The sequence below is a fragment of the Ursus americanus genome, chromosome 3 (assembly GCF_024610735.1).
Source record: "Ursus americanus isolate L20-20 chromosome 3, mUrsAme1.1.p, whole genome shotgun sequence".
Lineage (NCBI taxonomy): Eukaryota > Metazoa > Chordata > Mammalia > Carnivora > Ursidae > Ursus > Ursus americanus.
In genome coordinates, this window is record NC_142129.1 from 17,965,109 (window position 1) to 18,238,999 (window position 273,891).

Sequence of the window (273,891 nt, forward strand, 5' to 3'; positions counted from 1 at the left end):
ACCCCTATTACCTTCCGAGGTACTATGCAAATCACTTTACATGTCTTGTCTTATCTAATTAAATATGTTCTTCCCGTAACAGACTTAGACATTCTGGTCCATAAGAGACTTAAAGACTGTTATTCCTGAAATCATCTTGCTTTCCCGCTGGTCTTTACGTCTGGTGGATAATTTAATACATTGGAAACAGCTTTCCAAGTGTAGCTGAAAAAAAGTCTTTAGATGATTGGTGTGTTATGGGAGGAAAAATTTTTACTCTTTCTAAGTTCTTTTGGCTAGTATATTAATTAAATTGATAGATTCATAGGAGAGCAATAAGTTTAATTTCTTATGTATGTATGGACACCTCACAAGGATATGAGAGCCTCCAAGACAGGCAACTGAGGCTCGTATGCCATCCTGAACTAAGGAGAAGGTGGGGTCTGGGGCTTCAAAGGGAAGGAAGACAATTCACAAGAAGATGGGGAGAGCAAATGTTTGGTAAACAAATGTTTGCCATGCCAAGCAAAGACAGGGGACACAGAGAGGAATTTGAACAAATATCCCTGCCAAGCTCCTTCCCACTTACTACACCTAGCCCATACTCTTTGTAGTTATCTCTGGTGATAACTGTTGTTATCTGTTGTCCTGCACCAGGCCTTCTTTCTCAATCCTTAGAGGCAGTTAAGGGGGCCAGGGAGATAAAAAGCTCTTCCTGAGTCTTTGGGCCTAGATTGCCTTCGGTTTAAAATAATCTGCATACCAAGCAGCACATTTGTGGACGCTAATTCTGATCCCCATCAGGTGCCTTTTATAATTGTACCTTGTTTTATGCCATACATATGCAACTAAAGGTGACACGCACAGAGAATATTTAAATATGGAATCTTTCTGTTGGATTTTAGAGTCATGGTTGCAAGCCATACAGTATCAGAAATATAAGGTGAAGAAGCGCCAAGAAATGAGCTAACCAGGTTACACAAATCAAAGGCAGAGCTGGGGCTTAAGTTTCATGATTTTTAGTCTAAATATTTATGTGATCATATTTTAAGTAGTCCTAAAGAAAAATTATTTTAGTGCATAAATAAATACTTAGGAATTCAACAAAACTTTGGAAATCATAATCATTTATTCTTTCATTAATTCAACTTATTTTTATTGAATGCCTACTACTTGTCAAGGGTTGTTCCCGTGTAAGGCTATTGGAGGAAACCAGACATTTCTCAGGGAGGTTATGGTAGAAGACAGACAAACCAATGGAAAAACCAAAACCAAAACCAAAAACCCATTCAGGTGATGATAATTGCTATGCAGACAAATAAAGCAGAGAAAAATAAAGAGCCTGGGATATACTCCAGGTGGGGCCTTAGTAGGGGTAGCGCTCATTCCCTCTCTCTCTCTCTCTTTTTTAAAGATGTATTTATTCATTCAAGGGAGGGGAGGGAGGGGGCAGAGGGAGAGGGAGAGAGAAACTCAAGCAGATTCTGCACTAACTGCAGAGCCTAATGCGGGTCTCAATCCCACGACCCTGAGATCATGACCTGAGCTGAAACTGAGAGTCAGATGCTTAACCGACTGAACCACCCAGGCGCCTCCCCTCTCTCTGTTTAAAGTAAACTCTACACCCAACGTGGGGCTTGAACTCAAGACCCTGAGATCAAGAGTCACATGCTCTACTGAGCTAGCCAGGTGTCCCTGGGTAGCTCTTTAGATAGGGTGTCCAGGGAAGCCTCTGTGACCGGGAGGCATTTGAGCAGAGACGAGAAGCAAAGGGAAAAGCCAGGTTGATGTCCAGGGAAGACCTTGCCAGGCAGGGAAAGCAGCAAGTCCAAAGGCTCTGAGAGAAGACCGGGTTATGAAGAGTACTAGGCTGTACTGTGTAGGCGAAGCTTACCTGGAGTCAGGGTCATTTTTAGGAAAATTTCATTAGGATTTTCTTAAGTAAATTATCAATGGTTTTCTTAAGTACTTGCTTCTTTTGAACTTTTTTTTTTTTTTTTGACCTTGCTCTATTTCAGACAGTAGTATATAGTGGAAATTCTTTGTCTTGAAGTTAGAGTGGAAGTAAGGCCTGGAGTCAGCTTCTCCTAAGGACTTTCTTTCTTTCAGTCTGAATTTTTGTTTCCCTTCCCTATGATCTTATCTGAGAAGCTCACAGGCCAGGCTCCTTATAGAGACAGCTTTGACTTCCTGGCAAGGCAACGTTACTTCTGCAGCAACTTTTCCTCCTTCTATGTTTCGGTGAATTTATTTAGTCTAAGCCTGCAGTATAAAAGGCATTTATAATAAGAGTAAGAAAAGAGGAAAAGGAGAACCAAAACAATATTCCAAAGAGTGCAATGATGAGTGTGGGAATCAAGAGGAAAATTCCCTTTAGCAATATGCCGAATGTAAGTTGTGTTAGGAATGTGTAAGTACATCACTTGGACTTTGTTGAGCAGAGACTTAAATGCAGTGACTAGGGCAATCAGAGTTATTTATGACATCACAGAAGTTAGTGGTTTTGTGGCTGTAGAGGTCTTGTCACAGTTTGGCTGAGGAAGCCATACTAGGTCCTGGGAGCCCTGGGGTCCTCTAGTACCCATCTTGGCTTTCCTCAGACTATCTGGGTCTAGAATGTCTTGCTATAGGACCAAACTCTCAAGTTCAAACCTTGAGCTTTTTTTTTTTTTTTTTAAGATTTATTTATTTATTCTGAGAGAGTGAGCACGTGTGCAGGGGCTGGGGGGGGGAGGTGTGGGGCAGAGGGAGAGGGAGAAAAGACTCCCAAGCAGACTCCCCGCTGAGCTCAGAGCCTGACACGGCACTCGCTCGATCCCAGGACCCTGAGATCATGACCTGAACTGAAATCAGGAGTCAGACGCTTAACTGACTGGGCCACCCAGGCACCCCTCAAACCTTGAGACTTGTCTCAGCCAATTAACTAACCAAGACTCAGCTCAAGGGTCATCCCTATAGTGAAGTCCTTCCTAATCCCTCTATCGCTGGTACAAGTAGTTTGTATAATATGTCTAAATTGGGGGACTATAGTGAAGCACTATTCTCCTAAACACTTGGAAATGAGGTTAGTAAGAATGCCCCTTGCTGCTCAACAAATAATGGAGAGGATAAATCACCTCAAAAGAGAAAGAATGCTCAGTGTGAAGTCTCATGACAAAAAGCATGAAACGGACCCTCCCTCCCATCCCCCACCAAATACCTGCCCCAGAACTGTGCAATGGGGAAATCCCCCTTCCCACGGAGGACATGTTGCCAGATTCCATAACTTTCTAGCCACTTTTAGCTACTAAAGCAGTTTCATTTTGGTATTTAAGATTTTACTCTGAAATTTGGTATTGTAAGTACATTTTTTTTTTTAATATTTTATTTGACACAACGAGAGAGTACAAACAGGGGAAACAGTAGAGGGAGAGGGAGAAACAGGCTCCCTGATGAGCAGGGAGCCCGATGCGGGACTGGATCCCAGGAGCCTGCGATCAGGACCTGAGCCGAAGGCAGACACTTAACCATCTGAGCCACCCAGGTGTCCCTGGTATTAAGTACTACATGTCAGTTTCAAACTGAAATTAAAGCCGCCTTCCTCCTTACCCCCCAGACAGACTAGATCTATCCCTAGCTCTGGTGGCTTGGGAAATGGGAGTGAGTTGGTGTTTTGCTATTTACATTCATCCTGGCTTCCTTTTATATACGTTGGCACAGCGCTGTCCTACCTGGTCTGTTCTTTTCAATTCCCTTTTCTATGAGCTCAGGTAGCATAGGGACAAATTAGCCAACTCCTGGCTAGGCGGCCATCCAACAGGAAACAAAATGCCAGCCTCCCCTTCAATCAGACACCTCTAGTCCTCGGTGATTCTCTTGAGCATCCCGCTCTCTCAGGAAGAACACCTTAGTTCACAGAAAGATCGTACTGCTCACAGAAGCCCGGTGTTCTCATGAGGGCCATTTATCATTGCAAACTAGTGGGCTGCCATTCTGACTTTATGTAGTATGTTGGGTTTCTGAGCTTGGTTAATTTACTGGTACAGCCATAAAAGAAAAAAAAATTGATTCCTTCTCTGGATGCTGACCAAATCATTTTTCAGGCTATAACGCTTATTAACAGAGCTTGAACTGAGGCAAGTTAATGCTGCCCACTTAGCTTTCTTAGCAGCCGCTGGCCACCTTTGTCCCAGAAGTACCCTTCTGAGTTTCTTTCAGACAACTCTGTCCTCTGGGCCTCTGTTATGCCCACCCCTGTCATGACATCAACACTTTACTGCACTTAGCCTATCCATTTCTGCGTCCTATTTAATATCAAATCCCCTTAAGGGCAGGGGGCTGGGCTTTATCTTTGTATCTCTAGTGTCTAACGTTGACGGACATCTTTAGGTCTTCCATAAATATGTATAAAAAATTTGCCGAGTGTTCAGATGTGAAAGGTACAGTGCTAAGAACCAAGGGTGCAAGGCGGCGCGAGACCTGGTTGTTGCCAATGAGGAAGGTAGGCTCTGGCGGAGCAGGTCGGGCATTTTGAGTTGAGGTTTCTTCTGCTGCACAACTACACTTGGCGTAAATCTCTGCTCAGGATTCGCCAGAGAGTAATGTCAACATCTAGTTTTCTCTAATAGTTTCTGAGCCTTTGGAAGGGAAGGTCTGAGCTTCCTCTTTACGTTGATTGCCTAGTCCCTTGCCTGATGGTTGCAAGGTAGGCACGCTACAGGTGTACTAAATCACTAACAAGAATGAAGGTTCAGATAAAGGTGGGTGTGCTGGGGTAAGTTTTCTTAGATGAAGTGGAATCAAACTTGGTTTGTGAACTTAGGAAGGGGAAAAAAAATAAGGCTGATATATTAGGTAAGGGACAACATGTAAGCACCGATCAGAATGTACAGAGTATCCTCTGTAGAGATTTGGGTGAAAATATTCAGTAAGTAATTGGAAACATAGGCCTGGCGGTCATGAGGGATGTCAGTTTCCAAGATGTATTCGTGGGAAAAATGGAACCTGTCTAATCAGCTACCACTGCTGATTCATGGGACGAGCAGCATTAGCATCATGTGAGAATTTGTTAGAAAATGCAAGTTCTCAGGCCTGAATCAGAAATTCTGGGGGTGGGGCAATCCGTGCTCTAACAAGCGCCACACTAGGGTAGGGGGTTAAGAGTCTGGACTCTGGGACCAGAATACTTAGCTGTATGACCTTAGGTCAGTTAATTAACCTCTCTGGCTCTCAGTTTCCTTGTAAAACGGAGATAGGAACGGCACCTATCTGCTAAAATTGACATAAGAAGTAAGACAGTTTATATATGAAGTGTTACATCATAGCAAGCGATCTCATTCTGTTGTTTTCAGTGAGAATCTTTGGAGTGCTCATTTCCACACAGAGCCTAGAGTGAGACCTTGCTATTTGAAACGTGTTCCCCAATGCAGCAGCAGCCACTGAAGCATCACCTGGAAACCTATTAGAAATGCAGAATCTCAGGCCCTCCCCACTTGTTCTGTATCAGAATCTGCATTTTACAGTTAGGTATTTGAATAGCAAAGGGGTATCATACAACTCAACTCTAAACCTACCGAATAAGAATCTCCTGGCACTGGAACCTGCATAGTTCCATGATTTCCACCATTGATTCTGATGCTCACCAAGGATTTAGAAACCCCAGTGCACTTAGGACAGCTGATTTCCACCATCTGAAAAATCTCAAAGCACCTGTGTTGCTAAACGTGGCAGGCGCTAGACATACCACATACAGTGTTTTTTCTAAGAAAAGTAGGTTTGTGTGGAAGAAAGCAGGGTAAGGTTAAAAACGAGCTAAGAAATTAATCTTGTGTTCTGTATGATGATAGTTCTTTCACATAAATTTTTTATATTAGTACATTCCTTATGAGTTTATTGAATGAATGTTCTTTGTCCAGGCAGAAATCACCAATTGAGCCTTCTACAACCTATTTTAATGAGACATTTTTTGGAAATCCAATTTCAAGGTAGCAAAAGCCAACATCATTAAAAGCATGCCTTGGCAAAACTCTGCTGTCAAATCTGCTTTAGGGTAAGGCAAGAGGCCAACCGTCCTCATGGAGCTGAAATGCAGGGCTGAGGTGATACAGTAATTATAAATCTGGGAACAAAATTGTTATAAAACAAATTGACCTCCCAGCAGAGAGTTTATAAATTGGGTTGTTCATGAAATCACCATATCACTTATCAAGCACCATTACGTGTGGTGCACTGGGTATACTGCTGGGGTACAAAAGAATATAAGGCAAATGCTTTTTTTTTTTCTCTGATTACCCCAAGATGAAATATTTTCTCCTTCCTCTAAACACTGACAATCACGTACTACAGCCTTGTGATATTTTCCCTTAAATTCTTGAATTGTTACTATTTTGTAACTTTTCATGTTTGTCATTTATCATTTATCTTCCCACTGGAATAATGCAGTTGTTTTCCAAGTTAAGGAAGGTGGCAATCCGTTTAAGGACCAGATTACTTCAAGCTCACCCTTCCTTTCAGGAGTCAGATCTTTGTAGACTCTTAAACAGGGAGTAGTTTAACAAATCCTCATCTTTGACAGAACATTCTTTTTTCCTCTAGCCCCACTGGGTTGCCAAAAGTCTAACTCAGCCTCTCAGCTGCCTCTTGTAGATCACTGCATGCTTTGAAGCAGAAGTAGCCCTAGCATAAAAGCAAGAGAGAAAAAGTCCATCAAACAGGTGGCACATAACGAGGATGCTTTTTAAATGATAGAGTATCAGTAATTACATTAAATATAAAAGGCCTAAATACTCCAGGTAAAACTCAAAGATGATCGGACTGGATTAAAACCTGATGATTATGATTTTGTGATGTCTGATTTTCAAAGACATGCATCTAAAACTAAAAGCTACACAAAGGCTGAAAGTAAAGGGGTGGAAAAAGTTACGTCATGCAACTTGCCACTGTAGTAATATTAAGGATAGAAAAAACAAACTTTAAGCCAAAAATCTTTGCTGTGCAAATAGAGGATTACTTCATGTTAAAACATTCAGTTTACTAGGAAGCTTTAATGATTCTAGATTTGCACATGCTCCTGAAACACGATCTTAAAATATGGAAAGCAAAATTAACAGAATGACAACAGACAAATCCATAATCACACGGGAAGATTTTCACATGCCTTTCTCAATAGTAGATATGGAACAAAAAAAATCAGTAAGGATACAGAATGTTTGGACAACATGACTAATAAGCTTGACACTAACAGACATAGCAATCAAATCAAGACCTTGTTAGGTCATCTCCTTGGTCCTGTGGAAGAACACATTTTTAGGGTCATGAGATTTTTGAAAATCCATTCTTCCATGTGGAGCACTCATACAAACAAAAGTAGAAAAAACCTACACAAGTAGAAAAAAACTTCCTACATCATACAAGAGACTATAATATCTTTAAGCTCATAACCTGAATATGCACACTGTAGAATTAAGTTTTGTCCATCCTTAATCTTATCAGTTTGGTACTAGTACTGTAGATGCCATTCTTTTCACTGTTATTTTGTGAGTTATCTTTAATGACAATTATCTTGTTGCCTAAACTGATCACCCTTCTTATTAGGATGGAGAAGTAAAAAGTACTAATTGTTTTTTAAGTTGTAGTAATTTAGCTAATTCTGTCCAATCTAATGGGCAGGATTTAGGGGAGTGTTCAGGGGCTCTGGGCTCACAGTTTAAACCTTTATGAGAAGAACCTCATATATTCAACCAGTGTTACATAAATATGCAAAATTACTATGAAAAAAATCTTTGGATGTCAATGTAGTCTCCAGTGCCTTCAAAGAGTCAGTATTCTGCAAATGAAGGGTATATATTAAATGGCCACTTCTACTATAAAAGATGCTACCTTTGGGAAAACAGTACTCCTATCTTAGGAGCAAGAGGGGTGGTGTGTGACAAGATAAGGAATGAGAGGGAGTATGGAGGAAGATATGATAATTTTTTTTGGAAGGAGAATTTTTTTTAATCCCTCTTTCAACTTTTTCCATACATGTTTGATCAGTTGTCCATATCAGAGCAATTTTCACTATTTTATTAGAAAATTGCGTGTAATAAAAATAATTTTAAAAATATGAAATGGCTTTTCCTTTTTTAAAGAGTAAAACCAAGACTCAATCTGAAATATAGATTTTTGCTATGCCACCATCTTTATTAAAACAGATATAACTCTTATTGGTAATCAATACAGTGCATAAAAATAAGCAAGGCAGAGACATTTGGAGGAATTCCATTTATTGTGGATGCATTTTGACAATATATATTTATTGCAGCGATCAATTATCAGTGAAAAATATCAAGTGTTTATAAAATTTTTAGGAATGGCAGATTCACAGAACATGCTAGTCACCTTGCAGTCTTACCTCTTAAAGATAACAAAGAGAATTGTAATCAAACAAGAAAACAAGGAATTTATTTTTCAAAAGATTAAATCCAAACTGAACAAAATTCTACCCTAAAACTTATTCCATCCAATATTGGAATAAAAGTCAGGATCGATATATTCTCTTCTCAACTTTAGATTTTCTAGGAAAAAAATATATAATAGTGATCAGGAGAAGCTCTTATTCAAAATACAACAAAGCAATGTGACTTCACCATGGGCCTTAATTCAAACTTTGATCCATTTCACTCCAGTTATGGGAGTCAATGCTAAAATCAGGCACGGCATGTGAATTCGAGTTCATTTTATCATAGACTCATGTCTACTCTGTCATGGGCGGATGACCTGTGCAATCTTGGTGGCTTTCCTTCCTTTGGCCCAGGTGTGCTGAAGCTAGAGGACTCAACAACTCTTTACTGATTCATGAGGAGAATAGACTTTGGAAGGCAGTAGTCACTCCTCATGCCAGCCTTGCCCTGGCTAGCCCTCTTCCAGGGCAATACCGTAGATTAGAAAAGAGTCATTTGAGAGGCTCCCTCAATGTGGTAGGAATTGAGACTAAGACAATTTTGGTTAAGTCAAATGAGGTATAAGTTTATAGAATTACACTACATGTATATTTCCATGCTAGAACATATTGCCAAGACACTGGAGTACTCTTCTCATCTATTGTGGAGAATAGATGAACACTTATAAGCTAAAATAAGATGTGATATCTAGGTTGTATGTGCAAAATGTAAAAATGACAAGTTGATACACTCTTGGGGAAAAAGGTAAAACTAATAAAAGTTACACATATTTTTTGAAAATTCAACGTTATCAACTTAAAGTACCAATGACTAATAAAAGTAGAAAAGTTTAATTTAAAAGATGTTTCAGTCTATTAAGAATGGAAATACTGTCATGACTCCTAAATACTGGCTTTTGCTCACTTTTCTTCCCTGCTTCCAGACATTAGCCAAAGTTGGTCTTAGTATACCCACACGTGGAATTCCAATCTGTACAGTTTTGTGGCAAAAATTCTTGTCTTCGAATTTTAGAGAAGGAAGAGACCTCATTTATCATCTAAGCCAACCTACTGTAGACTCGATTTTAAGAATACGATAGAGTTCTGAGCAAGCTTTGAGTTTGACCCAGATGGTAGATTTAGGACAATTCACACTGGACTTCAAGATTGTTTTTTAATTATAAACTAAATACTATGTTTTATAGAAAATGTCAACAAATTTTGACACTTCTAATCTCTCTTTTCGTCTTACAGGTTATTGGGCATTGGAAACATATCAATACCTATTCTGCCATGTATCTATTGGCAAATATGAAATATTAATATAATATTGTGATTTTTACTTTTTAAAAAGCTGTGATATTGGCTAGTTACAAGGACATATTGCTAAATATAATAGTCTAGCACATAAAAAAAGCTTCCTACCATTAGTGTGTTTGTATACGTGTATGCACATACATACATGATCAGGTCATCTAAAATGTGGTTCGCTATCACTACCAAAGAAATCCACAAAGCAACCAACCTAAAGAATCAGTACCAATGTCAGCTAACATCATAATCCAATTTAGATATTCATCAGCATGAAAAAAGTAATACCTTAACAGTACATCTTATTTTTTTTTAAAGAAAATCATTATTGTAGTATCTCAAATCTGAAATGGGTAAATTTCAGAAAGTGTTACAATTGCCTAGTAAGATAATTTCTTCCATGCTTTATGCTAAAGTGCAGAAAACAACATGACTTCTGTATTTAAAATAGAAAAACCCAAAACCAAACCATGAGGGTTTGTTTTTCTGGACACTGCACACATTCCTCAGGCAATTTTCAACTTGAAGCTCCTTTTGTTGACTTCCGGGGTGGCTGGTGTCACTGTTCAGACACAGAGTTGTGATGATCAGTAGGAAAGTCTCTATTTCACAGCATGGGTTTCTTTAGAAACAGGCTCCTGTGCCAGGGCAGTACTTTTACCATGAACATCTCTAGACTGTGATTATTAAATATAGTAATAATATACATGGGTTTACTGGGATAATGAAAAATAAAACAAGAGGAAATGAACTCAATTTAGTAAATCAACATAAATATAAAACAGAGCAAATGCGCCCTCTTCAACTGAGCTGGTCCAGCATCTTGAGCGGCTACTTTGGGTCTTTCTTGAACTTTCTCAAACCTGCTAAGAGAAGAGAGCTTTAAATCTGCAGGCCGTGGCGTTTCAGCCAGATGCTTTGTGTCAGAAGAAGAAAAAAATAATTGAAATAGGGCAGGAATATTTATGAAAGGGAGGATTATTGTTGGTATTCTATTCAAATATGCTCCTCGTCTTCTAGTCTACCCTCTTCTGTTGATTTTTTTACTTCCCTCTTTCTTTCTTCTTTATATTCCCCCTTCCCTGTCTTGGTCTTTAGCCTTGCCTATGGCATTCTTTGTAAAGGAGCTTTTTTTTGTTTTTGTTTTTGTTTTTAGAAAACTCCACTTGAAGGGCCAGGAATCCGTAGTGTGCTTTCTGGAACAGGCACACGTGGTAAATGGCTCCGTCTCGGCCACATAAAGGACAATGGAGAAGTGGAACGTGCTTATCTTTAGTTTTCTCTTATTTTTTATTTCTTCCCTCCTATTCTTACACCCTGACCCTTGAAACTTATCTGGCCCACACTCTTATTTGTACATTTCTTTTTTCAACTACCTGCTAAAAATCCTTGCTGATGTATTCACAAATACTAGTGTTGTGAATCCGCATTTTCAAATGTGTACTTCCACCTCAAAGGAATGACCGCAGGACATGTAGTGAGTCTGACATTTTGGAGCAAAGGAGCCACCTACCTCATAAACTCAGCTCTGGGCCTCATGCTTATATTATTATTATTATTATTATTATTATTATTATTATTATTATTATTCAGAGAGTTTCGTGGTACAGACTGAGGACGAGGGGGTGGTATGTGTGAAGACTCACCCTGTCACTTTCCCACCTTGTACCACCACACTGCACAGTTCCAAGGAGTACCATTCACATTGTGTTGAACGTGAGTGGTGTTCTCTTGAGTGTTACCATTCTGTACTCCACTTCCCAGAACCCTGGCTCAGAGGAATGTTATCCGGAGAGGCTCCATGAAACTCATGCTGATGGGCCACGGACAGCTGGCACCCTCTACTCAGAAAGCAGACTATATACACCTTTGACTGCCATTTCCAAGAGGTCGGAGACAGATGCTGGAGGGGCCATGATGGCTTAGGTCAACAAAAGTTCATTCTTTGTCTTTAGAAAGAAGCTAATAAACAATTCCCCTACGCCCCTCCACCAGGAGAAAATTGTGCAAGGAACTTTAAAGCTTTATATTTTCTGCTAACTAGGCAATCCTCAAAAGAAAGCAGCATGCACAGTGGTTAAGAATGCAGGCCCAGACCAGATAGCCTGAGTTTTGATGCAGGCTTTGCTAACTTATTTGTTGCATGGCTTTGGGAAAGTTCATCTCTCTGTGTTTTGTTTTCCTCAGCTCTAAACAGGGGTAATAATAAGACCCACTTCACAGCGTGGTTGGAGGGCCAAAGGAGATAATGTAGCTTAAGAAGGTAGAACAGTTCCTTGCATAGAGCGGACATAGTGGTTTGTAGTGGTGGTCATTATTACTAGGTACTTTTAATATATTTAGCAATGAGTTAGAAAAGTTATTTAGAAATCACCTTAAATAGAGAGACTGGGCCAGTGGACTTTGTTGGAATGAAAGAGCAATCAGTAACTTATCGAGAGACAGAACAGCACATTAGGCAGCTGTGCCAGACTTGGGAGCAAGTAGAGGTAGGAAAGCGGAAGTGACTCTCTCACTTCAGGGACCTGTAGAGATCCTCTGGTTGCCTCTGAGGTGTTCCCCAGTCCCGGGGTTGCTTGAAAAGTGCTTCTAAATAAGCAGACTGTTCTAATCCTGCTTATGGTTGCTCTCTGATTTCTCTCTTTTCAATTTTCCCTCTATTAAAGGAGAAGACTGGGCTTGCTTGAAATAGAAGGGCTACAATTAGAAGCTGAATTAGCTCCTTGGACAATGGAGTCCTATTTTCAGAGTATCATTTAGGTATTGTCTAGAGCCTCCTTTATGAAGAATGAGCATACCCGTTGACCAGAAGACCAAAAAAAGACAAATCCAAGCATTCTTAGTCATTAGTTTTCATAGGGTAGCAAGTTTTGCCTGACTTTTAAATATTATTTTAATTTTTTGCCATAGCAACCTTGGGTCCTAGGCTGCTGGCAATGTAATGGTTCCAGAAAGCAGTTTTGGTGCCACTCAGGGAGAGAGATGTTTTTCCCTAGGTGACCTTCAAATGGCTGCAGTTCCAAGCCTAGACCATGTAAGGTAGTATAGAGCTCGCTTATACCATATGACCTCTGTTGTTAACACTCCTACCACTATGGCGCTTCTAGAATGTCTTACTGAGAACCACTCCATGGGTCTGGACTATTTATGTTGTATGACTGACAAGCCTACAATTCTGAAGGCTCTGTGAACTTTAGCTCTCACTGTATCATATATAAGTTTTGAGAAGCTGATGGTTACCTAGACAAGGCTCTGTGGATCAGTGATATTTCTCATTTGACCCCGGGACATCATGCCGCAGGATACAGCAGGAAAAGAACCTATGAAAAGCAAATCTTCCCAGTAGATTACCTTAGTGGGAGAAGTGACCTTGTCCACAGATTGCTTTTCCCAGAGGTTCCGCTTGCCAGATACGTCTCCTGGCCTCAAATCCTAATGAAGAAAAAGCAGAAGAAGTTGATAAGTGGCCATTTATATTTTCTGGCCAGGCCTAAATAAACCACCACTTCTGTTGTTTGCTTGAATCAATTTCTTATTTAATACACTTTATCCTGATGATTCGAAATGGATGGGATCAAAAGGATCATTTAGCCACTGTTTGTTTTTATATAGACCTTGATCTGTGTTCTGATATGAGAATGGGCTGGAATTATGCAGCAGGTAGTTCCTGTCCTCCACCAAGGCCTTCCTGTTTATTGATCAGTAGAACTGGAATATAAGCATATTTAAAATAATGTAGCCTATTTTTAACTTTCCATTTGCTCTTAGAAGCAAATAGAATATATGTTAGCGTTAATTCTTTCGGGGGTTGGATAAGCATTTCACCTCTTGCAGATTAACTTTCTTTCAGCATTCCGGTGTCTCCCCTATACCCTTAGGACTTCAATGCAGACCAGCCTGACTTCCAAACGCCAACACTCCACTTCTTTGCCTGAGGTCCTTCTCTGGCTACAGATGCCCACTCTGCGCACCCAGGAGGCAGGCTGGAAGTTCAGAGAGTTTACACCCCCAGGAGAAGTCCTCAGTCACTCACCGATGAGATTTGGTGCAAGAGTGTTTCTCAGGCTCACTCACACCTCAGGTGGGATAACTGTGAAGCATGTGTTTTATGGTGGTTTCCAGGGCTGCCTCAGTGGGATTAAGTTTTAATAGCCCATGTGGTGACTTGCTAAATAGCATTACTGGCTAACTTCTTTTCCCTGACTCACTTCCTGTAGTGTCTTCGCCTCCCAAGTAAACTACTTGCACTCGAATTACTGTCTTAGGGTCTGGTCTGCCTCTGGGCAGCTCAAGCTGACACACTTCTCTAACTGCACTTTCCTCAGACGAAAATCACGTGTTTCCTGAGGAGCAAGTGGGTAATTCAGAAGGGTATCAGTAGAGCCTAGCCCCACAAAAGGAAAGATTTACCACAAGTTGTACCCGTAAGAGAGTTGATGACATGTGTGAGAGCATGTGGAAATCTTGGGAAGGAAGCACGAAGTAACGATCGGTAACAGTTACATAGCTTTGATTCGTTATTTACTACCTCAGAATTAATCTGGTTTGGATAAGGATCCAAATTTCTGTTTCCATTTACTTTTCTTCCAGCATTTGCTTATATTAGTACTTGGCAAAGGTGGTCTGTCGAAAATAAATGTGTTTTACTGAAACAGTAATGTTTATTTTGGCAAAACCTTTTCTCATTAGGAAGGCAAAGCTAATAACGATTGCATTTATCCACAGACACTGGTCTAAATGGACATATTTTTGATAGATACTATTGAAAATTTGACACTGAAAATGCACTGGTTAAATGGTACCACGTGAAGCATTTCAGATTTACCTTAGTCTTACTGAGTTTCTGGATTTCCTTTGTGGCATGGATTCCTGATATTCTATTAGACAGTTACACCTATTTAACTTGGAACCAGTAAGCAACAAATCACGTTGTTTTTGAAGAATTCCACTACATTTGCCAATGTAGGTAGAAGCTGCCAAATTGTCTGGAAGACTGTTTCAAAATTTGGGAAACTATAATTAGGAACATACTAATGGAAGCTCTGGAAAGTGGCTATTATTACTTTATTTATTTGATTCATATAAAACAATTATTATTCTTTCACATGAATGTTCTTTTCCTGAAGAAAGTGAATTGTTATTTCCCTTAAATCCTGCCTATTAATCTTTTGAGAGCACTTACAGAGTTTAAAGAGTCCATCTTAAGAAACTATTAACATACAAGTAGTAAGCAGGCATTTTAAATCAAAGGGGAAATATAAATGGAATTACCTGACCAGACTACATTTTAGAGAAAGACCCACTCCAGAAGAAGAGGGAGAAATGAAGGCAGGAGAAGCAGGTTTCCAATCAACCAGAGATCAGAGAATGAAGAAGAGAATTCAGCTGAGAAAGACATTGTTGGGTGTTTTTTTTTTAAACAAAAAGAAAGACAAATTAGCTCTTAAATTGCTGTACATAACATGTAGGTTAGACACAAAGAACAGTCAAACCAGATAAAGCAGACATACTCTGAACTGAATTCCAGTTACAAAGTTACACCGAAATCCTATAAATTCTGCCCACAAACAGCAGATGTCCCAGTAAAGAATTAGGTACAGATCAGTGTTTAATTCTGAATAAGTAAATTTTCAGGGACCGTAAAAAATACAGATTTGACAAACTACTTTGAACACATTTAATTTTTAGCATATATGAAAATTATTATGTAACCCATGGTTGAGGGTGGTTTTCCTCTTCAGGGAATTTTACAACAACTAATCCTGTGGATTGCTCCTTTCCTTGAGGTTTCACTGGGTGAGGACCATTTTGGCGAAAGCATTTTCCTCTGCTTTTTTCCTTAGTGGCCACATGCCACACATTTGCCAAAACAAACCCAGGCTTTCCCCTCCACCCATGTATACCAAGAAATATAAACAAGGAGCTGAGGATAAATCACCTCTGATCCCAAATCAGAAGGTACCTTTGGGGGCCTTCCATTTTCTGTTGTCTTTAGGTAATCCTCTGACATCCTGGGCTCAGGCTGAGTCCCAGGGGTGTCAAACTTAGATGCCTGCCACGAAGGGCCAGGCTAGAAACATAAATGCCCAAAGAGGCCTGGTGTAAAAAACTTAATAAAAAAGAAAAGAAAAGAAAAGAAAAAGAGGGAATCAACGAATTCAAGAGTGTATGCCTCTATACCTCAAAAATGTGTTCAAATTACAATTTTAAAAAGGGAAATAAAGCACAACGTCCCCAAACTACACAGATCTTAGCTGCAGGCCACCAGTGTGAGACGCCCCGCCCGGACAAGACCTGGACGAGATCTTTGCTTGACCTGTCTTTCTAAGCTGCCTTCCCAGACTGAACCTTTTCCTGACAAGTTTCATGCATCTGCAGGATCCTCCCAGCCCTTTCTGCATTTCAGAAATTTCATCTCTTTTCTGCAGGTCCATAGTGTCTATGAGTTGCCCTCTTGCCCTTCCTGAGCTCCAAGTCATGTCCTCTCCCAAAGAGACTGCCATGTTGCTTATTCAGACTTCGACATGGCGCTGGGTGTACTACGCTTGGGATGTGCACGAAGCTTAAATCGGCTTATCAAGCACATTCAAACAAGCTTTTATTTACAACATCAATTACATTTGCTTTCTTACAATTTGACCTTTATCCAGGAAGCCACACTAGTCTACCAAATCCAATGGGACATGGGAAAAAATAGATCACCACAATCTATACTAATTGTTCCATTCTTCTTTCCTTTCATCTCCATCCTCCAGAAGATGGTCTAGCAAACTGCTTACTAATGGTAAGGCCAATGGCAGGCAATGTTTTGTAATTTCCTGTAATACCTTTTGGTCCTACCAGAAAATGGGCTTTTTGGGTGGAAGCCTCCACAGTTATTATACCTGTTGTAATAATAACTAAGTTAAATCTCTTAACCCTCCCATTAGGACAACACAGATGATGATAACTTACCAGTTAAGGTGCTGCTAAAAGAGTAAGGGTCAAGTCCTGGGACAAATACAGGGGTATAATATGGTATAGAAATGAACAAGATTGCCAATACTGTAAATGTGAAAAAGTAACCATATCATCCAGCAATGGGCCGTACTCATCAAAGAGGAAAACATATACCTTTCTCTCTTTAGCCTTGCTATCGTGTGAGACCTTCAGTGGGTCTATGAACTTGCTGAATTTGTATCAAATGCATGTTTGTGGGGAGAGGGTTCTTAGATTTCATTAGGTTTTCAAAAGGGTCCAAAATTCAGAAAGGTTAATAATCACTTATCTGGACACACAAAACTTACATAAGTTATCAGTTAAAAAAGTAATTCCTACTCTTTATATCACCTTTGGTGCTGGGGAAATTTGAGGCACTAAAGAGAATATACCTTTTGGGTATGATCCCTTGCCTAAACTGTCTCTAGTTATAGGCCCCTCTTTCTATATCTACTTGGATGGGGAAATATTTTTTCCGCCCTGATATACAGACTTTCCAATTTTAACTTGGGTTTACATTAGTTTTACACCTCCTGTGAGCCCTAACGCAAAAAGTCTCAGGCTGAATATTAACTGATTCCAAGGAGTTGTACCCATGAAATGTATGGGAATACTTCCTTATTTTCTTTTTAAGTTGGAAAAGTGATAAACTTTACTGACTACTTTGGAGATTAAATATGGAGCCAGTGGATGCAATTAAATGGTCAACAATGCAGAGGCCGATGATTTAGAAGGCTTTTCTTCTACCTCTGGCTTGGAGTGGTTATAACAATGGAGGCTCTGCTCCCTTGGGCACCAACAAAGGTATAAAATCAACTTCACAGAGAAAGCCCACTAATATACAGTAGAGAGCTTAATAAGGGTTTTGATTATAATGATAAATGCAAGGCAATTATCACAGACATTCAATGAAAAATGTAAAAGAACATTTTTATAAAAAGATAGCCTCACTTAATAAAAAAGTTACATTTCCAAAAATAACATTCATAACCAGTTTTTATAGTTTCCAGTTTTACTGTGTGTTTTTTTTTAATGGCTTTCCTTTGGAGGTGATGACAATAAAATTATAGCAATTATTTCGACAACTGCCCAATAACTGTATTTTTGTGTTAAGTTACAGAAATTAGTCAAATTAGAAAATATGGTTCAAAATAGCCAACATACACATTCTTTTGGGAATGAGTCTAGGGAGGGCTCTTGACTGAGAAGTGGCCAAGATAATTAGACATTTTCACTTTCAAATTCCTAACTGTGCTTTCTAGAATGGAAGCTAAACAAATAGAGCAGTTAAGAGTGTAACTTGTGAACTGCTAAAGCTCTGGCTAGCTACTGCACTCAGGGTGTTGAGGGGACTGGGGCTCCAGTCCCTCGGGATTGGTATCCTCTGGGTAATTAGGGTACGGCTGCTCTGGACCCTTCTCTCTAAAGCTGAGCCCCTCCTTGTTTGCTATTCAGGGTGACAGCAAAGACTAGGAGCACCGCCTTTTCCAGGCAAACAGACCAATACCTTGTTTTCTTCTGCTGCTGGAAACTGAGAGATCAAATACTTCAGAAAAACCCAGAGCTACTTACAGAAGGTTTGGGAGCGGGTGACTTATTTCCATCTGGGGTTTTAGTTAGCCATTCATTGATGCGGCTGGAAACCCCCACCTTCAAGCCAGCAGTCTCCTACAAAGTCAATAATCCAATATTACAGAAAAAAAAAAAAACTTTACTTGGGGAAAAAACTTCAAAATAACCTCAAAATACTATTAGGTATTACCTTACATAACCATTATGTGACACTAAGCAATTATTGATCTTTATCTTTAATATTTTGAGTAAAATAAACCTTAAATTTGATATTTAAAGATGATGTTATCTGGTTTTCTTGCCCCTCACCCAACCCCCACCCAACCCAGGGGTTGCTGATTAATTTCAGGCACTTCATTTAGAATACTGTGGCCAGAGCATAGGGCACAGTCTAGCCTTCTGAACACATTGTCTCTGAGAGAATCAACACCTTCACTGCTTTTATGATAAACTATTGTGATTCCTTTAAAAAAAAAAAAAAGGAAAAAAAAATCCAGGCTCCAAAATTAAAAGACCAAAATCCTACACTGACCTTATTTGGTGTGCCTGACACAGCGGGGGATGAGAACACGTTCCCTTTCTCCCACATGCTCTTGATATTGCGGACACCTTCAGCAGGAACGGGAAGATCCGAGGCTGCTGGCTTCAGAGGTTTTGTGGTTTTTGTTCCCTGAAATGTGCAAATTTTTTTTAGAGGCGGTGCTGATAAGTTTGTTCTCATAAAATTACGGTGAGCTTGTCTCCCTCAACATTATCATTTAAAATTCATTGTGATATGAAAAAAATCTCACCTTCACCAAAAATTCTGGGGTGAAACTACATTCCGATGACCTATATCCCTCAAATATACCAAAATACCCACATCAGAGGATCTTCCAAAAATGAAATGATGCCTTTTACTGGGACACCCCTGACTGTGAAGGTGGTATTTCACGTCGTTTCCTCAACAGGTAAGTGCCTGTATGTGCGCAGGGCCCCGCGCTAGGCTCTGGGGATATAGAACTACTCAAGACAGTCTGCTCTGTGCGCTACAGTGGACTTAACATTTTAATAGCGGAGAGTGACAGTAACTAGTTATACAAGTATTTATTTCACATTGTGGTGAGTGCGATGGAAGATAAATGCAGTGCTTTATGTAAAGCATGCCCAGAGAGCATACCTGAGAGGAATAATACTTAGTTTAGAGAAGCAAAGACTCCTCTGAAGAAGTGACATTGAAACCGAGATCCAACAGAAGGTCTGGAAGTGGCGAGGTGAAGAGAAGGAGCAATGCCGTTCCATGTAGAGGGAAGGGCATATACAAAGGACCGAACACAGGGACATGTTGAAAAACCGAGAGACCTCCTTATGGAGAATATACCAGAAGGAGGGAAGAACAGATGTAAAAATGAAAGGTGTGCATTCAAGAGAGGTTTCCAGCAGCAGTGACGGGCATACCCAGAATTGGGTGGTCCTGCTCTGTGGCATGTGCTGCCAGGGTGGTCCGCCAGGGTGAGTGGTACGTACCATCAGTGGCCTGCACATAAACAAATCTCCCTGGGCCGTGTGAGCTCTAAAGCCACAGTCTCGGCTTCGTTAATCCTATTAGAGGTCTGATCAATTCAACCACAGAAAATAACTATCTGCAATTTGTCTTATATTTTTCTGGACACTTAATCTTGTGAAAAAATCACCTCTTGAGTGTTAGGACTTGATTATTCATTTGACATATCATCCAGACCTCTCTCTTTCTTATTCCCTCTTAACATTTGTTTCTGAACTATTTTACAGGTATCTCCACTCTGCAGTACAAAGGAAAGGAGAAAAATCAAACCAAACTGATGCAGTTACTTTATAGCAGGTGTTCTGATACACATCTGAAGGGTAAAAACCATTGACTAAAACTACAAAAGGAGAAAAAAACACATCTCGATCAATGGCACCGTACCAAGTGCTTTAGTACTTGGAAATATACTTTATTTCCAAATAGTATAGACCCCCTTTTTTTGGGGGGGGGGAGTTGGAACAGAAAGAAGCATAAAACTATCGTCTTTCAAGCACAAAACAATCAATTTGAAATTGATAATGATTAAACTTGGTCTATCACCTTTATATTAATTCATACTACTAATTTTATTTGATAATAAAAGTTTTTATAGAAAAAAAGGATTAACCACAGTTGTAACTGTTTAAACTGCATGTGGGAACACATTTTAAAAGTAATTAAGGATATTGAAGATATACTTATGAACATACAAGTAATATAGTTCAAAACCAGTGAGCCCATTTGTTAAACGAGTAATAGCTTCATTAAAGAGTATTCCAGCTAAAAGGAGAAAATAATAATTTATTTAAAATCTTCTACAATTTATCTTTATCACTGCTCTTCTCTATAACTAGTTGAAAGTATAATGAAGCATCACTAATATTCTACCGCAGTAATGTGGTTCCTGGACCTGACTGCTGCCCTAAACCTCTGTGGTCATCCATCCAGAGTCTGTTTCTGCCCACGCCTCTGAGGCCACCTCACCTCAATTGCACTGGTGTACTGCTCCAGTCTGCTGTCAATCTTGGAGACGACTGCTGCTTGATGAGTTGACTTGACACCACTGTTAAGTGAATAAACACACACACACACATATAAAAATACAAGAGAGAATCTTTCCATATATGTAACAGCTGATGATTCTAACGGAACAAATCAACCATATTTACCTTTTCTGCACAGACTTATTCAAAAATTCTGCTCGCTCTTCTATCTAGGAGTTGAAAAAAAAACCCAGTTAATATTTGCAGCTTATAAACAGTGTTTCTCAGCCCTTGCCAGCTGGTGAGTAAAAGCACCAGAGTGTGTAAGGGTAATAGTAATAATAAAACTACTTATGAGGTATTTGAGAGTGAGATCTGGAGGGGACAATGGCAGATAGAGAAAGTGTGCAGAAACACAAAGTTCTGGAGGCAAATTAAAGACCAGACAAAATGGAATAAAAATGCCTCTGAAACGTCAATCAGTGGCAAAATAATTACACTTCAAGATAACAACAATTTATTCCAAAAGCACGTGCTGTTACCCTTTAGGACGTATTTATGTGAGTATAAATATTTGATTAACAAAATTTTCCCACAGTGTTTTAACTATATATTTAATGAGTAGCAGGATCAAATAAGAAAGGTAACTAGGAACTGTGAACTACTCACCTCCTGCTTAGCCTGGCTTTCTAGCTGACAGCTGTCAAGCCTACTGCTGAATTTAATTTGCCTTGAATGTGGAAGATGTGGATGGGAGTAGACTGAGATCTGGGCATGGCTCCACGGGGCTGAGGCCTCCCATGAAACCCCTGTTGGCCCAATGGGAATGACGGAAAAAAACCCAGAAAAACTGATGGATATATGTGAAATGGTAGTCTTTGATACAATCCTTTTTCTTTTTAAAGCTAGGAATTTCCTTTAACTGAACCTAAACCTACTAAATCAAACATTATATTTTATGAAACTGTATCACTAAAATCAGATGTTTTATGTAAGTCAGCAAGTATCTGTTGACTCCTTATGATACCCAACGCCAGGGGAGAAAGCCTCTGTCACTTATCACCTACCAAAATCAGCACATAGTAAAACCTTTGTATATGACTGCCTGTGCCAAGGCACACATGTGCTGAGGGGTCTATTTTCCGCCCTGTTCAGGGCAGCCAAGGAATCTACCAGACTTCAGCTACTCCAGGCTGGTGTGGTTGAGTGTCCCCTAGAGTATTCTGAGATGTCAATGGCTCTTTCTGGCCTGGACTGTCCTGGGACTCGTGGACTTTTAAATAAACACCATTAGGCTTTTTGGAAAACATGTTTCACTCCTAATATCAGTTGAATACCATCTGTATAGATGTTAGTGGGGGCATTTCATTCTTTCCAATGATTTCTCACAATGATAAAAGCAAACTCATTAAAAATAAAATTTTATGCAAAAAAGTGTTATCAGTAGCCCTAAGTTTTTGGGATGCAAAGTGTCTTAAATCTTATTTTTCTGATTTTAATATAACTTAGAAGTGCACTTCTGGAGAAAAAGTTCCCAGTTGAATAAGGTGAAATACATTGAAACCATGCAATGCATTGGCACTTTTAATTTTATCCATCCATCCATCCATCCATCCATCCATCCATCCTACTTTAACCTTGCCAGCTGGTCCGCTAAACAACTAACCAATTAATACATACTGAGTACTCACTCTACAAAGTTGAACACTCAACAATGTATAAGACAGTGTCCTACTCTTTAAGGAGAACACAATTAGTAGGGGAGACTAGTAGAACATACAAATAAAATACTTTACACTCCATGATAGGTACCATAGTAAGGATAAGAAGAAAATGCTGTGGTCTCGGGAGAAGTGACTTTCTGGGGTCAGTGGAGAAGTTTTTCAGTAGTTTTGATTCGGAGCTGAGGTTTTTAGTTTATAGTTTGGTTTACAGTTTTATCAATGAGTTTATGGAAGTGAGGGTGGGGGGTAGGAGTGCACAAGTTACAGGGGACAGGACATCTGTGGCAGAGCAAACCCACGCAGGAAGATTTGGGGAACACATGCCCGGCAGGGGGATGAAGGAATGAAACACACAGCAGAAGGACAGAAGCACAAGGAAGGGGCAGCAGAGGTGAGACTTGTTCTCTGTAGCACTGCCAGCAGCCTTCTGACTCTGGGACGAGCTGGCCAACCTTGGCGATCCCATTAATTCACATGACGGAGATTTTCACACTCTGACATCTCCTTTTGTATCTCCAACATCGAAAACAGCTTGACTTCATTATCACATTTTGTCAGGTGTCACCATCCATTTACTGGTGCATTCCTACTGGGAAATCCTTAACTTCATCTAAATAGTGTAACAATGTGTACTGAATTTATACACTAAACAAATCTCTGTGTAAGGACTTTAACGAGAGCAGTTGGTTCTTCGGAGACCAAGAGGTGGCAGTGTTGTCTCGATACTACTCAAGGGAAAAAAAGCATGCTGTTCTTTTCAGAAAATTGGCTCTCTCCTTACTCTACACCCCTTCCACCACCAAAATATGAAAATAACAACAATAAAAACCCAATTTTTAAATTTAATTTACTTAAAATTTGTTCTGTGCATGTTTTACGTAAGAAAAACCATTGACCGCTAACAAAATTTAACTGTGAGAAAACAGGTTCAGAGTTTCCCAGACAAGGAATAGGAGTCCTGAGAACTTAACAAAATACACGAGTTGATAATATTTTGAGGTCAAATACAAATGTTTTCCCTTGCGCTGGCATTCTACAATCTTAACTTATGACTGCTTATAAAAGTGGCCGGGCCAAGAGTATCAACAACTGTAGGAATTCAATCACAGAATATGAAATTGAGCTTTAAAACCAGAGCTACGGCAAATTCCTCAAGGCACATACTCTGGAGAAAAGCAAGAGACTGCTTGTTTCTGAAAGTATGTCTCTGTTATACAGGAATTTTTTGTTTCTTTTTAACATAATACTTTGCTCACACATGGCTCTCTATCAGAGGGAGCAGATGAATGGCTTCCTAGGAACACTGGATGAAGTGGGAAGCCAGGAGTCTGGTTGAGGGAAACACCAGAGAAGTAAGTAAATTGAAAAATTTAGTAGAGAAGAGATATTTGAAGAAGAAAAGGACATGGGCTATAGTTTCTCCCGAAAAGAATAGCAATTAGAAGCTTAGATGACTATGACTTTCTTCGTGTTACCAAGATTGTTCAAAGAAAATTTAGCTTGGGTTGGATTTCAAGGACAGTAGAGAGAGAACATGGCTTTCTCGGATTATTGATGAGCCAGGAACACAAGGACCCAGACTGTTCTCTTTTCTCTGCATGTCAACCCTTCTCTCATGTCCTTGATTGGGCTCCCTCCTGCTCATTCTCTTTTCTCCTGCCCGCACTTCGATCCTCCATCAATTAGGAGCTGTGCTCCTCAAAGCCAGTGATGGGACCAAACTCATCCTGGCAAAGGACCCTACCCAAGTTACACTGCATCTCCTCCCATGACAACAGCTTTCAGGTGTCACCAGTACCATTTCCAGCTGCCCTACTTTTAATAATGACAAATTAAAAGTGAACAGCTAGCATGAAAAGCAGCTCAAACCTTTATAACATAGTTGCCCACTTTAGAAACTTTCAATGTTTCTATTTTCAACTGCTCGGAGCAATGAGGCATCTGGAAGGCACGGGTCAGTGAAATGTACAGATAGTCGCTGAATGTCACTTTAATGCATTCCAAAGCATCTAATGAACAACAGATACAAAGCTCTCCACTTTATTTCTCTCCTCCCTACACGTTACAAAGAGAAGAGTAAAAAGGCTGAGAGAAGGAGCAAAAAGATAAATGAAGCAAAGGCTTTGAACGATGAATAACTAAGTAAGGGGCCAAAATCAAGTTTCCATCACTTTATAACAGAGGTGTTGTAAGACGGCTGTCTGGTTGTAGGAAATACCTTGAGAGATGAACCTTTGGGAGTGAAACACTTGAATGGCTTCTTGTCATCTGATAAGCTGTCTTCGGGCATCTTCTGACGTTTCTCAGCAGCTTCCGCCCGTCGCCTTTCAATCTCTTCCTTTAGCCTCCTCTTCTCTTCCTAAGGGAGAAAGAACATATAACAAGGACATCAGTATGAGCTTCAAGGCAGAAGGAAAGAGTGCTGGAGGGGAGAGAGCGCTAGTCCCAGAGGAAAACGAGCCGGGTTCTGGACTGGATGCCTCCCCTTCCTCAAGGGCGGTGGCTAGAAGTTAAGCCTGAGCCTCCGGGTCCAACTGCCTGACTCACACCCTGGCGTTGCCACTTCCCAACTGTGTGACCTTGGCCACGTCACTTCTCCGCTCTGTGCCTCAGTTTATCATCTGTAAAATGGGGATAATGATAGGTGTCCTGAGGGTTACATGAGAAAGCCCATGTAAAATGCTGGGCTTCATGCTCAGTATGAAGCTGATCGTTATCATTACCATCCAGTCAGATCACTTACCACTGACCTTCCATTTCTGTGTACGGAAAAGGAATACAAATGTCCCTTCTCCCTCCTTCCGAGGAGAGTTGTGAAGACAAATGAGATAACTGATGTGCAAAGTTATATAAATCTATGGTATTGTATTTACCAAATTGTACAAGAGAAAATTTTATGGTTGTCCCCGCATCAACTGAGTAGATTATTTTAGATGGTTTGACAAATGTGAAAATATATAGACAATGCACCACAGTGTGTCTCATTAACCCCTCTGTGCCTTCCTTCCTGGTCTACAATACTCTCCCCCGTCTTCTCTCTCAGGCAAAACATTTGGAGCACTGATCAAATCGCACATCCTCTATGAATGACAGACTGAGAGATGTGTGTAGTCTTTTGTAGTTTTCAAACTGTATGTTCTCAAGCAGAGACTGGATTTTCACCTGGCAGAATGATTCTCTGTGTTATGGGCTGAATGTCTGTGCCCCCCCCCATTCATATAGTTAAAGCCCTAGCCCCCAAAGTGATGGTTTTAGGAGTTGAGGCCTTTGGCAGGTGATTAGATCATGAGAGTGGAGCCCTCATGAATGGCACTAGTGCCCTCATTAAGGAGAACCCAGGGAGCTCCCTTCCACCTTCTGCCAAGTGAGGAAGCAGTGGGAAGACTGCTATGAACTCGGAAGCGGGGTCTCACCAGACACAGAATTTGCTGAAGCCTTGATCTTGAACTCCCCAACCTCCAGAACAGTGAGAAACAAATTTCTGTTGTTTATAAGCCACCCAGTCTTTGGGAATTTGTTACTGTGGCTCTCCTGACTAACGACAGTTTGGCAGGAGGTTAGACCAAATAATCTCCTAGGTCCAATCCAATTCTAAGAGTTAGTGTTTCTCTTCTGCCTTCACGGATACTCTGCTCCTCTAAATAACAATAACAACGATAACAATAATCATAACTACCAGGCACCATGAACACAATGATCTACTTAATCCTGGCATCGACGCTCTAAGCAGACATTATTTCACAGGTAAAGAAAAGAAGTCTTAGCTTATCTTAGTTCAGTAACTCTGCCAAGGTCCCAGCTTGCAAGTGGCAAAGGATACCAGCCCAGGTATGTTTGGCTCTAAGGCACTATCATCCCAAATACTTCCCAGTCAAAGGCAACTGGCTCATTGAGAGCTGGAGTTGGAAGAGACCTTGGAATAGTTTATCCAAACTTTCCATGCAGGTCAGGCAATTTTTGCAGAGGATCCGTGTCAGAAAGCCATCGGAAGTCTTTTTTTTTTTTTTTTAATTAAAGACTTTATTTATTTATTTGACAGAGAGAGAGACAGCCAGCGAGAGAGGGAACACAAGCAGGGGGAGTGGGAGAGGAAGAAGCAGGCTCCCAGCAGAGCAGGGAGCCCAATGTGGGGCTCGATCCCAGGACTCTGGGATCATGCCCTGGGCTGAAGGCAGACGCTTAACGAGCCACCCAGGCGCCCTGAGCCATCGGAAGTCTTTTTGCAAAGTTTGAATGATGGAAGGTCACTATCTCCTAAGATCAGAGGGAAAAGCTCTAAGCTGATTTAGAGAATGGAGGCCCCAATACTGATTCTACCACTTACTAGTCAGGTGACTCACATAAGTCACTTAAATAATCTGATTCCCTTTTCTTTGTCCATAAAATGAGAATAATAATACACCTCAGGATGAAAGGAAAGAATGCACCTTGTAAAGCTGTAGTTGGTTAAGCGCTTTTTCAGTGTTCAAAATTTGTCTTGTAACTTTATCTGTTGTTTTTAGTTCTGTCTTAAAAGGCGGAACACATTCATCTGTTCATAATTACTGGGCTCCGCTACATGCCTGGCACTGTGTTGGCTCCTGGGTTTACAGTAATGAACAAAGCAGATACTGCCTCTGCTTGTGAGGACCTCATCTCCTTACTCTTCCATTACAAAAAGAAAAGCTATTTTTAAAAATTCTATCAAAACTCTTCAAATATCAGAAAACAACTATCACGTGACTCTCAGCTCTTATATCTAATCTGCAGATCTTATCATCTTTCTCTGCTTTCTGTTCTTTATCGAGAGACAGTATAGGGGAATGGGTTAAGGCAAACAGGACCGTGGGAAAATTACTAACCCATTCTGTGCCTCAGTTTCCTCATCTGAAAAATGGGATAATAAGACTACACACATCCCGCATCGGAAAGTTCTTGTAAACGGATATAAATGACTAAGGGTAAAGGTTTTAGATCTGTGCCTAGTGCACGGTTAACTTTATTATTCTTAAAATATATTTGTAAGAGTCCGTACTCAAAAGAACAGCAGCATTCCACCACGAAAAAATTATTACCCGGGCTAGAAGGGTTACCAGACGTGGACTGGGGCCCGGGGCAGCTGCCATGCCAGGCGGGCTGCGCCCTTCTTACCTCCTCTCTGACTTTTCTCTCGGCTTCCTCCTGCTTCCGCTTCTGCTCTTCCTCCTCCAGGACCTTCCTTCGCTCCTCCCGCTTTTTCTTCAGCTCCTCCAGCTCCTGGGCCGCCTCCTGCTGCTTCTGTTTGAGCTTCTCGAACTCCTCGCTCTCGGTTTCCCCGCGGCGACGGCGAAGCTCCTCCAGACGTTTGCCGGCCTCCACCTGTGAAGCGCCTTCGGCCTCCTTGGCCTCGCTGCCCCTTGCTCCCGCTCCAGGGCGGCTGTCCGGAAATGCAAAGGGGTTTGACAACCGTCAGTCTGGCAGCCTCCCCCAAGGGAGGGAGGGAGATCTGCAGGTTTTGCATCCCACACCAAAAGAAATCTCTACTGCCCCCGTCAAAACACAGTGGATCTTCACACCAGCCCAAGGGGTCTTGGGGTCTGCCTGGAATCTCAAGGTCTGAAGCTGATCCCTTTCTGCCACTTACCCCTGGTTTCCTAGCCGTACAACGGTGCAAACAGACACTGTCGGTAGGAAAATGGCGCATGGAGAATGGGCAAAATAGTGCAACCACTATGGAAAACAGTAGGGAGGTTCCTCAAAAAATTAACAGTGAAACTACCATATGCTCCAGCAACCCCACTTCTGGGTATATATCCCAAAGAACTGAAAGCAGGATCTTGAAAAGATATTTGTGTACCATTGTTCATAGCAGCATTACTCACAATAGTGGAGAGGCGGAAGCAACCCAAATATCCATCAACAAATGAATAAAGGAACAGAAAGTGGTGCATACATACAGTGTAATATTATCCAGCCTTAAAAAGTAAGGCAATCTGTCACAGGCTACAGCATGGATGACCCTGGAGGATATTATGCTACATGAAATAAACTAGTCCCCAAAAGATAAATTCTGCATAATTCCACCTACACGAGTTATGTAGTCAATTCAGGGAACAGAAAGTTGAATGCTGGTTACCAGTGGCTGCAGGGAGGGGAGCTGGGGAGTTATTTAATGGGTATAGAGTTTCAGGTTTGCAAGATGAAAAAGTTCTGAAGATGTTTCACAACAATGTGAATGTACGTCACACTACTGAGTTGTACACTTAAAAATGGTTAAGATGGTAAATTTTATGTTATGTGTTTAACCACAATTAAAAAAAAAATCCATGATACATGCATGATACAACATAGAAAAACTAGGCAAATGTTATTTGTTCTATTTACCTCAGTGGGCTACTCTTTAGATCCCATGAGATTACATATTAAATAAATGTTGACACATATTATCATAAATATTAGTTGTTACTGGAAAGGAAGCCATGTAGTGCAAAACGATGCCATTAGATTGAGTTCTAAAATCTAGGTGTGACCCTAGTAGTCCTCTGCTATAAGTTACTGGTTAATTTGGATCTGCCTTGAATCACGGATCAGGAGGGAAGACTTACAGGGTCAAGTGCTAGAGACAGGAAAAGATGGCTGAAACTAGGGTAGACACTGAAATAAATCTGCTTATCCACATCCTTGTCTTGAACTTGACTCCAGCAGCTGACCTCTGGCAGATGAAATTACCCTTAGCTTCTTGATTAAGAGCTATAAATACAGTAATGTATGTCCATTCTTAAACAGGTGCTCCAAGAAAGTTCATAATGATGGCATTACCTCATGGCTTCAATTTGTGTGGTCTAACATGACAGGAATATACCTAATTGTAACTTAAAATTACTAAATTAGCCCTGATGTGGTGTAGTTAGGGTTGTTACTTACGTTTTATAGGCGCTTTTCATATTTATTATCTCATTTAATAGTCACAATAATACAGGAGTTGGCAGATTAGGTTAATACTGCCATTTTACAAATTAGGAAGTGATGGGTGAGAGAGAAAACAATCTGCCCAAACTTTTGGTAGCAAGAAAGTGGTAGAGCCATGATCAGATTCTAGTGTTTCTCTACCAAGTATACTCTTCTTTCCACTGTACTAGAATTATATCAGGAGTTAAATATGGTTTGTCATAAAATAAAAAATCAACTGAATCAAGCACGTTAGCCTCTACCTCTCACCTCCTACCCTGAGGACTAGAGAGTCTGGGAGGGATGTTTCCTACCTATAAGACTCTAGAATTTCTACAGTCTAGGCCTAACTACCTTCCAGGCTCCGGTGGGAACAATGCTTTATCAGATGGCACAGCTTATAAAACAGCAAGAAAAATGGGTACTTCTTTTATAAGTTACAAATAAAATTGAAATTAGGGGTGCCTGCGTGCCTCAGTTGGTTAGGCATCTAACTCTTGATTTCTGTTCAGCTCATAATCTCAGGGCTGTGAGATCAAGTCCCACGTTGGGCTCTGCGCTGGGCATGGAGCCTGCTTAAGATTCTTTCTCTCCCTCACCCTCTGCCCCTCTCCCTCCTCTCTCCCTCTCTTAAAAAAATAAAATTAAAAAAGAAAGAAAGTCACTCTTAAAAAAAAAGAAATAAAACTGAAATTATGTGAAGTTTTCTTTTGGGATTAAGGAGAATACACAGGGATTTTACTGTAGAATCGGGAACATGTTAAGACTAGAGACAGAACACTATCCCAGGGGTCCCTATGTTAAAATTTTAAAATTCTTAGTGTTTTTACATAAATCATATAAAAAGAGGAGAGAGGTCATTAGCACCTACTGATCCTGAGTTCCTTTATTTTTTTTTAAAGATTTTATTTATTTATTTAACAGAAAGAGACAGCCAGCGAGAGAGGGAACACAAGCAGGGGGAGTGGGAGAGGAAGAAGCAGGCTCCCAGCAGAGGAGCCTGATGTGGGGCTCGATTCCATAACGCCGGGATCACACCCTGAGCCGAAGGCAGACGCTTAACGACTGAGCCACCCAGGCGCCCCAACCCTGAGCTCCTTTAATAAATTGCCATCTAATAGAGGTATGACATTGATAATTGTCTTCAAAACATGTTGGTATTGACAGAACTGCTGCAGAGCCCTAGTTTTCAGTGGAGCAAAATTCATGTTACCTGGATCGTCCTGGCACTTTATTTAGGAGAATTTAGTGGTGCCCTCAAAAGTGTGTCTAGTTACAGATAGTCCTTAACTAAGAGACAAGGCTGTAGCTTGCCCGCTACTTAAGTACTTATTAACAAGCAGTGAGGTCATGCTTAACTAGCTCTGAACACAGGTGGCCCATCCCTAACCTTTTGTCTAAGGAAGAGATGAATTACCATTATCTGTTACCATTTATTCCATGTAGAAAAGGGCTCAGTGTTTTTAGCAATGGAACAGGAAAGAAGAATAAATCAGAAAATGAGTTCAAGCCTACATAATCACCAGTACTGATCTTATGTGTACATCTCATGCTTTTTAAACATCAAGATACTTCTTTTTCTTTTTTCCTCAAGATTTTATTTGGGGGAGAGAGAGCCAGTGAGCATGCAAGCAGCAGGTGGGGAGGGGCAGAGGGAGAGGGACAAGCAGACTCCCCACTGAGCAGGAGACCGACGCGGGGCTCGACCCCAGGACCCTGAGATCATGACCTGACCCAAAGGCAGGTGCTTAACAAACTGAGCCACCCAGGCACCTCAAACACTGAGGTAGTTCTGAGTATACTATGTCCTTTCCAACCTTTTCAAGCTGCAGGATGGAAAAATCAGTACTGTGGAGTAAAATCAGCATTAAACCAAAACAAAACAGAAAAGATCAGAGTGCGCTGCACAGAGGAAGGCAAAGTACCATCTCTTCACATGTTCGTTTCCATTATAAGTATATATATGTAGTTGTGAACTGGGTCATAATGTAAAATTTACTTCTTACTAAGAGTTTAGGTTAAAAAGTGTTAAAGTATTGTTCTAGGTTCTTGACAGTTAAAGAACTTTTTTATTTTGAACTCAAACAAAGGTTAGAGGGTCCCTTAAAACTTGGATGTTGCTCTTTCAGAGTCTTATCAGTTCATAGGTCTGTGACGCCAGAGAGAAAATCTCTCTGTGCTAATTCAAGGTCTTTCCTTCTTCAGAAATGAGTTTGCTCTCTCTTCGTGTTCATCATGGTAGTGGACAGGAATTGGACTGGAACACATGCCTATACAAACTTCTTTGGATTCCACTAGGTGTCGCTCAGTCTTCATTTTGGACAATGAAAATGTCCATCATTAGGGATGGGTTCAATAAATCTGATAACATCCATCTGGTGGAATACTCTAACATTATTAATTGTAAGCTTACATTAATTGGTACAGAAAGTGGCTATGATATAATGCAAGAACCAATTAAAAATATATATTTATAGTTATAGTCACACATATACATACTATATAGGTCTATTTTGAATATATACACATAAAAATATCTGGATAAAATGTTACTGGTAGTTGTCTTTGGGTGGTAGGTGCTTATTTTTGTACTTCTATTTTCTGAATGTTTCCTAATGAATATCTTTTTTCCTATAATTAGAAAAAACTTTAATTACCATGTCAAAAATAGATGGAAAGCAGAGAAATGCCTGTTTTGTATTTTCTATAAAACCTTTGGTATAATCTGCTTTTTCTATACCTTGCTCATTGAATTGAGGTTTTTTTATGTCACGTTTTAGAGAAAACAATCTAATCAAAGAAAATGGAAATATCAAAGGGGGCAGTCATTAAACGTGAGGAGCTATGCTCAAAATAGTAGCAAGAGTTTTGTCCACGTCACCTCTACTCAGATGTACCGGCATGCCTTGAGCACGAAGGGTGATATTTCTTCCAGAAGGTCTCGCCTCTAGCCTCGGCTTCCTTAGGCATAAGTCTAGATGAACATCAGACCTTTCACCATGAAGACAGTTTGTTTGCAGTGAGGCTAGTAGGCACGTGGCTATTGTAAACAGAGGCTCCTACTTCCTTCTTTATAAAGCTCCTCACTTTATAAGTCTATACACCAAAACCGGGCATCTCTGCTTCCATTGGCAGCAACTTCGAATTAAACCTAAAACTAACGTATGTTAGCAGCTAAACAAAAACGAATGATATGGTGGCTGCTTGTTTTTGTCATTTTTTTTCTGCCCAAAGATGGAAAAATTAAGGCCAGAGTCACATTTAAGAATTCTCAGAGCTACACCTAAATCCTTGTGATTTTTCTCTTTCAATTCCCAGCTCTCTCGATTTCCACACAATGGGCGTGTTAATTATTAATTTGAGTTTGGAGTAAAGCTGGTTGGCAAGTTTGCTAATTGTTAACTAAACTTCTTTCTACTGACAGATTTTTAAAAAACATTATTTTTCTTAACAAAAAATATACTCATACCCACAAAACCTGTTTTAAACTATCAAATAATAAGATGGTCATATTGTTAGGCAATATTCCTTGGATACTTTTCATGAACCTGACACTGTTCTAGGGCTTTGAAATATTAAACTAATGGCACTTCAGCAAGCTTTGGACTCAGCTTACCAACTGGAATCAAATCAGTTTCGAGATTTTCTAAGCGTTCTTAATAAACTCTTAATGTTCCACTTAAAGTCTACTTTCTGGCCAATCCCAAGTAACGTCTATAGGGTCTATGCATCCTCCTCCTTCACAGTTAGGCATTTTCTACGCATATTTTCTTCCATAGGCTCTCCCTTGGTTAAGTGCGATTACCTTTCTGCTCAGATTTTTGTATAGAGAAATTGTTTGGGGACAATTATATTTCCCCACTTTAGCCTGCTTAGAGGAGCAGAGCCCTAGGAGCTCTGCTTGCTTCTGAATGCCACAAAGTCTTGGGTGTAAGGAATACGTCCAACTTCACCATACCTGCTCTTGGGGGCCTTCTTATTCGAACTGTTCAGAAGAACAAGGTCTACAGGCAAGACTGCTGCCAAAACAACCCCATGGGAATCCACGTTTCAAGGACCTAAGACTCTTTTCCAGGACATCTGGCACCGCCGCCAGTGACCTAACAGAGGTAGGAATTTGGCACCAGTGGTTGGAGGGAGTGTATGTGTAGGAGTGGGGCACAAAGAATCATGGGGCCAGGTGTCCACAGCAGGCTTCTGTCACTTGAGTCCTTCTACAGAACTGGTGGGGAGCTCTCAGTATTCAGTGTATCTAGAAGTAAGGATTTACCTGTACGTACTTGTCTATCTGTCCTAAAATCAATTGTCCAGATATTCAACATGATTGGGGGGGGGTTGGTGGGGTGAGAAGGGGAAGCTGAAGCTACGCAAGAGGGCTCTCCAAGGGGTATTAAATGGAACACTAGTGTCCTGCCCCTATTCCTCCCTCTTTGAGATTCTCAGTGCAAATTAACATCAAGTGCTCTCAAAGTCCTGTGGTAAAGAGATCTAATTAACTTAGCTTAACCTAACATTTCACAAATATTTGGCCACAGGACAATCTCAGTTTTAAGCAACATTTATGGTCTTTAAAAAAACACAGTCTTGAAAATGGTACTGACAAGTGTCTCTTACGAAACTGGCTGGACCATACAGAGAATCAATGACATTAACCCCAGTCATAATGTTTTCTAATAAACTGATCTTACACGAGCATATTAAGTCAGGGAACAAAAACATGGATCCTAAGCATGATCTGCTTTGCTAAGTAATGGGAAAAGCAGATTAAACCTTGTCTGAGCAAAGACTGCTGGTCTTCTGTTAGTGATTGATAGCCTGACCTGCTGACTGAGTATCTCTGAGACAATGGCCAATGACTTCACAACAGAAATATGTTGCCTGTTTAGCACGTTTCTGTCTGGAGGCACAGGATAGGGAGGCTGATTATTATTTTTTCTTCACATGTGAACACAGTCATTGTTAAGTAGTCTCTGTGTCTTACCTGAAAGTATTCTCGGTGTGTTTAAGTTTGTGGGTCATGAATTCTCCATTCTGTGACTTCACTTCTGTAAATCCCTTTTTTCCATCCAAGAAGCTCTTCACTTCTTTGGGCTCTTTGTCCTTTTTAATCTTCTCATCTTTGATCTAACCAACAGTACACATCAGGAAGAAACATAATGATAAAAATCGTATTAGGTTTTGGTTGGTATCACCAAATAAGACCCAGAATTATTAAGAAGCCAGAAAACTCAGAAGTAAAACAAACCACTGGAGAATGATATGGCAGAGCCGGGGTCAGAGGAAATACTTGGAGTGTGAGCTATGGTCCTCCAGCCTCTGTGCAAAGACCTAGACCACAATTTTAGGAAACCGAGATCATCCCTGATTTCCCTGGGGTTTTGTTTTCAAGAGCAGTGGAGGTGTTACTGTTTGGAAACTACTATGTTCTGGGAATTCCATGTAAGAGTCCTCTTTATAGTTCCCACTGAAAAGAGTGATCATTAGTGTGGCATTGATGGGAGAATGTCCAGGTTGGTTGGATAGTTTTTTTCTTGGATAAAGACTGTGTCTTTGAAAAGGAAACAAATGTGTTGAGGAGGCAAAAAGGAAACCTGCCAAGGAAACCTACCAGATCTGCCAAGCCAATTTTTGGCAGATGGCAGAGGAAGCCCACCCTTGTATTTTAATCAAATGAGTAACTAGGGTCCTGAGGATAGAAGACATAATAACCCTACCTTTAGGGAAATGACTCAGACCTGTGGGACCATGTCTGTAGTCATCTAAACCACTATAGTTTGAATGGAATAGGAAACCAGAAGAGGTTTTGTGATGGTTGGGGAGACAGAGGAAGGTGCTATGTGGAGAGCGGGTGTTAGTTTTAATTTTTATGAGTTTTGTATTACAAGGTCCTCACGGTAAATGAGACACATTATTTCAAAGTAAAGTGAATTTACATAGCTTGTTAGGGGGTTGAGATTACCTGTATCAGCTCACCCTTTCCTAAAGTTTGAGTGCGAAAACAGAAGAGGTTCATTATTGCTCTTTTCACGACAACCAGCGACTAGACACTAACGTCTAAAGCAAGCAACAGAGGAAGGGCAGGCATGAGAACTTGGGCCTTTGGGTGCTGCCCAGGATGGCCTTCCCTTATCTGATCACTCACCTCTTTCCAGCTATTCCTCTGATACCCTCTGAACACTTACTCCTCAAGTGCAATGTCTTACGAAGCACAGTACTTTTTTCCCCCTCTTTACTGATGAGCCTCGAGTAGTCCTTTGCCTGATTGCCTTCTTTGGATGTTATTTGCTTAAATCACCACAGATGGACTATTCACTACCATGTTGCCCTAATGAGTTAAGACTTCAACCTTTCTCCAAGCTATCCCTTGGACATGCTGAAAAAGGGGGCTGTTGTTTTGCCATCCTCTCTGAGAGCTTTGTCTGGAAGTCAGGCAAGCTGAGGTTTTGCTCTAGTGCTGCCAACAGACTAGATAAAATGAAGTCATCTTATTTCTCTGAGAGGTTGGCTCTCCATACATAAGAGAGGTTGGACCAGAGGATTTCTTCCTCATCCTTCATCCTGTCATTTCCCTCTTGGCTCCTGACTTGTCGTGAAAGGCTAGAGAGCAGTGAGGGAAGCTCTGCTCTGGCCCATCCTATAGCTTGACTGCAGCAACCTGGTGGCTTCTTGCCACAGAAGATCTGTGTTCACCCAGCAGGCAGGAGCAGGCAATGCCTATTGTGGTCCTGCCCTTCACTGCTGGATATTGCCCCACATACCAGGGACTGGAGTTTATATCCCGGTTAAGAAGTATCTGGGGATGCAAATTTTGGTGGAAGGGTGTCCCATTTCCGGGAACCCACAAAACACATTCTGCGATCTCATGGTTTGTGAAGCACTAGGCAAAGAGAAATTCCCTTTGACTCATTTCTCCTATTTTGGAGTCAGAGATATTTCCATTCTTCCAAAATGCATTATCTGACTTATTGACCAAAAACGTGTATAAAGTAGATTTGTAAAACAATACACATCTAAGAGAAGAAAAATCCTCTTGCCCCTTCTTCCAGCTCTGCCTTTATTGGCAAAGGTTACAGAGGATGGTATGCTTATATTCTCTTTGGAAGATGAAGACTTTCTTAGAAAAATTCCCAATGAAATATTGATTTGAGTTTGCAAATAATTTTCTCTTTCTGGGAAATAAATAAATAAATAAATAAATAAATAAATAAATAAATAGGGGCTCCTGGGTGGCACAGCGGTTAAGCGTCTGCCTTCGGCTCAGGGCGTGATCCCGGTGTTATGGGTTCGAGCCCCACGTCAGGCTCCTCTGCTATGAGCCTGCTTCTTCCTCTCCCACTCCCCCTGCTTGTGTTCCCTCTCTCGCTGGCTGTCTCTATCTCTGTCAAATAAATAAAATCTTAAATAAATAAATAAATAAATAAAATTCCAAAGTGCCTTTAAATTTTAGGGAGCACAGTGGAATAGTCAACAGATTCAACCTAAACTCATGAGATTCTGAGGGAAAAGCACTTGATCTGCTACGTCAGAATGTTACCGTGAAGAAAATCTGTGCCGATGGGTTCATGGGTGGCTAAGTATCCTGGAGAGTTAATGTGCTTCACATTCAGATAGTATTAGCTTATGACAGGCTCTGGTCAAATATGACATTTGGATAAAACTCTGGATATTTGGGATATCCAACGGGTTACCACATGGGTGTATGGGGGGGAGCTGGAGTTCAACTGACATGCCTGGTGCCAGAGAGACCCTCAAAATATCAAGTGCGCAGTCAAAAAGACTGAGCTGTCAGTCTCTGTAGAGTGATGCTTTGCGTTATTTGATTTCAGGAGAGTGACAAGAACTGGGGCAAGTTACATTTCAGATGAGGTTTGACACATTTCTGTTAGACTCTGAAGCCTCAATTCCTTTTCTGGGTCCAATGTCTGCCACATGGACGTCTTTGCCACGGAAAGTTTGGTCTGCGAACAACACAGACCTCGCGGTAAGCTCGGACTCCACCCCAGACCCACGGAGTCAGAGTCTGCATTTCGTAAGATTCCAGGTGATTTACATGCACGCCCATGTTTGGGAAACTTTGGTACATGATATGAATATCAGTTTCAATATTATACGAACAACTCTGCTGGAAACAGGTTTTCTGTTAGAGGCCAGGAAAAAAAAAAACAAACTACTACTCCGGGTTGAAGAACTAAAAAGAGAAATGCATTTTGTAATTGGAGAGGAGAAAAAGAAAGCTAAGTTTCAAGGTTGCTGATGTTCTGTGATCCATCGCCACAAACAGTTAAAACTGCAGGGCTGCAGGGGGAGAAAAACAGTTTTTTTCCCTGAGATTGGAGTGACTTCTGAAAAATGTTTTCTCTAAGAAGTCTCACGTGATGTTTGTGTTTACTTGTGGTTGACTGATCCTGTTTAGCTCCTTGAAAGGAAATTTTTTTGTTATTTTTTTAACAAAAAAAGGGGGAAAAAAGGAGGAGGGTGTTTTAAATGGCTAAATCATGTAAAATCTGATTCAAAGTTGTTTACATAAAGTAACCACACAACTAGCTGGAGGGAGGAAATCTAGTCATTCAACTAGTAATTTACATATGCAATGTTAAAGCAGGAATACCAGATTTTTCTTCCTTTTTTTTTTTTTTTTTTTTGAGCCTGGGTTGAGTGGCTAATCTGACCTTGTGTAAAAAAGAGGCCAAAAGTTTTGGGGCTCTAGAGGGTATAGAGCAAACTGGGAAAGGGGGCAGGTCTGTGATGGTTATGTCACCACCACTGTTGGGACTGGAGCCTTCTCTGAAAAGAGGCAGAAGGACGGTTTTGGGTGACCACTCACAAGCCCTTTCTTGCTCACGGGCACAATATATAGACAGAATGTTTGTGCCATTAAAACCCAATCACATCTTAGGGAAGTCAATTACATTTTCAATAGAGAATCCAAACAGTGCTCTTTCAGCTTCCCCTCCCCCACTGAGTTAGGTCTTCATGCCCTCTTTCTTCCGTGAAGCTATTCACCACCAAACACCAGCTTTATGGAAGAGCCCAAGTGGGACATTTCTGTTTGAGTTTAGCTTCCAGTAACTTTCATTTTTTGTGGATGAATCTGTAAGGTGTTCTTCTGCTCTGAAATGAGAACAGTGCTTCCCAACAATATTCAACCATTTCCTTAGCTGCCTCATTGGAACCAAATGCAACTTTCTAGTTCTTAGGATTTCCGCTTCCACCTTCCTTTAAAATGGGCGGTGTCTGTATTCAGTATTTACTCCCAAACCCCCTCAAGTTCTATTAGAAACAGGAAGGTGCGTACATCTTAACCAAAATAAATAGAACATGATCCAGGGATTCTTACCTTTTTCTGCAAATCTTATGAAAAAGCATTTAAGAAAATAACTATTCCCCTGCTTAATCTGGTTACCTAATTTTCTAAATATGGATTTTTCTGTTTCTTAATATGTGCCAACAGTGGGCAGAGAAGTGCAGCAGGAGTCCATCTGAGCTGGCCCTCAACAGCTCTGATGCAGACCCATGCCCAAAGTAATCCAAATCGTCCTACCTTCGATAACTTCGTTTTACCGTGTTTAAGCACTTTGAACTTATAAGATACTGTCACAATTTTTAGGTTTACTTGGGGCTAACGTAAGCACAATGGTTAAAACAAGGTCAGGCTTTCTGATGTGGCCTTTTGATCACGTGGGGGCGTAATGACATTCTCTCTGCAGCTGGCCCTGCTCCACTGACTGGCTTACTTACCTACAGTCAAACACCCTGCCACCAGCTCCTGTGTGTGCCTCAGAAATGCAATGCAGAACATTTTGCCAAACTTTTCTTTTGAAAACCAAATACCATCTTCAGCTCATCGAATTTTCTACTGAGATGTGGGGGAGTGTTTTTCCTTTGGAAAGTTAAATCATTAATCAGAGACAGGTGGAAATATTCCACAACTGAAATGAAAGTAGGATGGTTCAAGGAGAAAAAAAATAGCACTTAGAAGAGGAGAAAGCAGGAAAAATGGATCCGAGCAGTGTTTTTCAAGCTTTTTGTGACCCACAGCAAGAAGTACAGTTTCTATCACAACGTAGTACTGCTTATAATGCCCTCTGATATCTTCTACTCAATTTCATGTTTTAAAATGTCCATTGACACATTTAACTACTTTTGAGATGCTCTAAGTTGATTTCACCATTCAATGAATCATGAAGTCAAGTCATGGCTTGAAAAACACTGGATTAGATGTTATAATTTTGAGATCAGCAGACCTGAAATGTCATGGAACACTGCTCTCTGTTGCTTTATGATTAGGTTATTTCTCAATAATATTTACCTCTTTTTTGAAGGTAGGCTTGTCTTCTTGGGACTTTTCTCTTTGAGCTTGTGCTTTGGCCCCCTTTTCTTCTTCCTTTTTATTTTCAAGAGTGGCAAGGTCACTCGTTTAAAAGAAGCCCTTTCTAGCTTACAAGAGTGAGAGGGTGCTCAGGTCACTTTGCATGTGGCTTAGGATTTTGCTGACTCAGTGCTCACATAACCCTGGGTGCCAGTGATTCTAAACAGCAACGTGGGATAGTTTCTTTCCACCAAAATGTTTTCTCACGTGCCTGCCATTGTGCTCCCTGAAATCCAGCCTGACGTGGTGTTCCTTTGTGCATGTTTACAAACCTTGTGTGTGGTTTGGTGCATTTTGTTTGTGATGGTCTCAAATATAGCTGTGGTCATGAGCCCCTTGTAACAAGCAGGAGTGAAAGACAACTTCAGCACAATGCAGACTCAGTGAGAGAGAGTTCTCTCTGCAAAGGTGAATATGCAAGCATCTCTTTCTTTCTCTCTTTTTTTTTGGGGGGGGGCTAGGGATGCAGGTGGTGGTTAGGTAGAGTGCTTTTAATGCAGGCTTGCAGACAGAAAAAAAAATCTTTCACAGTTTGCAAACATCCCCCCCTTTCCACCTTTCTCAGGCTACATGAATTTATTCGTGTCATCCTTATGGTAAAAGCACCAGAATGTATGCTCTTAATTACCAGTCAGTTATAAATTGATGCCACCTCAGATGAATGAATGGCTTTCTGCAAGTCTGCATTAAGCTCAGGTCTACATGATGGCAAATCAAGGTTTTGACATACTCAATGAAAGGTCCAAATTGGCTTCTTTCCCTCCTGAGCATGCCAGCTGATTTCAAGGGGGTTATTTTTGCCTTCTTAAGATGAAATTTCTGACCATGATTCTTTATGTCATTTTCCCACTCCAACTTTTATAATTTTTAATTATATGCCAAACATGTGGATAAGGGGAGGAGTTCTGGTCCTCTTGCCTCATGTAGACCTATGGCTAGAAGTCAGTTGTTAAAATGAATGAATTTAGATGCAGGTGCAGAAGGATAAGTCAACACAGCACCGCCACGTTTACTATCTTTGGGTTAATTCATTTTTCTGGTATTCATAACAAGCAAGCACAGAGCAATTAATTTCTCTCTGGCTGTCCCAGTAAATTTGGTTGATTGAATATTTAGCCATCGATCGACTGCTTCATGCTTGCACATTGCTATGGCCGAAAAAAATGAACAGCTTGCCAAACCAGCAAGCACGTGGGGCTGCAGGAACATGCCTCGGGCCCAAGTCTGATGTGCATTACATTTCTCATAAGTCACAGGCATCACACATTTGGTGCAAAATGTTTACTGTACCTGTTTCTTTTGCACGGCTGTCTGAAGTTTATCTTCTTGTACTTTCTTTTCATTTACCCATTTCCCTTCTATTTTCTCGTCTACCTTTTCAAACCCTTTGCGCTTTTTCTCTTGCACTTCGCTCCTGTTCTCTTCTAGCTGCCGCAGCTTCTGCTCTTCTCTCTTAGCTTTCTCCTCTTCTCTCTTAGCTCTCTCCTCTTCCTCTGCCTTTGCCCGCTGCCTCTCCTCCGCAGCTCTTCTCTCTTGCTCAACCCTCTCCCTCTCGGCCGCCTCCCTCCTTTCTCTCTCCTGTGCAGCCGCCCTTTCTTCTGCTTCCCGCCTTGCTTGCTCCTCGGCTACCCTCTGCTCTTGCTCCGCTCTAATCCTTTCTCTTTCTTCCGCTTCCAGCCTGGCCCTGTCTGCCTCCGCTTGCTCCCTCCCTTCCGTCTCCATCCTGCCATTGTGGGCGGCCTCGTCTGAACCCCGCTCCGGCTCCTCCTCTGTTCTAGGCTCTTCTGCACTGAGCTGCCCCGTTTCCAACGGCACAGCCGCTGCGTCTGCTGTTCCGCCTTCTACCGTCACCTCTACCTGATTTTCTTCCCGGCTCCCTTGCTTTGGCTTCTCTTCCTCCTCTTCCTTTTCCTCCTGCTTTTTCTCCTCAGCGTCCCTCCAGTCGTTCTTCTGATAGGACTTGGTGACGATTTCCGTCTCCTCGACCTCGTATCTCTCTTGGCGCCGCTCGCTCTTTTCTTCCTTCTCGGGGGCCTCGCTGTCGGCGGCGTCGTTCTGCGTCCTTCCGCTGGGGAGTGACACGCCCGCGTCCGTGACCGTGGGGTCGAGCTCCCTCTGCCGCTCCAGGGCTTCCTGAAGCCGCTTCTGGCGTCTCTCCTCGCGCCGCGCCAGGCGCTCCAGGAGCGCAGCCTCGTCGTCGCCCTCCGCCTGTGTGTGCGAGGAGCTTGGCTTCACCTCCTCGTCGGGCACGCTGGACAACAGAAACGACACCAAAGACAGCCTGCTGGTTAATGCGGCCGCGGGATCCGCGAAGCCTGGGGCGCGCCAGGGCTGAGGCTCGGGGTCCCGTGTGCGCCCAGGGGACCCTCCCGCCCCCTTATCCTGATGGTGCCGGCCGGCCCGCCTGGCGTTCAGCACACGCAGGCCTCTGCCCTTGGTCTCTGGCCACTGGCATCTACTCTACCCGCCAGAAGTGCTTTCAGGATCAATGCCCCTGGGGAGCAGCCGTCAAACAAAACTGAAAGAGTATTAGCGTATAAATAACTCAGTTCCCCTCGCCTTCTGAGTCGCATAACTGTGGGGTGCCTGCACCACACTGGATCTCCGAGTCCCTCCCGGTGGAGGGTGGAGGCAAGCTCCGGATCCCAGGGGTGGCCATGAAACCTTTATTTGGTTGCTCTCCCTTCCTCGGTTGGTTCACTTTCCCACACCGCTCCCAGTGTTTCCTGGGACCGGTTCCCAAATGAACTACTTGTTCTTAAATCTTGTTTGTTTCAGAATCCGCTTCTTGGGGAACTCGAACTAAGACAAAGGCCAAACTGAGAAATGAGTGGATTTCTCTAGTATCGTACAGTATTTTCCCCTGTTGTGAAGTCCTCTAGAATTCCTGAGCTGGATCTGTGGGACGCAAGGCACTTGGAAAGGAAGCAAGTGCACATCATAGTGTGGGGATGCTGTACTTAAGCCGGTGACCCCCACGGCACAGACATCTAACCGTCCATACAAGTCATGCTCCTCCTTCCACAGTCCCAGGGAAGTGACTGCCGGTCAAGGATTCTATTTCCTCTCCTCCCCTCTTCCTTGCATCTAGGTGGAGCCATGTGTCCAGTAATTTCCAATAGAGTGTGAGTAGAGGTGATGTGTCTAGACCAAGACAATGAGGAAGCAGAAGTGCATTCTCCGATCTCTATCTCTGTTGACTAGATCAGAAAACTTTAAAAGCCCCAGGAGTTGACAGAGTCACAAAAGGAAAGAAAGTAGGTGACCAGTTCTATCTATTACTCAGAAATATCCACATTGGATTCGTTTGTGTTATTGCATTAAATTACTAAAATTTGGGGCTCGTTGTTATAGCAGCTGACATTACCCTAATACATTCACTGTCTGCATTCTTTGTCAAGATTTCCATGAATAGAGGGTCTTTTACCCTTCTCTACAGTAGACAACGAATAGTTAAATTTGATATTTATTATAAAAGAAAAGAAAATCTCTAAAAACCACACTGTACCATATCTATCACCTCACTCGCTACTACAGTTCAAAGTCAGGTTGGTCTCCACTGGCAGGAAACAACCAGTCATGTGATACCAGAAACTGTGACCGGAGTTGGAAGAATATGTCTTGTAATGTTTAGAAACTCCATCAAATTTCATGGTTCATACTGAACTGGGCCCTTTTGAAGTTCAAGTTCACTTAATTTTGGAAAAATACATTTCACATTTAACAATAAGAAATGGCAGCATAAAGGCTAGATTTTAAACTTTCTTGGCTTTAACTCTTGCTGTAGGACACTGCCTCCATGAATTAGACATATAAGTATTAAATTTCCCTAAATATATAAATAGTTCAGAATTTAAGGGGAAATGTCTACACGTAAGGAATTCTGATCAACTGAATTCAAATAATTTTTAAAAGGTACCACAAATTCCAAAGTGTTAGCCAGATGAAAGTACTCTTGAGTTAAGAAACCAACAGATAGGGCATCTGGGAGGCTCAGTCAGTTAAGTGTCTGACTCCTGATTCAGGCTGAGATAATGTAACATAGAGCCCAGATTTGGGTTCCGTGCTAAGCGCAGAGCCTTGCTTATGATTCTCTCTCTCTCCCTCTGCAATCTTCCCCCACCACCACTCACATGTGCATGTGCTCTCTCTCTCTCTCTAAAAACAACAGCAACAACAAAAACCAGATTCTACTGCATCTTTCTTTGCCTATTTATAAATCACAACAACGACTGTCAGTAGAAGTTGAGTACCATTTAGGGTCCTTCAGACTCATGAAGAACACTAATTCTTCTTGTGGATAATTAATATGTCAGAGATAAATTAGATATTCTCAGATCTGAATATGCTTTATTGAAGGAGCGCCTGGGTGGCTCAGGTGGTTAAGCGTCTGCCTTTGGCTCAGGTCATGATCCCAGGGTCCTGGGATTGAGCCCCGAGTCAGACTCCCTGCTCAGTGGGGAGTCTGCTTCTCCCTCTCCTTCTGCTCCCCGCCCCCACCTCGTGCTCTCTCTGTCTCTCTCTCTCAAATAAATAAATAAAATCTTTTAAAAAAAGGATATGCTTTACTGAAAAAGAATTTGTGCATCAATCAACAGCATGAAATAATGACTACTAATAAATGTGAAAAAAGAAGAGAAACCCAAGTAGAAGCAAGATTTTGAAAGCAAGAATATTACTAGTAACTTTTAAGTCACTGTTAATAACCAGAATCAAGAAAGGCCTCAGAATGCCATTTTCAAACTTTTTCTTTCCCTTCCTGTTCAACTCAAAAATAGAAAAGGCAGTGAATGACTATGCAGGCCTCTTCAGTAAGGCTCTGATACCATTTTCCTGATAATAGTTAAAATTAGGTGCTTATTATGTGCAAGGCACCATGTATTTCATATATAGTATAATCTCATTTAAATTTAACAACAGTCCTAAGAGAGAGGTACAATTTTCACTTCCATTTAACTGAAGAAATGCAGTTAGGGAAAGGCCAAGTTGGATTCAGAGCCAGTAGTGAACCGCAGGGAATGTACCCACAACCTCTCTGCCATATTCTTCCCTGATTAGGAGTTACTTACCAAGAACCAAAGTCTCTATTTCTCCACCTAACCAACAGGTTTCCTTATTGAATTCATCTTGCCTGACAGAATCTTCAAGACTTTCAGAAACCTGTGTACCCACTCATATTTAGGTTAAAGAGGCCAGAACTGTTTTCCTTCAGATTTTCTCATTAGATTGACTTAAAGGAACTATCAACAATCTCCTCCCAACACACACAAAATAAAATAGACAAAAACCAAAACCATACACAAGATCTTACGTGGTAGTTTCATTATATTTATTCAGTCCATAATTGTAAAGAAAAATTAATTTTTTTCTCCATCCCCACCCCCAAATATTCTCATCTTTTTCATCCCTTGGGGCATATAAATGACATATCCTCCTAAGTGGCATGATGAACTCTATGACCTCATATGTGTGAACCTATAAAAGCCCATTTTGAAGACGTTGAACCTATTAACAGTTTTCAACCGTCCTGATCACCACCAAGGCCTGTTCAGGAAAAAATGTGCTAGTAAACTCACAAGCTTGTTTGAATAATTACAATATATCAAGCAGGATTCTGGACCTTGCGGAATATCGTAGTGATCAGAGAATACTGATTGAGGCTGTAGATCAGGAAAAATAAGACATTTGCAATTTACCTCTACTTTAAAAATTCAAGTATTATTTGCTGCTGGTAGGCATAGAGGACTATTAAGCTTATAAATCTTCAGTTCAAAACAGATGAAAATACCCTGAAGAATGAATGTAAATAGTTTTCCTTATTTAAAGATGTAACCCATCATAGTAAATAAAAAGATTACTAGACTATAAAATAAAATAAAACACTTCAATTGGGGTGTGTGTAGGGGATGGGAGAGGGGAAGAGAAAGGAGTAGTGGGGTCTGAATGTCTAAATCAGTTTGACTGTCCAATCTGATTAGGTGCCTACAATGACCACAAAAATGACTGAACGAGTTAGAATGAAAAAGAGTTGAGCTGGGCTGAGAAGGGATAACTTTGCCCAACACATTCCATTCATCAGACAGGCTAAGAAGTAACTTAGAAATTCTCCATTCTGAAAGGACAGTACCTGTTCTGGGCATTGACCTCCACCTGGTCAGTCACCTGCCCCAAGGATTCTTCCTCCTGCTTCTGCCGCAGCCTCTCCTGCCGGGCGCGGCGGCGCCTTTCTCGGGCAGCCTCTTCCTCATCGTCATCGTTCCTCTGGTAGGCGATCCTGCAACATCACAAAGACAGCCTCTTGAGCATGCCAGCTGCCGACCATCTTCACCAGGCTCTTTGCACGATCAGCCCGAGCCCTTTCCTGAGCTCGCCCACAGAATGAAGCAGAGAGTTCTAAATGGATCGTTTCATTCCACAGAGACTTGATCTGAATAGTTTTCGAACTTCTAAGTATCTGAAAAGCATGAGTCTAACAGCTACAGGGGATAACTTACAATAATCAAGTAATAGCTTAAACTAAGAAAATCTACACAAAAGCAGGCTATGCAGGAGAGTGCGGGTTAGCAGATTGAGATTTCTTTACTGAGCTGCTTATTAGCATGTTAAGATTTAGAAGCAGAAATCCAAAGCACTGAATCAAAAAATAATCAAAACACTTATTTAAAAGATTCAGCATGTTGTATGGATTATTTGTGTAGACACTGTCACAAAGAACAGAAAAGAATCAAGTTATCAAGCCAGGATTTTGGCATTAATAAGCTCAATTGCTAATTAAAATGGAGAGTAGGATACCCTCTTTGCTTGGATTTTATTTTTTTTCCTTTCAGTTCCTTTTCACTGGAGAGGGACTGTGTTACTGACAACTGATAGGAGGACTTCCAAGTCAGTGTGGCTCCCCGTAAGGCCCCCTCCTTTGCTCTAAAGCATGTGTTAGGATTCCACCACCCACAGGTCCAGCCCATCATGGTAGCCCCCAGGTGTACACGTAGATAGAAACCCAAGAGCTGAGGGAGGCAGAAGAGGCACAGACGGCTCTGCACACATATGTCATTCAGCTTTTGTAGTTTCACCTGAAGCAAATACCTATTTAGGAAAATTATACAACCACTGTCACTACATAACATACATTTCCGTTAATACTTATTCCCAAATAAAGACCTGGAGCTGGGGAACTACAGATGTCCAAACTCAAGAGAAAACGACCTGCACGGTTACCCCGGCTACTTGTGAGGGAGGAACACATACTGAGATACAGAGTGCCAAGGAGGCATGGCTCGGCTGGGGGGCCCAGGGCCAAGCTGGCCCGACGGGGCCATGGGTTGGGATGGAGCTGCATTGCGCTATGGGCTGCTTTTTACATTAAGGAGTTTAAGTGCTTTTCTTACGATGTTACTTACACATTTACAAATAGAAATCCGGATATATAAACATTTCATGTTTATAATTCTTATATAATGACAAACCTAAAATAATTTACAAACGAAAGAAAATAGAACAGCAGAGCCATATAATGTGCATCAACAACAGGAACCTACTATAACTGATGATCGTTTACTTATGTTAGATTACAAATCAGACATCTTCAGGCTTAGATCCGGCACTTTATTTCATCTGTTTCTATCTTTTGACTTCAAGAATACGAATGCTATGAATGCTTTTCACCTATAAAAAACAAGATTAACAAATCCAAAGGTTGGTTGGTTTGCTCTTTGTTGCTTCAGAAAATCTGACTTCATGCTTACTAAAATCTGCTGGTGTGCAATACTCAAATGCCAATATAAATAAAATGTCATAGTAATTCTGTGAAACTGACTGGTTTATTTCTACAGATATGGAGAGAAGGGCGGTGTGATGTCGTTAAAGGACAGCTAGGTTAGGACTCAGTAAACCTGGTTCCTAGAACTGCTCTCTTATTACCTGGCAGCCCAGCCCCTTAACCTGAGTTAAAGTCCCTTGCCCGTAAGTATGTGACAAGGAAATGAAATCCTGGATATGTTGTGGTAAGGCGTTTTACAGTGCAATATTTTGTTGTTATTAGCAAAGTTCAGTTAAGGAGCTGCTTTGTGAGGAAAGATGAGTTCAATTTTAGACTTGTTGAATTTGAGGTGACAGCATGACATGAATCGAATGTTCCTTTCTAATTCAATCACACTGTAGTTTGCAGTCAAAAGCCCTTCCCAGTGGTTTGGCTTTAGTCTTCAGATTCTTGGCCTGATATTCCTTTGGCTTATTTCTCAGTAGACAGCTTTAACCACAGCAGGGAGAATGAGTCTTAATGACTGCTTCCCAAGCTAATCAAACAGAAAGGCTTCATTCGTTCTTCTACATCTCTGGATCAGCCGTGAGGTCTTGGCTATTACTTGGGGCCCTTCTTTTCCAAAACAAGCAAGAGACCTAAAAGCTACATCTGGGACATCCTATGCTAAAAACAACTCCCCCTGCCTTTCCCTAGATGGAATCTCACGTGAAACCCTCAAACTCCCACTATTCTTGAACGATTTGAGGTGTTCCTACCTTCAACCTCCCACCTACCCAACCAGATTTGCCATCAATTTAGGCCAGGTCACCCTCAACCTTTCTTCATCTTGATTTCTCCTCTGAGGGGTGGCCTGACAACCAGACCACTCACTCCTGTCTCTTCTAACTCTTCTTATTTGGTATTCTCCATTGGTTGCTCCCTGCCTAAGACACACGGTTATCAGAGCTAGATTTTAAAGGACTTTGCATTACTACTAATAAAGAAACATATTGTAGTTATTTTCAAAGTTCAAAAAGAACAAGGAGCCAAAATACTTTCATGGTATTTTGAATCACAACATGCCCAGTTGCTGGCTCAGTCACATACCGCTTGACTTTATAAGTGAAATTCTGTCCATGCCAAATGCCCGGATATGTGTGGAAATTCTTCCACTCTGAGACTCCCTCCAGGAGCCTTGGTAGTTGCTCAGCTTTTGGGCCTCGCCCATAGCAGCTTACCCTTCACGCTACGCCCACAGGTTTATTACTTTTCTTTGAAAACGAAAAACAACTCAATTTTTTAATTTTTCCTGATTCTAAAAGTAACATACATTTCTTATTTGCTTAAACCAGACACTACCAGATGTGTAAAAGAGAAAGTGAAAATCATCTCCCTAATCATACCACTCAGATATGGACATGACGAGTATCTGATATATTTTACCAGACATCTTGGCAGGCATGCACAGATACTTTCATTTTTAACAAAGTGGGACTCTGTTACACATATCATTTCATAAACAGTTTCTTTATTCATGACTATTTTTAACACATTAGCAGTATCTAATTTTCAACAGCAACACAGTATTCTGTGGACAGCTCTACATAGTACTATAATGTAACCTATTTTCTATAGATGGACAGTTAAGATTTTTTTCAACTTTATGTTCTTATACATGAGGCAGCAAAGGACACCAGTGTAGATACACTTATATCACGTGTTCAGCTACTTATCTAGGAAAAATTCTCAGAAGTTAGTATTTCTGAGTTTAAGAGTATCTTCATCTAAAAGGCTTCTGATACACGGTGGCAAAGTGCCTTTCAGAAACGTATACAACACCAGCAATGTGACTGAGTGCTAATTTCACCATAAGCAGAATTTGTCCAAAGGACAGGCAAGTATACAGCATTCTTAATATATCCAAATTTTGGCACAACCTCTGCTTTACACTCAGGTAAAAACAAAATGTTAACGTTTCTAATTCTCCGTACACCAGATTTAAACATATTTGAAATGCTACTGACTAGTAAAAATCATACGTAACCATGCACCAGATTGTAATAAAAGTGTACCAGTCCCTTCGTTCCTTCTGTGAACCTGCAGCGGATGCCAGCAGTAAGCAGCCCAGTGGTATTCCGCTACTGCTCCCAGATGACTCCGGGCAGCATGGGACTCAAAGTTCCTCAGAAGCATCTGAGAATGCTTAAACTATGTTTATTAGAGACTGAACCATTTTACTGCGATCTATTCTTCTAAGAAAATGGTAACTCACAAATGACAGGTAAGGCACCTCTATTAAATAACATTTTTCACTGGCCAGAATCCATGATTTTCCCACCCATGCTGAGTGTAAGCAGGTTTACTATGGAGTATTACACTTTGTTTCTGCTAACTACCTTCACTCATCCCTTGGAGAACACCTGGCGAAAGATATGATCGACCTTACTGCAGGAAGACCAGGGCTGCTGATAGCAAAATGGCTCATCAAATATTTGGAAGGAAGGAAGTGCGTGTGTGTGTGTGTGTGTGTGTGTGTACAAGTGTTAAAAAATCTCAAAAGTCCACAAAAATTATATGATGTTGTTTGATTGTGTCAGTGGTACGAGAAAAGGAGAGAGGACTGGCATTTCTTTCATTCCCAGAACCAGCAGCTTAAAGGCTCTGGTGTTATAAGAAAAAACAGAACTATGCAATGGGAAAACTTTCTTGGAATGCTGTGGCTTTCACACCAAAGACGGTTTAAGTTTTTAACCACTAGAGCTCTACATCCTCGGTATATTCAAATAACAAGATAATCATGTTACACGCTGTGCCGTTTAGACAGAAAGTTCAAATAAATAAAAGTACTGCAAACATGGCAAATAAGAAGTCACTGAGGAATCAGGGTCTACATTTGGACGGGCCGGGGTCTGAATGTATGCTGGATGAGAGAAAGGCAAAGTGGCAAACATCCGTAGTAAGACCCTGGAGCAAGGCACTGGTCATCTTGGCCCATTCCCCCCACCCCATCTTCCCCATCAAGTATTTCTCAAGACTTGCACAACACTGGCAAAATTCTTATAATTTCACCTACAGTATAGGCTGTTTCCTTTGTTTTTACCCTGTGTCACCCACAGCCTGAAGACTATTGCCCTATTGCCTTTCATTTTGTCTTGTTTTCCATTTTGCTGCTTTCGGATTGGAGACTACAGTAGAACCTTAAAGTTTCCAAGCAAAAACGCGGGCAATGTATTTTATTAACCAAATAAGATTTCTTATCGGGAAATCAGGTTTAAAAATAGAATAAGGAAAAGCAATAACCATTTTTTATGGAGGGGGAGGAAGTTGATGTTATTGCATGTTTAGGAGCGTTAAAGACCTAGAGGGAATGAGAAAAAAGTATGGTTGAGTCTATAATGAGTATAAATTTACTTATTTTATGTTGACAATCACAGTACTACTCTGAGAAATTAACTGGACAACCAAATAGCTAATCAAGTTTGGATTTGCAATCTTGCTAATCTTTTTTTTTTTTTTACATACATGGTATATATGATACAATTATTTGGCAACTTAAAACAATTTAATAATATATTTGATGATTTTCTGAATCAGCTCACCAAGACATAATTTATTCTCATCATCTCCTGCACAGGATCCCTTGGTCTATTTAACCATCTTCCTACAGGCAGACGCTTGGGTTTCTCCTAGCTTTTCTCTGTTGCATACATTGCTGCAATGCCTTCTTGTGCACCCCTTTTATAGGGTAGATACTGGGAAATGGGATAGTCCACGTTCATTTAAATTTGAAAGATTCTGCCACATAACCTTTCACAGTAGTCATTCCAGGTGGTTCGAAGTGAGAATTCCCTATGCTCTGTCACTTCAAATAACCAAGTCAGATCAACATACATTAAGACAGCCCACTGCTAACTGACAGGACCAGAGAAAATATTTAATCTTCTATATCTTGTATAGCAGTGGTTTCTGCTATTTTAAGAATGTGGATCCTTTTAAAATAGCAAGAGGGCACCTGGGTGGCACCGTCGGGTAAGCATCCAACTCTTGGTTTAGGCTCAGGTCATGATCTCAGGGTCATGAGGTCGAGCCCCATGTCAGGTTCTGCACTCAGTGTGGAGTCTGCTTGCGATTCTCTCTCTCTCTGCCCGTCCCACTCATGCTCTCTTTTTCTCTCTCTAAAATAAATAGATAGATCTTAAAAAAACTTTAAAAAATAAAATATCAAGAAACAGTAAGATATCATGACAACTGCTTATATTTTTGTTATTTACTAATAAATGTTTTGTAAAGTATCTGTAAACTCAACAATACATAAAAGGGTCTCTGTCTTATAAACCACTGCATTTATATATATTTGAAGAACAGTGACTACAGAAAGTACTTGGTGTGGATATGAATCTGGGAATCTCTCCCAGCACCTTCACCACTAGTGAACCATGGGTGTACAGCAAGAGATTACAAGAGCACCAATGAACAGACTTTGAATCATCACCTTCCAACCCTTTTGTTTTCAACATTCTTCATGCTCGGTAAGCACACCCACACAGAGACACACACGCAGACCCACACGCTAAGTGAGGAAAGCCACGGAGAAAATAAAAGGCTCAAGGCACTAAAATGAGGCCTATTTATTTATTTATTTTTATTTTTTAAAAGATTTTATTTATTCATTTGACAGACAGAGGGAGAGACAGAGAACCAGCAGGGGGAGCAGCAGAGGGAGATGGAGAAGCAGGATCCCCGATGAGCAAGGAGCCCGACGTGGGGTTCGATCCCAGGCCCCTGGGATCATGATCTGAGCCGAAGGCAGACGCTTAACTGACTGAGACACCCAGGTGCCCCCAAGGACTATTTATTAAGGACTTTAAAAAAAAAATACGGAATGCTTCAAGAATTTGCGTGTCATCCTTGCGCAGGGGCCAAGCTAATCTTCTCTGTATCGTTGCAATTTTAGCGTAGGTGCTACTGAAGCCAGCACTGCTTATTAAAGACTTAAAGAGGTCCCCATGCAGATCAGTTTCCAAGTCTGCTTTCCTTAATTGCCTGTGCCACATTCCTATATTTTAAAAAGAGAATATTGCACCTAAAATTCTAACGGATTGAATAAATTTGCCACCTGAAAGAAAGAATCCTACCAGTAGTTCACCATTTGCAAATTCACAATAGCTTGTGGGCCGGCAAGTAGTCGGCTGAACTCTCAGATCAGCTCTCCCCTCTCTGCTTCCCACACTATTTCCATTTTCATACAAGGAGTTGTCCAGGAGAAGGTGGCGCTGGCTGAGGGGAGGTTCCAGGTTGTAACTGGACACTCCACCACAAACACGATCCTGTCCCAGCTTTCTGCAACTTTCCACTCCTCACAGAGGGCAGATTCAGGAGAAGGCCTCAAAGAATAATGACTTCTTCTTCTTCTTCTTCTTTTAAAGAACAGCAACTTCTTAGTCAATTACTTTTCTCTGATTTCCCTCACTCTTAGTTTTATGTCATTGTCTTAACCTGGGTCTTAATATGGGATCCAACGTAAAGAGTTAAAACCTCATGTGGGTTAAAGATGTACTCATCAACTATTAGGAGGCAAAATGACTCATACATACTTTCATTATTCTTTTCCATGTACCGAAAACCCTGGTGACTTTCTTTCATAATATGAAATGTAAGCAGATTCTCTAAACATAGCCAATCAGCTCTGTGAATTGCTCAAAGGCTCTTAGCAAACTCTCAGGCAATGCTGTGATCAGGAGGGAAAATCCAAGCTACTGAAATGAGTCATATTTGCCCTGGAGATGTACTGTATGTTTGAAAGTTAAAAGAGGTTTATAGCAACATTCCAGGCTTTTAAATATGATTTTGTTTATATGTGGTGTCTGCAAAATGTTGTGGTTTCATTTAATGCACACAAAGTCCAATTCTGAATGTTTTCCCCTCGAATTCCTTAAATAAAGGCATTAAAAATTATAGTGGAGAAAAAAATCAAAAAAATCAAAAAAATTTTCAAGGCAGAATATGTTTAGAAATGGATTAATAGCTAATAGTCAATTGGTCCATTAGTAATTAAATAGGATAGAATGAAAGAAAAGTTCCTTTGATTTAGAGTATCTATATTTTAAAATATTGTTATTATTTATTATATATATTATTTTATTTATCTATATATTTATATTATATACATATTTTTTTTGGTAGGGAAAGAAGGTTCTATCTCATCTATTCCCCTTTCTCCCACCGCACCTCCCCCCACCGCTCACATCCCCTTTACAAGAATTACTACAGTTTGCCTAGCAACCATAAGTTTTGGATCCCAATAGTAAGACACTGTGTGCTGGCATCCTTCAGGCTCTTATACGTGTCATTGCTGCCAGTTATCACCCCCCGCCTTCCCCATGCTTCATACAATGGTGACATTCCATAATCACATGAGTTTTATAACCGCAGAACACGGTGAGGACACATGTGCTGCAGAGCAGAGTAGAAAACGGCATCAGGCCGGGGAAGACACAGCTCTCCCCCTGTCTTCTCTCTACGCTACTGCGCTAGCTGGTTCCTAGCATCATGAAGCCTGCAACGACCTGCCGAAGGACTCGATCAGGTCTGACTGCGCATGCGTGGTCAGAAGAGCCCTGGGGGCACTGGAAGTTCTGACCCGGACTTGGGCTTGTACCGCTGACTAAGGGCTGATGGGCACACAGTTCTCCGAATGGCCCTGCCCTAGGGCCGGCCGATGCCTAAGTTCAGAGACTCCTTTCTGAATCGATGCAGGTAGCCACAGGAAATGTTTTAAAATATGGATTCTAATTGTTTGGGATCAATATTTTAAACTAAAAAGACGTTTAGCATAACATACATTGTACCTGTAAATGAGTGTATACTCTGTATAATACATGACCGCTTTAAAAGATAATGAAACAGCCAGCCAGCTGAAAAGCACCAGCATCTTGGAGACCCATAGGCGCTCTCTTCAATCCCGTCCCCATGTCTAAATGCCTCCAAATAACCTCTAACCCAAATTTTTGGTTATTTTAATTATTCTCCTACTTTTCTTTGTAGTTTTACTCCCAAGGTATGCATGCCTTAACAATTTATTTTTTAGTTTTGCCTTCTTACAACTTTACGTAATCACACTGTATGCATTCTATGGTTAGATTCTTTCACAAATCTACGTGTTTCCAAGATTCATCTACGCTTATATGAACAGCTATAGTTTAGAATGACAGATGAGGCACAGGGTTTTCCAAACATTTCTTGAGACCAGGATAATATCTAACTATTTATTCAATTGGTACCGTTTTCTTTTCAAAGTCCAAAGATGGTTAGTGATATTCAGTAGAACTAAATGAACAGACTCTGGATTTACTTTATTGAATTGCTTTTAAAAAGATTTTATTTATTTATTTGGGGGGGGGCAGAGAGAGGGAATGCCAAGCTGAGTGGGGAGCCCAACTTGGGGCTCAATCTCAGGACCCCAGATCATGACCTGAGCTGAAATCAACAGTCTGATGCTTAACAGACCAAGCCAACCAGCCATCCCCACTGAATTGCTATTTTTATCACAGTTATTTTTGAAAGGAACAAGGCACCTGTCAAACCTATTTAGTGCAGATTTTGGAGGAATAATTCCATGACAGTTTCCTGAGATTAAACTAAAATCTCTTTATTTTGTCACAGGCAGGACTGACTGCCTTTGCACCCCTCCCACTATCCCGCCCTGTTAAAACAATAAGGTTGGTCAGATCCAAACAGGTCACTATTTCATTTATAGATGTTTAGAAAGCATAGGTATGGAAAGAGCAGGTTGATGATGGAAAAGATCTATTGTGCTCCTCACATGGTTATTCATGTTAAACTTTGGTCAAAATGAATGAAAAGGAGTAAGAAAAATGTTTAAGTGGCCAGTAAGAGAATTAAAATAGTCAAACTTTTCTCTCTTTCAACTCTTATTCAACTGGTATAAAACATGGCTAAAAGAGATAAACCCAATTATTGTGTTTTCATAAATATTACCTTTCCTTCATTCCCCAACCTAGGATTCTTTGTCTACCAAGAAATATTAAATAATAAGAATCTTAAATAAATACAGTTATTAATAAACTTAGGCTTTTTAAAATGTTGTCAATCAAAAGTAAAATCTGACTTGGGGCTGTTTCCTGACCGCTGTATCTATTAAAGGACAATCTTGCTTTAATGCACACAGTAGATGTGGACAATAAACCTTGGGCTTAATTTCAAGTAAAACATGTTAAAGTAATTCAGACCCAGGTGTCTGTGACTGGCAACACTACATTTTACCAGTTCTTTCTCTTGCATTAGGTCTGCACCTGGATGTACAACTGGCTCAACAACTGCCCCAGAGCAGGGTGCAGGGAGACCCCCACATTCCCACTGACCAATTTGTAGCGACTCCATCTGACCGCGGATACACAGACAAGCAGATTCTTTTCATAGCCAAAGACTCCTAGGAACAGAAACGTCCCTTTCCATCTTGGAATGTGAAAATACAAACTCATTTTGGATGAGTCTTATACTTAGTGTGATCTAGAAATTCAGGTCTTAGCCCCAGATTCAAACTATTTCTGGGGTGTGGTACAAAGGTCCATCATTCCACGTGGTGGCGCTTCCAAGGACCGTACTGCTATCGCATTGGTAAACATTTGACAAAAGGAATAAAGCAACTGGAAAAACGAAAACAAGATGTCCTTCAGTGGAGATTAGGAACCTGTGACTAATTAGAGGGAATCCCTGCAAGGGGAAAGTGGTATTGCAGACGTGCCGACGGAAATGGTACGCGGCATACGGGGACACTGCTAACTGAAGTCACATGTCCTGTGTCAGCTGAGAGGACTCTCCACCCTCTCTAGACAGGCAGTGCTGACTGCGGGAAAATTTATGGGTAATGGATTTTCATAACAGGCCTTTATGATCCTCTCCTCCCCCAAAAGTACCCTCTGGAACTTTTCTGCTTCCACTCTCATTTTTCTTAATTGGAAAAAGATTTACTCTTCATTTCCTCTTTCCCGGTACTCTCTGCTGGCTCCACTTCTTTCGGTTCGGTGGCATTGCCTCCCATCTCCACACCCCCCCCCCCCCCGCCCACCTTCATCCTTCCTCTCTTCCAGAAAGCTCCACTCTACTGATAGATAGGACACCAGAGCATTGTTTCCAGCACCTCTGCTGAAATGCGTGAGTGTCACCCTGACAAGAAAGCGTGCTTTGGGGTGATTACTACCTCCCTGACCCCAGAGGTATTGCACAAACTTACCTAACGTCCAGCTGGCACGGAGCTCCCTTCCAAGTGCTAGAACTGCAAAGTTTTGTTTACAAGTGGTAGCAAATAGAAAGACAAACCTTGAGTGGAGACAGGAAATGGAAAATGACGGGCCAAATCCTGGATGTTTGGCCCTTTGGAAAGAACATTTATTCTTGCAGAGGACTTGGGAACCAAGCATTGCTAATGGGTCCAACCTCCCTACTGTTGGGAAAAGAAGTCAAGGGGTTTGCTCTGCACTTGGTAGATCATCTTCCTAAGTCAACAGAAACCTTACCTAACGCTGGGCCTGCTCACTGCAGAGGGAAAAAAAGCAAACACCTATTTGTTTTGACTTGGTTAAGAGCCAGTCTGACCAAACCAAACCACATAAAAACCTTCCACGCTTAAAAACTCCCTTTGAGTTAATAGAAGACCCCTATAAAAATGAGAACATTTTAACAGAGCAATATTAAATAATGAAGCACCTCTATTTGCGTGTGTTAATTGAATAAGAATGACCCACAGCTTAAGAATCAGACAGCCAGGGCTCCGAGAGAGGGAAACATGGGCATTAGAGACATTCTGGCATGGTACTTAAATTACTCGAGGGTATCTGTCACACACCAGCAGATTTCTATCCCAACAATAGACTATTAACCAACAAGGCTTATGCTGTCTTCTGACTAGATACTAAAGCGATCGCTAGTTCCTTAAAACTGTCAGCTGGTACAGCAGGCACTGCTTCAGTTGGGGCAATAACTGACTTTACCCTAAAGATATCCTATTCTCTAACTACAAATTACAAAGTCCTAGCATTGGCACTGGCTTATAGGTTTCTAATCTTGTGTACATTCCTCCCCCCAATCAAACCGGTGATCCATGTGGGACCTAAACTTTGAGGCGAGGACATTTGGGTGGGACATCAGGGTGGGGAGCTGTGGGCAGCAAAAGGGGCTGCCTGAGGGGTCTAGATTCTGAGGATGACGTGGAGGGTGCTAGGCCAGATATGAAGGTAGGGTCTCAACTTGTGATAGTGGGCAATGGCAAAGGGACCCTCAGGTGGCCAGAATCAGGACGTCCATTCAACAGATATTTATTGAACATCTACTCTGTTCAAGCCACTGAGAGTGGAAACCAAGATGAATTAGACTCCTGAAAGGAGTTTCTAATCTGGGAGGGAAGCAAAGACGTCTGTAAGAACGCAATAGCAGATAAAAATGTGGTAAATATCCTCAGAGACTTACTGATCCAGTGATCTGAAGTTTAGAGGAAGAAGAAGGCATTGCCAGCCGAGGGATCAGAGAAGGCTTCATGGAGGAAGTGGTATTTGAGCTGGATTTTTAGGACTGGAGGTGGGGTGGGGGAACGGGAGAGGCCCTGCCCGCATACAGAGAGCTCACATGGTGAGGCTGCAGAGTCAGGAAATATGGATGTGGAAAAGCAAACAACTCAGTCTGGCCGGGGCTCGGAGTGCACGAAGGGCATTAGTGAAGCTCCAGTTGTGCTTGGCAGACACAGCAAGACAGCGCCTCATAACTGCGAGAGTAAACCAAACATTTTACAAAGCTTAAGGAGAGAGGCTCCTTCCGTGGCAGAGGCCCCAGGGAAGCACAGAGTCTCCATTCCGGGCATTTCATTCACTCGGCAGCTTTCCCCGGAGATCAAGGGCCAGCTCCCCACCACCAAGGGCTCTGTGCAGCTTGGCTGCAGGGGGACTGCTGCAGTTCAACACGTCGGACCGACGCTGACCATGGCAGAGCTGTAAAGGGTCTTTCAGGAGCCATATGCTGGGACTTTCCAGTTCTTAGAACAGAATTTCCGTCCTCTCTTATTTTTGCCACCTTCTCCACTGTCCTGTACTCACTCTGCCCACAGAGTTAAACCAGATTTTCACGGATTCTGCTTGGAAAGCAGGTCCTGGGTAAAAATCCACAAATGTGGTGAGGAGATGAGATATTAGGACCATGGAATGATTAAACGAGAAGGGATTTTGGGGGTTATTTTCAACACAAGCTCTACATTTTATACATGGTAACCTAGGGTCTAAAAGGGGAAGTGATTCATACAAGTAATTACAAAATCAGGACCAGATGCAAGGCTATGGAGCTGCCATCACAGTTGTCTTTCTCACCTATGACACTGTATGGGCTTTCTTAGGGCACTCTGGAGATCAGCAAATACCTTCCGTCGTCTAAGCCAGGGAATGGCAAACTGTGGCCCAAGGACCAAATCAGGCCACATCCTGTTTTCGTACATAGTTTTACTGGAATGTAGCCATGCCCATATTGTCTGTGGCTGCTTTCACACTTCAATACCAGAGTTGAATAATTATGACAGAGGGCATATTTGCCGCAAATTTGAAAATATATACTATCTAGCCCTTCACAAAAAAAGTGTACTGATCCCAGATCTAAGCCTATGGTCTCAAAAGAATTTTATAGTGTACTCCTATCATTTAAAAAACTAAGCATACACACACACACACACACACACACACACACACACGCATATTGATTTATTTATAGTGCTATCCTAAATGTTTATAGATCTATAAAACACAAACAGAGGGGCGCCTGGGTGGCTCAGTTGGTTAAGTGTATGACTTCAGCTCAGGTCATGATCCCAGGGTCCTGGGATTGAGTCCCACATCAGGCTCCCTGCTCAGCGGGGAGTCTGCTTCTCCTTTTCCCTATGCCCATCCCCCCTGCTCGTGCATGCATTCTCTCTCACACTCTCTCTCAAATAAATAAATAATCTTAAAAAAACCACAAACAGAAATTTTAAAAGGATAGAATGAAACAAAAAAAATTAATGTTTAATACATTAACATTCATAAAAGCTTTTTTGAAAACTCTTGGTTTAACAGACTGTGATCAGTAATTTGAAGGTCTGGCTGTAGGTTTAATTTATCTTGATGCTTGGTTTTAAATAAAAGCCAAAATTTAATTTTTTAAAAAGCCCTTAAAAAATATGTAGATTCAGGAGTGCCTGGGTGGCTCAGTCAGTTAGGCATCTGCCTTCAGGTCAGGTCATGATTCCAGGGCCCTGGGATGGAGCCCCACTGGGATGGAGCCCCACATCGGGTTCCCCGTTCAGCAGGGAGTCTGCTTCTCCCTCTCTCTCCGCCCTTCCCCTGCTCATGCTCTTTCTCACTCTCCCTCTCAAAGAAATAAATAAAATCCTGAAAAAAAAGATATGTAGATTCAAACGGGAAGAACATATCATTGGCTTGGCATATTGAAGATGATGTGAATAGATTCAACCTCCCCCCACCAAGCATGCAGTTTTCGGATGAAACCTGCTGTGAAAATTTATGTCTGTCCTGAGGTCAACCAGTTGTTCATCCAAAGTAATCCAAAGGTGTTTTAGTTTTACATCTTTAATAAACAGCTTCAAATCTATTTCACTTGGGAAATGCTTCTCTTGGGAAATTTTTAAAAAAGAGATTAGAGAACATTTCCAAGCTGAGGTGTGAAGCTCTGATGATACTGACAGGTTACACGTTTACATCTTTCTCAACAACAAAATCACAGATAGTGGGGCCATTTTTCAAAAGATCTCTCCTTGGCATGAGTTTCTTCTGAAAAGCAGTTACATTTCCCCTTTCTGTTGAAAAATCACCTTCACCGAGAGGAACGAGTTAGGCGTGTGGCTGAGGAAGCAAGCGCTCACACGCGCTCACAGCGTTAGAGACAGCTCTGCCACATTCTCATAGTTGTCTTGGGCTCGTACGGTTAGTGTTACCTTCGACCTGAGGCTTCTGCAGAAATTCTCTCTCTCTCCCTCTTTTTTTTTGTTTAAAGTAAACCCTACCCCCAGTGCAGTGCTTGAACTCACGACCCGGAGATCAAGAGTCACACACTCTACCGACTGAGCCAGCCAGCCGCCCCTTCTTTTAAGAGTGGAATTTCAAGTCCATTTTGTGAAGGTTATGTTCATGTAAACTACATAAGCTCTATCACCCGCAACTTCACTTATCCAGTTACAAGTCAACTGCAAGGAGTCCCAGTGTGTGAAAAGGCAGGGGCTGTCCTTCCCTCCGGGGTGGAACTCTTGCTCTTCCTCAGGACCAGTCACATGTGGCTGGAAAGACGGACCAAGCGAAGGAGCCAGTGCCAGAAAGCATAATCACTATTAGCCAAGCTTCATTTCCTGTTCTTTTAACTTTGTCTCATACTCTCTTGCTTTCTTTCCTTTGATCAAGCTTCTATTCAGAATGCTCTTTCCTCCTCTCCATTTATACCTAGAGCGATCTTCCCTATCGCTCAAGGCCAGCTCAAAAGCTTTCCTGTGAAGTCTTACCAGACGTAATGGAAGTCAACTGGAAGGAACTCTTGCCCTCCTGTGAAATCTCTGTTGTCATTTCGGGCATTTGTCACACGTTGCCTTGAAGTTATTCATGTATCATCTTACCTCTCATGTCATGTTTGTGGAAAGCAAGAGTTCTGTTTTATACATATTTTTAGCCCTCTTCCTCAATGTGCCTTGCATAAAATAAGTATTTAATAAGGTCTTTTTTTTTTTTTTTTTAGTAATTGAATTCAAAAAAGGCATATGGCATAAGACACTGAACAAGGGCATTTATGGAGGCTAATTAACAATGATGAAGCCTAATTCAGTTCCTTGCATGTGAGGTGAATTGCCTAAGTTCACATGGATTTATCTGAATCAGACACAGAAAGGATAGCTAGGCCAATGTGGAGCCATTTAAAAGTTCAAGAGTCAAATACAGAGTAACAATGGTGCCCAAAAGGACAGGTCAATGAAATGCGACTCTGTTTCATGACCAAGGAAAGACCAACAATTCTATACTAGGCTCCTGAGTATTTATTGAAAAAATAGTGTTATTAAAGCTTTATCAATGGGAGAAGGCTACCCCAAAGTGTGTTCCAAAGGTGCGTATGTTTTTTTCAACAACAAAAGCACACACAGTGGGGTCGCTTTCCAAAGGCATATTCAGAAGCTTTGTGGGTGGCCAAGAAGGCAGATGTTCCATACTGGCTTGTGAATATGAACCAGGAAAACCTGGCTATGCCTTCTGCCATGTTGCATGGGCCATGGGGCTTGTTCTCTGATCATGATTTCTAGAAGCTGAAATCTGATCATTCATTAAGGGAAGCAATAATCTCTTGGGTTTAAGCTTTAATACTATGAAGTGATGAACAGAGCTATATTAAACCAACCTAGGAGTGATAGTGAGAGCCTCAAGTCTAGAAGGCCAAAATGGGTTAGCAAAAAATATAGGAAGTAGAACCTCAACCCTTAACATTTCTCTCAGTCCTTTCCACTGGAAGCTGTAAGCAACCACTAGTCAAAGCCTTCTTGCCGATGTCTGCCTGGGTAGGTACCTAGAGAATTTTGCTCATTGGTCCACAATGCAAAAGTTTTAATGCATTTATTATAAATCTGTTTCTCATTTGTATGCTACTTTCTCTGTAGGTGGCATTATGTTGCAACTACATACAGAAAGTCCCCTTGAGATAGAGCTGGAAAATGTGTTTTCCTAGTTAAGAAGAACCAAATGGTTATGGACAGGAAAGATATTTGACTTCTGAACCTAGTCAATAATCAGGGGCTAAAGTCAAATTGAGTCAACTGGTGTTTTCCAGTTGGACTGGGGACCCTGTCTTGCTTTAAGAGCTTGTGTGTGAGTGTGTGCGTGTACACACCTGCCACCAGCCTGTCTCTGTTCTTGTAGGATGACTGCCCGTGGCTTGGCTCATGAACAGAGCAGATGTTCTCTATTTTCCTGCTACTCTAGGGTATGTGTTTCCCCCATAACTCCTCTTGTATCATCTTCCCTTGTAAATGCCTTATATCTGTCTATATTCTCTCTCTTCTCACTACCAAGCCTAGTGTTGGTTTTGGCCTTTTGCAATGTCTGTGGTAAGCAAAAATAATTCAGTCCAAGTAGCTGAACTAAGCAAGTTTGATTTAGCTATTCCCTTAGAAATATTTTCAAGTGCTCTAATCAAAACTGATTCTGTAATTCATTGGCTAAATTTTTAAGATAGCCCAAAATAGTTCATTCCACTGTATTATGGGCTGTCTTGTCATTTTTACATTTAGTATCACAGTTAGGCTTTTTAAATTAGTTTAATAAAAGATCTAAAAGAACAGCTCAATTTGGTTATTAAATGTCTCAGAATAATATATTGATTATTTTTGATCCAGACATTAATAGCCACGAGCTCAAAATGACATTGTATTACAGGCTTGTGTTCTCCAGAGTTATACTTTGAAACAAAGTATCCAATGGCCTTTTATAGATCCCATTTTATTTGACCTCACAACGGCCTTTGACACTGTTGGCCATAGCTTCCTCTTTGAAATTCTCTGCCTACTATATTTTGTAGTTTCTTTTGTGTCTTCAATTGGGTTTCCTCCTCAGCTCTATTCTTTTCTTGTTCAACATACTTGCCCAGGCTAATTTCATCTATACTAACATTTTGTTAGTCAGCTGTAAGGTGATGGTTTTCTAATTTATTTTCCTTGCTCAAGCTGCTCTCCTGAATTTCTTTCTTTCTTTTTTTAAAGATTTATTTATTATTTATTTGACACAGAGAGAGAGAGAGAGAGCCAGTGAGAAAGGGAACACAAGCAGGGGTAGGGGGAGAGGAAGAAGCAGGCTCCCAGCAGAGCAGGAAGCCTGATGCGGGGCTTGATCCCAGGACCCTGGGATCATGCCCTAAGCCAAAGGCAGATGCTTAATGACTGAGCCACCCAGGCGCCCCCTGTTCTCCTGAATTTCTATATGACCTTTCTTCCTTGGTAATGAAATTTCCAGTAAAGAAGTTGAGAGCAATGAGTTATTCTGGACATTAAATTAATCTATGACTCTTTGAAAGTTCAAAACTTCTCCCCATGCTGGTACCGCACTCCCAGATCCTACTTCTGAAGACAGATGGTTTCAAAGAATTTTTTTAAATTCCCCAGTCATATTCTGTCCTTGCCACAGTTAGCAACTGCCCAATTTCAGGATGTAAAACTGACTTGCTATTATAAGAAAAGCCAAATAAAGAAGCATTTATTAACTAAATTAGATATCAAGGGATGGATAATTTCCATAAACACAGAGAAAACATTAAGATTATAATTTCATTATTTGACATTGGAAAGGACACACTGTTTCTTGGCTACTCGGCAGAGAGTTTCACTTCTTGCATGCAGGAGAAATGAAGTGCAGACAATACCCATGTGTCTAGAAGTTGATTTTGGTTGAAAGCACAATTCCCTGTTAGGCTTAAAACAACTGAACTGAACCTCCCAATCTGAGAGGAAACCTGTCTGACCTGTTTCATATACATACTGTATTTTCTTTAAAGGTTTCAAAACATCAGAAAGAAAGAGAGCCTGATCCTGCCATCTGGGGGCTGGATGACCCAATAGAGGATGCATTCAGAGCACTGCTTCTCAGCCTGGGTGGGTATGCATTAGAATCACCTTCGGGAGCTTTTAAAAATCCCTCTGCCCCAGAGCACGTGGGTGGCTCAGGCAGTTAAGCGGCCAACTCTTGATTTCGGTTCAGGTCATGATCTCATGGTCCTGGGATTGAGCCCTGCGTCTGCCTCCGTGCTCAGGGGGAGTCCGCTTGAGAATCTCCCTCTCCCTCTGCCCCTCCCCCTGCACTCTCTCTCAAATAAATAAGTAAACCTTCAAAAAAAAAAAATCCCTCTGCCCAGGCTGTGTCCCAGACCCATTAAATCAGACCCGCTGGGGGTATGATCCAGGCATTAAAGGTCCCCAGGTGAGTCCAGCGTATAACCAAATTGAGAAACACTGATTCATAATGAGGACTGAGGGAGAGTTTGGGCCAGTTGCAGTTCTGTGAAAAGGCAGCGTAAGGTCATTCAGAAAATAAGAATGGAGAGAGAAGCCATGGGCAAGTATTTGGAGATCGGAGAGGAAACAGATGGTGCCACTAGCCCTTATGAGCCTAATGCCAAGTTCTCTTTGTTTTTTATTTTTTAAATTGAGGTATATCGGTATTTATAAGCAGAAAGTAGGTGTTACTTAATATTGTGCAGACAAGTTTTTCACACTTATTAAACACTGGTTAAATACCCTGAGTGGCATATTCCTTGTTCTCCCCATTGACCAAATTTGACAGTCTGAGGCCACTTTCGTTGGCTGGTGGTAGTCCCCTGGAGAAGCAGGCCTGGCAGCTGGGAGCATTTCACCTCCTCTCATGACGAAAACATGATATAACCCCAATCCCTATTTCTTCCCTATCATGGATGAGCTGTGTCAGGATGATGTTCTTAAAACTCCGCTCAGGATCTGTGAGGAAACAATTCTTACAGTCTGTTACGGAATTCGAACTGTAAAAAGAGAAAGAACTCAGTCGGGAGCCAGCCCAACCGACGGGGTACCTGCCAAACCACACCTTATCCTCCTCAATCAGCACAAACATCCTCCACCGCCTGACTCCTCTTACCTCAGCAGCAGGGGCACGCTCGTTCCCTTATTAGGACACTGGCAGTGGCGAGAGAGCCGCTCGTGTCTGAGGTCCAGGAGCGGCTTCTAGAACATGTGCACTTCATCAAAAACCAGAAGAGGAGAACAGGCACCAAGGGAGGGGACTGGAAAAATTAAATCCTCGCTGTATGGGAGGAGAATCCATCTTGGTAGGCCACAATTATGGTTTTGGATTTAAAAAAAAAATTTTTTTTTAAGGCCAAACCAAAAAAAACATAATTCTAATATTTTTTTAAATGCATTTTTTTTGGAAGGGTGTTTTTGAAACTTAGAAATGCAGTCAAGGAAATGTTAAGTTGAAAGCTTCCAGGGAGGTGAATATGTATCATCTGTGAGTACCTGGTCTTAACCTTCAAGAAGGGTTGTCCCAGTTCTAGAGCATATATCTGAACCTAGAAGTGTCATTTGCCTTTTTTTTTTTTAACCTGGGGCAAAAGAAAAGCCCTGTTCCTCTTGTCTTCCTGCTTCTCTTCTCACCTGTCTACAGGGATGCCCCCTCCCTGCTCTGACCCTCACCCTACCTCACTACCTTCCTCCTTTTCTCACAACGTACCACCATCCAAACTAGGCTTTGTCTATGGTATTAGCGCGAGTGGGAAGGGCTTCCTGTCAAAAGGAGACATTGCCCTGTTATAATCTGTGTCAGCAGGGCTGTCCGGGTCATCCATCCTGTTTAGTGGCTAAGCTGTTTTCAGAGCCAACTCATGCACTCAGACCTATCCAAGCGGTAACGGAGTGCAATTCTAACTTTGTGTAATTTACAAAACACCTCCACCATGTACCTGTTCTAATGGGATCTTCAGAATACCAGCGGGATAGACACCACTATCTTTTCTACTTCATGGCTGAGGAAATCGGCTTGGTGGAGCTGAGCGACTTGCATTCAGAACCAGAACATCACTATAAATTGGGGCTTTTCTGACTGGTGCTCTTTCTGTCTCGAAGATGTCATAATATCGTGGTGTTCTGCTCAGAGGAGCTGCTCTGAAGCCTGCCAGAGAGAACTGAAGTCCTCAGGTTCCCCCAGTCCTCTACACAAAGGGCATTCAGGCCCCTGGGAGATCATAGGATGCCCCAGGAATCATGTCACCGCCCCCCAAGGGCCGGGCTGCTGCTCACAGCTAACTGCTAAATCTGACACCTTGTTAGAGTTGTAGGTCACATTTCTAAGGCTAAAAAGCCAAACACAACAGCCATTGTCTATTTAAAAATAAACAGTAACACTGGTGATTAAAAAAAAAAAAAAAAAGAGGGGGATGTACTAGACCAGCCAACCTTGACTTTGAAAGAGTGAAGCAAACAAACAAATTGTTTAAAAGGACGAGGAAGCTTATTTAATGGTGATAACTCCCATCTGTGCAGGCCTTACTAGGTGCCAGGCAATGGACGGGATGCATTTCATCTAATCCTTACAATAACACTGAGGAGACATGATTACTCCTATTTTACAGTCTAGATGAGCAGAGCCGACACAGAGGAGTCAAATCACTTGTCCAAGATTAACACACATCGGATTTTCGCTACCTTCTGGACGAGCCCAAGGTTTGGGTTCTTTGCACCACTACAACTTGGCACATTCCATTTCTTTCCAGGTCTCAAGTCTCTGACTGTGACAAGACAGGAGTTAGAAGTTAAGATACGGAGAAGTTCAAAATCGTTTGGAGAGTTTATTTGCTTTTAATTGCCATAAGAAAGTCATGTGATATTCATCACAATGAAATGAGAGGAGCTGCTAGTTTTATGGAAGTCCAGGCCTCCCACTAGGGGAAGAGGCACACTCGCTACCTCTTTGTGGGACTCTGAAAGTGGAATTTAGTCTCCTGAGCTGGTTATTTAAGGTAAAGAGTCACAGACGATCCCAGACCCTCTGAGACCACCCCTCTCACCCTCTCCAGCCCTGCTCTGCCAGGAGGAGAAGCTTGCTCATCAAGCAGGATCTGATGTCATATTACAATTGCTGCCAGATTCTCCCACGCAGACCAGAGGTTAGAGCTATGAGAGCACAGGCAGGGAATAACATCAGTTAAGTGTTAGGCTAGCGACATTGCACTACTGGGTATTTACCCCAAAGATACAGACGTAGTGAAGAGAAGGGCCATATGCACCCCAATGTTCATAGCAGCAATGTCCACAATAGCTAAATTGTGGAAGGAGCCGAGATGCCCTTCAACAGATGACTGGATTAAGAAGTTGTGGTCCATATATACAATGGAATATTACTCAGCTATCAGAAAGAACGAGTTCTCAACATTTGCTACAACATGGACAGCACTGGAGGAGATAATGCTAAGTGAAATAAGTCAAGCAGAGAAAGACAACTATCATATGATTTCTCTCATCTATGGAACATAAGAACTAGGATGATCGGTAGGGGAAGAAAGGGATAAAGAAAGGGGGGGGTAATCAGAAGGGGGAATGAAACATGAGAGACTATGGACTATGAGAAACAAACTGAGGACTTCAGAGGGGAGGGGGGTGGGGGAATGGGATAGACCGGTGATGGGTAGTAAGGAGGGCACGTATTGCATGGTGCACTGGGTGTTATACACAACTAATGAATCATCGAGCCTTACATCGGAAACCGGGGATGTACTGTATGGTGACTAACATAATATAATAAAAAATCATTAAAAAAATAAAAATAAAAAAAAAAATAAAAGTGTTAGGCTAGCGAGAGCAAGGGAACCACCAGGAGCCACTCAGCCTGGGGCCAGGAGCCAGGGGCCAGGGGCCAGTCATTACACACACACCCAGGCAGGGAGGAGGTGGCTGGGCCAGGGAATCAACCTCTCTGGCCTCATTTTCATCTGTAAAATGGAGGTAGTGGTACTTAATTCGTAGTACTGTTGAAGGATTAAATGAACTACTATTTGTAAAGTACTCAGAGCTGTGCTTGGCACATGGTAAGTACTAGATGAGTGTTAACCATTTTTATTAACTTATTATTATCACTATCCCCCTCATCATATGGCATATAGGTTCTGTGCTTGTACGTTTTCCAAAGTATGCTGCTGTTTCCGAGCATGAAGGGGATAACGTGGCAGAAAGGTTTTTCTAACTAGAGAATCTTAAACTCCTTTCCATTGCACATAGTGATACCAGAGAAGGCTCAGAAATGCAGAGTCAATGCAGGGGAAGATTCGAATCTTCTGTTGGTATTCCCTTATTTCTCTGCTGTTGATTACGTTTTCTCTGGCTTTCTACTTTGAGGAGAGGAGAGTAGAGGGGGAGAGTTGTGGCTAAAAATGTTCAATAAATGGAATGCCTTTTATCTCTCATTTTCTTTGTCGCTCTCATAATCCATGTTACTTCTCATTAAAACGTAGATGGACATTCATCATCAGACAGCTTTCTCTTCCCATGCCAGAAAGTGCACGTGTCCTACTGGAAGAGGATAACCCCCTTCTCTATTCATCTTTGGGGCTGACTTAACACCCCACCTTAGTGAAGAATTGATGCTTCAGAGCTCTATGTGTGGAGGTTGGTTCTGACTTCCACTGGAATGGCTTTAGGCAGACAGCCTGTCAGCGGAGGACCCAGATGTCCCCACTGCCCCAATATCCTTCAGCCAGCTGGCGTTTTAATTGTCCTGGAAAACGATCCCACGTATTGCTTATGAATTGAACTAGGAAACGTCGTGTTAAACTATTTTAAATCTTCCCAGTACTTGCTATGGATTGACCTGTGTTCTCTAAAAATGACATGTTGACAACCTTACCTCCCTCATACCTCAAAATGTGATCTTATGTAGAAATAAGGCCTCTGTAGAGGTAATCAGGTTATGATGAGGTCATTGGGGTGGCTCTCACCCAATATGACAGATGTCCTTATAAAACGGGGGAATTTAGACACAGAAAAGGACACTCATGGAGGGTAGACTATGCGGAGAAAGACAGAACGTCGTGTGAAGGCAGAGATCAGACTGATGAATCTACACTCCAAGGGCTGCCGAAGATTGCCAGCAAACCACCAGGAGAGAGGCCTGGACGGAGTCTCCCTCACAGCCCTCAGAAGGAAGCCCTCCTGTTCTGTTAACTCACTCAGTATGTTGTAGTTCGTTACAGCAGCCCTAAGAAACTAATACAGTATTCAGTTTAAGGACTGAATGGTTCTACTTTGTTAGTAAATTTTATTTTCACAATTTCCAGCATTGTCTACTGTTTATTTAGGTAAGTAGTTCATTACATTGGGCCAGGAGTTCATCCGATTTCTTAAAATACCTTCTATTGTAACTTGCAAATTTGTCCTCTTATATGCTCAGTTTTCACCTTTGCTGTGTTCTTTTTGCTTTTCTGGTATCTGAGGATCGTGGTTAGGGATTTACCTGTAGCTCTGAGGTGGGCTCGTGAGACTCTAGCCTTCTTGGGCTCTCCGGGGCAGCTGGATGATTGAGCCTCATTCCCTGGGTGGAGGGAATATTTTACCTGATCCCTCTCCCAGTCCTGACATCCTCCGATCCAGGAGAGGCAGACTCGTAATACTTCCTTGGGTCAAACCTGGTGTTTAAGTAAGGTCGGAAATTTAATAAATGGATACAGGGGAGAGAGAGAAAGTGGAAGATAAATTTTTCCCATTATTCTAATTCCTTATGGACCTGGCATGGTTCAATCTATGACTTCAGGGCTGTTTTCGTTGGGATGAGTAGAGGTTGTACACCCTTCCTGGCTGCCCTTCTCTTAGTGAGGCGAAAATGAGAGCTCCCACCTAGGCCTGAGTCTGACGGGCTTTGCCCCTTTGTGATTAGGAAGTGTTCACTACTCAGTTAACACCTGAATACCACTGTCACTTTAGGTCTCTTTAGGATGCTTTAATTTGCCCAACTTCTGGAAACCTGCAAACTTTAAAATGTAGAAGTAATGGCCAGGTTTCTTGTGTTCGCTTCTAGGAAGTCTGTATACTCACACTACGGCTTGAATTGTGTCCTCTCCAAAAATATGTTGAAGTTCTACCCCTCAGTACCTCAGGATGTGACCTTATTTAGAAATAACACTTTTACAGACGTATCAAGTTAAGCGGAGGTCATTAGGATAAGCCCTAATCGAATCTGTCTGGCATTCTCATAAAAGGGGGACATTTGGACACAGACCGACGCAGAGGGAAGATGATGTGAAGAGAAACAGGGAGATTGTCCCATGAAGCAGTGGAAGCAACAGGGCTGCAAAACAAGAAACGTCTACCAGAAACTCGAAGAGGCAAGGAAGGATTCTCCCCCTACAGGACTCAGACGGAGCATGGCCCTGCTGACACCTTCACCTCAGACTTCTAGCCTCCAGAACTGAAACAATTAGTTTCTGTTGTGCGAAGCCACCCAGTCTGGGGTACCTTGTTATGGCAGCCCTAGGACACTAACACAACTATCACCGCCTCTCATGTTTTTGTGATAATCCAGAAGCTACCTCAGATTCATCCCCTTGGCACCAAGTTCATTCCGATAAGGATCACTGTTAATCATCCCCCCACACTGCTTTGTGAACACTCACGAAGTGCCAGGCCCCGCGCTAACCATTTCGCATACGGTTTGCTCTTCTTGTACGTGAATAGACTGAAGAACTCAGCAAGATGAAGTAATTTGCTCAAGGGCACACAGTTAATAAGATGACGCGATGAGACTCTGAATCCAAGTTCACCTGGATTGTGAAGTCAATATTCTTCATTTATACTCTCCTCACTTGTGAGGATCGCTTAAAGACTGGTGGCATTCAAATCTCTGGCCAAGAGATCCCTACTTCTTCCTACGTCCTCCTTTGTAACGTGTCTGGTTTAGGCCAAGTAGGAAAAGTGGTAATTCTGTATTTTGCCCCCAAAGTCCACTTTTAGCAAGTTTCCTTTAACTTCAGAGTTATCCAAAGTAGAGCAGTACGGGTTATCATTTTTTAAAAGATTTATTTATTGATTTGAGAGACAGAGAGTGACAGTGCGCATGCACGAGGGGGGAGGGGCAGAGAGCAAGAACCTTCATTAGACTCCCCAGTGAGTCTAGAGCCCAAGGCAGGGCTCAGTTTCACGACCCATGAGATCGTGACCTGAGCCAAAACCAAGCATCAGACGCTTAACCAACTGAGCCACCCAAGTGTCCCTGGCTTATCGTCTTTAAGTAGTCAGTACATGGGAACAACTGGAAATCTGAGATGAAGAGTTCCTCTGATTTTTCTGGAGTAGATGGATGTTTCAGTGAATACATGTCCATCACAAACCGCATTCAGCTGCCTTTTGCCCCAGCATCAGTAGTTCTGTTGGCATAAGATACCAAGCCACCCCTCTTCCGGGGGCTTTAGGAAGGGGGTGCTCAGAGGGAAGGGTGTTTGCATAGCTGGTTCTTTTACTTCTCACTAAACCCGCAAGGCAGATGTTATATACCTTTTTTTTTTTTTAAACAGATGAAGAAACTTAGACATAGTGAAACTAAGTGACCTTCTCAAGGTCGCGCACTTAGTAATGAGTAAGGTCTAAACACAGATGTGGGAGTCAGGATATCTGGCTCTTAGTTTCTCATCTGTCAAGAATGTGCCCACTTTGTGCTGTGAAAGCTGAGTCTGCCCAACAGAAGGAGGGCTGAGACCCCTTCCCTGACCGGCAGTGGCACTTCACTCCAGGAAAGTTACCGGCGAGATGGCAGAGGTGAGCAACCTGTTCCCCTTTAAAGCCACCCCTTCTTCTCCAAAGGTGCAGTATGCCTCAGCACCCCCAGGCCTCACCTGTTCATCAAAGTGTTGTGTGAACACAGTCTTTTTCAATTCAGTGCTTAAGCATATCACACACATTTATTAAATAGCTATGGAGAGTGTCTATGCAAAAGCTACAAAGGTCATGATGTCAGCTTAATGCTAGTTTTAAAAAGTTGCTTAAATTTTATGCACTTTATATATTTTTTCTCTGGAAAATACAGGCTAGTTATGAACTGTGGCTTACTGCTGATCTGTGTAAAGAACATTTTCACTCTTTAGAGAATAAAAGTGTCAAACTTATTTCCTTCTCTTTGGAGTGAATGTAGTTTTTACTATATTACTACTTTATATTCCCTCTGTTACGCACAAAGTGAAAGACAGGGTATTTTGTAGAACTGAATTCTAGAAAAGGCGAGTGTAGACACTCCTTGTAAGGATCAGAAAGCAATCGTGGAGAGGTAAAGAAAAGATATGGAGAACTAATGGGGCAGGCGGAGCTAGCATGTAAGACGCAAATGTCTAGTCATTGATAGAAATTCACCAGCACAGAAAATATCAGACTAGAATACCAGGCTCTAAATAGGAATATCACAACTTAACAGAGGCATTCCAATCAACGTCTGTGTGAGGTGAGGTTCGCAATAAAGTCAGAAAGAAAAAGGGAAAGATCAATGAGAAAAGTACCATATTTTCTCTATAAGTTTATTGTTTTAAACCCTTCTTAATAACATTATCTCTTTTGCTGGTTACTTTTGTTTAATGTCTGCTGTTTTTAATTTTAAAAAAAGTAGTCTTAAAAACAGCAGAAATTAGTGTTTATAAATCCAGCAGGCTAGAGCCGATCCTATCAGGCAAAGCACACAAACGGGCTCATGAGTTCAAAGCCCACTGACCACCAGTTGCTTCCTTGGTTTTGTAACCAGAAAAATTATTTAACGGCAGAGGAAGGAGGATGACCCAGCTGAGCTCCAAAATGCAAACCTAGTTACAACATCACAAACAAATGCCACTCGGAGATTTTCATTTATGAAATTGCATAATATTATAGCCCATGCAAGGATCTTTTTTCCAAGTCTATAAAGAACAAATGGTCCCTCCAAGTTGTTCCTCTGATATTAAATTTTAATTGGGAAAAACAACTCTTCAACAATAACTTGCATTTATTTTGTACTTAATATTTTCCGTAGACTTTAACGCACATCCCTGTACTGGATGGCCTTGCTGTCCTGCAAGTCACACGCAGCAAGCATGACCATCTCCATTTTATAGCCCTGGGGCAGCAACTCACAGCAGCTTCCTTGAGATCACAGTGCTGGTCACTGAAGGAGCCAGACCAGAATCCAGACCCTCTGGTTCCCCTCTGAGAAGCCCCTCCTCGAGCCTCTGGGCTGACTCCTGCAGCAGGCACTCGGGGTGGTCACAGGCTGGCAGAGCTTCCTAAGCTGCTCCGAAGGGGGCCAGCCATACCAAGATCATGTGCTAGGTTCAGCGGTTTTCAAAATTCAGTTTGTGACTCGTGTGCAGCTTCTGAGATCTATTTAATGGGTCATGACCAGAATTTTTAATGGAAACTAAAGAGTACAGAAAATATTAGAGGGCAGGAAACTCGGTCACTATCTTGAAAAGGTATGTGCGCTCCCATGTTCACATGGGAGCATTATTCACAACAGCCAAGGTATGGAAACAACCTAAGTGTCTGTTGATGGAGGAATGGATAAAGAAATTGTGATTGAGATACATATATATATTACATGTAATATATTTCATATTATATATATATAATATATATGTAATATATTTGATATATGTCAGCTTAATGCTAGCTTTAAGCTATATATATATGTAATATATTTATATATATATATTACATGAAATATATATATGTATCTCAATCACATTTCTTTATCCATATATATATATATATATATATATATACACACACACACACACATATATGATTATTATTCAGCCTTAAAAAGGAAGGAAATCTTGCCCTTTGCAACAACATGGAAGGCATTATGTTAAGTGAAATAAACCAGACACAGGAAAACAAATACTGTGTGGAATCACTTATACATGGAATTAGAGAGAAAAAACAGGTCAAACTAGAATGGTGGTTGCCAGGGGTTGGAGGGTGGGGGAAATAGGGAGAGGCTAGTAAAAGGGTACAAACTCTCAGTTATATTATAAGGTGAATAAGGTCTGAGATCTAACCTATGATGTGGTGACTATAGTGGATAATACTGTATTGCAGAACTGAAATTTTCTGACAGAGTAAAACGTCTGTGTTCTCACCAAAAAAGAAAGAAGAAAAAAAAATGTAATTATGGGAGGTGATGCACGTGTTAATTCACTTGATGGGGGGAATCTTTCACGATGTATACATATATTAAATCACCACACTGTACACTTAAAATATATTACAATTTTATCTGTCAATTATATCTCAATAAAGCTGAAAAAAAGAGAAATCTGTAGTAAAACTTTTAAAAAGGAGAAACACAGGGTTGCCTGGGTGGTTCAGTCAGTTAAGCATCTGACTCTTGACTTTGGCTCAGGTTGTGATCTCAGAGTCCCGAGATCGAGCCCTACCTCGGGCTCCACACTCAGCGTGGAGTCTGCTTGAGATTCTCTCTGTCTCCCCCTGCCCCTCCCCCCACTCGCACTCTCTTTCTACCAAATAAATTAATTAAAAAAATAAATTAATCCAAGGGCACTGTACATAGTAAGAGTGTGTACTGTTTTGTAAATTATTTGTTTCAAATACATTTATGTAGGTGTATATACATATGATACTGAGGCACAAAATGAACTTAAGTTTATTGTACTTATTTTAAGTATAAGTTAAAAGAAACCTGTATTTCTTTCAGATGGTCAGAGGAAAACACTAATGCAGCTAACGCTGCTCAGGAAGCCGGACTGCTCTGCCGGCAGCCACAGCCCTGAGCGGACCGGGGAATGTGCGCGTCGTGCAGGGCGGGAGGGCTGGGCAAAGATTCCTACAGTCCTGCAGTGGGTGGGAGATTCAAAGGCTAGATCACTGTGAAGCCAGAACCTGTGTTTTGTCCTTTTTTATGTTCTTAGTGCTTAGTCCAGCACCACTAACTGGCATAGAAAACCTTCAATGAATATCTGTTCAATGAACGCATGGAAATGAATAAGGTTTACAGATTTTTAAAGACTCCTCTTAAAAATTCAATTAGGGGGGCGCCTGGGTGGCGCAGTCATTAAGCGTCTGCCTTCAGCTCAGGGCGTGATCCCCGCATTCTGGGATCGAGCCCCACATCAGGCTCCTCTGCTAGAAGACTGCTTCTTCCTCTCCCACTCCCCCTGCCTGTGTTCCCTCTCTCGCTGGCTGTCTCTGTCAGATAAATAAATAAAATCTTAAAAAAAAAAAAAATTCAATTAGGCTTGGAAATGAATCCAAGCAGTCTTACATTTATGAAAAGCTTGTTTCCAAACCTTAATTTGCAAATTGGTTTTTGGAACTTCAAACATCATTATACATGGCAGCTGGGAACTCGGGCCAGCCCACAAGCACCTTTTTAAGCCCGAGATGTATCTGAGGCTAATACAGAAGCAAGGCTGCGTTTCCATGGAAAGACGCATCCTCATCATTCCAGTTAGGAACGCCAGGAGCAAATGAGCCTCCAGATGGCAGAGGAGCACCTCCCCTGACCCCATTCTCCTCGCTGAAGCTCGACCTGCCTCTGCAAAGCCATTTTTGGTGGGCTGGGAGGCCCGTGAAAAGCAGCATAAAGTGAGACTCATTTCCTATGTTTTTTTTTGGATTCCACGGTTTTAAACTTTATATTCTCTTTCATAGTTGTTACAAATGTGACACAGGAACAAAACTTTTTCATCGTCGGGATACATAAAAGCATACTTCTTTATGAGAAACATAACTCTTAATGGACTAAAGCATGAATATTTATAAGAAACGTGAAATTCTGACTTCAGGAGACTTTGTGAGGGCTTTAGAGAAATGAGAAAAGTAGCGGTGAAAATATTAGGTTCCAAGTGACAGTATCTCTCAATACCTCACCAGAAGCAGATTACACAGCACCTTGAAATCTAAAGAACTGAGAGGCCATTCACACCTGCCCTGAAGATAACAGGGCTCTGTGCAGGTCTTGGCATTCAGGGATTTTAACATGCCTCATAGAAAAAAAAATACTGCCAATCTTGCTCTGTAGGCAATGAAAGTCAGATAAATTATCTAATGCAAATGTAAAAGAATTTAGAAATCACTCTGTTGGGCACCTGTTTAGGCATTTAACCTAATATTTCTCTCAAAGCAAAAAGTGCAGAAGCTTCCTGTGTTCAAAGGAATCAAATGAAAAGTGTGAATTTGGATAAACTGAGTTTGAGGTACCCAATAATAGGACATTTAAAGTTGTTTTGTTTTTGCATCAGCACCATGCTGGAACCTGAAGATTCAAAGATTCAAAATAGTCCTGGCCCACAAGTGAATTGCTATCTATTGTGGGGAGGACAGGCATGCTCACCCCAACTTTAGTACAAGGCTAATCATAGAAGGTTGGACATAACTTCCTAGCGTAGAGACAAAACAGAACTGAGGAAGGTTTGTGGACGAAGGTACTATTTGATCGGGGTCTTGAAGGACAGGAGGGAAGTAGTTAGAACCAGGTGAGGTAGGTGTCCTCACCCCACCCCACTCCCATCACTTCTCCACCCCACCTCACCCTACCCCTCTAAAACTCCTCTGGAACCCCACATTTCCATGGAACCGTTCAGGAACCCCTGATCTTGTATAAGGCCTTTATTTCAGAAGAGGGGACGGGGGCACACGGAGTGTTTCAGTGTGGGGAACAGAGTGAACCAAGGCACAGAGGTGGCCTGCACATGATGAGTTTGGGGAACAGTGAGTGGTCTGGCCCAGCTGCAGCAGGGGCAGGTCAAAATGACAAGGGATACTGAGGCAGATTGTAGAGAACCTTTTTTTTTTTTAAAGGTTTTATTTATTTATTTGACAGAGGGATAGAGAGAGAGCACAAGTAGGCAAAGCGGCAGACAGAGGTAGAGGGAGAAGCAGACTACCCACTGAGCAGGGAGCCCCACATGGGGCTCAATCCCAGGACCCTGGGATCATGACCTGAGCTGAAGGCAGACGCTTCACCGACTGAGCCACCCACGCACCCCAGATTGTAGAAAACTTTAAATGCCACAGTAGGGAGAAGGGGTTCCATCCTCAAAGATGGGTGGGGGAGGGGGGAGGGGAAGGGATCAGAAAGGGAAGAGAGACTGAGGCCAGGATGAGAGGAGAGGCAATTATAATCATCCCTGTGAGAGGCAATAACTGTTGAAACTCAGGACATGATGCAGTGAGTGAGGAGTGAGAGAGATATAGGAGAAAGTAAACTGACAGAACCATAGGCATGATGGAGTGGAAAAGTCAGAACTTGGGAGCTGAGAGAGAAACACACGACATTCGTGCATGTGCAGGCACACAGACAGGGCTCTTTCCCAGCGTTCCAGGCTCTGTTGTTGGCCAGCTGTGTAATACTGGGCAAACCCTTCCCTACTGAGTGCATCACTTTCCTCATCTGAAATAAAGGAATTAAACAAGACCAGTGGTTTCCAAACTGTTCCATGGAGAGCCAGGATTCCAAGGACGTTTTGGCGGAGTGGGCAGAGTGGGTTGGGGTGGAGAAGAGATGGGGAGTGGAGCAGAGGTAAGCAATAGGGCATGATTTGGGAGTGTCGTAGGGGTGAGGAGCTCTAGATCCAAACCCACCCATTCAACCAGAACATCTCCTTTATGTCACAGAATTCCTTATAACATTAGATTTGCTAAAAAAAAGAAAAACAAAAAACCAAACAACTAGTGTGATAACCACTGGCCTCTACAGATAACCTCTAAAACCCCTTGGAGCTCTCACACTTGAGTGATCACACTTACAGAAAGGGGTGATCCAAGAGGTCTGCTCATGTGGTGGAGGTAGGTCTCGTTTTTAGGACCCCATTGAGTTCCTCTGTTTATTTGATTAACTGTTGCACAAATGCTGGAACAACTGGAACAACAATTGTCATGCTGAATCGGTGCCAAAACTCTCAAAAATGGAAAAGATTTACTGAAAGGCCATTTGGTATTCTCACTCTTGTGCGGTACCTTTTCCCAAGACCCAGTCAGTTTTCCAAACCTCATAAACACCAGCATGAAAAGGGCCCTTGCTGCGACTACAAAGACATTGGCTTCCTTACCGACTGTTGTCTGGCTTTGGGTAAGTTGAGTTACCCCTCTGGGTTTCATCTCCTTGTCTATAGAATGAGAACATCACAGCAAACAATCCTAGAGGCCCTTGTAGCTTTAACATTCCAGGGTATCATGATCCTCAACCTTGGAGCCTGTTATCTGAACAATTCCCTGATCAATTGCATGTGCGCTCAATCTTGTTCGGTCACAGTCAGATGGTCAGTATATTAAGGGCTTTGGGCTGTTGACTTTAAGGATTGGGCAATGTGTGCTTTAGCCAAAATCTCTGATTCCTGCAAATGGATCATTCTGAGCAAAGGGCTCAGGTCTAAATTAACAGCAGATCTTTAGAAACACAATACTTTGTGGATCAGTATCTGCAGTAGAGAAACCCTGTGCCTAGGTATGAACCCTTGCAAATGGTCTACAAACCACCATAAAAATGGCAACGAGGAAAACCAATCAGAACAACCATGAAGTTTAGCCCAGAAAGTTTCATACAGGTCTGAAATTTACATACCGCCCGCCTGCCTTTGCCTCCTCATTTCTCCTCTCCCCTCCCACTCCCACAATTAAATTTTTTCCTTTCCTTTTCTTTTTTTTCTTTCTTTCTTCTTCTTTTTCAAACAATTCCTTTATTAAAAAAGAAGAGGAAGAAAGAAAGAAAAAAGAAAGAAGGAAGGAAAAATGTAAACCGAAGAGGCAAAGTGAGCACTCACTGGGAGAGCGCGGCCAGGCTGCGTCTTCCCTGCAATCCGGATCCCCCGAGCATGTCGGCAGCTGGAAGGGGCGGCGGGTTGCTGGAGGTGCTGAGACTCTCCCGGCGGTCAGGGCGTGGGCCGGGCCCCCGGAGGTGCCATGTTTTCTGTGGCTGAAATGCAGCGTGCAGGATGCTCCCGTGTTCTCCCTTTGTGTTAACACTTTGGTCTGTCCCTGTGACGAAAGTCTGGGCTTGTCCTCTGCCAAATCTACTCCTCCCCACCCTTTCCCTCCGCATCGGATCATCAGAGAGCTGATTGTTATTTTTTACTGTAATCTCTCTAATAGAGGCCCATCCTGTTTAGACTGTAAAGGGCAAGGACTGCTTGGAGATTTCCAGTCTGTTATTACTGGTTAGTAGGGGCCAGGATTCTCAGTAGCTTTCATGATGAAGCCCTTACCAGATTAATTACAAATAATTATTCCAAGGTAGAGAACTAGTCAAAAGAAAGGACACCGATCCATGTGCGCAGCCTTTTGGAAAATAGTTGATCATGGTATCACTTGCATGCACAATCCAATGCAGAAAAGATCAGCAGAAATCAGCCCACCAAAAAGTTCACAGGGGTGCAGTTCTCAGGCCCTCATTCTGAGTTCTGTTCTCAATTAGCATCGGTATAGGTGCTTTCCAAAGCAAACAGTTCCCACTGAGAAATCAAATCTGAGAAACTCCTCTTATCCCTTTTATCCAGGGAAAGATGGATGCAGGATATAAAAATGCAAACCAAAGGCAAAGGGGAGAAGAGAGACGGCCCTGTCAGTGAGCTGCTGGATCCTATGGGGTGTTTGGTGCTCACGCCCCTCAGTAAAATGAGGGCAATGGCCTGCCTAGAACGTGTTGCAACAGCCGGCCTGGTCCGTACCCACGGCACTCTGGTGTGGTGATCTCATCAGCCAAGCCAGGCAAGAGAGCCTGGTCAGCAACAGTTTGGGAAGCAACCAAATTCCACCCCTGAGGAGGGGGTGGTGTTGATTCCATCTGGAGACGACTCTCTGTCTGGACCTGAGTGATGAATGCGTTTCTTCATCTCCAACAGGCAATGATCAGATTGGTGCTGGGGAACGCGGGTACTTATGGGGCGGGCTTTCTGTCCAATGGGCAGAACAACTCGGATCTCCACCACAGAGGGTTGAGATGATTCTTTCGGTAAATAGCGGGAAAAGCAATCAGCTGCACACACTGAGAGCCCCTTCACAGAATGAAAAACATCTCTGAGATGCTTCTTGTCACAAACAAGGGCTCAGAAGCAGAGAGCGTTTAAACAGGGCACCCAACGCCATGGAGCAGAGCCACAGCAAATACTCTTGTGCTCAACTTAAAGAAGTTTAATTCGGTTAGATTTGATGCTCTTGTCATTTCAAGTCACTAGAAAATTTGGGTTGTTTTCCTGCTTAAATACTACACTGTCATCAAAGGGATCGTTTCTAGAGTAAATATAGGTTAGTGAATTTCAAAGTTAATTATCTCCATATATCATGATATATACACATTTCAATACCTCTTTGATTATATATATCGTCACTCAACATATGTTGACTATATAAAGTGCACAAGCCACTCATAAAAATACAGCGACGTCTGCCTTCACACAGAGCCTTGAGAGCATACTCACTGACTTGGCTTGAGCTGATTGTTCCAGAGCTAAGACAGAAACACGCATTGAGGCATTTTGCTATTCCCCTTTCTACCAAAGTTTGCCCATTTAACTTTCTTTCCCTTCAGAAAATTCCGTGTTTTTGCTGAGGCAGGCAGAATGATGCTTCTCCCAAACACACCATGTCCTAACCTCCAGAATTTATGAACAGGTACACGGCCAAAAGGGAATCTGCCGATGCGATTAAATAACAGGCACTGAGATGGAGATTATCCTGGATTTTCCAGATGTGCCCAATCTAATCACATGGGTTTTGAAAGTCAGAGAACTGTCTCTGGCTGTGGTCAGGGAGAGATGTGACTACGGAGGAATGGTCAGGGAGCCAGATGCACGTTGCTGGCGATGAAGATGGAGGAAGGGGGCCAAGAGTCCAAGGTCGAGGCCAGCCTCTAGAAGCTGGAAAGGCAAGGAAATGGATTCTTCCTGAGAGCCTCTAGAAGGATGCAGCCCTGCCCACGCCTCAATTTTAGCCCAGTGAGACCTGTGTTGGACTCTGAACGTCCAGCGCGGTAGATAATCAGTTTGTGCTGTTCGAAGCCACCAAGTTTGTGGTTATTTGTTACGGAAGTGATAGAAAACTAATATACTTGGTTATGGGACTCATTTGCCCTTGGGAATTCGTTTCAACTCCTGATTTCCCCCTCTTCCCAACACACTCCAATTTTGAAGTGGCAAGTATAGTTTTGGTATATTTGAAACAAGCTCATAAAATGGAGTAGCTTAGAAAAAATTCTGTGATTCTTCCAGGCAGTCCTGTCTCTCTCTCTCTCCCTCTCTCTCTCTCTAACTCTCTTAGAGCACATACACACCTCTTACCTTCCATGAAGGAGAGCAAGAATTTAGTAATCTTCCACTGATATGCTAACATTCATATATTGAATGTATGCTAATGGCAAGCTGTGTAAGGGCTATCCACCAAGCTCTTTCCCTAGCTGTAAAGATAAGAAGAGGGAAATCGTGCACACTCTTTGTTGGCCCCTTGTTATTAATGGAATACATCTGGGAAGTAGCTGTCTGTCTTCAGTTTGTGATAGTAAAACTAGCAGGTGTCATAACTCATGCTACTTAGTAGGGTACTGACATGGTGATAGTGAAGAGAGAGGTGAGTTTTGGACCCGGGTCAGACACCAGTGGGGAATAGGAAGAGCACAAAGGCCCATGAAAGGGAGACCGGATACATTTGAGAGGTGGGGAGAGAAGTGAATCATGAGCTAAGAGCAGGGCTGGCGTAGACAACAACTTCCAGGTAGCCCTCTGGGGTCCGGCTAGCTAGGGCTGGAGAGGAGAGGTGAGGGAAATTAGGAAGAATGTACCAAAGATTCATTTGTGAACAGCGTTGTGTTCCTGCAGAGACCAGCAGGCATACGTGCTTTCACCCTGTAGCACAGACAGGGGTACTCAACGTCCAGCTTCCAGGACTGGTGTTTCTGAAAACTGGATTATTTCACTGGTACCATGAACAACTGAGACAGTCATCCATCATTCAGCAAGATAGTGGGGATCACACGTAGGACATTTCAGGACTCTTCTACTAGGGAAAATGGAAGTCTGGGCCAGTCTCAAATTACTCATAGCATCCTTCGTTTCTGGAAACTGTATTTAATTTTTTATCAAAGAGATCCTGTGATGAGAAGGTTCGAAGGAGGTCAGTGCGATAGAAGGGAATAGCTCCCACCACAGGGTGGTCCTTTATTAATAAAATATGATTTAAAACAATAACTTAACTTCATGGAGGTAGGAGACTGGGCCACATGATCTGTTCCAGACTTTATACTCTGCAATGGTTGTTTGAGAACAGCTTCTACCTTGGAACAATTCCCCAGGGAAAAGAGAGGCATGTGGGAAGCGCCTGTGTACTGCCCTAATGCACTTTAGACACACACACACACACACACACACACACACACACACACACACTTACTTCCTAAAGAAACTCAAACCCCAAAGACATCTACTCACTTGAGAGGCAACAGTTCAATAATTTAAAGGGAATTTTTAAAACAGCCTCTTGAAAAATATTTTTTTATAAAGAAATTCATAGACTCTATAACCTTAGAATGAGGCCTTTGCCTCACTGCAAGACGCAACATCTTACCTAGACGGCTGCTCATCAAGGGGTGGAAAGGAATGGAAGGGAAGGGGTTAACCACATATCTGCAGGCAGACCCACTTTCCTACTGTCCATGGGCCCCTTGTAGCTTTCCCTCCACAGCTCATGGCATCTCACTACCCCCACAGCATTGAACATGTGCACTTGAATGAGATTGCTTTGTATTGTTCAGTGATAGTGTACTTTAATGTATCCTCCTAAGAAATCTTGCCATGAAATACTCCTCTCTTTATCCAGGTCCCATAGCAGAAATTACAGACTCCTCTTCTCTCTCTCCTCTGCCTTCTACCTTCCAGTAGCGCCTTTTCCTTGCCTCTCCTGCCCCATTGTGTCTTTGCTAATGTCTTCCTAGTTCTGGCTGTGTCTTCCTTTAGGGATCTGTGGTGGGCTGGCTGGGGCTGGAGGAATGAATGGACTGCTATGGAAAGTCATCATTTACCCCTCACCCTACTCTATCCGTGCAACAACCGGTCCTTCACTAGTATCCTTGTGGCCTCTGCTGACACAATTCTCTGAACGATTCTTTGCATGATCTGTCTGTAGGTCTGTAATAGGTCTCAGGCGCTACACTCTCTTATCTCCCTTATAATGGTGGCCACGTAGTTTGTCCCAACAGGTTCCTCCCTTGCCCCTCCTCACTTAACACTATTTGAATATTTACTACAAGCCAGTCACCTAGGGACCTGCTGTAGGGGATCCAAAGATGAGACGGTCAGCCCCAAAGGGAAGTAAGATATGCGTACAAAAATTCTAATACGAGATAGAAAGTGAGCAGTACTCTGCAAGCAGCAGGGTGAAGAACTATACTTCAAAGATGACATCCTGTGATCAAGGCCCCGGTGTTTAATCGCTCTTATGCTCAATTTATTCTGTTACTGAACTACACTTCCTGTTGCTGAAATAGAAATCCACTTATCTCTATCAGGGCCACAGGTATTAAATCATCCCATAGCCTCATCTTTTCTAGGCTAGATGCCAGTGCCTATTTTCCATTCTTTTAGTATCAGCCTGAACTATAACAACTCTTCAAGCAGGAAACCAAAATTGGACATAATAAAGGCTTGACCAAGGCTGAATGTGCCTGGCCGAAGGCCCAGTGCTGCCTGCCACGTTCCTGTTAACACATCTTAACATCGTTTTCGCATTGATAATAGCATCTCTTACAGAGATTGTTCATTCATTTCTGTGCTAAATCCAGGACTTTTTTTTCCCTTCCTCTCCAGATCTGTCGCTTCGTCAAGTCTATTTCCAGCACTTATTGTGAAGCTAGTTTTGTTGTTATCATTTGACCCTCACAGAGAGAGCTTCATACTGTTCTCAGAGGCCCATCTTTCAACTCTTCCAGCATATTCTGTATTGTATTTTTCTTGTCGAACGTCTTGGTAACTGAGGAACCCAAAACCTGATTTCAAAAAGGGAGAAAAAGATCTTTCAAAGAGCACCTCCCTGAATTTCAATACCTGGGAAGTCTATCTATTTGAGGCAACACGGAGTTCAAGGTTCTAGGTTGTACTAACATGTGCTTATGTATTCCTGCTCCACTTGCTACGCTGTGAGCTCCTTGAGGAGGGATACTGTGTCTCAGCCATCTTTCTGGCCCTCCTGTTGCTCCAGTCAGCACAGTGCCTGGCGGAGAGCAGGCCTTCTGGAATATGTGTTGCATAAATGAATTAGTGCACGTGGCTTCATAATGAGCAAATAATTACTTTGACCAAGTGGATTTATTTTTTCTATAATTGAGTCAAAGTGGTAGGGTAAGTGATGTGAATGGTGGCCTCGCCTCAAGTTTTGTTGTCCACCACTGGAATGGAGATGCATCTGGGTGTGACCGAGTAGTGAAGCTGGTCAAGGGGGGGCGATCTGCATGGGGGTCTGGGTAGTTGTTGGCTATCACATGCCTTGGAATTGGTCCCTTAACTCAACCCCATTGCCACATGTCTGTGCCCTGAGGAAAGGGGGAGTGCAGAGAAGCTGAAGCTGTTTCCACGATGCGTTTGCTGAGTCTAGGCCAAGTTTTGGTGCCTGAGTGATAAAGGGTAACAGAGCAGAGGAAGTGTCACCATTCCTATGCCTGTCCAGAGCACAGCCTGGTTCTGGAATTCCGGAGGGCTGAAGAGAATGGGGTAGCTTTGGTAGCTTGAAAGTCTGGAGCACAAGGACACCAGATACAGAGGCCCAGGGTCTCAGGGTGGGCCCCATGACTTGGTGGCAGAGCGGGGGCCAGCGCCTCACTGGGATAGGGATAGCAGCAAGGGGCCATGGAGGTTGTACGTGGTGCATGAGCTTATGTGAGACAGACCTCCAGAAACAATCAGAGAGGACTTTTTTTTTTTTTAATTGGTGGTGGGGTGGTCATCCTGCACGAGCAGATAGCATTAAGAAGTATATTATTAGTAATGTGATTCTATTGATACCCATAGGCAGATTCTGATTGAAGATACATGGGTAACAGCTATAAGTGTTCTGTATCTTTTTACAGTTATATTTTATTTTATTTTTTTAAAGATTTATTTATTTATTTATTTGACAGAGAGAGAGACAGCCAGGGAGAGAGGGAACACAAGCAGGGGGAGTGGGAGAGGAATAAGCAGGCTCCTAGCGGAGGAGCCTGATGCGGGGCTTGATCCCAGAACGCCAGGATCACGCCCTGAGCCGAAGGCAGACGTTTAACGACTGTGCCACCCAGGCACCCCTAAAGTTATATTTTATTCTGAAATCTTTTGTTTTTATTTTTAAAAGATTTTATTTATTTATTTGAGAGAGAAAGAGGGAGAGAGAGAGAGAGTGTACGTGCACACACAAGCAGGGGGAGGAGTGGAGGGGTAGAGGGAAGGCGGAGAAGCAGACTCCCTACTGAGCGAGCAGACTCCCTACTGAGCGGGGCGGGGGGGGGGGGGGGGCGACAATGTGGGACTCGATCCCAGAACCCTGAGATCGTGACCTGAGCTGTAGGCAGACACTTAACTGACTGAGCCACCCAGGTGCCCCTATTCTGAAATCTTTTAGACAAACAAAAAGGAATAAGGAAAATCATAATGAACATCTATGTGCTCACCACCTGGCTGAGAAATAAAAATTTCGAAGTAAATTAGTGCCTCTGTGTGCTCTTTTACAATAGCGTGCTCTCCCTTCCCACCTGGAGGTAGCTATTCTCCCGAATCTGTGCTCGATCCACTTTCTTTGAGCTATTTCCCCCCTCCACGTTTGGTCCCACCCTAGTGGGATCACCATCAATGCCACCACGGAGTGTATTTGGTTCTAAGAAGAATCAGTACGGGAGTGTAGAACTGAGACATCCTTTCACTCTGTCTTGATGCTTCTGTATTTCTCATGGTGAAATGCTGGTCCCCTCACCATGATACTACCATTCTGTGAAAAGGAGGGCATTCTCTCCTTCTCAAGGCCAATCCTTGAGTCCCATCATTCCACTGCGGCTCTTCCCCGTAAGCATATCCCGACCTCTAGTTATATCCCCACTGGCAATCTAACACACATCTTCAATCAGTGCAATGCACCCTAACATTTGTCATAAAGGGAACTTTTGTTCGGTGAAAAGATTATTAGCATTTGCCACCATTTGCCTGATATTTCTTGAAGCTTTCTGTTTTTACCCAACAAAGCTGTTCCTTCTCCTTTTGTCTAGGCTTTTAAAATCCCCTTTGCTTCTCTGAATTCTAGTGATTCTTTAAGAACCAGTGTCTAGCCCCACTGGTATGAAGTCTCCCCACATGTGACTTTATTTCTTTGTCCTTTGGCACTTCAGGAGGAAAGATGAGAATATTTGAGCCTACTCTTGTTTGCGTGCATTTGAGAAATAGTTACGTTGTCATGCAGGACTCAGCCCCTCCAGCTAACTTGCTGTGAGGTTCCCCATTTCTGTTTAAACTCCTTCGCAACAATTATTTAGGTCCGCTCTCTAAACTCTTTTTAAAATCTGGGATTTTTAACCAGTTAGACTATTCTCTTTCCCTGGAGAGAAAAGTTTCTATCTAAAGAGGATCACACCTCCAACTCCATCTCTGCCCTCCAGCTTGAAATACATCTTAAAAAACAATAAAATAGTGCTTGGAAATAGTAGGATTCTAACAACAGCAGTTTGACTGAATGCTTGCTAGTGCACATCTATAAAACCCTGGTTCTGGTCTCAGTGAAAATAATTTTATATACCTTATATAATTCTAGGAAAGAAGTACATACAAGAAGGATATGATTTCTACCCAAAGGAAGCTGAATTTAGGCCATAGTGATACGCTTTAGAATGTAGAATTTGTGGGATGCATGGGTGGCTCAGTTGGTTAAGAATCCAACTCTTAATTTTGCCTCAGGTCATGATCCCAAGGTTATGAGATCGCTGGATGTGGAGCCTGCTTAAGATTCTTTTTCTCTCCCCTCCCTCCCTCCACCCATCCCTAAAAAAAAAAAAAAAAAAAAAAATGTTCAATTTATTATCCATAGATACAATTGAGCTGGAAGGAAATTAAGAAACTATCATGAGGACTCTAAGGATATAATTCTAGTGTGAGAGAAAAGGCCAAATCTTCAAAGGAAGCATGTTAGTTCATAAGCTACAGATTTCTCAGTGTGTACCACTCTTGTTCAAAGTATCTAAATATTTCCACAATCATAAATTTATTTGCTGGTGTCCACTTTCTGCATCTGGATATTAAATTTACACATGGCTTTTATAGCTGGAATCAAATCCAGATTTTTTTGGGAGCGGGTCAGGCCTAGATTAAAGCATGTATTTGTTCTTATTACTAGAAAAACAGTCCATTATTTTGGATACTTAGGGTACAGTGTTTACTATTTATATTATAAAAATGACATTTCATTAGGTAGTGTCCTATTATGTAATTAACAGATCACATGAATCAGTACATGATTATGATACCTAGCTTTAGATAGAAATAGACGGGTACACACAGAGTCTTACTTATTCATTGTTCCTGTGTACATACATGTTCTTACCAAAGAAATTATAACCTTTTTGCTGGCAGGGACTTTTCCTAACACCTCTTTTGTTCCTGATAAAGCCTAGAACAGTGTTAGGCATACAGCAGATGCTCAAAAATCCTTGTCATTGGCTCTCCGGGTTGAAGAGGGACAACAGCGGAGGAGAGACGCTGCAACAACAAGGCCTGTTGGCTGGTCCTGCCAGAGGCTTCCCCAGAGTGGCCTTTTTTGGAGTATTCAGTACACCATAGGTTCTAGAAGCTCTGCTGTACCACCAACTAGATTTTGGGAGTTCTTAACGTTGACAGGTCTCAGGGAGACTGATTAGCTTCCAGACTTACAAGACACTGATGTGTACATCAGAATGCTAATTAATGCCAGTTAATTAAGAGAATGAATGACCTCCCTCTTCAGTGCCTGGAGAGCTCTCTCATATTCTCACCGTTCCTCAAAGCTATAACGTCGGGAAGCCTCACAGTCCCCAGAGACTGTTTCATGAGTGTGAAGTCAGAGCAAAGGGAGGTAAAATCATCATGAGGAATGTTTTACCCAAGCCAAGGGAAGATGTGAGGAAACACTTCCCTCAGCGGAGAGAATACTTCTCATGTCACAAGACTGAACAAACCCTGAGGTTCAAAGTCTATCTCATTTGGATAGTCCCAGATGCCACTGCCAACCTGGTCTTGGACTTGGCATTCAAGCAAACCTCTTCTGGTCCATTCTTTGGTCAGACCTGCTAACATGCAGATGATTTGGACTGAATATTCATGTCCTTGAAAAATTCATATGTTGAAATCCTAACCCCCCCTGTGATAGTATAAGGAGGTGGGGACTCTGGGAGGTAATTACGTCATGAAGGTGAAGTCCTCACAAATGGGATTAGTGCCCTTAGAAGAGACACAAGACAGCTTGCTTTTTTTTCTCTCTCTCTTCACTGAATGAAGACACAACAAGAAAACAGCCAAATTAGGAAGTGGGCCCTCACTAGATAACGGATCTGCCAACACCTTGATGTCGGACTTCCCAGCCTCCAGAACTGCAAGAAATAAATGTTTGTTTAAGCCGTCCGGTCTACGATATTCTGGTATAGTAACCCCAAAAGACTAAGACAATGGATTACGGTTAGCTTACACTTGCTTACATCTGGGAGACCCAGTGTAATCCAACACTTCTGTGTTGAACTTATTGAGGTTATTAGAAATTGTCTTTTGTAGAATTCTTGTATGCCTTTATGGTGGCAGCTTGAGAGACGAGATTAGAAATAGACTAGGAGAAAAGCTTTTCCGCTTTAAGATGGCATTTTACTTTGAAGTTACTGAGCAATGAAATCAAGCTATCATTAGGATCAAGGCAGGAAAAGCAAATGGAGCTCTTTTTTTGTTCATTAATTATAGAATATAACTACGCAGGTTTTTCTGTGAAAACCTTTAATAAAAAAGCATATTCATTTTTCTCATTTAAAAGCCAAAATCCACCTGGAAAGCTTTTTAATTTTAAGACCTCATGAAGACAACAAAGAAAAGAAAATAGGTAATACTTATACAAAAAATCGCAGACAGACATTTTAAATTTGAGCGCCAATGATCTGAAATATGCATCCAGCTTTCTAAAATATGTTGCAGAGTGGAGAGTACTGATGGAATTTGAGATTCTCCTAGGTATTTCAGAATTCAGTGTCTTTCTAGGGTAACTTCAAATTATCTTTCCTTCTGACTCGTTTTCAGTGGATCTAAGAATTAAAAATTAAAAATTAAAAGATATGATATTGAGGTTATACTATAGTACTTCTGGTATTATATGCTCTGGGTGTTTTGATTCATTAACTTTATTCTAATTATAAATTTTATGTTAACAAATTAACCAAAGGGCATACTTCTATAATGAAGAAACTCAATGCCTCGTGTAGAATGGGTTGTATCATAGTCAATGTGAACTGAATTAATCTGTATCTTAATCTAGAGTTTTGACTAATAGTTACTTATAATTCCTCCTCCTCTTTCTTCTAAATCATACTTTTTGAGGTATATATATTTATAAAAACAAAAAATGCCCCACTTCACTGAAAATAAAATTAATCCTCCATATATTGGTTAAATGAATTCTAATGTATTTTTTTACTCTTTTGTTCCTTTGTTCATCACTACATCCCAATACTAGAAAACAATCTGCTATTTAGAGTCTAAACTTGAGATTCAACTTGCATGTTAAACTCTTTATTTCAGAAAGAGTATTGATAAATGCTGGCCTATTTCCACCCCTCATCTACTTCTGCCCATCCTCCTGTGATTAACTGAAGAAGGTTAGTCTTCCAGACAACAGACTTGGTCTTCCATTAGAGAAATTTTTGATTATATAGTTTGTTCACTGTTGGACTCCTTAGGGCTTGGTATGAAGCCTATAATTTGATGATTATCCGGTCTTACAATGCAAATGTTAATTGCAAGTAATACTAAAGGTTTTGAGTACTAGAGCAAATAGGCCAACTAAAGGGAATTGATTCTTACCACATTAATATCATTTGCCTCCATGATGCAACTAAATAAGCATAATGGTTAAAATTATATGAGGTAGCAGTCCAATTATACCTAGTAATCAGAGAAATACATGAGATGAGTTTCTTCGTATGTCTAGAGAAAAGATATTGAGTCAAATTCCAGTGGCTCAGCAAGGGAGTGATGGAACCCCAAGGAAGACATGGATGGTGTCAGTATTTGGGGACCATCACAAAGGTTACTAACATTTCTGCCCCCCCCCCAAATATCTTGGCAAATTGAGCAATATTTTGCCTTGGCACGCAGATATGAACTGAAGTAGCTGTTTGCTCCTTCATTTATTCATATTGCATGCTTGTCTTTGGGGAAATAAAAGTAAGATTAGTTTTTAATCTAGAGTGGCTCTTAATTTGGTGGGGGAAAACAGACATATGAACAAATAAGCATATAAAATTGTCATAATAAAAAAAGCAATAATTAATATAACTAATTAATGTTAATAATAATATAAGACAATAATTAATATATATTTAAAGGGCCATGAGAGACTCAAGGTGGGAAATCAGTCACTTTGACAGGGGACCTCTGGGAAGATGTTTTCCAGAGGATGACTGTTGAGCTGGGCCTTCCGGCTGAGTAAGAGTTCACCAGTTACAAGAGGTTCAGGAGGGAAAAGACAGTGGTGTGGAAGATCCTAGAATCCCGCTGAGCCTGAGGTCCTTTGCTAAGTTAGATGCAAAACCAGATAAGTAAATGACCCACAGACAGCTGGGTTTAATTTTGATTGGGATAAAGCCATCATTTTAAATCTTTTGATTTTTCTCCTGAATTCATGACTAACGGAAAGGGCAGATAAAATGGCTTTGCTTTTTCCAATCTGCAGTTGAGGTCCTAAGCCCTCTCCAAAGGTGACAGGCTCTAGGGAGAGTGACAGGTAACATCTTACAGCATTTTTTCTGTGTCTGATCTTTGGAAGCCTAGAATGCCTGAGGGCCAGTCATATCACAGAAGACAGCCAAGCATGGGGCGCCTGGGTGGCACAGTCGTTACGAGCGTCTGCCTTCGGCTCAGGGCGTGATCCCGGCGTTATGGGTTCGAGCCCCGCATCAGGCTCTTCCGCTATGAGCCTGCTTCTTCCTCTCCCACTACCCCTGCTTGTGTTCCCTCTCTCGCTGGCTGTCTCTATCTCTGTCAAATAAATAAATAAAATCTTAAAAAAAAAAAAAAGAAGATAGCCAAGCATGAAGTATGAAAATTCCTTTGGAACACAGTATACGATCAGAATGAAACTTGCAACTCAACAGAGAGTGAAATAGAAGTGAATCCGATTTAATGAAGCATACGGGCCCCTCCACATAATAAACATGTCATGCGAACTACCCTATATATTTTTTATGGCATCTGTTCATATCTCATTTGATTTTCTCAGCCACCCTGAGGAGTGTTAGCTCTGTTTGACAGCTGAGGAAGTCCAGATCTGCTAGTTTATCCAGTGTCTTCTTTTATCCTTGATCTAAAAGGTATTTTTGTGGAGTCAGAGGCAGTTGTATGGGTTGAGCATAGCAAAATGCTGAGCAACAAGTACCAGAGTTGGAGTAAATGACACGGTTTCCAGATTTGACCCGGCCACTGACTGTGTGCTCTTCGACGTGTCACCCTGTATGTCTGGGCCTAGCGATTTGGATTTTCAAACTCTTTTCAGAGAATGTAGGAGAGAGAGTCTTAATTTCTGACCACATCACTCAGTGGGATATCAGAATATGACTCCTAGGAGGAATTCTGCACTCAGGAGAAGTTCTTATGGAAAACCAGCTCCTTTCTGCAGGGTGTGCCTCCCCAGTTCAGCTTTACCACACCTCTGACAAATGCCACAATGAGAGAAAGTTTATGGTCATGTTCCTGTGATGTGAGGCACTTAGAGACGAAGGCATTAGGATTTTCCATCCTGCCTCAACCCCGAGTTTTGCAAAACTTCATTCTATTCGGTTTTGTAAACCACGGAGCTTCAGTAGCCATGAGCCTCTCTGGGTAGCCGGGATATACTCTGAGGAACCTGGCTCAGAAAGCAGACACATCTTTGGGATATCTGGCTTTCATGGTTGGGGAGGAAGAGTTATGGGCTCTTAAAAGGGGAGCAGCAGGAAAGAAGGGCATCAGGCATCAACTCTTTCTAGATCACAATTTTTGTCTAAGACCCCTCAACAGTAGCTTCTCATCTTCTTCATCAAGAGAGGAGAAATGGTGAGGGGATATTAGATCCCCCAAATGGGCCCCACTAAAAAAAAGATCAAGACGGACCAACAGTTGATTAGAGAAACAGAAGGACTGTTCAAGGAAGGAGCAGCCGGAGGTGTACACCTAGTGGAGCTGCCAGCAGTGCCTCGGGGAAGATGCCAGTGTTGTTACGTCTGCTGAGGCTTCTGGTCCTCGAACCAGCACGATAACCCATCATCTCATCCTGCTCGTCTCTTTGTTCACCTCCTACCCAGGTATGTTCCACATTAGTCTCCTGAGCTCCCCAGAAACACCTGCCAACAGTGCAAGGTTTTCTGTGGGAATCAAAAATGGGGTGACTGCTATTATTCTAAGTAGGTACAGTAGAGCTACGAACTCCAGGAAGAAAGGACCCTTTCATTATCCAGTTGCTGGTGCAGGCTCTGGGAGATGCCTAGCTTTCATTTGGAGAGCCCCTAATTATGCAACGTTCCCACTGGACAGTAAGACGCAGGTTAGCCTTCAGTAAATAAATAGCACATATTGAGCAACCTTCTGGAAACTTATCAGTTGGATTCCTAAATGGTACAGGAAAATGGAAGCTTGTGAAGATGTGATACAGGATCGTCCCTGTCACCCACAGTGGAAAATATGAACATTGGAAGAATTTCCTATTCTAAACAATGTGCAGTTTAAAATATACTCTCTGGAGACTCTCCTGAATGTACAGGCTCACGGCTACTATTTATAGTGGCTGATGTGTACTTTACCAAGAGTTTTATTCCAACAAAGGAACTGTATGTGATGTAGGGAGTTATTAAAATGGAAAATAAACTCTCACATTTTAACTTAGTCAATTGGTACTAATCTCAAATGCAAGGTCAGACCTCACTAATCTAGACTAACTGGAAGAAAGACCAGTATAAATTCTGGACTATTTTAAAAGAAATTCAGTTTTGAAAATATGCTCAAGTATACCTGATGACTTCCACTAGGCTAAGAAAACATTACAAACTTGTTTAACAACTGCATACATGAAAATGATTTATGATTAGCAAATTAAACTTAAAAATAAGTGAATGTTTCCAAAGTTCTTTAAAAATTACATTCTTACGAAACTGCTCATGAACATTGCTTACTACACAGCATACTAGTGAAAAGAACTCCTTAAAGTCACCAAGTATGCACCTTATTCCTCTTTAACCTCATTCACAAATGAATGAAAATCTACTTATGCAGCTTCTGTAGCATTCCAATATGTTCATGTCTCATTTCCAGTGGTACTTTCTTGTAATACTGCTAAGGACCTTTCATAAAGGTCAAGAACTTCCCTAGAAGACTTAAAACAATTGAGATAGATTTCCCTTGACCAAGAACTTGGAATAGTCTGGAATCATTCCCGTCTGCCATTCCCATCTGGCCAAATGAAGGCTACAAATGCAGATATCTTTATCTGGCTGGTCAGTGAGAAAACCAATGGGCAGAATAGACAGATTCAACATACATATGTGATAGGCTTCATTACATTTTCATTTGATTTTAATGACAATTCTTTGTAGAGAATTGTTGGTTTGTAAAACTTCTCCAAGGTTCCCAGCCTTACACGGCAGAAGGACCCCCTTGATCCTGTGTATTCAGAAAGGCAAACTTCTTGCACTCTCAGGGAACAGTGGCCTCTCATTAACACCTTCAACTGAGTCTGGAGAGAATCTTTAGAATGCTCTGGATCCCGGGGTCCTGGAAAAACTATTATCCAGGATAATATGAATTATTATTTTTTTATTTAGAATTTTATTTTTTTATATTTTATATATTTTATTTTCTTATTTAGAATTTTATTTAAAAATAAATTAATTATGGGGTGCCTGGGTGGCTCAGTTGGTTAAGCACCCAACTCTTGATCTCAGCTCAGGTCTTGATTTCAGGGTAGTGAGTTCAAGCCCTGTATTGCCTGGCATGGAGCCCTCCATGCCTGGCATGGAGCCTACACTAAAAGAAAAAAAAAAAATTCAGGATACTAATTACTTCCGTGTATGGAGAAGCAAGGGGATCAGTTGAAAATCTCAGTGGTATTGGAAATGTTCTAGATCTTAAGCTCAGTGATAAGTTTATAATATATGCATTACAATGATATAGAACTTCTGTATAAATTACATAGTATTATTTTGCATGCATCAGCTTTTTCATGATTAAAAGGAATTAAATCATGAATTTAGAATAAAATTATTAAAAATTATTTTGTGAAAAATGGGTACATACTTTCTTTATATTATTAGTACAGTATTTATATATATGATTGAGAGGGTTCTGGTTACTGAAACCGTAATTGCATAATATGAAAAAAGAAGTGATAATTCCACAAGGCAAAAGAAAACTACTTAAAATATATGATTAATTGAATATTAGCTATATAACTTTTAAAAGATAAAGATCTTGCTATATTAGATGCCAAACTATCCTGTATTTTTATCTTGATTTAAAACCAGTAGGGAAAATGAAAAAGACTGTTAGAAATAAGGAGGTATGGGGCGCCTGGGTGGCTCAGTCGTTAAGCGTCTGCCTTCGGATCAGGGCGTGATCCCAGAGTCCTGGGATCAAGCCCGCATCGGGCTCCCTACTCGGTGGGAAGCCTGCTTCTTCCTCTCCCACTCCCCCTGCTTGTGTTCCCTCTCTCACTGGCTGTCTCTCTGTCAAATAAATAAATAAAATCTTTAAAAAAAAATAAGGAGATAGATTTTCTTTTCAGCATGGAGACTTCATATCCATAATTCTCCCATCACTTTCAAGGTAGACTGCTAAAACAGATTTGAAACAGAGTGGAGATTAGACCAAACTGTCTAATATGGCAACTGAACACATATTCAGTGATTCCTGGGGACATGACCTAGAGAGGGTTTTCCTGATAGCTCCTTCCTTACCATGTCCTCTAGCTAGCCACAAAATAGCAAACACTGGTAACATTTACTGAGCACTAGTCAAATATTCATATATATTCTTTGTTTCTTTCTACTTAACTACCATCTATCTATCTGTCATCTATCCATCTAGTGCTTTAAAATCTAAGTGAAAACTTAGGAGCTGTTACGATGGCCATTTTCTTCACGAGAAAATGGGATTAGAGAGGCTAAGGGTTATCCTTGGTAACCCTGCTAGGATTCAAACCCAAGTCTGAGCGATCCTGTTTTCTGGAAGCATCGGGTCTGTGTCCCCCTCCAATCTGCCCCATCCTCCCAAAAGATGGTAGTAATAAAAATGAAACAAAATCCTCTTTAAGGAATCAAATCAGTTCTTATGTTTGTGAGAACTATCTTTTGAGGAGTTCGAATAGCTAAATGAAACCGGTAAGGAAGAAGAAATCCTACATAATAACTTAGTATCATAATTAAGCTTTGTTTAAAGAAATCTTGCCAAGATCATACATGCCAAATAGAAGAATTCCAAAATTGATGGCAGATAGGGTTCTATTTGCAAAATCAACAGGTTTTTTTTTTCCTTCTGACTTGGCAAAGTTGGATTCCCAGTTCCTAACAATGAATTGTTTTCATTCTCCCTATCCACTTATCTTTCTTTTGCTTTTTATTTAACTCCCTCATGAAGTAATCTGACCTAATCTCCTTTAATTTAGAAATTTTATCCATAAATTGTTTTCAAATTAAAAAAACCCACTCTACGTGCAATATTTTCTAGCATATATATTTTCCCAGAAGTATGCTCAACTGTCCTAATCAAGAGCCAGAGCACTGGTTACAGCCAGCTCCATTTATTCAGGGAGACGAATATATGCACATGCAAGGAGGCTCTACCTCAGCTTAGCTAGGTGATCTCCAGAAGGTTGGCATCCCAAGACTAAGTTTCTTCATATGTAAAATGAAGCTTTTCAAATTCATTAGATCAGGGATTCCTGGCCCAGAGTTTCATGGGCCCTCAGGAGGTTTATGGATGGAGGGCCATGATGCCACTGAAAGTAAGTGCCAAGTTCTGTGGGTGCATATGTGCATTTTTCTTGGAGGACGGTCTACAGCTTTCATCAGAGACTCAAAGTAGTATGTGGTCCAAAATTGAAAAAGTAACATTCCATTGCAGAAGATTATCTATAAGGTCAGAGATAGCAGTAAGCTTTTATGAGTGATGATGTGATTAAGTCCCTGTCCTAATGGTGACTACAGTCTTATTGGGAAAAATCCAAAGAAAAGCCAAGAGCAGTGATGCCAACAGCCTTCTTTGGCTTGAGGGGAAAAATGTGATCTTCTCTGTTTCCATTTTTCTGTGAAATGGGAATGACACAGAAGAGTTTTAAAGGGCAAATGAAACAATGACTGTCTCTATACATGTAAGCAATTTACCTGAACACGCATAAAGAACAGTTCAATTGGGCCCGAAAGCCTCATTTATAGTTTGTTGCTTTGAATGATTTTTCCCCATCTTAGGGAGCTATTTTGGCCTTGTAGAGATGATGTACCTTCAGCCAAGACAACCAGTTGAAACATGAAAATTCCATTGATCAATCTGTTACAGTAGAAAGGTTTTGAGATTTGGGGCAGGCAGAACGGGACTGCACTCCCTAGCTATATGAAGTTGGACACATTACTTAACCTTTTAGCCCTACAGATTCCTCAACTGCAAAACAGGGACAATAATACCCAGGTCTGCTATAGAGTAAGTGTTTGTTGCCCTCCCTTGCATTCACATGTTGATAACTAAACCCTAGCGTGATGGTACTTAGAGCTGGGGACTTGGGGAGGTGATTAGACCATTAGGATGGTCCTCATGAATGGGATAAGTGCCCTTTATAAAAGCGACCCCAGAGAACAGCCCTGCCTCTCCTGCCATGTGAGGACGCAGCAAGAAGGCAGCTGTCTAGGAACCAGGAAGCAGAACCTCACAGATACTGACTCTGCTGGTACCTTGACCCTGGACTTCCCAGACTCTAGAAATGTTTCTGTTGTTTATAAGCCACCCCATCTATGGTATTCAGCCTGAACAGACTAAATAAGAACATAGGGTTGTTTTGACAATTAAACTATGTAGAGTGCACCACCTCACCTGGCACTTGATTGATGCCAAACAAAAACGATGGTTCCTTCTTTATAACACTAGATGAGAAATTTGGCTGATACTCTTTTCCTTTTGAGAGCCATTTTTGCTGAACTGAACTTTTTTTGGTAAAATTCTAAGGTATGTTTTACATACATGCTTAATGTTTTAAATAAAAGACATACCATTAATGAATTAGAAAATCAACCACATGGCTACAGCATGTGGTTTTTAAATCTCATGTAGCAATTACATTTGTGCAGTAGACTTAGATGTGACCAAAAGATTAAATTCTTTCCCAGCCTCAACAGAAACATCTCAGCATGTATTGCAATCAATGCAGTCAAGGAGCTTTGCGGTAAGGATGTGGCAAACCATAATGAATGAACTGACATGAATAAAAATTCAAATTCAGTAAAATATTATTTTGCACCAAAGGCCTACTAAAACATTAATATGGTTTTAATAATAACATCAAACATTTGTTGAGCATATACTATGTGCCGGGCTTTGTGTTAATTTCTCCAAACGGGTTTAGTTTAATCTTCACAATGACTATGAGGCAGAATTATTATCCCCGTTTTTATACATAAAGAACTGGAAGCAAAAGATGTTTAAGTAATTTGTCACAAGGCCACCCAACTAGTAGTTGTCAAAGTCAGCATTTGAACCCAGATCTGTAAGACTTTGTTGCCTGTATGCTTAATTAACACATCGTCCTGCCTTTCCTCAAGTGACGGAAGACTGATAAATTGTGTCACACCCACAGCCTGTAAAGAAAAATTCACTATTTTAAACTGGTTTAAGTGTAGTGATTCATATATATATACCACAATTTTTTCCTGAGAAGAAAGTTAAGAGTCAGCATGTGAGGCCCTCAAGAATCTAGATTTTCATTGTACGCCTGAAACTAACACTGCATGTTAATTATGCTTGAATAAAAATATATTAAAACTTTTTTAAAAGAATCTAGATTTTCAAGTTTTGTTGAATGACCGTCATGTTGGGTAGATCCAAGACTCCTGATGCTCTACTGGTCACCTTAAAGTGGGATACTTTTAGCGGCAGAGGAATTATTAGGTTAATGGAAACTGGTCCAAGTGTGCCATCTTTACCATTTATAATCTGACCATTTATAAACTGACTGAGAATACATAATGTCTGTTTAGAGTGAGAGAGAACTAGAGAGGGCGGATATGAATATGTATATACATTTTTATTCTTCATGTGGCTGGACACAAATAAATGAGGAAAGATCTCTTAGGGGAAAATTATCTATCTCGTTTTGTCCATGCCCCTACATTCAAGTTGGGCTGACCCTAAACAGTATCGAATAAATATAAAAACTTTACAGAAATAGTTTAAAATCTCTTTCAAACAAATTACTTGAAAAAAACCTTTTAACGCAAAGCAAAAATGTAGAGCCAAGTCCTAACACTTTTTTTGCCCCTTGGAGTAATCGATTTTCTAAGACAATTGAAGGATAGCTTTGAGCAAATTTAGCTACTCTAATAATTTAGACAGTTTCAAAAGAATATTTTATTTAACTCCCTAATGAGAAATAATTTTCTGATTACAGAATAACAAAAAATTGCATTTAAAAGACTTTCATTTAAAATTTCAAGGTCACAATGCTAAGCGTTGTAAATAAGAGGGTTTTTGTGTATGTGTGCCGTATAACCATTGATTGGCTACACTATTAAATCCTGTAAAAATCTTTCAGTGACAGAGTCCTGACAGGGAACTACTTAGACTCAGTGGATTTAAAAAAATTGTTTGTTTTTCTACTATAGTAAAAATATTTACTTTCAAATGTCTAATCATCAGTATATTTCAGAGGCTCATAAAAATGTATGAATGATGACAACAGCAAGAGTGTTTTCATTCCCTTTATTTATGTCTATGAGCCTCTGAATCTGATAACACCACTCTACAATAGGAGCCTTTCTTCTGATCAGAGAGAGAAACTCAACGTTGGATGTGGAAAGCATGAGCTGGGAATGTAATGAGTTCATGTCTTGAAAAGCGGGAGAGCTGCTTACTGTGCGAACAAGCCCAGCACTGGGAAACGTGTGACCGACTGAAGATCTCCTCATGGAGAAAACATCACTGCCAGTTTCTCAGCAGATACACCCAAGCTCAAAATCCTTTTGGCCACATGTAGAAGAGGTAGTCAACCTGCATTGGTGTCGACTCTTCTGGGTGAGACAACAAGGTCTGGCAGTCCTTCCTGACGCCTTGATACCCATCACCTCCACTCAAAATTCATCACCAAGTAGCAGATTCCTGCTCTTCGTCTTGCCTAAGTCTTAGAGCCTCTGAGGAGTATAGAAAAAAAACCCTCATATTTTTAATTTTGTTTTGTTTTATGCTAAATGTAAAACAGTGTCCTCAATTCTTCGTGTTATAGCGAATCAAATTAGATAACTATAGTAATAATTAATAGTGATGCTTATTGAATAACACTCAATAGACAAAAATGATCATTCGAGAAGTGGTTAGGTAAAAAACACTAGATGATTAGTACTGTGTTAATACTTTCACGTATTATCTCTTTGTTTCCCTACAAAAACTCTATAAGGTGAATATTATTTCCCCCATTTAATAGAGGAGAAAACAAGGTTAGAAATATTGAATAATTTTAAGTGGCAGACCTGGGATTTGACAGCACAGCCCATGCCCTTAACTGCTAAGCTCTACTGTCTCCCACTGTTCATGCCTTCTTATGTGTCTTCGTTTATGCTGAACACATAGGTTCTATTCAGACATGACTCCTGCTGGTGCTGCGATCAGTCCATCTTTGCCAGATACATAGGAAAGGCCTAGCATTTTTTTCTACTTCTACTTTCTACTTGAGTAGGAAGAGAGCTGAATTTGACCCCTTTGAAAATATTTCCTCTTCCCCTACATTTTCCCCCTTGAGATGTACGTATACAACAGCACCTGCATAAATAATCCAGGGTAAGCTGGATTAGGTACACAGATGGGGGGAGAAAGGGAAACATGTGAATCAAGCGTTAATGAGGACGCACAAAGACCGGGGGAAATACATTAAGACGCACTGAGAAATACAGAGACAAAGGCAGAGAGGGATGGAAAGAAAAGACAGATACAGAAAGGGAAGCAGAATATACCCATTAATTTTTTATCTCATGATATAGGTGGAGAATAATAAAGAGCAGAACTATTATTTGTTCAAATAGGTAACTGATTTAAAAATACAGTTAAATTTGAGGTGTGTACAAACAGTATCTTTTACTTAGAAACAACGTATTTAGAATTTTCACTGATTACTTGCTTTTATCTGTTTTGTCTACTGAAATGTTTTCTCCCCTTTTGGCTCAAGATTGCTCTGAAGTTACTAACCCACCTAGGATCTGAGCCTTGTGACTACTGGGACACTGCCTGGACGGGTGACCACTCATCCCTGTGACTCAGTGCAGTATCCTGCACTTTACAGACAGTCAATACGTTTCTTCTGATGACCAAATGAAGTACCTCGTTTAACCAAATCTAAAGACCTCATCTTAAGGATTCAAGCGTGATAGCCAAATGTAGGACAAGGACAAGGTGAATAACAGAAAGATACACAGGCGAAGAGCAGGACAAAGAAGGGCAGGATAGGTTTGATTGACTAGGTTCCCAGTCTAGGTTATGGAAAGCCACATGATTTGAAACGGACGAGATGACAAGCAGCAGAATGCGGTAGGTATATGACAGTCTCAGGGCAACCATGATGCAGTGAGAACATTCTCGTCCTAAACCCTTGAAAGCCAACATGGCACAAAGTGTATGGTTAGCTTTTTAAATAATCTTTTAAATTAATTCTGAGGAATGAAATGTGTAAGAATCTGGCTTGTTTTAATTTGTGGTTATAACATCTGGTGAAAGTACAAGGTTTCAATTATTTATCATTGCAAAGTTGAACTGCACCTGCTAGTCAAGCTCAATAACAACTACTTAAAATAACAGGGTATTTTTACAAGCAGTAAAATCTTTCTACTGCAAGCAGTAGAAGTCAACAGACTTTCTCTTCTCTGTGGCGTCCCTTTTCCCATACTGTCTGCAGGTGATAGCATACAAAGGGCGCAGGCCACCGTTAACAAGTATCAATGAATATCAGCATATAATTTATACTTAGGTATATAAATATATAGTTTCTTGATCATCACTTGGTTTTGTACAGGCTGAAAAGCATGAAGCATGCTTTTCCCAATTCTGCCATTCTGTTGGTCTACCCTTAGTGCCCAAAATAGGGCTTAGAACAGAGTAGATGCCCAACAAAAATTTGCTTAAAGTGTGAATGAATGAATCTGCAGCTCTGAGCCTTGGGGCCACTTTATTTTTGCTAATTTATGCCACCGGCACTCCTGATCTGGGTTGAGTCCTTTCTTTTAGTTCCCTAAATCCAAAGGAAAGTTAGGTCTTCTCCAGTCTGGCCCCAGGGAATTATGTGTAAGACCACAGGGTCACATTTTCCAAAAGGGAAAATGCCTTATTGTTTTAAATAAAGTAACATATGATCATTATTAAAAAAGTTAGACAATACCCAAAGCAAAAGGAATGTAAAAATGACCACCAATACCCCAGAGAAAACACCGACTCCTGCTACATATGAGGAAGCCAAGGTCTAAAGATAAAGGAAGAGGGATTTCCCCAGGGTCTTCTATGTCCTTTATCTTCAGATCAAAACCACAAATTTGGATGGCCCTTCATTTCCGGTTCTAGCCATCTGCTTCCTGTACACACCCTGAACTTTACCATCAATGTTGGTTGGATCATAAAACCTGACCTTCACTTTCCCATAAATGATCAGATTTTACAAAATCCTAAAGAGTGAACATGGACTTACTTCCCAGAACAACAGAACTAGAAGGTTCATCTTGAAACACAAAAAGGTAAACAGCACAAACGTAAGGAAGTACTTAAGTTCTTTCGGGAAAAAAAAAAAAAGAAAAGGAAGGAAGGAAGGAAGGAAGGAAGGAAGGAAGGAAGGAAGGAAGGAAAGGAAACAGATGGAACATCATATACCAAAAGAATTAATACAGATAGAAATGTAAATTTAAAAGGTAAGGATAAATTTGTGTAAATTTACTTTCGATTATTAAAGGTACCTAACTAAGCTTCACTGAGTACATTCCTTTAATGATTGACTTGAAAGGAAGACATGGCCTTCCACACAAAACAAAAAACTGGAAGGGATGAACCATGTAGGTGTGTAGAAAATTCTTAGGCAAAATTCTAGGGAAACCGAGTTTATTCTCTGTAATTTCAGTATGGCTTTAACCGCAGCAATTTGGTAGTAGCATTCCTTACGCATTCACTTCCCATCTCCCTACTCACCTAGAGAGCAAAGATGCTGAAGATACCGATCTAGCCTGATGCCCAATTTCCTGTCCCCATTCCTGAGTCCCTCTAGCCCCATACTCTGGCCTGGTCTGTTTTCTGATCTTGCTATACATTGGTTTCCTAGAAAGCCATGAGGGGCATAAAAGCAGAAACCACGTCTATGTGTATCTCATCATTGCTTTTCCTGTCCCCAACACAGACACAGAAATTTGGTTGGTGCTTAATAAATATTTGTTGGGTAAAGGTGCTCCATTGACTTTCAGTTGGATCTGAGGCCATAAAACACATCACTGGGAAGAGTAGGAGGTATGTCCCCCTGAGCCCGGACACTGCCTAGAAGGTGGTGATGTCCACGCAACATGGATCCTCTTCTTAGTTCTCCCCATCTCCCTGACAGCTTCGTCTCCTCTGATGGTTTCTGTTATATCCTTATGACCTCTCACTCTCCCTACATTTGCTTTCTTGACACTATCACTACCATCCACCTTCAGCTTTTATATTACCAGTCCCACGCTGGATGTGCCCAAACTTACACTCTCATGATAGTTTCCTTCCCTTTCTGAACAAAGATAGAACATTTCTATCTCCAAATGCCAGGAGAGAATCTCCATTTGCATGTGGTTTTTCCCTGAAATTAAATACTCCCCCCTGTCCAGGTACACCCAAGAATGCCTAATCTGTCTGATTTAAGCCACATTACATGCCACTGTCCTTTGCTCCGAGGCCTAAATGTTACGAGATGCATTTATGTCCCATGCCTCATATGTCATTGCTTTACTTCCCGAACCTCCCCTTAAAGTCACCACGGCAGAGGCCTCACACAACATAACAGCTTCCAACTAGACTCAGAATCTCCATTAACTATTAACCTTTAATATGTGGATTACTAGATTTGGCTACTTTTCTAATAAGAATAAAAATTTGTCACAAGATCCATCTGGGACTTACTGCCTTTATATTTTTAGACCAAAGACTCCCATTTCCTATCGGTTTCAATAGTCAGCATTTGTCATTTTTCCTGTCATTTCAATATTATAACTGCTCTTTAAACTTTTATCCACACATTGCCTTTGTCATTTAAAAATTCCAGTATGAAAGACTGATTTAATGCAGCTACTTGATTATTCTAGAATCTCTCTTTTCCTTGATGTTGGTTTTCTTTTTTTTTTATGCAGAATTTAGAGGCATAACAGGAAAATTTTCCATAACTACTTCTGCAAACAGTTTAGTGTGCAATATATGTGGCCCTTCAGAGTGATGATCTTTGCAGCCTGAAACCAGCATTGTTAATAATAGAATACAAATCCTGTTCAACTTAGATCCTTACCTTTCTGCTTCAAGGCGCATCTCTTCCCGCTTTTGCCTCCTGAGTTCTCTGCGACGTTCAAAATCATCCATGGTGTGGCTTCAGGTCTCGGGAGACAGGAGAATCTGGACCTAACAGGGAGGAGGCAGGTCAATATCACAGATGAATCAAAGTAGTGTTTCCCATGAATCACTTTCACCTTTGGCCCCCCACCCCCACCATTTCTTCACCCTCTCTTTTCTTCTTTACTCTGAGGAAAAACACCTTAGAAGACTGGTAAGGTGGCCAGTGACCAATTCCTGACCCCTTAGCTGAGTCCTTCACGTGTTAAATTCAGTCTCATTCATGAAACCTACTTATTAGAAACAAATAAGTAAAGATTCCAGGATTACGGTTAAAAATAAATAAATAAAAACCTCAGGAGACAGAGAGACTTTGCAGATTTGAAATACTGGCAGGATCACTTAAGAGCTACTGAACGATTTTGTTCTTTGTAACTTGCTGAGCCACAGACAAAGATTATGAAAAAGTGAACAAAGAAAGAGGAAAAGAGAGAAAGAGTGAAAAAAGAAAAGTGGCCCAAAAAGGAATATGTAGGTACTAAGAGAAAAAGAAAAGGAAAAGAGGGAAAAGAGTAATAAAATAATAGAAGTATCCAGACATAATCTGCATATTCTGAAAGAATATAAATATCAGAATGATTAAAAAAAAAAAAAGACCACAGCAATAATACCATGAATAAACATAAGTCAGCAGCATTTTTAAAAGCAGTTGCAGATGATCGAGCTGTTTTCGGAGCTCCAAAGTCCCGGCTCTTTGCGACCCAACCATTTTATCCTCTCCTACCTCCTCCGTGATGGTTTTAATCCCAGAAAGATCTTCCCTTTCCAGCTCTTCAACTGAGGAGCTCGCTTCCCTGGTGCTTCTGTGCCATGAAGCCAAGGATTCCAGAATTCCCCTGCAGCCCCCAAACCCAAAATGACTACCAGAAAAGGGGAAGCGGGCTCTTTTTGTCCTTGCTTTGTTTACAGAGCTGTCAGTGGTTAGTTAAACTCGGCCTGGAATCTGGCATTTAAGGCCTGCTTGAAGATTGTTTCCTGTGTGGAGCGGGAGGCCTCCACTTCCTCTGGAATCCTAGACTCTCCGCTGCACTCAGATCACAAAAAATATTTTCCAGCCCTCTCTGTGCACATGAGACAAGCCACTTGCCCTGCGTAGGAAAATAAGGAGCCGTGCAAACCCTAAAGCCATCACCTAATGACATATTCGCTTGAGGGGGCAAAAAGCAAAACTTGGATTTTGAAGCCAGCCTCAGAAAGCATCTTAAATAAACTGTCAGAGTCTTTAATTTTTTAAGCATTTTTCCTCTTAAAAAACTCCCAAAAACAAAAATAAAATCTCCGCCAACAAAAACACAACTATACAATGTTTGCATTTCCCCCCTTTCTTATCCCTTAGGGTATTATTTATACTGCTTATAAATCTTTTAGAAATTCAAATTTTGGTGTTTATTGGGAGTTTTAAAATTTGAAGGTGTTTTTCTATCTTACTCTTACCAAGAGTACTTTCTAAGTACTTTGTTGGTTATGAAGAAAAGAATCTGTTTTCCTTTGCTATTTTCATCAACCATAAATGTCTCTTCGTTTTCCAGCTTGATCTTTCCATAGTTATCAGAATGAAAAACAAGTGATTTGAGCATCCCTTGTGAGGTCGTTGGGGCAGGGGGGTGTCTTTCCCCCGGGGTGGCTCCCGTTCTGCAGTGCAGGGTGAGAAGGGCCCTGTGGGCAGTGGCACTGAACTTCGGGGACTTGAACGCTAGGTGCGGTGAGAGAGTAAACTCTTCTCACCCCTTTCTTCAGGGCAGTCTTTTGTTGGAGATGAACCACTTGGCAAATAACTATAGCAACAGCAAACAGAAATGGGAGAAAGAGGTCTGTCTGTAAGTAAACGATTTCACTTGTCTTAATTTATCCAAGTAGCTTGAAAGACATCCTCTAAAGCCTCTGCCCCCCCTCACCCGAGCTCCGGCAGTCCTGCTGGCTGCTTCGTTAGCAGGCTCGGCTCAGTTCCTTAGCCTACACGTCTGCTAGAGGTGCTGGAAAGCAGCGAAGTCAACATCCCCAAGCAGGCTGGAGACGCACACGGCTGGCCGGGCCTGGCAGTGTCTTGGGTACTCACAGGGAGGTGAGGCTGACTAAGGGCATGTGGTCCCTTTGGCTGACCATCCTCACTGGCTCTCTCCCCACGCAAATTCTTTTCCTGCTACCCACTGTCTCCACCTACTCCTCACCTTTTATTACTTACTCGAGCACTTTTTTTTTTCTTTCCCAACCATAGAAAAAGTCTATCTGTCCACTTATTTACTCATTTGAATGCTGCTATGTACATGGGGCACTGGGGGGGGGTCACTGTATGGGGCATCCACACGGGTGCCTTTGTGGGTTACAGTTTGTGGACAGGTGGCGAGTGTATCTGCGGGAGAGGAGAATGCACATCGGCGTACTGTGTGGTATGTACGAGGTTGTGCGGGGAGGGAGGGTGTGTATGCTTATCAAAATGGTTCTCAGTTGGTCTCCCACCAGGATGGGGCTGGAGGTCTTCCCTAAGCATCACGCTCTTCACCCACAGAGCTCCTCTGAACTTCTCTGGCACTGTCCTATTACGGGGAGCCATGTCTGGGTAGAACCCTAAGTGATTTTTCCCCTTTATTGGGGAGCAGTGGCTTTCACGTCCCCAACTCCAAACTCTCATTTCCTCCCTTACCCTCAGTCAATGCTGAATTCCTTCCAGCAACGTTGGTTGGGAAACAAACTCTCAAACAATGAGGTGACGAAATGTCAAGGCAAAGAGATTCTATAAACTGCGGAGGGTCACAAATGGACAGGTGAGCCTGAAACAGAATTGTAGACGGAGGAAGGTATGTACCCATGAACGTGACAGATGGGCTCTTGAAAGTTTTATGAAAAATCTAATTTTTTGTATTGTAAAGGGGGGCTGTAGTCATGCTATTGAAAGAACTCTGACATGACTTCGGTGTAAGGGGCAAAAGCACTTTACAAAGGCAGATGAATCGTTACCCACGGATACATCTGTCTTTTCAATACGGGCTCCCAAACACTAGATTTTCTTAAGACAGGGCACAATCTACGCTGCTGTAATTACATAATAAGTGTTACAGATTCGAAATCAGTGAATACGCAGCCCTTCCTTTTGGTAACGCCAGCACAAAATCCAGTCAAGGGCAGGAAAACGCGAGCAGAGAGCTTTCTAATCCACCACTCAGTTATTAGGGGGAGAAGCCAGGGAGAAAGCTAAGTCCTACCTACATTCAAATCATCACCAACTGAAGAGCGGGCAATGCTACTACTCATCTTGGAACACTTCAAGGATAAAATCTATTGTGTCAGGGACACTGGATAAGTTAATGCAGCTTCCAGAAGTCTCTAATGTTTACTGAATATGTATAATGTGTTGGGTTATTTTTTCTTACTATTTTTTTTAATTAATGAGTATTATTTCTTAGAGTAGTTTCAAGTTTAAAGACAAAATGAACAGAAAGTACAGAGTTCCCATATACTCCCTTTCTTCCACCCTGCCCAGTCTCTTGCATGTTTGTACTGAATTCTGTAATCCTCTCCCTAAAAATTATACTGAAGACCTAACCCCTCAGAATGTAACATTTGGAAAGAGTAACTTTGTATATGGAAGTCAAGTTAAGATGAGGTTATTAGAGTGGGCCCTAATCTAATATTGCTGGTGTTCTCATAAAAAGGGGAAATTTGGACACAGAAGCAGACATACACAAAGAGAAGATAATGTGAAGACACAGGGAGAATGCCATGAGAAGGTGGAGGGCAAGGGACACCTGAGGGACCAGAGCTGGGAGACAGAGATGGAACAGATCCTTCTTTAGGGAGAGGGAGCCCAGCTGACACCTTGATTTGGGATGTCTACCTTCCAGAACTGGGAGACGATGCTTGTGTTGTCCTAAGCCCCTCCGTTTGTGGTACTTTATTAGGGCAGCCCTGGAAAACTAATACAGACTAACATCTTGTAGCAGTGCGGTACATTTGTTACAACTGATGAACCAATACTGATACATTATTATTAACTAAAATCCATAGATTACACTAGGTTTCACACTTGATGCTATACATTCTATGAGTTTTGCCAAGTGGCTAATATCATGTATCAACCATAATGGTATCAGAATAGTTTCCCTGCCCTAAACAGCCCCTGTTCTCCATCTATTCGCCCTTCCCTCTCTCCCCTGCCCCAACCCTGGGCAACCATTGACCCCTTTACTGTTTCTATAATAACTGCCTTTTCCAGAATGTCATAGAGTTGGAATCATACAGGATGTAGCATTTTCAGACTGGCTTCTTGCACTTAGCAATATGCACTTAAGTTTCTTCCATGTCTTTTTGTGGCTTGATAGCTCTGCTGGGCCATTTAAAAATATGTTAAAATTATTTTATCCACATTATTAACCTGTAAAGTAGCTATTAAAATTCCCATTTTACAGAATTTCAAAGTGTGTGCTCTTAACCACTATAATATTCTTGGACTAACACTATTTCCCTCTAGGAATTGTTTTCCCTTTCAGGAAATAAGTGAGAGTGCCCTGGGAAAGTTCTGAGAAGACTACTGTCAATATCTCTGATCTAATTCATTGGATCACATAAACTTAGGTAAGAAGTGACCTTAAAAATTACCCATGCCTCTTCAACTGTATACCCATTTGGTTTAAGTAATAGAATTATCACGTCTCAGAGATCTCAATTAAGTTAAATCTTGCAAATATTAATTAAGCCTCTATTATTTTACTGTTACTTCTTTGTAAGATTCATAAACCAGCATGCTCAGATTCTGGACAGCATCACTGCATACTTTTCTTTGTGACGTTAGAGTTTCTTCTCTTGCATTGCACCTTCCTTTTTATACACCTTCCTCTTTTGACCACCATTATCCTCATCCCCAACTTAACTATTTCTCATTTACTGCAAGGAACCCTAGTCTTTCAACACTCATAACCATTATTAGACAGATCCTTTCTGACTAGTCACCATTCTTTACCCACGGCAAATTTCACGGTGCAACTCATTCAGAGAAGCCCCACAAAAAAACCTTTGTACCATCAATATGCAATAAGCATTTACTGAGCATTCACTGTGGTGACAAGTTCTGTTACACGCCCTGGGGATACGACAGTGAACCAGACTGAAAAGGTCCCTGTCCTCCTGGAACTTGTATTTCAGACTTTCTTGCTTCTTGAATCTTCTACCAGGTCTATCACACCCATCTTCAATTTTGAATCACAACTATCATCTGTTTTCTGGTTTTTGTTCTTGAATTTCAGGGCTTTGTGGGAGACAGTCGGGGACCATGTTTTGTCTGCCTCAGAGGTTTGAGTGAATTTCAGCTGGGTGCTCACTGTGGCTCAGTGATGCTTCCCTTCATCCTACATGTACTGAGTGATTCCTGGGTGTCACACATTCCGGCAGACTCCTCACCTCTGCCCTTCAAATGATCTTCACTCACCTCAATCCTCCAATTGTCTTTCTCCACAAACCCTTGGTAAACAGTGACCTGGACTCACACTTAGGGATCCAAAGTGAGGTGCTTGGACTAGAAAAGGTCCAAGGTTTCATCCTACTCTATATAATACATATGGTTCCAAACCTGCTTTCCTGTCCAGCAGAGATGGATACATCAAACAGGATATGTCCACGTTTCTTCCTTTTCAGGCCTAAATGATATCTAAGTACATTCTCTTCTAATTTTCTAATTTAGAAAGCAGTAACCTTCCTTTCAAGTACATAGTCCCACGGCATCCTAGATAAAACTATTATACTGCTTCTCAATCATGTCATTCAATTTTCTCTCTCTGCATTTTTAATTCATACATCGCATCCATCTGGAATGGGCTCCCCTATCCTTCTCATTATCCATATTCTATTTAGTCATGAATTCTTGGCTCAGATTTCACTTTTTCATGATGGCTTTCCTGAGGACTCTAGCGTAGAAGTGATTATCTCTCTCCTCGAACATCTGTCGTTCATTTTGGTAGTTAATAAATGTACTGCTTTGCTGCAGCTCAACTGTTCTAACAAGTATTTAAATATTTTATTGATATTATATTTTCTATATATTTTCACTCTTATGAATAGATAACCACTGCTTTAAAAAAATCTCTTCACTATTGAGACAGAGTAGGCACTCAGGAATTACAGCTGATTTGAACCATTAGATTTTTATTCTAGATTTTGCCATTCTGAGTATGGAAAATGTAACTCAAGCTGATTTATCTCTGTATTTTATTGACTGATCAGTGTTTACAAAGTGAATTAAAAACTTTGGTAATAGACTATATATGAATCTCAAAAGTTATATAAACCCACATTCGCAGTAGTTACACAGTAAATCTGGCAGTGTTTTCTTTCTGACTGTAGAAAATGAACTTTTGTCCTTTTTAAAAAAATTCAATTTATCAACCTGCTTTGCTCTTTTCTGAACAGAATGGTTCATTTGGGACTCAAAAACCAAATAAACACATGGATTGTAACATACAGTTTGGACTTAACTTTAGCTCAACCTTCACCATCTTGTTCCAAAAATCCATGCTACTTAAGAAAAAAAAAAATACATGCAATCACCAAGGCACATTTGTCAAGACAAGCAACACAGAGATAAGAGTGAATGGGATCAACCCCAGGAGCTCTGCCTTCTCAAGTTGTTTCTTTCCTCTAGTCAGTGGAATCCGGAACACGAAGCCACACTAAGAGTAGGCTAACAGGTTACGGCCTGGTTTTTTTTTTTTTTTCTCTCCATTCCTGCTCAGTCTTTTAACATTACTTTTTCTCTATTTGTATTTCTCCATTTGCAAAACACTGACAGACTTAACATGACTAAAATCAATGTCTCTCTTCACCTTAGCAAAAGTTGGCAGTTTGGGCATTTTAGATTTATGAAATGATGGTGCTTCTGTACACTGACTCCCACACTTGGGAAGACAACACATTTAGGGACTTCCGGTCTCATCTTAAAGTGTTAAGATGAGACACACCACCGCTTTATTTGGGGCGCTTCAGACCGTTCCAACTCTACGGCAATCACTGTCTGACCCTCAGGTAGGAGAAGCAGGCTCATCTCCCTTTAAAGAAAGAAGACTGAGATGTATAAAACTTTGGCACGAGCTCCTGAACCACAGCCAATCAGTGGAAAACCACCACTGGTATTTAGAAAAATCTCTACACCATTCTGAGAAGAGTGAGGAGAAGTGAAAATGTGGAACACCGTTCCTTCTGTGCCCTTCCCCCCAGAGTTTAAAATACTTTTCCTTGGCAAACTCAAGGAAACCACACCGGAAGACATAGTTTAATACCAAATCAGAACAGGCATGGGGCCACTTCTGTTCTTGGACCCTAGAGAGAGGTAAAAGGCATAGGTGTGACTGCTAGGGCAAAGATGGAACTTCTCTACCAACCTGTGTCTGCGCGAGAACCAAAAATGCATAGTTTTGCCAGAAGAAATGCATAAACGTGTTTTCTAAATGTATGCCTGATGACAGAGGCTAAATCCGATGTAGAAGGGTGGGGTCCTTGCCCCAACAGAACTATCCAACAATAGGTAGGGCTGCTGAGAAAGTGGGAATCCCTATTATTGAAGAATCAGGTAGAGGTGAAATGGCCAGCTATTTAGGGCTAGCAAAAGACAGTTTTTAAGATTCTATGGCTGTGCTGTCCAATATGGTAGCCACTAGTCACATGAGGCAATTTAAGTCAAAAATAATGAAAATTAGGGGCGCCTGGGTGCCTCAGTCGTTAAGCGTCTGCCTTCAGCTCAGGGCGTGATCCTGGCGTTATGGGATCGAGCCCCACATCAGGCTCCTCTGCTGGGAGCCTGCTTCTTCCTCTCCTACTCCCCCTGCCTGTGTTCCCTCTCTCTCTGGCTGTCTCTCTCTGTCAAATAAATAAATAAATAAATCTTAAAAAAAAAAATAATGAAAATTAAATAAAATGAAGAATTCTGTTTCTCAGCTTCACTAGCCCCATTTCAAGTGCTCCTGGCTACCATACAAGACAATGCAGAGAGCACCTTCATCATCACGGAAAGTTCTATTGGAGAGGCCCCCTGGAAGGCCTTCCAACTCCCCACATGAAATGATTGCGCTGTGTGAAGTAATGTTCTGCAGTTCAGAGACAAGACGGTGTGTAAGACATGGTCTCAGACTTGAAAGACCTTACAGTCTCATGGAGGAGATGGAATAATATGTAGGCTGTGGTACAGAGCAGCTTCTGGAAGGCTGGATGTGCTCTTTTAATGCCCTGATGAGTAACCTCTCTGTTCTCCTGCAGAGGGTCTTTGGGTCAGCCAGTCTCACCGTGACTGAGCACTTGCTACTGAGTAATTAAAATGCTCAGCACAGGCAAAAGAAGCTGAGACACCGTCTGAAGAGTGATCACACTTCAAACTGTGTAACAGGGACCACGAGTGGTTTATGTGGAACACAAGATCAGAGCTCATAGGTCTTTACCAGTGGTAAACAAGGTACAGAGATCATGATATTTTTACACAATACTAGTTTTACTTGCATGACCTTTTGGCCTTTCTAGTCTACTCAGCTATAAAAATATCAGCAACCTAGGAGTCTGCTCTTTCGATTGGTTTTCCAACTAACATTTCAACTGAGTGATCAAAAACTAGATCCAGGGTTGCCTGGGTGGCTCAGTCAATTGAGCGTCTGACTCTTGATTTTAGCTAAGGTCGTAATCTCAGGGTCTTGAGATCGAGTCACACATTGGGCTCCACACTGGCCGTGGATCCTGCTTCAGATTTTCTCTTTCTCTCTTTTCCCCTCCCCCCTAAAAACCACCACCACCACCGCCACCTAGATCCAGAGCCCTAGCCAGCTATCTTGTTGACACAGGGTATTAACAAGGGGAGACAGCTTAGATGCCAGGATGTAAATCCGGTTACACCGCCAGAGACGATTCCGAGTTATGTGCTAGAGGTGCTTTGCTAGTGGTAACAGGTTTATACGTGAAGGACATGCTATTATTAATTGGGGACTAATCATTCCCTAGTGAATTTTTAAATTTCTATTCATCATGATCCTCAAATGCATTTATTTTGTTCTAGAATTATGAAGCAAGTTAGAAGCTATCTTTTAGGAGTTTACAATCTTAGATGAAAAGCTTTGAAACCAAACCAAGGGATATTATCCATGTTATCCATTAGACATAATAGATGAACACAATTTAAACATATAAATCTATATAGAAGTTAAATAATATGGGGGAATGGGATAGGCCAGTGATGGGTAGTAAGGAGGGCACATATTGCATGGTGCACTGGGTGTTATACACAACTAATGAATCATCGAGCCTTACATCGAAAACCGGGGATGTACTGTATGGTGACTAACATAATATAATAAAAAATCATTATAAAAAAAAAAGGTGTTAAATAATAAATTGAAAAGTGCCTAGACTGCTTCCTCTTTCCTTTCACAGGAATCATGTAGATGGTAGTTTCCCGCAGTTGTTTGTTTGGAGAGTTCTGGACTTTTCTTCACATAAGAAATGATCCACAGTTTAGGCTTAAGACTAGCACAAGACTACAGGGTCCCTGAACCACGTACTCACTGACATGGGTCTATACGGATATCCATATTCTGTTTCTATTGGAGCACTTAGTCTATGGCTTGTATTTGAATTTCTAGGTACATATCTGTCTTTCCTAGAAGATGGTAATCTCCTTGAAGTTATGACTCATTTTTGTGATCCTTCGAAGTAGTAACTCAGGGGTCGATCAAATAGTCCCTTAACCGACTATTTTTTCGTGAAGTCAGCAAGGTTGAATACTTGCTGAATTGGAATGGATTCCAGGGCATTTCTTTCATTGCACTTAATTGATAAACAGAGGAACTTAGCTGAGGCATTTTCCAAAAAAGGCCATGTCTCCAGGCCAGCTTTTAGTACTACCTTGGGGGCGGTGGTGGTTCACTATGGAGCTCTATTTTATATTGCTATTTCTAGCTGTGGTTGTTTTTCTCTAGTGGAAAAGAACCTTGTCTTAGAAAGCATTCTGGTTTCAGGAAGAGGGATATTAGGCATTTGTAACTGAGGGGAATAGGCTAGTTCTGGGCCGTTCAAAGAGAAGGAAGGACAAAGAAGACATATGATGAATAAGAAAAGAAGAAAATCAGGGTTGGGCTGAAACTCTCTAAATTGCCAAGGCCTTTGGAGATTCCTTGCCACTCCTCCATCATAATTAGAAAATACTGACATTCAGAGCCGATTTAAATGCTTCCATCAGTCTAAAAAAAAAAAGTGTTGCCTGATTTTGCTCTCTAACCATGCTCAGTAATTAGAAACATAAGGCACTGTTCTGGATGCTGGCTTGGGAACCCACCCCTCCCAAGCCTAGTGTCATTACCCATTGGCTATAGGACTTTTATCTTTTCTCACCATCTCTCTCAGGAGCCCAGGCCCAGATCACAGGAAGAGTGTGAGGTTGCCATGGGCATTCCTGGAAAAACCTGGAGAACTCCGGTGCCACCTCACACTCTAAAACACACGGAAGAGACCCACTTGGCCTGCCTGCTTCTTTGCTGGAGCTCTAGAAATCTGTACCATCTGGAAGGCAGTAGTTCAAGTACGATAAGATAGGTATTCAAACCCAAAGAGTCAAAGGGAGGACCTGGGTGACAACCAGCTTGAAAGGACATCCTTGTTTGTTTCTGAAAGCGAGAAAGCTGTCCTGCCAGCTGATTCTAGCGTTCCCCACCCTCTTGCTGGAAAATCTGTGCTTGGCAAAATGCAGGAGCAGAACATAACCTAAGAAGCAGCAGCAGCGGGTTTTTGCTTCGGTCAAAATCCGCAAGGAAAACAGAAAAATACTTGTAATCAAGGACTTCAACTCAACAGGCACTTTGCTTGTCCAATTAAAACATGTGGTGACCACCTGCTAAGCATCTTGCAAAAAATGATACCTTCTTGTTTTTCTACCTGATCTGAAGTCTCTTTGGAGCACATGGGCATTTCCCAGTTTTTCACACTCAAACGATGCTGTCCACACTAGGTAGAAAGATGACTAAGCAATTTTGTATTAAGTAACCAAAGCAAGTCCTGCCAATTTTAGAATAATTAAGTTTCTGCCGTCTAATATAAACAGTTCCAAGAACTACACGCAGCCTACCAAAAGTATATATTACAAGTAGTCAACACTGTGGCCAGCTGGCAGACAGCTCAACCTAGTAAAGCAGAATTGTTCAGAATTCAGAGTATTATTTTTCTTTTCTCCCATTATTTTTTCTGTATCCGACTTTGTTTCTTTGGGAATGTTTTCAAGTTTACAAAGCAAGGAACTGTTGTGGAATTGCACCTCCTGTAAACGAAGAAGCATTTCTCTTGAGATCCTCCGGAACACACAAATCATTCCCATTTCAGCCCTGTCTACGCAGACAGCCAAAGCAAAATGGAGCAAGTGAATCTACTTTGTTCCGACTCAAGCTGAAGTGTTCCTATTTTGCTTGACCGTAAGAAAGGTCTACAGTGACCACTAGACAAACGAATTTGCACATTAAACTCTATGTCCATTGGGCACCAAAAATATCTTCTTTCTGGCCACAGATCCTTGTAGGGCCTTTACCACGTAGCTTGGTGGGCCAGAATTTATTGCAAATAAGGCTGAAGTCATAGATTCAATACCACCAGGAATGAGTTAACTGTTTAAGAGAAAAAAAATCTAAAAACTATTGCCATGTGCTATGACATTGATCTTGGCCAGCTATAATGGCAGATGTGGCTCAACAGCTTCAACTTGAGAGAATAGAGATGGTTAGACTAACCCATTCCACCATGACCTTCAACAGAGTGTATGGTCAAATGAGTGTGAGTGTGTCATCACACAAAAGGTCTCTGCATATTCAACTGCAGTATAAGCCCTATTCTCCTCTTTGCTGTGATTAAATTCACACATCATCAAGAGTGGTTAAGGCTCTACAACCACCATCACAATGGAAACTTCAGGAAAATCATTCAACAAATATTGTGAAGTAATATTCATGTACTAGCCACCTTGCTTGGTGTGCCAAATAAACTGTGAACACGACTACTCTGCCCTTGCTGGGCTTATAGTCTGATGGTGGAGACAGGCAATAAATAGATAAAATACAAATTGGGATAAGGGTTAGAAAGGAAAAACACACTGCTCTAAGAGAGAGCGACAGAATGACCTAATGCTTTTCTTTGGGCTAAAATAGGACATAGGCAGTAAGAGCTTTTTCAAACAGGAATGATATTAATACACATACAGACATGCATTCAGAAAGAGAACATGAGTTTATAAGGCCAGAGTTTATATTCATTAAACAAATACATATATACAGACACCTGTTTTGCGCCAGACACTCTTCTAGGTGCTGATAAATCAAACTTTTCTCTATTTGTCTCTCCTCAAGAAGTGGATGAGGAGTAAAGCAGCTAGTCAGGTTTGAGGGATGGCGAACTACTCTCACCCCTTCTTCCCCACCTCAGGTCCTGTGTAAGTAATATAAAAATAATGATATATCAGATGCTGTCTGCCACAATTTATATAGACACAGAGAATCCACTTAAGATATTAACTTCACGTGGCTAACGTAGGAGGCATGTGTGAGGGCATCTTTCCGGAAACCATCCAGCTCAGTGACCTTCTGACAAGAAAAGTACGTTTCCCACCCACCATTAAGCCAAAATTTGCTGACTGAAACGAAGCTGGTCCACATTGTTTTTTCAAACTTTGGTTCATCATTCCAAGAAACGAACAGTCCATAATAAATTTACCCCAGTGGCAGAACATCTCACAACCAGCTTTTCCCCTTTGAATACCACAAACAGACCTTTTATTTGTTGACACACAGCCCCTGGACATTCATGAAAACAAGATGTTCTCTTGCTGCTTTTTAAGTTACATGGATTTATGTCAGGGTCTCAGCCGAATTTCAAAAACAGATGTTACGTAGCAGAAAGGCTGAACTGACCCCAGCAGTGAGAGGCTATTTCCCTTGAACTTGACTATTCTTTGTTAGCAGGAGGAGCAATCAAAGATGCCTTCAACTGGAAACAAGAGCAACCCAAAGTTTACTACTGTCTCCGTTCAGTGACGGCCTATAGGTCTGGGAAGCCGCTGGGCATGTAGGACTCCTGGTTTGGGGAATAAGCAGGTGAGGGATGATGACTTGGAGGTTTACATGCTTTGGTTTTTGAGGGGGCTAGTGAGGGAGAATGATCTGCCTCCCACACGCCACCATCCTGCATCTCTGGGACCCCCAGAGGCCCTCCCTGAAATGGCTTCACTGCACCCATCACAGGACTCCACTCCCCACCCCAGCTGCAACTTGAAAACATGACTCGCAGCCAAGGCCACACTTCTTAGTCCTGTAATAATGTAGCCCTTGTTTCTGCCTCTGGGCCTTTGTCTCTGCTCCATCTCTCCCATTACCTGAAGTGCCCTCCACTTGGAGGAGAATGGATGCACCCCTAAGAGCATTCAAATTAAAAAACAAAACAAAACAAAAAAACCAAACCCTTGCTGGGAAAGAGAAGCACATATGCAGGTCAATGTGGGCCTCAGGTTGCCAGTCTGTGACCCCTGAACATAGGCCCACTCATTAACGGCTGATCATGTGCTAGGCTAGGCACTGTGGGGAGACGCAAGAGTAAACCCACAAGAGAACCCATACAAGCTTATAGTCCGCACGGAGAAGCGTATTTACTTAGCCCATGGTTATATGGCACCTACTCTGTCCCAAGCACCGTTCTCGGAACTTTATAAATATCCATTTAAATCTTCATAACAATCCGTATTATCTCCATTTTACAGATAAAAAGGCCCAGAGAAGGTGAGTCAGGTCTCCAAGGTCACAGAGGAAATGATATAGCTGGCATTTACATCCAGGCAGCCTGGCCCCAGAGTCTGTGCTTTTAATCACAGAACAATGCTCCATCTCAAGAGACCCATGGTGGATAATACAAGCTAGACTGTGGCAAGAACCTTGATGATGAAATGACCCTGTGATTGCTTTGGGTTTTGGCAAACTGATTTATTATTTCACTTAAGTGAGATTTACTTCAGAAAATAAGCTGAATTCATTCTCAAGTCTTAAAAAATAAAATACAGTACTTCACACTTTGACTATTTCGTTGCTTTTTAAAACTTAATTAGCTTTATTTTATGTATGTATTTATGTATTTGACAGAGAGAGAGAGAGCAAGAGCGCACAAGCAGGGGGAGCAGGAGGCAGAGGCAGAGGGAGAAGCAGGCTCCCCGCTGAGCAGGGAGCCCGATGCGGGACTGGATCCCAGGACCCTGCGATCACGACCTCAGCTGAAGGCAGACACTTAACTCACTGAGCCACCCAGGTGCCCCAAAACTTAATGAGCTTTAAACATGAGATCAATCATCTAAGTTTATCGGTTTGTGTCGGTCTCGGGGCAGAGCCATGCTTGTGGGATCTGAAGATTATTTGGGAGAAACAGAATACAGTATTAAATATAAAAAAAATCAGCAGAAGGGTTGTGGCAGAGACGTGTCCAAGGAAGGGGCCCTACAGTTGCAGCTCCATTGGTTTCATGGCAAATCAACTTTGGATTTCTCACGTTAGGGTCTTTTGAGCATTCCACAAAAATGTCACAGTACGCTTACTTTGCTTTTAATTTTCAATTACTTTGAAACTACGTTATGTCCCCCTTTAAAAAAATGCTTCCTGAAAACCAGACTTTAGGAAACAAGTAATACTGGGCGCAATTATGCATCATTCTTCAAAGCAATTTGCAGCAAAGTAGAATTACAGATATAGCCAGAGCATTGCTATGTTTTGCTTATAAACCACATAATTAAGCATGACAGGTGAACAAGGAGGCAGAGAAATTTAAAATATTACGATTCTTTGCCAAGAGGAGGCCAATGAGAAACAAATAAAAGTATTGAAAATCACAGTTTACGTCAATGAACACATCATTGGATTCACCAAATTTTCCATTGCATTTAATAAAAAAATAGCGCATTTTATAGGAGAGGATGAAGGAACACTCGAATTGCTAACGTAGTCCAGACCTAACACAGCACCTGAGATGGAGAGGGTCCAGTTCAATGTACTGTAGAAATAGTAAATCAACGAGTGACTGAATATGTGTGTTTGAGGAACAAGAAAAAGGACAGATGGGGCTAATGGTGGTCACAAGCCTCACCCTTAAACCCCAACTTACAGCTGCATCTTTTATTTCTAAACCATTAGCCAGCATTCTGTTAGGCAGTTAGATATATCCCCAGAGTCTCTCACTCTAACAAATGTCTATGTTTACACACTGTGTTAAGTCTGTGATGGACTCGTATTCATAATCATGGGTATCATATACTTATGGAAGGAATTCTTTGAAGAACTTGGAGAAAATGTTTTTAGAAGCGCTCCTTCCTTCAGTCCCATCCTGTGTGTGTATTCGCTCCCCCTCTGCACCCTCTGGGTATGATAAACACTCTTTCCCCAGACTGGGGATGTCCCATTCCATGATATATCCTTTCTGGTCATTAAATAACAGGACTCAATATTAACGTTGGCCTTCTCCATCCCTTTATAAGAAAGTGTTTTCAGCCAAAGCTATTAAACTAGTCAACCGCTCTTGTCTCCTGTCAGAGAAACAGCCAGCGTCCTGAAATCACAGCTCATTTGTACCACATTGGCGTGAATATTCAGACTCCATTTGTCTCCAGCTCTTAAACGCTGCTGTTAGGGTGAATGATAGACATTTTGTTTTGAATTAGCAAAAAGGAGGAGGAAAAAAAGGCCCAAGTAATAATTTTGGCCTAAAATATCTGTTTCAGGGAATGCAGCTCTGCCTTTTCCTTAGTGAACGTCGATTTAAAAAAAAAATCTAGATTTAATTTGGCATGAAGTTGGACCTGGGATATAGAGAATGGTAGGAAGGAAACTATTTCAGACGTCCCCCCTCCGACCGAGTGCTTGTTCTAGGTAAATCCGCTTGAAGCATGGCGGCACGTAGCGCAAGACGTCCACAGCCGCATTTTGTGAACCATGCCAAAGCAGAGTTCAGAAGCAGCTGGACCGATGTCCTTGGACTCTGTAAAGCCACTCCTCGTTAGAGCCTCAGGTAAGACTTCTCGTCATTTTGGTTGAAAGCTATTAAATTCCACAATCATTCTTTTTCTCTTTACTCATACCCATTGGAACAAAAGTCTGGAAAGGAGTTCTAGAAGAGACTTTCTTCTAGAAAATGCTCCTGGCACCACTGTCTGTTTCTCCCCGCCCTCTGTGGCCCTCATCTTGGCTTGTCCACCCTGGCACAACCACCCTCCATCAATAGTTGTGCGAGGCAGGAATGTGTGCTTCCACAGGGGCGCCTCTTAAAGTCAGCTGCAACTCCCTGGCCTGGAAACCTCCAACATCTGGCCAAAGTTACAAAATCTGCATATGGTGATGCTGGAACGTCCTCTTACCCTGCTTAACGTGAAGGTTTCCAGAATGTTGCGATGACCATGGGACTGTGTTCCTCCTGTCCTTTCAATCCCTCACCAAACTTGGGCTGACTATGTATTTTCTTCTTTATACCTCATGACAAGGACCTAAGCGCAGACTCCTAAAGGTGAGACTCTTGGGGAAGGAGCGGAGTCAAGACATTCTCACATATGAGGCTGGTTCTAGAGCCACTATCAGAAATCTATAGAGAAGATTCTTAGTGTAAGAAAGACCCCTTCAGATCCTGTGATAACAAGCCTGGGCACACTTGAACTAAACAAGAGACTGAGCACTTTATTAAAGGTGTCCGTGGAGACTCGTTCTTCAAAACTCAAGAAAAGAGGAAGAAAAAAAGAAACTTCTCTTTCCACTCCATCTGGAGCTTCAACTGACTCCAAAAATATTGGCCCACAGTGGTTATAAAATCTCCCATTTATGCTGTTCTAAAACAAGGGCAAAGCCTTACAACTCAAAGCACGTCTTTTACATGCTCATAGGAAAATCATCTTTCTCTCCAAACCTTGTAGCTGACTGAAATTAATGAAACACAGTTGGGAGGCACCTATGCTGGCCACTGGCCACCATTCATTTGGAACACCCCATCTAGGCCATTCATGGATTGTAGAGCTATTTTCTCTTGACTACAAAATTTCTCTTTTCTCATGTTATGTAAATAACAATTTGACTAAAAATCAATGACTCAGGTGTCACTGATATTCTGGGGAGCTGCATAAAAACTGGCATCATTTCCTGGCTACTCAAAGAACACCAAGAGGGAAGTGTAGAAGTAGGTACATGAAGAAAGCTGGTATCTCATAGTCCATTAAAGAACATGGGTGGGGTTTGCAGAGAAGGAGGAAGTTTCCAGATCTCAGACAGTCTCTTCCACTGATAATCAGACAATCCAAGGAGAGATCAAGGTTCTGCTTAAGAAAGAGAACTAAGAGAGGAGACAAAAAAGAAAGAAAAAATTGCAAGGAGAGAATTTAAAGGAAGAAAAGTAATACTTCAGAAAATAAAAGAAGTCAATAAATACCTTTCCTTCTTCTGTTTCTATCACAGAGAGCAGGAAAAATTAAGGAAACTAGTGTTGGGCTAAACACAGCCCCATGAGAAATGATATTTGCTGGTGGGGCTTAGAGAGAAGGTTGTTATGGCCATGATGGCCCATGGCCCCTTCACGCTCCACCAGCCCCCATTCTGGCCTGTCTGTGAAACTCTAAAATATTGCCAAAGCCTCCCTGACAGCACAGGTGGGCGGGGGGGGGGGGGAACCAGCAGGGATCAACGGACTAAGGAAGGAGTTCAGTATGAAAGTAGTCCCTTCCCTCTACTGAGCCCTTTACTGGCTGTCTAGACAAGATGATGTAGTCTACGGCACCTGACCCTGAGAAGGATCTACTTTCTGTCTCTCTGGACGTTGAGGAATCTAATCTCAGGCTCCCCTACTGTCCAGTCTGATCAGCTCTGATTGGCTGACAAAGAGAATGGCCCCAAAGGAAGGAGTTGATGTGTGAGACCCCCTTGGCAGAAACTTGGAGAGTCAAACACATGCTCATGGGTACAGTTAGCTAGAGGGTGGCAAAGTTGGGAAGGGCAAGCCCCATAGGAATGGTTTGGGGCATCGACTCAAAGGAGAGGACAGAAGAAGAAATAAAATAGGTCCAAATAAATGAAGAGAGAGAAATAGACAGACATACATTTTAGTTAATATATATGTTCTTACAAACCCTCATTAGAAGTAGCATGTGGATTTCTTCTTCATGGGAGGGTTCTTCTGTTATCTACCAAGAAAACCTTCCATGTACAATTTCTGATGGCATCTTGGAAACACCGCTCCTCCATCTCCACACAATCTCTCCGGATGATTTCATCCATTTTCATGGTTCTAATTCCTAAGTAGAGGCTATGAATGGGAACATCTCTGTCTCCAGCTCTCACCTGAGCGTCAGACCGGCATATGCACTTGAAGTCCCACAAGTCCTCACACTCAGTAACTCCCAATCTAAACTCATCGTCCTTCCCTCCTATCTCCTGGAACAGCACTCTCATGGAAGAGTGATGGCATCTAGGGCAGGCTCATGCTATTTACTGCCTCCCACATTTTGAGGAGAGAGGTAAGTCTCCTGGTGTCAGCTAATCATATTTTTCTTCCAGCTCCTATCCAGTCTTATTTTCACTTGTGATATAGGGCAGCAAATAAGGAGAAAGCACCACTAATACTCATCATTTGGAGATAGTCTTAAAGCAAATAAATTGTAGGTTCAAAGGCTACATCTAATCATCTATGTATTCATTCATTCATTCATTCATTCATTCATTCAATAAACATTATTAAATGTCTTACTATATATAAAACTTCCCTATGGCTGTGAGACATGTAAAAGGCATACTCTTCAATTTCAAAAATGACACAACGTCATTGGAAAGTGAGAGCTGCACACAAAGGAGTACAACGCACCACAGCATAACCAAATGTTCTCAGAGTGGTGTCCATGCTACGGAAGTTCAGGAGAGAAGAATTGGAGGGAAGTGCATCTTCAATAAACTAAAAACCCACATATTAGAAACAGACGAGATGGGGTGTTATAGACTGAATTATGGTGCCCTGAATTCATATGTTCAAGTCCTAACCCCAGTACTTTAGAATATAACCGTATTTGAAGATCGAGTTTTTAAAGAGGTGATTAACTTAAAATGAGGTGATCAGGGTGAGCCCTAATCTGATATGACTGGTGTCTTTGTCAGAAGAGGAAATGGTGGACGCGGAGCAAGAGACCAAATGTGTGTGCACGCTGCAGGATGGCCTGTGAAGGCACAGGGAGAAGACGGCCATCTGCAAGCCAAGCAGAGGCCTCAGGAGAAGCCAATCCTGCTGACATCTTGATCTCAGACTTCTAGCCTCCAGATCTGTGGGGAATTTTCTGTTGTTTAGGCCACCCGGTCTGAGGTATGTTGCTATAGCAACCCAAGCAAACTAACACAGGGTGCAAGGGATATAATCCGGAAACAGCAATTGCCTGGGAACCATGCTAAACTCCTGAAAAACTTTCCCTCCTACTGGTGCCAGCCTGGGCAAAACTGTGAACAAGTGAAGTTTCCTTTACTTTCTACATCCTCTCCCTTCTGAAATCCCCTCTTTCTGCTCCCCAGTAGACCTTCTGCCTGCGGAAGTTCTCCTTCCTGCTGCGGAGGGTGCAGGAGAAGTGACAGGTACTTATTGCCCCTGAAATCACCAGTGTCTGTTGCAAAGGTGAGCTTATTCACAGGGGGAGACTGACTCATCATCTCTCTATTCCCTCAAGTCACCAGCATTCTTTGCAGGAAGTGAGGACTTCATTATTATTGATCTAAGATATTATATACACAGGAAAAAATAAAGCAAAAAAATCAAATTATAAAGCAGAAAAAACAATTCCTTCCAAACTTGATAGATTAACTGGTAAATTAACTATGAGGAGCACATCAGAAAGCCTGGCTTCTCACAGTACATCCTTAGGTGCAAGAATTTAAAAAATCAGGCAGAGAGGCTACATAATTGCTAAGAACAGAGCCTCCCCTTGCCCCTCAATCACATAAAAGCTACTCACAGGTAAGCAATCAGATGTCCACTTCTGAGCCTTCTCGTTGATCACCAATCCCTGCAGAATTTGACTGAAGGATCTTAAAATGTTTTAATGATACCTGGCATAAAAGGAGGATGGAAACATGATTAAGTGGAATGCATTTTAGTTAATGTAGACTATATGTTTTAAAATATCACTTCTTCCTCAGGTACTATTATGAGTTAGGACCTTAAAAGGGAAATAAGGCACTGATGGATGTTGTGCACTTGCATTTTAACGAAAATGAATACAGTTATTCCAGAGTCAACCCCTAACTTACTCTAAAAAATGGGGTAGAGAAGGTGGTATAGTTAAATACAGAACAGGGAGTACTACAAATGCCAATTATCAAAGACAAAGGCTTTAGAACATAGTCAGGAAGACCCCCTTCTCCAAGCCCAACCCTCAATCCTTCCAAGCTTCAGACTCTCAAAGACCATTTGGACCCTTTGCTTTGTCCAGAGTCTTCTGTTGGTGATGGTCAGGAACTTGACTAATTGGCAGAAGAGAGTTTAGAGGATTACAATTATAGAAATGTACTAGTAGATAATCTAGAGTTAACTCTCTTGCACTTGAAACACAGCAATAAATATTAAACATTAGAAAGACCAAAGAAATAACAACCGTGACAGTAAATCACCATCATACCATTAAACCTTTCCCAACACGATGCAACAAGGACTTCTAATGAGTATGAGTATGAAATGTAACTTTGTGCTTTTAATGTTTGCCTTTAATCAGGTAGAGTAATGGGTCTCAAGTGGACCTTAAGACTATAGCTTGCTTTTGTCCATCCCCAGCCTCTGCCACGGGGCATTGGAAGAAAACAGAAGCCCTCAGAGGTGAAGGGACTGGCTTGGAATCTCACTGCTAGAAACTGGACCTGGATTCCTAGATTCCTATTTCAGATTCCACAGGTAAAAAACAAAACAAAACAAAAAGCTGCTTAGCATGTTACTTATGGTCTGTAACCCTCTGAGGAAGGCTGTTTTGCAAACTAAGGATCAGGGAACCTTGAGGGGCTCACAAATTCATCAGCAAATCTGGGTGCCATCCCCTTCTTTAGTCTTGAGCAGCCACTCAGGCTATCTGTAGCTCCCCTCCCTCAACCTCTACCACCTCTTCCCAAGAGCAAACATCTATTGTTGTGCTGTCATACATCAAAGTTCCTTGCTCAGCATTCTGGGAATGTGGGCCCTCGTCTTAAGGAGACTAAAATCCAGTTGGAATGATAAAATATATAATTACACTTTCTGGAAGTGACAAGAGCTCCCAATCCCATTTAAATTCCTTTTCTTCTACTGTGGGTCCAAGTTTGGAGGTCTTTTCTGTTAACCCAAGGAGAACAGGACAATGAAATCATGAGGCATTTCCCAGGTGGAAAGCTTGCCTACGCCTGCTTCATAATCTGGTTCCTTACAGCTCCTAGGCCCCTGCCAGCATGCAGGAGGACATCAAGAAATATCTGCCGAATGAAGGAATGGAAACCATGGATGAGTTTCCCGAAACTGCAGGCCAAATTTTGTGCATATTAACATTCATTAGCTTTCAAGGCAGTCTCTGTTCCATTTTTCTTCCCGCCAAAATAAGAATCACTTGCTAAATAATTAGCAGAGTACTTAAGGATGGAGTTTAGATGAGAACTGGTTACAAAGAGTGCTCCTATAAGTCAGTTTATAAACACGTATGGATTGAGTGCCCTCTGTGTGCCAGGAACATATCGGGAATATAACAACGAACAAATAGCTGTGGTACTTGGCCTTATGGTGCTTATGGTATATTGAACCCCTAGAATAGGACTTCTCAGACTGGCTGCACATCAGAATCTGGGGGGGGGGGACTTTTAAAAAATATATGGGATACACTAGAGAGGTGCCCAGGAATTTACACCTTAAATAAAAGCTGCCAGAACGTAATGTGGATTATAGCACCCTCCCCACAGAGGCCTCCCATCCTTCACCCTCAAGCTTCAACATATCAGAGACTAGAAGAAAGCAAAAGTTATGTGCATGGACTGTAACTGAACATACTAAGAGACATTTAAATTGGCAGAGAAAACAGTTCACAGTACCTTCCCCAAACCCTCTGGCAGGATCAGTATTTATGTGCCTAAATTTCCTTTCCCTACATTCAAGTCTCTCAGTGTTTTTATTTTTAAATGTAGGAACGAATAAAGGAAAAAATAGAGGAAGAAATTGCTACCAGTGGGAAAAATTGTTTTTGGTCTATACTGTCTGGGTCTATGTTCATGAACTATATTGTCTGTGAGACAAAGAGAGAAAAGAAAAGGCTTTCAAGAGGAATGGCAAAGTGACTGAAAGTGGAGTTTGTCTTCAGATATACTTTCCTTTTTATTTTCCAAGTTAGAATCAAAGGGCCACAAAACTGATGAAGCTCTTACTCCCTGTTTTAAAATCTTTTTCTACCATTAGTTTCCTTGCAACTTCAAACAGATTCCTGGGTGAACTATTATTCACTGGACCCCTTTAGGCTTTTAATTTGGTGCCCAACACATGGATTCTGGCTGACCCGGCTCAGAGGCAGCTACCGAAATTCTCTGCAGGCAAAGCTGAGTCTAGACCGGATGGTAAAGAAGGAAAAGACCTGAGATGAAGGAAGAGGGGAAGGGAGAGAGAGCAGGGCTGTGTTAGGCAAGTGAGCCTGTCTCCCCCCCACAACCCCCTTCCCAGCCCGTGGCAAACAGCCCGGTGCTATTTATTGCTCCTTTGATTGAACTGTCTGCTCAGGCATGTGGGGACATTTGGGTTTTATATGAAAGCATTTGCTTTGGGAGAATCAAGGTGTAATAAAAGGAAAAGAGAAATCTCTCTCCTCTCAATCAGATTTCTAGTTCTCCAAGAGTAGTGATTTTCTTAAAAACCTCAAAAAACCCCTAGCTAAAGCCAGTTGGTAGCATGAGAAAGAGAAACTAGCACCTTCCTAGGTTACCCAAATGAAAAAACATTGCCAGTACCAATTTGCAGAAAGTGATTACAATTCTCCCTTGAAATTCCTACCACAAGTATTCACGGAAAGATGCCATTTTCCAATGGATACCAAAGGGTTGGGTGATGGGGAGGGTCTTAAACGATAATTACAACAGGTAGTTATTGCAAAGGTTCAATTAGGGATCCTTTATAAAAATGAATAACTTTGTATAGCCAACATGAACCAGGGTTTAATTAGTTTAAAATTTTATCTTACGTAGTTGATTTAGGACCCCTTGATTTTAACATTAATATTTATCTTTAAAAATCCGCCATGACTCTTTTATAATATGCTCTGCTTTCATTACGGACATAATAAATACTATGTATTAAGGACTCTTAGCGCCAGCCCTTGCGCTAAGCACCTGGTACACATCTATCTCGTCTGATCTCTACAGCAACCTAGTGAGGTTCAGTCTTAGCACTAAGCAGCCCATTGTATTTATATAAGTCATTTGCCTCAGTTCACCCAGCTAGTAAGCGGTGAAGCAAGTATTCAAACCCACAGGCTGACCCAGCCCGATGGGTATACTGAAAGGATACATGCCCACATTCACTTATTCACTGAGTGAGTACTCTGCCCAGAGGGATGAGCCAGGCCTGCTTTCCCAGAGCCTGGGTTCTGGTGGAGCAGAGACAACACACGTGTTTCTGACAGTGAGTAAATAAAACTGCATGTGGTGACAGAGCGCCAGTGGAAGGCCACCGGAGGTTGCATGGTGAAAGATGGTCTCTCCGAAGAGAAGACATTGAGGCTGAAGATACATTTCTAGTAAGGAGTAGCCCACGTGAAGATCTAGGGAAAGAGTGTTCCAGGAGGAGCCCTTGAGAATCCTGGCACGAGGCAGAGGCTTTTCTACAGATGACTGTGTGCTCTGTGATCATGAAACTCTTTCAAGTTACTTGGCCCACATGGGACTCAGGCTTATCTGTCTGTTGGCAGAGTACACAATGTGGAAAGACGTGCTGAACAAGGGGACTTACCAAAAAATGATCCTCAAAGTGCTGCCTTTGCTGGAAATCATGACAGTGGCAGTGGTGCTGGGTGATCTGGCCCTACCCATAGAGAGAGTGCCAGGGACGCACATGGCCACCTCTGCTTTCAGTGCCCAGAACGATGGAGGTCCCCTGCACCCCCTCTCACTTGGCAAACTTGAAGAGAGCTGCTTTCCATGGGTTTATGCGAGCTCCTTTCAGTCTTGTGCATTGGAGAATAAGGCAGAATATTTCTTAATAACAGAAGAACAAAAAGCTACAGAACATAATCCTTGGAATGGGAAAGGAATGGTAAGTAGCTATGTCAGTCGTAGTTGGCAGGAAGTCACATAATTTGTGGGGATGGAAATTAAAATAAAATATTTAAAAATAGATCTATGGGTTTTAGTCAGAATGAGCCAGTAACAATAAAACATAGCTAATTGTCTCTTGTGAATTGTCTCTGTTTTTCATTTATAGTTGAATATGGGAGCTAGGAGTGTTTTAAAAGGGAAGAAATATGTGATCTTAGGGAATTTGGTCACTTAAATAAACACTAACGAATGAACTGACCTTGACCAAGTCATTTAACCACTTTAGGGCTCCCAATTCCTTCATCAGTAACATGAATTTTTTGGAATAGAGATTTAAGATCCCTCCAATTCACATGGTTTGAATCTAATTCTATGATCTTCCCGGGGGGAAAAAATGTCCCATGCGTGTCTCAGTATCTGTGAATGACTTTGTTATGGCTGTGAATAAAACACGCTCAACTGAGCTCGCCCCTTTTAGCATCGAACAGGCTGCTCAACAACGGGTACTGCGTTGCAGGGACCACTGACCCTCCTACTCCCTCCTCATCATTTCTAAGAGATGCGTGTATTTTATAGCTCCAAGAGAAACGGTACTATATTACAAACTAGTATCTATCATTTACTGAATACCTACTATGTGTAAGGTACTTGACATCTGTCACCTCATTTAATCTTCAAAAGAAAACTATGAAACCCGTTGTTTTTATTAGCCCCATCTGAAAGCAAGGGAAGATTCAGATCCACTACCACAGAGTTAATAAGTAGCAGAGTTGGAATTGCACCCAGATTTGTTTGATTCCAAAGCTCTTCCCATGACTGAACACTTGGAGTAGTCAGAGCTGCCAACAATGACACTTCTTTTACTCTTGAGATTTATACCAAAGAAAAGATTTTTGGAGGAGGGTCTGAATGAGTCTGTTTAATGCAGATAGACCGACTTATGCATTTGCCTATAACGGAGTAGCTTGTGGCAGTTTAGTGCTCACTGAGAACAGCTAGAAAATCTGAATAAAATTCCCAAAACCAAAAATCTGTTTGAAGGCATCAGAGAGCTGCTGCAGTAACCAAGACTTAAGGGGCCAACATCCTGGAGAGAAAGAAGGCCTGGAAAAGTGGCCTCACTTTCAGTGATTTCTCCCTCAAGGCATCTGCTGAATCTTTAAGACACAAAAACACGACAGAGAACAAGAAAGCAAGCAGGATACTTCTGCACAGCAGAGCTTTCACCAGCTGCACAGAGCTGAGGAGGAGAAGCTTCAGGAAGGAGGAACCACTTTGGACTTGACAGAGCTACTCTATATCTAATTGTGGCAGTTTTTACACAGCCATACCCGTTTGTGAAAACTTACAGAACTCTAGTAAAAGGAGTAAATGTTACTATATGTAAATTATGAGAAAGTGTCTGGAGATGCAATCTCAATAGGACCCTTGGAAATTCACCCACGGAGAAGGGGCAGACTGAAGGTCCACGGAGTGATACAAACTCACCTCAGCCCTAATTCAGCTAAAGTGAACTTCCCAAATCTATCAAACTACCAGAACACAGGGTAACCCCATCTGGAGGAAAGCAACATCATCCAGCACTTCAATTGGGTATGCATATGGAAAAAAAGAAAACTAAGTCTTGACCTCTATTTAACACCATACCCTCCACTCCACGCCCTGTAAAAAATCCAGATTGAGTGTAGATCTAAACGAGAATGCTGACACATAAAAGCTTTCGGAAAAAAAGCAGAAGATAATGTCCATGTTCTTGAGATAGGCAAAGATTTTGTAAATCACTAACCATAAAGCATTAAAATTGATAAATTTCACTGCATTAAAATTAAGAACCATAAAGAGAGGAAAAAGGCAAACCACAGGTTGAGGAAAAAATATGAGCAATACATGTATCTGACAAAGGACTTACATCCAGAATATATAAAGAATTCCCACAAATCAGTAAGAAAAAGATAGATGACCAAATAGGAAAATGGGTAAAGGCAATTCAAACAAAAGAGGATACTAAAATGATCAATAAGCATATGAAAAAGTGCTCAACCTCATTAATCATTAGAAAAATTCAAATTAAAACCACACACCATTAGAACAGCTAAAGTTAAAAGACGGACAATTCAAAGTGTTGGTGAGCATCTGGAACTCTCATGCACTGCTGTGGAAGCATAAACTGGTACAATCACTTAGGAAAAACAGCAGTTTCGGCTGCTGAAATGAAATATTTGTGCATTTTGTGACCAAGATATCTTACTCCTTGGTGTGTACACAACAAAAATCCAGGACTGTCTGTATGGCTCAGTCAGTTAGCTGTCCGACTCTTAATTTCGGCTTCATTAACTCGGGGTCCTGGGATTGAGTGCTGCATCAACTCTGCACTCAGGGGGGAGTCTGCTTGAGGACTCTCGCTCCCTCTCCCTCTGCCCCTACGCCCACTTATGCACACACTCTTGCTCTAAACAAATAATCGTTTTAAAAAAAATCCATGCATATATGCATCAGAAGATATGAACTAGAATAGGATGATCATAGCAGCACTTTTTATAATAGCCATAAACAGGAAATCACCTCACTGTCTACCAGTAGCAAAGTGGATAAGTTGTGGCAGGCAAACAATGAAATACTGTAAAACAATCAGAATGATTTAAGTATAGCTCAGCAATTAATCTCAGAAGCATAATGTTAAGTAACAGAAGTCACACACACACGTGCACGCACATGCAAATTCCATTAACATAAAATTAAAAAGCAGACAAAACTAATACTTAGTGTTAGAAATCAGAAAAATGGTTATCCTGAGGGAGTGGGGGTAAGCGGAGGAGATTGACTGTAAAAGGAGGCACAAAGGGGGTTTTGGAGATGCTAGTAATGTTCTGTTGCGCTTTTTAAAAAGATTTTATTTATTTATTTGAGAGAGAGGGAGCACACACAAGTGGGGGTGGGAGGTAAGGGCAAAGGGAGAGGGAGAAGCAGACTCCCCACCGAGCGTGGACCCTGATGCAGGACCCAACCCAGGACCCTGAGATCAGACCTGAGACAAAAGCAGACACTTAACCAACTGAGTCACCCAGGCGCCCTGTAATGTTCTGTTTCTTGATCTGGGTGGGAACTATACCATTATGTTCATTTTGTGAAAATTCATCATGCTGTACAATTATGATCTGTACACTTTTCTGTACATTATACATCAATAAAAAGATTATTTTTACAACATATGAAGAGAAAAAGATGAAGCCTCACTTGGGAAAGATGACAACTGAAGGGAATTTATGAGCTCAAAATATATAAAATCACGAAAGTTCAATATTTCTGGTCATATATTATACAAGTAGGAAAATAAAATAATAAGAAGAAAGACAAACAAGAAGGTAATACAAATCAAGGTACTCTGTAGGGGGAAAACTGTAGTTGGAAAGGCTGGGATCAATTTGGCCGGTTATTTCTAAATTAAAAGTCAACACTGGATTATTTACCAATGACTTAGTGAACTTTCCATAGATATATTTTGGCTTACTGTATCTTAGAAGGGAAAGTTTGAATGTTTTTGCAAGTGGTCCACACTAAAGCAATTCAAATGCAGGGGCTACTTATCATCTTAAGATGTGGCCAAACTTCATGTCCATTCAGCCCCTTGGTCACTAACCACACTGCTTCTCCTCGTCGCTTTCAAACACCCACCTTCCCCCGTCTACCTCCAGTGGCACACGTGTACACCAAGCTCCTGCACAAGGCTTCCTCTTCACTTGTTTAAATTGTGTGTTTCCATTTAAGGTTCTGCCTATGTATCTTGAGTAATATTTGTCCATAGTACGCTTGTATTTCAGTGTAAATTGTTATGTCTGTGGGAGAGTCTCTTGGTTTTCATGAGATACATTTTTCATGTGGAATTACGCATATGGACATATAAAGATATTTGTATAAATTAGTAGATGAGAGGGACACGGTGCATTAACAGTTCCTAACAGTTCCATGTTAGGAACTGATTTAGCCAAGCAGGTTAAATAAAGCAAGAAACTAAGGAAATTATTCACATGATTCAAGCAAAAGTCAGTGATTCAATGAAAGTAAATTTCTCTTGGCATTCTGCAACAGATTCACCACATTGCTGATGGACAAAGCTTCAAACTATTCAATTGAGTTGAACATTGGTCTTTCCCTTGAAAGTAGCATGGAATTATGAGGGAATACAGCCCGCAGGGTCATAATAGAGGTATGACCTTAAGGAAATTCTTTGTTGGATATCAGTCACTTTAAAATCAAAATGCTTAGAAATAACAAGTGTTGGGGTGCCTGGGTGGCACAGTGGTTAAGCGTCTGCCTTCCGCTCAGGGCGTGATCCTGGCGTTATGGGATCAAGCCCCACATCAGGCTCCTCTGCTATGAGCCTGCTTCTTCCTCTCCCACTGCCCCTGCTTGTGTTCCCTCTCTCGCTGGCTGTCTCTATCTCTGTCAAATAAATAAATAAAATCTTTAAAAAAAATAACAAGTGTTGGCAAGGATGCAGAGAAAAAGGAACCCTTGTGCACTGCTGATGGGAATGTAAATTGGTACAGCCACCGTGGAAAACAATATGGAGGTTCCTCAAAAAGTTAAAAATAGAAATTCCATATAATCCAATAATTCCACTATTGGGTATTTACCCAAAGAAAACAAAAACACTAATTTGAAAAGATATAGGCACCCCAATGTTTATTACAGTGTTATTTACAATAGCCGAGACATGGAAACAACCTAAGTGTCCACCAGTAGATGAGTAAATCTGGTGTATACACACATGCATGAGCACACACACAGACAAGAATAGTATGCAGCCATAAAAAGGATAAGATCGTGCCACGTGAGACAACATGGACGAACCTAGATGGTACGATGCTAAGTGGGAGAAGTCAGACTGAGAAAGACAAATACCATATGGTTCCACTCATAAGTGGAACCTAAAAAAAAAAAGAAAAAAGAAAAGAAAAGAAAACCACAAATGAATAAGCAAACAAAAAGCCAAATCAGACCTATAAATTCAGAGGACAAACTGATGGTTGTCAGAGAGAAGGGGGTGGAAGTTTGGGGAAAATGGGTGAAGGGGAGAGGGAGACTCGGTCTCCAATTATGGAACAAATACGTCATGGGAATAAAAGGCACAGCATAAGGAATATAGTCAATGATATTGTAATAGTGATGTAATGGGACAGACAGTAGCTACACTTGTGGTGAACATAGCATAATGTATAAATTTGTCAAATCACTAAGTTGTACACCTGAAACGGATGTAACATTGTATGTCAACTATACTTAAAAAAAAGAGAATAATAATAACTACCTTGAAGAGAATAATAATAACTACTTTCCTCCTCTGTGTCCCATAGCATTTTGTTAATGCCTCTATAATGGCATTGTCAGAGTGGACTGTCATTGTATGTGGATGGGCTTCTTGATGGCAAGGACAAGGTCTTTATCAAGAATTCTATCCCAAGCATTTTGCATATGCCAAGGCATATAACATATGCTCCATAAAAGTGTGTTGGGGGAGTGAGGGAATAAATGAATGAGAAAGCATATAATGAGCCTAGTACTGGACCTAGAACACTATAGGCCCCAACTGAACTCACCTCCTTTCTTTTCCTCCTCCCTTGTTATTCTGTATCTGGAAACCAGAACGAATCAAATCAACCCTTTGCTTATTTCTTTACCATTAGAGGTAGAGAATTTTTTGGAGTTTCCCTTAAAATTTCAAGGAACACAAACAATATAGCTTAGATGTATGCTCTCAGAAGAGCCATTTTTGTACAACTATGAAGAAGAAAAAATTCTTAATGGAACAGAACAAAATTACATAATAGTATGAAGGGAGGGCCTTGATGTCTTTAAACAGTGTGTTTGTTGCAGCCTTTCCTATTTTTTCTTGAACAATTAATGAATTAAGAATAATCCATAATGTTATTTGTACTGGCTAAAATCTTTCAATTGTTTATAGAAGAATGAGAGTGGATTTTTTACAGGCAAGATAATTTCTGATTGGAGAAGCAGTAAGAATGTATCCATGGCAGGGTGAAGGTCAGATGTTTATTTTTAAGCATTATGAAAAGTTCTCTACTTGTCTGAAGCAAGTAGGAAAGAGAAAGTCATTTATGGCATTATGAAATTTCTAGACTTCTCATGGGAAAGCAGCTGACGTCAGTGTTTGATAAGCTTCCTGTGGCTACAAACATACAAGACATTAACTCCTGAGAAAAATGTAACTTTCTCTTTACAGAATCCTGGTGTACCTGCAGCTGGACTTTGGTATAACTGCCATATATTAAGAGAGACCTGATGATGCAGATATTAAATAATCCAAAGACTGTGGGGAGGCTGCTGGTTTGGTTGTTGTCACTACCAGCATCATCAGCATCACCAGCATCACAATCATCATCACTATCAACAAGCACTGATGTTTGCTGTGTTGCTTATAATGCACTGTGTTAAATGTTCGGGCTCTGGAGAATAAGAAACAATGTACTTAATTTTTATGTATATTTCATTTTCCAACAAATGTGGTCTTCCTGCCTCTATTCTGTCCATGTGTCCATGTATGGCTTCTTTGCTTTTTAAATTGAGAATCTATTATTTATCAAGTATTATTTCATTTTATTTTAAAAAGAATAGTGTTATTAAGATAGAGTTTGCACTATACAAGTCACCCATCTCAGTGTACAATTCAATAGTTTTGTATATTCATAGTTGAGCAACCAACACCAAAATCAATATAGAACATTTTCATCACCCAAAAAGAAACCCTACACCCTGTAGCCATCACCCTCCTCCCAGTCTCCCCTACTTTCCCAAGCTGAAGCAACCATTAATCTATATTCTGTCTCTATAGAGTTCCCTGTTCTGAACATTCCATATGAATGGAATCATATAATATGTAGTCTTTTGTGACTGAATTCTTTTACTTAGCACAATGTTTTCAAAGTTCATTGATATGGTAGCAGGTATTAGTACTTCATTAACTTTATGGCCAAATAATATTCCACAGTATGGCTATACCACGTTTTGTTTATGCATTCATCCACCGATGGACATTCGGGTTGTTTCCATCTTTTGGCTATTACAAATAATGCTGCTATAAACATTTGTGTACAAGTTTTTATGTGGACATATTTTTTCATTTCTCTTGGGTATATACCTAGGAGTGGAATTGCGGGGTCATAGGGTAATTTATTGTTTGAGGGACTGCAGGCCATTTTTTCAATGTGGTTGCACTATTTTTATCTTCTTACCAGGGCTCCGGTTTTTTCTACATCCTTGCCCGCAAGATGGATAGGTTGTAGAGATCTGCGGTACAGCACAGTGCTTACAGGTAACACTACAGCACTGTGCACCTGAAAATTTGTTAAAAGGGTACATCTCATTTTAGATGTTCTTACCATGTACACACACGCACAAAAGGAAACTGTGTATAGCTTCTTAGATAAAGAGAACTTACATACAGAGAGAAGCAACTACAAAGATTAGAATGTTCATGATTGAATCCTTTGAATTCCAGTAGACTCAATTTACTGACAGTCTATCCATGAAGTTGGTCTTTAGGAATTTTGGATATTCACAAAGAAGCAGTGTCCTAATTCCATACTTTCCAGTTAAGACTACACGCCATCCAAGCAATTGGATTATTTATTCAATTCAGTCGACCCATTATACTTGATTGATTCAGTGAACTGATTTTCGTGTTCCTATTGTATAATATGTACTTGCTTAAAGTATTCTTAAAACTTTTTCTAGTGTTCATTTGATTGCTATTTGAAATTTCAGTACCTAAGGACTACATACTATATTTCCATATTTTGCTCATCTTAAGGCCAGTTGTTTAGCAGAGCAAAAAAACAAGGCAAAATAATACCCGAAGTAGAATGATCCTGTTCCTCTTCTCCACTTTCTAACCAGCCACCGCTGTCCTCCACCCGAGAGCTAACCCAGAGCCTTGAGCTCGGTTGGTGTGAAGAATAAAATGCTGACATAGGGAATCTAGGCAGCAGGAGGGCTCAGGGCTTACGCCAGAACCTAGAATCATCTTGTCCAACCCATGTAACAAAAGATCAAACTCTGAAAATATCACCGGTTAATGTCAGTCCTCAGCATTTTAAAGAAAATCAGCCTCGGCATTATCTGTTTGCACATCTGGCTGAAAGAGTAGCCAGTGGAGGCTGTAATCCCACTGACAAGATGCCGAGTCCTTTGCACTAGAAAACTGGTATAACATCATCACACTTACTCTGTCTGTTCATCATCACCCAATTATCAATCTGTTATTGTCTTGGAAACTGTGGACATCGGCAAAAACAGCAAAATAACAACGCACGGGGGACCATTTTGTGCACAGGGCCCTGGGAAGGGCCAGTGGAATTCCTCTGATCAGTCTCCTTTTGACTTTTTCCCATAGATCTTGTTCCTGCACTGAAATGTCTGGAATGCTTGGTAGGGACAAAGTGGGTTGGTCATAGGGCAATTATGCTTCTATCATCAGTGAAATCAGTTTGTAGACTAATTTTCAAGTGACTAGTGACATCACAAATGGGTTAAGAATACAAATACATAGCATTTTTATAATAAACAGAGCTTTGTATCCCTTTCCTCAAATGATTTTCATGGCAACTCCAGAGGTCAGTAAGACAAGTATCATTTGCGGCACTTTATAAATGGGACTTAGAGAGAGGTCTAGTGAGGTTAAAAGCCTTACCCAAACTCTTTCACAGCTAGTGGTGGCTGCATCAAGGTCCTCCAATCTGTTCTTTTTGCAGAACACCATTCTTCTTTTATTTGGTTATTTAACAACAAAGTTCATTTAGCAGGAGCTGGTTATTTTTCATTTTTGGACAAATCGATCACTATATTTGTCTTTAGAAATCAGATCAATCCACTGTTTAATTCCCAACTGGTATCATGGGCTAAAATTTTTAAAAATAACAATCTTAAGGAATGATTCTTTGTGGGCCTTTCAATCTGACCTGTCTTCGTGTAATCACAGAGTGGGGAGAGTGTAACAAGTGACAAATCCTTCAAGCAACTGTCCTTCCCTCAAAGTACGTGAACATCGAACAGATCTGTCGAGGCATGGTGGCACACCACAGTGGCTTTCCATACAGAGTGTCAATGACAGCATGATTACTGGTGACATGTGCCATCAGAAATTTCAGATTCCACATCATTTACTTTTTAAAACATTAGGAAGTACTCAAGGTTTCCCCTATAAACTTGACTCTCACTCAGTTACATTCTAGGAATCTTTTTTGAGTGGAAGAAAAAGGCCTACCTACGTGTGTTCCTGTGAATAGCATTCCTCACGTATGTCAGATGGAGGAAAAAATTTTGAGGTTGGCACTTCTACTCTTCCTATTTCATGAGACAGTAAGTCAGACCCAATTTGGGATTCTACTTCCAGTTATTTTTTTTTAAAGATTTTATTTATTTATTTGACAGAGATAGAGACAGCCAGCGAGAGAGGGAACACAAGCAAGGGGAGTGGGAGAGGAAGAAGCAGGCTTCCAGCGGAGAAGCGTGATGTGGGGCTCAATCCCAGAATGCCGGGACCATGCCCTGAGCTGAAAGCAGGCGCTTAACGACTGAGCCACCCAGGCGCCCCTCTACTTCCGGTTATTAAATGGAAGTTGTTGGGAAGCCTGAGTGGCTCAGTCAGTTAAGCATCGGACTCTTGGTTTCAGCTCAGGTCAAGATCTTGGGGTCATGTGATCGAGTGCAGCAATGGGTTCCATGCTCAGTGTGGTGTCTGCTTGAAATTTTCTCTCTCTCTCTCCTTCTCCTTCTGCCCTCCCCCCATTTGTGCATGTTCTATCACTCATAAATAAATAAATAAATAAATAAATAAATAAATAAATAAAATCTTTAAAAAAATAAATGGAAGTTGTTAAGGATATAGCAGAGATGAGGAGAGATCTTGTTCTCACAGAGCTAACTCTTGAGTAGGAAATAAATATTTCCATTTATGTCTTATTCATTTCTTCTTTCTTTGGGTTTTTTTTTTTTAATTTATTTATCTATCTATCTACCTATCTGAGAGAGAGAGAGAGCATGAGCAGGGGGCAGGGAGAGGCAGAGAATCTCACGCAGACTCCACACTGAGTGCAAAGCCTGACATCGGGCTCGATCCCACAACCTGGAGACCATGACCTGAGCCGAAACCAAGAGTTGGACACTTAACTGACTAAGCCACCCAGGCTCCCCTGGGTTAAGATCTTTTTTAAAAAAATTTTTATTGTGGTAAGGACACTAAATAGGACATCTACCCTCTTAATGTCTTACTTACTTCTGTATCCCCAGTGCTTAGCATAGCTCTGAGTACATAGTAATTTCTCAATAAATACATGATAAGTGAATAAATAATGAGGCCCCCAGATGCTCATACTTTTTGAATTCTAAATCTTGATTCATTAGCTACTGTCCTTCTTCCTGGGACCAGACTGTAAGTTGATGCAAGGTGGACAATCAGAATGTTACTGAAGCCTGGTACTGACAGTTTTATTGACAATTATACTAGATGGCTGCTTGTAATGTGGACAATATCCCAGCTTCAGTCTGTTGTAGCCACAAACTTAAAACCAGGCTGCTATCTTTTAAAAAATGATGTGTGTTATTAATCCAATGGAGGATGGAGTGAAGATACAGATGGGTCAGTGAAACCATTTCCACATTAATACAGCATTTCAAATTGATCAGCCTATAATAATTTTATCTCCAAAGGATAGCACTGTTTAAACATAGTGATGCCTCTATTTATATGCCAACAAAAACACCAACAGAAGCCTCATCAGTTTTAACATTAATAGCTGAGTTGATTAAATTAAATGAAAAAGACAAATTTTTCAATAAAACCTTTTGGGCAATTGCCACCAAATAACTATTGGGCAGCTCTGTCTCTCTCTTCTGAAATGGCAATTCTGCCAATATTCAGGCACAATTATAGGATAAACAGAGCTGAAATATATAACTGTAAAACATGTCTTGCAGCTTCAAAAGGAAAAAGCTCTAAAATATGTTCTCCAGAGACAACAATTCTTACATGTTTGGAACATAAAAATATGATTGTGACAAATTATTGTGCAAGAATGGAAAACAAATGACTGCAAATAACAGAACTGAGGCCACATACGAACACCATCCCAGAACTTTGAACAGAACTATAAATACATTACGTGGAATATACTAGAAGATTGAGAGAGGAAAACATTACATTTAGCCAGAACTTAAATGCTTTTCAGACTGCATAGATACACTGTTTAGTGAGTGTTTTTTCTTCTCTCTATGCCCTTTCATTTCCTGATATGGCTCAAAAGGAAAAACTCAGAAATGAAAACCAAAAGTGTCCTTACTATATTTTTAGGCTGTCTGAATCCAAAGGAGGGAAATCCAGGAGTCTGGCTCTTGATCATAAGCTCCCTGAGTGAGCAATTACATTTTTATACTGCTTCGTATTCTCATAGTAACTCACACAGTCCTGACAATTATTTACTGACAGAATGAAATACTGATGGTTTTCAAGACTACTTTTGTTTCCGTTGTACTACATTGTAAAAGGTCCCAAATCATCAAATCTGTAAAGTCAGATCTATCTCTGGATGCTATTCCGGTATACATCTTATTATGGAGAATATACAAGCATACATTTCATTACAGAAAATTTAGAAAACACAGAGATATATGTAGAACAATTATAAAGTCTCTTTTAATCCCTCCTGCCTTGAGATTAAAGTTTCAAAATATTTCCTTCTAGTTGTTTTTTTTAGCAACACAAATGATTCTATTTGAAAAGCAAATTTAATATGTCATGTATTTAATTTTTTCACTTATGCATGTTTTCCTACATCATTCTTGTAACATGATTAATAATGTCATCGTTTATATAAACATTCCTCGATCACTGCGCATGTAAAGTTATTTCAAGTTTCAAATAATGCTGTGATGGACATTCTTGTACATAAATCTTTATCCCTAAATCTCGACTGCTTTGTTTCAAATTGCTAAGTAATATAGAGGGCTTAGTGATGCTGGGGGATCAGACTGATCGTACTCTCTTTGTGTGAATTCTTCTTGTTTCAAACAACCAACTGGAAAAGTTGGAACAGTATTTGCAATGCCACCGAAATATCTGGAGCTGAGTTACAGCAAATAACAAACAACTACAGAGTATCATCCATTCACTGTCAAGATTAGAGAAGAATCCTCCCCCCCAAAAAAGCTGTATTTAAAAACCCGATTTTAAAGATTGACGAAATTGAGCCTTTCGAAATGAGGTAATTCATGGGTGAGGCAAACTAAACCATTAAACTCAAGCACATTATATGTAGACACACACAGTGGGAGGCAGGAGAGAAAAGCAGTGCTGGTAGTGGTAATCCACAGCATCACAGGAGAGCCTCTGGTGGACTGAGAAGGTCTGTTAAGGAAGAGGCAACAGTGGGTTTAATGGTTGGGGCACAAGCACTCTAAAGATGGGGATTATATTTCATACTTTTGTTTCCTCTCAGAACAACTCACAGAGCATTCCAGCACTGCTACTTTTTCTTTCAGCCAAAAGAATATTATTGAACATGGTCCATGTTCCCTGAGTTTTCCCATCTTAGTAAAGGGCACCAGCATTCACCTGGTTGCTTGAGCCCTGGACCTGGGAGTCACTCCAATCACTGCTTCTTTACCACCCAATCTACATCGCTCCCCATGCCATAAATTACTAAATCCAGGTGATTCTCTCTTTGGAATATTTACTTGAAATGGCCCATTTATCTTCATCATTGCTGCCACCACGCTAATCCAAGCCACTAAAATCTCATGTGGACCATTCCAGGAACCTCCTGACTTGTCTCTCTGTTCAAATCTTCTGGCTTCTGCAAGTAAAGGCATTTCTCAAAACACTGATCTGATCATGTCACTGCCTTGCTTAAAACACTTCAATAGCCTGATAACACATTCAAAATATAGAGTCAATTCTCTATCATGACCCCCAAATACTGTATATGATCTGGCCCTGACCACCTCCCCAGCATCCTCCTGAGCCACAACTTGTGATCTGGTCACACTAGCTTTCTTTCAATTTCTTGCATGGACCCAACTCTTGCAGGCCACAGAGTCTTGGGACATGCTGTTCTCTAACACTGCAATGATTGCCCCACCCCTCACCCCGACAATCCATATTTCTCATTTGGGTGATTCTTTGCTTTCCCTAAACTCACAATCTCAAAGCTGGAACAGTATTTGTAATACCCCTGAAATGCTGACTTTTGTGGTACAGCACAAGCATAGGGCTTACGTTAAAGACTTCAAGTATCCTAGTCATTTTTTGCTGAGGTATGATAAATGAAGAATTCTGTTAGATACACAGATTTTGAAGATTTTTACCTTCGTGTTATTCTCTTAGAGCTCTCTGTCATTTATTTTCATGTACGGTCACAATTTGTAATGACATATATTTACTGTTTGTCTTCCCTACCAGATTGAAAGCTCCATGAGGGTGCGTCCGGGTTTTGTTGTTGTTTAACCTCTGGTTCCTTAGCACTCTGCCATCACCTACAATATGTTCATCACTCAACAAATATGAGTGGAGCGAATGAGTGGCCAACGGTCAAAATATTTGAAAAGAGTGTCTAATGATAAGACAGGGGAGTATTATAGGTTTATCATCTATTTGCTGGGAGGATATTCATTAACAGCTTGGCACTTGCTAAGTGCTCAATACACTGAATACAAATGAATGAATACATCGATGAATTACCTGTGAGTGGTCGAGACAGAATACAGTTAGTTCTGAATGAAGGGCAGACAACTATACCAAAGCAACCAGTTAAATAACCTAAAAGTTCTTTTCTCTGCTGCTGTAACTTTTCACCGAAAGTTGTAATTTAAATGAGAAAGTATAGAAAGCACACAAATATGCTTTCCACTGTCATAGTCGGATCACGCATTATCTCATTTGATTCTTAGAATCCTGTGAGACAGATGGTATATCATCTCCATTTGACAAACAATCAAATTAAGCCAGTGTCCATGATTACTTCAGAATGTAGTGGATCCAGAGCTCAAATGCTGGCTTTTTAACCCAAGAGACTAAGTCACAAGAGCAAGAGTGGAAAATCATGGGATGGCTGATGTGGCTTGGTCTGATTTCTTCTGCTGCATCTGTGATAAGGTTGGTTGGGCTTTTAATAAATTGATTCAGGCTTTCAATAAGAAACAAACAAATACCCAAATCTTTCCAAGTTTTCCAACTTAAAAAATCTGATTTGGGTCTCAATTGTTATTACTAATACTTTTGGGATTGGTGAGATTTTGCTCTTCTTTCCAGCCAGGTTTCAAAATATATTCTGAGCCACATTTGTCTCTATTCTTTTCAAACCAGTGAGAAAAGGCTCTCAAGAAATTGCATCGGTGCCGAGGACCTACTCATACACCAGCTGTGATCTGGCTTATTTCCATATAACCTAATATGGCTAAGAAAATGTTTGACTGGAACAGAGTGAGGATTGCCAAACTTAAGTTTTAGTAAGAAAAGTGCCACAGAGTCCTCTGTTTAGACGTGGTGCAATTTCAGTGCAGATGCAATGCTTATAGGTTCACACCAACGACATGGTAATTGGGCTTCTACGCAGTAATGAAAACCAGACACCTGCCCCCTTTGCCCGCCTGCAGGCGAGATGAATAAATAAGAGCTGCCCAAAAAGGCTCTTGGTGACCGTCTATTGAACATGTTGCCCTTCTTGGGTTATAGAGGCTGAGTGGGGATACCCAATTCAGACGCTGTACGGGGTCCTCTGAGTTTGTGGAAAATCAAAGAGCTTTCAACGGCAGGAAGGATGAAAGGAAATTCACCTCCTCCGGCTCCCATCTCAGCCCATCGTGGATTTACCATCACCTCCCTGAAAAAGCATCTCCGACTGACATTCCTATTTCTTCTCACTCTCAGTCCACTGATTGATTTGAAAGATCAGTATTATCTTCAAGGTGACCCCTTCTCTCATCAGAAATGCAATCAATAGGTCCCAGATCTAGGATTTTACTTGGGCTGTTTTGGTCATGAGGGCTTTCTTGCCTCCTCTGCCGTCCTTGTTTCCATCATTCGTGCACTCTTGTGCCCAGCCATGATGACTGTCCTCTGGACAGGCACTCAGTTTCTTCAGCCATTTTGAAGCAGGAGTCAATGCTTTAACGTCAGACAGATCTGGGTTTGAAATCCAGATCTGCCTCTTACATGCTGGCTGACTTTTGCCGAGTGAAACTGGAAAATATCTACTTTGCACTGATGTGGCAATTAAATGAGGGGCCATGCGGTAGCATGGTCCCAGACATGAAGAAAAGTGCTGGGTAAACGTCAGCAAGCTTCTATGTCCTGCTTCTGTCCTCTTCGTAATCTCAAGACATTCTGCACAATACTGCTGGATTCTTTTCCCAACTATGTGCGTAGAAATTGAAAGGGAAAAATGCACTCACTGACCCCTGAAATTTGCCCCATCAGTGAGAAAGGGGGCACTGCCTAAATATTCAATCTGGTCCAAGTTAAAGAAAAACTAACATCAAAACTTTTGTTGTTTCCTAGAGTTACTATGGGCATAAGCCCAGGGTAGATGACTGCTTTGTTTATGTAAACATCCTGACCTTCCTCTGTGGCTGTAAAAGGCGAATACTCTCCCACCCCCAGCAATCACTTGGGAGAGAATTAAGGCAAAAGAGTTAAAAAACTGACTTTCTCCTCAGCCATACCAGTCTCAGGCAACTCACGAGCCTCTTCCTCCAGAGGCCTCACTGAACACCATGTCGGATATTAACTTTAAACTGTGATCTAGTCTCCGCTACACACTAATGTCTCTCTATCACCTCAAATCATTCATCAAAGTCTGTCAAACATAGCAGCTTTGTGGGAATGAGGGGAGAAAAGGAAATTTTTCCATGCTCAGGATAAATCTGAGAGAGACTGGAAAGGATTTGGAGCAGGAGTTGACAGCAAAATAAGGCATTCCCACCACTTTCTCTCTTTCTTGGGGATTCCCAGAAATACTGAGATGGAGGCCCCAATAATTTTATTCAGTTATGAAAGCAAAGAGCAGCCCAGGAAGAGTAAGTAAGATGTCTCTCATCATGATCAGACAACAGTTGCTGTGTGGTGAAAAGTCCTGACAAGGTGTTAAAAGACCTTGATTTTTAGTTCTGCTGATACAGAACTGATACTAGCCATGTGACCTTGGGCAAGTCACAGACTCTGCAGGCATCGGTCTCCATAAAAGGAGGAAGAATGGACTGGAAAAGCTCTGCTATCTGTTGAGTAGATGGGCTGCAGTACTCAAGGAAAGCTTGGAAAAGTAAACTGGCTCTTGAAGAAGAGTTAAGATTTGGGTAAGCAGAAAGGAAGAGTGAAGATATTTCACTTGTGCTCAGGAAGAGAGCAGTCATTTGGGCAGAAACATGCGAGCTGTATTGACGGGTAACCACGTTCAAAGCCCCGGCTGGGAGGGTAGCAAGAAAAGTGAGTTGTACTGATTATGTCTGTGGATCTCAATTTTGCACTTTATTCTTTAGAGTAGACAGTAGGTGCCAGGATTTTTGATGTAAAATGTAGTTGGTGAAGATTCAAAATCAGATTCAAAATGCGGAACGAGGGGCCCCTGGGTGGCTCAGTTGGTTAAGCGTCTGCCTTTGGCTCAGGTCATGATCCCGGGACCCTGGGATGGAGTGTCGCATCCAGCTCCCTGCTTAGTGGGGAGCCTGCTTCTCCCTCTCCCTCTGCCTGCCACTCCCCCTGTTTGTGGTCTCTCTCTCTGTCAAATAAATAAATAAAATCTTTTTTTAAAAATAAAAATAAAAAATAAAAAAATTATTAAAATATGGAATGCGATGGGCAACAGAGGGAACTAAACGAAAGAAGAGAGAGGTATAGAAATAAGTTTGGCAATTCTTAAAATCTGACTTAAGATGGTGACAATAAAACTGTGAAGGAAAATAAAGTCAGTGAAGAATCTACAAATGTGCCTTTATTTCCCCTCAACATAGCCCAGTCTCTTCTGGTTTGTCTGTAGACGGATCCCCGCCCAGATGCAACACTGAACTCTGACCCCTGGGTCAAAGAATTGTGCTGTGAATGACTAATAAATCATTTGGGAGATTAATCAACAGGAAGGGCCAAGATCATTTTTTACTGTAAGTATAAAATGACGTTGGGTTATTTTGTGATTAGAGATCTTTACATTAACTGCATAATTGAATATAATTTTGTAAATGGTACAAATCAACAATCAACAACAAATGACTTCACTAAAGCAGAAATTTCCACATTACCCTGAAAGAATACACATAAGGTTCTAACAAATCTGAAAGTTAAGCTATAGAATTATCCTTACACAGAGAGAAAATATACTAATTTCTCTCCTTCTTTAATACTTAAATATTTTATAACAATTTAAAGACCATGAGCTACCCTAATTACTCATTAAAATCAATGCTTTGAAAAAGAAAATCCAAAGTTAATTTTCTAGTTGTGTTAACAAAGTTATTTAGCAAAGCAAACTTGCTTTGACTGGGTATATAATGCCCTCTCGACAACTTTTATGCATTAGAATGAGACAGAGCTGGAGTCAGGGTCCAAGTCTACCTGAGTCTAAGAGCCCATTCCCTTTCTATTGAACTTTCTGTCATCTTACTAATATTAGTTGCCTTGAGGCGCCTGGGTGGCTCAGTCGTTAAGCATCTGGCTCTTGATTTCAGCTCAGGTCATGATCTCCAGATCCTGGGACTGAATCCCATGTCAGCTCTGCCCTCAGCGAGGAGCCTGCTTGAGACTCTCTCTCCCCCTCCCTCTGCCCCTCTCCCCCTCTCATGCGCACACGCACTCTCTCTCTCTCAAATAAGTAAATAAATAAATCTTAAAAAACAAAACAAAAAACCCAAATGTTAGTTGCCTTGCGCCTTTCCCATCCCCTACTCCCCACTATATCTCAATCTTAATGTGTTTACGTGATAGTTTCAGGCCACATAATACAACCTCCTCACATTAAGGCTAGTAAACACTTGGAATGCATTATTTATTATTTTTTTTTATAATGATTTTTTATTATATTATGTTAGTCACCATACAGTACATCCCCGGTTTTCGATGTAAGGCTCGATGATTCATTAGTTGTGTATAACACCCAGTGCACCATGCAATATGTGCCCTCCTTACTACCCATCACCGGTCTATCCCATTCCCCCACCCCCCTCCCCTCTGTAGCTCTCAGTTTGTTTCTCATAGTCCATAGTCTCTCATGTTTCATTCCCCCTTCTGATTACCCCCCTTTCTTTATCCCTTTCTTCCCCTACTGATCATTCTAGTTCTTATGTTCCATAGATGAGAGAAATCATATGATAGTTGTCTTTCTCTGCTTTATTTTAAGTGCTGATAACCAGGCTAAAAATGCATATTAGTTCAAGAGGAGTTTAGAGACATTATTGGTTAACAGATTTAAAAAGGCCTCTGAAAGGGTTACTGGGGGGGAGGGGGGTGGGTTAAATGGGCAATGGGGATCTAAGGAGTACACTCTGTGATGAGCACTGGGTTTTGTATGTAGGTGATGAATCACTAAATTCTACACCTGAAACTAATACACTGTATGTTAACTAACGAATTTAAATAAAAACTTGAAAAAAGAAAAAAATAAATAAAAAATAAAAGAACCTCTGAAGAAAAGAAAAGGAAGGTTGCAAGATAACATAAAGTTCTGGAGGTTTTAAAAGTCACAGGGAATAACACCGATTCCAACAATGGTCACTTCTTCCCATCCTCAGAGACATTACGTTCTAGAACTAGGATTTGACTAAGTGAGATATATATTAGATTCTAATATTTATAGTAGTCTAATGGATTGGATGTCAAATATTCTCTCTTCTTTTTAGAGATTTTATTTCTAAGTAATCTCTACACCCAACATGGAGCTTGAACTCACAACCCCGAGATCAAGAATCACATGCTCCACTGACTGAGCCAGCTGGGCGCCCCCAATATTCCCTTCTTTTTGTTGAAAAGTTACCATCACAAGGAAAATGGAAAAAGCAGAAGACTCCACGTGTGCAACTGAAGAGGAACAGGGAAGAAACTCACATTTATTGTATACCAAATGTGTGTCAAATGCCACACACCTCTTACTTAATGTTCCAAATAAATCCACGAGGTGAGTATTTTTTCCTCCATTTACAGATAAGAACATGGAGGCCTGAGAGGTTAAAAAACTTGTCAAGTACCAGACAGAGGGGGAAGAGTTGGTACTAGAATGCAGATCTTTATCTATCCTCTTTCTGCTCTTCCAAGCGGAAACTCTCACGCGGGGGTGGGGGGTGGAGAGAGAGAGAGAGAAAGAAGGAAAGAAAAGTTGATCAGTTACCCAGTTATTTCATTCACTGTTGCTTGAACAGAAGCAATTGATGCCTTAAATCAATCTGATCAACAGCACAAAAACCGGTTGTTTGGATTTTTAAAAGATTTGATTGAAAACCAGTTGTTTCATGGCCGTATGTAGACCTGGAGTTAATAAATGGCCACCTTTAAGTCCCCCAGCTGGAAGAGTACTAAAGAACCCAGAGGCAAGTCAATGGCAAACTGCCACCCCAAACAAATTGCAGTATGTAAGCTCTAAAACTTGAATTACCCTTCAAGGATTAAGGTTCAAGACTGTGAAAAATTAAAAATGTTGCCTAGCCTAGGAAATAGCATATGAATCAAAAATATCATTACTAAGCTTAACTGCACTCCTAATCTTCCACTTTCATGACATCTAAACTGTTTTGTTATTCTTAATGGACCAAATCCCCCTTCTGGTAATGTTCTGGAAATTCTATTTTTGTGGTAATTTAAAAAATCATACAGCATGTTCTTTATATTTGGTTTATGTAGGAGTTAAGACCACTTCAAACATACTTTTCTTTCTTAGTCTGATGGCTATTTAATATTGTGTCATTCACTGGTTGAAATAAAAGTAGGTTAATCTGCAAAAATACATGAACACCCAAAAAGGATTGGATTGTATCTTTGAGAAATGATTTTTTTTTCAAAGTCAGACATCAAAGGCTGCATATTGCAGAAAGTTTATTTTGAGAAGCTTCAGTCAAAACAGTTTGGAAACTACGAAATGAGTCATTTTTTCTTAAAGAAATGTAACTTTGTCTATTCCCACTGCATTTTTGGTTTGGTAGGAGACATCTTTATTCCACAGGATTTTAAAAGCATGTTTAAGATTCCATAGGTTTAGTATTACATCACTAATGGTTTCTAATGAGATCCAGGCAATAGCAAGAAGAGAGGAAAAGAACAGCACAAAAGCTGAATTCTACAACACCAAGTACCATGTAAAATGTGGGAAAGTCTCCATGCTTTATCTATATGGCTGAAGCCATCTGGATAAAAAGGAGTAAATTCACATTCTATCAACCAGATGTGGATGACATGACTCTCAATGTTTGACTATTTGGAATCAGTCATCTAAGGGGTTGAATTTTTTGCTTTTCATTCAGATGTTTGCTCCCCCTGGTTATTATGGTCAAAAAGAATCAGTGAGACATGCAAATATCTAGATATTGTATTCGCTCTACTGAGGGGTTAAGGCCTCAGCTACTTGTTTGATTTTGTTCTCATAAACAACTTTTCAATAACAATTATACAAATTTTACTTTTGAGATGATGTCTATGTATATATAGGAGGAGAATACAAAAAATAAACATTCCCCAAGCTTTTCAGCAACTCTGGCATTTTAAGGAAGGTCTATGAGGGAACAGATGGGGTGGACAGGATGCCCCACAGAAGAGGGACTATTCCAGGGGAGATCAATTTATTTGGTGAACTATAATGGATAAATGAGATGAATGTAGACTTTCTAGAATTTTTGCTTAAGGGCTCCAAAGTTGGTAGCTTTCCACCCTATGGATGGGTGTGATAATAACCACTAACACTGGTTTAGAACTTAACAGCGTCAAATTTCTTTCAACTTCATGATCACTTTTGAACTTTACTAAACACCTAGGTAAAGTTTTTTATAGACCTACCCACCAATTTCATCTCAAGGCAACTCAACGATTATTGACTTGGGTACAGAGCTACCATATGTAAAGTACTGTACTAGTTAGTCACTGGAGAGGGAGAGAAACAAAGGTAAATTAAGACATGTCTTCGCTTTCAAAAGAACATACAATGTGATCAGGGAGACAGACACAACTAACTATATTACAAAATATAAAGTTAAGTATGAATAATATAATAAAAATATACCTAATTCTCTTCAAATGAAATAGAACAATTTGTTTTAGGATTTGAAGAAGTGTGAAAAGGAAACAGTAAGAGAAGATGTTTAAGAAATCTGAAATACTTTTATGTAAGGAAGTATCAATGTCATAAAATATTTATAGTGGGTGTTAGCATTCGTCATAACAATTATTGAACACCTACAGCATTCCAGGAGTATGTTAGGCAAGTTAGTATCTTTCCTTAAAAATTTTGTAACATTAAATTTTGTCAAGTCTCTTATGAAAATCACTATCTTATCACATTTAACTGAAGAATAAAACCTTGGTCAGTCTACTAAATGTCTTGCTTATATCATGCTGGGCAGTAAGTTTGACAAGTGAACTGACTGAATTTGTTCAAACACATATTCTAGAAAATCTAGAAAGTCTCCCTTCATCTCATTTACTCATTATCACTCACCAAATAAATTAATTGTCAGTACAAAGCTTGGAGATATAACATATGCCCACATATCTGGCAAACCTCATTTTGGGTCCAGACATTGACGTAGTAAAAGATAGCTATTGGCACCTCATCAAACAGAAAATTCTAAAAATGAACATTTCTGATTTCTCTTCAGTATATAACTTCAACAAGCAATACTGTGGCCAAAATTATAGAGTTGCCGAAGAACTGGCACCATCTTGAGCAAGAATTTGGTGAAAAGCCACAAAGCTGTCAGTTGTTTGGTGATTTTAGTCTCCACAGTTTTATTAATGGCTTAGAACTTTCCCTATAATATGTGTCTGGCCAACAGGAGAGCTCCGTGTGTCACAGTCTACCTATCTTTATAAGAATTAATTGCTAAATCTTTGAAGGAAACAAGGAAATGACAGATTGATGGATAGATAGATAGGCAGGGGTTGTAATTTCTGTTGTTTGAACTATAGATGTCATCGTAAGACATCATCTGACTCTCTACTAAAAAAGAGGGAAACCTGTACACTTACATTTTTTCTTACAGTTCTTCCCTTCCCTATTTTAAAATGATATCATTTTTATTTTTTACACTGTTAAAGTGTATAACATTTATGCTTCATAATCATAATATTAACAGTTGCCTAGCCTTAGTTTTATATTTAAATCGATTGAAGTATAGTCCAAGATTAATAGAAAACAACTACATTCTAGTGACTAAGGGTAAGAAAATAGTTTGCATTGCTTTTTTCCTCCCCTCCCTTCCACTGGTCATTGTGGTTTCATGTTACCATTTAAAATTTTCTAAGGAATGTATCCCATTGTCCACATGTTACATTATTAGTCTTTTTTACAGAGCTTTTGAAATAATGAAACGCTAATATATATTTCAAATTCAAAAGTCTTACTTGCTTCCTCCCACCCTACCTCCCAGGAAAAAACATTTAGCCAATATTGCAGAATAACATACAGATTTTTTTTTTAATTGGGCAACTAGGACATCTAGTGTCTACAGAGAATCTCATTTTAAATTATAGTAATTACTAAGGGTACGTGATAGACCTGCAAATCATCTAAACCTTTCTAGTGATAATGTGTTCAAATAGACTTCTCCAGTAGCAGCAGTTTTTCTCCCTGTACTATAATCTTTCTTCTAATATTTTTATACTCCATAATGGTATCTGGATAAGATCACCCAACATTTAGACTTTCAAGTATCTTTCAGCAGTCTTTAGGCCCAGAAGCATTTTATCTGGAAAACTAAATGTGTTCTACCCACTTTTACCTGTGCCGGATTTTTCCTAGACTTCACTGCTCCCATTTTCAACCACATAGAACCTAATATTTTCCTATAGAAATTGACAAACTTGGGAGTAAAATGGCTCAAAGGGCAGTTCTTCTTCTTCTTCTTCTTCTTCTTCTTCTTCTTCTTCTTCTCCTTCTCCTTCTTCTTCTTCTCCTTCTCCTTCTTCTTCTTTTTTAAGATTTTATTTATTTTTTTGTCAGAGAGAGAGAGAGAGCACAAGCAGGGGGAGTGGCAGGCAGAAGGAGAAGCGGGCTCCTGATGTGGGACTCTGTTCAGGACCCTGGGATCAGGACCTGAGCCAAAGGCAGACGCTTAAACCACTGAGCCACCAGGCGTCCCTCAAAGGGCAGTTCTATTCATAGCTTTCAGACACTGTCTATCTACACAAGTGTCAAGACCATCAGATGAATTGGTTTAATCTTATCACAGTAGGCAGAGCACCCTCAGCAGTACAGACTGAAATTACCTTTAGAATATGTCTTAGAAGTCTCTGGTTACCATATGCATATACATGAACTAAAAATTCCCTCTTAGATCCAAATTCTCATGTATATCAAACTGAAGTGAGAAGTGGGGGAAAAGCACATTAACAAAATTTCAGGACCATGTCTCATTTTCATTAGATCAATTATTTCCGTTTCTGTTCTCTTTTGGCGTGTGAGCTTATAGGCTGGTGTGTATTTTCATGGCTATCTGAACCTCTTCTTCAAAACCATGTTGTTTTATGTGTAGTCATCATAGGGGTACTGATAATTTTGCTCTAGAGAAAGTTATCAGGCATTGTGAGAACACAGAGAGAAAGGTAATTGGCCAAACTTGGGTCTGTTCAGCTTTCCTGAGGAAGTGATATCTACACTGAGACTTAAGGAAGCTGAATGGGAGGGGGTGGAATGGAGTGCAGAGTCCTTCTAAATTTCTTAGAGAGTGCCATTCAAATGTGTTCTCCACCCTAGGCCTTTGGTTCTTTCTCTCTGGCCTCACCTGGGGTTACTACTCCATCTGGTTAGATTCCTTGCCCTCAGTCCCTCTTGCTTCATGCAAAATCAGAAGTACTCACAGAGGAGAGAAGAAATTGGTTTGGGATTTGGATCTGGATTTCCTGTCTTTCCTATTAAAGAAAGACCCTCTTCAGGGTGGCCAGTTTGGATTTTCCTCAGTGACCGAATATGATTGAAATCTCTACCACATAACCCTGGCACCCAGTCTCCTCTTTATTCCTCCTAAAGTTTTCCTTACAAAAAACAAAAAGGCTGGCATTGTGGACTACTGCCACCAGTTGACTGCTTGGTTTCAGTCTTGGCATATGTCCTAGATACCAACTTCACCTTGTGTCCACCTACCTCTTGGAGCATGGCTACCATCTGACCTGTCTCTGTGGTAGCCCACAGAAGCTTTGGCACAGTGGTGGGCCATTGAGTCACATTTTCCAGAGAAGAGTGATACTTGTCAAGATTTACTGAGAAGAGAAATATGACCCGTTAAATTCAATCTAAAAATAATTTTTGCTCTGAAAAAAGAAAATTTAATTACCTTGCTCTTCTCACTAAGAAAAATTGGGTTCGTGTGGGTAGGGAGACATGGAACCTTCCTTTGAAGTAGACCATACATTCCAAACTATCTCTGGCAGAGTCTGGGGTCTGTTTCTGATTAGATAATTGACATAAACATCCCTCAAATAAACACTAAACCCTTCAAAACCTGAGAAGCATATGAAATAAAATGCATCTCAGTTTTAAGTAGAAGACTTCTGCAATAATTCATTATCAGAAAGCAGTTTACTCTTCCATTTATCAACCAGCATTAAACCCTCAAAAGCAAAAAGTACACTGGATGGAATTCTAGTGAAACTTCAAATCAGTCTTCAATCTATTCTAGATAGTATCAGGTTTACTATTGACCTTAGGTGAGTATTTCCACATTTATGGTGTTCCATCCCTAACCCTCAAAACTAAATTTGTTTCAAATAAAATACAAATCTTGAGAAGTAAAATAATGTATTCTTCTCAGAATATTTTGGTCTTTGTTCTCAGAATAGTGTAAGTATACTGTGAGTAACAGCAAAACAGAACAACTCAACTCTGCGTGTACGTGTGTTGCCTCTTCTACAAGGAATGTGATCTATGTATATACAACTCAAAAACAGTTAACCAAGAAACAAGGGTAAACACCTGTGGCTTCATTACAGATGAGGTTACAGCTAAATGGGCTGAAGTTTACTGGGAGGAAAACTATTGTTTGAAAATTTCAATCTTGCTGCCACATACCTGTGACTTTTCAGGCAACTCCTAGATGGGGAAATAAAAAAACAATGTCTTCTATCTTGAAAGGCCCCTTAAATAATGGAATGCGTAAGAGAATTCCTGTCTCACTTAGCTTTCTAAATACTTTGTGCCAACTGATTTCTGCCTTCCCATACAAATTTACCATTCAGCTTTTGTATACCTCATAAAATGAAACAATAACTTTGTTCTGTCCTTAACAGGTAGAGCTTTATGGAGATAATCTTTTAGAAGACATGTAATTTTAGAACAGAGGTCAGCTCTTTTTTAAGTGAGTTTGCTTCTGTAAGTTTAAGTGAATTTAAGTGAGTTTGCTTCTGCAAATTGTGAAATGCCCAGTAAATAAGAGCCAGATATTTTTCTGTAAAACAGACAGGTTCTAGAGGAAGGCTCTGGTTGTTCTGAATTATTTTTTGTCTTAAAAAGTCCTTCCTACCTGAATAAGTTCTGTGGATTGTACCAATCTCAATTTCCTGGGTTTTGGTACATAACTGTAGTTATGTAAGATGTTGTCATGGGGGGAAAACTAGGTAAAGGGTTCTTGGACTTCTCTGTACTATTTTTACAACTTCATGCCAATCTATAATTATTTCAAAATAGAAAGTGAAAAAATGAAAAAAAAAATAAATGAAATGTCAGTGGTCAAAAGAGCAAATAAAGAAAAGAGTCCTTCCTAACCAGTCCAAGAAGGGACATACATATCTATCTGTAAAGACTGTAAGTATTTGTTAAACAGAAACTTTTCCCCCATAGTCTTTGTTGACATATAAAAGCCCACCAGCAAGCTTGTCTACCTTGTACTCCTCCAGAGGCACACTCTTGACAATTTTAACCCTACATGAGAAGACCGGAGACAAAAATAAATAAAATAAAAATAAAACTTAAGCAATCATAATTTTTAGCAAATGCAAATGGCACTTTATTGCTTTGGTTATAATACTATAATTCTCTACAACAAATAATCCAATTCAACAAATCCTGTCTTTACCCCTCTAACATGCTCTTACAAAACAACAGGTAAATGACTATCAAGTGAGAAAGAAAACAGGTATCATCAAAGAAATTTGAGGAACGTTAAGTTCATTGTTCTCAACAGAACCTCACCTACTGAAGCCATGGGATTGTCAATGAAATGTAACCAGCATCAGAACCACTGGAATGGTTTTCTCCAGTACTTGGCTGAAGACGTTGATCACATGGCTGTACAGTTCACTTCAAAGTGCCGTTACTCTCTAAATTTTACCCATTCATTCGAAGACTCCAAAAATCCTTTGGCCAGTTCAGTCAAAGCAGAAACATGAACACAAATCTTCCAAACTAATTGATATTACACAAAACAGCCAACTGCTAACTTAAATTGGCTGAACAGAAAGAGGCTGTTCAGGAATGGTTTTGTTTCTGAGAATGTACACATGATCTAAGAATGACATCATAAGCTCCTTCAAATATTCTGGAGTAGCTTTTAATTGCAAACTAAATATAGTTAGTCAAGTTCCCACCCTCTCCAACATGTGAAGGTTAATAAGTGGAAAATGCAGAAACTCCAGTAATTTCCTTCAATAAATGGTTGTTAGTTGATAAACTGTGAGGCTGACGGTCATGGCAAGTCCCTGCATTCTTCAACCTTACTTAGTATACTACTAAGAGTACATCTGCTGATTTGAAATATCACACATATAGCCAGACAGAGACAAACTCCAATTTAATGTAAAATTTGGTTTTATTTTAAAAGTATATAGCCCATGTTTGTGCATACAACTCTTGCACTAGAAAAATTTAACATTAGGGCTGAAGGATGACTGCCACTGGAAATAAATGATCTAATTGAAATAAATTAGCAAACCTTTAGCTAGGCTGAGAGGAAACAGAACAGCACTGAGCAAAACTAATCCTGTGCATCTAGTCAGGAGAATAGGTGAATCCACAACCAAATGACCCTGGTTGACACGACTGCCAACTAAAAGGAAGATTCTTAAGAAACTGATATTTCACAAAAGGAATATATGCCAAATAGATGACAGACTTTTAAAAAATTGATAGACTTTGTTTTTTGGAGGATAGATTTTTTAATGTTTTATTAGATAACAAATACTTTTGAGAATATTATATATTTATAAATTGTGGTAAATATTCTGTCTCTACTTCCATTCTTTCTATGCATTTGGTTCAAACACCAGACTTTTTTGGTTCAACTATTTCAGTAGATTTGCTCAATTTAGTCAAAACCCTAGACCCTCCTAGCTTCTAGAAACTAAAGTACAACTCTGGAATGGGGTCACATAGGCCTAAACATTCCCTCAATGTTATAAACCATAAGAAATGATATGGGGCACCCCTCTAAAACACTTAGAATATAATATTGATGATTCAGCAGGAGCTGGTGAAATATAGCAGGTTATTCAAGGAACACTGCTGGTGATCATGAATGAAGATAATGTCAATTGCCCAAAAGAGAGACTTCAGGTAGGTGAGTTAACATTACAGTGCATTAGGTCTGTATCTCTAAAACTATGTTTAGTAAATATTCACAAAGCAAGAATGATGTGTACCAAAATATGAAAGAGAGCTTTCCTTATCTAGAAACAATGATGGGGAACTTCTCTGGGAGACCCCACTAACACTGGGAGGAAAGAGGCAGCTGTTCTGCACAGTGAGGCTGGACCAGCCATAGAGATAACATATGGTGTCATAATATATGTTCCTTTCTCACTCTTCCTTGTTCTCTCTCACACACATGGAAGCAAACTGATAATTCTCAGACAACATGTACAGTTGAAATCCAACCGTATCTGTATCCCACTTAATACACAGAGGCCAGCAAGAGTTGAAGCCAAGAGGGTGAGGAATTCACAGTATCACTTATCTGGACATGATGCTGACACAGTTACCTACTAGACGGCAACCTGATCAAAAGTACTGTAGCTGGCCCATGCTCCTGACATTTGTCTTGACCCATTCCTAGCAGTGGGAGAAGAAATGAAAAGCCAGACCAAGGTAAAGCTTGAATGAAAGTGAGGGTCCAGGTACCAAGTGGGCCAAAATCCAGAAAATGAGCACACAGAGTGACAGATTCATGAATTCAAGGTTTGAAGGGAACCTAGATGTCATATGATCAGCTCCCCATTTTACAGATGAAGAAATCCAAATTCAAATTGGATAAAGCAGAGCGCCTGGCTGGCTCAGTCCTCCAGTTATCCAAGGACACATGGTAGAAGTATGAAAAAGACCAGTACTCAGGATTTCTGATTCTTTGTCTTGTGTTTCTACCAGGAGTCAACAGTCAAACAGTGAAACAGAACTCACAGAGAGACTGTAAAAAAATCCCAAGACCCCAGATCTGCTGCCTTACCTCAAAGGGGTATGATTTCACCCTGTTCTCTGACATTCTTCTGAGAACAGCAAACATTTATGGACTAGTCACACTGTCATCCACCTGTGTGAATATCTGGGTAAGAGATTCTGCTTGACTCTTCTGGCCTTCAGTTCAAGGGTCTTCCCATTTAAGGTACAATGTAAAAAGACAGTACCGGTTTTTGTAAGGTACAAAGATTTCACTGACAGCAGGGACAGGAAATTAGAAAATCAGGAACTGTGGCTACTCTATCTTCCCCGGCCACACAATGCTTGTCATCTGAGAGCCTTTTTTCTGTTCTTGTGATCAAGTTCTGGCTTATGCATCTCACATATGTCCCCGTATGGTAGTTCATCTTTACTTTACGAACTCCCAGCTCCAGTGCCCACCAGTGCCTACCAGTGCCTACCAACTCCTGCTCTGTCTTAGGTTCAAATTCTCAAGAGACAGAATCTGCTAGGCTCAACTTTTCCACGTTTGGGCAGAGAGCTCTTTACACAAGCCATGTCCCAGGCCCCTAGTCAGCCGAATGAGTTGGTCGACTTTGGGCTAAGCATCCACCCACAGTTCTATTAACTTTGGCCAAAGGATTGAGATTTTGTGATCCACTCCTCGCTCAGAGGCTAGGAGGAATCACGCAATGAGAGATTAAGTATTTGGCTTGCATGGACTCTCAGGACATTTAAACTCTTGCCTGTCTGACTGCTGGCATACACTATATAGCCCAACTGCTTGGTGCATCTTGCTGAGGGGCCTGGGCCATGAACCAGGTCAGGATGTGGCCATCTCAGGATGGCTGATAAATGACTGTCATTTATTCAGTCTAACCAGAATATTAAACTTCAACTATCAGCTAATCCTGGACAAAGAGCTCTCTCTGTGGAGGAGGTGTCCTCCTTGCTCCTCCTTGCCATTTTTCATCTCTCATTTCTCTCTAAAAATATCACCCACTACCCCTCCTTACTGCAGTCACTTACTGATCCCTGCATTACTCCCCTTCATTTCTAGAAGATTTTAGCTCCTGGTTGTAACTCTTTTCAGTACAATGTCTGCCTTAATTCTCAGTAATTTCAAATATTCGTGTATGTGACCCTTCTAATATCCTGGCCTCTTAGCTCCTTGCACTCCTCTCCTGATCCTGTCATCCGACATACCTCAGCCACCCACCTCCTTCCCCAGATGACATCCCATGATTCATCACTCTAAACACTACTTTCCATGTAGCAGGCAGGCAGCTGAACCCAGCTGGAGGAAAACTCACAGCTAAGCTGACTGGTTTTACTTAAAATTCATTATCACTAACGTCAAGTGGGTCCTTAGTGCTACCTGGCAATTCTATGTTTCCCAAGTCCAAACATCTTCTCTTCTCTTAAAACCTCCCAATCCTCCTCTTTCCCTCCTATGCTTAGCTGATAAACTTGCTTCCTAGTTCACTGAGAAAATGAAGGCAATTAGATGAAAATTTCACAGGCTCCCACCACCACATTTTCCAATCTACCTACAGCTGACCCCAGATTGCCTTTCTTCTTGCAACGATGCCTTATTTATCCATGGTCCTACCTGAAGTCAGTGCTTCCCCTTATGTCCTGGCTCCATCCTCTCTCAACTAACTACCCAAGGGCACTGTTCTAGCAATTGTCACTTCTCTTCTGCATCATCAATTTCTCTCTCTGCATTGGATCGTTCCCGTCATTATACACGTGTGCCTAAACATACCTCATTTTAAATTAAGAAAAGGGGATCTTCACGCACATGTACCCACATACCTCTCCAGCAACTATTTCAATCCTCTGCTTCTCTTTCAACAAACATTCTGAAAAGAGTTATCTCTCCTTACTGTTTCTACTTTTTTTTCCTCCTATCTTCTCCCAAACCCAAGCCAATCAGGCTTTTTTTCCACCACCCCCTTGACTCTTTTCAAGATCATCAATAGTTCTACGTTGCCAAATCCAATGCCCAATTCTCAGTCATTGTCTTATTTAACCTATTAGCATTTGACACGTCGATCACTTCCCTCCTTTTAGAAGTCCTTTCTTTCCTTGGCTTCTAGCACATCACATCCTCCTAGTTCTCTTCCTACTCCTACTGGCCATTCTTCTCGCTCTCCTCTGCTGGTTGTTGGTGTTCACTCTGATCTTTAAATGTTGGAGGACCCCAGATACTGTCCTGGGACTGTGTTCCTCCATCTAACTCACTGCCTGATCTCATCTTGCCTCTTCGCACTAACTATCGTGCAAATGCTGATGACTCTCAAATATCTGTCTTCACCTACAAACTCTTCCATCAACCCCAGACTTGTATATCCAACTGCCCATTTAGTAATTCCAATCAGATGCAGAATTTTCATGTCAAATTTATAACGTTCAAAACCAAACTACTGATTTCCACCCCACAACTCCTCTTTCTACATTTTTCTTGGTAATGGAAACTCCATTCTTCCAGTTTCTCAGACCAAAAACCTTGAGCTCATTTTTTACTACACTTTCCAGTGATATGTTGATAAATGTGTAACAGCAGATTCAGCTCTGAAGAGTGGGGCAGTAGGGAAAGGCCCAACTTCTCTCTGTAAATACTACCATCATTATCCATTTCTAGCTACAAATGTCACATCACTGGACACTGAGCTGGGAAGAGATGCACAGAGGCACAGCATCATGTAGTCTTTTCACCATACAGATACAAAAGATGTAAATAACTTCAAGAGCATGGGTAATTGTAAAAAAATGTAGTAAAATAATTAGGAAATGATAAATTTTTAGTATTTATTTATTTAGTTTTGTTTTTTCATTTGTTTTGTTTTTTAGATTCCACACATAAGTGAAATCATTTGGTATTTGTCTTTCTCTATCTGACTTATTTCACCTAGCGTAATTCCCTTTAGGTTCATCCACGTTGTTGTTACAAATGGCAAGATCTCATTCTTTTTTATGGCTGAGTGACATTCCATTATATATATATGGAACATATTATATATAAAACATATATACACATATGACATATAAATATACACACCGTATCTTCTTTATTCATTCATCTAGCCATGGATGCTTGGGTTGCCTTCATATCTTGGCTATTGCAAATAATATTGAAGATACATAAGGGTGCATGTATCTTTTTGTTTTGCACGTATCTTTTTGAATTAGTGTCTTCATTTTCTTTGGACAGATATCCAGTGGTGGAATTACTGGATCAAATGGTATGTCTAGTTTCAATTTTTAGAGAAACAAGGGTTCCCTTTTCTCCACATCCTCACCAACACTTGTTATTTCTTGGCTTCTTGATACCAGCCATTCTGACTTGTGTGAAGTGAGATCTCATTGTAGTTTTGATTTATATTTCCACAATGATTAGTGATGATGAGCATCTTCTCATGTGTCTGCTGGTCATCTGTATGTCTCCTAATTTTTAGTATTTTTACCTTTGTTTGAATGTAACTCATTTAAGTAGAAGTTAATATAATTTCTAATACAGCTTGTATTTAACAACTGGCTCACAAAATTCCTAAACACTTAACTGTAAGATCTGAGAGCCCCCAATGAATAGCACACCACTGCCTCTTTAACTCTCCAATTCATTAGCAAATCCTGATGCCCCACATTCAAAATACATATCTAAAATTTGCTTGCTTTTTGTTATCTCCATCACTGCCACCCTAGTTCGAGCCACTATTATCTTTCAAGTTATATCAGTTCCCCCACTGTCCCCTCTGTCTTCCCCCACCATTCTGTTCAACACAGGAGCCAGATGTAAACTCTAAATCAGTTCATATCACTCTTTTTTTAAAAAAACTGAAGTATAATTGACACATAATGTTACATCAGTTTAAGTGTACAACATAGAGATTCAACTCACACCATTCTCTTGATCACAACTTTCCAACTGCTTCCTGATTCATACAGAATAAAATTCGAAAGTGTAAAAAATGGCCTAGCAGGCACTACCTAAAGAATGAAAAAAGGGGGGCGGGGAGAAAGAAGAAGAGAAATGGAAGAGAAGAAGAAGGAAAGGAAGGAAGAAAGAAAGAAAAAGAAATGCTAATGATATGACAGGTGCAGGATACACAATCAGTTGAATCTCGATTTTGCATTCTGCTTTTTCAGTCATTCTGTATAGTTCTAGCCTTGGGAGAAGTAGTTAGAAGAACTAGGGACTTCATTTTTCTTCTTTCTTTGTAGAAAATTAAGCAACTTTCCACCATACCAAGCTAGACTGCTAAAGAGACTGTCACAAGAAGCAGGAGAGTAATGGTCGCATGCTGCATACCAAGAACATTGTCCTATGACATTCCCAGTAACAATCTGGCTTCAAAAAAATGGCTAATTGCAAATATTTGATAAGTGCTTAAAAGTTTTCCCCAAAGCTCCAAACCCTAGGGGAAGATAGAGTGTTCCCAGGCCAGACTAAAACCTTTTAACCTTAAGTCCCTTAAACGTAAATATGTTGCCAAGATGCCGAGTGGATATTTAAATCATCCACTTCCTGTTTCAGTGCTATCTCTCTGTTTTGGAGAGGGACCAAAAATGTTTCATTCCTTTTGGCACTGCTTTCTTCATTTAAAAAGGATTTATACTTCAGGGGTTTTGACTCTAGAAAAAAAAAAAAAACAAGCACATATTTTGGATGTCAGAATCTGAATGCTTTGACCCTTTCAAACAAAAACGCACTACTCTGTAGCCAGTGGGGTGAGAGAATTAGATCAGGGATACAACATGTGCAAATGGGCTTATAACGTGACAAGCAAAGAAGGAAAATTGGCCCACCTACAATAACTTGTTTGGGAAATATTAAAAATAGCCCATCTAAGAGTTGGTTTTTACTAGATCACTTGTAAATAGTTTTGTTTAAATATTAAATTTAAGATAATCTAAGTACTTCCATCAAGCTCAAGGTATCAGTCAAACTTCAAATGTGATGAAAACAACTCATAGCTAGTTTTATGGGGTTTTCATTAAAATAAATAGGAGTAAACAGAAGGTTCCAAATGATGTCTCTTAAATGGTCTTCTTTGAAGGTTCTCTACCAGGATGAGGACTGGTGAGGCATGTGCAGGGGTACTCTCAGAGTGTCCTGAATAGCAAAACAAACCATACTATCAGCCTGTGTAGTTTGAAAAAACTCTCCAGGCAATTCTGATTATACTTGGCAATGCTTCTTCCCAGTTAAGATTCCCCAGGGAGGCAGGATAATATTAGACATATTAATACAGTGTCAGTGAACATTCCTGTCTTCAATTAATTGAATTCAATTCAGCATTTGTTAACTCTCTACTTTGTGTGCTTGGAGCTGTGCTTGGAGCTGTGGTTGGCAGTAGGACTGAGGGCAGGATATACAAAGATCATGAAAATTGTCCCTGCCTGATGGTGAAGTAGAGAGAAGAGAGTAGTAAACCATGCTGGTCAGGTATCATACACAGAGGTTTAAGCTATTGGAACCCAGGAGGAGAACAATTAATTTTGATGAGGGCAGGAAGGAGGTATTATGACTTGAACCTTGAATTATGAATTGACTTTCAATCAGTAGAGAATGAATAAAAACACTCAACACCAAGGAAATAGTCTTCTTAGCTGACAGCTCATGTTGACAGACATGTTCATGGGCAAATTACACAACCTGGGTGGTCAGTCATTCCTGCAAGGCCCAGGAGCTGCCAGGAGGCTTGCCCACACACACGTAGTCACAGTGCTGTTGGCTAAAAGGGGACGGGGAAGCTCTCAGACTAAGAATGTAAAGGCTGAGAACAGAATGAAGGCCCAAACAGATCTCACAGGTAAGCTTGGTGTTTTGTTTAACTGGTAACCACTTCATAAATTGGTAAACATGTGGGTGCAGGGAAAGAGAAGGTCTTCTGCCACCACAAGGGGGAGCACTAATGAAGACGTCAATGGTTTGAGCCTCTCAACGGCCAGTTCAATGGCAGCAGACTAGCTCTCATGTCATGGAACCATCTCAGACGGCACAATTTTGTCCTAGGCACTGGGCAAGAGTATAATGAATGACTATCGGAAAAACAACACTTACATATCCTACTTATAGTGAATTCATAGTATATATTCTTGTAAATAAATCATGGTATAATTATAACCAACTGGAGAGAGGGACACTAGATCCCTCAACGGGCATAATCTGGCAGTTCAAAGGTGAGTCCGGAACTGAGAAAATTTAGAAAACACTGATTAAGACAGCTGAGAGTAACCCATAGGAAGATCTGTCATCTCCAACCATTTGATTTATTTCATATGGGTAAGATTTATGTCTATTTATTAAAAATGCAGGATTAGGCCAATTGGGTTGATTAGACAGCAATTGGCAACTAGTCATAATATGTTCACTTTTAGTTAGCATTTATGATCCTTAAGTTTATGTTACTTCTAAGAATAATATTCATCAATTTAAATACTTTTATAAAAATTCAGTATCTACTAAGTGTTTTTGTGACCTTACTATATCTGTAAGCCATCCAAGATTCCTTTTCAAAGTTTATAGTCTTTGGTTTTCTAAATATTGTCAAAAGATGGGGGAAAACCCCTTAAACTCAAGGGTGTTCTTGTGGAATTTGGCTCCCATGTCCCATTTCTGTCTGTATAGCTTAATTTTTTTCTTGCAATGAAAATATGTTCTCATCACCTCTACAATACAAAGCAAAATGTTGGCTCACAGTCTTTTGTGATTGTGAGTAAGCTGTCAAGGCATTAATATTTTAGCGGCTCCAAAGTTGATTTGAGAGAATTTTAATCTTATTTTCTTTGTTTTCCAATGTCACTACTCTAAACCTCTCTTTTCATGTTGGAAAATAAAAAATGACAGACATGGCTAAAACTGACAGTCAAAATACAGACAACTGTACCCTGCTGAATGTACATTTTGTTCTAGATGAAATGGTGTTCTGCTGGAAAAGACGTGAGTTGAAAGTAACGTATATCAGCTTGGTGAAAAATCTGTGGCTACAAGTGGAGGGAACTGATAGTTATTGAACCTCTTCAGGCTCTGCGCTAAGTTATTTATATTATTTCGTTTAGTTTTTATAACTCTCACCCGTGCCATTTTACAGATGAGGAAATGGAAGTACAGGAGGGTTCCAACTTTTACCTGGGTCTTAAAGCTCGTGTAGACCTCTTGCCTTTTGTACTACACCAGGTTCTCTTTTGTCTGTCAATCTACTCTATCAGCCTCAGCTGCCTGGAATACTGTGTTGAAAAAAATTCTGAAGCCATGGGAAAGAATGCTATGTTTAATGAACAATGCCACTCCAAGGCCAGGAGCAAGGTTGGTAACAGGTGTATAATTTGCAGGAATAGTATTTGTCCCCTACAGTATACATGAAACTTCACGGGTAATTTTAGCTTGAAAGCAGGGAGCTGGGAGGAATATAAAATCCTCCTGGATTCTAGCCTTAATATTATTCTCTTAGTAAATATAGATTTTCTATGAGTTAGTCTTTCCCCTAGTTATACTATTTTCTTGCCATTATTTTATTTTCATCCTAAAATCTTCAACTACTCTTCTTATTCCTTGGGAACGAATCTCTCATTATCTCTAGTCAGAGTTAGCTCAACATTATGATCAATATTATATTGTGGGAAATTTATTTTTAAATATTCCACTGTAGACAGTGTAATCTATAAATGTGTAAATTAATCTGTAGCCTAGGAACTGTGGTCAGTATATGAAGGATAACAGGTCAAGAGTACATACTTCAGAAAGCAGAAGACTAGTATTTAAACACCACTATTTAAATTCATACCTAAGTTCTATAAATTAGCATAAAGCATATAGAAATAATTATTTACTTGGCAAATGAGTAGGTGGTCAATATATGTGACTGGGTTGACTAGAAAGGTTTGCATAGGCATCTCCATCCTTGTGTGGACAGGGATTAAGAATCTGGCAAGTCCAGGGGCGCCTGGGTGGCTCAGTTGTTAAGCGTCTGCCTTTGGCTCAGGGCCTGATCCCGGCGTTCTGGGATCGAGCCCCACATCAGGCTCCTCTGCTGGGAGCCTGCTTCTTCCTCTCCCACTCCCCCTGCTTGTGTTCCCTCTCTTGCTGGCTGTCTCTCTCTCTCTCTCTCTCAAATAAATAAATAAATAAAATCTTTAAAAAAACCAAAAAAGAATCTGGCAAGTCCTGCATCCAGAGGAGTGCCATAAGTCCAGAATTCTATTCAGGCCTGTGTGCATTTAATGAAAGACTTGAGCCTGGCTAGAAAGGAAACGGATTCCGCCATCAGAATACTGTAACATTTACCAGGGAGTGAACATTTTGCATAAGGTGCTTGTCAGAGCAACTAAAAGGATATAGAAAGAGCATCCCCAAGTGTACAGAACAGGTTTTGTCATTGTTCTTGTGCCTGCTAATAAATGTTTGCACAAGTGAAGAATTCAGTCTCTGAGATTTGCTTCTATTGTAGCATACCACGTGGTACTAAGGTTATCTGGGAGGAAGCAGTGCCTCCATGTAATAACTGAAGACTACTGACATTCACCATAAAGAGCCAGACAAATCAGCTTGCATCATTTTATAATAACCCATTATTGTGGAAAGTGCAGTAGAGAGCTGTTCTTCCTCCCCTCTCCCCTCCCCAGCATTCCAGGGTTATTCACTGGGAAGGAGGGGAAGCTGTCCAACAGCCATAGCCCTACAACTATAAGCCACTGGACTTGAGCTTGGGGGCAGTGGGGGGGGGGGGTGGGAGCAGAGCTTTGAATCAGATATGAGATGAAATTTAAACTTTAAAACAAACATTTGTGTTCCTCAAGTTTAGGAGCTGGGCAGAGATGTAATTAAAGGACTCCTGTTCTCAATGATAAAAGGAAGTTTGACAAAGAGCAGTTAGAGGTATTGATAGGTAAAAACAAAATCATTTTGTCTTGATACCCCTAACAAATTGAGACTCCTCAATCAACCAGCCATCCTATCATGAAAAGAACTGTGTATGGTTGGGCTAATGCTGTAAGATACATACAGTCTGAGATCTCTGGATCTCCTATTCCTCAAAACCCTCAAAGAGCAGGATTTTCATTTCTCCCATTGTAGGAGAATCATTCCTATTTCAGAGGTTAAACATGGAAAAACAGAAATAAGAACCATTGGTTAGCTCTTCCAACCATCACAAGTGTTCTCTACTTGCACACAAGCACAGAATACTGCCTTTCTGAGTGTATTCCTCCCACCACAGCTATTGTCTCAGAGGGAGGCAACAAATTACCTTTCAAGATATAGTCAAGGCTAAATATACACTAGGATAATTTAATTTTCCTCTAATGATGCAGACTGAAGAAATAGGTGAAAATTTTAAAAGTTAAAAAAAAAAGGTAGCAATGGAATAGCTATTGCAATATTCCATTCAGTTTCATCTATCAGGTTAGAAGCCAGACTGTGGTTTAAAAACAAACAAAAAAACAAAAACTACCAGAAAAAAATTTCCCCTTTGGCCAACATCCCAAAGTTACCGATTTGTCAAGTGACTTAAACTAATTGACACATATAGGAAAATACATACTATACAAATTCTAATAGGAAAGCTATTTATGGATAAAATTGATGGCTGAGGACTGATAAATACACAAGCAGACTTAGGCATTCTAATGTTATAATGTACTCAGTGCTCTAAGACGCAAGAATTTTAAATTGATTGCTTTAAAACTGTTTTAGATTTTTTGCTTTAGATTTTTGTTTAACATGATAAACCAAGCAGATCCAAGAGGTGTTCTTACTTTGCTCCAAACACATAAATGTTGCAGAAAAAAATAAGAAAAATATTTAGAAATACTTAAATGAGCCTGAAAACAAGAGAGAAACATCTCCAGGTTACAGAATATCAAGGAAATTCAAAGACAGGGAGGTTAGCCTGAGTTAAACATGTCGTAGCACTCATTGGTAACATGGCACAAAACTGTAACTGGGCTCCTACATAAAGTCAAGAGCTAGGCAGGTGGTGTTCCATCTATGAACAGGAATAGAAATACTCTACCCATGGTATGCTACTAATGGGGAAGCAATCTATCAGCAAAGGGTACACTCTGGGCTAAGGGGGGAAAGTCCCCTTCTGTGTGAAAGAACGGGATCCAGTCAGATTTTTATTGCCTCTCTCCCATATATGGACCACAAGCCAAGGATCACCAAGATTCTGAGAAAAAAAGGAAAAACAGAGACCAAAAAACAATAGAAAATAGGAACATAGATGCAAGAAAATAAAATAAAAGTGATATTTCCAAGGAAATAAGAGATAAGGGAAGGAGATAAGAGAGATAACAGAACTACTGTATTTCTAAAAAAAGGATCAGAATGTCATAAAGGAAATTTAAAATAACAATAACAACAAAAGAACTTTTAGAAATTCAAATTACTGTAGTTTAAAACAATGAATATAAAGCCAAAATTAAGGAAATTTCCCAGTTATTAGACTAAGATATAGAAAAGTAGAAAATATTTGAGAAAATATAGAATCAGAGGATCAGTTTAGGAGATGCAAGAGAGAAAGAGAAAACATGGGAAATGGTGAGAAGGAATTATCACCAAAATGACATAAGAAAATTTCCCATAACTAAAAGATGTATTTTTCTAGATTGAACAGGCCCACTAAGTGGAGAATGAATACAAATCCAAATGATATGAGGGCCCACGTCATGAAAATTCAGAATAGTGAAAATAAAAAGAAGAGCCTAAATATTTCCAGAAAGGAAAAAAAAAAAATCTGCCAGCATATGAATATTTAGGAATCAAAATGGCATCAGACTTGCTAAGATCAACATTGATAACACAGGAGACAATGTAGGCACACTTTGAGAAGTTTTAGGGAAAATGAGTTCTAGCCTAGAATTCTATGCCCAGGCAATTAATCAAGTAGAAGATAAATCAGTGACACTTAAAACATTGCGTCTCCTCCGCATTCATGTGCAGGAAGCTCCTAGATGCTCTTCTCCATCAAAACAGGGGAATAAAGAAAGAGGAAGAGTGGGATCTAGGAAGCAAAGGATTCAAATTTCAGCCCACATGGAAAGGAAATTCCTTTCAATCCTTGGAAGGAAATTCCTAAGATGACTGTGAAGTAAAGATTTAGAACAGCCAGCCGTGCAACAAACCTAGAAAATTCCAAGATGTTTCCAGGAAGGATATCTTTCAAGAAAAAAAAACCTGACAAACACCTGATGTGTTTGACTGTATTGAAAAGGCCTCGACGTTCACATTAGTAATAGAAAACTAAACTAAGCAGGTAAGAGAAATAGGGTAATTATTTAATCATCACGGGAAGAGGGGAAAGGTAGAGGTGTAAGAAATTAAATGTAATCACAGTATACTATGTGGTCAGCTAGGACCAATATTTACAGTCATAATAATGTTGGAAGGGTGAGAAACATGTTGTTCATTTCTGTAGTTTCTCTTCTGTCTCAAAGATCTATTTATCTATTCTTACACTAATCCCAAGCTGTCTTGATTACAGTAACTTTATTAATTAGACATTACTTATTAACTTTCTACAATTGGAGATAAGGACTTATCACTTTTATACTGTAGGTTATTAACATTTTCAAATAATACATTCAATATGTTTTGTATAATAAATGCACTACCAAGGACCTAAAAATTCTGAAAAGCCCGGGAAAACTGTGTATTTATTGTATTTTTTAAAAGTTAATAATTGGACCCATTCCTTTAAATTTGCTGTCTGAAGCTTGAAAAAAAATATTTTGAGCAAATTATTTGAAAATGTAACTAACATTGTTTAAAGTTAAGTTTATCCTATGTTTTCACTTTTCAGACATCCTACCTATCATTAATCATAATAAATATAATGGATTTAGCTCATACAGCAAATGATAAAAATCTCTTTGAACTATATTTAGAAATTTATGTACATGCTAATTATGAAAGATCCAGTTTAAAATAATTACATGGAAATGTTGAAAAGGAAAGGTTTAAAATTTATCAATAGAAAGGAAGATATAGCAATATTACTAGAAGACAAAATGGAATCTAAGGTGAATTGATGAAAAGGACACTTTATCAGGAAGATTAGAAAATCATGAACTTATATGTATCAAACAACATAGCCTTGAAACATATGACTAATTTTAACAGCAATAATGACTAACTTTATAAGGAGAAATGGTCAGATTCACAATGTTTTCAGAAGATACTGACATAACTTCCTTGGAAATTAACAGATTAAGAAAGTTTTAAAAATTAGTAAGAATATAAGAGATTTGAACAATACAATTGAACTAAATCAAAAGAGCTTTAAGCAAAAGAAAAGTATTGGAGTGTTCATTTTTGTTTTATTGCATAATCTAGCATAAAAGTACCCAGTCTTTTTAAAAATTCAAAACAGTGTGTTACACTAGTCACACTAAGTTAATTAACTAGCAACATTTTTACTCTTACCATCTAGAATTTTTAAAATTCTCTTTTGTGTTTAATTGTCAAAATGATCTGTATTTTACCCAATTAATCTCTTTTTATGGCCCTGACTTTCTGCACCATTTAAACACGGTATTTGCCACTTTAGTTTAACAAATTCCACTCTTTTTTCATCTTTTCTCTTGTATTCCTGCTTTTTTCCCCAATCTTCTAGTCATTTGCATCCTCTTGGCCCCTCCTATCAGATGTTGAGAGATTTTATAAATATTTATGAACTGTTCCTTGTCTTTCTTGATGAAGAAAAACATACAAACACCATTTCCATCTATTCACCAGTTATTCCCTCTGTGTGCGAACTGGAACCACCTTGCCTGATCACTGTGATGGTATTTGCTACCAAGTCTTTTATAAATATTAAATGGTGCATTTTTTCACGTTGTGTCCCAAGTGAAGCAGGTTCTCTTTATATACCAGAAGGCCAATCCAAATGACACATGTTTGCTTTATCAACCTCTATAAAAGTCTAGTGGTAATTTATATTGATTACATAATAAGAAACTCCATCCCTGGTACAACATGTTCTTTCAGCTGCAGAGCCACACCTGTAGAAATGCTAACTCACATCTGGTTCCATAAATCTGTTCTGTCTGATCCTCTGGAGAGATATTTTTATGTAAACTATATAGCTACACGTGGAACAGGAAAGACCAAAGCAGATGGCTAAATCTAGTAACCATTTCCACCCCAGGCCTTGAGCTCTTACTCTCTTCCTTGACTTTGATGTCTTCTTGAGAGTTGATCCGATCATTCATTTTATGAAAGGTGTCTCTTACCAGCTTCATTTATACTTAGATAATCAACTCAAAGTGCTGATATTGTTGCTTTTAGGAGGTGTTGAGGGCTGCCTTTGAGTCAAGAATATTAGTTTCACTCATTGATAAATGGATGCCTCCAATTATTTTTTATATGAAGATACCAAGAAAGATACCAACATTTCTTCATCATTATATATTCTCATCCTTATTGATCCCACTGTATGTGTTATATCTCTACACAGAGCAACTTTAAAAACAAACCAACTATAATGAATCAGAAAAATTGGTTACCTTGAAGGCAACTCATTTGTAATTACTATTTGAACTAAATTTAGCTCCCCCCGTCCAAAAAGTGATTTGCCAGTAAAAGCACAACAATAAGGAAGTAACCTTGACAGAGAGGACAATAATGACCCTCATGAGGGAAAGTTATAAAGCCACAAATCCAAACAATAGAGTTAGGAGAGACCATATTTAATTCAACTCCTTCATTATAAGAAGTGATGTCCCAGAAGTTTGAGTCACCTGCCTGATGTCATCAAGTTGCTCAGAGGCCGAAACTAAATTAAATGGATTCTTTCAGCTATTATCTGCTGCTAACTCATATTTCAAAGGAAGTTTGGAAGCTTAGTACATGGGAGGCTATTATACATTGAGATGATTTCTGTAAGGCAAGCCCCTCCATAATTTGTATTTTATTAATAGATATTTTTCATAAGCTGTGAGATATTTTTAACTTGCCAAGACCTATAGATTTCAAGATCTGGAGGAACACGGATCAGGTCTTCTTTTCCTTCATTAGTGTCAGAGCTCTTACAAGTAACTGTGGTATGATGCAGCTTAGGAGCAGAGTTTCAGCTGTTCAACAGCCAGGTAAACCCTGTCATGCTAATGCTTTGGTCAAAAACTATAAAATGGCAGTGGTAGGTGCTGCTGGATGTTACCATCTGTTTGGGATGGCCAGCCTCAGTGACAGCAGCAATAGGGTCCAGCATCTGGCATCAGTGTGGAACAGGCTGAGGAATCTGCTAATGGTCTCAAGGGAAACAGACCAGAGAACAGAGGAGGCCCTGGGGAATTTCAGGTGGAAAGTCCTCAGGAGATCGCTGGTTAGCATATGTTTGAGAAAAGAGTCTGCTTATGCAACTTTCACTCAAGGATTACGAGTTCCATCAATATCTCCATAAAGTACGTATTAAATTTTTACCATATTTAACATTGTTCTGCTTTAAGGGACTTAAAAAAATAAATAAAGGACACGAGGCAAAGCCTAAGGCGATCCAAATAAAATGTGAAGTTGCATTAATAATGCCATCGATACCATTTCATGAGTTGTGACAAATGTGCACAGTAACATCAACAATAGAGGAAACTGGGTGGGGGCATACCAGAACTCTGTAATATTCTTGCAACTCTTCCGTAAATCCAAAAACTATTCTAAAATAAAATTTTATTTTAAAAATAATAAAAATACACAATTTGACCCACCCATATGATTGCTTTTGCAAGCTTGGCCCCAAGCACACTTGTTAGGATAAAATACGCTTTTCTTCCACTCTTCCTCTTAGTTTCCTAGAGTATTTTTAAACTTTAATATATATGGCTATAGATATTATAATCACAGACATTACAAAGCACAGCACTTTCACATAAGTGATCTCACGTGTTAGAAATGTAAATGCTGATGAAAGACGATTCTGGTAAAGCTGAGAGTGACGAGATCCTTTGGTTTCAGATAAAGCTTATAAAAAACTTTCCTGGGGGCGCCTGGGTGGCTCAGTAGGTTAAGGTCTGCCTTTGGCTCCGGTCATGATCCCAAAGTCCTGGGGTCAAGCTCCGCACTGGCTCCCTGCTCAGCAGGGAGCTGCTTCTCCCTCTGCCTGCTGCTTCCCCTGCTTATGCTCTGTCTCTCTCTCTCTGACAAATAAATAAATAAAATCTTTAAAAAAAAATTCTCTGGCTACACTGGAGAAAAAGCTCAAAGTAGATGGTAATCTGTCTTAATGTTCCTTTTTCACCACCACCTTGGGGTTTCAGATGGTCTCAAACAAGATCATTGTCAGTATTGCTTTTTAAGGCAAGGATGGAAAGGAATATGCTTGCCCCAGGAGCGAAAAACAAGGAAAGAAGGAAACGCTGAAACTGGGCATGGGGCAGCCCCAGAAAGTCAGCTGAAGCTGTCACGCATGGGGTAATTTTTGGAAATCTCAAATTTCTAAACTTTGAATCTAGAGTTTCCTGAATGAACTCATAAGATATATATATGACTTATATCTTCCAAAAAATCCCATTAGCAAAAGTCTTCATATTTCAAAGGAAAAATAAAAGAAAACCATGTCTTAAAGATCTTTTGCCACCTAAAATGCCTTTCCATTAAAGATCTCATTGCTCCCTACCTGGGTGTTATAGAGAAGGGAAAAGGCCATTGTCAGTTTATAATTGGGAAGCCTGAGGCACAAGGAGTCTGTTCATAGTCTTGCAGGCTTGTGGACTTGAGCCAGGAACTGGGGCCACTTTTCTATCAGACCACCACCTGGAATCTGAGGCCTCTGCAAAATGTAAGAGCCAAAATTAAAAAACTTAAGCCTCATTGCAAATACTCCCAGGAAAAAGAACTAGCAAGCCAGAAATTACCCCCAATAGAAAGAGTAATTGTTTTAACAGCATATCTAAGAACAGAAATATGGAAAAGCATGAAAGTTTAAAAAAAAAAAATCTTCACCTTCTACACTTCTCATTTCCTCAAACACAGGTGGGCCAGCAGTTCCAGGCTGGCTGAGATAATCACTCTGTCCAGTTTTAGGGAATTAGAAAGCTCCTTGAGTAGGTATTTCCATTCCACCATTACTGTAACTGTATACCTACCCTGCAGAATGTGGTTGAAGTATTCTGATTTTTCCTTTCCTTATCATCAGTCTTTTTAAAAAGATGTATCTAAGCAACAGAGACATGAGGCCATCATGGCTAAAGTATATGGCTACCAACAGCAGTAGAACATTTCCAACTGTATAAAGTTCAATGGGAGAAGAAACAAAAAATAGAAGAAGGAGAAGGAGGAAGAAGGGGAGGAGGAGACGGGAGGAGAAGAAAAGAGGAGGATGATGGGGGAGAGAGGGGAAGGTGGTCAGAAGAAAAGAAGGAAGGAGAAAACGTTAACAAAACCCTTATTTCCTTCTATAAATCTTCTTTCATTGTTTTTTCCTTCATTAATTTTTGAAAGAAAGAAAATGATGGTCAAAATCCTAAAATAAGTAAGCAAACAGAAAAAAAAGGAGAACAGCTTTTTCCAGCTGATACAGGGCTATAACTGGCAAGTTTTTCAGATATCTGTGGAATGGTTTGCAAGAGGAAAATGTCCCCCTTCCTCACTTTAGAGCTGAGAAGGAGGTTCAGGCCTTCCTCGCATGGCCTGAATTGATAATGGAAGTGATTTTTCAGAATGAATCCTATGTTGCATATGACCGAATCATCAAAAGAACAACACGTGAAGGGATTTAAGCCAATGTTTATTCTTTTTGTCTTGAACTTTATTTCTACTTATGTTAAACTTGTAGCAGCGCTGCCAGGCCTTGGTACATACTGCTTTAGATGAGAAAACGGCCCAGATTACTGAAGGCATGATGAAGGCAACGCACAGTTAGCTTAGACTCTCATTTTCTCTTCATGTTTCAGGCCATATATTTTCAACTCTGATTGTGTAAAGGGACACACATCAAAAACACATCCTGAAGATCCCAGACACGTACAGAGCATGTGTCTACATGCCAGTGCTAGACACAGGTGCTTACATGGTGCAGAGATTGCTCTAGTCTCTGGGCAAAGGTGCCAAAGTGGTGGACAGTCCAATAAGGGCTCATCTGAGACCCGAGGCAGCTTGTAACATTTGCTGGTGGTGGTGGTTGTGTGCGCATGTGTTCAGATAGGCAGGAAATCTGTCCCGCACATTTAATGGCAGACAAAGTGGTCTCCCTGAGATGCAGTCAAGATTGGACCAAAACAAAAGGAGATGACAGATCCCCGAAGAGAAGAGTGAGGAGGGGATGAGGGAAAATAGAACTACACATTGAGTTTCTTGGGGTGGAAATAAAAAGAATCAGAATACAAAAAAACTTTAAGGTACAGAAACAGAAGGAGTGGTTGCTGGGTGAAGTGAGGTCTGCGGAGGCAGGAAACTGGACCATGGATAGGATAACTGTTCATCCCAGTTTGCCTGGGAAAGTCTCCCGGGACTGTTATTTGAGGGGAATTATTAATAGCTCCTCCCTTCCTTCTCAAAAGTGTCCTTTTGGATAATAAATGGCATTGTCAACTCCTTATCCACCACCTCTGGCCTAAGACAGGGTGTAGCCATAAATAAGACTGAAACTAGGAAATGGAACTACGAAGAGCTTTAAGGAAAGGGTAAAGAGAAACAATGGCTGAAGAAGAGAGGGGTTAGGAGACAAGGTATAATGCGTGGGCAACTTGTAATCAACTATGTGGAATACAGATACACTTAGGAAGAACATTGGAAGAAAAATGTATAAAAACTTAAGGATGAATGCAGAAGAGACAGAAGAAAACAAAGACAAAAGACAAATGATTCAGAGCACAAATATGTGCAGGCTTCTAATAGTTTCCCCTGTGTGTGGGGCTTCGTGGTTATGATCGGCATGTATAAGAATGACTGCAAAAGGCCAGCCCTGCTTTCCGCCCTGCACCGGCACACATGAAGTCCTGCCTGCTGCTGCTTACATCTTCCGAGGGCTCTGCCTCTCAGACTCAGAGGCTGCCTCAGCCAAGCCTTCCCACCGAGCCCCCTCCCCGACTTCTGATGGCTGCATACCAAATAGTCTGCCACTGCGGTTTCATGGGCTTCCACAGATAGACCACAGTATGTGAAGCTGCGTTTCACTGCGTCATTTCAGAGACCTCTTTTGACTTTTTACTGGATCAGAATTTTGTATTGCAAAAGGCAGAAAGTCAGTGTCAAGGGCAAGTTCAAAAGGCCAAGTGATTTCTAGCTAAGCAATTCCTAGACCCAGAGGGAAGATGAATACCACCAGCAATAGGGTCTTGACATTTAGAGGTTCAGAAAATATGCGGTATGGATTTCCGTCACCATTTTGAACTGGAGCATGTTATGGCTTGAATTGTGTCTCCCTCAAAATTCTCATGTTGAAGTCCTAACCCCTGTGACCTTATTTGGAGATAGGATCTTTAAGGGGTAATCAAGTTAAAATGAGGTCATTAGAACAGGCCTTAATTAGATATGGCTGGTGTCTTTTAAGAGGAGGAAATTTGGGTAGAGATACAGATACAGGAAGAACGCTATGTGAACATGAAGACAGCCATTTACCAGCCAAGGAGAGAGGCCTGGGACAGATCCTTCCCCCAGAGCTGTCAGAAGGACTGACACTGCCAACACCTTAATGTTGGACTTCTAGCCTCCAGAACTGTGAGACAGTAAATTTCTGTTGTTTAAGCCATCCAAGTTTGTGGTACTTTGTTACAGTAGCCCCAGGGAACTAATACCTCAGACGCAATCTGGTCAAAGATGGGAGTTAGGAGACGTTGACCAGACTTTTCATAGTTTCTTCATTTCCCTGAGAAGACTAAGTAATGCTTCTTTGAGTTATCTGAAAGAGTGGGCACTCCCCATGGCAAGACTGGACTGGCTGACCCTTAGGAAATAATTTCAATTGCTCAAGCCTCAGTTTCTCTCTCCATGAAGTTGGATATAGGGCCTGTGTTCTGAAACCCCCACTATGACTGTTATTAAGGCAAAGGGTGATCACGTGAATATTCTGAGTCTGAGGCAGGAAGGTCAAACTTACATGTGAAGACTTATTAATAAATACTATCTCTGAGAACAGCTGACAAGGTGAGTGGACTCTAACTTCTTGAGTCAACCTGTGCAGAGAGGTACACTCTCTGACTTCCTACCTGAGCCTCATAGAACCAGCTCTGTGCTGGCCTTTTGAATATCGAAATTTGACATAATCAGAAACTAAAATAATTCATATATTTGGATAAAGAGGTTTTATCTTTCAGTACATAATTCCAGAATATTTCCCCTGAATCAGGGAAAAGGGTGAAACCTGCCTGTTAAACTATCTCTGCTACCGAGAAAGGAAAACACAAAAGTATTTCTGCAGGCTTTTTTTTTCTTTTTTAAACTGCTATAGGCCTAGATTCTCATCCTGTCTCTCACTTGAATTATCTCTTGAGTCAGTAGTGAAAGAAATGGTGTTTAGCCCTGCTTCCTTATATGGCAGGGAATGACAATGTGCTTGTCTATTTGAACTGCAGTGTGGCTCTCTGACAAATTATAATGATGGGTTATGGAAACCTTCTGCTCTGGTTTCCATCGTACTCCTGAGGAAAGACACAGAACAGACAGCTGTAGGGAAATGGGAAGGGCTGGACTCAGGGAGTGGCGCTGAATCTGGCTCTGCCATTTGCCAGTTGTGTGACTTTGGGCAAGTTCTTTAATTTACTTTACTGCCCTGAGACAGTTATCTTCAACTAGAATGGTGCCTGTCACACAGCAAGTGAATGAGCTAGCTTATCTTCTTAACCATCTCTAATGTGCAAGGGCTTGGGATAACCATCCATCCATTTCAATTCACTGTCTATCCCAAATTCAGCATTTTTTCTCCAGATAAGTCTCAGTCTTCTCCTCTCTCTGTATCTCATTCTCTCCTCTCTCCTTTTCCCCTCCCCCCGTCTCCCTCTCTCATTCCAGGTCGAAAACACTGAAACCTAAAAAACGACCCAGCCTCCGGAGTAATAAACCCCGTTAGCCATACCAGATAAAGATGATGTAGAATGTTAAAGTCAGCGCACATCCAATGATAAGGGCAGGGGAAAAAAATCTGTGGTTGAAAGGGGTGGTGGAGGTCGTCTGCTTCTGCAAAGCAGGGCTGCATGAGCTCCAGAGACAGACAGATCTGGTTAGAAAGAGCTTACTCTGACCTGAACAGGGTTTCCTCTAACTGCTGTCTACTGGTCCCAGTCCCACCTCAGGGAGAACCTGATATGAAAGAAGGTGGCTTCTTTTGCTCCATCTACATAATGGCCATGGAGTAGCCAAGCTGGGAGAGTGTGGCTCGGGGCGTGGGGACTAACAGGAGTCCATGCCTACAGATAGCCTCACTGGAATCACAGCCGATAGCTGACGGTTTTTAATTTAGTGCCAGCACGTGCACAGTTTAGAGACATTATTTCTAATCCTTACAAATAATTATAAGAGGGAGGAATAATCATCCCCTTTTTATAAGTGAAGAAACAGTCCAGGAAATAGTCAATTTGAGATTCAAACTCAAGTCTTCCAGATTCCGAAGTGTGTTCTCAATGGGGTGCCTGGGTGGCCCAGTCATTAAGCATCTGCCTTAATTGTCAGTTGATATAATTTAATTTCTAATAATGACTATGTTTAACAACCGGTTCTCAAAATCTTAAAAATTTAACAGTTGGCTTTTGGGAGCTCATTTGAGCTGGCTTTCCATACTCCTGTTTCGGGTACATGGAGAGGGGGGCCAGTGTCAGAGGGCAATGAGACCCAGTCAGTGTGACGTCATTATGCACGTGGATCCTAGTCCAATTCCTTTTTAGCTGCTCTTCTCCAGCAAGCGCTGCCTTCACAGACACAGTGGAAGCATTGCTCTGTAAACCAAACAGCATCTGTACAAATAAGTAGCAATTCTGGCATTCTTAGTGGATCAGGTTACTCATGCAGAGATACTTTTAGCTCTACAATCCTTAGCGAATATAATTTATGTCCTCGCTGCCCTGAATATGGCAGCTTCTTCTGCGCAGGCTACATCTTCAGGATGTAACTCCTGACTGCTGAGTAAAGGAAGACCCTAGGGATGGATTTTCGGTTCTGCAAAAGCATTCACCTGAGGCCTCTTGTCTCTTAGGGCTCATCACATGCTTCTGAAAGGACCATCCCTGGAAACATTGAAGCCAGAGGCTATGATGGCCCTGGCCTCAGAGGAGATGTAGGGTAAGGGTGGAGGAAGCTTCTCCCCTCTTCCGCTCAGGATTTGTACACTCCTTACTCCAAGGCTGAGAACAGAGAAAAACATCTTCTGTTTTTCCTGGTAACTTAAATACCTAAAGTAACCTGAACAAACATCCTAAGGACAGAAATACTTAAAAGAGAAAATTTTTCCTCACTTCACCCGTCCCCCAAAGCCTAAATTTCACTTAGTAATGGTGGCTGGAACAGGAAGTGGAAATACCATGAGAAATTTTATTCTTGCCACATTTCCAATGCTTAACAAAAGCAAACACTGGAAATCTCATCAGAAAGCTTGACCTTACAGGGTTGATAGCTTTGCACCCAAACCAAAAGAGTATGGGAAGCTGGAGGAATTTTCAGATAAATATTCTAGCTCTTCCAAAGAGACTGTTCGGGAAAACTGATTATTTGGAATATACAGCTGTAACTTTCAGAAAGAAATTACTCAAAACTAAACAACCAGGCTTCTGCAGAATAAGTTACTCCATATATCTACTACAAATGATTTTAAGCAGAGATGCACTGAACTGTTTCTGTAGGCGTTGTAGCAGAATCACCAGAGAGTTTTACAGACTACAGATTCTGGACCTTGTTCTAGACCTGCTGGATCACAATCTCCAGGGGATAGGACTCAGCGATTTAGGTTTTCAAAAAGCCCTACAGTTGATCCTGATTAAGACACTGGTTAAGATCTATTGAACTATAGATTAAAAGCAAATCAGGCTGTATTGTAAAATTGAAATCCCTGAACTGTTAAAATGGGACATTCTCTCTTGCTTCTTTCAGGAGAAGCAATCCAGTGGACTGAAACAGGTGACAGCCTGGGACTTAGGAGCTATGTGTCCCGGAACCACCTTGCCACTAATTAACTGGGAGACCTTGGTCAAGTCACTTGGTTTGTTCTTTCATTCAACAGATAACAGCCTTCTGCGAGGTGCCAGGAACTGGGTATATACTAATAAAAAAAAGATGTTTCCTGCCCTTATAAAACTTACTGACATTAATCAAAGAAACCTACAAATACATGTATAATTTTACTTGATGTGGCTAGGCTTTAGTCTCTCATCTGGAAAATGAAAAATCACTAGTTCTCTCTTTTTTTTTTCTTTTAAGAATTTCTTCTTAAAATCCTGAATTTCTTGTCCCAACTTCCATGTAATATAATTATGGTTTAAGTCCACTGACTGAGAAAATACCAAAAGCTACTATGAATTCAGTAACTATTTTAAGTAAATTAACATTTTATCATCATAATGCATCTATATAATTAGAAAAATAGAAGCATGTATTGTGTAAGAGGTATTACTTACTCAGTCTGTCAAAACCATTTGCTGCATATATGGATTTGTTTACCTCTTGCAATAATTTTGTGTCCTCCCAGAGAACCAAGGTGCAGAGGTTAGGAACCTATGGACTGCATCAACGATGTGACATATATGGTACCGGAGTAGCAACGTCCCTTTTCACAACAGACATCACTGTCAGCGGCGGCATTTGTTGCCCCAAGTGAGCTTGGGACTCAGCCTCTGAATCCTTCTCAGCCTCTGAATCCTTCTCAACACACTGTTCTAGGTGGTCGCTACCACTTGTTTGGAGCTGGCAAACAGATGAAAAGTGATTTGCGCTCCCTTGGCTAAATGCCTCCCAGCTTTAAAAATATAGGATACATGTATTCAGTACCGCTGTCTTGCGAAACACGAATGCCTTCTGCCCTTTCCACGTAAAAGGACTCCAAATATTTGAAGACATCCATCGCGGCCCCAATTTTCCTTTCTTTGGGATTAGATCCTTTATCTATTCCTCATCTTCTGTTCTCCTGACCCTCTCTGATCCTTGGCACTCATTCCTGGATGCATAGTTGTCAATGCTTCTCTGAAGAACAAGCCCAGAATAGAGGATGTTTTTTTGTTTTGTTTTGTTTTATTTCCCATGACAGACATCGAGACAGGTGTTCAGTGAATGAACATTACACTACAAACACTGCAGAGAACTGAAGCGTTCACTGATGGGGTGCACCAGCTTTTATGCATTTAGTTTATGAAGTACTGTAATTTACATTGAGATGTAGTAGTTTTTATTTATTACAGTTACTAAATCATTATTTATTGAATTTTAAAGATTGCTTTAGTTTGGGAGGAGCCATAGCACACCTATGACTCACAGGAAGTTTCTTGCCAACAAAAACACTCAAGTGTTTTTCTTTAGAATCTTTCTCCAATGGGCAATTCTTATCTTTTCAATTATCAGTGGTGCAAGTTTTCAACCTAACCTCCCTTATGATCCGTTCATTGGGCAATGCCAAAGTGGTCATCAAGTACTGTATGACCCTGACATTAAGTGTTTGCCTCTCCAGGAATTCAGTCACATAAAAATTGGACTGACATTTATTGATAGCTGTTGGACATTTCAGCTAATTTGCCTTCTATGCCTAACTTTCTCTTCTAACTAAAATTGCCCACTGGGCTTTTTATTTTCCCCAGGGGTGATGGTGACTACTGCTGTTCAGTCCCACTGGTAATTCATCCATAAGCATGCCAGTAACTTCTGATATCCTCCTGCTAAGGGATTTGCCAAAGACTATAGTTATCAGCTGAACCACTCAGGTCTCCTCTCAGAATCTGACCAGGAAGCACAGAAGGAACTTTCCAGTCTGCAGAATATCAGAAAGGAGCAGTCACATGAGTTGCAGCTGAGTTACATTAATGGAAGCACATAGACCTCTGCTGAGATACTTTGACCCACCTTGATTTCAACCCCATTCTCTATGGATCTTGGTCCTATCGTGGCTTCTGTTCTTGGATTCCCTTGTGAGCCCCTTTATTATCCCATATGTATCTTTTTTTTAAGATTTATTTATCTGAGAGAGAGAAACAGCGCACGTGCATGCGCGCGTACAAGTGGGGGGAGCAGAGGAAAAGAATCTTCAAGCAGACTCCTCACTGAGAGCGAGCCCAAGGCGGGGCTCGATCTTACAACCTATGAGATTATGGCTGAGCTGACACCAAGAGGTGGGTGCTTAACCAACTGAGCCACCCAGGTGCCCCTCCGTATGTACCTTATAATCCTGTCCCTTTACTTGAGCTACTGCAGCCTATTAACACAGGGACTATCTGTTCTGAGCACTGTGCCAGGTGTTCTCACCCACGTTACCGTACCTGTCTGCACACTGCCTTGCTAAACAGGCTCTTGGTTTCTAAACCTCCGCCTGCCTTTTGATTTTTGCTATTTTTCTTTTACTTAGCTGGCTGTGATTCACACGTTAGTCCATTGTTGTACTTTATATCCATTCTGTTTTAGCCTTCCTGACCCCGGTGGAACTAATGTCCTTGATGCTTCTGGCCCTTGGACCCCTTGGGCACTTTTCCCTGGTCCTGCCCATCTTTAGCACACAGGAGAAATCTGCCCAGTTCCCCACGTTGAGACAAGCGAGAGGGAATGTTACATGTAGGTGTCAAAGGAACTAATTACATATTCCTACTTAATATGTCCCTTTCCAAATAAGATGATTTCCTTACAGCCAAGTGTCACAAAACAATGCCAGAAGCCTCAGGAAGTGATTAAAAAAGCAATTTTTCTTCAAGTTATCCATTACTGAAATATATATATATATATATATATATATACACACACACACACACACATTTAAACAAAAGCCATGTACTAAAATGAGTGCTTACTAAGAACACTCAATTCATTTAAAACACCTCCCTTCAAATACTTTCCTTCAATTACTCCTTGACTGCTACCTAGCAATCCTTTTCCTAAGCTCACGGTGCTCTCTCAGCACACGCTTGGCAGCAGCCATCCCCACCCTCTCCAGCCCCTACAAGCTCCCCACAGAAAACTGCTTCCCTAGAGATGACGTCCTTATCTTTGAAATGGGGGCCATATGAAGCCAGCTTCTATATGTCTGTGTATTCACACCATCCTTTCTTCCTTCAGAAAATCTGGGAAACGGAAGGACACCTCCACTCACATTCTTTTTTTTTTTTTTTTTTTTTTAAAGATTTTATTTATTTATGTGACAGAGAGACAGCCAGTGAGAGAGGGAACACAGCAGGCGAGTGAGAGAGGAAGAAGCAGGCTCCCAGCAGAGGAGCCCGATGTGGGACTCGATCCCGGAACGCCGGGATCACGCCCTGAGCCGAAGGCAGACGCTTTAACGACTGCGCCACCCAGGCGCCCCCCTCCACTCACATTCTGATCCCATCCACTCTTGTCTCCAATGGAAATCAAGACTTTACTTCACTCCACAACCCAACCTCCCCCGGCTCAAGGTTTCTCACTTCTTAGTCACAAAAGGTGGGTTCACAAGGGACCATAAGGGTTTAGAGTTTTTATCAGGTTTCAGAGGTATCCACAGCCACGACCAGGTGGGGAAGAACAACCGACAGGCTACCCCATCCCCTCTCCCTCCCACGCCCAGCCATCCTTTCCTTCCTGCCCCCCTCCCACACTCACTCACTGCTAGCCAACTGTGAGTTTGGGGGTGAGAGGCAGAGTGATTCTTTTTCCACAGAACTTGCTCCAACATCTACTCTGTCTGCTCTAACTTTTCCCCCTCTGCCTAAAAAAGTGAAGAGGCTTTCCCCTATCTTGAACATAACTGGGCTTGACCCTTCCGCTGTTCTCTGGGCTTCACCCTAAAGCTGGGACATGGCAGACTGTCAGTGCTGCATCAGGAAAGCCCTTGTTTGGCCTGCGGATGGAGGAGCCAGGGGAGCTGGGAGAGACAGAGGACGGGCGGTAGGAAAGTTAGGGAGGCCACCAAGGGTCAGTCCCAGGAGAGCCAGCTGGGGATACTAAAGATTGAGGGAAACAGGGGGTGGGGGGAGGCTCGATCCATGGAGCAGCCTGGTCTCAATACCAACAGGAACCACAGCCAGGTGCTCCTGATTACCTCACCCTCTCTACAAGGCCCAGGCTTGACATGCTGGGATTAGTTCCATGCTTTTGGCTGGAGGCAGAGAAGCTGCCTCATTTACTAAGGCCTTTCTGTTGTCAGCACCTTGTCACTGGTCTTCTACTCAACTGGATCTTCCAATTTCCTGGTTCCTGGATATGGCCTTGTACCACTGATAACCCATCTTATTCTGCCTCCTGATATTTGCGTTCTCCTGGTCCCTGCCCACCAGAGCTAAAGATTAGATAACACTGAAATAGACCAGTATTCCCAGGACTCAGGGCTCAGGGTTCTAGAAAGAACTAGGATTCAGAAGGTACTACTCAAGGGTCCTCAAATATGAGAAAGGAGCAGATAATCAGGGATACTAGTAAGAAGTGGAGGATACAGTCAAGATGGCCTGATGTCCAGAGGCCTCAAATTGCACACAGCTTAGAGGATATAGCCTACAGAAAAGAGGGGCAAACAGCCTTATCTCATTTGGATATTTTAACCACTATGGGAGGTAGGAGAAGCAACATCATGCCCATTCCACACATGAGGTCAAAGAGTTGATGGCTTCCTCAAAGGTCTGCACTATCTAAACAGGGGAACCCGTGCTGGAACCGAGCTCTCATAGCAGTGCTCCTGAGTTTAGCCCGAGCTACAAGTATCTCTTTAAATTACCCAAGGACTCAGAACCTATGGGCATCTCTCTAAGGACAAACTTGCATTAGCTTGATAGATGAAGGGCTTTCAGTAAGGATCTAATGGTTCTATTTTCGGGCTCTGAGAGAATTTACCCAGAAAACCTTTTTAAAGTCTGAAAATTCTTTGGCAGCATCTAACCTCCTCCTTAGGCCTACCATGCTATTTGCATACCACTTTGTCAGCATTTTCCCCGTCCCCCCACCATGGCCTCACCCCACCACATTTCCAAGACATGTGATAGACTGCAGGCAGATGGGGACTGAGCTAATTCCTTTACATGCCCGTCTCTACGTCACTTTTCTGTCTCACTGGAGAATCGCTGATGAGCAGCCCTGCTACCATGAAGATACCACGAGGTTGTCTCCATGACAGCTATATGTGGGGTTTGTTTGTTTTTCTTTTTATTGGGTAAGGGGAGGGAGAGAGAGAATCTCAGGCGTCCTCCATGCCCAGTGTGGAGCCTGACACAGGCCTTGACCTCACAACCCTGAGGTCATGACCTGAGCCGAAATCAAGAATCAGACACTTAACTGACCGAGCCACCCAGGCGCCCCAACTATATGAAGAAAAGGCCTACCGAGGTGCATTTTAGGCTTATCAGCCCGGAGAATACCCACGCTGCACTCAGGACCAACCTAGTCCATCTGCCACAAAGCAGGAAATCCTCAGGCCGGTCACAGGAGCCAATCAGGATTGTTAACTGCCTCAGCATCAGGTATGCTTCTGTGTATCTCATTTAAATCCTTTAAGCTGCAGTTTGAACCTGGTTCTCCTCTTAACTTTAATGCAAGAATTGCATATTTATTTAAAGTGATTTTTTGGTCTGAATTATTTAATTTATTCTATTTATTCCCTTGGCTTTGAACCAATGGAAACAACCTAGCATGTCACCTATGGGTCCTTCCACTGTACATTCCTCGTGTGTAAGGAGATCAATTTTTTATTAGTGATTTGTCATTCTAGACCTCTGCCATTGTATTTCTCTTTACTAAATGATTTTACTAAAACGAAAGATTTTGTACCACAGTTTCATCATGCTCTGTTTACCTTCCCAGTTGGGGAGATGTGTTCTAGCTAATATTCAGCTGGAGGAAAGTAGCACAAAGAGCTGCCCAAAGTTCAATATAAAGTCAAATATCAAACCCCCTTGCTCCAGCACATCACTACAGAGAGTACAACACTTATTTTGAAAAATGTGTTTTTGTGGTTGTTGGGGGATGGGGCGCACACAGGAAGAGAGAGAGGGGAGTGTGGTGGCAGCAAAGTTTGAACTTTCAGGGATTTGGAGATGTTGGTTTCAAAATGGAATTTATTCTCAAATCCCAAGATTATAGATTTCCTTCCAAACTGCATTCCCTACATGGTTTAGAGAACAGTTGAAAAAGAAATTGCTCTCCATATTTTGATTGACATTAAAAACACTGTGAAAATAGTTTGGAACTTGATCTCTTTGAGGCAAGGACAATAATCAAACTATAGCTTTCACTTGCAGCCCTTTCTCCCACACTTACTCAGAACGGTTCCAGGAAAAGAAATTCACAGGGAACTCTGTTCTCATATATCACTTCTAGGAGGGGAGAGAGGCATTCTCAAGAAAATTATCCCCAAACTTCTAAATACAAAGAGAAAAGATTATTTAATGAATCTCAACGCAAAACCACCTCACTTGACAGAACAAAATCAAATTCAGTCATTCGGAGCTGAAAACCTTTAATATCCAAGTTTATTTAAAAATTATCAGACTTGTCCTTCTTGCCACATACCACCTCGTCTTCACTTAAGCTCTAGCCATACACATCTGGTTTTGCCAAACACATTAGAAAGATTTTACTATTCCAGTTTACAAGTCCATCTGTATAGCCCTGTTAACAGAAGGGATCTATGAATACCAAGTACTTTGTTCTCATCCACTTTTTTTGACCATGTATTACCATAGCACTAAAATTCCCCCACCCTTTACAATCAGCTCTTTCTAAAAGGAATTCCAGGCTACTACCAACTGGCTGCCTTGTACTACTGTTTAAGATGCCCAAATATGTCTGACTGTGGAAATGAAAGCCTGCTTCCTCCCTTTCTGGAACACACTTGCAAAACGACATCTTTTCAAATTCTCTAGTCACAGGCACACTTTCAAACAGAAAATAAGATTTCTTAAGGAACAGTTTGGTAGGATGTTAAATGCGATTTCTAAAAACACACCCCATGCATTCTCTCATTATTAGGTTTTATAGGAAACAGATCATGGTAGGCATCTTCCTGTCTTGGCAAATATCAGATCAGTTACGTTAACCCAACTGGTGCTAGACGCTCTTTCCACCTCTGACCTTATTTCCTTGCAGCTCTAGAAGTCCAGCCTTAAAAACTGGTAGCAGAATAATATGTAAATGGCTTTGGTTAAAAACCATTACTTTTTGGCTTCTCATTAACCTAAAAAGCTGTTTTTAAAGTAAAACCTCTCTAGATGTCTGGGAATAAAAGGTGCAGGAGAGACCACCAGTGTGGGCAGACTGGCACAGCCTGCCTGCTGGCCCTGGCCCGTGGCTACCAGGTAGAATCCCCGTGGCACTCCTAAACAAAAGGCTTTCCTTATCAAGGCTGCCCGTGGTCCCTGAGTCTAGGTCTCTATGTGATCTCTCCTCTCGTCCCAATTCCAAGAACAGAACTTGAAATCTTATCCTGTTTGTCTTCCGGGAACATCTGCAGGGCAGCAAAGCCCAGTCTGGCTCTGAGAATTTGCATGGTTTATTGGCTTTTACAGTCTTGCATCTCCAGCTACCTTAAGCAGGAATGTTGACTGAAACCCAGAGAAAGCCCCCAGACTCTCTGGACGAGATTAAAAGAAAGCCCTCTGTGGCTTACCTCGCAGGCTGCAACTTCTTCCTGGGGACTAAGTCGGAAAGGAAGGACTGATTTCTCTAGCAGGAGCACAGCAAGAGGGCAGGCAGGCAGGCAGCCTAATACACACTGCTCTATTCAATAAAACTCCAGACCGCCCTTCCTTAGCCCCTCCCAGAAGTCCGTGCTAAGTGAACACATATCCCCTATGTTTACAGTCGGCAGTCGGTGGTATGCATTGTCCTGTAGTTTTTCTAATAGGGCAGCCAATGACGACACCCGGCCGAGGTGGATGCAGCCTGCCTGTGGAGATGCCTGTCATTCCCTAGGCATGCTCAGGAAATCACTCATCAGAAAAACCAAGACCTAAAAAGCTCTGAAACTGCGTGCAGGCTGCCAAAACCAGCCAGCTACATGCCCTTTTTTGGTTATCCTTAGCAGGGCCTCTGGAAGTGAATCCATTGTCAGGAACAATCATAAGAAATGTTAATCTTGGAGAAAGAGGCTGTCTTGTAGAACGCAAATGCAACTTTAAAAAGAAAGCACAGCCTTTAAAGTTAACAGTCCGTAAGTTTAGTGGGGTGGGGGTGGGGAAGGCTTTTTGATTGAGGGCGTCCTAATAGCATATTTCCTTTAAAACTAGTTGTGGATACAAAACGAAATTAAATTGTTATACAGTTTCAAAGCCTGCAATGGCCAGGACCCAGGTCTGGTGTGCAGACTAAATTCTAACCTGAAAGAGGCACAGCCCCCTAAAAATATGTCTACATGTGTTATAAAAACAACTGACAAAAAAAGCTTAGGTCTTTTTTAGTAGGTAATGTTTTCCAGAATAAGTGTAGTGCCAGAAACTCAGCTAGGCAGGGTCCTACGGGCTTGGCTATCATCATTGGTTTTCCACATCACCTCCCTCCCTACCTCCCCTTTGTTTCCTCAGATTTGGCAACAGGGAGACATTGCTAGGAACTGTGAACAACAGCAAGGGTGTGAAGAGCCCCTCTGAGGCTGGTGTAGACAAGGCACATGCCCACAGAGATGACACTGCTGTTCTAGTGACTTCTCCAGAGTGCTCCGACCAAATCTTCATTGACAGGATGTGTGCTATGAGAGGGTCAGATTTAGGAGATGCTGAATTAGAATGAAATTCACTGGCCCACGTGTGCACACAATCTGTGGTCTTGTACTTTTCGATAAAGAATTCACTCAATTAGTCAATCAGTATTTAATTCAACAGCAACAACAACAAATTATGTGCACTTGCTATTTGTCAGGCCAGGAGCTCGGTGAGAGATTTCTGTCTCATTATTGCCATGTGTTTGGCAACTGTTTCATCACTGACCAAGAAGACTTTAAAATATTTTCCCTGGCCAACTGCAAATCCACAAGCTTGGTCTCCAAAACCCTTAGGTTTTACCATATAAGCCCTTACCTATTTTTGAAGATCTGACTTAAAAATGATCTCCACTTAGGAAAAAGTCCCTGCCCTTTGTGCCTTACAGAGAAGACTTGGGAAGTAATTGATCCACATGGGTGGTTTCCTTCTTCAGCCCTCCAGCATTAATTAGCGAGTTACCCAGAGGCGTCTATATCAACCCTATGCTCATCTCTTTCTTGGGAAGGCTGCCTATCCTCTCTTCCCAACTGCTACTGCGGCCCAGCCTAAAAAAGCTACAGAGAAGGCTGCCAGGCCGAGTGAGAGGTGAGCTTCAGGCATCCCAAGTTAGAACTCAGAATGCACTTTCCCAGGGAAACAGAATAAATAATGGCTGGTGGGAATAGTACAGCCAATGCAGCATTTCAAGGACATTGTGGCTCAACCAGGCATTTGTGGAGCACCGCCGTTTATAAAATTGTTCCTATGGGAAAATGTTTTCTGATCCCAAATGAAGATTTGGAAATAAACTTTGGGAACACAACCAGTTTTGCTACTGGGGATGTCCCATATCTGGACGGCTTGTAAAGACAGAAGAATAGTTCCCTGTCTGGTAAACTGCTGAGTTGGGAGATGTTGTAGAGCAGACATCATGACTTCTGAAGACAACTCAGTTGGTGACGTCTGTGTGAAGATATGACCTGTGTCCAGAGATGTTTGGGGCCCATAATCTCTAGGCTGTATGGTCTGTGACTCAGTGAGGCCTGTTTTAATGCACTGTTTTCCATGGCCACTGCTGATTCAATCCTAAGCCGCATGCTTCCCGTTTGTGTGAGTAATGCCTTTTGGTTAAACAGCATCAGGGCATAACTTGCAATCTATGAATAAAATAAGTACCAGCTTTCCAGAGGAAAGAAAAGTTGCACTACAAATGGGGAAAATATTATCAGCAGGAAACATAGAAAGGACATACATTTTGCATGGTTTTTAGAAGATAAACAGCTAAATATTTTTGGGTTCTGTCTTTAGAAAAAAGAAGTATGTTTCCCTAGATAAATTCTGAATACCTCATACTCAGGGTATAGTGGATGAGCAACCATTTAGCCTTTTTTATGTGTTTGAAAATGGGCACTGTGGAAGAACCATACGGCTGAAAGGATACTTTGACAAATTTCATTAGAAAAAAATATATGTTGCCAGTCTCTGCCATGGGAAATTTCACTTTCATAGTATTTACTTTTTCCAGAAGTCATTTGTAAACAACACTAAAAATACACAGGATTTATACAGGAAATTTTCGTGGAATACATTTCCCACTTTGACCATCCCAGATAAAGAACAGCTTGTCTAGCATAGGATATATCTACCTAATCAAACCATAACAACTCTAAAGAGACATTTGGAAACATCTGGATGATTCGCTGTATTTTTTCAGTTCCAATGGAGCACTTCCAATCATGTCGGTCAGTAGTGGGCAATTAAATTTGCTTGGAAGTCAGTTTGGGAAAAGTAAAAGCAGTAAAATCACTTCATTCAATTCCATAAAGAACATACATTTGTCCAGCTTAAAATATTTGTCTTATTGAATAAAACAGATCCTTTGAACATTTTAAAAGGCAGCAAAATCCACCCCCTCCATGCACACATCTTCTTTTACTCAAATGAAGTATTTCCAGAAACTCATACTTAGAAAACAATAAAGTCAGCCTGGTAAAATGTTGATACCAAAACTGGACAACAAAGATAGCACAAAAAGAAAAGAATTATACTAAGTGTCTTTATGAACCTAGATCAAAACAATTAGCATACTAAGTCCAATGAGTGTAAAACACGACAAGGCCAATGCAGCGATGGCCAAAACCTGAAAATCTAGTGATATATTATTCAATGTTGGCAGTTTAAAAGTTAAAAGTAAAAAGTAGGAAAAAAAAAGAGAAAGACTGTCTCAACATATAAAGAATAATACTTGGTAAAATTAGCAATCACATAAAGGAACAAAAAAAAAAAAGCTCTTGAAAAACCAGCAACAGAATCTTTCTAAACACACAATAAGAGACCTTTACCAGAAACCTATAGCAAACATCATGCCTAATGGTGAAATGCTAAAACTAGTCCCATTATAATCAATGAAAAGGCAAGGATGCTTACCATCTCTTCTACAATTAAAAAACTGGCTGGAGGTCCTAACCAAGACAAAGATACAGAAGAAATAAGAACTACTGGAATTAGAAAGAGAACAAATGTCTTTATTTGCAATGATATGATCACGTGGGTAAAAAGTTCAAGTGAATCAACAAATATATTAGAATTAATAAAGGAGTTTAGCGAGATTATTGGAATCAAGTTCGGTATGCAAAACTCCAGAGTTCCTGTAACCAGCTGTCTCTAATTTTAAAATACAATGGAAAATAGATGATTCATATTAATAACAAAAGTGTGCACTACTTGGGAATAAATGTAACACAACAGTGCAAGAAAATTTCAGAGCTGGATTTAAGGACATAAAAGGCCTGCATAAATGGTGAAATATGTCACTTCTACCAATGGCAAACCTCAAAATTATAAAGATGTAAATTCTCCTTGAATTAACCTATGCATTTATTATTCCAACTAAAATCCCTAAATGAGATACTTTGTAGAACTTGACAAAACAATCCTAAAATTCATATGGAAAAGCAAAGATCTAAAAATAAGTACTAAGGTTTTTATAGAGCAATTCTAATGAAGATGAGTGTTATTGCCCTGAATAGACAAATAGATCAGTAGGATAAAGTGGAAACCCTAGAAACAGCCCCAAGCATATATGAAAACTTCTAAAGTTATAGCAGAAGACACTACAGATCAGGGAAGAAAGGGTGAGCTCTTCTATTAATGGTAAGGTCACCATCAATTATGTAGAAACAGTAAAATTAGATTCAAAATATCCACCCCACACTAAAAGACACTAGATTACCTGAAAAACAAAACTTTAAAATGAGTAGGAAAAATTGCAGGTGAATACTTTTATGATGAGGTATAGAAGGATTCTTCAATCATAAAAAACACACCTTCAGATGGAAAGACTGAAAACTTTGAGGAGATGGTTAAATGGGGCAGATTAAATTCACAACGCTTCTTGACTTCTGCTCCTTCCCAAACCGCATCAAAATGATAGCACAGAAATAAAAAATCATCAGTAAATCCTACAAGGCAAAGAATACTGGAAGGGAGTCAACACAGACTCTAGATGTCAGCCAACTTTTGGAATATGGAAAATGGACGAATGGCTGGTAAGTGACTTAGCAGAAGTAAGAAACTGAACTCTGGCCTGTGGAGTGGAAGGCCGGTAGATGAGAAAGAAGCCAACTCCAGCCTCAGAACCAGGAAAAACAGGATTTGGAAGCCCCGGGAATCTCTGAGGGTAAAGGATGGAAGAGAAAGCAGGCTTGGATGAAAATCTGAGTATGGAACAGTTAAAAACCCAGCCCCCCCCCCACCACCACCCAGCCCCCAACACAATTTGGTGAACACTTCTCTTTCAATCAGACAGAAGCTGGAAGTTTTTACTCTGAAGAGAAGTGCTGCCCTCGGAATATCAGGCAAAGCAGTGGGCCGGGAAGAGGCTTCGTATTGAAAACAAAATTTAAATGAAATTCTACTCAGTGAACACTGGAATACCCCCAGTCTCCTCACTCTGCAGGGCTCTCAGGACACAGTCAGGTTTGTTCCCTGCAGAAAGGAAACTGGATTCCACTCCAGGGAAACTGGCATGCCTATGGAAAAAAGAATTAAATGCACAGACACTGAGGGACCCCTGAAATATGTGGCTCGTTGCCCAAGGCCCTTTCTCGAACTTGTGTACAGGAACTCCCAATCGGCTGTTTAGCACCTCGCTCTTAAATATGAACATCATGTTAAGGAGAGGCTCTGAAAGAAAGACTTGAACAACAGAAAAAGAAACTCAGAGGAAAAAGAGGTGAGGTGAGAAACAGAAGAAAACTCCAAGAAAGCTGTAATTACTATTCTCAGAGAGCTAAGAGAAGATACCGTAGTCAACAAACAAGAGAAACATGCTTTTAAAAGGCACCTTCAGAGAAGACAAAAGAACTCTTGTAGATGAAAAATACTGTGGCAGGAAGTTATAAAAATTCAATTCAAGAAATGGGAGATAAAGTTAAAAAAAAAATCTTCCAGGGGTGCCTGGGTGGCTTAGTCGGTTAAGTGTCTGACTCCAGAGCGGGTTGTTATCTCAGGGTCCTGGGACTGAGCCCAAGTCAGGATCCACACTCAGCAGGGAGTCTGCTTCTCCCACCCCACCACACCACCAGTACTCTCTCCCTCCCTCTCTCTCTCTCTCAAACAAATAAATGAAATCTTAAAAAAAAAAAAAAACTTTCAGAAAATTAGAAGAAAAAGACAAGATGGAAAAAAGGGGAGAAAAGAACGTTAGAGAATGAATCAAAATCTAACATCTGAGTGTTCCAGAGAAAGAGGAAAGAGGAAATTGTGAGGAGGAAATGATCAAAAAAATAAAACATTAAAATTTCCCCAAAACTAAAGGATACAAGTTTCCAGATTCAAAGGGCCCACTGGGCATCTAATATAATGAATGAAAACATATTTAATTCTGAAGTTATCAAGTTCTTGGGGTTATATCTTCCACCCAAAGGGAAAAAATAAGTTCGGGCTGAAACTAGAAACCAAGAGAGAAGATAAGGATCAGAAAATAGAGAGTACAAACCCATGACAGAGGTGAAGGGTGATCCCATGATGACAGTGAAGGAAAATTCCAAGACAACAGCTGGTCAAGAAAGCAACCAGTAGAGACAGGGGCAGAGAGCTCCAGGAAGGACGCCTTCAGGAAAGTCAGGTAGACAGATCGCCTGATATTTTCTCAGGGAAAGCATTTGTGATATGTACATGGAAAACAAGTAAATGTAATATTGAGGTCATTATAATTTCAGGAAAAACAAGATGTTTGTATGAGAAAAGAAAAGTGATCATGGTACACTATACAGTTCAACTGTGAGAAAAACTTACACAGTCATACTAATGTAAATACTACATATTGATTTCACCAAAACAATGATGTAATTAGATTCAAAAGGATAACGAGCAAGAACATGTTAGTAGGACGACGGTGAATAAGAGAGCTAAACCTTCGTTTTGCTTAGCAGGAAATCAAAAGTTAATGTCTACTATAGAAATTTTAATAAATAGTAGAATTAGCATATTATTTAGGGACATGAAAACAAATCCCACCCCCTCCCCAAATAAAACAGTTCATTCATTAACTGAACAAATATTTACTGAGTGTCTCCCACGTGCCAGGGTCTGTTCTGGGCGTTGTGAACAAAACACATTTTGATGGAGGGAGACAGACAAACACACTAACTAATAAATATATTAATGTCAGGCAGGAGAAAGTACTATAAAGAAATTGTAAAGGAATGGAGAAAATCAGGGAAGTCTTCTATGATGAAGTTTTCAATAGGGAGGCAAATAAAATGAAGGAGTAAGCAGAGGGACGATAAGAAGGAAGAGCAAGAATACAGCAGACACATACTAAAGATGAGACAGATTGCAGAGTGACTGGAGAGGAGGGATCGCCACAGCAGATCAGATCACCTAGAGCCTTAGGGCCATGGTAAGGACTTTGGGTTTTGTTCTCAACAGACGGAAAGTCACTGGGAGATGTTGAACAGAAAAAGAAAATCACTCTGGCTGTCCTGTGTTGAACAAGTGGTGAGACTACAAGCATAGAAGCAGGGGGGAAATATAGCCTCCTTATAGGCAGGAGGTGCTGGCCTGGACTAGGGCAGCTGTGGTCAGGGGGCTGCGAAAGTACTGGATTTTGGATACATCAGGACTCATTGCTGGTTTGGAGGAGGGATGATGTGAGAAAAAGAGAGGAATCAAGGTTGTCTCCTTTTATGGGCTGAACAGCTGAGTGAGGGGTGGTGTTATTTAATGAAACGGGGACCACCGAGGGAAGTGTCGATTTGCAAGGAGGTGTGGGAATCACATTAGACATAATTTAGACACATTAAGATGACCAAAGCCATCTAAGTGGAAGCACAGATAGGTAGTGTGATATACAAATCTGATGTTTAGGGGAGAGGATGAGGCTTGAAGTATACATTTGAGAGTCATCCATTTATAGATAGTGTTTTAAACTTGGACTAAGTTACCTGGAAGAATGCAAACAGTGAAGAGAAGGCTGTATAAACTGACACCCCACCATTTAAAGCCCAGAAAAAGAGACTGAGAAAAAGCTGAGAGCCACTGCTTGGTGGGGGGTCAGTTATAACAATGGGTAGGAGGAATGGTTACTGCTTTTTGTTAAAAGCCACATAGTATTATTTGACTTTAAAAGTAAGGAATGGGGGCCTGGGTGGCTCAGTCAGTTAAGCATCTGACTTTGGCTTAGGTCATGGTCTCAGGGTCCTGGGACTGAGCCCCAGCATCCGGATCCATGCTCAGTGGGGAGTCTGCTTCTCCCTCCTCCTCTGCCCCTTCGCCTGCTCATACTGGCAAGTCTATCTCAAATAGGTAAATTAAATCTTCTTTAAAAATTTTAAAAATAAAAAATAAAAATAAGGTAATTTGCGGTAGACTGGATTACGGCAGCCAACTAATCACTTTCTCTTTTAATGGGATTAAACACTCCTGTTCTTTGCCAGGTGTCTTTTTCGTGCTCCCTGTAGAAGGACTTGGCCTGTGATTGGCTTTAAATGATGGGACGTACCAGAAGTGATGGTGCGCCTGCTCAGAGTAGAAGCTTTAAGAGGCATCGCATATTCTGTTTTTACGGCTGCGTGCCTGCCCTTTGCCATGATCATAAGGCCCACAGAGCGGGTTGAATGGTGCCCCCACCAAAAGATACACTCATCGAGAACCTGTAAATGTGTCCTTATTTGGAAATGGGGGGTCTTTGAAGACATAATTCAGTTAAGGATCTCAAGATGCGATCATACAGGATTATCTAGCTGGAACCTACATCCAGTAGCAAGTATTCTTGTAAGAAAAAAGTAGAGGGAGATTTGAGACACACAGGACACAGAATAGATGGGCATGTGAAGACAGAGGCAGAGACTAGAGCAATGCATCCACAAACCAAGGAATGCTGAGGTTTGCCAGTGACCATCAGAAACTAGGAAAGAGGCATAGGATAGAATCTCCGTCAGAGCCTCCAGAAAAAGCCAACAACCCTGTCAACACATTGATTTTGGACTCCTGGTCTCCCGAACTATGGGAAAATAAATATCTGTTGTTTTAAGCCACTCAGTTTGTGATAATTGTTACAGCAGCCCAGGAAAACAATATACCCCAGATCGTGTCCGCTCTTCAGCTTGAGTTCCAGAAGGAGGAGACACAGGGAGCTGCGCTGGGCCAGCGAGCCCAGCCAGGACCAGCAGAGTTGCTACTGACCCAGGCTTTATACAAAAGGCATAAGAAATAAATGTTGTTGTTGTAAGTCGCTGAGATTTTGTAGCAGTTTTTACCAAGAAAAAGCTAAAATTTGTATATATTGAGTATTAGGCTAAATAAATTTGAAGAAAGTTTGGTTACTTTAAGACGTAAAAACTTCTGTTCAACGAAAGCCACTGTATACAAAGTGAAAAGATGAGCCAAGAGAAAATGTGCAAAGTATAAAGGATTAAAATCTAGAATATTGGGGCACCTAGGTGGCTCAGCCAGTTAAGTGTCTGCCATTGGCTCAGGTCATGATCTCAGGGTCATGGAATTGAGCCCTGCTTCCTTCCGGCTCCCTACTCAGCGGGGAGTCTGCTTGTCCCTTGGGCGGGGCGCCACTCTCTCTTTTTCAAATAAATAAAATCTAAAAAAATAAAATCTAGAATATCAAAGAATGCCTAAAAATCAACTGAGATAGGAAAAAAGAGAGAACACAATACAAAATGGAAATAGGATACATCATCCACAGAAGAGAAAACAAAAAGACCAAAATCCTTGAAATGATGATGCTCAACCTTATAAGTAATTAGGAAAATGAAGGTTAAAACACTGACACCAGCTCACAACCAACAAACTGGTAAAGAAAAAAAAAATTAATCTTGTAAAACTAAATGATGTTGGAAATGTGCAGAAAGAAATTCCTATGCATTTTAGATCAGAAAGTAAATTGGTATATTCAGTTTGTAGAGTGGTCTGGCAGTGATGTTTAGCATATGCTTTCTTTGTCCGGCAATCCCACTTTTAGGTATAACCTCTTGGGAAACTCACATTCTTTAGCAAGAAGACGGGTAAAAGGCTATTCATCAGAGTATTAGCTCTCAGTGCAGTACCACAAAAATGCCGCTAGCAATCAGCAGGGGAGACGCTACGTAAACTAGGTAGAGGACAGAATACTAGCTAGGAGCTAAAATGAATGAATTCGATGTACTTGGTCTCAAAAACATATTATGTGAAGAAAAAGCAAGGTGCAGCTGGAATGATTCCATTCATATGAATTACTTACGGCTACAGGTAACAGTAGACTAGAACCACTCCAAATTCAACACAGTGATCGCCCATAAGAAGCTAGAAGGACACTGGTCACAAAATCAAGGAACTTGAAATTTATCTGCAATGTAGAAAAGAAGACCTCAAGTAATCATGACAAAATTATTACATTTGTTGATTCTGCAGATATGTACAATGGTTGTGTATTATCTTTAGACTTCTTTTAAGAAACTGCTGTACAAATGAGCATTCTCTCCCCATGGCACTAGGATCTGGTCACCCTTGTGCCACTGGGAAAGGCCACTGCCCTTCTTTGTCCTCAGGGCCGTGGTGCAGCTCACTCAGCACTAGACTGACTAGCCCTGAATGGGAAGTTCTCAGCTTAATCACACCATTGTATTAAGGCTTTGACCCAGTAGAACCCATAGTTACTCTTTAAGGGCTAACACCTTAAGCCATATCCTGACCTAGTGCCTTAATGCCAATTGTTTTATGAATAGGGTGCAGATAAAATGAGGGCCAGCTCTGATCCATTTTAATGGGCACAGAGGGAAAGAAGAGGGGCTGGTCTTTTGGGACACCAGGTAGAAGAAGGGCATTAGTTGTCTGGGATTAAGGGTGAGGACCTAATGAAATGGAAAGAGGGTGTGATCTAAGAAGACCCAGTGTGGAGGAAGGAGCATATGAGACAAACATTACTTTTACCGACTTCTGCTGAACAGGACTGGTTGATTCCTTCAGTCTTCCTATAGGAAATCACTGTCTTCCTATTTCTTGAGCTAGGGAGGATAACTGGATGTCTCTGTGGTTTCCAGCTTACGCTCAGAGAAAGTAAGATGGCTCCATCCACAAGAAATCCCTCTTGATCTCCAGTGGGTATCTGAGTCACTCAGAGCCATAGCTGGATTTTTCTCAGACAGTTGCATTCATTCAGTCAGTCAACCAACCTCCTAACATGTATTACCTGCAAGGCTTACTATTGGGCTCCGTCCCTTTTATAATCTCGTAAAAACACCACAGCTGCCTTTAAAGAACTGCCCTTCTAAAGGGGAAGCTCAGACATGTGCACAAGATGGACTCCCAAATGGCAAGTGTTAAGAGAGACCCCCTTGCTCTGCATGTGTTTACCCAGCTGTGTGTGTTTCCTCTTCCTGTCTCATGCTTAATGAAGGCTGTCTAATCCAACCAAGACCATGTGGTGAGACCTGGTGTCCCCTCCCAAACAAAAAGCATATCCTTCTCTCATTTCAGGGGGAAAAAAAAGCCAATCTCATAATTGGCTTTGCATTGCAGACATACTTGTGAGGGGTGCAAATAAGAAAACATTTAAAATATTTGATCTATTTTGGGTGAGGTTTTGTAGCTTTGGCCTAGCAGAATGTCATCTGAGAGGCAGTGATTTCTCCTGGGGTGGGGGGCAGATATTTTTAAGATCAAAAAAAAAAGAGAGAGAGAGAGAAAAGAAAACATATTTTCAGTGAGACAGCTGAGTCTGGTAATACACAGGGAAAGATGGCTGTTTGGAACAAGCAAACTAACTGTGTCCCATAGATGCATCCGAGCACCCAGCAAGCTATGCTAGGAGGCCTGCTCCCTTTACGTCACAGACAGAATGTGCGGGAGGCTGAGCCACTGCTGCAGCCCTACCCCAGGCTCCCCTTTCTGAGCCTTCAGCGGCAACACTCAGCTTCATCTCCCCTCATGCTCCCGTGGGTCCCCTTTGCATTGCTCACTGCCCTCTGTCTATCACTGCCCTCTGTCTATAAACGTGTCCAGTGATTGGGAAAAATCACCCTTAACTGACTCTAGTTTCTTCTAGCTTCACTGTCTTTTCTTTTAGTGTCAAATTTCTCCAAATGATGAGGTCATGATGCAGCCACCCCTACCCCGAGCTTCTTCCATGATCTCACTTCTTGGACCCTGAACATTTTGACTTGAGCCCCATCCCTCTTCTGAGAGGTTCTGCCCATGACTCCTGAGCAGCTAGACCCTTTTGCAGTCCTCCCTGGCATCCCCTAACCCCTCTTCTGCCTCTATCTCTGGTAGCTCCTGCCACTGATGCCTGGCCTGTTGTCTTACTTCTTCTGGCCTGCTTAGTTTTCCCTTTGGTTCTTTTCCCTCAGTGTGTACAACCCCCAGTGCTCAGGCCCTATCTCTCTTTAGAGAGAGATTCTCTCTTAGAGAATAATAGCACCTACTTCACAGGGCAAATGTAAGAATTAAATGAGATAAAATGTGGGTGAAGTTGCTTTGTGAACGAAATGCTTGTTTACGGATGGGACAAACTTTTATGAAGCACCTTCCCCATACTGAAGATTTTCTCGGTCTTGGGAATACGGTGACGCCATATACGACACTGTAGCTCCTCTTCCCATAAAAGGGCCTTGCCTTTTGCTGGCAGACACACGGACTCACATAAGTGCAGCGAAGTGGGGCAGGTGTTGTCATAAAAATCCTATACAGAGAAGGTCACACGAGGAGACCAGGGAGGGAGAGGTCATTTTTATCTTAGTGCGGTTTTTAAAAAATCTCATTTGTTCTCATGTTTATAACAATTATCTCTTCTGATATGAAAAATAAATAAATAAATATATATTTAGCCCTGACCTTTTGCTTTCATTGTGAATTGCTTGCTTGGAAATCTTCATTATCATCTTACTACCAAAAGGATGAAGTCAAACCCTGGCTTAGCATTTTACCAAGATCGGCCATCACCACTCTTCTTGCCCCTCTTAGATTCCCAAAATAAAACCCACTCCTCTTCCCACTCTCATAAAAACCTGGGCTTCTACCCCTTCACACTGATCTGAAGCCTTTCCGGTCATTTGGCACCAGCTCCGGATGCACGTAAATGGCATCCCTAAAATCTCAACCTTCATTCAGTAACCCTTCTCGGACTACATACAGAACCAGCTGTCAAACCCAGTCACATTTTATTTATCAAGAACTGACTTGAATTATTTGATTTGATTCATATATATATATATATATATATATATATATACATTCTAGATTGATTGGTTAATGGCTAATTATTTAATTAATAGTTAGTTAATAATTAACAAATATTTCTTGAGTGCCTGCTTTGCGTTGTCAACACTACTTGGGCCTAGTGACATAGTGCTAAACAAGACAGACAGAACTTTTAGAAATAGAGGGCATATCTTAAAATTACGGACCATATATTATGCCCATTTATCTCGTTCTTTCTCTCAACACTGCCTTTTTGGGCCAGAATTTAAAAATACAAACAAAATATTAAGATGGCTTGACAAAAACTATTTATGTTCAACTGTACACAAACCCAGTACTAAAACTGAGAATTCAAGTCAGTGCTTGGGGAATGGTGAGTGTAGATTTGGGTCTAGGCCAGGAACCCTGGAATCTTGTTGCTGTTACCCTAATTAAGAGGTGCAGGTGGCTGGGGGAGGGGAAGGACTACAGCCCTCCCACGTGCCTATGAATACCAGGCATACTTCAAACAGAACTACCCATGTATGGACTTTTGGGGACACTTAGTGCATTTGAGTCTTCTGGAAGGCTGGGAAGTAACAGCCATAATAAAAATAACAAACAAATGAGTATGGCCAGACTTCAGTTAGAAACTAGAGTGCCAACTTATTAACTTGAAGTGGGACATATATCCTGACACAAAAAACTGAGGTGGCCATTTGAACCAAGGCTCCTGTCCAATAGGCAGCTCTCCTCAGGACACAGAAAGGTGTTAGGGAAAAGTTCTGACCCAAAACCCAAGAAGCTGGCCACTTTGGAGAGATGGTTCCAGTGGTGGCTGATAAACTGCCTTTCTTCAGGAATATTTCTGTCTGTCTGAAGAATTAGACCCCATCACCAGGAGAACTGCCCCCAAAACAATACTGGAGGAATGCTGGCGTATTTTCCTTTTTAAAACTCTAAAACATCAGGCTTCTCTTTGCCTGTCAGGACATCTACACTGCCCTCTTTCAGGTTATAGATCTTGTTTATGTATTATTTTTAACTGAGTATCTCCTGGTATTCTATATGAATCCATGTCCTTAGAAATTATCTCTTTAGAAAGACTACCTCTGTGGCACCTGGGTGGCTCAGTCGGTTAAGCATCTGACCTCAGCTCAGGTCATGATCCCAGGGTCCTGGGATAGAGCCCTGCATCAGGCTCCCAGCTCAGCAGGGGGTCTGCTTCTCCCTCTGCCTCTCCCCCTAGCTCGTGCTCGCTCTCTCTCTCAAAAAAATAAATAAAATCTTTTAAAAAGAGAGAAGAAAAGAAAAACCACCTCTGTATCTCTTAATCACTCTGTTAAACGGAAATTTCCGGGAAGTTTTCATTTACATTGATTATTCACAGTATGTCTCTCTGTGTGTCTGTCTCTCTAGTGTGTGTGCGTATAAGCAAATACTTATCTTTGTATACCAGCACCTGGTATAATGCCTAAAACAAAATGCTATGGAATGAGTAAAGGAATTTTAGAGAATTTCGACTTTCCGATAGCATTCCCAAATTTTGGGATTCTTCTTACTTTGGAAACTATTAGCTAGGAGAAAAGGAAACTGATGCTAGTGATTGGTCAAGTTCAAGGAAACTGATTGGGCTACATCTTCCAGGTGCTAAGGGATAAAGCCTTAGGGCAGACGTATTTGGGACGAGATGCCCTACTTTCACCAGGCTGGAGTATTAAGGAGAGCTGGGGCTATGCTCAGGACAGCAACCTGGCCACTCCTTTCTTTACTTCCTTTTTATTTTTCTGACTGGTGGGCTTTGGACTAGCCTTTCTTCCTCAATGGAGAGATAAGATTCAAGAGTCAATAGTAGATTAACTGCAGTGCAGCCAAGCTCACTTGGCAGATACCCTGGATTTGGGGTCAAGGCTCCAGCTAATAAATGAAATGATCCTTTGCCTGACCCTGAATTCTGTACATATTATTTTCCTTGGGAAACTCACAGAGAACGGTGTCTGACAGTGGAGATCCAGTTTGGGTGTTCCCAGGCCCTGCTAAATACCATCCATTTCAGACAGTTTATAAACTACAAAGACCTGGCTGCAGATATTTCAGAAGTAAGAATAAATAACAAAATAAACATACAAATAATGGTATCTATTTATACATATCTATAATTTATGTATTAATTTATTCCATACAGTAATATAGTAATATATTTAATATACCTATTATGTATTAATATAGTTAATGCTTTGGTAATTATAATCAAAGCCATTATTTAATATACTAGATAATTATAAAATAATTTTATTATTATGTATTTATTTATTTATCACTTTATTCCAAATAACCATGTCACCCATGTTATCACCACCTTCCCCTTACACAGCCCCATATGCTTGGCAAATTATAATATTCACTTATGGAGAGCAAGACAGGTTAAGAACCTACTTTCGGAACACAGAAAGAGTACAGATTACAGGTAAAGCAACCTGCATAAGGCATTTAAGTTCTGTGAGTTTTAGCCTTCTCATTTGTGAAACAGCTGCGCTGAGGAGTTGATATGAAGATCAAGTAGATTAATAAATGTGAACGCGCTTTCTAAACTGTTAAGCGGTATTTAGCTATGAGTGATTACCATTAGCAGCACAGGACTGAGATTAAGACCCAAGTGGCCTCCTGACTACCAGCTTCATTCTTATAAACTTTAAGTTAATCTACTGCCAATTGTCTTTCTATGAGATCTTGACTCTCGCTGGATTATGCAACAGTGATCTCATCAGCCACAAAACTTTGTCTGATACTTGTCATTCCAAAGAAATTGGTGAAATTCCACTGTGTGGAGGGGAAAACACTAAAGTTTCTCTTAAGTGTTGGAAGAAGATATCTTTTGGAAAACCGGGTTGGGGCAAGCGGTGCAGGTGGGGAGAAGCAAAAACAAAACTTCTTATTGTTTTTTTCAGAACATCCTTTTTCACTCCTCCCCAACATAGGCAACCATTCTGTTCTGTTAATTGCACTGTTTTTATATTGCCATGTCTTCTTCCCAAGTGCAGAGGTATCATTCTGAGTGCTTGCGTTTCCAGCCACATGGGGTAGGCCTCATCCACTGCCCCACAGGGACTTCTACACAACCCTTGATTTGGGGAATTTCCATGTGACATCAGTTTCATGTGTGTGAAAGGCCCTAGGACCGGAAGAGAAGGGAGCAGAAGAGGGTGCTGAGCTGAGTGACAGCCGACTGGATCTTGGAGGTTATTTTAAGTATGTATTTCCAGGAAGAGAATGTCAAGCTCTGTGTGAACTCGGTTTTCTCACATGTCAACATGAGAATAGCAATAAAGGCAGTCTCCTTCCCAGCATCCCTTTGAGGAATAATAAATAAATGTGATAAGAAAGTGTTTCACAAAATAAAACAGACTTTGAAGTAAAAAAAGCAGCCAGCCAGAATTCCACGTGTAGCTGGAAACCAATCCACATTTTAACCATTCCTATCAGTCAACTGGGTGGTCATCAGTAACCTCTCCACCTTACATTCTTCTAACTGCACACGCACACATGCACACACACACGCACGCATACACACAATAGGTGCTATGGATTTTTTTTTTGAGAGAGTGAACTTACGTGTTTATAGATATATTTGGACTCTTATCCCAAATGATCACTTCATTTAAAGTTTACATGTACATTAATTTTCACTTATTCACTATCATTATTAATATGATTGTTATAGTTATGTAGTATATATAATCAAATCAGCAAGGAAGCCATTCCAATTCTAAATTCAGATGGTTAGACCAGAAGATCTCTAAGGCATTTTCAGTCCTAAGAATCTATGAATCTAGGAGTTTTGACTTTGACTTTGCATTATCTCATGCATGCTTTAAGAAAGAACAGAGTGGGGTGCCTGGGTGGCTCAGTGGGTTAAGCATCCAACTCTTGATTTCAGCTCAGGTCATGATCTCAGGGTCATTGGATCGAGCCCTGTCTTGGGCTCTGCTCTGGGGAGAAGCCTACTTAAGATTCTCTCTCTCCTTCTCCCTCTGGTCCTCCCCCTTCTCTCTCTCTCCCTCTCTCTAAAGAAAAAAGGAGGAACAGAGTTGCACACAACAGTCTGAATAAGTCAGTATCATTCAAAAACACCAGCATGCAGAATATATTCATGGGAAGTTTCTTGGTGGGTAAATGTAGCCTATGCTTGCTACATTGAACAGAATCTCTGTGCTGTAAGTTTGGCTCCAGATGCAAACCTTCTGTTGTAATCAAAAAGCTCATGCATAGTCAGTAGAACTAAAGCTTGTGTAAGTAGCCAAGCTATCATCCCATATAGTCATTCTAAAAGAGTTTTACTATACTCCATGTTTTAAAAATAGTCACAAAGGAGACAATTTGAACTCTTAAGAAAAACTCTGATAAGAACTCAGAGCTGGAAACCGCTAAAAGTCTCTGGGCTATTTTCACGAATAATCTTTGCAGTATGTGAAATGAAGTCTTAAAGGGACACAGAGCTACAGTCTAGGTATCTACAAGCCAGTAGATAGCAGCATAGTCAGAGCCAAGCAGCTCTTTCTGATTAGAAAAATACAGACAGAGCATGGGGGTTGGGATGGAAGGAGGACAGTACTGTGCACTGCATAACTCCAGAGTCATTCACACTCTATTCTACATAGATAGTGCTACCTGAAGAGAAGGGAGAGTAAAGAAACTGTAGCTTTCATTCTTTGGTCCATGTGGAAAGCAAATACGGATAATAAGATGGATATTTCAGGTTGCTTTTTTTAAAACCAATAACCAAATAATTAAGTCTTGGGTTAAATAAATCCCAAAGAAAATAATTAAATTGACTCGAAGTTTTCTGGCTAAGAAAGCCAGATTCATGCCAAGTTCTAATATCATACGTCATAAAGCAGTTAGAACAAAACAGCCACTCTGAATGAAGCAAATCAGTAAAGTACTTAGAAAAAAGAAAGTATAAAGGATGCTTTTAAAGTGAAGCTGGGTATTAGCTTCCTTCATCCTCCAAATATTTATTCAGTGCCTAGTACTTGTCACACTGTGCTATCAGATGTATCCTGTCTTTAAGGTTCTCAGGGCCCCATGCAAAAGCTCGTGTATTTGTAATATCTTTGCACTTTTGTTGCAGTGATCAATTCATTTAAAGTGAAAAGATAGACTAATTAATGTTTATTAGTTCACTACATATGTGGTTACACTGAGTTAAGAGTTTTCAAGTTAAGCACAATATTCAGGAAGAAACAAAACAAGTTGGTCACTTCCGTGGGCACCAGGTTCTCGTGTCTAAGAATCACGTAAGATCCACCAGTTCTAACTATGTAAGAGTTTCTAGACAGAAGTCTTCAATGTGGGGCTTTACAAAGATGGCAAACAAGTTACTGAAATTGACTGAGCCACCTTTCAGAAGTAAGAACTCCATATAATTTATACATAAATTACTATAACACCAGGTCTTATCTTATGGATTAAAATCAATGGAGAGTGGATTTTTATTTCAATATCAACTTTTCACTTATTGATAGTGATTACACTTAACTAGTGGAGCTAAATACTTTCTTCAAAAATTATTTTCATCATAGAGAAAAATTCAGAGCCCCCAAATAAACTCATGAATGCAGGGGGGAAAAGTATATAATAATGGTGGTATTTTTAGATAGGGGGAAAAGACAGCCATCCAACAGTTTGTGGGGACTACTGGTTATTCATTAGGAAAAAAAATTGGAAAAAAAAATCCCTATTTCACATCATTCACTAATAATTTTCAGACACATTAAAGATATAAGCATTAAAAAACTATGAAAACAATCAGAGGAAATAGAGGAAAACATTTTATTACCTTAGGTAGGAAAGACCATTTTAAACAAAACCAAGAAAGCAAACAACATAAAGTTAAAAACTGATAGATAAGGCTAAAATTAAATTATTTTTCTACTATGAAAAATAACACAAGCAAAGTTAAAAGACAGAGACAGGTTACTGATAAAATATTTACATAATTCATCACAAAAAAAGATTAAGAACTGCCAGGAATGGCTGCACAGGCTGTGTACTGCACACCAGCAGGGGGAGCCATTCAAGTAGACGGCAATAAGTAGTGTCCCTGAAGTTGCCTTGATCAAAATCCGTAATATATAAAGCATTCCTATAGTAATGTAATGTATATTAATATAGAATTAATATATTAACAAAAAGAAAAGATCGATAAGCCACCCAATGGAAAAGCGGGCAAAGGATATGAGAAGTGGATTCATAGAGGAGGAAATCCAAGTAACAGTAAGCATATATAAAGATGTTGACTCTCCTTTGTAATCAAAGAAATGCATACTGGAACAATAATGAACCATGTTGTTGTGTTACCAGTATTGGTCAGGGTATGGTGAAATGGTACTCTCTTGCATTCCTAGGTGAAGTGTGAATTAGATAATACCTATTTAAATTTAAAATGCATATTTTATTTTATGTAGAAATATGATATACTATATATTATATAACATAAAAATGCTATATATATATAATATATATATATTATATATATATAGTATAAAAGCACTAGAAGGACTACATCTCTGTTAATAGAGGTACCTCTGGGAGTCGACTGGGATTGGACATGGAAGTCAATAGTGGGTTTTAGTTTACTATTAATGTCGGAACTGTTGAAAATAAAAACATATGTATTAGTTTCTTGACATTTAAAAAAATTTACACTTCCATTCTGCTTGTGCCTTGAGACAAGGATACTATTAAACAGGTCACAAAGAAGACATATTACGGAATTTTTAAAATGACAGTGGCAGTTGTACAAGCTACAGTAACCCACACTAACATTTATTATACATACCTAGGTTTACCTAAAGATTGTGTTACTTGTCATTCATTTCTTTCTGTGCTTCCATTTATAATGTTCCTCCTTTCCACATCTCAGGCCCCTGCTTGGGAACCTGGCTCCTGGCCACCTAGGCTTTTTCCTCTGTTGTGACTTCCCTGCCCAGGATTCAAACCCCAGCTGTTCTGATCCAGAATCACATTATTGTTGTCTCCTAAAAGAAGAAGACTACTATCTAGATGGATAGGCCTGGACCTCATCCCATCCCACAGAAGTCACAAGCTGAACAGATACATTCAGGGGCTACCTATGGTGAGGTCCCAGTCTCCTGCACCAACTGAGAGGGCTGAGTTAGACACCTGCCTCCAGTTGGTACAGCTAGAGGGGCTTGCAAAGGCAGCTGGGAAATCAGGAGGCCAGAGTCTGCAACAGAGTGGACAAACACTCAGAAGGAAAACAAATTTCTGGAGTCAGAGCAGGCAGGGGAGGGACTAGCAAGTACCTGAGAATCAGAAACATGAAATCATAGGCAATAGACAGAAGACAATCTAGAGTCCACGGCCAGTGCTGCCAGGCAGGAGAATGAGAAGCATGGAGGAGACAGGACAACAACAGTGGGGAAGAGCCGCCACTGTTTCACATCCCTGCCAACGGGTTCTGCTATAGCTACTATGAAGCAGAAGCCACTCCCAGGACAATCAACTCAGGCCAACGCTTCTCTCCTGGTGTGCTTTAAAAAAAACTAGCAATGCCTAGGTGGCACCCCAGCCCAATTAAATTCAGATTTCTTTTTTTTTTTTTTTAAGATTTTACTTATTTATTTATGTATTTATGTATTTATGTATTTATTTGAAACAGAGACAGCCAGTGTGAGAGACAGCCAGTGAGAGAGAGACAAGCAGGGGGAGTGGGAGAGGAAGAAGCAGGCTCCCAGCAGAGGAGCCTGACGTGGGGCTCGATCCCAGAACGCCGGGATCATGCCCTGAGCTGAAGGTAGACGCTCAACAACTGAGCCACCCAGGCGCCCCTAAATTCAGATTTCTTGGGTAGAGCCAGACATCAGTAGTTTTCAGAGCTCCCCAGGTGACTTCCTAGCAGGGAGATACATGGTCCAGGTTCTACAAATTTAGACCGGGGGATTGGCACCTGGCACAGGGCAGGGGCACACAGGTTGGAGAACCTGGGAATCCACTCCCTACAGAATAGCCTTCTTTCATTACTTTAGTAAATGAGAGGATATACTCTTTTTTTCTAGGATACTTAAGATGACTTCTCTCATTATTTTCTCACATGAGCGCTCAGGCCCAAGGTTCATAAAGTCGTCACAATTTCTGGACCTTTAGATTCCAAATTTCCTTTTCAGAGCTGAGTCTTCTCCAGACAGACTCCCCACCCCATCCCATCCTATCCCAACCTCCAAAAGAGTTAGCAGTATTGACCTGACATAACATTCCACTGTTTATTTTCTCTTTGAAAATAATATATTCAAGATTGTAAAATGCATTTTTGATAATTGGTGCAAACACTGGATTTATAGTCTGATCTGACATAAATCAGGCTCTAAATTTATTGGCAGAAATATAAGCTGCACAATTACTCAGCAGCAGTTATGCATTCTTGACACATCTATCTTCTAGAGCCTGAACTCTGTACAAGCATGGACGCATATGAAATTCCCCATTCCTGATGCCTCTTCTCTGCCTCATGGAAGTAGATTTATGAAGGTATCACTGTACAATATACAGTTTTACTTTTTATAATTTGGATGTTTTTTTTCTCCCAAGAGAAGAAACTAAACCTTTACATGCTGAAATAATAATTTATTCCTTTGAGAGTCTTGGGCTGGATGTGCAAATGCAAACACCAAATGAAAAATAAATTAACTTGGAAATTATTTGACTGGTTATTTCGACTAAATAGCATATTTCTTTGGCATTCTGCAGATAGCTTCATTTTCTAACAGGCCCAAGACACCCTACTTAACCTATCTGAAATAAGCATTTCTGTCCAAGTCACATACCCAAGATGGATCACCAAGCTCTTGAAGGCTATTCCCTTATGCTCTCAGGTCTGCTTCTCTGACTCCTCTGCCACTTGACAATCGCTGTTAACTTGCTCCTGGAAATCTCCTCCCAGGACAACCTAAGTTTAAAATGCTTCATGAATGACATTATCTGAATAGAAACTATGGGCCTTGGGAAGGAATCAAAGGACTCAACAGCACAGATGACGGACTTAAGCTTTTTCTCTACCAAGAGGCAAGGCTTTGGACTAGAAAAGAAGACCTGGGAGTTCAATGTCCCAATAAAGAGATGATAATGAGACATGAGATTAAAAAGACAGAACCATGGTTTTTGGCACTGGGATGAATGATGGATTCTTGGCCGAGGAAGGATATTTGACCAGAGTCTAAATGACCTCCTTGAAAGACTTTAAATAAAGAAGGAAAGGAGACAATTACTTTGATAAACCTATGAAAGTGGCACCTTTAGAGGACAACAAGATGAGATGAATAAAAGTATGGGAAGTGCTTAGTGTTTTATACCCCAAAAATACTGGAAGGGAGATGAGAAATGAAATTATACTTAGAGCCTCAGAATCTTTATGTCAGTAATAGCTGTCATTGAGCACTATCTGTGTATTGCTTTTAGACTGAAGAATAATCCTATAAAGTAGGTACTATTATGGTTCCATTTTACAGAAGAAGAAAATGAAGCTAAGTAACTTGTGCGAGGACATGCATAGCTGGGAAGTAGGAAAACCATGTTTTCTGGACAAAAGCAATCTGGTCCAGAGCCCACACACCATACTGTCTCCCTAACCTGCCCAGCATGTATTGTAACCAAAGTAAGCTTAAGATTATACCCTCATGTGATCTTTGATACATGGTAGGAAGGGACCCCAGATTGAAATACGATAGAAGAGTACATCCTCTTCTTAAAATACAGTCTTGTAATAAGGTGAGACTGAGTGGTACTATAGGTCAAGAAGGCATTCACATGAGTCACCGGTGAACGGAAATACTGGAAAGAATGGGTGAGTTAGAGAACACAAATGATTTGTTTTGAAATTTTGCTATGGGCCACCTGGTCGGAAAGAGAAAATTACACATTTCTGACACATAAAACTAGTACAGGAGTAAGATATAGAATTGAAAATTGAATATATATATATAGAGAGAGAAAGAGAGAGACATTCTTGACTTGTCTTCACCTTTCAGAAGAAAGTGGAAGTTGATGTTTTTTTTCTTTTAATAGTTAGGAATGAAAGGGTAGGCATCATCAAGCATATGCCTGAGACTTTAGGAAGGCAGAATTTTTTAAAGCCCAGGGAAGAAAGGCATGGTTCTCCCTCCCAAGAAAAGGTCCCTAGAAAGGCCTCCAATACAATTCTAGCTGTAATCAATAATATACCGTTCTAATAGGAAAGAACCAGGTGCTTTCCCAACCAGCTAGAAGCAGAGTGTGCCTGTTAAGCTTTTACCTCTCATCTCCAGATCCACCCTTCCCTATTCGACTTCCTGAGGCTGGGGCTGTGACTCTGCCCAGCACATTTCTGCTCGGACCGCCAACTCCCTGTTCCACCACCAATTGGGGGCGCCAGTAGGAGACCATGGAGCTGAATGAAAAAAAAGAAGAGGCCTGCTTGTTCCTGTCCACTAGCAGGTCCTGAGGTCACTTCAGCAACAGCAGTGCCCTCCTGAAGCGGCAGCTGAGTCTGGTTTGCAGTTTTTCCAACAGATGCCCTATCAAACCTCCACTCAATTCCCCAAGACCCCCTATCTGAACTCTCTCCTCAAAAATCCAGGTCTCCCAGGGTGACTGGGTGGCTGTCGAACACGGTTAAGCCTCGGACTCTTGATTTTGGCTCAGGTCATGATCTCAGGGTCCTGGGATGGAGCCCCACTTTGGGCTCCAAGCTTTTCTGGGAGTCTGCTTGGGATTCTCTCTCCTCCTTCCTCTGGCCACCCCGACTCCAAAATAAATAAATAAGTCTTAAAAAAAAAAAAAATCCAGGTCTCCTGAGGCTGCTCCTCCAAGCTCAGAGACTCTAACGCCAGCCAAGCAGCACCTTCTCGGAAATCTGAATTTCAGCTCTGTGGGAGCCCTCCCTTAAGTTCTAAATTTTAACACTCCCTGCCACTTCCCTTTGTTCTTTCAATCCTATGGGTCTGTGGGTGGTGGCTGCTTCCTGTTGCGGTTTCCTCCATATCTTCGAGATCTCCTTTTACCCTTTCATTTACCTGGTTAACAGCCCTGTATCTCATTAACAGTTGTTGTTGTTGTTGTTGTGTTTATCTATTAAATTCTCTCTGTTCAAGTAACTAGTAGTGGTGGTGTCTCCTGAATGGAAGTTAACTCATAGAGAAAATATTGGGAATATGAAAGCCTTAAATGAGCAGAAAATAGCAAAAAAGTGTCCAGGGCAACCAGCAGGGTTTTAAACGGAATTTCCTGATCAAGAAGATCAAGGAAAGGCCAGATGTTTGGAGAAGACCATAAGGTGGTAAGTGTCATTTTACTGGAGGATTTAGAACCCAGGCTGGATCATCAATGGGTAGACACCTGGCAGAAGAAGTCAGAGACCGGAGAGGGGTCCGCTCCAGTGATGCTAGGTCTCAGGACTCTCAGAGACGGTAACCATCATGACCCCGGGCTCCCAGCCCTCACATGATCACAACACTTGCTTCTGGGTTTCTGAAGGGGCCAGTCTCTATTTCTTCATCAGATTCCAGTTCCTGAGACCTGGGCCTATTGGTTCCCTTCTGGAACAGCATTACTTTACTAGGAACTGCATGCCCTAAAGAGGTCTGAGACTGTGCTTTCTCTGAGATCACGAACATTTTGTGTCCAATCCTGAGCTCTAGAAACCTGTGTCTGTTCTCTAAATTAAGTGATTTTAAAAATTAAATTACAGAAATGTAGTTGACCCTTGCACCACTGGCACCTCCAAAATCTGTGCATTTCCTTGGCATCACTGAATTTCCCTGCTGTCTTCTGGAATTCTGAAAAGCTCCCCCTCTAGGATTAGCTAAACAGAATTCCTTCACAATGGTAGGGTGACTACCTGAGTCCCTCCCTGGCTGCAGGTGTACCTTGCCCTTCTGCTTTCAGAAATTCTCTGAGGCTTGGTCCATTCGACAACTGCCCTTTATCTTGCTCCTCTGGACTTGTCCTTTCAAAGTCCCATTCCTTGCTCTGCACCCATGTGTCATTTCCATTATTGGTTCCAGGGTGGACAGGTGTTTCTTTGTATTTGTGAAGAAAAATAAACAAGTCTCTTTTTTTTTACGTCTCTCTAGCCTCATTAGACTAATCTCTAGTTATTATTTCTCACCAGATTCCTCCTTCCCCAAAAGTTCAAACTGCAGTAATATTCAAATGACAGACTCTAAGCTCCGAGGCCTGAGGCAGCCATTGCTGGAGAGTCCTTGCACCAAAGCCCACAGCTTCTCACCAGTCATCCTGAACTAACAGCAACTGCTTCGATGAAATCGAAACCACACAACCCACATAACCATGACAGATAACACGGTATATCACAAACTGAACTATAAATTCCACCATCACAGCAACAAAAAAGCTCCCAAAGTCTTCCCAAACTCTCGGACACTGAGAAACAAGGACAGGAAATGTCTTCCCTATCTTCTTTTTTTCTTCTAATTCTTCTACCACTTGTTCTCCATCTCCTCATTACTCGAATATTAAGACCGCCTCACAAAAAACCAAAACAAAACAAAACCGCCTCACCCCAGGTATCATATAGAACAACTGCGAGATGAAAGGCATAACTTCTAGAACACTAAAAGGAAACCAAGTATGTTTTAAATTGCTCCTACTAAGGGATGGCAGAACAACAGCAACAACCCCACCTTTTCAGTGTAACTGGGCAAAATTTAACAGAGAAGATAGGTCTAAGGGGTGAGAGCTGAGTGGTAGAATTTAGAATTTAGGTCAAGCTCCCCCTCCTCCTTGCGTATGTTTTGTTTTAAAATAGATACCTTTCGTTCAGCTTAACTCTCAGCTCCCAAATCTTTCTAACTCGAGTCTTCATGGAAGGCACCCTCAAGGGCCATCTGAGGGAGTCCGTTTAATGCAGAGTTCTTGAGCACGGCTTGGTATTTTCAACTAAATCCAGTAACCGAATTCAGACTTCCCCGGCCCCACCCTATTTCTCCCACCCAGACAGTTTTCCCTTTTGTCCAGCAAACTGGCATCTGTTCCCAAGAAAGACAGAAAGAAAAAGAAAAATGTTTACTTAAACTATTATACTCGAAACTGCTCAGTCCATTCTGAATAAATTTAAGATGCCTGATACTGAGTTTTGATAGAGAGTATCAAGGAAGTATTTTTTTAAACTAACTTAAAAAGTCACATTTTAACCTTTTTTTATCCTCGCCTGTAAGAACATTAGGTTGCAGATTACTGCCATGCAGGAGAGCTGCTCGGGATGCATTCATTTTATTAGTAAACACACACTGTGTGCCCTGGAAGGTACAACATACTGTGTTAAATAATGTGAAGGTAACAAAGTAAAACATATCACAGATCTCCTCTCCTAGAAGCCTACAGATCAGATGAGATAGGTACAGGGGGTAAAATGTGAACATAAATTGCTATGATATGTGGAACAACTATAAAAAGATACAAGCAAGATTCTGTGGGAGTCCGGAGAAGGGGAGGAGTGTCACTTATTTTCTCCAAGAAAGGGTTCCTGGAGAAAGAGGCATTTCAACTGCCTTTCAAGAGCAAAGAGAGAAGGGTCTTCACAGGCTTAGGAAGGACAGGGAGAAAAGCTCCTTTGGGGGAAAGGAAGTTATAGTGAGCAGGAAGACTAACAGGCAATGTTTACTGATGAATCTTGCTCCTCTGAGCTTATTTGGATTGGCTTACTTTTTCCTTTTTTTCTTTTTTTTAAAGAGAAAGAGCACGCCTGCAAGTGGGGGTGGGGGGTGCAGAGGGAGAGAGAGAATCTCAAGCAGGCTCCACGCCCAGTGCAGAGCCGGATGCAGGGCTTGAACTCAAGACCATGAGCCGAAATTAACAGCTGGACACAACCCACTGAGCCACCCAGGTGCCCCTGGATTGGCTTACTTCGGTTTCGCCCAGTTTCAGAGTAATTCAGGTAATGTCTGCATACACAGGTGAACCTCCTGTGCTTTCCATGTGTCCAATATTTCTTACATAAAATTATGTAAGAAATTTTTTCTCCCCCTCCCCTCCCCCCACCCTCACAAATAGTTCCTGGTAGAAGAGAATAGATAATTAAAGCCAAGTTTAAAGAGGCAAGGCCTCTAATTTTCTCCATTACATAACTAACCTGAACCCTAAGCTATACACTGACTTCCATCAGAAACATGGGGAGGCAGTCTCTGGTCTTGTTTCCCGGAAATTAGGTAAAAAGATTTCCGGTCTAAGAGCAAGCTTGAATACCTCCTCCACCACTTTGCCTAGAAAGTGACAGTTATAACACCACCCATTGTGTGCTTTAATGAGAACAGCTCTCATTACTAGGAAGTACAATGAACTGCTACTAGAAGAAAAGTTTCCCATTGGCCAAGAGCCTTGACCTTCCCCTCATTAAAAGATAAACTGAAGGAGCGGCGCCTGGGTGGCTCAGTCGGTTGAGCATCTGACTCTTGATTTCAGCTCAGGTCATGATCTCAGGGTCATGGGACTGAGCCTCACATTCGACTCCATGCTCAGTGGGGAGTGTGCTTGAGGTTCTTTCTCTCCCTCTCCGCCTGTCCCTCCGCCTCCCCTAGGAGTGCGCACACATGCATGCACGCTCTCTCTCTCTCTCTAAAATAAACAAAATCTTTAAAAAAAGATAGGCTGGTGATGGAAATTAAGGACGGCACATATTGCATGGTGCACTGGGTGTTATACACAAGTAATGAATCATGGAACTTTACATCAAAAACTAGGGATGTACTGTATGGTGACTAACATAATAAGATAAAAAAATATTATTATAAAAAAAATTTAAAAATTTAAAAAAATAAAAAAAGATAAACTGAGCATACTAAATTTGTAAGGCTTTGAGTGAAAACTGAATAATGTTAGGCTGTGTCAAACCAGAAGTAATTAGAAGTGCCCCACCACCTACAGGAGCCCTGGCAGAGACTTTACAGAGAAGAGGCAGAAGTAAAGCATGGAAATTACTAGATTGTCTATAGCTTACACAGTTGCTTTATCTAGGAAAGCCTCATTTTTGATGGATTGTCTTTAGGTTTTGATTTCTTAACCTTGAACCACTGCAAGTTTAGGTTTGGGTTTGCTTATATAGGCTACTAAGGCATTAAAGTCACCTCTGTCTAATGGCCTCCTTGTTTAATTAATTTAACACCCTCAAACATGGGTGCTAAAGGAAAAGAGGGTCCTCTGTTTTCTAGACCTTAACATGTTCCCCTTATTTTTAAGCGACAGCAAACAACTGATCTGATTGGCTGTTTTTCACTGAATTTATTAGAGGACTGCATCGAGGAATTTAACCAACTGCTTGAGGATCACATAAAATGCTCAGTTTTATAGACATTAATTCTTCTGCCCAAGGGAACAACGGATTTCTGCCACGCATAAATAAATTAGAGACCTGTATTTGTAAGAAGCTCTTTGACTAACATCATGCAAATCTCCAAAGGTGAATTCAACAAAAGGCAAAGAGAAATTAGATAGCAGCACTATCACAGATATTAGCATGCAGATCTGTTAATAGCCATTAGAGCCTTTCTGATCCATCCAATCTAATATTTCCCAGTACATGCTGCTTGCTGCTTATTCACTGATAAAATGCTGACTTGAGTGACTACACAGAGAACATCTCCATTTGGAAAGAGATGAACAACCAAAGAGCAAAATCATTTTACTGGGCATCAAAAAGAAAGAAGCTAAATATTTGCTGGGATCTCGGGGAAGGATATGAACTCCAGTCCCCACGCCCCTTAGATTTGCACGGAATTGTCAAGAGCTGAAAAACTTCAAAGTATAACAAAACTATGGTTCAATTTTAGAAATATGAAGCATTTGGAGTAACTAATTTGGCCAAATATTTATGTTTTGGTGCATAGTTGAACTGCTTATCGGACCTTCAGGAATTCTTTGTTTTTCATTTTTGTGCTTTTATTTCCTCTATCTCCTCCCTCCCCTTGCTAGAAGCAAAACACCCTCTGGCAATGAAAGTTAAAGATGCTTCTCCATAGAGGCACCAAGCCAGGCCCAAGGGGGCTGATCCCAAGCCACTGCCAACTGCACTCTAAGCAGTAATTTTCCTTCCCCCATGCTCACTTCTGGGAAGTGCTGGGAAATGTAGAAGTCTCTAAGGCCTCTGTGGGAGAGAAACAGAAATCATTCCCCTGATAAGTATACCAACCTTCCTCTTGTATTGACTCACTTTAAAAGGCTGCTCGAGAGGCTGGCCTTTGTGTCTGTACAAACTGGGGTGGAGAGGTAGACAGGAGAGTCCCCAAGAACGTCCAGGGACACAGGACCAAATGCATTGTTGCCTCTCTTTCCACTACCAGCACTCTTTACCCTTCACTGCCCAGGTCCCACAATCTCTCTTCAGTCTAAACCTTAAAGAAATAGAAGACTGCTTAGGGAGACAGTGCCCATTTCCAAGACAGAAGGGTAGGTGACGCATTGTTTATAACTCTCAGTAAACATAAGAGTGAGGAAGGCATTTGGATAACCTCTGTTGGAAATTATGCTGACATTGTGGATACTTATAAGATAGGACAGAACAACCGCTATCTTCTTTCAGCTCTAGGCTGACCTCTGCTCTCAGGGAGGCCTGCAGTGACAAGTTCTGCATTTCCTATTACTTTCTTCCCCTCCCAGCCCTGGGGGCTCTTGAACCACACCATAGATCCCCGGTGGGCCAGACCAGCCCCTGCTAGCAGAGCCCTACTGCTCCCAGGCTCCACAGCCCACACTGATTCAAGCACATTCCAGGACATTCCATAGCTGGGAGGCTGGGAGCCTGGAATGTCTGGAACCCACAGAGGGAAGGTGTCCCAGCATGCTCCCCCACCCCAACCACATTTCCCCAAAGATCTCAAAGCACTCTCCAAGGATGATCTCATTTTCTAATAGGTGTTTATCTCTATTTTCGTTCCTACTATTAGTAACGACTCCCTTTTGCATGAATGTCACTTTGATTTTTTTGACACAACCTACCTATATCATGGTTAGAATCTCATAATGCGAACCAAAAACTCAACTAGTAGTTACTGAACTACTAGTTGGATATCATGGAAACTCTAGCATACAGGACTATGAAATTTAACCATGAGGCAGCAAGGAAATGAACACTCCAATTCTGTCCTTAGAAAGAAAAATATATCATGTGGGGCCCAGATCTATACCACATATATATCATGCATGTGCATGTGAGTGTGTGTGTGAGAGCGCACCAACACCAATGTAGTCTCCAGGGCTTCCATTTCCTTATCTATAAAATAAAGATAACGCCCCCTTTACAAAGCTCTTGGGATCTTGCTATATAGTACCTAGAACATAATGGGCGCTTGAGAAATGTTTGTGGAATAAATATGTCGATGGAAGGACAAATGTAACCTTTCTGGGTCTGTTCCCTCATTCTAAACTTGCTGTGCTTGCTTCACAGGGCATTCAGAAGATTAAAGGATATCAAGCTTTTTAAAAATGTTTTTGACACCTGAAACTAATATAATATGTCAATTATACTTCAATATCATAAAATAAATAAAATGCTTTTGGAAACTAAGATCTGACCATAAACATGTAAGATTTTTATTATTGTGACTATTAGTATGGTCACATCAAAACCTCACGAGTATATTTCTCTTCTTATATGCGATGGGCACTAGACAAATCCATGGTACTAATCAGGGAGGAGCTCTGCCCTTCTCTGGTTCTTTCTATAACCTGGTTTCTAGGTGCCACTCTTGTCTCCCCCATTAAGATGACTGAACACGAACTGAGTGCTTGAGGTTGGGGAGTTTCAGAGCTACAGACAGCATATGGTTAAGAACACCAGTCCTAGAGTCAAATTGCCTAAGTGTGTCCCCTGATTCCACCATCTACTAAGGAACTTAACCCCACTATACCTAGTTCATCTATAAAACGGGGACACTAGTAGAATCCATTTCATAGGGCTGTCATGAAGGTTGAATAAGACCATACATGTAAAGCATTCAGAGAAGTGTCTTGCACATGGGAAGAACTCAATCAACATCACCCATAACCGCCACTCGTACTACCATCATCATTATTATTGTTATTATTCTCACTTTCTTCTAAATGGAGCAAGCAGTCTAGTGGATGAGAAAGACTCGTAGGAAGCCGGAGGCACAACACCAACACTAGGAAGGTCACCAGCAGTATGCTGTGGATGCAGAGGCAGGAGACATCTTTATTCACCATCCTCATCACCTCCTCTGTGTAGTCTCCAGTTTGTCCCTGTGCCAACATACACAGATTTTAAAAATAATACCCCAGATTCCATCTGAGGAGTGCGGAGCCTAATGTGTCTCACGATGATCACACAACGCTTCCATTAAGGCAGCTCGGTTTGTGGAGCCGTATCACTGCTGGCTCAAATCAAGCTTTTGGTCAAATAAGACCCCCAGGGCCTTTTTACATCAACCGCTGCCAAGTTACATGTTCTCCATCCTGTATTCCTATAATTCATTTTGGGACCTAAACCCAAGACTTTGCATTTATCCTTATTACATTTCATGTTGTTAGTTTTGGCCAAGCATTGCAGCATGTCAAGATAATTTTGAATCTTGATTCTGTCAACTATCTTGTATCTTATTTCTATCCCCTCCAGAGTTGTGTCACTAGCACATTTGACCAGCATACCTACTACATCCTCATGCAAGACACTGACAAAAATATGGACCGAAACAAGTATAAGAGAATAGACCGATTTTCAATTGCAGAGCGCTCCGCTTACTTGAATGCAACCACTAATCATTTGGGGTCTGACTGCTAAGCAGCTTTGAATTCATCAAGGAGTACCCCTGTTTCACTATTTTATTCAAAATGCTTTGTCAAATGCCTTGCTGATACTGAGATACGCTGGGTCAATAATATTATTGAATATCATTTGAAATTTTAAAATGTCCTGGGATGCTGGTATCTCCTCTAAATTTGATGAGAATATCGATATCTACATCCAGGTTACCAATAAAGAATCTAGGAGGTATAGTTTAAAAGATCACTTAAAAGTTATGCCATTTGGTTACCACTCTTGTAGTCCCATTTTAGGCTTTAATTTGAAGGGTATACTTCTTAGGGTATGATATCTGCTGCAAAAAACAAAAAACAAAAACAAAACAAACAAAAAACAAAAACAAAACAAACAAAAAACCTCCCAAATCCCAGTTGGCTTAAGGCAACAGAAGTTTACTTCTCACATGAAGTCACATGAACTCCTGATTGACAGGCTGCCTACCTTGTGTCATTCTGGAAATCCAGCTTCTTCCGTCTGTGGCTTCACCCTTTTCTTGGTCTTTGGAATTTTCTGCATTCAGCTGCTAAAGGAAAAAAAAGGCAGACGGTTATGTGTAGAGTATTTCTGTGGTCCAGGCCTGGAGTACTATACGTCACCTCTACATGTTTCACTGGTTAGAATTCAGTCACATGACCACCTCCACCTCCGTGGAAGGCTGGGAAGTACAGTCTAATTACATGCCCAGCAAAAAGAGGAAATGAGTGTGAGGAACAGTAAGCCTCACTCTAAAAGAGATAGCAAAGATAATTTAGGTGGAACCCACATTCTATTCCAGGTCAAGTATGGGGCTAACCCTGCCAGAAGGGGGTTTTGACGGATCAGGACTTGTAAGAGTTGCGTTCTAATTCCGAGTCCATCATTTATTGGGTAACAGGCTTGCATAAGTCACAAAACTGTAAGATTTCTCGGTCCATGAAGTACTATCTTAGCACACTTCATCCAGCCCTAGCCCAGTGTCTGGTACATAAGTGGTACAATAAACAGTTGTTCAATCATTGAGTGAATATATGAATAATATTTCTGGACTTGTTTACTTATTTCCAAATTTTCTCTACCTACCATACAGGTTGTTGTAAAGATCAAATGGACCATGGCTACAAAAATGGTTTGAAAACTAAAAGCCATTGTAAAAAATAGAGAGTATAAATTTTACTCATATTTATGTAAATTTGTGCCCTTTGTGTCACATTCTATGTTTGACCTCCTGTGCACAGTTTTCTCTTATCACACATAGTAGAAAATAGACAATCTCCAAAACCAATCAAGGTAAAGCTCTGCCCCAGTTGTTTCTTCTATAGCTTGAAGTCCAATCACCAATGTATCTAGTTAAATTTAAGAAGCAGGTGTGAGTGCCTGTCGAGGTCAGGGCGTGTGCTAAGATTTGGGGTGATATAAGGACTAATTCAATCCACACTAAAATAGATAAAAATACTTGTCCTATAGTTGAGGACCCAACTGACAGTCTTCTATACCAGGTAGTATTGATCTAATTTTTTAAAAAGAATGTTGAATTGTTCAACAGAGAAAAATCATAAACATCACTAAAACCAACAGAAAATATATTTAACTGGAGGCCGGATTATAGATGACATTAAATGCAAGGACAGGGAATTTAGACTTTATTCCACGGGCAACGTGGGGGCCATGAACAGTTGTTAAGCCAGAAAAATCACATGGTCAAAGCAGTATTTTAGAAAGATGTATCTGAGAGATGGTATCTTAGACAACTCAGAGGAAAATGCATGAGAGGGCTAATGCAGAAGTCTTAGCATAAGTCATAAGGATCTTGATCTAAGAGTAAGGGGGGAAAACATAAAGCATAGATGAAAGGACTTCTAATTTTGATAATATGGCAGGCTAACATAACTTGAACTCTCCATTCAAGTATGCCTACAATGGCAGGATAAAACACAACGAAGAAAGGTTAAGATTTTATTTATTTATTTATTTGAGAGAGTGCATGAGCACAAGTGGGGTAAGGGGCAGGGGGGAGGGAAAGGGAGAGGGAGAGGGAAAGATTCTCAAGCAGACTGCACTGAGCATGGAACCCCATGCAGAGCTTGATCTCATGACCCTGATATCATGACCTGAGCCAAAACCAAGAGTCGGACGCTTAACTGACTGAGCCACCCAGGTGCCCCAACAAAAAAATATTTTAAAAGCAAAATTAAGATCAAAGGAAAGAAGGGGAAATCACAGGAGAAAGCATGAAACCAAATAAGTCAGCAGGTAAAGTGATGCTTCATTTGCCCTCAGATTTAAAGTGAGTCACAGAACTTCATAACCCTTATAACTCGGATTTTAATGACCACAGGAGATAAGGCCTTGAGCCCGCACAAAATAGGAGTAGAGATGAGACTACTACATGAAGCCAAGACCCTTGTAGGCCTGAACCCAGCCGGGAGAATACTGACCCCTCCCAACCCCCCCAAAAAAATTCCCCAACCAGCACAGCAAGATGACACAGAAACTCATTTGTCTCTTTTTGCAGAAAAAAAGCCTTTCCTGAGAATGTGAAACCCTGGACCTGTTCTACACATGAATTTGGTTTTTAAAATTTCCCTACTAGAATGGCCCAGAAACTTTAAAGCCAAGAAATTAATGTAAAAACTGGTCCCTGGCTAGTAATATTTTGGGAGTGCCTGGCAGAAGCAGTTACAAAAACACTCCAGAGAGTCATTCCACAATGCAGAATACGGTTAGTTTCACAAAAATAAGCAAGCCCCACACGAGATGAGCTCACAATAAAAGAAATGGCAAAACACTGAAGGGACAAATCCATCATGGGCAAGAGTCAATAGGAATTCCCCACCACCACCTCCCACCTCCCAAAGAATGGAGCTACTACAAAAACAATCTGAAAGAGAATATAAAATAAGCATGTTTAGAACAAAAACATTACAAAAAGAAAAAAATCCACAAGAAAAACATAGGGCGCCATGACAAAAAAAAAATTTTTGTTAAGAACCAAATAGAAATTCTAGAAATAAAATACATAGTTATTGAAATTAAAAACTCAGTGGGCACACCAAACAGTAGATTAGACATGTCTGAAGGAAAATTCATGAAAAAGGAGCCCAAAGTAAAGCATCATACCAGAATGGATCCCAGAGAAGTAACAAGATGGAAAACTTGGAAGGGAGGTGAAGAAAATGTAGCATGAGAAGGTTCAATTAAGTCTAAAAGGATTTCTAGAAATGAAGGAGAGAGAATGGAGCTGAGGCAATATGGGAAAAGGTAATGGTGAGAATTTTCCAATTGATGAAAAACATAAATCCTCGCAGTGAAGCAGAATATATATATAGATATATATAAAATATATTTTATTTATAATACTTGTCATTTATTTATAACATATTTATAGTAGACTGTATATAATTTATATCTATAAGTTATTTATAATTTATTTCTATAAATGTTTATTTATAATATTTTTTATATAATTAATAGTTATATACTTATTTACAATGTATTATATATCATTATTGTAATTTGATAAAAAACCTAAATCCTCACAGTGCAGCATATATATAAGTATAAATATATAAAATATATTTATTTACAAATACATGAAAATTTTTGTATTATATCTATAAGTGAATCCTGAGCAACATATACAAAAATTTGTGAAGGACCATCTCTTTTGGTGGTGATGTATTCTCCCATCAAACACCAACACTGTTAGTTCTCTAAGGACTTAAGGCCATCTTGACATAGTTGTCATTAGCCAAATCAGTTACCATAGACTAGACAATGTATTGTTTAGCTTTGTTCTCTAAGGGATGGTGAGTGGCACTCATTTTGTCTATGTATAAGATAGAAATTTCTCTTTGAAGTGTCTGATGAATGAAAGGAAGGATCGTCTGGGAGCAGGTAGAATGTGGAGTAGCACGAGGGCAGTGGAAGGAGCCGGTGTCCATCTAGGGGTGTGAATTCTTCCATAGCGCTACACCCGCATGTATGTATGTATCTGTACGGACATGCGCTGTCTTCTTCGGCAGGGTCACATTCTAACCCGGAATTTGAGACTCCCTTCACAGGCTTTCGCTGATCTTACGCCTCCATTAAGAGATTTGGGGACTTCGTCTATCGCTCCAAATATAATCCAGTTATTATTCTCTCCATTTAAGGGAGAGGTTTGTTTTGGGTTTTTGATGTTGGTGGAGATGGTTCCTACAGCAAAAAGTGACCTCTGCCTTCACTCCTTTTCCTCTAGTAGGCACACAGAGGACAAGGACTTAAATTACATTTCCCATGGAAGGCACTGTATGCAGGAAGCCAAAAGCCCCTCACAAAGGACTTTTTAAAAAAATACAACACTGTTATCTGGCCATTCCTTTCCTTCCTGGGATTTGAGGTACGAGCAGCTTTTCTAGATTTCTAGTCAGCATCTTTGTGGATTTTTTCCTTTTAGTAGTAATATCATCACCCTCCCCTAGAGCACTCATCAGTGCCCCCAAGACATTCCTCCAGAGGTTACTGCTACAGGACTGTAGCAAACCCCTCCTAACAGGGACCCCCTGGACCTCAGGAGCCACCGGTGCATTGAGCTCTTTCAGAAGACCGTAGAGAGCTTCCAGGTTTGCACGCAGCACTCCCCCAGCGAGAAGCACCTCATTCTCCCCCAGGTACCACAAGGGAAGCAGCACAATGGCCACAAACACTGTCTTGTCTCAACTGACACTCCCTTATTATTCAGAGGTTTCCTCTGAGGGGCTTGGTATATATCTCTACCTCCCAGAACTATCTCAGGTGGCTATAAGATTTTACAAAAAGTTCCAAATTCAACTTCCAAGTCCCTTATGGTAATAGGAAAATGTGTTAAATTAAGTCCCAGGAGCAATCCTAGGGACCCCAGAGTACTTGCGATAGTGTATACATTGATTTCCCCTAAGAGCACAAAGTTCTACCTACACACAGGGAGAGAAATACCATTCCTTTAGGAGTGTTTGACTGTTATCCAAGTAAGTGTCCTGCACGATACACACACACACTCGCCAGATTATATGCATATATGGTATTACTACCCAAGTTTAAGTTCTAAGGTTTACATCAATATTTCATCCACCCAAACTCAGTTATTCATATATCCTGAATGGCGTTTGTTAGTGTATTTTTCTATCAAGACCCCTCCAAATAAACGAATGTGTATAAATTGTGAATTACGCGCTACGGGGAGGTGATGCATCGGTACTAAGGCACTTCAAAGAGAAACATTGGTGCTGCATCTACTTGACACCAAATATCTTACTGAAAACTGAAAACAGTGACCCTCAAACACTAATTTTCTACAGATCCAGACGGCTGGCATCATATGAAGGGTCTGGGTGGTACAAAATGATTCACTCTTGAAAAATAAAAGGAGGAAGTTTTCTCATGAATTTTGAAAGCAAATAAAAATCTAGCAGCTTTGATATGATTTTAATAATCCTTTACAGGAAACATTGTTTTATTTGATCATTACCTCTGGATGTGCGAAGGAACTAGGAGTGTCTTCATTTTCTCTATGTGCCTCTCCTCATGCTATGCTGGCCCAAGAATAATTTGTTTTCCTGTGTAATAACCAGCTTCTCCTAGGTAAGTCTCTGGTAATGGCACTGTTGCCTATCAGCAGTCTCTTGAATTTTAATAACTTGTTAATATAAATAACTGCGTAATATGTTCTAAATCTATGATATAACATCGTATCAAATTTATTATGTAATAATGTCCGGATCCAATGGTATATAATAATTATATAACTTATAGTAATAATTATGGCATATAATTTATGACATTATTAAGCATCTAATATGTCACCTAAAAGATGTATACAAAATACAGTCCTTGATGTCAGGAAGTCCACAATTTTATCAGAGAGGATTCTGACTTCTATGATATCTAGAAGAGATGTTCTTTCCTAAACACCCCTGTGCTGTTATCCCGTGCCTTACCCCTCGCTGCGGAGGAGCGAGTTCCCTGGATGTAACTTACAAAGATCTGACAGGGATGTGCACCCTTGTGCCCCCCCCCCCCCGCCTCTGCCACAGCAGGAGCCTGGTGTCCTCTAACCCTACCTGTGATTGCAGAGGAGTCTGTCAAACTCTGGTGTTTGGTGTCTTAGGAAGCCTACTGTTGCAGCACAACAAGGCACCTTTCTTCAGAACCAGTTTTATCAGTAATAAAGTATTGTTTTGATCTTATCTGCCACTCCTCCCTCTCAAGTGGGGAGAAGGGTGTAATTTATTGGGGCCTCCACCAATCCCAGCAGGGATAAGACAGTAACAGGTAATTATAACACAAAGCACACTGTGATCAGTGCAGTGTGAGTTCCAAAGTGGAGGAGATCATTAGCAAAGGAGAACCCATTTCCATCAAGAGAATCACAAAGTAGCAGAATCACAGTGGAGACCTTTCTGCCCTGGGCCCATCCTGCTTCAGAACTTGTCATAATTTTTTGTATACGGCATATAATCGATAAGTTTATTTATCAACTAAATCATAAATAAATATGGGTTTTATGTCATTTTTGAGTTAGAGTTTTTGTTTCTTGCTGTTGGATGTAAAACTACAGCATGTGCTTGTGTGTTGTGGCTAAAGTAAAAAACTGGTAGGGGAAAAAACTCACGGGAAGTAAAACTGGAGGGGAGGTCTGGAGCTAGAGGTAGAGGGTCCTACCTGTACTGCGTGCATTCGGGTCTTTGTGCTTTAGGTATTAGGCAGCCCCTGAAAGGGTCTGAGCAGGGAAATACCCAGCTTAGATGTGTGCCTCAGGAATTAATATGGTAGTGGTGTGTCAGACTATAAGGTGAAGCTCAGGAGGGTAGGACTGGAAGCACGGAAACCTACTACGAGACTATGTCCTTAAAGGAAGTGGGAGGAAGCCAGATCTTGAACTAGAGGGTATTAGCGGGGGAAGAAAGGAAAGAACGAACACAAAAGATACATGTTTCAACGAACACAAAAGATACATGTTTCGAACAAAATTAATAGAACTTGGCCACTAATCAGATCTAGGACAAAAGAAAGGGGAGAATTAAAGATTCTAACAAAGTTGTGAGCTGGTGCAATTAGAAAGATCTTAGTTAACAGAAATGGGAAGAAGTAAATGTTCAGGAAAGAAAATAATGATTTAGATTTGAATCTGTTAAGATCAATACACTGGTAGAAGACACAGGTGGAAACTTTCAACAAGCAGTTGTCAGGGCTAGAGATGGGGTTTCAGAAATGAGCCACAAGGAAGAATTAAAGCCACGAGACTGAATGCGCTCACCAAGAGACCACACAGAAGTGAGGATCGAGTAGAGGGCGAAGGATTCTTGGGAGAAACTTATATTTCAAGCTGGAAAAGAAGACGAGGAGACACAGGGATAAAAGGAGATAGGAGAAATGATCAAGGAAGCCTGAGGAGGTGAGAATTTCACAGGCGCGGGGAGGTGATTAGCATGAGGGAACAGGGTCAATCATATAAAGTAATTACGCAAAATAAGAATAAAACAGAACACTGCATTTGGTAACCAACTGACTACCGACCTTAAAAAACTATTATGGAGTGGTAAGAGCTGAAGCCAGCTTATGATGAAGAAGCGAGTGGGTGGTAACCGGATGGAAGCAGTTGACAAAGATGACTTTTTAAAGACATTTTGTGATGAAGAGAAACAGGGAAGGCACTTGCTTAGCGGGGCCAGCAGAGTGGAGGGAAAGTGGTTTGCTTATGTGTGTGTTTGTCCGTTTGATTTCTTGTTTGGTTGGCTAGTTTCGGGTAGGAGAAACCTGAGTATGATTAGTCAGGGAGCACGGGCCAGTGGTGAAGCTGAAGAGAGTGGGAGATTCCGCGAAAATGACAGAGCACAGCTTCAGGGCTGGCAGGAGCTCCAATCGAGAGAGTACGGCAGTTTAGCCATGGAGGTGGAGGAAGCCGTAAAAGGGACCCGGAGAAGCTGGACAGGTAGTACCGGAAGAGGACAAGTGTAGGGTGGACGGACAGAGAGAATGAGGGGGAGACATCAGCACGAGACCAGATACTGGAGGTGGCAATGGATGAGCCGTGCTGTGGGACGGGTGGAGTAGGAGTGTGGGTGGGGCCGGTAAGAGCGTCTTTTCTCGGGCTGTCCAACCCACCTCCTGAAAGGAGACTCGTCTGTAGCTTCAGCAGCAGCGGCTCCCCCAGCCCTGGTCCTGGTACCAGAAGATTGACTCAGCTCAGAGCACTACCTGTGCGCCTCCTCCTGCTACCACAAGGTGTTCGGGGATGGCCCTCGCCTGTCCTCGTGACGCTCCAGCGTGCGGGGCACGGGTAGCTCGCAGTCGCTGTCCTTCTGCGGTGTGGCCTCCTCGGGCCGCCTGCTCCTTGGCCTCGTCACTCAGCCTGGGCCTGGGCCCACCGCCGGGGGCTCTGCGGCGGCCAACTGGCTGGACCTGAGTCTGGTGGCTGCGCGCACCGATGAGCCTAGGATCATCTGCACCAATGAGAAGGAGCAGCTGCAAGGCCTCGATGACCGCTTCGCCGTGTTCACGGAGGAAAGGCAGGAGCCGGAGACGCAGAAGCGCGCGCGCCAAGCCCAAGAGCACCACACCGACCCGTCGCGTGCCCTGTCCGAGCTCTTCCGGCGCCAGCTGCGCGCGCAGCTGAAGGAGGCGCGCTCGGCGCACGCGCAGGCCCCGCTGCTTCGCGACCGCCTGGGAGAAGAGGTGTAGCTGCTGCGGTCACACTTTGAGGAGGAGAGCCAAGGGCCTGGTGAGGGCGCGGCAGTGTGACGTGGATGGCGCCTCGCTGGCCCTCCCGGACCTGGAGAAAAAGCTGGAGTCTCTGCTGAACTAGCTTCGTGCGCCGGGTGCAAGAGGAGGAGGTGGCTAAGCTGCAGGCGGCGTCGCAGGCCACTTCCGAGGTGGACATGGCCAGGGCCCAACCACACCTGAGCTCCGCCTTGAGCGAGATCTGCGCTCAATGTGTCCCTGGCTACCCGGGTCAGTGGAGGAGTGTATCAATCCAAGTTTGCTGGCGCGAACTAGCAGGCAGCGCACAGCACTGAGGCCATCCAGGCCGGCCGCCAGGAGATTCGCAAGTACCAGCGTTAGCTGGAGGCACGTACCGTGGAGATTGAGGGGCTGCCCGGGGCCAAGGGGTTATTGGAGAGGTGGATCCCAGAGCGGGAGGAGCGGCACAGTGCAGACGTGGCTAGCTACTAGGGTAGCGTTGGGCAGATGGAGAGTGATCTCAGGAACACCAGGAGTGTGAGATGGCCCTCCACCTTCAGTAATACAGAGTCGCTCAGTGTCAAAATAGCTCTTGGTATTGAGATAGCCGCTTACAGGAAACTGCTGGAAGGCAAAGACCCACATTTTAGCACCAGTGGATTAAGTATTGCAAGGCTGAACCCACCTCCCAATCCAGGTTATCTGTGCCCACCTCGAATCCTCAGTTCTGCAACCTCCAAAGTCTCATCCCCTGGGCTGTTTCTTAGGAGGACAGGGGCTTCTAAGGTAGCCTCTAAGAAAACCTCCCAGATAGGGGGAAATTTTGAAGAACTGTAGGAAGAGACAGTAATATCTACCAAGGAAACCTTCAAATATAGAAGGAAGCACTACTTCAAGCCAAAAAAATATAATTCTGTTGCTTAAAAAAAAATGTAACACTTAAAAGTAGATAATGTGCAGGGGCACCTGGCAGGCTCAGTTGGTAGAACACGCAACTCTCGATTTCTGCATTGTGAGTTCAAGCCCCACCTTGGGTGTAGAGATTACTTAAAAGAATAAAATCTTTAAAAGTGGGGGGGGGGGGAGAGTATGCATTTGATGTGTTAAAGAGCCTATTCCTGAACCAAAACACTTGTCACCACTGTAAAATATTTTCAAGACTTCAGTCTCCTATTTAGCATTGAATATTTTCACTACTAAGAAAACCACCTCTTGGGTTGGAGCAAACTGCAGTCCTTGAGTAATCACCAAGAAGTTATTGAAGAAAACAGCTTTCTCACCTAAAGCTTAAGCTTAGCAATGAATGATCCGGGTACGGAGGATGTACAAACTAACTGCTAAATCTGTGATTGTCATCATTTGCTGTGAATTTGCTGTGAATTGAAATTAAAACCTATATCCACTCACTATATCCAGCCATTACCCAGCTATATAATCTCACTCTAGGTACCTAAAATATGAGATCACTGCCAAAGATAAACCAGTGATCCATGCCTGACACCACTCTGACAGAACTGTTACACAAATCGTAGGTGTTTGTTTAATGGACACATTCCTTCCCATCCTGTTCAATTCCATGTATCCTTTTTTTTTTTTTTTCCATTCAGAAAAAAAAAAAAAAAAAGCTTGTGTAGTATTCTTCACTTTAAACACATTTAGGTTCTTCTTTAAAGAACTTACTCCCTTTAGCTGTCTTTGCTCAATGGATAAAATTAGATAAATCTTGACCATTTCTATGATTCATGTAATAATTTCTCCCTGTCCATTTCATCTTACAATTTTGTAAGTTAAAAAAAAATGTCAGTAAATGTTTTAAGGGTTGCTCCCAATAAATAAAATAATGAGAAGAGATCCTAGTTTTTAGGTTTTCAGCTTGTTCAAATCCATTTAATTGGGGGAAAAACCTATTAAGAATATATTTTTTCACCTTAACTGTGAAAACACAGTAATAGTATCCCAACCTGTGATTAAGCTGATTTTAGATTTAGTAGTATAAGCTAGGAAAGATGAGTTTTTGTGTGAATGGAAAAAGCCAAGGTCTCATTTATCTGTGGCAGTTCATTTGTGGTGGTATAGAATTAGCTGTTTCGTGCCCTTACCCTTAGACAGAACCCACATACTACCCTTCCTACTAGTCTAGGTCCTAAAGAGACCTTGTTTTCACTCTCCTATGCCTTTTAAGAGTTTTGAGTGTAGATTATGTTATCACCAGGACACAATGCCACTGCCCCAAAGTCAAAGAAGTCACTTCTGGTCCATCAACACTACCAGCAAATACAAAAAAGAAATCTTTCTCTTTTCTTAAAGAGTCTAGCCCAACAGTTTTACCATTGCTACATGGTGTGTAGGGTCTCCCTTTCCTACTGGAGAGGAAGAGACACTCAGACCAGAGAAGGGGCATACGTGTTCCTACTCATGTGCCAGGAAGTACATTCTGGATAGTCAACTTTTCATCTGCCCAACTGTATAGCAGCTGCCTTGTGCGGTCTTCCATGTGTGCCAAGTCTGATGTAGGGTTAATTCTCTGTCGGCAGTCACTTCTACCACACCTGAAGAGTTGCCTTGTCCCTGTCACATATCTCCACTAAGCGCTCCGTGGTAATAGGGACATGATACTTTTACTGAACTTTCTTATTCCAGGACATTCTTCAGTAGTTCAAGGAACGTGAAGGATACTTTTCTTCCTTTCCCTTACTCCATCTTTGTCTTTACTCCTCACACTTACTGTAAAACATTAATAAAATAAGAATTTAAATCATGAAAATCCCATGAACATTAAAAAAAAAAGAGAGAGTGGCTTTCCTTTGGGCCTATGAACTCTAAATCTGGAAGTCTCCCCACTCCACCAAACTTGCTCCCTCCCCACTCACCCCCACACAAATGCCAGCCTGTCTGACATAAAAAATCGTATGAATCATGAAAGCCAAAAGTCTATTTTAATCCCCAAATTACCTTCTACGTTGCTATTTTGTAACTTGTGTTGTTCCTAATTATGGTATTAACCAGTCAATGTTTTAATTTTTTTCTAATTCTAGAAGATGAATAAGGCCAAAAATGTATAAATAGACTAATCCACATTACTAGTTTCTGCATTTCTTCAAAAGACAGGATGCCAGAGAGAAGACATTTTTGAGATATAATCTGTTATCAGTCTAAGTGCCATAAGTCTGGGTTTTTTAAGAGGCTTAAATCACAGTGCGGTGCTTGCATTACTCTTTGTAAAGCCTATTTCTGCTGATAGTACCTGACTGACTCTCTTCTGATGATGAAAGAATTGGGAAGTTGGAGTCATGGCATGAGGGATTTGGCAGAAGCTTTTCTGTATTTCTCCACCATTGTCTGGTCTGCTGGGGAAACCAAAGTATTGCTCGATGCTCTTTTGTTTTAGTTCTCCTTACTTATCTTCTAATGTTTCTGGCTGTTTGAGTTATATTTAGAATCAGACACTGTGCATGCTGGAGAGAGAGGGAGAGAAGGAGGAAGGAAGGGACAGAGACAGACAGAGACAGAAAATCAGGAATGAGATTTGAATCCTGGTTTGGATTCTGGCCTTTTCTGTGAAAGGACAGAACCTCAGAACTAAGGGGACTCATTATTTAGTTTAGGGCGAGTAAATTCCCCAGCAGAAACAGCAGTGGTAACCTTTGTGACTTCACATCTATGAATAATTGGGCTTATGTGGAGCTTTGTGAATCTGTCTCTCCAGTGAGAAGGCTCTGGGGCTTACAGTTCACAGAGCCCACCTTCCAGGGGCATAAATCCCCCTGTCGAATTCTCCACCCAGACATCTAGATGTAGCAATGGCACCAACAGTTTTACATTCTCTCTCATCAGGAGCTTGCCTCACTGGTATGCATATTGCTGACTTTGCTTCCCATAAGTAACGAATGATTTTCCATATCTCAAGGATCACTCACATATTCCCTTGATACTGCCTCCTTTCCCTCACTTTATCGTTGGATCTCAAGGTGGCAGACAGAGTCTGCCAGTTTTATTAAGTATGAAGGTAATTGATAAGTCCTTCAGAAGGCAGAACCCTGAAGTCAGAGCCGATCTGCATAAAAGGGTTAAGGTCCACTAGCCAGGAAGAGGGGAGGCCCTTCACCCAAGGGCGATTTATGCTGTACCAGCCCTCCAAATCCTTCCTCTGTGTCCCTTCAGAAGAGTTCCCACCTGGACTCAGGCCTGCCCTCCATGGGCTGTGTGCCGTGCACTGAACGTGGCTCCCTCCTTCCTTTTGTCAGCATTTACCGGCCCTGTGGAGGATAGGCAGCAAAGGACACAGGCTAAATGGGTGGGCCCTAGAGATGGACACTAGGGATTTGAATCCCAGCTAAGCCACTTAGTAGCTGTGCACCGTTGGGCAAGTTATTAACTTCTCTGTCCCTCACTTTGCTCATCTGTAGAAAAGGAATAATACTACCTTACAACAGGGCTTTTGTGAGGAATGATGAGTTAAACTGTGCGTGAGGACCTCTGTAGTGTCAAAGAAGTAATAGTTAATACTTGGAAAACTCACTCCTCAAAGGTGGTCAAAGTGATAACTGTTTTTGTGTGTTGTCACTTACGTGATTTTTGTATTTTAATGAGAGCCTTGTGGAAAGGGTCCAAGGCATTAACTTCAAAGGATTAAACAACAGAGACAACATAGAGGTCCCCCATGACTCTTAAATCATAGTAATGCAGCCATCCAAAACACTGGCCTTTCCAGCCAGATATTCTCTAATCTAATACTTCCTTTCAATCAAGGAGAATGAGAATGCCTGCTTAGGAAACATCACAGATCAAAGACTTAATTAATCCAGGAAGCAAGCTGGTCAGGGCTCAAACAGGGTCAAAGTCATTCCCCACACTAAATACCACAGTGCAAAGGAAAGAGTAGTACATTTAACTACCTGCCACTCTTTTTAGATTTTATTTTTCCTCATCCTGGACCCAAAAGTAAGTAGCCAATAGGGTGTCCATAAAGGAATAAATGTTAGTAAAGAAAATCACCAAAAGTAGGAAGTTAATAACATAGACTTAGATGATTTACTTAACGATCTCATAATTCTCAAACATGTCTGACTACACGGTATTTCTTAGGAATAAAAAGCAAAGAAGAGCTTAGATGAGTGACAAAATTAGGTCCTAAAGAGTAGAAGATGGGTCACTAATGCTAAGATCTCCCCTTCGCCCTGCCCTCATGGCTCACTAATGTTGGTAGATTTGAAGTCATGGAATGGACCTTTGTCAATTACCACTATCATCATCATCATCATCACTATTATTATTAGGCTGTTCACATTCTACACCATCTCAGTTTTGAGAAGATTTCTTTTCCTATGCATCTTGAGGCAAGGCAAAACTTGCTTCCCATTGCAGAAGCTGAGGACACTCTCCCAGCCTCCCTTGCACTTGGAGCTCAGACTGTGACCGAGACTCAGACACATGCATTGCGGCCTTTGGCTAGTGGTACAAAGAAGCAGAGGTGAGGTTATCTTTGCTGGTAGTTGGCAGTGTCAACAACGCTGACGTCCTAGGGGCAGCAGCAGCCGAAGAGCAGCAGCTGCACCTGTGACTCTTGACTTCAGAGCACAGGCTGTGGCGTCCAGCATCATCCTCACTAGATGGGCTCTGGAGTAAGATTTTGGCTGTGGTCCTGGCTGCCGCCAGGCCTCATTTGTTCCTACTCGATTTCTAAGACTGGTTCTGTAGTCTGTGAAACACACAATATCCTTTTATTAAATGCTTTTTCTGCTTAAATCGACCACATCTGTTTCAGTTGTTTGCAACTGGTGAGACAAGATTTTTACTATGATGGCTGGGACTGCCAGCTGTCTGCCAATGTTCTTCATTTCATCTTTTGGTAATAGAACTTGGATTTTAGCTGTATCCTCAGCAGCTTCAGGTCCTGATCTTGAAAAGAAAGTGTGGGTGCTAGTTGTTTCGTTTGTGTCTTTTCTGGGTCAGTTGAGTTGATTTTTCTTCTCATTACATGTTGTTGTTGTTACTTTTCAACTTTTTTGCATGCCTGGTCACTTTGGATTGGATATTAAACACTGTGAATTTTATCGTGTTAGGTGCTGAATAATTTTGTATTCCTATAAATATTCTTGAGTTTTGTTATGGGATACGGTTAAGCTACTTGGTGTTTTAGTCTCCTGATGCCACTGTAACAGATTATCTCAAACTTAGTGGCTTAACATAGAAATTTATTCTTTCACAGTTGTGGGGGCCAGAAGTCTGAACCCAAAGTGTCAGCAGGGATCTCCAGGGGCTCTAGGAGAGAATCCTTTTCTTGCCTTTCCAGCTTCTGATGGCCCCCGACATTCCTTGGCCATGTTACCCCAATCCCTGACTCTGTCCTCTTCCTATGGTTTTCTCCTCTGTGCGAATCTAATCTCTCTTTGCCTCCTTTAAAAAAAAATTTATTTATTTATGAGACAGAGAGAGAAAACTCACGAGCAGGGGGAGGGGCATAGGGAGAGAATCCTCAAGCAGACTCCCCACTGAGTGCAGAGCCAGACATGGGACTGGATCTCATGACCCCGAGACTGTGACCTGAGCCAAAACGAAGAGTTGGGTGCTTCATGACAGAGCCACCCAGGTGCCTTCTTTGCCTCCTTTTTCACAAGGACACTTGAGATGGTGTTTAGGGCCCACCTGGAGCATCCAGGTTGATCTCTTCATCTCAGGATTCTTAACATTATATAACATCTACAAAGATTATTTTTTCCAAATAAGGTAACATCGACAGGTTCCAGGGATCAGGACTCGGTATCTTTGGGCCACCATTCATCCTATTACATTTGGAAACAATTGGAACCTTTTAGATCTTATTTTAAGCTTTGGTGGGACCACAGCAATGTTTAATCTAGGGCTCATTTTGCCTCACCACTGAGGCAAAACCCCATGAGAATTCTACCTGATACCCCACGAATTGGAAGGTTTTCTTCTCTGGCTCGTGGGTAGAGGAGCTGTTCCTGACTGTGAGCTCTAGAGAATTGTCCGTCTAATACGCTTAGGTGATTCTTTCCCAGGCCTTGGCTGGTTTCCTCACACATGTGCAGTAATCAGGGCTCAGATGAGACCCAGGGAGGGGGGAGCCCTCACAGATCTCTGAAGTAGTCTCTGCACAGCATCCTTCTCTCCCATACTTTGCCTTCTGAACCCTAACTACATGGGCTCCCGGGACTCCCAGCCCAATCCTCAACTCTGGATTTCCCCATCTGGCACCATGGCCTGGGGCAACTGTGGGGCTCACCTCACTTGTTTCCTATCTCTCGGGGATCTCTGTCCCTTGTCACCGATGTCCAATATCTTGAAAACCATCATTTAATATGTTTTGGTTTTGTTGTTTGAGTAGAGATTATAAATCTAGTCTGTTACTCCATCTTGACTGGAAATCGAAAGCCGTGGGTTTTTTTAAACTAAAAATTATAACCAACTGTGCCCTCCCTTCCGCTTTCTCCCTTCTTGCTGACTAGCATGTGGATGTGACTGTGGGAGATGGAGCAGCCATCATGGACTATGAGGTAAGAGCCAAGGTTGACAGAAAAACAAGGTAGAAGGGACCTGAGTGCCAGCCCCTCCCCGCCCACCGAATGCTTGCAGAGAGAGAAACACATCTGTATCTTTTGAGGCCTACAAGGGGAGCTAGCCTGGGCTTTGCACACAGGCACCCAGGCCAGGCTGAGGAGTGAGAAAGGGGCAACAGGTCTTCCCAGTTCTAGGAGCAAGCCCTTTGCCACCTGACTCCATCATCCCCAGAAGTGGAACAGAAAAGGGAGGGCGTTGAGTGCACCCACCTCCGAAGCTCCCTAGCCAAAGGGAGTTGACTGATTTTGCAGAGAGATCTGGAGGAGGCAGCAGGAGGAGTAGCCTGCCCGCCCTGTGGTTGGGCTCACGGCCTTTATCCCCCAACAGGTGCAATGGCTGATGAATGTCCTTAAAGCACCAGCCACAGCCGAGGCGGGGAGGGCGGTGGACAGGAGGAGTGTTGAGCTCCCTCTAGAGGCCGGGGCCAGCTACGTGCCAGAGGCATCAAAGATTGTTCATTCCTTTGAGGTGGTCTGACTGCGACCGCTTGACAAGCGAGAAAACCAAGGCTTAAAGAGGCGAAGGATTTGAGGAAACAGTATGTTACAGTGGAAAAAACACGGGCTTTGGAGTCAAACAAATTTAGGGTGACTCAGCCGGCCACTGACTCTATATGATTCAGCTGAGCTCCTCCAAAGTGTTAAATGTAAAAGTACAGTGAAAACGTACATCACATGCAAGACCAGCTTTCAGTCTGGCAAATGATAGGTGGGAGGTAACTTGAGCTATTTGCCTTCTTTGTCCAAGATCACAGAGTCAGTTAAGGCTGCAGAAGGACATGGAGTTCGGAGCCTGGTCTTCCTGACCAGAACCCCAGGTGCTCTCCCCTCCTGATGGCTTCCTCTCAGCTTCCCCTGAGCGTGAGACCCAGGTTCCCATTTTAGAGGTTTTTCACAGTCAAGCTGGTTGATCTTCATATCTTAGGCACAGAAGATGGTTCCCAAACAACCCCTTTTTAGGTCTAGAGTCCAGTCCCTTAGCCACACCCTCTTCACTCTCACCTCCTGGGAAGTGTAAACACCCCTCAGGAGGGGCTGGAACTAGAAGGCTGGCCAACCTTGCCCTTCCCCAGTGATTTTTCAGGCTCACAAGGGAAACCCTGGAAGGGAATCCCTCTGGGCAGAAGAGTCCATTCCTTTTATGGACAGATTCTCCTGCCCTGCATAGCAAACCCTGAGCACATTTTTTGGCATGTAAAAGGCTACAGATCTTTTTGCCCGAAAGGCAAACATGTTTCTGTGATTCATAACAGCGGCTCAGTTTAAAGGACTGCAAATCCCATTGAATGCCTCCTCTATCTAGACTTTGCTCGGGCTTAATAAATAGTAAGACGCTAAAGCCAAAAAGATCCCCCTACTTACAAAATGAGTTGTGTCACCGGCTACCTCTAAACTAGGATTTCTCCACCTCGGCACCATGAAATGTGGGGTAGGGCCATGCTTCCTCCTTGGCCTCTATCTACTACATGCCAGTAGCAATGCCCCGAACCACCCCCAAGTTGTGACCATCAAAAATATCTCCAGACATGATCAAATGTCTCCTGGGAGGCAAAATCTCTCCCACTGGAGAACCACTGCTCTAAACAGATGTGGTTTGAGTTTTACAACGGATTGGGAGCCTGCAATTTTTATTTTTTATTTTTTGAGAGAGAGAGCGAGAGAGCACAAGAGCGGGGTGGGGGAGGGGCAGAGGGAGAGAGAGAATCTTAAGCAGGCTCCACACTGAGAGAGCAGAGCTCCATCCCACAACCCTGAAATCATGACCTGAGCAAAAAACCAAGAGTCAGATGCTTAACCAACTGAGCCACCCAGGCTCCCCTGAAGAATACTTTGGTCAGGCAGGTAAGATTTTACAGTAGTGGGGCTGCCCGTTTAGTATGATTTATGGAAAGCAGCCTCAGGATCTCATGATGGGGATTCCATTGGGCACTCAGTACGTAAGTCTATAATGAAGATCCACCAGGGGGGTTTTCTATTAATTTCTTAACAGCAGCTTTTTACTCTGATTATTTCCATTTTTCTCCTAAAAATAGAGTATAGCTCAACCATTTGGCTAATGTAATAGTCTAGAATGGTTGGGTTCTGAGAGGCCGAGGTGTTTGTTTGTTTGTTTGTTTGTTTTTTAAGATTTTATTTATTTCTCGGACAGAGAGAGACACAGTGAGAGAGGGAACACAAGCAGGGGGAGTGGTAGAGGGAGAAGCAGTCTCCTCATTGAGCAGGGAGCCCGACGCAGGGCTCGATCCCAGGACCCTGGGATCATGACCTGAGCCGAAGGCAGACACTTAACGACTGGGTCACCCAGGGGCCCCAAGGCAGAAGTTTTTACTATGAGTTGTGCACAGACATTTTGCCATTTATTCACAGGTAGTGTTCGAATGCAAAAAGCTAAGCGGAAGTCAGTAGCCACGAAGATGGCTTTGCAGCAGATTCTATGTATTGTTCTTGTCCTCCAATTAAGTTTCCCTCCCTTCCTTCCTTCCTTCCTCCATCCCTCCCCCTTTCTTTCTTTCTCTTTCTTTCTTTCTTTCTTTCTTTCTTTCTTTCTTTCTTTCTTTCTTTCTTTCTTTCTTTCTTTCCTTCTTCTTTTGACCTTTTGATCTTTCTCCTTCCCTTCGTTATCACCCCCCTAATCTGCCGATCGCAGTGTCTCTTCTGTCCTACTCTGCACTGCGTATTCTGCAGTGTTTGCTTGTCCTACTCCTTTACCACTTTTTATTCCACCCTCTTTCCCTTTTTATTTTCCTGGGCCTGGAACCTGCCAAAGATTCCCTCTCTCCCTCTCCCCCTTCCCCTACTTGCTCATGCTCTCTCTCTCTCAAATAAATAAATAAATAATATTCTTCAAACAACTGATCCAAAATCCATAAAAATGTAATAGTTGCCATTTCTTGATCATTTATAATTGTTCCTACAACAGTGGTATAAGGTGAAAACCATTAACCCCATTAGGGATGGAGACATGGCCAAGAAAGTTTGAGGAACTGGCCCAGGCTCACACAGCTAGTCCCTGGGAATGGCTTAAGACCTCTCAGTCATTCCCCCAAGCCACATCTACCCCTCACCACACACACACACACACACACACACAACCACACAATCACACAGTCATTCACTGCCGTCTGGTTGTATTCAATGCAGTTTTTGCTACCGTAGAATAGTAAGCCCAGAATTTCTAAGTTTTTATCCACAAAAGCTGAAACAAAATCATGCTTTGTGCTCCATTCATAGAATTATAGAATTCCAGGACAGGCAGGGACACCAGGGTCATAAAGTCCCCCTGTCTTCTTTTTTTGCAGATGACCTAAACCAGGCTCAGCGAGTGGAAAGGGCCAAAGTCACAGCGTTAGTTGCTGCAGTTAACTAGAAAATTATGTTAACTCAAAATCCTCAACCTGGAAAATACCCTGTTCTTGCTGGTTTTCTTGGGCCCTGCAGACACATTGTCCTCTCCCAGGGGGCTGTTTTGCTGCTTTCACACTAACTATGGGGCCTACAGAGCACCCCCACCCAGGGCACCATTTTGCCCCCCTCCAGTGGTGGGTGGGGGGCACCAGAGGAGCAGTCCCCTATTGTGGAGGCGCAGGTGGGGAGGAGATCCCGGAGGTCTATCTCCCAGACCACAGCTTTGCCCGGAAGCTATGTGGCAAAAACGAAATCAGCACTTCCCAATTCTTTGCTCAATACTATTACTTTTATCATCTATGGCTGCCTTTCCATACAGTGTAATGTACCAGGCTTGTAATTCAAAACACATTTGGACAAAATGTAAAATCCGTAGTGTACAAGCCCATGAATGTAAGAAGCAATGTTCCCTGCAGGCCTCCTATTGAAAGGAGACAACACTTCTTCAAACAATCTGACATTTTTTGTCTGCTTGCTTTCAGGCTCTGCAACCTCCACTCACTGTTGTTTTCCTATCGATCAACGGCTAAGTTTCACATGGGTCCTCTTGCTGGTATGTGAGTGCACGTTAAGCGCTTGTTTTTTTAATTTTTTTAATTTTATTTTTTTTCAGGACAGACATTCCCTGCTGTGCTTTTCCTGGATTTGGACTATTTTTATTATTTACTTTATGTTGCCAGGGAGACAGGGAGATCACAGATGTTAAGAGTTGGAATCTAGGGCCACAGGAGACATTTATCATTGTACTTTGTATGAAGTGGGCTCTTGTTCCCTGTTTCTGCAGAGCCTCGTGTTTATTTTATAAAAGAGTTACTAATGAGGACTCAAGCCTAATGAATAATATGAAACTCTGCTTCACCCCCACGGCACATTTTTTCGACAACAGTAAGTTATCCTATAAGAGAGCAAAGGTGGGGCTCATGAAAGCCCAGAGATTAGCAGCTGTCAGTTTATTGCCTTGTAGGAGACAGAATAATGCATCAGAACAAGGGAGCCATTCATCATTCTTTCCCAGCCCCCTGAAGAAGAGAAATTTCCCCAATTATTTCAAGCATGCTCTGCAAGGAAACGACCAGGGGGCTCACCAGCATGCCGCCATCATCACTGACAAATGTTTGCAGAGTGTCAGTGAACCAAGTGTGGGTCGGAACACAACAAAATACGGGGGGCAATGCTTACGAGGCTACACGCTAGAACCATGTTGTTTAGTTACTACCCAAAGTGCGAGTAAAAAGGAACAGGTATCTTCATTATTTTCAAGGCTCTTCGTGGCTCAAAGCACAACTCATTTGAAACAGATCAAAACAAGGGCACCAAAAACTCCCTGCGGGTATCTTTGGTGATTGACTCCAAACATTTTGGTTTTTGAACAGGTATCTTACAGAGTTCACTTCCCTAGGCCCAGCCAAGGTGGCTGATCTTGTTGTTGGGGTCCATAACAGTTTCCTTCTGCACAAAGGCAAGGCCATTTGTGTCCAAAAAACCAAAGCGGATGAACACCCAGCAGTGACAAAAGACTGCCCCCATCACAATAATCCAGTGCTTTGAGAAATCTCTCCTATCTTTTCTCTCCAACTACCAAGATCTTGATATCCTTCTCTGTCTCTGATGAACGCCCCATTTGTTTGCTTACTTGACTATGGGCTCCTTCTAGGCCTTACGCTGGGTACTATGTTTGAGATTCTCCGTAGATCAACACCAATTCCCCTTAGTCAGACCCCTAATCCCATCCTAACCCCAACCTTGTTTTAGGGACCTTACCCCACCATTTGTACTAAAAGATATTTGGACATATTTTTCATCCTTTCTGTCTCTCCTCTATTTTCTTTCATGCTCACTCTTTTTTCACATCTCCCCTTCCTTCTAGTTTAAAGCTCACATTTTCTCTTTAAACAATCTCTTTTCCTTTCCCAGTGGCCTTTATAATTTAGTTTGAAAATTAACATTCTATAGCTTAAATGTTTCAAGAGGTAATAGTGGCAGAAAGAACATTGGACTCGTTTCAAGCTTTAGTTCTAACATTTACTAGTTGAAAGATATTGGGGGAAATACTTAATGTTCCTACACATCGGTTCCCTCATTTGAAAAAGGAGGATAATGGTCTACACTGGGCAGAGCTGTTGTGAGGCTAGCATGGGAGAAAACCTCCAGTAGGTTCCCACTAAAAGGTGATTCATTTGTTCCACTTAGCTCGAAGATTCAGTTGACAAGTGTTATTGATTTAAGTAATGGTGGCGGTATTTTCATAAGGTAAAAAAATCTAGATATAGGTGTCAAAAACTACGAAAGGTCTGAGGTTTTACCCTTGCTGCAAACTAGCAAGGTAGTACCGTGCAGTTGCATGAGTGCTGGCGAAGACACGAGACTCCTGGGTCAGAGACAAAGGACTTCGTTATTCATAGCAATACCAGTAGTCAAAATGTTTTGGCATTTTTCTCGCGCCAGTCTCCTGAACCACAGTCCCCACAGAGCGACATGAAGAGGGTCAGGTGATACCTGCACACACAATCAGTGGTTAGAGGAGGGGAACCCTGAGCTTAGGGAACCTGAACATTTCACAGCAGTCAGTAAAGCATGCCTGCTCTGGGCTCCAGGAAAGACACCATCTCTATCTTTCAAGGCTATTTACTATATGAACACCCTTGGGAAGTTAGTCTAGAAGAAAGGCAGTGCCTCTTCTCACAGGACACCCAGAAACACAAGAGACCTGGAGAATTGTCTCCCAGTAAGATCATATTGTTTGTCAAGCAATAGCATAATCCTAGCAAAAAATGAACAGAACATTTGAAATTTGGATGCAAGTTCAAGTCTGTTAGGTCCATCTGCATTGTAACCAAATCTATATTAAAGGATGGAAGGTTCATCTTCTAATTGCAACATCAGTTTGAACAGTAATTTACTACAATTAAAGATTTATACATTCCTAAGTACCGGACAAGTGTTACAGATTATATTTGGCCACTTATCCTAGCTCCTATCTTAGATATATTGTTATATTAAATTTTCCTTCCTTTCCCATAATATATAAATATATATTTTATAGTAGTATAGTATAGGGGCTAAAAACTCAGGCTCAGGAGTCAGCCTGCCTAGGTTCAAATCTCAGTGTAACCATATAGAGTGACCTTGGGCAAGTTATTTAACCTCTTTGTGCTTTATTTATGGTTCAGCAAAATGGAGATTGTAATAGTGTTTACTTCATAAGATTGATGAGTGGGTAGAATGTTATAATCCATGTAAGGTGCTTAGAACAACGTCAGGCTTAAAATAAATGTCAGCTATTTTTAATAGTGAATATTCACACCAATCCTTTGGATGGAGTGTTCTTCCCTAAGTGGAAGACTTTTAAAAATGTCTTCAGTCTAGAGTCTAGGATTTCACAATAAAGCCACAGGCACTTATAAGCAAAACTACTGTCCCACTTTCCTGCTTCTTACCACTAACCAACTTTAGTTTGGTTCTGTGTAAATAAGAAGAAAGACAAATTGGCACCAAATGAAAGGTCCACCTTCTCTGAGAATTCATACACTTAGTATCAAGTTTTTTTTCTATTCCAAGAAAAACGTTCCTGTATTGACTTTGTTCACGTACTAAAGGGGAGATGAGGAGAGTCCCAGTTATAGATTCTCATCTAGAAATAAGCTGAGTTATTATTTTCTTTTAGCTGTAGCCCAAACATGCTATTTAATGACGAAATTGGAAAAATCCCAAACAGAAATCTCTCCATTTATGTTTATATAGTTTTGGGGGTTTTTTTGTTTTTGTTTTTTTTGTTTTTTGATTCTTGAAATCTCCAAAGGCAATCAGCACAAGAAATCCTGAGGCTCCAAGAAATCCACTAAACACACACTAGCTCTGGTTGTAATTATCTGTGGCCCTCTTTCTCTTGGAGCTGGAAGGGCGTTTACTTTCAGGGCATCAAACCACTCACTTTGTGGACCAGGAAACGGAGCCAGCCACAGCAAGAGAATCCCCCAGGCAGTGAGTGGCAGAGTTAGAAGCTGGGTTCTGTCTGATGCTGCGTATCATACCTTTCCTTCTGCACCACCCACTTGCTATCCCCTTCCTCTTTCTTCATTCTTAGGACCCAAACAGGTACATTTAGTTGGTACCGCGTGAAATGTGTTGAATGAGATGTGTTGAGAGGAAATGAAATGTGTTTCATCTCAGTTGCTAGGGGTTTATCTGCACTTGCGAGCAAGGTAACGACATTGCTCTGATATCCCAATTGGGTTCTTTCAGCTTCTTAAAATCACGGTGATCCTCGCAGTGATGACACTATTCTGTTTGACATTGTAATGGCAGATACATGACATTATGCATTTGTCAAAACCCACAGACTTGTATAACACAAAGGGTGAACACTGACATAAACTATGGTCTTAAATTACTAGTAGTATATCAGTATCAGTTCATTAGTTCTAACAAGGGCACCGCTAATGCAACCTAGGGGAAATTACTGGGGGGTGGAAGAAGGAGTATGTGGGAACTCTATACATTCTGCTCGGTTTTTCTCTAAATCTAAAACTGCTTTAAAAAAGTAAAACTTATTATACACATATATTTTTAAAAACTATAGTGGTCCAACCTTATTATATTTGAGAGATGGTGTGGTAACAGAGTTTCTTAACCAACGAAAATAACTCCATATAAACACCAGTGATTTTTTTTTTTATCTCATTTGCCATTGATCTTTGGTGTAAAAAAGTAAATTCTAGAACTTATTCATATCGTTCCCATCAAACATGAAAGCTTACAATGTAAATACTATTTCTTAATAGAATTGGCAATCTATATGGTACTATTCAATGTAGTTTTTTAAAGATTTTATTTATTTTATTTAGAGAGAGAGAGAGACAGCGTGAGCATGAGGAGAGGCAGAGGGAGAGGGAGAGAATCTCAAGCAGACTCCGTGATAGGCGTAGAGGCTGGTGTGGGGCCAGATCTCACGACCCTGAGACCATGACCCCAGTCGAAATGAGGAGTCGAGTGTTCAACCGACTGAGCCACCCAGGTGCCCCGATATTCAATGTACTTTTGAAAGAATTTGTCATCTTATCAAGAGCTAGCGCACATCCAGTCAATGTACAGTGAACATGTAAATTAACTCTGGTAATGGTTTTGAAATGAACGATTCCTTCTGACTTTTCCCCCTGCCATTGTTTTCATAGTGTTCATACAACTAGCTTTTATTTTTGCCAATTTATTTGATGGTGTGTTAAAAACTGATCTAAACACCTAAAAATTTCTTCTTCTGTTGTGCACGTGTCAAAAGTTTTAGAAAGTAATAAATCTTTTTCATATTTGTCTGCATAAACTTCCAACACAAAGGCAAACAAAGCAGATTCTCATTCACTAGACCTATAAAGATTTCATAAAATCTCAGCCTCTGAATTAACTCTTCAAGCACATTGGGTGATAATTCTTGCATTTCACACTGTCCTTTTGTCAGACAATGGGTAGTGGTTGAATTTTTTCTTTTTTTTTTTCTCTTTCTTTCTTTTTTTTTTTTTTTTGTGGTTTAATTTTTATAGCAGCCAGTTGCATTGTTAGTAACAGAACATTTAACAGTGTTTTCCCTGGTGGAACATTCCATTCTCTCTCAGAGAGCACATCTACTTTGAATGATGTTGCATGTGAATTTTCATTGTCAGATTTAATTTTAGTCCATATTCAGTTTTCTAGGAACAGTAATCTCAAGATTGTAAGAGGTAAGATGTCAATAGCCTTATTTTTATTCTCACTATATTCTGTTTCAAGATACCATCGTAACTTGGCAGGAGTCACAGAACTATTTTGCAAATTTTTACTGCATGAAGTACATCCAGTAACTTTTAGCACCATAAAAGGTGAACCCCAGTGACAAATAATTATTACCATTCTTCTTGTCAGCAAGACTTTATGAAAGAGTTTTCCACACATGGCCTTCGTGTTCTGGACAGGTGTTTCATCTGGTCAGCCTTGTCTTTATTATCTCAGTTCTTTTCTTGTTATAAGTATAATTATCTTATCCATGATGGGAGGCGATAAATCTAAATATAAACATAAATGATCTCTCACGCACATATACACATGTATAACACTTATTAATGTGAAGGTCAGAAGCACAGAAAACTTAATTCACTAAAACTGCCAGAATACAATTCCATTGTCATGCAATACATTCCATGTCCACTTGTTACTGAAGGACCGATCTCCACCCCACAAGGAGAGCACGTGCTGCACATATGCACTCAAGCGTTGCCCAGCGTTTAATGGAGCATGATCACCCCCGTGTAAATGGAGGGTACACACTTGCAATAATTTACCCTAGGGCACATGCGCAGCCCTGAATTCAGGAACCGATCGGGACAGAGCTACAAGTTCTGTTCAAAGGCACATCTCTAAGACATTCAAATATACACACAGAGACGTCAAGAGAAATGCTCCTTCCAGGTCTAAACTAAACCAAGCTCACCCAGCAGCGCAAGTCGCTGTAGTGGTGGTCTCTAAGATGTTAAAATCTGGTGCCTGTCAAATTAGAGTACGTGTTTATTATCCCAGTTTCTTTTTTAAATAGTGGAAGTATATATATTTGAAAACGAAGCTAGAGCTCTGTACTCAACGGAATCTCTGCAGCGGGGCATAGCGCTGCTCCATCGGTACCATATGACGACGCAGAGGTGGCAGGGAGCCAAACAATCGGAAGGAACAACGAAGTCCCCTCCCCTCACTAGGCAAACATGAAACCACAGCTGGGACCAGCATGTGGAGGGGCAGAGATGAAATGGTCTGTGGAAAGGAGCAGCTAGGATGGAGTGAGATCTTCACAGAATCTTCTCTGAGTGAGAAGTGGATAGAGACTGGAAGAGGAGGGACCCGGAAGGATTGGCAAGACCCTGCCAGAGGAGGGAAAGTCCGCCGAGAGTTGAAGGGAGACACTGACTATCCAGGTCACGGGGCTGGAAACTTCTCCAAACCAGCCCTGTCCAGTTCAAGACATTTCTCTCTGCTGTTTGGAGGCATCTGAAATCTCTCCATTTCTACTTCATTAGCTTGGAGGGGGGTGTTTTCCAAACTATAGTTCTGGGGACCATCATTCCGTGGGGTGGGGGGGGGGGGAATTTCCACCTGGGATTATTATTAAGTTAAACTAAATTCAGTGAGTTTCTTTACTGCAGCCTATCAAGCCTTTACTATGCTAATGTTCCTTGGGAGTTTCCAAGGGAGGAGAAAATATGTCATGTTCCCCACACTCATTCGATTAAAAGGAAAAATTCTTCATAGGGTACCTGCTAATATCTCCCGAAACTCTTGCTCCACTCTTTCTCTGCGGTCAGAGAAATACCTCCTCTCTCTGTCCCATGTACAGTATATCATTCACAAGCCTCTCCACAGTCCTGGGGGAACTGGATGTGGGGGAGCCAATCACCCTGTCAGCCCAAAGGAAATCGCCCCTGTTGTTGCTTTCCAGGGGAGAACGACTGGAACCTAGGACAGGGAAGTCTGGATTGGAGTGGAAATTGATAGCTGGGTGTACGTTCCAGACAGGCATTAGGTGGAACCACCAAAGAGCACTGTGGCTGTACCAAGATGGATCCCAGACCTAGTACTCTAAAAAGAAGATATTACTGGTTAGACCCTGAATGATAGAGGTGCAAGAGGTGTCTGCTATCGCGAAAGATTTGGGGAGACATGGTAAGAGATTTGTCTTGTTGCTTGATTTTAAAGCCTGTGGAAAAGGAATGCTTCGGGCATTGGGTCAAGGATTAAAAAGAGAAAAGGACGACTAGAACAGTCTTGCCTGGAGCCTTCCTTGGGGCTTCCCTCTTTTTGCCTTTCCTGCCTACTCTCCTTTCTCGCCTCCCTTCTTTCTTTCCTTCCTTCTTCTCTCTCTCCCTCCCTCCCTTCTTTCTCCTTTTTAATTTGATAATACATCAGGGACTGTGTGAAGGCTACAGAGATAAACAGCACACGGTTCCTGCTCTGAGCATATCTCATAATCCCCTCTCTCTGTCCTCCTGCATGGACCTTACCCGAACATGCACCTCCATTTTACCTTTTTCTTTGTTTCCTCTACTTTACATAGTAGACTGTATTAGTTAGGGTTCCCCAGAGAACCAATAGGATACACACACACATACACACGCACATGCACCTATGTATGTATGTGTGTATGTATGTGTGTGTGTATTATCAATAAACCAGTAAGATATATATGTGTGTGTGTGTATATATACATTTTTTCCTTTTGAGAGAGATTTTTAGGAATTCAGTCATGTGATTAGGAACTGGTAAGTCCAAAATCTTCAGGGCAAGCTGGCAAACTGAAGACCCAGGAAAGAATTAATGTTGAAGCTCATGTCCGGAGGCAGAATTCCCTGTTCCTTGGGGAATGTCAGTCTTTTTTCTCATAAGGCCTTCAACTGATTGGATGAGGCCCACCCACATCACTCAATGTCTACTGATTTCAATGTTAATCACATCTAAAATATACCTTCACAGTGACATCTAGACTGGTGCTTAACCAGGTATCTGATTACCATGGACTAACCTATTTGACACATAAAATTCATAGCCCTTTCTACCACCATTGCCAGGATCCTCCCTAGATCCTTTCTTCTTGTGATTCTTCTCTGTACTTTATCCCACCTTGCTCTCCCATCAAACTTCCCCACGTTCATGGAACACTGAAGCAACAATGATAATCACTGACATCTACTGGGCTCGTACCGTTTGGCACACACGGTGCCAAGCTTTGCGTAAATTCTTACTTAATTCTCACAACAGCTCTACAAAGTAGACACTATTATTATGTTCTTCTCTTACCCAGAGCGATTAGATACCTTACCCAAGGCCCTACAGCCGGTGCATTGTGGGGCAGGGATTTGAGTCCAGTCAGCCTGACACCGGAGCGTGGGGCATGACCTCCCGGCCGCGCTGCCTCCCTTAATATGCAAGGTGGCCACAACCAAAGGCATCCTTCCCTCCTCCGACCCTCCAGGGGGCAGTTCCAGATTGTCAAGGTCCTCAGGTATCAGAGGCCTGTGCTGCCGGTTCTGCTGAACCCCATGGGAAAGTGCAGGGAGCATGATGGTGGACACAGGAGAGGAAGCCATCCCGCGCCCCCATGGCATGTCCTCGCCAGAACACAGGTTCTTCTAGAACAAGAGGGGCAGTGAAGTGCTGACCTATCCTGGCCCCAGGGAAGAGCTCCCTGAACCCTGTGGCCAGACCATACCCAACCCCACTGCCATCGGCTACGCTCCAACTATTTATAATCCTTCAGTAGGAGAGTGTTAAATGACACAGGCAAATGTTCATGATAAATGGAATTAAAAAGCCAGTTCCTAGCAGTCTGTAAACATAAGCTCCTTAAGAGTGTGTATTGAACACATTATACATATGTAACATATATGTGTAGGTATATATATGCATGTAGATACTTAGAAGAAAGACTAAAAAGATAAGCTTACAGTGAAGTAGGAAAATTGGTGATTTTTATTTTATTCTTTATGCTTTCTTGCACTTTCTAAATTTTCTACAAGTAAACATATTTTGTAGAAATGTACAAAATATTGTACTTTTGTGATTAAAAAACGGCAGCTATGAAGACATGTAGATATTTAACTCTTTCCGGGCCATTTAATCCCACATGAATCTATTTTTAAAAATCAAATCCTACAAATACTGAGCTCAGACGAACCCATATTGAGATTATTGGTTGCAGATGAGACGTCAGGCCCTAAAGAGATAAGGTGCCTTGCCCGGGAGGGAGCTTCAACTCTCCCAAGAGGAACCTAATTCAACAGAGGTGTTTGGCCTAATGACAAGAATTTTCATTGCAAAAATATTTTCCATTCTTTAATCAGAGCCTAATCCAACAGGAACTCCAGATGCCCGTCATGGTACTTTCCGTGTAAATCTCTACCTCCCTCCTCATTTCGGTCTCAATAGCATTCCTGTGCTTTGCCAATGGCCAAGAAAAAGCTAGGAATTGCAAAAGTCTTTGTCAAATTGTCACCCCGTTTTACTAATCCCTCAAATTATAATGGTGTGACTAGGTTTTTGACTAACATTCCAGGACTAATGCAGCAAATGACAACTGTCTACTTTGTGAAGAAAAAAAAAAAAACTTATTCCAATTATCTTCCATTCATCCAAACATTTTTGGAAAGCTTTGTGTGAAATTGCTTTCATGGGCTGTGGACATCCCTTTGCATGACAATACTAAATAATGATACCACGTATTGTGCTATTTATGCATTACCCCATTCGTCCTCAGCCCCGGTTTTGCTGGTTGGTCTGTTTGAAGACTTGCGAAGTCCATTTTGGATAGGGAGACAATTGGTGATACTTGAATTCCCAAAGATCACGGACTGGTCTCTGTGTTGGGTCATAGAAAGTGATGGGCACATTTCCACTAATCCCTCTGTTTCCACTCCCCAAACATAATAAAAATAATAGTTCTCATATTTTATGACTTTTCCATGTTGGAGAAAAAAATAGTGGGTGCTCCACACACACATGTTATCTCATCCAGTATTCTGGACAACTCTCTGAGTGGGTGTTATCAGCCCGGATTCACAGATAAGAAATCTGATGTTTGGCAAAGCACTCCTCAACAACGAAAAGCATGATATTAGTTTCATAATTACTTGAACATGTTCCCGGGGCACTGATCATATACAGCAGTGTGATAAGACTCATTTCCAGAAGGGGTGTCCACGGCCTTCCTCTAGTGAAATGCATCAGGAAAGAGGTTCTATGGGTCCTTGGTGTTAAATGACGTTAGGGCCAAGACCTCTACCTGCTCATTAGCAAAGGGACCTCTTTGCTGGGTAGTTAACACTGCATTTGGGGTATATCCCAAGGCCCTTGGATCCCTGGCAGCATTCAAAGCATTACCAGACAGTATTTACTTAGGAAAATTTACTCATTATTTACAAAAATGCCGCTGAATGGATTTGCTGAATAAGTCAGCAAAGGGCTCTTTGAAGTCTGCAGCACTCGATCAAAAACGTCTCTGCAGAAACATTGCTCCGGTAGCTTGTTGGTTGTAAATATTTAAAAGTCCAAAAACACAGAATGCCAGATTTGTCTGTCAGCTCTGCAATAAAACGACCTATTATTTTTCCATTCAGTACTACACACTTCCTAACTTATACATGCCCCAAATCAAGCCGTCCCTGCCTTATGCAGTGGTTTGACTGCTCCCTGGGGTGACCTTGAGTGAGTCAGCTGCAAAGAAGACTGATGTTTTTATCTGCAGTTTGTTCTCAGTCCTTGACCTCAGAGAAACTGCTTTCGTGACAGATTAGAACTCTGCTGGGGCAGCAGGGGAAAGGGCGCTGAAGGGGCAGCTGCTTCTGGAACAGGCCCCGTCCGGGGCACCTCTGACCTTGGCCGGCGAAGAGTAAGGGTCTCCTTTCTCAGGAAGACTTTCTCCTCACTCTGGTAGCACCTAAGACCACATGTACACCAGGGTTGCCACATTCAGGGGGGGCAGGGGGTAGCGGGCAATAGGCCAAAGGGAATCAAATCTACCTTTCCTGAAGCCTCGAGAGCTGTCTGGCTCTTTCTGGCCCATGTTCTTCCTCATGCTTCCTTGCTAGCTCCCTGAGCACGGTGGCCTAGAAGAGCAATCGACGCCAGCATCCAGCTACTTCCCTGCGTTGAAGGACTTCTGTCTGGAAGGAAACACAGGAAGAAGAAATAGCCAATCCTCGTTTATAAGCAAGGGGGTGGGCTGCATTGGTGCTTCTAAAGCCTGAGCTAAAAACCGCCCAAGGTGCTGGCTAAGATTCCTGGGCCCCATTCCCCAAGATTCTGGGTCATCCGTTTCAGTTCCTCTGCGGATGGCTTCCAGCCTGGTGACTGGGCTAAGCCTGGTGATCCCTTGGTCCACCCTCTCAGGTACATGCTAGGCCCTCTGCTTCTTCCGTGCCCTCTCTTCCCAGTAGGGGGCCAAACATCCAGCCTTCGTCAAACCCTTAGCTGACCACTGCCTCACTGCTCTTGGCCAGAATCTCGGCTTGCTGGCCAAAGTCCTGGCCATGCACACAGTCTCCCTCAGTGACAACAGCTCTGAGTTCCCTGTTCCTCTGCCTCGGCCACCAGGGACACCCCACAAGCAAGGAGGCAAAGAGAAAGAAGAGAAACCGATTTTCAGCTGAGTGGAAAGGCTCTTTAAAGTATCTTTCTCGGGGCGCCTGGGTGGCACAGCGGTTAAGCGTCTGCCTTTGGCTCAGGGCGTGATCCCGGCGATCTGGGATCGGGCCCCACATCAGGCTCTTCTGCTGGGAGCCTGCTTCTTCCTCTCCCACTCGCCCTGGTTGTGTTCCCTCTCGCTGGCTGTCTCTATCCTGTCAAATAAATAAAATCTTTAAAAAAAAAAAATAAATAAAGTATCTTTCTCCCCCCACTGTCCATCCCCCTACTCCCTATCCATCCCCTCCTCTAATTGGCACACTTGCCCTTTCTTCAGTTTTTAACTAAAAGAGAAGCACAAGTATCAGGGCTAAGCAGCACCTTCGAGAGAACCCATTTCAACGTTCTGACTTTCCAGGTGAGGAAACTAAAGGACACAAGAGTGGCAGGGTCTTGCCCAAGGTCATGGAGCCAGCAGCTGCCATGGTGGGACTGGAACCCAGGCAGGCTGGCAGAACTGTGTTGGGGAGACACACGCAGAGTCTGGGGGCAAGGCTAGCCTCATGCTGTTGTCATAATTGTGTTCCTCTGTCGGTTTGCGGGCAACAAGAACGGCCACACCACGTGCAGGCTGGACACTTGGGAAACACCGAATTGGGTGCTTACGTGGGCAAGGGGATTCAAACCCAAAGCGTTGGATTATGTGGCTCCTATCACTCAGTCTTTGCTCTAAGGCTCCTGGAGAGGCAGGCAGTATGGGCAGGATAGGACAGGGGGCCCCCTCAGCCCCAGCAGCCTGGTTCTGCCTCCAGCTCTGTCTCCTCCGCACTGTACTGCGGTGCAGAACTTCCCTTCTCTGGGCACCGTTCCTTCCTCTGTAAACCGGGGAGAGTATTATTCGAGGCATTCCTGGGGCTGCTTCCCAGTGCTATGATTAGATGTGGGTCCCACTGATGGATTGGCAGGGGCGTTTGTGCAGATCTCCGTGCCCCTGAAGTTGATGGCAAATGTCTTTGTCACCTGCATTTCTACTGACTGGCTTTGTGTTAATTCATACCTTCACCCTTAATGAATAGGGAGGCCCTTTGCAGCCCTCGCAACTCTCCCCAGATTCTGGAACTGTATTCTGTCAATGACAGGTATTTAGAAAATATTGCTGAGCGGCTGTGTGCGTGGGGCCAGAGTCAGCCGGAGACCCCTAGGTGCGTGAAAAAGCGGCCCCTCGGCAGAGCTCCTCCCTCTCTCCTCCTATCCAGGAAGCCACCCTAGAGGTTAAGGGGTTCCAGGAGTCAACAGCAGATCTGAGTGGCCCTGTGCCCCTGTGACCTCACAGGGATGAGACAAGAAGACAGTCTATCTCCCTGACTCTTGTGAGGCCGCTCCTCCTGGCTCACGCAGATATCTGGCTACAGGCAAAATGTTGGTCATTCTGCTTCTTGCTTGGGTTGTCTGGGCGCCTCCGGGTTTCCTTGATAAGACAAAAAGGGTTCAACTTCTTGAAAGTATCCCCCTTCCCCACCCGTGACAAACAACGCCTTCATCACCAATAGCTAGTCAATTCCATTCTTCTGCAATGTCCGTATTTCCCATCCTCCGTTCCATCCTGGTTTCATAAAGCTGCCAGATGGTCTCCACGACGATGTTTGGTGATGACTCTGTGAGAGGAGATGCGCGTGGATGGCCACACAGGAGAAATTTCTGGTCAGACATTTCATCACATAACATTGGCCCTTGTGAAAGTGAAACACCCATCCTCCTAGAATGTTCTGGAAGCTGTGCTGCCTGAGGCACAGGGTTGTTCGAAGGCAGTCTCAGAACTTTGGACCTCTGATGTCTAATTCAGCAGTGAGAATGTCGGCTAAATGCTTTGATGTCTGGATGGGCCAATGAGCTTGGCTTAACTCAGTGGCCCAGACCCCACCACTGGCTCCAACGTGGTGAATTTCAGCATAACTATTCAAAGGGAAAATCAGAAAGAGAGGTTGTGCCTTAAATCTTCTCAAGCTACTATACTACCCCAATGCAATTTGAAATGCTAATATTGATTCCATAATGAGGTGGGTGAGGGAAGAGTTAGGAAGATCGTTGTCAAAGGCTGAGTCTGTCTAGAACCTTTAACACATTTGCTCCAAAGGAAGGAACTCTTCCTACTTCTGTGCTCTCATTGTGCTCATGTCCAGGTAAAATTCTGCTTCAACATTGTAGGGAAAAAATGGGTAAAATTTGAGTGCTCAAACTGAAAAGGGAGGCAGAGTTGAAAGTAGAAGGCATTGTAAATATGCAAGCTTTCTGTACAACCCCTCTGTTTTCCTCTTGCCTGTGTGGCCAGTCTTTATCAACTTGTTACAACACGCTTTCACTAAGAGTTGTCTTCGTCCATTCAGGCTGCAATTAAAAAATGCCAGAGAGTAGGTGGCTAAAAAACAACAGAAATTTATTTCTCACAGTTCTGGAGGCTGGAAAGTCCAAGATGAAGGTGCCGGCAACTTCAGGGTCTGGTGAGAGCCCACTTCCTATTCATCAATGCCTGCCTTTTTGCTGGGTGACAGAAGGGGGTAAGAAGCTCTCTGGGGCCTCTTGTATAAGGGCACTAATCCCATTCAGGAGGGCTTCACCCTCATGACCTCATCACCTCCCAAAGGCCCCACCTCCTTTTTTTTTTTTTTTTAAATAATGATTTTTTATTATATTATGTTAGTCACCATACAGTACATCCCTGGTTTTCGATGTAAGGCTCGATGATTCATTAGTTGTGTATAACACCCAGTGCACCATGCAATATGTGCCCTCCTTACTACCCATCACCGGTCTATCCCATTCCCCCACCCCCCTCCCCTCTGTAGCCCTCAGTTTGTTTCTCATAGTCCATAGTCTCTCATGTTTCATTCCCCCTTCTGATTACCCCCCCTTTCTTTATCCCTTTCTTCCCCTACTGATCATTCTAGTTCTTATGTTCCATAGATGAGAGAAATCATATGATAGTTGTCTTTCTCTGCTTGACTTATTTCACTAAGCATTATCTCCTCCAGTGCCGTCCATGTTGTAGCAAATGTTGAGAACTCGTTCTTTCTGATTGCTGAGTAATATTCCATTGTATATATGGACCACAACTTCTTAATCCAGTCATCTGTTGCAGCAAAGGCCCCACCTCCTAACACCATCCCACTGGAGATTAGGATTGAACATACGAACTTTGTGGGGATACCAACATTCAGTCTAGAGCAAGAGTCATTTAGTTCAACAAACTAGTTATGTTCCTCTTTTAGCTAGAATACTTTTCTTTCTCACAAAAGTAACTGATGGTATTTGCCTCACAAGAAGAGAAGTAGATCAGAATTCGATGCAGTTGTGTCTGACCTCAGAGCTCCCATCTCCAGAAAGCATCCATTCATTTTAATTATTCCTTTATGTCTGTTCATGCCCCAAATCTCATAACACACGTAAAACTCCAAATAATTCAGCCAGACCCATGTGTATGGGCGTCGCAGTGCTTTTTCCTCTCCTGAGAGGCTGAGCACAAAATCTCTTTCATTCCCTTCTCCTCTCACACTGTGCAATGATGTCTGGTGGGGTGAATTGCTCGTACATTCCACCAAAACAAGTGAACGAAAAATTGAATAAAGTTGGCTCATTTTTTGCTGTATGGATTCCAGAAAATTCCATTATGTTGGTGATTAAGCTTCCAAAATGGATAAACAGTGCCCAAAAATCTAAATGGCAACATTATGTAGAAGAACAAGCACTTGTCAAGAGAATAAGTTTGTCTCTTAATTTGTACCTGTTAGGTGTGTGACCTTAGGAAACACATAGCCTCCCTGAGCCAGAAGCCTCATCTGCGGGCTGGATGACCACTCATATCCTCCCAGCTCTCCGATCCTGCACCTTTCTCTCACTGTTGATTTAGGAAGTTTACTTTTTTGGATAGGGCATTTTTATTCTTCTGCTTTTCTAATATTTCAAGAGAGCAAAAATTATTTTCTGAAATTTTTTTCACAATTTGCCATATACGTCAATTTTTAAAAAGATTTTATTTATTTACTTATTTGAGAGAGAGAGAGAGAGAGACAGAGCATGATTGGAGGGGGGAGGAGGCAGAGGGAGAGGGAGAAGCCGACTCCCTGCTGAGCAGGGAGTCCTACACGGGGCTCGATCCCAGGACCCTGGGATCATGACCTGAGCAGAAGGCAGACACTTAACCTACTAGGCTACCCAGGTGCCCCTCCATATCCATTATTTTTACTTAAATGTCAATATCCCTATCCAGGACTGAAAACATTCATTGTTGTAGTAAACCGTTCCTTTGATGTCATTGCTTTCTATTTGATGTTCTGTTTGATGATGTGGAAGAGACAACAGGTTCATGGTGAAGGAGCCACCTGGGAGAAGAAGGGAGAAGAAGGGAAAAGAAGGGAGGAAGGAAGATTTTGTGTTTAGCTCGCTTTCATTTTAGTTTTTTCCATCTGTGGGTGGGCCTCATCCAATCAGTTGAAGGTCCTAAGAGAAAAGACTGAAGTCCCTGGAAGGGAAAGGAATTCTGCCTCCAGAATTCCTTCAGACTTAAGCTGCTAATGTCAGCTCTTGGAGTTTCCAGAATGCCAGTCTGTCCTACAAATCTTGGACTTGTCCACCATTCCCCCCCATCACATAAACTTATTTCTTAAGACAAATCTATTTCTCTCTGTATATATATACATACACCATTGGTTCTGTTTCTCTGGAGAACCTTGACTAATATTGTACACGATTGTTAAGAGTTTATGGGACTAAAACTTAATAACAAAGAAAGGAATATGGGAAGTAGGGCTAAAGGCAGGCTAGGAAACGGAAAATGGCTGATAATATGTGGGTCTGTAGACAGAAATTGAATGACCAAGGAAAAACCTATGTGCCACTATTTTTAAAATAATTATTTCTACATTTATTTTGCACCTGGGTACCATATGTGTGTAGAAATATTTTAATGCAACTGGATACCCTTAAATTTTAGAGATTCCCGTGTAAATATCAAAAATTAAGGTAGAATGGGATTAAGGTATCGAAAAAGGGATTGGGGCCAACATAAAGCACACATAACAAAGTGTATTTACATTTTAGAGGGGATTTTCTGAAATCTTTAGGATCTTTCGGGACTGGATTAAGTCCCTGGGATTCCTAAACCCTTAGGAGTCCTCAAACTATTTTCAGTATTTTTAAATTCACGTTGAAGTCCTGCCCCTGCCTGCTAAGCCTGTATAGGCTCATTAAAATGTCAAATTTTGTTTTTGTGACAGAATTTTATTAGCCTGGTGTGATGACATTGGTTACCCTTTTCTGCTCAGTATCTCAGTTTGGTAATCGCACATATCTTTGGTTCATTCCTTAAAAATGAAAAATAGCTCAGCTAATTAACATATCTAAGATTTTGATGGCAAAATCTTTTGAGACAAAGGGAGCCGAAGGGGTGGAGAAAAGGAAGGAGGTAATGAAGGAATTTCTGGTAATGGAAATGTAGGGGTCCTTGGATTGGATGATTGCTGAGCTCCTTTGAAGCCCAAGAGCTTAGTGAAGTCAGTCCAGTAGCTCATTAACCACTAGGCTTATGATGGCCCAATGATAAGTGCCTTGGGATTGCTTCTGTGCCTGGCCTCAAGTTCACACACAGGTGGCACCAGTGAACGGCTCACAGAAGCCGCACAGCCAGCCAGAGGGTCCAGGTGGACGGCCATGTGCTGAAAGAGCAATTTCTCATTCAGTCTTGACTGTGGGAGGCTGAAAGCAAGAAGTCTCAGCCTACACTGCCTAATCTTGAGTCCCTGCCCTGTCCGTCACTAGACCTATGACCTCTTTGTGCCTCATTTCCTCATTTCTAAGATAATGGTGGTGAGGTGCTCTAGAGTTGTTACAATGATCAAATAATGTAGCATGGAAAGCACTAGAACAGTGCCAGGAACAGAGAAGCCATCAATGAACGTGGACTCTTATTATATGTCGGGCACTGTCCCAAGAGTTTTGCATACACCTTCACCCAGTCCCTAGAAAAATCCTTTAAATTAGGTACAACTATTATCTCAGTCGTACAGGTAAGAATACTGATGCTTACAGAGTTTAAGGAATTTGTCTGAAGCTCATAAGTGGCAGAGGCTAGACTCAAACAGAACCTTGATGTGGCCAACTGCCCTTTGTCTGTCCCAGGGGAACGTGCCCGCTGGGGGACACCAAATGACTCCACTCAGCGTGTGCCTCTGGGCAAGTCATCCTGCCTTCCCAAGCTTCCATTTGTTCTCACCCATACAACTAGAGGATGTTTCCAGTTTCAATAGCCTATTATGGTTATGTATGATGCTATCATTGGAGAAAGCAGGATAAAGCACACACAGCAACCCTCAGCACTAATTTTGCAACTCCTTTGAAACCTCTAAAATGATTTCAAAGCAGAAATTACATCACACATCATGGTGAAAAACTTGGAGCTTTCCCACTAAGGTCAGGTACAAGGCAAGGATGATTATTGATTTTAAAGTTTATATGGTGAGTGAAAGACCCAGAATAGCCAACACAATATTGGAGGAGAGGAACAAAGTTGGAGGGTTGACGCTATCTAACGTCGAGACTTACTGTAAAGCTACAGCAGACAACACCAAAGTGTGGTAATAGCAAACGAATAGACAAATAGGTCAATGGAATAGAACAGAGCACCCAGAAATAGACCCCCATGAATATATTGACTGATCTTTGACAAAGGAGCAAAGGCAATGGGATGGAGCAAAGATAGTCTCTTCAGCAAATTGTCCTGGAACAGCTATACATCCAAGTGTGAAAAAATAACTCTAGACACAGACATTATACCCTTCACAAAAAACCATGACGTCCTTCGGTAGGTGAATGGGAAAATAAACTGTGGTACGTACAGACCGTGGACTATTATTCAGCACCGAAAAAGAAATGAGCTAGTAAGCCATGAAAGGACATGGTGGAACCTTATATGCATATCACTACGTGAGAGAAGGCAACTTGAAAAGGCTACATGATCTTTGAGTCCAACCATACGCCATTCCGGAAAAAGCAAAACTATGGAGATAGTAAAAGAATCTGTGGTTGCCTGGGGGTTGGGGGGGGGGAGTTAGGGAAGGAGGGATGATTAGGCAGAGCACAGATTTTTAGGACAGTGAAAATACTCCGTGTGATATTATACTGATGGATATATGTCATTATAAGTATCCAAATCTATAGGATGTATGATACCAAGAGTGAAGCCTAAGACTTTGGGTCTTAGACGTAGGGTGATAATGACGTGTCAGTGTAGGTCCATCCTTGGAAACAAATATAGCTCTCTGGTGAATGATGTAAATAATGGACAGCATGTGTGGGGACAGGGTGTATATGGGAAATCTCTGTACCTTCCTCTCAGTTTTGTTATGAGCCTAAAACTGCCCTTAAAAAATAGTCTTTTTAAAAAACCGCCTTGAAGGCTGAAAGCAGGGATGTCTAAGGGCCCTGCCTGGGGTCAGACCGCTGTCTGTGATAGATCAAGACAGCAGAGGCAGAGGTCCTGTGCAGGCCTGGGCCAGGGCCTTGGGCTGCCAGTCACATCTCCTTGACTCATTTCAGTTTAGACACTGCCTCCCTGTGAAATACTAGCCCGACTTCCGTCCTTGACACAAACACTGCTGCCCTTCAGAAACAGCTGGAAACCCTTTCTGCCAGGTGTATTTTGTCTGATCATGCCTGCTCCATGCAGAGGTGAATGCAGAACTAAAAGGCTCTCTGTGTCTTGGGGAGTAGTGAAAATCTGGGGCTGGGCAGGTGGGCTCCAAGCAGAATTCCCAGAAATAGCAACAGAGGGATTCTTTACAAAGTCTGGTGTTTTCCTTTTGATTTAACACTCTCTTCTGTTCTGGGCATAGAGACATCCCTTTCTTTGTTACATAATAATTAAGCAGAGCCTGGGCACATCCATCGACTGCTCTGTGCCTTGGTTTACCCATCTTTGGAAATAACTTCTGCTTGGCGGGAAGCCAGTCATTTATACGGTGGGGAGGGAGAAGTTGGGAGGGAAATTCAACCAGAATGAAGGGCTTCTTTTCCCCCAGTTTACTTCATGGCCGGAATGTAAACAGCAGCCCATTTGGAAAACTCAGATGGCAGAAGAAAACCAGCGAGCCTGTCAGCCTAAACAGAAACTACTAGCTAGCGTGGTTCTGTTTGGGTCCCTCTCGGGGAGCTGCCCCTCAAGGCCAGGCCTCCTGGGCTGTCCTGGGCGTCAGCTGGAAATGATTTGGGCACATCCGGTATGGCCTGAATCTGATCCTTTGAGTAAGATCTGAAAAAGCAAAGAAGGAGAAGAAAGAAGGCGAACCTATTCCCTTAAAAACTACGCATACCGAAAGCTTGATGCTTCATGCTCACCCCTTAGAGCTGTTCGCCTAACTCGGGGTTTGTAAGACGCAACATGTTTTTTCCCCTAATCCTTTCCAAAAATGCGTTCCATAAATTGTTAGCATCCCTGCCAATGGCCCCAGTAAACTCACATACCAGCTTTAAAGTCAACCCCTTTTAAACCAATGCATCAGTCCTTTGAGTTAAGGGGATATTATTTCCAGATTCCTGTAGCTGCTAGCTCTTTTTTAAAGTGGCAAATGATCGTGTTTCTTTGTGGCTGTTACTTTTCAGAGAGAAGCAGATACAGTGACGGCAACGTATGTATACAGTAGCTGTGACATCCTCCAAAGCCCCTTAGCACACTCTGAGATGTCCCGAGCCCCCTCTGCCCCTCCCCCTGGTTGCATTGGCTCTCTCCTAAGGGCTCAGAACTCTCCCTGTTCAGCACGGTCAAGAAATCCCCATATATATTACTGTAACACTGCATTATTGTGTGTTTTATAACAGAGAGAGTTTCGCACAAATGCTGGTTACTATTACATAGTTTTTCTAGGTGGGACTTAGACAGCCACCAACCTGGAAGGACCTGGGGATAAGCTAAGATACATGCAGAGAATGCAGGGAAACATGCCTAGCGACTTTCTGGGTCACAAAGGCTGGCGAAGGTGACAGTCATAAACTGTATGGTGCAGGGAGGTCCTCATTGACTATGGGGATTCCCCTTGTTTTAAAAGCCTCTCATTGACAAGCTGAGGGCAGAACTGGTAGCAGCCCCGCCCCTAGGTCCCCCGTCTCCCAACCCAGACCAAGTTCTCCGCACTGGCTGGCGCTGCTCTCGGAGGGGAGAGCTGTCATTCCCAGCACATGTTCACACCACACCCAGGGTCTGGATTCATGCTGCCATCAGTCTCCCTGTTTTGAATTTTCCCTGCTCTGATCCCCTTACCATCTCTTTGCCAGAGTAGTTTCTCTCAAATACAATTTTCTCGCACCCCACTCCAATGTTTAAGGATCTGCAGGGCTTCTTTCCTCTATATGATGTGGCTTTGGATGTGCCTTTGATTTTCACGGAGACAGAGAGAACCAGTTCGATCACTTCTCATTTTTTATGTCACTTCTTATTTCCTCCAGTGCTTAATCATTTTCAGGACAAGAGCACAGACCTCCTCTCTGTCTTCTCTGTGTCTGGTGGGAGTGGGTGTGGATGGATGATAACTTTGTCAGGTAAGACTGGAAGTATGTCATTTGAACCATGTAAGTCATATGTGACACCTGGTGGGACATTTATCATCAGGTTCCAGGGGGATGGCAGAAATGAAAAAGGACACGAGGGAGCCTAGGCTAGCAAGGAGGAGCTGAATTGCAAGGCAGATTACAGAATTGTTAATGGGAGATGTAATGGGTAGAGCTGTTCGTAACAAAAGGATTATTAATAAAAAATTCCTAGACTCTCCATATAGTCTGGTAGCCCATTCGACTAAGAAAGAGATTATCTACCTTTTGGGGGGAATCCCAAGGCCCACTAACAGCAGGCTCCTCTGACTCCCATTAACAACCCCTGAGCAGAATAAGGCTTCTAGAATATGTGCCTTATTCTAGAACAGGATTGCCAGATTCTCCAAGCCTGTGATACTCTTCTAGCAGAAGCTATTCTCTGATAAACTCCCGGAGATGTTAGCCGCCATCTCAGGCAGGGTAGTTCGAACTCTCTGGGCTTCTGATGAAGTGCCTCCCAGGCAGGGGGAGGAAACAGGGAGCTGGGTGGGCAGGGTTCTGGGACCCCTCCTCTACTTCACTGAGGGAGCTCCGCTTTCAAAGAAAGCATCCCAATTTGGAAAAAAGGAAACCCTGATCCAGGGCACTCACTGAGAAAATGAAGCATCAGAGAGGAAGTGACTGGTCACAGGTTGTTCAGTTAGTCGGTGGCAAGGGCCTGGGGTAGAACACAAATCTTGGGCTTCCAGTATCGGGCCCTCTGCATCTCCCTGTGCTGTGCCACCAACTGTCACGTGTACATAAATATCTCAAATGATGATGCAACGGAACGCTCAAAGAATGCTTTTGAGAAAGCATGAAGAAAGAAGGTGCCCGAATCTCCATAAAGCATACAAAAGATTATCTATTGTCAACAGCCCCATGGGACAAGGGTATCTTCACACCCGGCTGGAAAGGGTACTGTTCTCTCTCCTCCACCCCAACTGGAGATAAACAAGGCCAACCCTTAGTACAATCAGCTGGTCAGTAACTTTGTTTTCCGAGTCTTTCTTCAACATAAACCCCTCCTCTCCTTCAGCGCCCCTTTCTTCATCAAAACGGGGAAATCTGCTGCCAATAATTTTCACCTGTCGTTCCATTTACTACCTTTTCACTGCAGATGAGTATCTTCAGTATGCTCTGTTCCTTAGTGGTATTTGCTTTTAAAATGTTATCATTAATGATTTCAGAAATATTTTTTGTCCTGTATTGAAGGAATTCCAGGCATCTGGGATGGAGAAAGGGGAAGACCCTTTTTCTTAGCGGCTGGGAAGATTTTGTGATCATATTAGGTATTCATTCGAGGTACACTTAAGGTGGCCTGAGGGCAAATTATATTCTGATCTTTCAAAGGAAGAAATCCGTCCCTGGCAGTCTGGTTCTATGAGTAGAACTTAAAATATCGCTGGCTGATTTTTCAACCACAGGCTATCTCAAAAGCCATCGCACGCGTTTTGCCAGAATTCTGTCTGGTGGGGAGAGATACATAGGTAGCTTCAGTGCCCTCTCTCCCTGCCCCCATTCCACCAAAAATCTTAACTTTCCCCTGCCTCTGCCAACTCCCCTGTGGTCTCAAGTGTTCCAGGAAATGAGGAGTCATTCTTTATTTCTTGCTCCATGAGGGGAGGGCACCATGTGACTCCCTGTGGAAGAAGGGGCAGCAGGGTGCGGAGGGTAAGCGGCCCAGCCAGAGCTGTGGAGATCCAAGCTCAGGACTCCTGGGGGGAGGGGGGAGGGGAGCTGGCTCTGTCCCTGGCCCCTCAGCATCGCCAGCCTGGAGACTGACTCAACTTGGCCCAGCTCCACAGTGCCCCTCACCCCTCGCCCTCCCCACACATCCGCCTGCCTTCGCTAGCTCTTCCCTCCCTCCGCCCCAGGGCTCCTGCTTGCATTCCTTCTATCTTCTGGCATTTTTTTTCATGTCGTTTTACTTCGTATTTAATAATAGCTCCACATTTTCTTCTTTATCTGAAATCAAGAATCATGCCTGTATCATGTGTTCACTCTGGGAATAAAATTTATGGCAAGGCTGGCCGTTGGACTAATTGCTTTGCATTAGCTTCTTGCTTTGTAATGATTACAAATTGTTTGTCTGTGCAAGAAATGGTTCCATTCTGTTCTCCAAATTTACTAGCCTTCAATTGCAACCAGAAACTGGAAGTCTTGGGTTGCTTGGTACTTGGGGAATGAGGTTCCTGGCTTTTTGCATCAGGGTCTGGCCATACTGAGGGCTGGGGAGAGGGCTGGTAATCCTAGATCTTTAGACCTCAAAGCCCAGATGATGGTCCATGATCCAAATAAAAGAACAAATTTAGCTTTTCTAAGCCATAGACTGTTCTATGTCTCAGTTCTCAAATCCATAAAGTGGAGTGAGAAGGACAGAGAGATGAGAGATGTATATTTAATAACAAGCTTCCTTAAAAATCCATTTTGAAAAACCTATACTTCATATAATGAATTGGGGTTTCAAAAGCAAGATGGAAAGAGTTATACCCACCAAAAGAGAACAGCAGAACAAATCCCAATGGAAAATTTGTGCCTCTCTGTGGTTGGAGTCCTTTGGTCAAGAAATGATGACATTACACATTTCTGAAAAGGGTGTGTGTTTTGGACTTACTGAGGTCCAGGTCTCAGCATGCTATTCGGGCAAGGCCAGCATTTAACTGCTCTGCAGAATAAAGAGAAGGAAGTGGTCGCGACCAGCATTCTTTCCCACCACAGCAGCACCTCCCCGGTCTGACGTTGCCCATGAGTCTCTTCGGCTCATGGACTTGGAATTGAGCTCTCTCAGCAAGGCTGTGTCCCCATCGTGCCCTACGAGATAAGTCGTCCTTTAACTCCCTGGGAAGGGGTGCTAGCTGGAGGCATAGGGGAACGGGGGAGGGGGGCAGTCTGACCTGCAATGAAGGACTGGTGTGTGTAGCAGCAGCAGCCCTTGGAGCCCATGGCCTGATGCTGGGGAGCAGCAGGAGTTTCTCACTGCAGAGGGAAGGGCGGGGAGGGGCAGAGGGACAGAGAGAAGCAGGCTCCCCGCTGAGTAGGGAGCCAGACATGGGACTCTGTCCCAGGACCCTGAGATCACGACCTGAGACCAAAGCAGACGCTTAACCCACTGAGCCACCCAGGCGCCCCCCAACAAGCAATTATTGAGTACCAACTGAATCAGGATGGAAGTGAAGCTGGGTGATGGAGACATACACTACGCCCACACTGGCTTACGAGAGTGATCTGTCTTCCCCATTATATAAGATCATTTAGTGACTCAAATTCCTTCCCCACTGTTAATCTCTTTCCCCCCAGGGCAGTGCTGTTCAAAGTATGGCCCTCGAATGGGCAGCATCAGCATCACCTAAAGCTTGTTAGAAATTTCAAATTTTCAGCCCCACTTCAGAGCTATGCAACCTGCACCCGGGTGGTGAGGCCCAGGAATCTGTATTTTATGAAGCTCTCCAGGTCATGTGATTTTTTTTTTAAAAAAGTGGTAAAATACATAGAACATAAATTTACTATTTTAACCATTTTAAAGTGTACAGGTCAGTAGACTTAAATCCATTCATAGTGCCATGCCGTCATCCCCAGCATCCACTTCCAAAACTCTTTTCACCTTGCAAAACTGAAACTCTGTACCCATTAAACATTAACTCCCCATTTCCCCCAGCTCCTGGCAAACACTGTTCTGTCTCTATGATTTGACTACTCTAAATTCTCATATAAGTGGAATCATAGAGTATTTGTCTTTTTGTGACTAGCTTATTTCACGTGGCATGGTATCTTCAAAGTTTATCCGTGTAGCGTATGTCAGAATGACCTTCCTTCTTAAGGCTGAATGATACTGCATTGTATGTACAGACCACATTTTGTTTATCCATTCATCTGTCAATGGACATTTGGGTTGTTTCCATGTTTTAGCTTTTTTGAATAATGCTAAGAACATGGGTGTACAAATATTTTTTTGGGACCCTACTTTCAATTATTTTGGCCATATGCTCAGAAGTAGAATTGCAGAATAATATTGTGATCCTATTTTTAATTCTTTAAAAACCACCATACTCTTTTCTCTAGAATGGGGTTCCCAAACCATTCTTGATGATGGGTACTTGGCAAAGGTCTTTCAGGTAGTCTTGGTGGATCCTAGGAAACATGCAAAGTCAGGCTTCCCTACCACCAACGGAGAAGGAAAAAGTGGGGTAAGGAAACTGTTTATTCTGGGAACTGAAAGGTAATTTAAGGTTTCTTCTGTGGCCAAGAACTCCACTAGACATGCAGATATATTATTCTATTTCATTCTCACAAAACTCTACAAGGTAGGAATCATAGCTGAGCCCATTGGCTTCTCTTTTATGGCCCAGGGCTATGTTTTTAACTGGTCACAGACATGCCCATAAACAGAATCTACTGATACTTCAAGCCCAACATGCTCATAATGAAATTCATTATGTTTCACTACCCCAGCCCCTTTCTCTCTTCCTTAGACTGTCAGCTAGTACCTGTTTCATTGATTTTAGCAAATCCTAGAATTGGTACATTTATGAACCACTTCTCTGTTTCAGTTAAGGTTATCCTGGTCACTCCTGCTTAAAACCTGCCTTAATCTATTTGGGTCTTCCCCTTTTCTCAGACCCCTTGTAGCCAACCTCCTGCCAGACTTGTTCACCTCCCTGTCCTCCCATCTTTCTGCTGCAATCCTGGCTCCAATGCTACACCCCCATGAAAGCTTTTGTGGACCCTGCTAATGAACACCAACAGTACTTTATTATTCTCACTTCGTAACACTATGCACATTCCTCCTAGAACCATAGCTAATGACAAACTTGAGTTAAGCTCTTTAACAGAACCAAGAGTTTGCCTTCATATTAGTACTGAGCCCAAATTCCACCCTGAGGTCTTTGCCAATAACGTGTTCAGTCCTGTTACCTACACTGGTATCTGTAAGAGTTTATCAGCAAGTGGGGGACCAGAGCAGAGATCCACAGAGATTAAGAAATGTTGATTTCCTCCAAAGTACGCTCTTCACAGGAGATATTTGCCCGCGTATTCCCTGTGATCACCTGAAACTCTAACCCGGTTTGGCTACTTGATAGTTGCCTCTAAATGATGGAACAGATTTTGATGGAGGGATTCCCCTCTTGAATTTTAAGAGTTTATATGATAATCAGAGGAGATAAGAATATATTAGCAGAACCATTGGCTAAGCTGAAGCCATATTGCACTATTGCTTTGCCTCAAATAAAACAATATGGTTGATGTGTATATTTTGAGTAGGGGGTTAAGGTAACCTCCATTCTAACTCCATCTTTTTAAATTTATTAGCAGTTTGACATTTGGCAAGTCGTTAAGCTTCTGTGGGGCTCAATGTCCTCGCCCTTGGAACGTGCGGATAAGTTACCTGCTCCATCTGCCTCAGAGAGCTGTGAGCAGAGGAGAGTGAGAGAAGGTACATGAAAGAATTTAGTAAACTAATGTCAGGTACTTTTTGCTGCTGATACCCCAAACATGGTGACTTATAATAACCGCCATTTATTTGACTTGCGATTTTGTGGGTTGGCCAGACGGTGTCGTCTGTGCCAGCTTTGTTGATCATTGCTGGGCTCACTCATGTGTCCGTGGTGAACTGGCAAGTTGCCTAATAGATGGGAGATGTAGGTTGGCCTCAAATTACATGTCTGGTGGTTGTCAAGCCGTAGCTTCGGGTAGCAGGCGTGACTCTGCCGTGTATGTCTCATCACCCCGGGGGTCAGCTTGGGTTTCTCCACGTGGCAGCTTCAGGGTTCCAAAAGAAGACAAGCTCCATCGCGCGCGCAGGCTTCTCAAGTCTCTGCTAGCGTCACTTTCCTGACATCCCATTGGCTGAGCCCAGAATCCGGTGGGAGGTCATTCGAAGTTTCCTGGTAAAGGAGCATGGATGGATGGACACAGGAGAAAAGAAGAATGCATGGCCATTTTTGCAATCTACTAGACCGTTGCCAGTTGGGGTAGCAGCAGCAGATGTTCTAGCGCAGTGCCCAAAGTCATCGCTGGGAGCCACAGTGTCTGTGCCCAATGGCAGGGGCATTGGGGTCTTGCTGGAGCCATCCCTACTCTGTGCTTTGGCTGTTACTCTCAGCGGAGTGGCCTTCCAAGCTTAATTCTCTGGCCTTCCCAAGAAGTCTGCGAGGCACTTGATATCCTTTAACAAATTCCTGTTTTGTTTAGACTAGCTACAGTGGTTTCTACTGTTTCTGACTGAGGATCCTGATGCTGATAGTTTTCCAAGGCTGGAGGGCTGTGGCTTTAAATACCCCGTACTGAAGAAGGCACGATGTTTGTTTTACTTTTTGGCAAGTAAAACGTTTAGCTCACCTATTCCTATGTATGTATTCATATAATCCAGCTAGGCTTTACCACACAGGCTCAGGACTCCCCAAAGATCAAAGCAGATGGTTGGAGAAAAGAAGGAAAGCAAACTGTCTCACTGAGAAAAGCACTTCAATTTTGTGTGAAAAATCTAAGCTCTCTAGCTCCACTCAGTGTTCTGTTGGACTTATGTGGCACCATATTAGTTTGTAAGAGAACAAACAGTGGGATTTGCTCACTGTAGCTTTGTTGGATAACCTTTGGTCAATTTTAAGTGGACATCTCGATTTAAAATCTTTTTTTAAATTAGAAGCAGTATGGTGTAGTGGCCAAGGACATAGGCTGCGGAGTTAGAGAGCCCCGGATTTGAATCCTGCAGCAGCTATGTCTAGCTTGGTGACTTTGGGCTGGTTACTCACCTTCTCTGAGGAGGATTTAACAAGATCTAAGACCAGGCTTACTTTGCCTCAGAGAGTCATCTTTGGGAGTAATTCATGATACCTGTGTGATAAAATTTAAAATCAAGATTTTAAATATAGTGCTTTTCCTACTTTTGCATGACTTCGACAGTCATAAAAATCGTCATCATCATATTCGTTTCATTGTGATGCTTGTCATGACATCATTTCCAGTGGTGCATTTAGAAGTGTAGAAGTCTTGGGGCGCCTGGGTGGCTCAGTGGGTTGAGCTTCCGACTCCTCATTTCAGCTCAGGTTGTGATCTCAGGGTCATGGCATCGAGCCCTGCATTGGGCTCCACGCTCAGTGGGGAGTCTGCTTGAGTTTCTCCCCCTCTCCCCCTGCTCCTCTCCCCACTTGGGCACACACATCCTCTCTCTCTAAAATAAATAAATCCGTAAAAAAAAGTATAGAGGCCTTTCTCTTAGTCTCTTTTTATATTGTGTTAAAAACACATGACATTAAATTGACCAATGTAACCATTTTAAGTGTACAGTTTAGTTAAGTATATTCACAGTGTTGTGCAGTAGGATCCCTGGAACTTTTTCAACTTGCAAAACTGAAACTCTATAACCATTAAATACTAATTCCCTCTCCCCCTAGCTTTTGGCAATCACCTTTCTAATTTCTGCTTGTATGATTTTGGCTACTTTAGATACTTCATATGAATGGAATCATACAGTATTTGTCCTTTTCTAACTGGCTTATTTCACTTAGGGGAATGTCCTCAAGGTTCATCCATGTTGTAGCATATGACAGAATTTCCTTCTTTTTTAAGTCTACATAATATTCCATTGTATGTATGTATCACATTTTCTTTATTCATTTGTTAATGGACGTTTGGGTTGCTTCCATCTCTTGGCTATTGTGAATAATGTAACTGAGAGCTGTATAAATATCTCTTCAGTATCCTGGTTTGAATTCTTTAGGATATATACCTAGAAGTGGGATTTCTGGATCATATGATAATGCCATTTGTAATTTTTTGAAGAACTTCCATACTGTACTGTTTTCCACAATGGCAGCACCATTTTACATCCCCACCAACAGTGCCAAAGATTTCTCTGCATCCTTGCCAACATTTGTTATTTTCTGTTCTTTTGGTAGTGGCCATTCTAATGGATGCGAGGTGATATCTCAATGTAGTTTTGATTTGCATTTTTCTTTTTTTTTCTTTCTTTTAAGAGAGAGGGAGAGTGGGGGTAGGGAGGAGCAGAGGGAGAGAGAGAATCGCAAGCAGGCTCCATGCCCCAGTGCAGAGCCTGATGCAGGGCTTGATCTCATGACCCTGAGATCATAACCTGAGCCAGAATCAAGAGTCAGGCGCTTAACCTACTGAGCCACCCAGGTGCCCCTTGATTTGCATTTCTCTTATAATTTGTGATGTTGAGCATTTTTTCATATGTGTGTTGTCCATTTATATATTCTCTTTGGAGAATTGTCTATTCAAGTCCCTTGCCCATTTTTAAATTGGGTTATTTTTGTTGTTGAGTTGTAGAAATTCCTTATGTATTTTGGATATAATCTCTTAAATATATGATTTGCAAATATTTTCTCCCATTCTGTAGGTTGTCTTTTCACTCTGTTGTTTCCTTTGATGCACAGAATTTTTTACATTTGATATAGTTCCATTTGCATATTTTTGCTTTTGTTGCCTTTGCCTTTGGTGTCATACCAAAGAAATCATTGTCAAATCCAATGTCCTGAATCTTTCTCCCTACATTTTCTCTAGGAGTTTTATATTTTTAGGTCTTATGGATAGGTTTTTAAACCATTCCGAATTGATTTTTATGTGTGGTGTAAGGTAAGGTCCAACTTAATTCTTTTGCACATGGATATCCAGTTTTCCCAATACCATTCAAAGAGACCGTCTTTTCCCCATTGTGTAGTTTGGCATGTTTATCAAAAATCATTTGACCATATCATGCAAAGCTTTATTTCTGGGGTCTCTATTCTGTTCCATTGGTCTCTATACCTGTTTTTATGGCAGTCCTACACAGTCTTGTTGCTTTGTAGTATGTTTTGAAATCAGGCAGTGTGAGGCCTCAAGATGGCCTTGGATATTGTGGGTCTCTTAGATTCATTTTTAGGATATTTAATTCTATCCCTGCAAAGAATGCCATTGGGATTTTGATAGGGATTGCACTGAATCTGTAGATAACTTTGTGTAGTATGGACATTTTAATAATATTAAGTCTTCCAATCCATGAGCACAGAACGTCTTTCCATATATTTGTATCTTCTTTAATTTCTTTTAGCAATGTTTTGTAGCACTCAGTGCACAAGATTTTCATCTTGATTAAGTTTATTCCTAAGTATTTTATTCTTTTTGATTTTATAGTAAATGAGTTTGTTGTCTTAATTTTCTTCCCAGATTGGTCATTGTTAGTGTATAGAAACATAGTTGATTTTTGTGTGATTTTCTATCCTGTAACTTTGTTAAAATAATTTCTTAATTTTAAAAGTTGTGTGTGTATGTGTGTGTGTAATCTCTAGGGTTTTCTCATATAAAATTATGTCATCTGTGAAACAGTTATAATTTTACTTTTTTCTTTCCAATTTGGGTGGCTTTTATTTCTTTTTTGGCATCACAGTAATTCTGGCCTCATAGAATGAGTTTGAAAATGTTCCCTCATCTTCTATTCTTTGGAAAAGTTTTAGAAGGATTGGTATTAATTCTTCTTTATTTGGTAGAATTTTCCAGTGAAGCCTCAGGTCCTGGACTTTCCTTTGTTGGGAGGCTTTTGATTACTGCTTCAGTCTCTTTACTAGTTATAAGTCTATTCTGATTTTTTTAAAAGATTTTATTTATTTGACAGAGAGAGAGACAGCCAGTGAGAGAGGGAACACAAGCAGGGGGAGTGGGAGAGGAAGAAGCAGGCTCCCAGCAGAGCAGGGAGCTTAATGCGGGGCTCGATCCCAGGACCCTGGGATCATGACCCGAGCCCAAGGCAGACGCTTAACGACTGAGCCACCCAGGCGCCCCTGATTTTTTTATTTCTTACAAGTCGGTGTTGGTAGGTTGTATGTTTCCAGGAATGTATCCATTTCTTCTGGGTTATCCAATTTGTTGGCATATTCATGGTAGTCTGTTATAATCCTTTTTATTCCTGTGACATCAGTTGCAATGTCCTTTCTTTCATTTCTAATTTTAATTATTTGAGTTTCATCTCTTTTTTTCTGAGTCTAGCTAAGGATTTGCCAATTTTGTTGATATTTTCAAAAAACCAGTTCTTGGTCTTATTAATTTTTCTATTGCTTCTATTCTCTATTTCATTTATCTGTGCTCTAATCTTTATTATTTCCTTCTTTCTGCTAACTTTTGGTTTAGTTTGCTCTTCCTTTTGTGGTTCCTTGAGATGCAAAATTAGGTTGTTGATTTGAGATCTTTCTTCTTTTTAATGTAAGCATTTGTCGCTATAAACTTTTGTCTTAGTACTGCTTTTACTGTATTCCATATGCTTTGGTATGTTGTATTTTCATTTTACCTCCAGATTTCTTCTAAATTCCCTTGTGACTTCTTCTTTGACCCATTGATTGTTTAAAGTGAATTATTTATTTCCATATTTTAGGTGATTTTCCTGTCTTCTGTTATTGAATCCTAGTTTCATTTCATGTGGTTAAAGATACTTCATATGATTTCAATCTTCTTAACTTTGGTAAGACTTATTTTGTGGCTTAGCATGTGGTCTATCTTGGTGAATATTCTATGTACACTCGAGAAGAATGTGTATTCTGCTGTTTTGATGTGCAGTGTTTTGTATATGTCTCTTAGGTCCAATTGGTTCCATTGTGTTGTTCAAGTCCTCTGCTTCCTTGTTCATCTTCTGTCTATTGTTCTATCCTAACTGAAGGGGAGGTATTAAAGTCTCCATTTCTCTCTTCAGTTCTCTCACTGATTCATACATTTGGGAGGCTTAATCTCTCTTTAAAGATGATAGGATTTACAATTTTCAAAAGGATCATATTTCACAATAGTGGAAAGTAAAACATTGCCTTGGGGAGACTATGCTCAAATGGCTGAAGCTCTTTGTGGCCAGAAGGGCTTGGGTCACTGGACCACTCTTCTACCGAGAAGACTTTCCCCAGATCTTCCATCCCTCTCACCATAGCCCAGTATAACTTCTGTCTACTTCTCTAATCCCATCCCATGATGCTTCCCTGCTCATTATTGGCCCAAGCGATCCTGACCCTAGCTATTTTCTACTTCTTCAATACCTCTTTCTGCCTTAGCACTCACACACACATATGTGCATGCACACACACTGACATACATGCTGTATCATTCAAGGTTTAGTATATATGAAATCTTTTCAGAGAAGACTTCCATAACCATTCCTGATATTTCCTGGCTTTCAGTCTTATAAAATATCTTTACATATTTTAAGATACTTTTTGTTTTGAAGGTATATTTGTCAGGTTATATAAAACATACAAAATATTTTATGTAAGTTTGTTAGCTTGATTGGTATTTAAAAATATTTAGACAAGTAGCATGTGGGCTGCCATTGTGCTCTTGTACTGAACTTCACACACATTCAAGACAGGCCTGTAGTGAAGTTATATAAACAGAATTATTTATTATAGCAGAATATTGAAAGCATCTAATTTTTTTCCCTTTTGGGACGTTTAAGTTCTATCCAAATGATGGAACAATATTTACCCATATATTAAGATTGTTTGAAGCCCATGAACCATGGAGAAATACTTATGATTTAAAAAAAAACACAATGGAATGTAAATTAAGAATATATCTATGTGAGGGGCGCCTGGGTGGCTCAGTCGTTAAGCGTCTGCCTTTGGCCCAGGGCGTGATCCCAGGGTCCTGGGATTGAGCTCCACATCGGGCTCCCTGCTCTGCTGGAAGCCTGTTTCTTCCTCTCCCACTCCCCCTGCTTGTGTTCCCTCTCTCACTGGCTGTCTCTCTCTCTGTCAAATAAATAAATAAAATCTTAAAAAAAAAAAGAACATATCTATGTGAAAATGCATATAGGAAGAAAGAAATGAAATAGTCCTCAGGATGGTAGGATTAAAGAATCTTCTCTACTTATTTTCAAAATACTTATACTGCTACATTTAACTATAATTTGAATAAAAAGCAAGAACACAAATCATTAACCTGTTTCCACATCATGATGGCAGCTGCCCATGGAGAAATGCTCTGAGCCATCAGGCCACTTGGCCTCACTTGGCTCTCTTTCCACCAGCAGCAGGGTTTCCATGTCTGCTTGTGTGGACTGATGGGAAGACAGCCCCAGAGCACGGGACAGATTAAGATCAAATATCGGCTAGACGAGAAATATTTTGAAGAATCTATAAAAATGAACAGTCCAGGACTCAAGGGGGATACATTTTTGACATTTTGGAGAGTAAATCTGCATGACCTTGTCTAGCATTCAGCTTCATGAGGCAGAGGACTTGGGATTCATTCAGTTCTCCTGCCAGTAGAGAAGGGACAAGGGGACAAGTGAGCTCCGGCATAGGTGAGTCAGGGACTCTAAGGAAGCCTAAGAGTCCTGAGGAATGAGCAGATACTCGGTAGGCAAGGAGCGGGTGATGGACAATGAGGGCAAAGGCGGATCTTTAAAAAGGTGCTGGTGTCCCTGAAAGTCTGCACCAAGTTCTGCGTGGCAGAGCTTTTGAAAAGTCACCCGACAGATTCTTGGAGAGGATTGGAGAGGAGTAAAAGTAGGAGGGAAGTCAATGTTTGAAATGTTTAAAGAGAGCAAAGCTGAGGATGTGATCCAAGGCCTGAGCAGGGAGGATAGAGAGGAGATGGATTTGAAAGGAACAAGGAGGGAAAATCAAAAGGACTCTAACTGATCAGAAGGAAGGTCAGGGTGACAGCCAGGATGCTGGCTGAGCATCTGAGTGCTTTGGTAGGACCATTGTTGCCAGACACCAGCAAGACTCCAGAAACCAGCAAGGACTTGGTATTAGTTTATGTTTTCGATTGAAAAATCTAAATTTATATTTACTTATGTCTGCCTCTTTCCCAGGTTACAATCCCATGGGGATCCATGAGGTCTCTACTTACATTTTATGTTGACATTGGCTGAGCTCTACAGTTACATAATCAGGGAAAGAAAGCCCACAATCGATTCCAGGCCTCTTTGGCCTTGACCTCTTGTAAATAGTCAGAACCAGGTTTGCAGGCAAATCCAGGGGCATTTATGAACAAATACTGACCCCCAGTGTCTGGGTGTAGAAGTAAAGATTAAATAAGGATTACGAAATAAAGCTTATAAAATACCAAGACTCCCGGGGGAGTACCTGGAATTCCAGCTACAAATCACATTCCCTACAATCCAGTTCAGAACCCTAACGTGCTTCAGAAATTAAAATGCTGACTAGCTAACCTACGGCCAGTGACTGCCTGGAAAATCCCAATGGATATTCTATACAACAAATGTCAGAATGGATTAAGGGCCTCAATCCAAGTGGCCAATGGGCACATAACGATGTGATGGACTTTACCCTCTTTGTTCCAAGGTCCAGTTTGTATTACTGCGAAGAGGCTTCTCACTAACAGGGTAGATTTTATGCAATTAATTTCACTAACAACCCTCTGATTCCTCACCGAGGCCAACATTATATTAAATGAAGTTTCCTCTCAAGTAGATGCAAGGCAGCATGGTTGGTGGACGTTCCCTTTGCAGTAGCTGTGTGGCTAGAGTGAGTTCACGAAAAATCCTTGAGTCAACTCTGCAGCAAGCGAACTCTTTCTGCTGCAGTTGCTTTATTGAGAAAGTGAGCAAGTGACCATCTAACACCTTTGCCAACGGTTGCCAGTTACTGTCAGTGGGCATCTATCTTCTGCAGACTGGAAACTAGGAGCTAGTTCTTTGGAGATGTGTTTGTGTCACGTGTTGGGCTATGCTGAAGTCTTTAAAGATTTGGCTTTGCAGAGAATTAATAAATAAAACTGTCTTGACGGGTGGAGCTTCCTTCACGAAAACAGGATCTTTTTCACGAACCTTGTTTTTTAAGGGAGAATAGACTGAAGGCTTACGTGGCCAATCACAACATACATAAAAGGCAAATCTTTAGCACCAATACAATCCATTTGCCTGTTGTTTGGGGCAGTGAGAACCAGTCATTGCAGGCCTCTGACCCTCAGGAGTCTTGGCAGAAGGATGCATGGAGGAGCCGCAGAAACCAAGGCTGCTTCAGAGTCACATGGATTCGGGTGGGGGCCAGAACACTGAGATGAGTGACACGAGGAACCGTTGTGAGCTGGCTGCTGCACAGAGCTAAAATTCAAGGAAACGTAGGCCCAGACTTTAGGTACAGCTTAGGAGCCCAATAGTGACAGTAAGAAGGATTACCACCCTAACGCCGTCAAAGTGATTAAAACAGAAGGTTTTGCATTAGGAGAAAGAAATTCGTTTACTATCTGTTCAGCTACAAGGTAATGGCAATCATAACCCTGTTCCTGATTTGCTATATCAACAGAAAAGCTCATTGTTGGTGTAATGCCTAACTGTAGCACCAAACACAATTGAAATAAAATGAGGGT

At 41.5% G+C, this 273,891-nt stretch overlaps 1 protein-coding gene, 1 long non-coding RNA gene, 1 other non-coding gene and 1 pseudogene across 9 annotated transcripts; 2 read left to right on the forward strand and 2 right to left on the reverse strand.

The window, feature by feature from the left end:
* Positions 1 to 8,205: 8,205 nt before the first annotated feature.
* On the reverse strand, positions 8,206 to 186,870 carry CALD1 (caldesmon 1). 7 transcript variants are annotated; one of them, XM_045792614.2, is made up of 15 exons: positions 186,612 to 186,870; positions 124,066 to 124,159; positions 103,978 to 104,087; positions 45,873 to 46,019; positions 41,036 to 41,996; positions 39,686 to 39,760; positions 34,358 to 34,500; positions 27,601 to 27,865; positions 24,689 to 24,829; positions 20,933 to 20,976; positions 20,748 to 20,826; positions 18,771 to 18,908; positions 18,239 to 18,334; positions 13,040 to 13,120; positions 8,206 to 10,551 (listed from the first exon to the last, which is right to left on the reverse strand). In XM_045792614.2, the coding sequence occupies exons 3-15, from the start codon at positions 104,046 to 104,048 to the stop codon at positions 10,546 to 10,548; spliced, it is 2,247 nt and encodes a 748-aa protein (XP_045648570.2). In that variant the 5' UTR covers positions 104,049 to 104,087; positions 124,066 to 124,159; positions 186,612 to 186,870; the 3' UTR covers positions 8,206 to 10,545. The 7 variants fall into 7 exon arrangements, with proteins under 7 accessions (XP_045648570.2, XP_087716943.1, XP_045648572.2 ...); XM_087860817.1 differs by lacking the exon at positions 186,612 to 186,870 and adding an exon at positions 185,264 to 185,364; XM_045792616.2 differs by lacking the exon at positions 124,066 to 124,159.
* LOC123789715 (U6 spliceosomal RNA) lies at positions 52,355 to 52,461 on the reverse strand. Its single transcript, XR_006778880.1, has one exon. It is a non-coding gene; the product is annotated as a U6 spliceosomal RNA (small nuclear RNA).
* LOC148110347 (uncharacterized) lies at positions 183,982 to 210,190 on the forward strand. Its single transcript, XR_015723823.1, has 2 exons — positions 183,982 to 184,467; positions 209,676 to 210,190. It is a non-coding gene; the product is annotated as an uncharacterized LOC148110347 (long non-coding RNA).
* Positions 210,191 to 225,937: 15,747 nt separating this feature from the next.
* Positions 225,938 to 227,798, forward strand: LOC123789662 (alpha-internexin pseudogene; annotated as a pseudogene).
* Positions 227,799 to 273,891: the final 46,093 nt, after the last annotated feature.

Excerpts from the sequence above, each read along its gene's own strand:
- CALD1 (XM_045792616.2), bottom strand. The coding sequence starts at position 104,048 with ATGGATGATTTTGAACGTCGCAGAGAACTCAGGAGGCAAAAGCGGGAA. Across the intron at positions 18,909-20,747 it reads AGTACACCAGTGCAATTGAG|GGAACAAAAACCACAAAACC; the intron begins GTGAGGTGGCCT and ends TGCACATTTCAG. Across the intron at positions 18,335-18,770 it reads TGTCAGGCACACCAAATAAG|GAGACTGCTGGCTTGAAGGT; the intron begins GTCAGTGTAGGA and ends TTGACTTTGTAG.